This window comes from Saccostrea echinata, unplaced genomic scaffold (assembly GCF_033153115.1).
Source record: "Saccostrea echinata isolate AGI-Se365-2 ecotype Australia unplaced genomic scaffold, CSIRO_AGI_Sech_v1 ptg000059l, whole genome shotgun sequence".
Taxonomy (NCBI): domain Eukaryota; kingdom Metazoa; phylum Mollusca; class Bivalvia; order Ostreida; family Ostreidae; genus Saccostrea; species Saccostrea echinata.
In genome coordinates, this window is record NW_026889808.1 from 1,771 (window position 1) to 269,709 (window position 267,939).

The 267,939-nt window shown below is 32.1% G+C and overlaps 2 protein-coding genes and 7 long non-coding RNA genes across 10 annotated transcripts; 4 read left to right on the forward strand and 5 right to left on the reverse strand.

Moving 5' to 3' along the window:
* Positions 1-2,963: 2,963 nt before the first annotated feature.
* On the forward strand, positions 2,964-39,278 carry LOC133174824 (vascular endothelial growth factor receptor 1-like). Its single transcript, XM_061309926.1, has 22 exons — positions 2,964-3,153; positions 13,538-13,588; positions 13,854-13,913; positions 14,043-14,121; positions 14,451-14,635; positions 18,471-18,603; positions 20,278-20,376; positions 23,694-23,770; positions 24,104-24,275; positions 25,287-25,507; positions 26,615-26,729; positions 26,977-27,021; positions 27,526-27,659; positions 29,836-30,031; positions 30,427-30,611; positions 30,991-31,075; positions 34,030-34,083; positions 34,435-34,508; positions 34,870-35,084; positions 35,505-35,642; positions 36,233-36,394; positions 38,770-39,278. Exons 1-22 carry the CDS (start codon positions 3,028-3,030, stop codon positions 39,236-39,238), a joined length of 3,075 nt encoding a protein of 1,024 aa, XP_061165910.1. The 5' UTR covers positions 2,964-3,027; the 3' UTR covers positions 39,239-39,278.
* On the forward strand, positions 29,500-153,823 carry LOC133174825 (alpha-1A adrenergic receptor-like). Of its 2 annotated transcripts, none has more exons than XM_061309928.1 (3): positions 29,500-29,506; positions 126,914-127,815; positions 152,889-153,823. In XM_061309928.1, the coding sequence occupies exons 2-3, from the start codon at positions 126,942-126,944 to the stop codon at positions 153,344-153,346; spliced, it is 1,332 nt and encodes a 443-aa protein (XP_061165912.1). In that variant the 5' UTR covers positions 29,500-29,506; positions 126,914-126,941; the 3' UTR covers positions 153,347-153,823. The 2 variants fall into 2 exon arrangements, with proteins under 2 accessions (XP_061165912.1, XP_061165911.1); XM_061309927.1 differs by lacking the exon at positions 29,500-29,506 and adding an exon at positions 126,188-126,291 and having other exon boundaries at positions 126,576-127,815.
* On the reverse strand, positions 59,091-60,271 carry LOC133174812 (uncharacterized). Its single transcript, XR_009719187.1, has 3 exons — positions 60,191-60,271; positions 59,402-59,536; positions 59,091-59,209 (listed from the first exon to the last, which is right to left on the reverse strand). It is a non-coding gene; the product is annotated as an uncharacterized LOC133174812 (long non-coding RNA).
* LOC133174806 (uncharacterized) lies at positions 64,688-65,479 on the reverse strand. The gene is made up of 3 exons (XR_009719186.1): positions 65,440-65,479; positions 64,942-65,073; positions 64,688-64,789 (listed from the first exon to the last, which is right to left on the reverse strand). It is a non-coding gene; the product is annotated as an uncharacterized LOC133174806 (long non-coding RNA).
* On the reverse strand, positions 69,870-72,771 carry LOC133174815 (uncharacterized). Its single transcript, XR_009719190.1, has 3 exons — positions 72,620-72,771; positions 71,063-71,194; positions 69,870-69,954 (listed from the first exon to the last, which is right to left on the reverse strand). It is a non-coding gene; the product is annotated as an uncharacterized LOC133174815 (long non-coding RNA).
* Positions 147,283-148,043, reverse strand: LOC133174826 (uncharacterized). Its single transcript, XR_009719193.1, has 2 exons — positions 147,891-148,043; positions 147,283-147,506 (listed from the first exon to the last, which is right to left on the reverse strand). It is a non-coding gene; the product is annotated as an uncharacterized LOC133174826 (long non-coding RNA).
* A 19,411-nt stretch (positions 153,824-173,234) lies between the features above and the next one.
* Positions 173,235-173,848, reverse strand: LOC133174822 (uncharacterized). The gene is made up of 3 exons (XR_009719192.1): positions 173,779-173,848; positions 173,563-173,684; positions 173,235-173,319 (listed from the first exon to the last, which is right to left on the reverse strand). It is a non-coding gene; the product is annotated as an uncharacterized LOC133174822 (long non-coding RNA).
* Positions 173,849-184,428: 10,580 nt separating this feature from the next.
* LOC133174763 (uncharacterized) lies at positions 184,429-185,286 on the forward strand. Its single transcript, XR_009719184.1, has 3 exons — positions 184,429-184,494; positions 184,856-184,954; positions 185,153-185,286. It is a non-coding gene; the product is annotated as an uncharacterized LOC133174763 (long non-coding RNA).
* A 45,828-nt stretch (positions 185,287-231,114) lies between these two features.
* LOC133174755 (uncharacterized) lies at positions 231,115-232,208 on the forward strand. Its single transcript, XR_009719182.1, has 3 exons — positions 231,115-231,137; positions 231,413-231,630; positions 232,145-232,208. It is a non-coding gene; the product is annotated as an uncharacterized LOC133174755 (long non-coding RNA).
* Positions 232,209-267,939: the final 35,731 nt, after the last annotated feature.

Below are 267,939 nucleotides of genomic sequence, written 5' to 3' on the forward strand. Positions count from 1 at the left end.
TTTTTTTTTCCATTTGTATTCTATAATTTTTTATTTGCATTGTATAATTTTCCATTTGTATTGTATGTTTCCATTTGTATTGTACAATTTTCCATTTGTATTGCATAATTTTTATTTGTATTGTATAATTTTTATTTGTATTGTCAGTTTTGAAAAATCAAAATATTTAATGAATTTTTAGAATTGCTGATCGTCATTTCTGAAATAAGAATTTCATTAGGTTTGTCCAAGTCATCTCCGAGAAAATGTTCGGTCAAAATAATAGGTCTAGCGATAACAAAATGTCGTCCAGACTTACGTTTTAGACCACATAATAACATCTTTAACCAATGGCCACTGTGACGTATCTATTGTACATGTTTTAGTGTGTGATGAGATCACAGTAAGTTTACTAAAATACATGTAGTACTAGTGCTGTTATATAAATTTTAATTGCGTGTTTGTCAGAAAACGCAAGAGAATCACCAGTTGAGACCCAAACCTTGGCATCAATTATCTTTTTTTAACTTTGTATCACTCTGCTTGGAAGGATTCATTTTTCAAGAGGAGTTAATTTCTTTTAGGTTGCACATGTAGAAAGTTGACCCCTAGTTTTCTTCTTCTACAAAAATGACATTTTCCTACGGCTAGGGTCATTTTTGCATCATCAAATGGCTGTTCTCTGTAAATGAAGAGTTCAGATCACAAATGATAAAAAACTTACATATGATTGAGATTTTGACTTCAATCAAAGTTCCTTTCATTATCCAGGAGCCCTCTGTTTTTAGGGATCCATGGTTTTGTCCTCTAACCACCATTGTGTTTTGTTACTGGATTTATGAGATTGATCACTGTTCGTAATCTTCACCTTTTACAAATATCTTAAATAATCAATTAACTAAGTTAAGGTCAATGTCAAGAAATATATGAATCATCGAAACTGTCAATTTTAATTGATTCACAGAAATTGATACCCACCAATATTAATGGAACCACAGTAATTTCAAATTAAACAGATATGCACAACAATATATCTTCAAAACGTGCATCATGAAAAATAATCATACGTATGCGTACCTGCCTATAATTATTCTAAAACAAATCCTTGGTCCTTATATTTACGATGAAATTACCAACATCTCCTTGTTGTCTTCTTGATTTATCAGTAATTCATGTGAACAATTAGAAAGGCTTCCCGAAGCTTAAAATGAATTCAAAACATAGTATTGCATTTTGAGGTCGCTTTTCATTTTAATTTGTAATTTATGTACTTAAGCATAGTTTTTTTTTTTAAATAGAGGGTTCTTTAAGCTATATGTTACATGTAATATATTTGTTATGGTATCATTGGTCATGACGGTCATTTATAATTTAGTTTGAATGTTTTATATAAATCGCGTCTGTGCAGCCGATGAGAACAATTATTATTTTTTTTTAGACAAACAAAATCTTTCACAAATCTTTGCATACCAAAAATGTACTTAGGAAAACTCAGACTATTACTAGCGTACAAAATATTCGGCGAGAAATTCAATTTACCTGCAAATTAAATTATTTTCCACTCAATACCGTAATCTGCATCAAACGAAGCCAATGCACAACTTTCTTAAGCAAAATTCAATTAGAGAACAACTTCTCATACATAAAAAAAATCCACAAAACATCTCAGACTAATACTCATTAATCAACTGCGACAGAATCTTTACACACATTAAAAATTCTACCTCTGACTATCGGTATAAAAACGAAAGTTAATTTTTGTCAGCATTTTGAAGACGCTAAATTTTAGTCAAATGTAATTAAATGTATTAAAATTATTTTAAAATATTCAGGCATATAAGATTCAAAAGTACATTTAAGACATCTGAAGTTTGCAACAGAGTTCTTACATTTTACATGCAGTTTGAAATAAGGTCTAAAGTTTATGGCAATCTCTCTGTCTTAAAAGCTTAAGTTTGCATAGAATTGACGTCATATTTCTTTACCACATAATATAGGGAAGTTCAGAAAAGTGAAGGCACAGTGTGCAATGTGATATTCTATGGAAAGCCTTAATCTTCCTTCTATTAAAAATTTCATAACCCCTGCCTAGAAATTCCTGATATGTCATATCCTAATATTTAAGAATGAAATGACTATTTCTAAGGTTCGAATTCAACTGTGGGACGTTGAGACCGGTCCTTCGAATGAGACCGTATAAACCTAGGCCCCATGTCACAGTAGGTGCTGGCACCAAAAAGATCTCTCACTGCTCAATGACCCCGAGTGCCGAGCATAGGTCAAAATTTGCAGCTCTTTACCGGCAAGTGGTGGCGTCTCCATGTGAGTGAAAAATTTTTCGAAAGGGACGTTAAACAGCAAACAAACAAACAGTTTCTAAAGTAAGATTCGAAGAGTCTGTGGGAAGAAAAAAAAATCATTGGATTGTATTGTATTTATAATTAATTGTCGTACGATTTATACCTACTACTTAAAATTATAATTTAGTCTATGTTGTTGTTTAATAGAAAGTTGATACTCATTTCAATTTAAGATTTAAGGTTTGGTTATGCACCTGTTGTTCATAAGTAATCTATTGATGTAAAAAATAGAAAACCATTGTTTGTAGAGAAATATTTACTGGTCCTCGGAGGAGTTATAGATATAATATGTTTTATAACGCCTCTACTGTGTTGAATTTGCTTTATCATATCCTTAACTTAGTTGATTACATAATAGTTGGGAACATTGAAAATAATATCTTTATTCTTATTTGACTTCAATCTCTGATGATGTTCAATTATGGGTTAATAGATTTATGTACTTATAGGAAATTGGTGTATGCAAAACAGTTCATTTCCCATTTTATCTCTATACCTGTGGAAAAATAGATAGCTTCATTTTAGCTGTATAATTGGATAAATCACGATACATTTCCCATTCTGACATTGTGCTGTAGAAATACAAATCGATAACTTCCGGTTATATCATTGCAGCTGTTGAAGAATTATTGGATACCTTCCGGTTCCTTCATTGTAGCAGTAGAGATTTAGTTAAATAACTTCCGGGATGTCACCTTTATTTTCTGTTATGTTTATGGTGTTGTGGTTCAAAGTGGTGATCATGAGTAAACACAATTATACAGAACTGGAGGAGAGTGTGGTCGATCAATGTCAAGCCCGGTGTCATCTCAAGGTAACTTGCTTAAATTATAAACTTTTACTCATATAAAGTCAAGGAAACTTAATTGATCAATGAATTTTAAACTTACATTGGATTACTACATATTTTCTTTTTCATATATTACAATTGCACATCTTTATATAATTTTAGAAAAAGTCTATTTTTGATACGTTTTTTAGCATTAAAAGTGAATATGTTTTGTAGAAATATAATCTATGAGCTATATTATCGTTTTGTAACTACATCAGATAAGATACAGAAATAAAATGGAGGTCGGAGTCTTTTGGAAGATTTGTATTTACATTTTTCACAGTTCTTATATTATACCTCAAATTTGTAAATAAGCTGTGCTTCATAAAACAAACGCTAAATCTTTAAGTAAAAAACAAATGCATTAGAAAGAAATTTTGACACAAAAATGAATTCCGTATGTCTTTCATTTTCAAATAAACTTTTCGTAACACAGATTAAAACAATGTACAAATGGGTACGACTATATATTTTCACTATAGAGTGAAAACTCTAATATACGTTTATCTGATATGAATATTCCTAAGAAACATTCATTCATTATTCTTTCATTCTATTTTTGTAATTCATATGAAGCAGGATTTATTCAAATACTTCCACTCGAGAAGAAGTAGTGAACTCTAAATGAAAGGCATCACAGAGTCCACTACAACTGTCTTACAATTTGATATTTGACTGACTATAGACGATAGGGTCAACCTTTCAGCTAAATTGTATGACAAACGAGATGACTTCAACTATCCTTATGTACTTTGTTTGTTTAGCGTCCCTCTCGAGAAGTTTTCATATGAAAACATATGACATATGAAGACGCCACCTCTGCCGGTGGAGAGCTGCAAATTTTGACCCATACTCGGCACTCAGAGTCAATGAGCAGTGAGGTATCTTTTCCGTGCCAGCGCCTAATGCGACACGGGACCTCAGTTTATACGATATTTTCCGAAGGACCGGTCTCCACGTTCCAAAGTGGGATCCTTATGTAGTAAAATTATGCTAGCACCTGCAAAAGTGTTTATGTCCCAAACTTTCTCAGTACTCAAGATACTCTAGGTACGATCTATTTTTGAAACGAGACAATCTGATGTGAGATGGATTCAACAACCTCCCTTTAAGTCAGCATATCGTAAATTCTACAGTAGTTATAATGATCTTGTCAGAAACCATATCCCATACCTATTGTAAGGTCTTTGTTTTTTACCTGATTTGACAACGGAGTACTCCGTTTACCGTATCAATGCAAAAAAAAAATAGTAATAATAATAATCTGACCGGTCAAAGGGGAGATGCTTACTCCTCCTAGGCACCTCATCCAAACTATGAAATTTCTAAGTCCGTGTTTTGTGCTCTGTTCACAGATTCGTATTGTTTGTAGGTATATTGAGATAGATAAGTGTTCGTTAACGTCTTTTATTTCATAATATTTACATTTGGAAATGTTTTCTTTTATATAACACTATTAAAATCAACGCGTATCTATATCCGTATAAACACGGGTTCCTCGCGTCATAAACGTTCGACGTAATTTCTCAGTGACGTCATAAAGGGTCGACGCGCAATCAGTGGATCAAACACGTGCCGTTAGGTTTGAAAAATAAAACGTTTCACGCGTTAAAGATTATAATCAGGCAAATATAAAATATGAATAAGTCACAAATGTAAATATAAGTAATAAGGTATCATTTTAAAACATCTATCGGGCTATAAATACGGGTTGGTACGATATCAAATTTACCATAAAGCCCTTCGGGCTTTATGGAATTTGATCTCGTGACCAACCCGTATTTATATCCCGATAGATGTTTAAAAATGATACCTTATTTCTTAATTATTTTACAATTAGATATCTTCAAATCATAAGAGAATGTTGATGCAAGTTATGATGAAAATGTTTCATTTATTTTTATTGCATTTGGCGAGTCTCTGATGATAAATAGCAACAGTTTATAAAAAAATTAAGGGAAACATAAATAGAATAGTGTAAAGTACGATCTTTTAATCAAGCGTTTTGAGACGTCTGCCATTTTGTACATGGAGACAATAGAGAGGGTTGATCCAAGAGTAATGTCACAACAGCTATAAAATCTTTAATAATCAAATGTTATCATCATTTCACAAGTTCTATCGTCGATACAATGACCTTGTCAGCAAATGCAATTTATCAATAAGTCAAATGCTACTGACGTTTTACATACATATTGTTAAGCCATTATTAGACATTGAATTGTCTACGGATTATTCCGTTTGCCCGATCCGGACAATGAGCTCACGGCAGATATGACCGGTCGACAGGGGATGCTTACTCCTCCAGGCACCTTTGATGTGTTTAAGGGGTCTGTATTTGCCCTGCTAACGATTTGTATTGTTTCAATGGGATTCTGAGCTTGAGTACTGTTCGTTATCCACATATTTCATCGAGAAAACTTAATATGAAACATGGAGATAACGAACAATTTTCAAACTCAAAGTCCATAAAAACAAGATAAATTGGGAGCAGAGCAAACACGGAACTCCATCAGAGGTGGGATCAGGTGCCATAGAGGAGTGAGCATACCCTGCCGATCGGTCACACAAGCTGTGTGCTCCATGATCGGTAAATAACAGAATAATCCATCGACAATTCAGTGTGTTAATACTGGCCTAACAATTAGAATGAAAACTTTAGTCAGCATATAATTTAACGATAGATTGTATTTGCTGATAAGACCATTTTATTGATCACAGAACTTACGAAATGATGACTTGAAAAGAGGATGTTGATATTCTTGTTTCTTCAACTTGTTTGTCAATAACTTAACTCGTTTTAGAAATTGTTATCACGTTTATCATAAAATTTTGTTGTTAGATTACCATTAAATTCTTTTTCTAGTAAAATATCCAATTATGAAACAGATGAGTCAGACTCTGTGGTAGTTCTTATTTCAAGCTCACTGGTATTTTTTGTGTCGACATATGAATGGAAATAACTATTGTGTATTGATAATACGTCGTCGATATATCTAAATGTCGAGTTGGAGGCCAAAGCAAGAGATTTCTTTTTCTCGTGTATAAGATTTTGAATAAATTTGTATATATGTAACCTTTATCATCATGTATCTCGTGATTTCATCCTAAAGTTTCATTTAAACCTATGCAACTCTTAATAATATATTTAAACCAGAAGTCTCTGATGAGACTGTAGCTCTACTGGTCTGTTTGTATAACAAAAGAAAAGTAGCACTTGGATTTGAAACATTGCAACATGCAACAATAAATAGAATTATGTATCTTAATGTAGTCTACTTTTGTGACAAGTTATATTGAAATCAAATGAAAACTAGGAGTAGTAGCGTTTTGAAAGTATTTCACGGAAATTTCTATTTTTAGTAACCATGACAACACCATTCACCCAAATAAAAAAAACAGAAATACATATTATGTATCGTAGTGTATTCTAACTGTGTGCCAAATTAGATTGAAATCAGACCAAAATTGTAGGAGGAGTAACGTTTTAAAGGAATTTAAAAGAAATTTTTATTTTAAGTAACCATGGCAACACTGTTCATCGAATTCAAAAACCAATGCAATATATTATGTATCTTAGTATAGTCTTCTTGTATGCCTAATTATATTAGAAGCAGACTTAAACTGTAGCAGGAGTAGTGTTTTAAAGGAATTTCACAGAAATTTCTATTTTTAGTAACCATGGCAACACCGTCCATCGAAATCAAAAACCGATGCACTAAATTATGTATCTTAGTGTAGTCTACTTGTGTGCCAAGTTATATTGAAATCGGACCAAAACTGTAGGAGGAGTAGCGTTTTAAAGGAATTTCACAGAAATTTCTATTTTTAGTAACCATAGCAACACCGTCCATCGAAATCAAAAACCGATGCACTAAATTATGTATCTTAGTGTAGTCTACTTGTGTGCCAAGTTATATTGAAATCATACCAAAACTGTAGGAGGAGTAGCGTTTTAAAGGAATTTCACAGAAATTTCTATTTTTAGTAACCATGGCAACACCGTCCATCGAAATCAAAAACCGATGCACTAAATTGTGTATCTTAGTGTAGTCTACTTGTGTGCCAAGTTATATTGAAATCGGACCAAAACTGTAGGAGGAGTAGCGTTTTAAAGGAATTTCACAGAAATTTCTATTTTTAGTAACCATGGCAACACCGTCCATCGAAATCAAAAACCGATGCACTAAATTATGTATCTTAGTGTAGTCTACTTGTGTGCCAAGTTATATTGAAATCAGACCAAAACTGTAGGAGGAGTAGCGTTTTGAAAAATTGTTTACAGACAGACGGACAGACAGACGGACGGACAGACAGACGGACGGACGACGGACACCTTACTATCGCATAAGCTCTTCTGGTCTCTGACCAGTAGAGCTAAAAATCAGAACGTAAAAAGTTTCGTCTATCGCCGCACGGTACGAATGTTACGACGTCGATATGACGTTACTTTTCGGCACTCATATACAGATTATCTGCATGTATGTAAATCATATACGGTACCAATTTTTATGTACCAGATGCGCATTTCAACAAATTATGTCTCTTCAGTGATGCTCGAGCCGAAACGTTGAAAATCCAAAATAAAAAAAAAAGACTTGGAAGAGCTGAAAAAATGTGCCAAGGACTGGAGCCAAATACGTCGAAAGATCAGAGCATGAGGGAGATAAACCCTAATCTTGAAATAAATTTTCAAATTTTACCACAGCAATTAAATATAAATCCGTATTTTCAAGATAGTCCAAAGAACTATGTCACTGGGCTGTAGAGACCCTCGGGGACTAACAGTCCACAAGGAGAGGCCTCGACCCAGGGGTCATAATGTAAATCATATACGGTACCAATTTTGATGCACCAGATGCGCATTTTTTTAATCTCTCACCTGCTTCTTTTTAATAATCTTAACTGTCATTTTGCTGTCAACCGTCTTGTTCTGAGTAGTAGAATTAAAAGGATTTTTAAACTTTGTCCAAATGTTAGTTGTAAATTCATTCCTTTTTTGCAGATCTTATGTATCATCAGTTTCAAAAATAGTGTCCAAGAGAAACGTCATTACGACTTGGGTACATTTGCGATAGAGTATTTATAAAGTATTGAATAGATCTGAATGAAATTTTAGGACAAATTCAAAATCGATAGTGGTATTAGTGTATAAAGTTTGGTGAAAAGTTTTAAATTATTAAAGATTTTTTAGCAGTTGTGACAATATGTTTGGATCAACCCTCGTAGGTTTCGATGTAATAACGTTAAACAATACTGCTCTCTAGATGAAATATGAAAAAAAAAAACGAACAGTGACCAAGCTCAAAAAATCATTGGAAGAAGACAAATTTTGAACAGAGCAAATACAGACCCCTAAAATCATAAGAGGTGAGATTTGATGCCATTTTATGTCTCCCCTGTCGAAAGGTAACACCCATTTGTGTGATAGATGCTGTGAATTATAGCTTCAAATTATAATCCTTTCCTTAAAGTTCTTATTTATAGACGTATAATTTGGCAGCTTATGATTGTACACATTTATACACATATATCGTGAGAAACAGTAAATAATGCACTTCTTAATTAAATCCACCTAATTAATTCATTCCACATTTAAGAAAAAATCGACTATCCCATCTAGAGTCGACTTAAAATTTACAATTCTCAGACAGCAATTAATAGGAGCCCAATCAATGACATTTATTTATTTATTTTCGATGTGTAATAATTCATGAGGTTTCTCTGAAAATGTTATCTTTTTTTGCATTTTAATTGATAGGTACACAAAAATTAAAGTGCTTTATAGACAAGAAAGGGTGTGCCGTGAAACCGATCAAAATTATCAGAACACTCCATAATACTTCTATTAATAAATATGCCATTGCTTTCAGTTTTACGGTAACGATTTTTAAATCCATTGAATTATTTAAAAGTATGTCAACAACTGCAAAAGGTAGAGATTTGATTTCGTAAATATGGATACAAATGAAAAATTAGAATTCTTTGTTTATAAATCTTCTAAAAGCAAGACGACCTCTAAATTTAGCTCTTGTTTAAGCGAAAAATGCAATTATGTCACATGTGTTTTACTTTTAAAAAGCTAAACGCGTTAATTTTCTAGTGTTATTTAGGGCATATATGTATTTAAAAAATGATGAATTCTGTAAAATGGCAAACATTTTTCAGAAGTGGATTGTCTACATTTTTGGTAAATATCCTATATCCTTAGAAGGTGAATGACCGCCGACGAAATAAATTGCATGATTGCGACCACACAAAGGTTTGGTTGTATTATTAATTATACGCTCAAAGAAGCATCACACAGTAACCCAAATTTATATACATATGAAAGATTCCCATTTTTAATATTATATCATTTTATGGGAATCATGGTTCAAAATTTGTAGAATTGTAGTTTACATACATACCTGGTACCTACTCAAAGTACATAAAATCATAGGAGAAAGCGTAGTAAATTCATTTTTGGTCGCAGAAGTAAATTTGCTTACGAGTAAATTCCTCGCCATATAAACACAGCAATATTTAGAAAACTTGTAATATATTTACGTCTACATCTTTATATATCGGCATCTTTTGGAGAGTCTTTGCAAAGTAATGCAAGCCCATTCTATAAAAGATAAAAAAAAATCATATATTTGAGTTCCGATGATCAGCTCAAGATCTTGGAATAAGTTTTTTGTAAATTGACGGCACATATCATTGCGTTCCATTTGTTTTGAAAACGTTTTTTTCATCCTGGAATCAAGCAAGTAAGATATTTAAGTACAAAAGAATAAAAAGCAAAATGTGTGTAAAATGTATCAATATATAAACTACAATGTCTCTTGTTTTGTTGTACCTCCACAAAATTTTACTTTTTGATTTGATTGTAAAAAGAAAATAACCATAAAAATTAGATGCTCATAATCTATACAAGAAAACGTACAATATACCTTACTCTAGAGTCTGACAATGACAGAACCCAGTGTATCTTGAATAGGTCAAATATAGAGTGACATTGTTTAAAATTTTACACATTGACTAGACTTTCTGATTGGATTGAAACCATGGCTATTTATATTCAAATTGAATTTCCAAAGAATATTGTTTTGATTATGAAAAGTACATCAAGAATGTCATGCATAAAAAAATTGCATGTGAGACCCAGGTAAAAATAGGTAAAATAGCTAAACGAACACTTATTTCTGTCACAAAAAACGTGTTAAAAGTGCAATTCATACCCAACTTTTTTTTAAAGTCGGTCTAAACATTGTTCTACAATTTTTTTTTTATCTTAATTATACAATTTCAAATGTGTTCATGTAATGAAATTGCAATTTAATCATTTTTCCTCCTATCCCTATTTAACACGTCCTCCTATCCCATATTATATGAGGTACTAAAATTTGTAAGTACTAGATTTATCACTCCTGTGGCAGAGAAAAAGACATTATTTTGGCAAGTTTTGTTCCTTGGAAGTTTGGTTCTATTCAAATTACGAATAAAACAACGTAAATGTTAACAAAGGGCGAAGCATATTAATTTTCTAGATCTCTTTAACCCACTCGACGAAAATTTCATCCATAGCAAGATAAAAGGATCATAACAAGAGGCCCATGGGCCACATCGCTCACCTGAGTAACTTTGGCCATGCTGTTCATTACCAGACTTCCCCCCTTGTAATACTTATTGTGGCCCCGCCCTACCCCCACAATTTAGAATCTACACTACCTCAGGATGCTTCCACATAAGTTTCAGTTTTTCTGGTCCAGTGGTTCTTGAGAAGAAGATTTTTAAAGATTTTTCCTTTATATTTCAATGTTTCCCTATTGTGGCCCCGCCCTACCCCCCGGGGTCATGATTTGAACAATTTAGAATCTACACTACCCCAGGATGCTTCCACATAAGTTTCAGCTTTCCTGGCTCAGTGGTTCTTGAGAAGAAGATTTTTAAAGATTCTTTCTATATATTTCAATGTAAAACTTGTATTCCCTATTGTGGCCCCGCCCTACCCCCGGGGGTCATGATTTTAACAATTTAGAATCTACACTATCCCAGGATGCTTCCACATAAGTTTCAGCTTTTCTGGCTCAGTGGTTCCTGAGAAGAAGATTTTTTAAAGATTTTTCCTATATATTTCAATGTAAAACTTGGATTCCCTATTGTGGCCCCGCCCTACCCCCGGGGGTCATGATTTTAACAATTTAGAATCTACACTATCCTAGAATGCTTCCACATAAGTTTCAGCTTTTCTGGCTCAGTGGTTCTTGAGAAGAAGATTTTTAAAGATTTTTCCTATATATTTCAATGTAAAACTTGGATTCCCTATTGTGGCCCCGCCCTACCCCCGGGGGTCATGATTTTAACAATTTAGAATCTACACTACCCCAGGATGCTTCCACATAAGTTTCAGCTTTTCTGGCTCAGTGGTTCTTGAGAAGAAGATTTTTAAAGATTTTTCCTTTATATTTCAATGTAATACTTGGATTCCCTATTGTGGCCCCGCCCTACCCCCGGGGGTCATGATTTTAACAATTTAGAATCTACACTATCCCAGGATGCTTCTACATAAGTTTCAGCTTTTCTGGCTCAGTGGTTCTTGAGAAGAAGATTTTTAAAGATTTTTCCTATATATTTCAATGTAAAACTTGGATTCCCTATTGTGGCCCCGCCCTACCCCCGGGGGTCATGATTTTAACAATTTAGAATCTACACTACCCCAGGATGCTTCCACATAAGTTTCAGCTTTTCTGGCTCAGTGGTTCTTGAGAAGAAGATTTTTAAAGATTTTTCCTATATATTTCAATGTAAAACTTGGATTCCCTATTGTGGCCCCGCCCTACCCCCGGGGGTCATGATTTTAAAAATTTAGAATTTACGCTATCCCAGGATGCTTCCACATAAGTTTCAGCTTTTCTGGCCCAGTGGTTCTTGAGAAGAAGATTTTTTAATGACCCCACCCTATTTTTGTCTTTTCTTGATTATCTCCCCTTGTAAGGGGACTTGGCCCTTCATTTTAACAATTTAAACTCCCCTTTACCCAAGGGTACTTTGTACCAAGTTTGGTTAAAATTGGCCCAGTGGTTCTTGAGAAGAAGTTGAAAATGTGAAAAGTTTACAGACGGACGGACGGACAGACGGACAGACGAACGGACGGACGACGGACAACGGGTGATCAGAAAAGCTCACTTGAGCTTTCAGCTCAGGTGAGCTAAAAATGTCTGACGTTTTATTATCTAGATAAAGTAAAGATAGTTTGACTTTTATTTTGACAAAAATCATATTATGGAATGGAAAAAAAAGAAGAAATTCTTGTTTATATTATGAATGTATGTTTTACTGATTATAGAAGATAAGGGCCTACTGACAACTACATTGTATGACAAACGATATGACTTTATCTTTTTCATCGTCAACCTATGAAGTTATTTTCAGCTATCAGTTACATATGCGATGTAACATATGCATCTCCGATCCTATTTGGTACGTAGGAGCATGCTTTTCAATTTTAGACCGATACAGACTACTGAAAGGTTGATGTTACCAAGGTTCTTTTTAACAACTCGTTTAAAGTCAGCAGTACGTAAATTGAATTCTATGGTCGTGATAATGACCTTGTTAGCAAATATAAATTATGATTGGGTTGTATTTTAGCTGACATGTTTCACACAAATTGTTAGGTCTTTGCGTTTTGTACTAAATTTGACTGCGGATCGAGTTTTCTGTCTATCTGATTAATGACCAACCCGTCATCAAGCATGTTGGTAAGTTATATCGTGCTCGAGAGCGCTGCTTCATAATTCATAGGGAAACAATGTTTTTTAAACAAATGTTTCTCAACGAATCATATTAAAGTTATTAACATGAAAGTATAACGTATAGTACTAAGAAATATCTTTCAGTATGAGGACACACTACTTTAACCAAGGAGCACACTCCGCACAAAAAAAAAAAAAAAAAAAAAAAAAAAAAAAACTACCTTTCGACTAAATTTGACTACGGAATGTTCAATTAATCAATTAACCTTATCAATACAAAGAGGGCTCACGGCAGCTGTGTATGTTAGACAGGGGATGCTAGCTCAGATCATGCTAGATCAGAGGCACCTGATCCCACCTTGGAAATTTCCTGGGGTCCGTGTTTTATGCCCTGTTCACAGAATTGTATTGTTCATAGATGTTTGTGAAATCGATCACTGTTCGTTATCTTCCCCTTTTACATGATGTCAGTTTTTTTTTGGTCGGTATTCTGATACACAAGTCCTTATGATGTCGAATTTCTTTTCTTCAAATTAGGACTTTTTTCTTTGCATTGTACCTTGTCTTCGTATTTCATGATTGCTATTACTTTTTCATATTAGATTTAATTTCAATTGTTTGTTTAGAATATCAAAGAAACTGGAGATTTCAACTGCAATACACCGAGTTGCGAACAAGTAAGGTTGATATCAACCTTTGTCAAGATAATTTCATAAATAAATATAAGAATATACATAAGAAAGCAAATGCAGCTTATATCATTGCTTAAAATTATGAACAGCATTGAATAAATCATTTTTCTTTACTCATTGCCATTTTCCCATAAAATATGAAATTAATAAAAGAAATATAATCATAATCTCCATATGACCAACTCTACAAAATTCTTAAAATGTCCGTCGAACACGACAACTTTCAATTGCTGTTTACTTATATTTTTAGTGTCTCAAACCATGCTTCTACGCACAGCGTCAGGAAAAAGTTCAATGTGAGGCTGCATGTGTAAGTTATTAAGGCCGCATTCTGGGTTTTCAAGAAACGATGATCATTATTTCAGGAATTTATTTGACAAACATGTTTAAGTGAATGTCATTTCCATTTCCTCTTTACGCCATTTTTTATTTTATTTAGGGAAATGCACATCAAAACTGCTTATCAAGCTGTTTCTTCATGGAAACTGCATCTTATAATGAAAGTTATTTAAACCCAGGTTTGTATCATACGAATACAATCTTTAAGTAACAGAATCTTAAAAAATTCTGATTGTTTGTAATTTGTGGTAAGAGCATGTCATCCTTGTTTATAAACAATAAATTTTCCAACAGCCAAACCCCCCCCCAACCCCCCCCCCCCCCAAAAAAAAAACAAACAAACAAAAGAGAATAAAATAAATAAAAAAATAAATCTGTAAAGGAAAATAATAATTTAATTTTTATATGAAGATAAATTCATAGAAACTGTAGGGGTAATGAACTGGGTTTTTTTTTTAAGTTAGTTAAAGTGACGATATTCATTTTTTTTTCTCTGTTGAACTTTTAGGTAACCTAAAGCATATGGCTATACAGACTTGTCGAGTTAATATTCCAGCATATGGAAACCTGTCGGGAACATTTAACATTTCCCTGAAGTGGTCTTTAGAAAATACTAGCCGTGATTATGCAGAGTACACCGTCTGGAGAAAAGTAAAACAGCATCAGGAGGAAAATTGGCGGCTTATTTCCATTGTGGGTATATTTCAATTTACATGTAAAATAAACCATAATCGTCCTTTTCCCTTTAGGCCCACAACCTTATTATCTCTTGTCCGCCCTGATAAAACTTAAATACTTTCAAACGATATGATCGACAATAAGATATTCAGCATGCTATATATTGACATATTTATTCTAATTAAACAAGTTGCTGTCCTTTAAAAAAGGACTGCAATACGTGGACCATATGCATGTGTTTCTACATGAAATTCAAAGAAAATTTCTAGATATAGTGATTTTACAAAGATGTTATTAAATTTAAATTTTTGTTTTACATGTATATTGTAATTTTCATCGTTATTTAAGTCTGCTTAATTTGGATGTAATGATAAAAAAAAAAAATCATGACCTTGCAATGATGTGAATATGAAATGTTGATCTAGGTATCTATCACAATTGTAAACACTGGTAAAGTAGCCTTTAAAATTAACAACAGAATTAAAAGAGGCCTAAGCGTGCAGGTGTCGCAATGGTTGAATTTTAACTCCGTTGGCGGATCCAGGAAACGGGGGGGGGGGGTTCGGATGTTGGAACCCCATTTATTTTTGCAGAAAGAGGAAGAGAGAGAGAGAGAGTGTGTTTTTTTTTCTGTAATACAGATATTTTTACGTCTAGTATTTTCAATAAGATAAGCACTACAATCTCTGCCCTTTCTCTAGATAGAGTTTTGCTTATTGCTTTCGTCCGTGTACCTTCACAACCCCGGCCCCGGGCCTCAACCACCCACACGTAACATGAAAGATTTCACTTTGATTTCATCGGAAGATTCCGGCGAACATACATAGCCATTTTTGGACCATCTTCTAAAGTAACTAACTTTAAGAAGTATGCTTAAAAAGTCATGAAAGGGAGTATGCATAAGAGAATATTTTTCTCCTTATATTATGGGGATATTTTAATCAATAAAGAGAAAGGCGCAAAATGCCCCCGTAATATGTTGGGGAGGGGGCTCACATTTTCCTAAAAAAAATAATCTTTTGTTATAATTTGAATATATAAGTTTTGATTTGCATTGGAATCTCCCCGCACTTTATGTTGCGGGAAGGTTCAAAATACGGACAATCAAACATTTAAAAGAAATCAAAATGTACCGAAAACTTTAGACGAAGCCCCCCCCCCCCCCCCGAAATAGGATTTTACAGTGTGGTGCACAGGTTGTTATTTTAATTTATTTATTTATTGTTGCTTGTCAACTCTTTTTGGAGGTTGCCCCCTTTGAAAATCGTTGCTACGGGCTTAAATATAAGTACCTGCAGTGTGACCTATACCCCCCCTTTTTCAAAAACTGCTGGATTCGAACCTGTACTGGAGCACTAGAGGGTCTCGAGTTATCTAAAACGATGCTAGGTTATCGATTATCTCGATTGATTTAAAGAACACAAAAAGATTAATTTTGTGTTTTTTTTCTCTGTCTCTTTTAAATAACGGAATGGTTAATATACAACGCCTGCAATCCTAACTTCTCGGCAAAACAACGTGTTTTTCCGAGCTCGCCATAAGTTCTGAGAAGATGCGATTGATCTCATCGCACGTGTGTTCACCTAGGCTATTTAGTCTTGCAAGCACAGGTGTGTGCACTGTTTGCTAGTGTCGCTTCGACTGGTGACGGTATTAATTTGCTCGGACATGAAGAACTATACGCCAGTTTCATAACATGTGCATTTTTTTTTTTCTAGTGAAAATTGGAGAAAATTAAAAAGTCGAATATCTTGGATATGGGGTAACCCATATCTATTCTTGTTACAACGACCGTCAATGCATCCATGGACGAGTTCATTGGTTACTCTGAAAGGTGGCACAGGTCAACCTTTCGTTAACAATTTCTACGATGAACTGCCTACTTTGAGTGATTGTACTTTCATAGCAAAATTGATAAATTTTATTCCCGATTGGCCTATAGTTTTGTTATTTAAAAAAATTGGGCTATTTCGATACATGTAACCCATAACGACTGGGACTTGACATCTGCACTAGATTTATTGATTTTTAAACTTGTACCACAGATCTGTAGTACGCAGATTTTTTTTAATGTTTCTTCCTCTCCCCCACGTGGAAAAACGTTGCTACAGGCCTTTATCAAGATATATTTGGATTGCTGTCAATCAAATTATTTTGCGAACCTTGATGCACAAAACTATAATGCCGGTAAATGTTTTAAAACCTAGTAGTTGAATTAAGTTTTTAATTCAACATGTTCAAGCTGTTAAGCTATCTATATAAGTTCTTCCTACTTATCTAAAATGCTTGTACCATCGAATATAGTTTGTATATAAGGATATATGTATTAAAGAGAAATTCAGATCTTAGTTACGCCAAAGAATAAATAAATACGATGTGCAGATTTTAGAGCGAGGTTTTCCAAGGATTGGCGTATTCTAATTCAAAAAGGGCGAATTGTTCTAAGGACAAGTTGTCTTAGAGGCGAACTCTCTAGCATTCTCGCGCATGCGTAGCCTGACGTAAGCCCATGGCATCCGGTTTAACCCCACTTATATATTTTCTGCGTGGACCTCAGGGTCCACGCAATAAATATAGGGATATTCATATTAAGCAACCTGGTCTGAAAAGTTTTGATGACTCGAATTTCGGTTTATCTAAAGGATCAACTGTATGAAACCTGTTCTCGAAACATTGAAAATTTTTAAATTGCCGATCAAATGAGAAACAAGAGGAATAACTTATCGTTTGTACCTTAGAAATTGAAAAACTCAAACATTACATAGAAGTCATTTTGTCAGATACAGAACGTAATCTTGAACACAAGTTGAAAAAAAAAAAACATACATTTTTGAAGACGATTGAATTATAATAATTGCGAAAATAAACGTTGAATGTACATATAAAAAAAAAACAATGTTTAACTCGCATTTTCTGCATTTATTATAACTTTCTGAATAAACCTAACTATTATTTTTCTCTATTGTTGCAAGCAATCTGATTGACTCAACGTAGATCACATGATGAAGTATTAAAAGTCTTATAAACTTGGTGTCTCAATTTTAAGGTTCTAAAAAAATTTATAAACCTTCTGTTTCTAGAATTGGAAACGTTCTTCTGTGAAGCAAAAATAGTGCTAACGTAGCAATAGTCTTTATAAACTGTATATTTTAAAATAAGATACTGAAGCTGCTATTTGTAACTTTGATGTCATAATGCGAATGACATAACAATGCCTTATATGAGAAAGTATTGAGTATTAGAAACATGGATTTAAAGACATTTTTTAACTGATAAAAAAAAAATAACAATTGTAGCCATTTTTTTCGGTACAATCCTTAGATATATAGACTTTAGAGAAAGCATATCGACGTAGCACATCGTGCTCGGTCGATATGCTTTCTCTAGGGTCTATATATCTAGGTATTAACCTCATCAAAAGGCTATAATTGTATAATAATGTTTTACTTTTATACCATTTATAATGATGAAAGATATCATGAAACACCATGTATGATTCAGGAAACACAGATTCACAATGCTTTATACGATAAATATTGAAGATTTCATCCAAAATTCAATGTATTTTTATATTAACGTTTTGATATTAAATGCATAAATGGGGTAAAATTCCAAAATTGATAAATTTAAGAAAATTATTCATGCATCCAAAACAGAGAGAGAGAGAGAGAGAGAGAGAGAGAGAGAGAGAGAGAGGCTCGGTGTATTCTGAGAAAAATTGATAATACTTTAACTTGAAAGCTATTTTTGCCGTCTATTTCTGCCTCATCAGTCATTTAAATCAAATTAAATCAATAATGAGCTGTATCTCACCAATACTTAACTCATTTTTAAATGCACTGCTTTACAGACAAATGCAACAAACATGAAAGTAGAAGATCTAAACCCTGATTTGTTTTACAAATTCAAAGTTGTTCCAGTGCTACCTGAGCGCATTTACATGATACAATCTTCAGAAACAGATTGGATTCAATCATTCAAAGGTAAAACAAGTTCAAAGCATTATGATTAATCCTATAAAAATTGATCTCCAGTGAATTATCACCTCCATTATGATCTCCCAACACGATACCTGTTGACATATTTTAAAGATTGACACAAATTGAAACGATAAATTCAAGAAAAAAAAGAAAACGGAAATTGTTGTATTTGCAGGTCAGGCATTTATAATCTTGATAACCAAATAACGTTATTTTTTTTTTTTTAAATCTTATTCGATGTGAACTGGTTAGAGACATTGCATGACAGACATACTACAAATGATTGATCAATAAATTTTACTAACTAAAGGCAAATAATGTGTAACTACTAGTCCAAATACCACTTAATGTAAATAGTATCAGGCAGTGGGGTTAAATATAAATGTCTGATATTATTTTCCCAACAATTAAATGATTTAAGGCAGTTTTTGTAAGACATTAATTTCACTTATGCCAAAACGTAGCCAAGACAGTTCTTTATTTGAATTAAATGAGTTATTCATCGTATCCTTCCGTATTAAGTAGTCTGAAAGTGATTAAAACAATTTGAAAGAGTACCTGAACGATATGTATTGACTAAAGCTTTTAAAGTTTGTACCATCGAGTTTGTTTGTAGATTTTAGAAAAACTTGAATTCATTTCCACATCAGGTAGTCCAGGTTAGTATACTCACTGATCCCTTTAAAAGGATAAAACTCTTCAAAATCTCCTCTCAGTATTAAAGGTTTTCAGTAATCCAGACCTTAAGTCACTCTACCCGTATTGAATCCCATACTTTTTCGGACGCCTAAGAAATTGAACAAAAAAAACATTGCAGGGCTGTGTATTGGTCTATCGCTTTTACTCCTAAAAAGACAATAACAGCTTTTAAGGTAAAACTTCAGACGAGCTGTGTTATAATATCATAATGTTAATCAAATGCTAATTTTTAGAAACTGAAATCACAAATTTCCTCAAAAATTAAGAAAATCAAAACGTATCAACATTTTAAACAACCAATCCTAGCAATACATAAAAGACAAAGCTTCTTTACATTATAAGAAGCGCTTTCTAAATAAAACAGGAACTCAGATTCTTTTCATATCTTGTGATTGGTCGGCTATATATGTTTAAATAAATCACAGTACACAACCCCTGACGTCGGTACAGAAAAGGTACGGATTTTTTTTTATTAAGAATTATTTTGTAGTCTAAAGTCACCACATGTTTCATCAATCTACTTGGATTCCAATGGGCATAATCGTTTTCTTTTAATAGCTTGCCTATTTTGTATTCGTACTAAATAAAAAAAATATGTGTAACATTAAATTGATTCAGTACACAAAAGCATATTAAATTTAAACCGATGCAGGCAGCTGACAGATACGTTGATGGTACTGGGCTTTAAAAAAGTATCTGTTGAGCTTTTGAGCTTGACTACTGTTCGTTATCTCCATATTCATTTTTAAGTCAGCGTTGTTTAAATGTTTCGGTTAAGGCAAATCTTTTGCTTGAAAAAAAACAACTCTCGAATTGAATTTTCTTTGAAAGGGATTGTAGAGGCTCGAAATTCTAATTTATAAACATTTGCAAATTTTTACCCCTATGGCTGCCAGTACTGAAGTAGAGTAATATCATACAGAAATAACATCCAAAAATCAATCGTTAAAATTGAAAGGTTTTTTTTTCTAATTGCAGAGGATATAATTGTACAGAGGCCACTCAAACTCTCTGTATCAAATGAAACCGTTGAAGGGAAGTCAATACGAGTTAACGTGTCTTGGGAACCTCCTCCTGGTAAGTAAACACTCACAGTTTATAACACAATTATATTTAAGGTTCACCATCTCTCTGCGCACTCAATCTTTCCTCAAAGCTTATGATTATTTCAAAGAAATCTAATTTATATGTAAAACGCAATCAGTATCGGGCATACATGTACCTTTCGGAGCAAAGTTTGACTGAAATGACCTGAACACTAGAGACCTTCAAAAAGGAATTAAATAGTCATTATACCAATCATAGTTACCTCTCTTATCAGGGTATCGATGAACCTTAATTTCAAGACTTATACTTACTAGGATCTATTGATTGAGGCATTAAAACCTTCAAAGAAAATTATTCATGGTTTTGCTTGAAAAATGAAGACATTTTGATGCAGAATATCTTATTATTCGGAAAAGTTTATATCTCGTTCAAGAAATTATCACAGTGCCACATCTATCTATCTATCTATCTATCTATCTATCTATCTATCTATCTATCTATCTATCTATCTATCTATCTGAATTCACTGACTTTTACGATCTACTTAAACAAATAAATTCGGATATCAAATTCACGATGGAAAAAAATGATACGCAAATGTCAATCTCGATTTTCTTTCATCAAAAGATAATACCAGCTTATAAACGGATATTTACTATAAGCCAACAGATACACACCAAAACCTGCATTTCGGATCATGCCATTTCATTTATACTGAAATATGTTTTATCATATAATCTTGCAAGAAGGATCTGTACCATTGTCAGTAATACCAATATCAGGGATATGCGTCTAGAGGAACTAAAATTGTATTTATTAAACCAAAAATACCTAGAACTTTTTAGACATTGATATAGTGAAAGCCAAGGAGTGCGATAGAAAACATTACTTTCAAACACACAACGTACAAACGACAGAGATATATAACCCTTTGTCATGCATACGTATAATCCGAGAAATCAAAATATCAGTTCATGTTCAATTGTTTATGAACAGAACCGTACGAAAAGATGATGAATAAACAAAAATATATACAAGAACTGTCATTTTATTAGCAGTAAACTCCAACCCCAAAACCTTAAGAGAATACTTTGTTCCTCCCAATATTACATGTATATGTATATGAAAAAGAAGAGACATAAAAATCAACCCTTTCTGTATATTCCCTATTTATTTTTTGTTTTTATAATTTTGCCTTAATTCATGCAAAGTAAGTGATTTCATATTTCTGCCTTAAGATAATAATACTAAGTTTCTCTTTGAAAAATACCTGATTAATGAGCAATTGTAAACGATATTTTTTATTCTTAGAAACAACAAGCAAAACCTATATATACTCTATCTAAACAAAAGTCAGATTTCCATAAAGGGTAAATAAAGTAAAATAACTCTAGAATTGCAAAGGAAAAGCAAGCAAAAGATCCAATCAAAGGAAAATCTCACCAAAGAATAAAGTGAAGCATAATCGATACCCATAAATTGATTAAAAACCTAAAAAAAAATCTGTTTAATAAAAATTAAAAACTTTAAAAAATTATTTGTTTAATAAACCTTTCCAACCCTTAATACAACTATTTCTCACGATAAACTAAGGAGCAAGCTTTCTGACATAAAAGATTACATCCTCAATAAAAATAACTTTCCTATTTTCTGATTGACCATCTTCAAAATTACTCTGTTAAAAGTCTTTCTGATTCTACACACAATTACTTTTTTATAATTTTATATTGAAAAAATGCTCAAATTTCTCATTGTGACTCCTAGTATATCGTATTCGTAGACCGGGTCTTCCAACATTCTGTTAGAATTTCGATGGATACTAGCTTTACCCCTTTAAACGGCGACTTTTCATATTTTTATGAAGCAGAATTTATTCAAAAACCCTTGCTGTGGCTTTCAATTCAATATCTGGATATATCAACGACATTTTCGTCAATTAACAATAGTTATTTTTATTCATATGTCAACTCGATATAACCCAGTGAATGCAAAAGAAAGGAATCCACAGTGCCTGTCACATGTGTTTCATACTTGGATATTTTACTGATTAAGGGCCATATAACAACTTATTCAATGGACAAAAGGAATTTCGTCAGTTTTACCTTTCCCTATCTATAAAATTATATTCAACAATCACTTGTATTTGGAGTTCGTGTCTCTTAACTGAAAACGATCAATTTTAAACAGAAAATGTCTACGAACAAATAAGTTGATGTTTCAGGGCTTTCAGCCATCTTGTATAAAGTCACAAATTCGAAAATTCTATGGTCGTTATAATGACTTTGCAAATACAACATATCTATGAGTCGCAGTGTGACATGTTATCTAATAATTGTTGACATTTGTTTTATACCATTTTGCCGTCGGGTAACTCCATTTACTTGATCAATACAAAGGGCCCACGTGGGTGTGTCCGATCAACAGGAGATGCTTACCCCTCCTTGGCACCCGATTCCACCTCTTTAATCTCCTGGGGTTTCTTTTTTTTTCTCTGTTCACGTAATTTTTTAAAGGATTTAAGAGATTGATCAGAATCCGTTATCATCTCCCCTTTATGTGCTTAGCAGAGATTTTCCATTCTATTTAGGGCAAAATGTATCAATTGAGAATAATTATTGCTAAGATGAGCATTGAAATGTGTAATTAACATTGTTTCTTAATTGTCAGTGAAACATTTTCTCTCTTTCTCAAAACAATGAATTATGTTCCATTGTCTACATAATAATTTGTCTCTTTAAATTAGATTTGAATATTACAAATAAGAGTGCTTTTCTTGACATAATAAAAATTCTTGAAACGATTTACAATTGGATAATAAATAGCTGAAAAAAGAAGTTGTAATAAACTTTTGCAGACAGACATTAGCTACAGCAGAACTTTCCTATTCATGGTCTCAGATTGTAAGATTTAGATTTCTGAAAATATAAAAGACTAACTTCGTTATCTCTAAACTTGAAAATGTTTTCATCCTAGTCTTAATTCAGATTGATTTTGTCATTTTTGATCTCAACTCATGTCCTAGAAGTTTTATAAATGAATTAATTTTACGTATATTTATTCATGTACAGTATTCACAGTTCCGATAAATGTAGTTGTTTATTTAAAAAAATCATTTTACCGTTTAGTGTTTTATATTCAAATTAACATTTGTCAAAATCATTGTCAAAGTAGGCTTCCATGATCTCTTTTTTAGATGCATTTAAATCATTATTTTTCAATTTTCCTGGAATTTTGTTAATCCTTTCAGTAGACTGGTAGATATCGTGCAAAGGTCAAATCCATTTAGTCTCTAAATTTGATATGAGATTTTACTGTCCAAGGTTTTTATTATTATTGATTTTTTTCAGATAACCCATGCTTCTTCAAGTTATTTTGGATGTCTGCAAACTGCGAATCGTATAAAAGCCGTGTTATTGACCTGTCAGTAAGTGCTCAACGTGTTCTCAAGAAAAAAGACAAATGAACATCTTTTTTTTTATCTGCAATTTAAGAGAAATTTTGTCTGAAATGATCAATGTTTAGCTTTTACGTACGATAAATTGTTTTATGTAAGAATTGAGTAGTACATGTAACATATGAACCTCAAATCATCATTAACAACCCGATTTTCGTATTTCTACTTGTTCATTCTTACTTTTTCATTAAAAAAAAGTTTTTCTATAAAACTAGAATGTGATTATTTTCAGAAAACATTTCTTGTTTCAGTTGCTATCTGTTTGTAAAGTAAGTCTGTGATTATAAGCGTTTTTCATTCCAGTCGATGCCTGGTCCGAGCTTATGGCTGTCGAATTTGGGTTTTGGTTGTGATTACAAGTTTGACATCCAGAGTTCTGTAGATCCGATTTTCAGCAAAGTCAGCAATTTTACTGTGACGTCATACCGCACTATTGACTGTTTGCCAGCAACATCATATAATTATTCTCTCTGTGGTACTTTTTTCAATTTTCAAAAGAATTATACGTAGCATAGAACCTTCTGTCTATCAATAGCATGATATTCAGCTGTTAAGCAAGCGAATTTGGTTTAAGTATTCACATCTCAATTATTTCTTATCTTTCCAGACTTAGAGAGTTCGTAGAATAGAAATAGACACCACATAACGTGCCACATCTGCTTCATAATTGAATAAATTACGGTTTATATATGTTTATGGCAAAACAAACGACAAAACTATTGGACAAACGGGATGACTTCAGCTTTTCCATCGTCAACTTTCCCTATTTATGTAGTATTATTCCACAATCATCTGTATTTGGTGTTTATGTCTGACACCAGATTCGATTCTCAAGTTCGTGTTCTGAGGACGATGAATTTTTAACAGAGGAAGTCTACTGACAAATAAGTTGAAGTTATAGGGCTTTTCAGTCATTTAGTTTCAGGTCAGCATTTCGGGAATTTTATGGTCATTCTCATGACTTTCTTTGTGAATACAACCTATCATTGGGTCGTATTATGATTGTCATGCCAGCTGTTAGGCTATTGTTTCTTTTTACTATTTTGACTATGGATAACTTCTTTGACCATTGTAAAGGCTAACTGTGGTTTTGACAAAGGATGCTTACTCCTCCTACATGTACGCACCTGAAACTGTCTTTGGTGCTTCCAGGGATCGTGCCCTGTTCACGATTTTTGTCCTTTACTGGATGTATGAGATTGATCACTGTTATAATCGTCAATTTGCATTTTTAAAAAGTAACAAGAAATAAATTGAAAATTATCTCATCTTTTCCGACATATAATTAATAACTACCAGTCGTGTTCATCTATGGAATTGAATGTACTTCATTAGAAATAATAGGATAGATAGATGCTAACATCATTCATTTTCCGTGATATAATAACAATCTTTTACGTACGGGGCCAAAACAAAACAATACACATGAATAATTATGATTTGTTTTATCACTGGTTGCTGATTATGTTTATTTTTATTTTCTTAGCCCCGGAACAGCCATCAAAAATCACAGTCAAAACGGTTAAAACGTATGTAGATAAGGTCCATGAAATGACTGCTGGGGACATTATGTTATCATGGAGGGCACCTCCGCACGCCAGCGTCGATAACAACATAACTATGTACAGAATAGAATTCAGTAAAGTAGCTCGACTTCACAGACTTCAGTACCTCATTCCCCACAGTAATGTCACGCACGTTCTAGGGGTGAGGAAAATAGTCATTAATTTGTTTGTCTTTTCTTTATTTTTTAATAGAAAATTAAAAATTCAACACAATGTTCTACATGAAGTGATAAAAGATAATTAATGTTTGATATAATTAATAACAGCTTCCCTTATAAAATTTACTTTAGTTTATTATAGATTCTTAACTGAAGTAAATACTTTGATACTATGTAACTTTCCTCTAGAACTTTTTTTTCAGATATCAAAGCTTAAAAATCTCTCAAATTCAATAACAGTGGTGTAAAATTTGGAAATATGTGAATATACAAGTAGTACTGTAGTTCCATTTAATAATAATTTAATTCTGGTTGTAACACGCCATTTGATAGGATAAAAAAAAGAAAAAAAAAGATATATCGTATAACCTGCGTTGCCTACGTCACAATGAATTACGTCAAAAACGTATCAATTCGCTTGACGTTTTTTGAAAGGAAAAATTGTCTATTTTTGCACTTAATGATAGGAAATTAAATTATAAGGAATAAATTTAATAGCTACCCAAATTATACTTGTATAACCTGGGTTTGGGCAGTTAACGTTTTTTTTTTATAAACCGCTTCGCGCTTTAAAAAGCGTAAACTACCACAAGCCAGGTAATACAGTATAACTTGGGTAGCTATTAAATTCATTTCTTAAAAAAATGTGCGTGTATGAATTGAAGGACATAAAATATAACAATCTGAAAACCAAAGTAAATATACTTTGATTTACAGTAGTAAAAACCTTTAGTTTACTATAATAAGAACTTTGATACTATAGTAAACTATATAGTTCACCATAGTAAACTATAGTTCACTATAGTAAACTACAATCACTATAGTAAACTATAATAGTATTTTTTGTTAGGGTTGCTACAAAGGAACACAGGTTCTCCAATTCACAATTCTCGAATAGATTCTGTTTTACATTTGAATATTTTACATAGAATTTAGCGACATCTTTCAGCTCAGAATTTAAGAATTAGTTATATGCAACAGCATTTAATTAGAGTATTTATCAAGACCGTCCTGTATTTATTCCTAATCTTACTAAAATTTTAATGTATCTTAAGGTAACCTTAAATATCTATCTAAATTTGTGTTTCTAGAATCAAACATGGGTTGTAATCAGAAAACTACATTGGTTCAATGACTATCGATTTACTATTGTTGCAATTTCTGATGGTGGAGAAAGTAAAGAATGTTCAAAGACTTTTAAACTTGGTAAGAATTTATACATTTATTTTACCCGTCATCAGAGTAAAGATACATATTATGTAGTTTCATAGCTGAGGAAAAAAAAATTAGAGAGAGAGAAAGAGAGGGGAAGTATATTGAAAATATTAGAGCTTCTTTGAATATTTTCTATAACACGAAAGAGGAAGATATGGTATATATCATATTTCTGAACGCACATATATTTCATCAATTATTTGACAATTTATAACAATTTTCTTAATCTTTTTACCAGGAGAATTCGCAAAATTGACCGCCAAAAAAGAAGACACCGAGCAAGGTAAAAGGACTTTGGCACATTTCTAGACCTTAGAATTTTTAAAATATAGTTTTTCCAATAATGTAAATAAAAAAAAATATTTCATATATTTTTTTTAATTTCCATATATAAAGCTCATATTCATCATCTAAAGTTTGGTAAAACAATAAGAATTGTTAGAGTTATTGTCTGTTGTTGCCAACAAGAAATGTACGATTACCTTTGACAATTAATTTGCCATGTTTATTTCGAATTAACGAATAATTAAAATAATTTTAATAAGTATTAAAGCATCGGAAATTTTAACTGGTTAGTGAATTTACAGAGAGGATGTATACTGCAGATATAATTCGAGTTTTTAGGATGAGCCCCCTCTTATAGAATAGTTGAATAATGCTTTTTTTGAAAGTAGATAATTGCTTCAGGGTTCTCTAAAAGCAACTGAAGGCAAAGTTAGTTTAAAAAAATTCTTTTAATAAAATGTTATACAAAACCTTCAGCAATAACTCTCTAAGAAAATTCCAGAGGAAAAGAATGAGGCTGTGATAGCAGTAGTGGTGGTGGTCATTGGAATCCTGATAGCTTTTATACTCATCTGTATAATCAAACGGAAACGGACCAGAGAAGAACAGGAAACGGAAAGAAAAACTAGTGATGAGGTAACGAGAGTGTTCACCTTGTTAAAGTAATCATATACATATGTGTTAAACAGAAACCTTGAACCAAAGGTCAGACTGGCCACAGAACGTAAATTCTTTTCGTCGAAATATGGCTAAATGATTGCCGACTCGGCGTTTATCAATAAAAAATCAATCAATCATTACCCATTAGATATGACTTCTTACATTTTATAATATTTTTGCATGCATACAAGGGTCGTTCAATAAGTAATGCAACATACATTTTATTATTATAAATGTAGAAGCAGCTGATATAATTTTTAAGTCGAAGTGTTCTATTTAAGTTCTATTTAACCATTGGAAAAAAAAAATCATGGTTTTTCCTACTCTCTTCGCAAAGAAATTCACTTTAAAAGAAAGCATGGTCACTTTACTGAGCTAAAAAGTGTTTAAAACAGCCTCTGTCAAGTAGATGAAAATTAGAGCATCTTTGAAAGCTGCTTTTCATCATAAAAATAGCTGAAGATTCCACATGAAGATATGTGTTTGACATTTGTAAAGACTATAGTCTTCCACGCAGCACGTACGCAGGTAGGTTAAGGCTTGCCGTAGAATATGACAGTGCACTCTGTGCCTTCACATCTCTGAACTACCAAAATATGACGTCATAATGGAAAATGACGTCAGGTCACTGCAAACTTGAAGTGTTATGACGGGGAGAGTGTCATGAACTTTACACTTTATTTCAAACTGCATGTAAAATGCTAGATAGCTATTGCAAAATTCGCGGGTCGTTAAAGGTTTTTTGTCTTATATGTCCGAATATTTTAAAAATACATCGCTTACCTACCCTTGATTGAAATTCATCATGTTCAAAATGCTTTTGAAAAATATACTTTTGAAATGTACTCTGTTTTATGCCCATGGTTGGAGGTAGAATTTATTTTGTGTGTATAAAAGAGTCTGGCGCAGGTGATTAATGAGGATTAATCTGAGAATTTTTGTGGAAATCTGTAAGAAGAGGTTGTTCTCTACCTGAATCTTGCTTGGGAAAAATGTGTGTTGGCTTTGTTTTAATACAGATTACGATATTCTGTGGAAAATACCCTCAAATTTGTAGGTAAGTTGAATTTCTCAGGAAATATTTTGTACCCAAGTAATACTATGACTTTTCCCAAGCACATTTCGGATACACAAGGATACGATGAGTTTATTTATATAACAAAATGTTAATAATTATTGTGTTAATCAGCTGCGCCGAAGCGATTTATATGAAACATTTCAAAAAAAATATAAATGACCGTCACGTGATCAACAAAGTCATGTGATATCACAACAAATATGCTAATATATAGCCGAGGAAACCCTTTATATAAATTGGAAGTATTAAAGTTCAATGCTTATGACATATTATGTTTTGAGCGCATTTTAAAGCTTCGGGAAGCCTTAACATCGCTGCGTAGGTGTTCAGATGGATTCGGAATAGGAGAGTTCAAAGATCACAGTCTACCTGATCAATTTGAGTTTGTAGAGCCATAAAAGATCTTATTTGTAGAAGATCATTCGCATTATTTATTGAACACCCTCGTATAACCCTGAATTGTCATCTTTTGAGTCCTACTGTAGTTCTAAATCCGCCGTCTGTTCACATATCAGTGCACTTATTGTAGGAATTTACCACTGTGATGTCACTTCTCCCAATTTAAAACGTCTTACTTGAAGCCTATAACTTTCTCCTATCACTAATCACAACTTATGGCATTTTATGAATTTTGTTTAAGCATATGCATGTAACCCTCGTATACACATGTATATATACATGTAGGCATAAAACCGTCGTCTGTTCACATATCAGTAAACTTATTGTAGGCATTTACCACGGTGATGTCACTTCTTAGATTTTTTAACGTCTTACCTGAAGCATTTAACCTTTTTCTGTCACTACTTACAACTTATGGCATTTTATGATAATTGTTTAGGCATATACCCTCGATTGTCATTTGACTTTTTGTAAATGTAACCATTTAAAACTGTCGTCTATGCACATCTCATCACATCTATTGTAAGTTTATATCTCTCTGATATCAATTCTCGCATTTTATCACGTCTTCAAGGACTATCGCTTGTCACTACATATTATCTTTTGTCCATTTATCGTTTGCTTTAAAACCACCCATGGTTGTCACTACTCACATCTTAAGAAGTTTTAATGTAGGCTTATAATCCTTTATACGTGGCCACATCCCATTCCTCCTGTGACGATCCGCTCCTGATAGATCACATGGAGATATGCTTTGAGAACCTTCAACTTTTGGAAGTAATTGGAGAGGGAGCCTTTGGCAAGGTCCATAAAGGTGAATATCTTCAGGAGGACGGGAAACGCTGTACTGTGGCCGTGAAAATGCTTAAAGGTAAATATCAGTCAATTTCTACAAGAATTACTTGTATGACATGTGATTGCTATAATAATAGTTACAATAAGTCTGCTGTACGCCTGTTTGCACAAGAGTTTTCGATTTCAGCCTTTAGTGAATTTGCAAATCTTTTGATAAGTCATTCATTGCTTTTTGCTAACAAACAAGAAACATTTGAATCCTAGTTGCTTTTTGATTAATTTTCAGAGAATAGCAATATTATCTATATATGTAAAATAGATCAAATGAGGGTTTTTAAAATTAAATTCGATTTAGTGATTTATATTTCTTTCAACACTTCTTAGCATAAAGTTTAGATCATCTACTATTCTCTGAAAATTTGTATCTGTATTAAGAATAAAGGAAGATCATGAAAACTCCTTTTTAAACAGAATTTGCAGATAAAACAGAAGAAAAAAGCTTAATGACAGAAATAGAAGCCATGAAACAGCTAGGAAACCACCCTAATATTGTTGGTATGCTGGGTTTCTGCACAAAGCCGTCCTTTTTGTGTCTTATAATGGACTTCTGTCCTCTTGGTGATCTCCGACAATATCTCCTTAACTGCAGGCACCAGGTTAGTACCCTGTCTTATTACGTTTTCATGACTGTATTGTAGAATTAACTTTTAAGGAATTTGATAGAATAAGAAGCTTTTGCTTTGTAAAGTATCTTACATTGCTTATTCATACATATGTGGATTATTCAAGCACGTATAATTTTCAACCAGGATTTTGACCCTACTTTTAAGTATATAAATAATTTCACTGTTTTTTGTTAGGAAAAAAAAATCTCGTAGGAGGAGAAAACATTAATCAAGTGATAATATCTGCCTTAAGTAAAAACTTTGAAACACTTTCCTACACTGATTTGTCATGGAAATTATATGAGTATACCTTTATATTTGCATTATTTTATGTATGAATGTCAATTGATGTCCTTTCTAATAACTTTAGATGATGAAAATGGGTCAAAGAATGAGAAGGAGGTCTGACAGTGGAATCAGTCCAGGCTGTGATAGAACAAGAGGCGCTGAATTCTGTAAGTCTTCCCACCTGGTGTGATCAAATTACTGTTTAATGGAGACATGGACACAGAACTATGCATCTAGTGCGCGGTTTTACCTTGCTTTATTTGTGTAAAATTTGCAAATCTTCTTTCCCTCTCGAAATTAGTGTTAATTATTATACTTCTGTTAAAATGTTTTCTATATAAAGTTAAGAAGGTAAAATAACTATCTTTATAGTCTCAAAATTTCCACACATAGCAAAGCTATACCCCGGGGTATAGTTTTTGCTATCCACCCTTCGGAAAATTTTCATGCAATTTTTGCCGCCAATTTTGGTTTCCTGTAATCAATCTATAGACTTATGATGTCATCCTGACTTCAGTAGCATTGTGGCGTCATCAGGATTTAAGCTCATTCTGGCAGTGTTATGCTATTCCAAATACTTGTTCAAAACTTCTATAATTATTTTTTTCCCATGTTTTTACTATCGAACTGTAGTATCAGGTAAATCCAATCCTCAGAAATTATGATATACATCAGTATAATAAAACGCTTATCCACTGGCTGTGAGTGGGATAGCTCTTTCATCAAACCCTTGACAGGAACTATTCCCCTCGGGCAAACCCTCGGGGAATAGTTCCTGTCGCGGGTTTGATAAAAGAGCTATCCCACTCACAGCCAGTGGATAGGTGTATACTATCAACTTATACATGCATGTATTTTGAGCTTAATTACTTTGTATTATCTTCAAATTTCATCGTAGAATATTTGCATTTACTGATTTCAGACATTTGTTAACATTTTAATTTTTAGTGCACTTGAGCTTTTCTGATCACATTTTTCCGCCTACGTCCTTCTGTCTGTCCGTCCGTCTGTCTGTCTGTCTGTAAAATTTCACACTCTCGACTTCTTTTCAAGAACCTCTGACTAATTTCAACCGAACTTGAAACAGAGTAAACTAGGATAAAAGTGTATTCAGTTTTTTCAAAAGAAGGGCCACGTCTTGTTCTAAGTGGAGATATTACGAATTAGTGAAAAATTAATGGCATCTTTTAAAAATCTTCTTCTTAAGAACCAGCGAGCCAAAAAACTTGAAACTTAAACGTATGTTGAACCATCCTCAGGTAGTGTATATCCAAATTTGTTAAATTATAAGTAGGATAGGGCCACAATTGGCGATCAAAGCTTTATATAGGAAGACATGGGAAAAATTTTCTTTTCAAGATCAGCAAAGCCATGATGGGTCATATTTATATAGAAGCATCCTCAGGTAGTGTAGATTCAAATTTGTCCTCGTCATGACCCCTGGGGGAAGGGAGGGTCAGAATGGGCCATCAATTTTTACATAGGAATACACAGGAAAAATCTTTTAAAATATTCTTCTCTAGAATAGCAAAGCCTTGATTGTCATATTTATATGAAAGCATCCATAGGTAGTGAAGTTTCAAGTTTGTTCAAATCATGAACACCCCACTCCTTTCCCAGACCACTTTTAATTTTCAATAATGACTGATTTCTGCATTTTCCTGGCTAAAGTGCTCAGGTGAGCGATGTGGGCCTTTTATTTATATATGGGACCAGTTCACACACATGCAGTGTGTAAATTTAACATATGCCCAAAATTTCGCAGACATGTATTTTCATATGAGTATTTTTATTCCTATTGCAAAATATAAGTCAAGTCCGACTAAATTAATTTTTACATATGATTAAATTTACTACTGGTGTATGTTCAGCCATGTAAACGCTCAGCAAAATGTACACACATATGCAGATATTAAATCGTCTATTGTTGTATTACATTGTTAAAATGCATCGTTTTATGCATAGGTAAGCGTAGCAACCTTCCGCTTTGTCAGTTAGTCAAATTGTCATTTTAAGTAGCATTTGAACAAGAAATAGCGAGAAGGAGAACTGCAAAGATAGAGGAAGAGACAAATATCTTTCTTAGTACAAGTACATAGAAGAAAATCATGGAGATGAAGGACAATAAGAATTACTGCGCCCTACATTGTAAGGATAAACGCATTTCCACATTAAAAAACCTATTGTATGCATTCGTTACCAAAGTTATATTTAACAAAATTGAAAAGCATCTAAAATTGAAAATTATTTTCGATCTTATATTTTAAAGTTTAATTAGCATTTATTTCTTTGCAAAACGCCACAAAGAAATAATGATGTGTTTATATATGGTTAATTTCGATTGTCAAAACATGCAGCATATGGACATCATAGAAGTGAGGGGTCATTTTATACCTTAGATTGAGTAACAGTACTTTTAGACATTGTTTACAATACAGAAGTTGAAGTATGCAGAATTTAAGTAAAAGATGCATAACTCTCTCATAATATAGAAATATTAGTAATCTGCAAAATACGAGAGTTGTCGGGCCTGTCACGATACTGGTGTGTGAATGTGTTTCACTTAAGGTTTTCTGCAACGCTGTCATAATTTTTTTTCTTAAGATCTTTCATCCAAAACAAATTTTCATTGTTTTCCTGAAAATTAGAAAGAATTAAATTTTTTACGACAAAATATAAATGCTGATACTTTATAGTTTTCCTGGATATTGAAATATTTTCTTGGTTAAATTATTCTTTCAAAAAGAAAAACAAGGATGTGTAATGCATGTAAATTTTTAACAATGAAATAAAGAACATTCGTAATATCAAAAGACAAGCATATATTTCAAACCAATGCATTTTTTTTCTGATTGTTGGTGGAGATACTAAAATGATATAATGGCGACACTTGTAGATTTTCAATTTTTATGATGCTCTACATGTAACACTGCCGTCGTCAGTGATATATTCCTATAGAAACTATTTCTATGAAAACTCACTATCGGATGACACTGACACAGTCTCCAGAGCTGTATTTAGTCTATCATGCCAATCTTTTTCTTTTCATAAGTGGGTCTTAGTTATCTATCATGAAAACCAATAAAATGTCTCATTTTATCATTGTTTATGTTTTCTGTAGTCGCTACAGATCCTGGTGGATTGGAAGTGCTTTCTACAAATTCCGAAAGTAACGGTAAACATTTTCCACAAATTAAGATTTCTGATTCCAAGATGACTTGTGACACAAATCATCAATCATTATGGCATTTAAAACATAAATGTTTCACTTGATATCGATAATTCCTTATATCTCTATATTTATAACAGAAAGGGAGACATCGATAGTACAAAACGCAGACATCTATGTTATATAAAGAAAGAAATTCTTTATTTAGAGGAAACATATATCAAAAGCAACAGAATGAAACAAAATATGATAGACCTTGATATGCTTGGTATTGGTATTGACTGATAATGATGTGTACATACTTCCAGATAAAACCAAGGAAAGAACATTAAGTTTACATTGTTTTTCTTTTCAAAGTATCTACAGAGTCGGAATGTTGTATTCAAGAGACGACACTTCTGTCCTATGCCCGGCAGATCGCCATTGGGATGGTAGGTAATACATATGTACATTGAAGATAATAACACCAAACTCAATTCTCAAAATAATATGGAAAGATCAGATTTGTATTTCCATTGGATGTTATCATGAGGAGAACAAATACATAATTATATTCTTGATCCAGTTTGTCAATTATTACAGATTAAAGATAGTAATAGAAGTGATCAACATGGAAATGTCTATATCATGAAAAAGCTAAATAATAAATATAAATTTGTATAATACATCATTTTCAAATGTTTTTTTTTTTTTTTCAATTGCGAAAGATATCAAATGAATAAACCATCATATTATCGTTTTCAAAAGAAGATAAGGACTCGTGTATTGCTGTAGAATTATGATTTGTTATAGGAATATTTATCCCAGAAGAAGTTTATCCACAGGGATTTGGCCGCTAGAAATATTCTCATGGTGGACAATCGTAGACTGAAAATCTCGGATTTTGGTCTGACACGTGACATATATGAAACAAACATGTATCAGCCTACTTCATCCCGTAAACTTCCCTACAAATGGATGGCCATTGAATCCATATTCGATCAAGTATTCACAATAAAATCCGACATGTAAGACTCTAAGAATTCTGTGTATAGTTATGATTGATTAAGGTAACAAGCTTGTTAGACAAGTGTAGAATTAGGTTGGAGCCTTTTCATAAACATTGTTTTCTTTTATTTGTTATTTAAACAATGACTTAATGCTTTTAATAGTAAGAAAGTATTAATTAATCGTTAATTTATGTGTCACATGGCAAATATTACAAATGAAAAATGTGGCTCAGAGATGATATTAAAAATATTAATTAAAATGTTTAAATTTGGATTTCTTGGTAATCAGATATGTAGATTTATATATTATAAATTCTTAAAATGGTATGAACGTGTACCTAAGTTATATTATTAATATAAAATGAAATTAAGGAAATTGAATTGACGCAAGATCTTTTCTGCTATAATTATATTTTTCATTACCTCTCTCCAATTTAGATGGTCTTTTGGAATAGTTTTGTGGGAAATCGTCACCCTGGGTGGCAGTCCATATCCGGGCATTCCTAATGAAGATTTATTCCGCCTTCTGAAAGATGGCTACCGCATGGACAGGCCAGAAAATTGTTCCACCGACATGTAATTAAGTATACAATACTTTAGACTGATAACATGCTAATCTCAATACCATAGAGTTCTTTTTTTTTTTTTTGAATTATTATTTCTTAAAGTAGGCAACTTCTTACTTATCAACAAATCCTTGAAAAACTTATTTTTCAAAACATTTATTCATGGTAAGTTAGAAAACTGATAAAGATATATTGTAATCTGTGATTTTGTTGTTATAATAGAAGAAATCCAACATAGTTATTCCTTGTGAAAGACATATTGCAAGTATTTTACAATTATACAATGACTGCTGCTTTATTTTTGAAAAATGTTTTTTGAAAGTAAATAATCCATTGTGTCTAGAAAGATATGCATTGTTCATATTCGAATTCGATGCCTCTCTAAAATAACCGTGAAGTTTGACGTGTTATCTTCTTTAAAATTTTAATTTTTTGGAGGATAATTTTTAATTTCATTGGAGCACATCTAATAATTAATTCACATTGTTAAAAATAATCTTTCCAAGAGTTTTATTTTTTAATCTTCTTAATTAAAATTGAATTTTTTTTATTTGTATATTTTTTGGATCTAAAAGTAAGTAACGCACTGTGTAATTACAGATATCAAATGATGCTGTCAGCCTGGCACCCAAATCCCGACTGCCGCCCGACTTTTACTGACCTCCGTACAAGACTGGAGTCGATGTTGGAGGCAACAAAATCTTACATCAACCTCTCCGTCAGTGTGTCACAGGATTACTACACAAATGAGAGTTCGTCAAGGTAAACAAACCGTTAGTCAGTACCAGTTCAGCAGGGTAAATTTACATATTGAATGAGAATACAATATACTAAAGAGAATGTCATAATCTAGAAAGTATACTTAGAGAAGATCATTAACTAGAAAGTGTAATAATCTAGTAATTTCAGAATATTCGGTCACTTCTGGTTGGACAGGTTAACCATTTAATATATGGTCTTTTACGTTTGCCGCCGCCATGTGTAACTTCAAAAATTGTGACAAAAAACGGTGTTCTTTGTAAGGTAACTTTCATGACGCATCCTTGATTCATGATCGCCCCAAATTCTAGAGAATGATTGATGACATACATTGGACTGAAAAAGATGTACGACATGGTAACCCTTCGCCTCTTATTTGGTCCCATTTTTTCAGATATAACATGTGGGTCAGGTTTTGACACAAGATTTGATTATTTGGGTTAGGGTTATATTTGATTATTTAGTTTTATATTTGAGTTATACGCACACGCTACAACTTATTGTAAGTGTGTTATTTCAGTTGATTCGATACGCCAGAGCATGCTCTACGTATGAACAATTTCTAAAACGATGTATGTTATTGACAAACAAGTTGATGAAACAAGAATATCAGCAGTCTCGTTTTAAGTTATCATTTCGAAAGCTCTATGGTCGATACTATGACCTTTTCTTCAAATACAATCTATCATTAAGTCAAATGCTGACTGACTTGTTAGGTCATTATTTACACACTGAATTGTCGATGGATTTTTCCGTTATTTCCCGATCATGATAAGGAGCACACGGCGGGTGTGATTGGTCGGCAGGGGATGCTCACTCCTCCATGGCACCTGATCCCACTTCTGATGTCTTAGAGGACCGTGTTTGCTATGCTCCTATTTTGTAATGTTTAATGGACTTCTGAGCTCGAATACTGTTCGATATCTCCACATATTTTCTATATCTATTCAAAATTTTACAAATATTCTGAAAACTTCTATTTATATCCTTGACATGTTTTCAGCATAAAGGTCACGGGAGAAACAGTTATTTTAATAATGAGTTGGGAACGAACGCGGATAAATGGCAAATGAAGGATTTTGTGATTGACTGAAAATGTTTCGTGATTCTTAAAATACCCTCATGGTTATTGTGCACCTTGTTTTGTGCGATTTTGCAATAAAAAAAAACCGTTATGTGACTTCTAGAGTCCATGTAATGCAATGATTATGCGCATTTCAAAAAGATGCGTCCATTGAATTGTTTTAAATTTTAGTTTCCCTTTGTTTCTAATATGTATGACAAAAATGAGGTCTTTTCTAATATGTAAAGACAAAAATATATAGCAAAACTATTTTATTATAGCATGAACAAATAAACGTTGGAAATTTAATGTAAATAACAATAAAAATGGTAGATAGTTTCTTTATAGGGAAACAGTTATTCCACATTTATTAACAGTAACATGATTTCCAAAGCCTTTATTCTCTTTTATCTTTTTTTTTTGATTTCTTTTGAAAAAGGGTTGTCTTACTGCAAGAGAGTATGCACTCTAAAGATAACATAACGATCTGATATAAATTTCTGAGCAGTCAAAAATAATGATTCATAAGGAATACATTGCCATTCCACAGGAAGTGTAATATTCTGCCTAGTTTGCTGCAATTTTTTATTGCAGCGCTGAACTTGATTGTTCTTTCCTTTTTACCTAGTTTCTTGTTATATGACAAATGAATGATTTTAATTGACAAACACATTATTGATACATTTTAAAAAAATGAATAAAAAGTTTATATATCTGCATAATTTCACACTACAGTTTATCTGAGACGTCTAGACTAGATGGCATAACGGTCATGTGCTTTTATTCCTAATGAGGGAAGAATAAATCAGTTTTTTTTCTTGCAATTGGATTTCATTTTCCTAGAATATCTAGCGTCACTTTGACCGATTATTCACTCAGACGAAGTCTAATAAACGTCTTTTGAAGAATATGACTTACAAAACTATATCAATGTCTGCTTCGTTATTTCATTATAAACTTTATTGATCTGAACTAATTATGAACGACACTTGTCTGCTAACTGACCCCAGGTTGAAGTAATGGTGTAGTGGATAGTGTAACGAGATAAAAATTCTTGCTTGTACTTAAATAGAATTATTGGCTTGAATTTCTTTGTGGAGACATGTAATAGTCATTTTAAAAAAAGTGTAGTTGATAATAATTTCAAGAAAGAAACATTGTAATTTACAAATAACAGCAGATGTAAGATTCAAACGTAAATATTAATCTTAAAATGTGAGATTTTTCGAATTCATGGTTTTAAAGAAAAAGAAAAAAGGTCACAAAAACGATATATGTTTGATATATTCTTGTTTTCTTTTTGTTATAAATAAAGGGACACCTCACCACTTTCCCTGCCAGACAGTGTATCGGACAGCACCGGAAGTAGGGTTTCGTCATATTTCGTCATGAATGCACAAGGGGAGACAAATCCTTCGCCAGTTGTTCCCAATACTTATCTGTCCCTCCCACAAAACTCAACGACAGCCGTGAGTTCTAATGAATTTAAACGTGAATGTATTCACGGATCAGAATTGACCTCTTGTTTCAACACAGAACAATGTGATATGTGTAGAAGTTTACCATGTGCCTTGTGTAAAAATGGCGCCAATTTTAAACAGGAGAATACTCAGTCAGGATATCCATTGAATGACGTCACAAAATCGTCGTCCATAAGTAAATTAAGGATTTATCCACACGGAAGTAAGATTGTCTATTCTGACAAGATCATAGCTGGAGAAAAACAAACTTTTGACATTTGTTCCAATTCAGTTTCTGTCCAATCCATAAACACTCATAAATAGTTTATAAATGATTCTTGAATAAAATTATATCAATAATATAGTTCATTTTCACATGCATACACTTAACAAATGAATTACTACAATTTTATTACAATTACTCCCAATGCCCTGAGTCCGCGCAAAGTACTTTATTATAATAGATGAATCGCTCTACGTTAAGATTTGTCTTATGTGATGCTACATGTATAGGTGTCTATGTCACAAAATACATGTATCTTTTATTGAGAAACTCATATTATATATCTGGTAGATTTTTTTAAAAAAAATAACAATAAAACTTTTATATACCCTATTTATAAAAAAGCGAAAGTAGTCATGCATGAAGTTTAATTTCATGCTTTCCAGATTAAAACACCATGGAAAATTTGAACGCATAGGACACCAGGATTCTCTCTCTCTCTCTCTACAACATAGCAGAAGACGTTTATATTTATTATACAATGTTCATTCTCTGTGTTTTTATTTTGAGTATCAGATATTATAAATCTAAGAAGAACTGCTAAATGAATGCAAGATTAAAAAATAATGTCAAGCTGAAATGATATATATTTTTGTTAATTATCAGTGATCCAAGAATAAAAAAAAAGATGTTTTATCATAGCTCCTTCATTAATGCAGAGATCATAAAAATCATTTATCTCCTTATGACAATGCTATACCAATTACCAAGTGCAAGTGGATAAAACCTGATCTTTTAAAGCATCTCAAGTTTTTTGTAGCCATCCATTTACCATTTAATTACGAAAATCGCAAAAACAGCATACTTTTCACTCTGTTTATACCATAAATAAAAAAAGATTGTCAATTAAACAGTGATTAATTGCTGAGGTCACGATATAATAAGCCAAACAGGAACAAATAATTTATCTTTTTGTTCGGATCAATGTCAAATGTCCGTTGTTGCCTTCATACAGCTTAAGATTTGTTTTTGTGAACTGAAAATAAATAAAAATGAAACAAGCTAAAAAAAATTAGGATTGACAGTATCTTATCTAAAAGAAATATCAACAATAACGGTATTTAAAGTATACTCTAGTAAAATTGATATATTAAGAAATAAATATAATTCAGTTTTGACTCATCAATCAAAAGAAAGGAAGGGAAGTTGGTAATATATCTGAGAGAAAAGATAATACAAAAATTCAGAAGTACAACATAAGAAAGTTACATGTATAATAAATAAGTTAGAAATAAGCAACTAACAAGAAATAGGCTATAATGAATAATAAAGTAGAAAAAGGCTGTAATGAATAAGCAAGAAGGAAAAGGCAACACATCAAAAAATTATCTATTGTAAGGCAATACAGAATGTGAGAGAAACTAACTGTAGAAAAAATAAAAACATATTTTAGTTTGCAGAGGATAATGTTGATTCTCGTTAATTATTTTTCTCGTTCGAAAATCTTCTAAAACGTCTACTTTCATAAGTGTATCAGCGTCTCTAGGTAACACTAAAAAGCCGCCTTGTGTGTTACGAAATTTTGTTAGACAATTCTTTGTCTGTTTATCTCAATAACTAAATGTTCGTGGGAAGCAAACATTTACTTTGTCTTGACAATCTCAATCAGCCATTCATCAAAATCCCGACGGGAACTGTAAGCATATGTGATAAACTATTAAAGATTAAACTCGAATCAGGACATAAAAAAACTTTATGGAGATGTATTTTCTATGTATAATTATCTATTTAGAATTCATTTATGATAACAACATGAGAAGCATTTCCAAATGCATCTCTTAATACGGAAAATTAAAGAAAAGATTCACTATTTTTTAAAGTGATACATCGTGTCGAGGGAAGAAGTGTTTTCTACTTTGTCATATTTTATAATTGTTCGACATGGTTCTTTTATGTCCACCGAGAACCATATTCTACAATCCAAGGATACTGAACTTGCACGAGTATTGATCTACAATATGAAATCTATTATAATTAGAAGTCATCAACAAAATATATGAACCTTAATTCATATGGACTGTTGGTCGCCTGCGTGGCGCAGTGGTTAGAGCGTCTGCTTTAGCTGTCACGGAGTAAGGAGTTGATCCTTACGTCGCGGGTTCGAATCCCACTGTGGGACGTGGAGACCGGTTCTTCGGATGAGACCGTATAAACCGAGGTCCCGTGTGGCAGTAAGTGCTGGCACGAAAAAGATCCCTCACTGCTCAATGGCCGTAAGTGCCGAGTATAGGACAAAATTTGCAGCTCTCCACCGGCAAGTGGTGGCGTCTCCATATGAGTGAAAAATTCTCGAGAGGGACGTTAAACAACATACAAACAAACAAACATATTGACTGTTGCATAAAAAATCATTTAAATATTTAAAATAATCACTCTTAGAACATTAACACAATTAGATTTTGTCTATAGCCGAAAAGAAACGCCAACGTTCTTGGGGCGCTTTTTTTAGAACCCATTATCAGATTATCGACAGTCGATCAAATATATCACATGTGACTTACTTTCTATGTTTTTTAAATAACGTGCACAGCCGTTTTGCAATGAGTTGTTTTATTAAATTGTTTGACCCTATTAAGTTCATTTCCATATTTATTCCGTTGTGCATAGATGTCGTGTATCGTTTGATTCCACAGTGAGTGATGTAAAATGAATGACCGTCCACTGAATTTTTTCATCTGTTAAAATATTGAAAAAGTTGAATCCTGATTAAACACCAAAATATGACGTCAGACACTTTTACTAAATATAAAGGATATTTAAGAAAAATAAATTGATCATAACCAACAAAAATCAAGATCGAAATATCATTCTAATAATACAAATCAAGAGCTCGAGTAAAGCAAACAAGGGCATCTAAAAATCCAAATAAAGGAGCCATGTAGGAGTAAGCATCCCATGTCGACCATTCACTCTCATCGTGTGCTCCTTTTCATAGTCGGGTGAACAGAAAAGGAGCAGTATGAAAACTATTTTATATTGCTACAAATGTTCAATTATACAAAAGCCCATTGAGCTCATTTTCGTAGATAAAAAAATATATTTTTCGCGTTATATCGCGAAACTTTGGCGAATAAACGCGAAACTTTCACTTTATAACGCGAAACTTTCCCTGTAAAACAGAGACATTTGCATAAGTCTACAGTTTGTTTTACTTTTTAATGATCTAGTTTATTCATTACAGTGAAAAACGAAAGACTATTTTGAACTTGGATTATCACGAGCTGAAATTTTATGTTTTCTCGCCATTGAATGTGTCTTTCCTCTTTCTAAATCTTTTTTGCCGTCACATTTTGTCTTTCTCAATGCTGTTCAATACAAGTGTTGAAGCGTATAGTAGAGGAGCGAAAATACAAGTCTAACTTTAATTAGATTGAACACTCTATATAGAATTTGAAATAAAAGATCTCAGAAAATTGGCAACAATGAGGTAAATTTGTATTTCACGGAACAATTGTGTCACATCACATGAGTAACCTAATGTGAAAATTGGATGACAAATATTCGTATCAAATATTTCATCTCCGATAGACTCACTGAAGAAATACAACATTGTATTTTAAGGTTGCACCATTTGGTCATACCATTACTTACGAAAACATTGACAATTTATTCAAAGAAAGCAACGAGTGGAGATCTTCCTGAGAAAAAAAAAATTAGTCTACAGAATTTCTTGGATTCAACAAGTGAAAAACAAGAAAATCTTTAAAGGAATATTCATTTAATTAATTAGTAGGGTTTTGAGATTAAATGCAAAATCAACACTAATCTATCCATTTTTCGCATCAATTCTCTTTTACATCATCTGAAGAAATGTCATTTATAAATTCATAGAAGTCCCCCTCTGCGTTCATGTTTTTTTATCTGTCAGTCAAGATCACAGGTTCCTGAGTAACATTACTATATATGTATAATTTCGCGTTATAACGCGAAAGTTACGCGTTTATTCGCGAAAGTTTCGCGTTATAACGCGAAAAATATATTTTTGTTACCTACGAAAATGAGCTCAATGGGCTTTCGTACAATTAAACGTTACCAAAAAAAAAAAAAAAAAAAAAAAAAACCTAGTAAAAGGGTAACAGAGCTTAGAGGACAAGTCAACCTTTCACGTCATTCACTCTGAAATCAACGATAAACGAAATTTATGCACAATGGAATGAATATGGAATAAGACTTAGGAATAGTTAATATAATTGTAATAAAATAACCAAAAGGAAGACACGGAAGCGTAACCTGGCAGTGTAGATTGAAAAAAAAACGCGTTAGTGATTGAATTGCTTTGATGATGAACTGCTAAAGATTTCCGAAATGTAACATCATTAAGGTGTCGGCAACGTTAGCGTCTTGCAAAAATAATGTTACCATATTAATCAACAATATAGGTCATTATCACCTGCATAAGAGTTTATGTCTCCAATTTTATTCGATACATAGGATCATGCTCTACGTATGAAAAAGGCAAACTATTGACAAGCAAATGCAATCTAACGCTAGGTTAGTGTTTGACATTTCTCCTACACGATTTATGTGTACCCGATCATGACAACCCTAACAAAAAATATTTTACTTAACTATAATTATGTTCCCCAAACGAAGTTTGGGAACATATTGTTTTTACTCTGTTTCTTCTTCTTATTATTATTAAGGTCTTCCGTTTCCAACGGAAGACCTTCTACTGATTCTGTTGTTTCTTTTCCACTATTATTATTATTAAGGTCTTCCGTCTTCACGGAAGACCTTATAGTGATTCTACTGTTTCTTATTATTATTCTTTTTTTTTGACCAAAATTTTGTGCACGCGAATTCTCGAAAACTATTTAGTAGTTTTCAATGAAACTTGCACAAAAATGAGTCATTATATGAACTTTGTTCATCACAAGGAAAATTAGGAAAATTCGCTTCCGGTTCCAAATTATGGGCAAATTCCTGATTTTTAAACAGAATTTTGTCCGCGGCATATCTAGAGAACGACTAAAGGTATGAGCTGGAGACTTATTAGAGATTATAGAACATGTCTTTTAGATTACCAGAATCGCCTTTTCGTGCGTCGTCAGTACATTCGGTCGCTACCGGAAGCGAATTAAAAAAGTCGAATTTTTCAACTTTTTTGTTTTTCAATATATTTCAATGATATTAGTAGGGTTAATAGATACTCTTTTCGGAATGCATAATATATAATTTGTTTGAAAATTGATAATAATTATTATAATTATTATCAATATTTTTTAGACAAATATTATGCACGCGATATCTCGAGAACTATTCAGTCGTTTTTCGTCAAACTTTCAGGGATAATGTGCTTTAAAAAGCCATTATTACGTTTGAAAGAAATTTGGAAAATTCCCTTCTGGTTCCAAGTTATGGGCAATTTCCTGATTTTAAAATGAAATGTTGTCCGCAAATTTTCTCAAGAGTGACTAAAGAGAGGAACTGGAGACTTGTCAAAGATAAAAGAGCATGAGTTGTAGATTTGTGAAACGTTTTTTTATGAGTCGTCAGTACTTCCGGTCGTCACCGGAAGTGATCAAAGAAATCGAAAATTTCAACTTTACTTTTTTAAATCAAATCTTGCATCACATTATTGCAACTCTTTCGCAGTTTCGAAATATGTTGGTCCCACCGGAAACAAAAACGACAACTTCCGGTTATAAGAGTAAAACTACATAATTTGGGTATCTTACTTTCCCTTAAATATCTTTTATAGATAAAGTACTTGAAATGATTTTTAGATATTATTTAGACTGCAAATGTCTAGAGTAAAGTCAAATATCTTTGGAAAATTCACTTCCGGTCGAGTGTTTTTCTGTCCTCAAAATGAGAAAATATCTGAGCGAGATCTTAGAAACGGTAAGAGATTAATACACCAAACCTATGGGAGTAATAGAGCTTGAAGAGTAGGCAAAGCCATTCGGGTTAAACTGTCAGCCGTCACTTCCGGTCGTCACAGGAAGTGATCAAAGAAATCAAAAATTTTAACTTTTCTTTTTGAAATTAAAACTTGCATAACCTTATTGCATCTCTTTTGCTGTTTTGAAATATGTTAGACTTCACTGGAAACAAAAATTTCAACTTCCAGTTTTAGGAGATAAAATACGTTATTTCGATATTTAACTTTCTCATAAATATGGCTTATAGAAAAAGTATTGAAATGTTTTAATACATGTTGTAGATACTGCAAATGTCTAGAGACACGTCAGAGATTTTTTTTTTTTTTTTTTTTTTTTTTTTTATAAAATTCACTTCCGGTCGTGTGTCTTACTGTCCTCAAAATTAGAATTTGTTCTCACAATTGCTCGGCAACAATAAACGACTGAAGTCTGAAACTTTCAGGACTGATAGTCCGTCATCAGTTTATTTGAATCGTTTGAAAATTGTGTGTCGACGTTACTTCCGGTCGTGACAGGAAGTGATGCAAAAAAGGGAATGGTTAATGGTTAGCACGTTGAATTTTCACGCGGACGACCAGGGTTGAATCTCCAGAGTGTCTGAATTTCTTTTATAACTTTTTTCAGCTTGAATTTTCGTTTTTATTTTTAGAATTGGACGGAAGACCTCTCATTGCTCGCAATGAGTTTCTAGTTATTTTTTTTTCTTACCGATTTTGTGCAGACGATTTCTCGAGAACGCCTGGATAGATTTTCATGAAACCTTCAGCAATGATGGCAAGTCATCTGAACTTTATGCGTTTTTTATTATTTTGCCGTTGTCACTTCCGGTCGCGAGATACGGCCAATTTTCCATTTTTAAAGTGGCATTTTGTCCGCGAGTGTTCTCAAAAACGGTTTGAGATTGAGTCTTGAAACTTTCAGGGATGATAGATTGTGACTCGTACTATTGAGAAACCTGTCTCGTTTTTGTTGCCGTGACGTCCGTTGTCCACCGGAAGTAATTTAAAAATATGCAAGTTTTTATTTTTTTCTTTTTAAAATGTTTATAATAGAGACAAATAGACTGTTTCGAGTCGTATTATTTCCACCGGAAGTGATTTCTTCCAAACCGGAAGTAGTCCAAAAAATGCTCATTTTTTCCTCAAAACTTTAAGGGATGATTCCTCCACACTCAGTGAGGAGTTAAAAGTCATTTTGAGTACTTCCGGTCATACCGGAAGTGAATAAAAAAGACCGGAAGTTGTTTGAAATTGATAGATTTCACCCTTTAATGTGTTGCTAAACATATTTTGAAGAATTGACATGAATATTTTTTTCCTTTAAACATTTTTTACTTTCTTTTATTAATCAAAATTTCCCAATCAAGATCTTATCAGAAATCTAACGGAAGACCTACTCGTTGCTCGCAACGAGATCTCATCTAGTTATTATTATTTTTCTTCCTAGGTACTTTTTTGTCCGTGAGTGATCTCCGAAACTGTACATCCGATTGAGTTGAAACATTTTTAGGGTTAATAGGAATGTTATGTAGATTTGCGGAACGAAGGTCATTTTGCGCGCACGTGCATGCACGTGCGTGCGCGTGCAATGAGTAAAATGACATATGTACTTGATATAGCCATAACTTTCATATCTTTTGATGAATTGCTTTGATACTCAGGATATCAGGATATATTAATAGTGTAGACAAGATGACATGGTCAGAATGCACATTCATGCACGTGTGCGCATGCGCAATGATTACAATAACCTATACAAATGATATAGACTTAACTTGTATATTTTTTGATGAATTGCTTTGAAACTCAGAATATAAATATATATTAGAAGTATAGATAAGATGACATGATCAGTGCGCACATGCATGCATTTGCATGCACGTGCGTGCGCGTGCAATGAGTAAAATAACCAATATACTTGATATAGCCAGAACTTTTACATTTTTTAATGTAATGCTTTGATACTCAGAATATATAGACATATTATAAATGTAGACAAGACGACATTGTCAACATGCATACGCATGCACGTGCGCGCGCATGCAATGCTAAAATGACCAATATACTTGATATAGCTGAAACTTTTATACTTTTTGATGAAATGATTTGATACCCGAATTATGTAGATATATTAATAGTGTTGACAAGATGACACGATCATCATGGTCATGCATGCACGTGCGCGCGCGTGCAATGCGTAAAATGATAGATATACTTAATATAGCCGAATTTTTTTTTAATCTTTTAATAAAATTTGAATATAAAGATGTATTAAAAGTGTAGACAAGTTGACATGGTCATTTTGTACATGCATGCCCGTGCGCGCGAGTGTAATGCGTAAAAAACCCCCAATATACTTGATTGCCTTATTTAATGAAGCTTACAGGGAATAAGACACCAAAAGGAAGTTGGGGAGCGTTTGGGGAACATCTGTAACGGTCCCCGTTACAATTAATACTAGTTTACTATAATAAGAAAGTTTTCCTAAAGTGAATCGAAGTTTTTTCTATAGTAATTTGATGTATTTTTACTATGAATTTCAAACTATTATATTTTATTTTCTTAATTTCCTATATGAAGTTTTCTTATAATAAAAAGGATTATTACTTATATATTTACATATTATTTCCCAAAATTAAATCTTTAATATGCAATTTAAGAAATTTTAAGGCTATAAATCTTTAAAAAAAAATAGAATTAAATTTCATAGTAAATCAAAGAATTTACAGTAGTTTACTAAAACTTAAGTTACCTATATTAAACAATAGTTAACTATAGTTAATGTTTGTCAGGGACGGCGCACACAGCAGACATGACCGGTCGACAGGGGACGCTTACTCCTCCATGTCACCGGATCCCACTTCTGATGTTTTAGAGGTCCATGTTTCTCTGCGCCGAATTTGTATGGTTCCAAATGTTTTTCTATTTTGATAACTGTTCGTCATCATCATACATCATCTGCCCGTTTATCACCATATTAGCATACTATAAAAATACTGTATATATCATGCAGGTGTATCTGAATGTCATTTTAAGACAAAAATAAAATAAAAAGATAAAGGTATTCGTGAACAGTATTTTGCGAACTTCATTAATGCTGATTTTAGTTGAAATAGTAAATCAGGGCATTAATAAACCACTTGAGCATCATGGTATTGTCATCTCAAATACCAAACCACATGGAAATTTGCAAATATATTTTCGATAGCAGACCTCTTAATGTCCCTTTGAAACTAAACGCATCACATTTTTACATATTTATGGATAGACCAAAAACTAGAAATTTTCTTCTTATTGGTGCTATTTAAGAAAAACGATACTCTTGGGTTGAGTCGATTGCGTAAGTAAAATACCTTAAGTCAATTTAAGTTTTTCCGTTGACTGTTAAGCAATAGTTGAAAGTCTCAGTCTATCCTTATTTTATGTAATACTCCTCGATTTATGTCCTATGGGCATTGAGATGGATTGTTTGAGCTCTGTTCATCTAGACTCCCTTCATGGGAAACGCATCTAATATTTAATAAATCAATGGTGTAATTTACCATCAAACAGAGTCCAGGCATAATTTTGATACGCTTTGATTTTTACATTTACTATAGCGCGAAAGAATTTGTCTGTAATTGGTTAAAATAATTAATTATATACAGCAAATACAATTTATCATTGAGTCAAATACTGACTGACGTTTTTCATACTAATTGTTAGGTCATTATTTACACACTGAATTGTCCACGGATTTTTCCGTTTTTCCCGATCATGACAAGGAGCACACGGCGGATGTGACCGGTCGGCAGGGGATGCTCACTCCTCCATGGCACCTGATCCCACCTCTGATGTTTTGGAGGTCCGTGTTTGCTCTGCTCCAATTTTGTATTGTTTAATGGACTTTGGAGCTTGAATACTGTTCGTTATCTGCGTATGTTTCACGCTATGTATCCCGCCTCCATAACCTGTAAATCTTAGAAACATGAATAATAAGCTACATGCATGTGAGCAATAAAATCTTTTCAAATCAGCCAACTAGGGTAAAAAATACGTGTTTCTTTGAGTGTTGAATGCTATTAAAAAGCTTATGAAACTGAATTGAAATATATATAAAATGAATTGATTTTGAGGAAGGAGGAACTTGTGGAAAAGTATCTCATCGACCCTCAACCCCCCAAACCTTCCGGGGTGGGGGTGGGGGGGGGATGAGGGGTATACAAAGAAATGTTGGACACCGTATTCCAAATCTACAGGACAACATCTGCTGAATATGAAAAAGGAGTTTCCCTTTTGATTGATTGTATGTTGTTTAACGTCACATTCGAGAATTTTTCGGTCAAATGGAGACTTTACCGTATGCCGGTGAAGAGCTTCAAATTCTAATTTTGTTTTTTATTACCTTTCATCATATTAGTTTTGCCATGCAGTATTTTTCATCTGTAGGTGATTCTGCTTAAGTGTGCAAGAAAAAAAAAACCTCTCGGTATCCAGTTTGATTTCAAGATCAAATAAACTCACCTAAGTGAGGTATGTGTTTTTCTATGGATATCTCACCTTACGTGTTAAACAATGTCCTGTTATAAGATATTGACAGGTCAAGTGTAAAATGTGGTTTCATTCAGTGTAACTTCTCATTTCCATCTTAATGACATTATTCCCCTCGACAGTTACTCATTATCACATACAATCATCCATATTATACTTTTTAGATAAAACAAATGGCTCGAACCTACAAAAAATTCAAACATGTGAATAGGGCATAAAATGCCACCCACCTCCAAAAAATCCAGGTATGTAATCAGCTGCCTAGAATGAGCATGCCATCCTTTCGACCGGTCACATCCGTCGTGAGCCCTACTATAATGTGTATTTACGAAATTCTGACTTTAAAGAGGTTGTTGAAATCTCTGTAAAATCAACTTATCTGTCAGTAGCTTGCACCGGTTTAAAAATTTGTTGTACCCAGAACATGCTTTTAAGTATCAAATAAATTTGGAGACATCAACACCATATGCAGGTGAAAGCGGAAGATTAGTACATAAATAACGATAGTTGAAGTTATTTCGGTTGTCATACAATTAAATTGTTAGTTGGCCATTACTGTCTTTAGTCAGTAAAGCATCTAAATACGAAACATATTTCGCAGACTCTCTGGTATCTTTTATTTCTAGTTCACTGGGATATATCGGGTCGACATATGAATGGAAATTACTATAATTGTTAATTGTTATAACGTCGACGATATAATATGAGTGTCGAGTTGAAGGCCACATCAAGTGTTTTCTTCCTTTTATGTAGAAGTTTTTGAGTAAATCCTGCTTCATAGGCATATAAAACAGGTCCGCTAATAAGGGAGCACAAATAAATCCATCGGAATTCCAATTTTTTTTTTTTTTTTACAAGATCTGTTCTTCAAAGATAACATAAATGTTGTTAATGAGGAACTCCAGCATCTTTTTAATATCAACTTCATAATGTATGTGGGTAGAATCATACTGATGTTTAGCAAAAGAATTTTGTTGATGACCAATGATAAGATATGAAGATTGATGAGTTCTATTTTTATTCAAATGGAATCAAAACGTCTAACTTTTCTTTTTATCGTGGGAAATTGTTGTATAAAGTGTCATTCGTCCATAATTTCTATCCTATTTTGGACACATGCCTAATGTATGCAGTTATCACTATGCATTATTTTAACCAATATTTAAGAACTTTTATGGATTCAAGATGAGATATACCTAGTTTGCAATATTAGAGTAAATCCTAAATTTGAAGCTTGTGCTGGAAACCTTGACATCGCATATGAATAAAATAAATTTGAAAGCGACGTAAAACTAAAATAAGCGATTAGTCGATAAAACTAAAAACACGAACTCTTTGATAAAATATTGATGTTTACTTTATTCCCAAAACAGTTGATTGACATTTCCCTAGAAGGTCATCCTCGATGATTGGGCTGCGAAAATCACATTCTGTCCCAAACTATAATTAAGGGGAAAAAAAAAACATATTTGGTGAAATATCCACTGTCTTTTTTGAAGTTGAGGCCTTTAGCATTTTTAATGTAACCTTTATTTAAGGAATAACTGTCTAATTTTTTGGTTTCATGATGTGATCAATCGATTGGCTTGCGTGATAATTTGCATAAACGCCGAAGGCGTTTATGCATAAAAATATCACGCAAGCCAATCGATTGATCATCGTCATGAAACCAAAAAATCTGACAGTTATTCCTTATATTTACATGCTCTTGATTCTGCAAATTCACGTGCTACAAGCCCCGCTTCTGTCACGCCTATCAATGAACCAGTAGATTTATGTAGAAATAAAGTAGTTTTACTATTTGAAATTTTATCTCGGACAAAAACATTGGAAAAGTAAATATTTTGACATAAACATCCTGAAAAACTTCTTAAGATTATATTTATGCTTTTAATTGTTAGGTCACCTGAGTCACTCAGGTGATCTATTGCTATCTGTTTTTGTCCGTCGCCGTTCGTCGTGCGTTACTATTTGAACGTTTTCAGCTTCTCTGAAACCATTGAACCAATTTTAGCCAAATTTGGCATATAGCTTCTACGGGTGAAGGGGAACAAATATTATAAATTCATTGTCCCTGCCTCCCTAGGGCCTGATGGGTTGGGCTGAAACCAAAAAAATTAATGCAATATTTTTCTTTACTCCTAGACACCAAGCAGTCAAATTAGTTTCATGACTGTAATAACCCAGGCAAAAATTCCACAGGTAAATTAGTTTTCACTATAGTTAATCAAAGTTTTAACTATAATTAATTAAAGTATGTTACCATGAATTTCAGATCATTATATTTTATTTTTTTTCTAATTTCTACAAGCAATTTTCTTTTATTAAAATGAAATATTACATGAATATTTACTTACTATTTAAAAAAATAAAGAATTAGTATGTATTTTAGGAAATATTAAGGCTCTAAATCTTCAAAAAAAAAAATCTAAAGTAAGGTGTAATAGTAAATCAAAGTAACAAAGTGTTTACTATAGTTAACTATTGTAAACTATAGTTAAATTTTTGTTTACTAAAGTAATGTTTTGTTAGGAAAGCATTGGGTCCCCTACGGAAATTGTGAAATTCATGGCACCTTGGTCAGAGGTTATGGTGCTAGGGCAGGACTGTATAGATCATGTAGTGAAAGTGCATTATTTCTTTGAAAATCTTCTTCTCTGCTCCCAGATATTAAACAAACTGACTAAAAACATAGTTATAATGGGCAAGAATGATTCTTCCAAAATTGTGAATTTCATGGCCCCTCGGTCAGGGGTTCTGGTGTTAGTGTGGGGCTCTTTTGATTATATGATGAAAATGCATTAATTATTTGAAAATCTTATCTCAGTTAGATAAAGGACTCCCATACTTACATCATCTTATGCGGATTTTTGGAGAAAAGAATTCTGTCGTTACGTTAAATCTATACAAATGGGTTCGTCAAATAAATACTTATGTTCTTTCCTCAAATACACTCTTTTCTCATTAATAATATAAAGGTAAGTCGTTCTGCAACTTATCATGCTATAATAACGCTATCCGGGCGTAGAATGAAAGCCAGCTTGTTCTCCCTGCACTGATTTACATGACGTCACTGACCAGTATTACACGCAGTTTCTCTGTACTTGAGGCGCGGATCAACGTATTGTAGCTTGTAAATATGAAAATTAAAATGATACAAGCGCTATCTGGCCAAAATGGAGTTATATTCTTAAATGTATTCATTAATATATTAGAATCCAATTAAATTGAAAATATATAGATCTCATATAAAGCCGTAGTAAGGCATTTGTACAATAACATATATAATGACAGGCACAGCCCCTCGAACGTCTCAAGAGTTCAATGATATCACTATAAATTATGAGTTTTTAAACGCGTGTAGCTATTATTCCTACGACTTTGAAAAGTGCTGGGAGCTGGATGTGCGATGTTGCTTTATTACTTAAAGTTATTTCAATGCGTACCTTGCCATTGTAGAAGGTTTATCAAAAGAGTGCTTACTTTTACCTAATTCCCGGACATTAGGAAGTTGCTCCCAGCCCTTTTCATGTTAAGGAATTTGTCTCAAAGAAAACACAATTAATTTCAGAGCTTTTAGCATTTTTGTAGCCGTACATATTTTTCTAATTTTAAACTTGGCACGTACCAAACAGTTGACGTAAGTGACGTCGCGTGGGCCAAAGTCAGCAGAGATCCAATATATACATATGCAAATAGCAAAATTCCCATTCATCAAAGGTCACGCTGTTTGGGCGTCCTTAACATAGTTGCGTTCTCTGTTCCTGGGTATTAAACAAACTAACTAGATACATAGTTATGATGAGAAAGGGTGTCTCTTCCAAAATTGTAAATCTCATGGCCCCTGAGTCAAGGTTCTTGTGTAAGGACTGGGCTTTAGTGATTATATAGTGAAAATGCATTGAATTTTATTGTTTGAAAATTTTCTCTACTCCTGGGCATTATTCAAACAAACAAAGTGCATGGTTATGATAAGCAAAGATACTTCTTCCAACATTGTGAATTCATGGCCCCAGGATCGGGGATGTGGTAAAAAGGAGGGGGTCTCTATTGATTACATGTATATAGTGAAAAAGCATAATTTCTTTGAAAATATTTCCCCTTCTTTTCGTTATAAAGCAAAGAAACCAAGTGTATAGTTATGATCAGCATCTTCTAGAACTGTGAGTTTCATGGCCCCTTGGTCAGATGTTCTGGTGTAAGGATGTGGTTCTGTTTAAAATATATAGAAAATACATCAATTCTGTTAAATTATTCTCTCTTCTCCTTAGCATTAAGCAGATATGCAAAGTGCATAGTTAAGATGAGCAATTTGGCTTCCTACAATTTTTCTTAAAACTTGTGGTCCCAAGGTCGGGGATTCTGGTGTTTCTCGGGGGGGGGGGGGGGGGGGGCACTTTTGATAATATAATAAAAATGTGTTAATTCCTGAAATTCTTCAACTAAGTGCATATTTATGATGATGAGGATACCTCTTTCAAATGATGAAATTCACAATTCATGATACTGGGTCATAGGTTCTTGTGTTAGAGTTGACTGTGTGTAATCTGTAGTGAAAATGCATTATTTGTTTGAAACTCTTCTTTGCTCCTGGGCACATCAGGGGCAACCAGAGTAAATAGTTTTAATAAGCAAGGGTATTCTTACCAGATTATTGAATATCTGGAGCAATTTGCCATGTGTTCTAGTCCTGGCCAGGGCTCTATTAAAAAAATTTTATTCTACTTAGAGTTACTTAGAACTTAAATTACTCCCCCTCTGCCATTCACCTTGATAATGAATCAATGTAAAATAATGTATTTGATAGGTTAAAAGAATAAGAAAATTATGAAAGATTTTTTTATTGTATAATACAAAAAGTACTTTCAATAGTTTTAATAATCCGGTAGACTTGTAATTAATAGATAAATAAAATATGACAAAAATAACTTATCTTATTAAATGTTCTTCAAAGATTAAGAGAGGCCAATGTAAGAGGTAAGACATAACATGATAATTAATTATATGCACATATATATATCTGGATCTCCCATGATTTGTGGTTGGATATGATTTGTTTCCAACGAGTTGTTTGTTTTTTATTGCCGAGCCTTGGCAAGGGGATAAAAAAACACACACCGAGTTGGATAAAAATTATATCTATCTTCAAATCATGGGAGATATTTTTATCACATGTTTTTTACGTCATTATTTACCAACGTCTCTATATGAGTGAAACACTCTCGAATGGGACGTAAAACAACATACAATCATTATTTACCAATTATATGGAGATAACGAACAGTATTCAAGCTCAAAAGTCTATTAAACGATACAAAATAGGTGCAGAGCAAAAACGGACCTCCAAAACATCAGAGGTGGGATCAGGTGCCATGGAGGAGTGAACATCCCCTGCAGACCGGTCACACCCGCCGTGTGTTCCTTGTCATGACCGGGAAATAACGGAAAAATCCGTCACCACTTTCACACAAAACGCATTGTGACGTCAATGTATTTTCTATGTACAATTATCTGTTTAAAATCTTATATGATGACAATATGCAAAACATTTCCAGATAAATGTCGTAATATGGAGAGTAAAAGAAAATACAAACTATTTTATGAAATGTTACGTTATTTTAGGGAAGAATTTTCTTCTATGTTGTCAAATAATGTAATTGTCTGACATGCTTTTTTTGAATCGATCGCGGTCCCTCCTCTGCAATCCAAGAGTATTGAGTAAGAGGGTTGATCTTAACCATGATATCTGTAATAATTGGTGGTCGTCAACAAGATAGAATATACGGATACCTCCTAGCATTTTTATTGTAGCCTTAAAATTTTATTAAGATAATCATTAATACTTCTTAAAACATAAACACAGATAAAGCTTTTGTCTATTGCCGAAGGACAACAGCAGAAACATTCTTGTTGTGTTACTTTTTAGCGCTCATTTTTTTCAGTTCATCAACAAATGTATCAAATTTATCACATGCGACTTAATTTCCATGTTTTTAAATTCTATATATTGGGAAAATTTTGCCCCTTTCGCCCAAGACACACGTGGGCAAATTTAAGACAAGGGGAATTCAAAGAAATAAGTATAATTTCTTTAAAAAAAAAACCTTTGACTGGGTGAATTTAAAACGTTGTTTGCATGTGTAAAAGGGCCAGAATAATACGGCACGAAAATAACCCTGTATTCAGTAATATATACTGCAATATTGCTATGAGTTGCTTTCTTAAAATTATTATCATATTAAGGTCATTCCCATATTCATTCCGTTGTGCAAAGATCTTGTTATGCCCCCGGATCGAAAGATCCCGGGGGTATATTGTTTTTGTCCTGTCTGTCTGTTTGTCTGTTTGTCCGTTTGTCTGTTTGTCCGTTTGTCTGTTTGTCTGTCTGTTGTCAACTTTAACCTTGCCCATAACTTTTGATTGGTTGGAGCTATGACTTTCCATATTTCACATGTGTATTTCTTGTGACAAGACCTTTCTTTGGGTACCATCATATTTGACCTTTTGACCTTGACCTTGGAGTTTGACCCACTTTTGCAAAATTTTATGAGACTTTAATCTTGGCCATAACTTCTGAACAGTTGGTGCTTGGGGTTTCAAACTTCACATGTGTATTCTTTGTGACAAGGCCTTCCTCTGGATACCAACAACTTTGACCTTGACCTTGGAGTTTGACCTACTTTTGAAAAACTTTAACCTTGGCCATAACTTTTGAACAGTTGGTGCTTAGGGTTTCAAACTTCACATGTGTATTCCTTGTGACAAGACCTTCCTCTGGATATCGACCACTTTGACCCTTTGACCTTGACCTAGGAGTTTGACCTACTTTTGAAAAACTTTAACCTTGGCCATAACTTTTGAAGGGTTGGAGCTAGGGCTTTCATACTTCACATATGTAATCCTTGCGACAAGACCTTCCTTTGGATATCAACCACCACTTTGACCTTTTGACCTTGACCTAGGAGTTTGACCTACTTTTGGAAAACTTTAACTTTGGCCATAACTTTTCAATGGTTGATGCTAGGGCTTTCACACTTCACATATGTAATGCTTGTGACAAGACCTTCCTTTGGATACCAACCACTTTGACCCTTTGACCTTGACCTAGGAGTTTGACCTACTTTTGAAAAACTTTAACCTTGGCCATAACTTTTGAATGGTTGGTGCTAGGGCTTTCATACTTGACATATGTAATCCTTGTGACAAGATCTTCCTTTGGATACCAACCACTTTGACCTTGACCTTGACGTTTGACTTTTATTTAAAAAACTTTAACCTTCGCCATAACTTTTGAACAGTTGTATCTAGGTCTTTCAAATTTCACAGGTGTATTCCTCGAGACAAGACCTTTCTTTTGGTATCAACATTTTTTATATTTTGGCCTGGATTTTGACTTGCATTTGAAGAAACTTTAACCTTCGCCATAAGCTGCCATACGGGGGCATCAGTGTTTCACAAACACATCTTGTATATCGTTTGATTAAACAGTGAGTGACTATAACCCTGTCCAGATTTTTTTTCGTCTGTTGAAACGTTGAAAAAAAAAACCCTGATAAAACGCCAAGATCTGATTTCAGATAATCTTACTAAAACTATGAAATATAATAAAAATAAAATGCGAAGATAAAGAAAAGTGATCATTCTCAAAAGTGCATTTAAACAACTACAATCACGAGCAGAGCCAACACAGAACAGTTTGGATCAGGTGCCATAGGAAAGTAAGATTCTCTTGTCGACTGTTCTTCTTCTGGTCGGGTAAATGACAAAATCCATCAACTATACAGTTTAAAAATAATTGTATATTGCTACAAACATTTAATTAAACTTTACAGAAGGCTTGTAAAAGGATGAAAAGTTCTAAAAGGCCAAGGCAACCTTTAACGTCATTTGCTCTTCAATCAACGATAAACAAGATTCATGAACGATGGAATGCATATGGAATAAGACTATTGAAAAGTTAACATGATAGTAATAGCTAAAAATACACAAGGTGCACCGAAGCTGAAATCAAAAAGATGCTATAGTTTTTGATTGACAATATCTCAGTAGTTTTTGCAGTCTTTCAACAATCTTTTCCAATTTCAACAAGTTCTTACTGTGCCCCGTTATTATCAGACCTATTTTATTCATATGAAGCAGAATGTATTAAGATGTATCGACAAAATTCTATAAATTATTAATTTTTAGTTTCATCCATACCTTGTTTCGAAATATATCCCTTTGAACTCGAAATAGAAGATACCAGAGAGACTAATACATCTGTTTCATATTTAAATATTTTACTAGAAAGAGACATTCATGTCAAACTAACAACAAAACTTTATAATGAACGCGATGATTCTAACTTGACTACCGTCAACTTTTCTTATTTATATAGCAATCATATAACTTTATCACTTACCTATAGAGTTTATGTCTCCAAGCAGATTTGATACACAATAGGTCTAAGTAAAAATAATTTCTAAAACAAGACAAGCTTTTGGGAAATAGGCTTAAAAAACGAGTATATTAACGGTCCAATCCAAAGTCACCTTTTGGTAAATTCTTTGATCGATACAATGACCTTGTTATCAAATAGAATCTCTCGTTAAATCGAATGTTAGCTGATTTGTTTAAGTAAACTTCTAAGGCCATTATTTTGACACTGAATTGTCTACAATTTTTTTTTCCGTTTGACCATACATGTCAAAGAGCACACAGCAAATATGAATGGTCGACAGGGGATGCTTACTCCTACTTGGCACTGATCCCACCCCTGATGTTTTAAAGCTCCGTGTTTGCTCTGCTGAAAATAGATATCGTACCAATGGACTTCTGAGCTTGTTTACGACTATCTTTATATTTCATCAGAGGAATTCACTTTAGAGCAAGATGTAGTGTTAATAAATTAAAATATATGTAATAGATTAAATTGATTTGTGGACTAATTTCCAAAAATAACTACATTAAAGCGTCAGCAACTTGACTTGTGGCTATGTCTGTGCCTGTTTCTCTTCATATTTAAAAGTAAATTATATACATATATGTTTATCAATTTTTAATAGTCCCTTTGAAAGTCAACTTTTTGCAAATTCTATGGTCGATACAATGACCATGTCAGCAAATACAATCTATTGTTACATGGAATATTGACTGAAGTTTTTCATACATATTTTTAAGCCATTATCTTTACACTGATTTTTTTTTACGGATTTTTCTATTTGCCGGTAGTTAAAAAAAAAACATAACAGAATTTAAAAAAAAATCAATTCATATTGTTCCAATAGACTTTTGAGCTTAGTTACTGATTCTTTTCCTCATAGTTCATTTCAATTACAAGAAAAAATTTACCCATTTGCATTATTAGATTTTTTTAATTTGAAGCCCGTTACCGATATCCGATGAGGTCATATATGAGTGAATTAATAATCGTGCAAAGGACGTAAAACTACAAAATTAAGCTTAATTAATTAATCACTTAAAAAATGAGCACTTTAACAAATTGTTGATGTTATCTTTATTTCCTTAACGTTTAATTAACATTTCATAAACGTTTAATTAACATTTTGCTGCATGCTCATTCTCGGTGATTGGGATATAAATCACTCTCTGTTCCAAACTACAATAAAGAAAAGAAGAAAAAATATCTACTGTTTTTCATTGTTGAGGCCCTTTACATGAAATAAATCTTTTTTTTAGTTGAAATAAACATATAGAAAAAAGTTATACAGTCAAAATTCTAAAATTATTCCTTTTAATCTATTTACTTATAAGTAAGCTTATCTGTTTACAATACTGTAATTTTACTAACCGTAGGGACAGCACACACCGTAGGGCCTCCAAGGGCGGCTGAAGCAGCAAAATGATCTCTCTGGACAATGGTGGTGATATTGACAGGCTGTGTAACTAACAGGATGAAGTCCATATGGACATTCTCCTAGTTGGCCTTTAAAAAGGAAAGCAAGAGAAAATGATCACAATATATAAGGAATCATTTTTTATTATTGAAAAAACAAGACAAAACAAAACAATAGAAAGTAAAATAAAATGAAAAAACAGTTTTAAATTGATAAGACTTCCTATTTCAGAAATAGTTTGAATGAAATATAAAGATAACGAACAGTGTTCAATTCCGAAAGTTCAATGAAACGATACAAATTTGGAGCAAAAAATTTAGAGGTGGGATGAGGTGCCATGGAGGAGTGAGCATCCCCTGCCGACCGGTCACACCCGCCGTGTGTTCCTTGTCATGATCAGGGAAAAAAACCATAAAAATCTTTAGACAGTTCTGTGTATAAATAGTGGCCTAACAATTAGTATGAAAAACGTCAGTCAGCATTTGACTCAATGGTAGGTTGTATGTCCTGTCAAGTTCATTGTATCGACCATTAAACTTGCGAAAAGAAAATTTCAAATGAGACTATTGATGAAGCGTTCTTACATATATCAATTGGTTGTTTTGTTTTTAATGTAGAAATTCAAATAAAGAATCTTTTATTAAAAAACTTTTTAAAAATCTCTAAAGTTAAAGATTATCATGCGATTATAGATCGAACACGTCATAAAACTTTGTGAAAATTATATGTAGAACTAAACTTACCAAGGGCGCCGGCCAACAAGACAAGAAAGCTAAAAAGGATGATATTCTTATGCATCTTGAAATGTGCACGTTACTTGTCATGCAGTGTTCCATTTATATACCATTCCTTTTGATAGACAGTAAAATATTAAATAATTAATCTTCGTTTAAATCAAGACATAATTATTTCCTTAAGTTTGCAATTTGCTAAGTCACTATGTATTAACTCCCTGCACATGATCACGTTTTGTTTTTCTTCAGAAAAAAATGTCAGCAATTGGTCAATGTTATTAATTTTTATTCTATTCACATCATTTAAATGACTGTTTATGAAGAGGAATAATATTTATGATGCCCACATGATATTTATAGAAGTAAGTTCCAATTTTTATGTGAAGCAAGACACAAACACCCCACCAAATCACGATAATAACAATTTAAAAATGATTTAATTTATTTGATAATCTGTTTGCCATGAAATATTGTGGTAAAAAAAATCCTGTTTGGAAACCAAAAGCAGCTTTATGAATATGATATTGTGACCATTACTTTATACATGTATCAGAGTACATATGTATAATGCAATTTTAAATTGTATTAAAAAAAAATAAGAAAGAAGTTTATCTGAGTTTTTCGTTTTCAATTTTGGAATATTTTTGTCATTTAAATATATTGTTTGGAAATACAATTTATCAGTTGATGGAATTTTGTCTGAAATGACACATGAAGATAAGGAACAGTTACGAAGATCAGAAGTCTTGAAACAAAACAAACTGGGAAAAGCAAATAAGGACCTCTAAAAACATCAGAGGTGGGATCAGATGCCATAAAGACGTTAGAATCCCCTGGCTAACGGTCACACCCACTGTGGTATGCTCTTGTCATAATCGGGCAAACGGAAATTTCTTTTATGAAAAATCAATCAAAATTAGACTTCACTATAGATTATTCTCGAATGGAACGTAAATTAAAACTACATACAATCAATCAATCACAATAGATTGTATTTGCTTACAAAGTCATTGTATCGACCATAGTATCGATCATGGTATTGGCGAAAAGTTGATTTTAGATGAGACTGTTGTATCCTTGTACCATCAACTTATTTGTCAATAGCTTGTCTCGTTTAAGAAATTGTTTGGAAGTAGAGCATGTTTTTACCTATCGAATCAACTGGGAGACATAAACTGATAATGGTATATTACTACACAAATCTGGGAAGTTCAGGAGATAAAAGTTTAATTTATCACGTTTATAAAGTTTTGTTATAAGTTCACTGTCCATGTCTTCACACTTTTTCATTTATTATTAAAACCTGTCTTAAGTAAAAATCAAAATAAGAAACAAATATGTCAGACATTGTGGTGTCTTTCATTTCGAGTTCAAAGGCATATGGATTTTTAAAAAAAAAAAAAAAAAAATCTTTTTTCATTGAGAATGACAAGCTCACCATTAAATCACAAAAATCAAAACCAGTTTTAGCATGTAGATTTTGTCTATAATATGACCCGTGATCCACTGGACTCGAATATTCATCGGAAAGAAAGAAAAGATATGTAATGAACGAGTATATTCTAGGATAAATGGGCCACTTTGCCATATATTGTTTTGTAAAAAATCTGTATTTTTACATTAAGCAATATTCTTATTCACAAAGGCGTCTAATCTTGTATTTCTCCATTTCATGATGAAGTCTACACCATGTACTTCAAACTTTACAGTGCTAAGGTATCAAACATTTGAAACATAATTTTTCGACGTGTAAGTGCTCGTCTTCTCCCTACAGATATAGCCCTGCTGGTCATATTTACTCAGTTCCGGTGACATAAATTTATTTAATTTATTTAACAATGATAACCTTATATCACTTATTTCAATAGGGTCAACATCCAAGGGACACCGATCTTTCAACTGACGACAAATTTCCATCAATATTATCTAATTGTTAAATATAAGAAGACCTTCTCAAAATCTATAAGAATGATATGTGTAATATAGGAGCATACGGCGGGTGTGACCGATCGACAGGAAATACTTATTCCTACTTGGCACCTGATTCCAATTCTCAAGTTAATCACAGGTCCCTGCTTGCTCTGCTCCTGTATCTGAATTGTTTCAATAGACTTTTGAACTTAAATCGTGTTTGTTATCTTCATATTTCATGTTCAAATCTCGCAATAATCAGTTTATTTGTGATATGAAAACCTTATATCCTATATGCAAGAATTCAGAAGTAAAAAAAATGTAGATAGATTACACACACGAATATTTACAGTTCGCATTTGATAAAGCAGGGAACAACATAGTCTTTGTTTAGAAAGCTCATGATTACAATATAGCATTTAAGAGGAACTTGGGTTTAATTCTGTAAGTGGTAATCCAACTTACACTTATCGTTCCCTTTCTAAGGAGATGTCAGTTTTAAATATATTTAATATTCCCGATACCCTAATTGAATTTGAATTATCATACTTATACTTAATTCCTTAACTTCACAAAAAGCCTTACAAAGAGACATAGCGGGTTGTGGTATACGTTCTATCAAGCCTTATTCTATTTTTTCGCACAAAAATATTGAAAACTTTTCAACAATTTATAAAATGATTCCTCATGATAAATCCGTGTCACACTTCTTGACATCATAGATAAATTCTTCTGCTACTAAATTTGTATACCTTGTCATTGGTCAACCAAGTGGGTTTCAGAGACCATGTTTTTTACCAATCTATTGGAATTTCCCATGTGTACAAATTGTTCCCTGTTATTAAAAAACTGTATTTCTATGTATATAAAGTAGAATTTCTTCAAAGCGTCTTCTATGGAAATGGAATATATGGAGATAACGAAAAGTATTCAAAATTCCATTAAACAATACAAATTTCGGAGCAGAGCAAACACGGACCTCAAAAACATCAGAGGTGGAATCCGGTGCCATGGAGGAGTGAGCATCCCCTGCTGACCGGTCACACCCGCCGTGTGCTCCTTGTCATGATCGGGAAATAACGCAAAAATCCATCGACAATTCAATGTGTAAATACTGGCCTAACAATAAGTATGAAAACGTCAGTCAGCATTTGACTTCATGATAAATTGTATTTGCTGACAAGGTCATTGTATCGACTATGGAACTTACGAAATGACGACTTTAAACGTGACTGCTGATTTTCTTATTTCATCAACTTGTTTATCAATAATTTACCTCGTTTTAGAAATTGTTCATACGTAGAGCATGCGTATCGAGTCAACTGAGAGATATAAACCCCGTATGCAAGTGATGAAGGTAAATGTTGTATATTGCTATATAGGTAAGAGAATTTATTAAAAAAAGTTAAAGTTATTAGTTTATCATAAAGCTTTTTTAAAATACCATTAACATCTTTTTCTAGTAAAATATCTGAATATGAAACAGATGTGTCAGACTCTGTGGTATCATTTATTTCAAGCTCACCGGGATCGTATCGAAATAAGAATGGAAATAACCACTGTTAATTGACAATACGTCGTCGATATATCTAAATGTCGAGTCGAAGGCCACTGCCATGTTTTCTTCTTTTCAAGTATAAGATGTTGAACAAATTCTGCTTCATATGAATACAAAGATAGGTCTGCTTATAAGGGGCACAATTGGTACTCATAGAAATTCCAATAGATTGTTGGAAGACCTTGTCTTTTTCTGTGACCTTCATTTTAACACCAATATATATTGCCGTCCGTTTATCAATTAAGAACATTCAATTCCATTCCTAAGCTGATTCGATACATCACATTGAACTAGAAATAAAAGACATCACAGAGTTTGACACATCATAGTCATTGTATCGATCACAGAATATGCAAAATGTAGACTTTAATTTAGAATCCAAATCAAAATTAAAACCGACCTCGCAATACAATATTATGATTTGAACGCATTTTAAAGCTTCGAGAAGTCTTAACATAGCTGTGATCGCGTATGACACTCAATCTATTTGTAAAAGATAAGTTCCAACATTAAGTTTTTAAAATAAAATGTTGCAAATTGTTTATGAATTCTTTCTGTTGCATTATTTATACTTAAATGTCTAGAACGCAAAGAACTCAGGAAGTTTAGAAAGAAAAAAGTTTCATTTTCTTTTCATTGCATTTACATATAACTGATATTTAACAACACATAACAACAAAATGTACAAATGTTTGTGTTATATCAATATCGTTTTCGTTACCTTTAATCACATAAGATTTGTGATGCTGCATCTCTGACTAATACGTTTTCTTGTTTAAAAAGGTACTGAAATCCCGATATCTAAATTGATTCAAAAATCAGATGAAATCCCAAAGGCAATATATATATATTTTTAATTTCAGCTTACTTCTAAAAAGATTTCCTGTGCTACGATTTTAACAGGACAAGTGCTTTATTTGATTTCTGGAAATGTAATTTCACAAGTCAATCTTACTGATCTTTATTCTCTAAAAAGTTATTCCTTATTACATATGATTAAATACGTTTCACTGAAAGATAAACACTTTGATAATTAATTATTGATTTCCTCTTTATTCTCCAAACGTTTTACAATATGAATCACTTCACTGCTAGTTCATCCTAGAAGAAATTAATGCTAGATTGTATTTTGTCCCAAACTGAAAAAAAAGTAAAATATGTACTTTCTTTTCGGATTTGAGGCTTGTTGTTTTACAAGCATTCATTTTTATAGAGAGAAAATAGAGAAAAATGCGGATTATGAAATATTCAAATTATTTATATTTATCACATTAACATTAAGCTCACTTACTGTTTGGACAACAAATGCCGTATGACCTCCAAGGGACAAACAAGCAAAATGATCTTCCTGGACATTGATGGTGATATTGACAAGCTGTCCAACTTACAGGATAAAGTCCAAATGGACATTCTCCTTGCTGGCCTTCAGAAGTGAAAGAGAAAAATAATTTTGGAAGTTTATTTGTATATAAAAGTAGCTACAAGTTCTAAAAAGAAAAACCTATAGAGGGTTAAAAAGGACTGTCTGCTTAAAATAAACAAATAGGTTATTATTCCATAGAGCAATCGGTTCCTTTTGATTTAAAACTGCAATTTAATATTTAAAAATCTTTTTTTCCATAAAACAATATCTGACTTTGAACAATAACACTAACCCTAACCCTAAAATGAATTTGAAGATTCGAAAAATGAGATAAACCTTGAAATTGATCTTGTCAAGAAGAGATGTTTTAAAGGAAACAAGGGCACCTATGAGAAATAAATGCAGAACAAAGAAATGTTCTCTTACCAAGGACACTTATAATTAATAAAACAATAAAGATAAAAAGAACAGTATGTGTATGCATATTGAAATATGCACCTTGCTGGTCATACAGTGTCCCGGGCCGTTTATATACCATTTCTTTTGATCGACAGCAAAAGTAACGTTCGTTTATATCCAAACAGAAAAACATTTCCTTGTTTTTGCAATTTGATATATCACTGTGTATTTACTACCTGCATGTGATCACGTTTTCTTTACTTCAGTGAAAATATTTTCGGCAAATGGTCTTTGTAATTAATTTTTAAAATTTAATTCACGGCATTTAAATGATTCTTGTCAAAGATAAGTGATGATCACACTATTATGGAAAAATCCCGGTCAATGTAAGTAATTTTGATTATAATTCAAACGAAAAAGTAACTTTATTGGACACTTTATCATATAATTTATCAGTAAGATCCCAAAGGCTATTGCAGTTCAGTTATGTTTAATTTTCAGAAGATGGCACCGCGATCATTGCTTTGAATAAAAATAAAATATTTTATTTAAAGACTTCTTTATTAGTAACTTATAAGGTTTCTAAACAGAAAATTAATCTGAGTTTATAAACGTGCAATATTTGCGAAATTCATGACTATTGCACCTGAACCCGCCTCTGATGTGTTTAGAGGTCCGTGTTTGCTCTGCTTCCGATTTGTATTATTTCAATTGACTTTTGAGCTTAATTACTGTTCCTTATCTCCATATTTCATTGACATGTTTCACATCATTTGTTATACCATTGTTTTCATATCTATTTTAAGCTCTGTAAGTTCGGTTACCAGTTCAATAAAGACGTCATCAATTGCCTCATTATTTCCATTCATTTAAGAGTTCTTCCAGAATAGTCAATATTTCTAGCTTTTTTTCCAGAACTCGGTTACTTAAGCTACTAATACATGTTTTCTTAGCCGGATTAAAGGGTGTGCTCACATTTTTATTCTATGTTGAATGTATCCACATTTGTTTTGAAAGTGAAAAAAAAAACTTTTATATTTTGCAACTTTCCTTTTCCTTAAGAATAAAAGCATTCATTTGAAACGAAACATAGTAAAAGTTATAAATAGGTCTATAGACAGGGCCATTAAACGTATATTGTATTCTTTAATTTATGTGCTGATTATACAGTGTTTGAGTCAGTTGCAATGATGCTTTTTGTTCTCGCCTTAAAAAAACCGAAACAAATCCAAAACCAAAAAAAAAAAAAAAAAAAAAAAAAAAGAACAACAAATACAAACAAACAAACAAAAACAGTACCTAACAAAAGAAATTACGAAGATATCAAATTAATCATGGAAACTTATCAAAATTATTACATGAATAAATGAAGCAAGTACAAAATATGCTTACAATGTAAGACATTTTGAAGAAATACATGTACTTTCTCCGCATTTCTATAGCCGTGAAGCTACATTTACCATAAAGCTTCGTGAAGAACAGGCAGATAAGGCGAATAAATACTAAAAAACAATCAATTATTGTATTAAGTACATGTACATATGCATGTATTCAGAAAGAATTTCTCAACATCAGGGTGAAATTATGACAATGTTTTCCTGCGAAACATAACTGGTTAAACTGGCCTTTTCTTTGTGATTGAACTCAAGCAACAAATATGCTGGTTTTATACATTAATGGGGTAACTCATCTTAACTGAACCACATGAAAAATGGCGCTACTTTTTACTCTTCTTATCAAGATCCATCTGCATATGTACAAGAGCATGCTTTAAAATAATTTTTAACCGTGACGGGCTTTTAATAAACTAAATGTTTGCTCTGCTCCTGATTTGCATTGTTTACATGGACTTTTGACCTTAAATACTGTTTCTTATCTCCATATATTTCCTGATGTTATATTGATTGATCGATTGTATGTTGTTTTATGTCCCATTCGAGAATTTTTCACTCATATAGAGACGTAACCATATACTGGTGAAGGGCTTCAAATTTTGACCTTTACTCGGCACTCAGGCCCATTGAACAGTGAGGGATCTTTATCGTGCCAACGCCTGCCGTGACACGGGGCCTCGGTTTTTAAGGTCTCATCCGAAGGACCCGCAACTTTCACTCTAAAGTGCCGAGCGCATGGCGCAGGAACCGTTGCTACCCATTTTTTATCGACTTAGGTCAGTCGCCGACGAGATTTGAAAAGACAACCTCCCGATCACGGAGCGAGCGCTCTACCGAAAGGTCTGATGTTATATTATTTCAATTATTTTGTTAAAAATTAGCATTTTGCAAATTTATATAATGACTTCCTTTGCAAACTTACCGATCAATATAGCTCGTAATTTGACTAAAATGTTTCGTACCAATTTTTTGGCCATTGTTTTGATGCTTATAATAGTGGAGTGTGCTGATATTTTGACTGCGAATTACTCTGCTTACCTGATCAATACGGAGGTCTCAGGTTGACAGGGGATGCTTGCTCCATGTAGGCACCTAATCCCAAGTCTGACGTTTCAAGGAATCAGTGTATCTTGTCCTATTCACAATTTGTATTGTTTAAAAGATTACTTCATGTAAAATTTCACCAATTTCCATAAGTCTCATTAGCTATAGTGTCGAAGTTATCTGACTGTGTATGTTACAGCATCTGTGCAATATCCGCACAAAACAGGCTGGAGATGTAATTTCTATATGTTATGAAAAAAACCATTCAGACGAATTAATGGGGTTTTTCTTTATTTATTTTTTTCTCAAAGGATGTCTTCAAAGTATAGGATAAACATATTTTTTTGGTCAACAACCTATGGGTAAAGGACCTAATATACCAAAAACCTAACGTTTATGACACAGCATTTCTATCTGTTCTATTCTGTTAATTTAAGTGTTCCAACATCTTGACTATCGAGTCTAGACTACAATTATAAAGATTTTGCACAGTCGAACCCTTCAAAATTATTGATTTCACTAGCTACTATTAATAATTTGTATCTGTTTAATTTCAAACGTTTTTCCTCTCTCGTTTGATCGATTCTTAACACTGCCATCTCTTGTGATGCAGATCACAGATACAGAACAAATCTGACGTCAATTCTTAAAAGGGCCGCTTGACATTTCAAAAAGAAAACATTATGAAAAATGGTTTCCGTCAAGAATGACAGCTCAAACTTGACGTCACAGCCTATGAAACTTTTTAAAGAATAAATAGGGGCGAGAAATCAAGGAATATATATATATATATATATATATATATATATATATATATATATATATAAATCCAGAAAATTCAATGTTTTGTAGTGGGATATGAAATTTATTTCACTCGTGAAACAGGATTTTTTTTTTTTTGCTTCGCACTCATAAAAATAAAAGATACTGACCACGCAGACCTTTTTTCTGCTTGAGATTATATTTTCCTATGAAGGAGGTCACACACTTTCTGTGGGAATTTGTCACAGCGTACTTAAAATGCAAAGATAACTATCAAGAAATCCGCTTACTTATATCACCTTCGATTGAACAGAACGTGTGATTCCGAAGAAATTATGACCCCATGGAAAAATGTACGTCTACATTACATAGTTTATTTAGAATAAATTACAAGTTTATGCAAAATTAATTTCGTTAGCAGGATCAATTCAAGCAATTACTATAATACAAATAATAATTATCAATTTTATGATAAAAACTAACATTCTACTGCATTTTCTGGAATGAATGTTGAATCGCTAAAATAATCCGTAGACATGATGACAAAATAAATGATAATAAATCTTTATATTGGAGATGCTTTATTAAGCTATATTAGTTCTTGGCCTTTTCACCATGCAGTGTTGAACCGTTATGTTTTGTGACGTAATTATTAAATCTTAGATTTATTGATTTTGACACACAACACTTCTCGGGTACTAATAAGATTTTCAATTGGTAGATAAAAAGTATTTTCTGTGCATGATATGATACTTTATGTAGTGTACATATGAAGTTTCAGATTATAAATCGATTTGATTTAAAAAAAACCCTGATCGTTGTTGTAAATTACCATTTATCTTAGATGTTTTGATATCTACAAAGATATTTAATCGATTCCGTGTGGGAAAAATTTATGGAAAGCATACCGGTATTTTACAATTTTATGACAAGAAGAAATTCATACTCAATATTCTTGCCGCTTACCCTTACAAATTGAAAAAAAAAATACTTGAAGACTGCAATTCCGGGAGAGATAAGTCATCACAGAGGGCTTCAGCACGATATCTAGACATAACAGAGCAGTATAGACAAATAATGAACTCCGTCACATTTTCTCATAGAGACTTACATGTACATGCATTTCTTGAACTGTTTTATTCTAAGAAAAAAGAAATTAAAAAAAAATGTTTGTGCTTTTAATAAGAGAACGTTCCAAGTTGGTATCAAACATCAAATTAAAACCACATAACCTAAAAAAACATAAAAAATAACATCTTGAAGTTAAAAGCTTTATTTTGTGTTTGTAAAACTCCATTTTACACAAAAAGACGTCTGCTTGCCCATTGTTGTCACTACCACCCTATTAATAGAAAAAAAAGTTAATCAATATAAAATATAGACCTATATTTCTCAGAGCAGGACTATAATAATAATAAATAAATAAAACATTTAGTTCCTTACATCAAAAAGCTCATGGACTGTATTTGTAAAGCAATGATTTTAACACATTTATTCAGCATGATTTTTTTTTCTCTACAGAATAAATTATAAGGCATTTTTTTAAAATATAAATTGTCGGTTTCAGCAATCAATGGTACGTGCATGTACATGTATGACCACGAGGCGCAACCTCAAAATATGACGTATTCTTACCTTGAGCCTAACGGAGACAAATCGTTATATATGAGTATTTGTCACAAAATATTCAATTTGATTCAGTATGATTATGCTTTGATATCATTATGATGATAAATAATTGTTCCATAAACTTCGTAATTTTAACCTTATTTTGTCAGTTCTGTGAGGAGTCACATAAATGCAATAGAGATTTTTTTTTTAAATAAAGTGTTGAAAGATAACGGAAAAAGGGAATCTATTTTTTTTTTTTTTTTTTTTTTTGCCACAGTGTACAGTTCCACCTTGGAAAACTCACATAGACTTTGGAAATATTTGAACAGACCGGAAAGAGACAAAATCAGTCCAGATTTCACATACCTGCTTTTAAATGGCACAAAGTAACGTTGCTCGCGTGAACTCCAACATGTGGAGTAAGTAAGCAATGTCAACTGAGGATTTTTGTCTTCAGTATTGGTCCATTTTCAATATAGTTTTGAAATCAGCTGTTCATGAAATTTTTAACTCATAGCTATAAACAAGATCAGCCAGTTTTCAAATCATGGTTTTTCATAAAAAAAGAGTATTGAGGCAGAGAAAGGGGGCATTGGGAAACAATGACGTTGTCGAACAATAGCTCATTCTTAACGGCGACAGGGCTGGCTGATTATTTAATTTTTTTTTATTTGCATTATGTGATAAAATTGCAAAATATCAAATTGTCAAACCAAATTGTTGAACACTCTTCCATTTCTTTTTTCCTTATACATGTAAATATTATAAGTAAATCCCTCGAAGTATTAATTTTGTCACATCAGTCCGCACACTTTTTTATAACCCCTTGTTCAACTTACAATATGGACAACATATCCCATATGTTCTTGTTGGTGTGAACCAACAAAATGATCGAGGAGGGCATGCGCTGTGCTCATAACAAGCCGTCCTGCTCACTTGAAAAAATCCCATTGGACAGTCACCTCTCTGACCTGTAAGGCAAAATTGAAAAAAGAAACATATTTTATGTGTCATGTACACAGATTGGATGGATTTCAAACAAATTCAATGTTCAAAATTTTGTCAAGGATATGAAGAGGATGACGACGCGAACTCAGATGTTTTTTTTCGAAGTTTGTTCGACACGTTACAGCATATACATGCATCAAGAAAATTTTTAAAGTCAAGATTTTGTGCAACCTCTGGTTGTTATAATGATCTCCTTTGCCAAATGAATACTATTTGTCTTTTTGGTCTTTAATTGAATGATGACATTGCAAAAAAAAAAAAAAAAAAAAAAAAAAAAAAAAAAAAAATGGGTCATTTACACAGATTTGATGGATTTCAAAACAAATTCAATGTTCTAAATTTTGCCAAGGATATGAAGGGGATGTTAATTTCTTCAAATTGAATCGAAACGCAAGGGCATATACCAATACGATCGTTTAAAGTCAACATTTTGTTCATCCTTTGGTTGTTATAATGATCTCCTTTGCCAAAGGAATACAATTTTATCGTTTTGGTCTTTTGTTCGAATGATGACTGATGATGAATGATGAATGATTTGTCTACTGATTATCCGTTCACCCTTACAAGACAATAAGCTGACTGCTGATGTGACAGATAAATAGAAGACGCTTCCATTCCAAAGCACTTTATCCAGCATCTTGTGTATTCAGAGGTCCGTGTTAGCCCTGATTTCATTTTTATGTACGTGTATATTCTTTTATGTTGAGTTCGCGATCGGTCACTGTTTGCTTTCTTTATATTTCAGGTAAATAATTACACACTGCCATCTTTCTAACACCCAGACGACTTAATTTACTTATCATATGTAGTGTTTCATACAAGTATATTTTTCTTTTTGAATTGAGTCTAACGTTGTTTAGTTTTCCAGAAAAAAATACATAAAAGGAAAAAAAAGCATATTTAAACACTTCTAGATTTAGCCATAATTTCTGGGTTTTTTTTCTTTTTAAAAGGGGTGAAAATTTTCGTAAAGTTGTGTATTGTTGCACATTTAGTTTATGCTTAAAAGTACCATTGAACATCATAATACTATGGTCTTAAGATAACGTTTTAAATGATTTAAAATTTTCAAAGAATATAACAGAGATTTTAAGGCATAAAGAAATGTTAACAATATTGACAGATACAATGCTGATATCTTTCCTTCACATATGACCAGGTCGAAAAAAGACGATTATTTTTCTAAAACCTGACCAGTCAATCAATTTTATCTTCTTAATGTACCGTAAGAATTGAATAATAACTTAAAGATGTCTTTGTTTTTATCATAACTCACCTGTATGCGTAAAACAAGACTTAATACTACCATAGGAACTTACCAAAAAGGCAACTTTAACTACTTAACTAAAATTAAAAAAAAATACTGATAGGACAAAATTTTTACTCACCATCAGAACTGACCACTAAGAAAAGAAATACGATAAAGAATATCATCTTAATCGTCATTTTAAATACGCCACAGGAATACAGGTCGTCTGGACCTTTTATTCATTTGTCTTTTAAGTAAATTAATAAATCATTCAGTTTAGACAGAATTACATTGCAGATTTTTCTTAGGACAAGTTCCTTGTTTACTCTAGAAAAAAGACCATTGCATAACTTTCAGTGCTTTATGTCACGTTCATATAGGCTAAAAATAATAAACATTTTATATAATAACATGTGGTATATTGTGCATGGGTTTCATAAATATGTTAAGGATATTCATAAGGTGTGGTGACAGCTATTTTTTTAAAAGAGAATTTTATTTGATAAAATAGGTACGCAAATATCGAAACAACATGCATTACATAAGTATATTAGTAGAAAAAGATTTAAGGATTATTTCATGAATACACAAACGTGACATCTTTTCTCCTTATACTGTAAACCACCAACGTTCACAACACTCTATTTTCGATAGATTGTTCTTTGTTATTTATAAGCGAGACTTATTTTGATTTTCTATTCTAAATAATCTTTACTATTAGAATAAGGCATGAAAATGGAAATATACGGTGTCGAGTCATTACGCGAAAAATTAAACTCTTACGAATTAAAAGTAAACAGTTCTATTAATTTCTGTAAGCAGTGTGGTGACTATTCCCAATCCATATTTTGATTTTGAACTAATGACTTAATTAAACAAATAATACTTTGTAAACTAATTTATCTTTCTCCCATGAAATCTGTGTATTGTGTATGCCAAATATTTGCTCTTTCTAAAAAAAAACTATATAACCCTTATCACAATAAGTATTCTCATACATCAAATATAGCTTAAGACATTCGATTATTCTTTCGCGAAAATTAAATATCTCTATTATATAATAAAAACAGAATGTTAATAGCGATTCTCTGTAACCACTTAAACTTCTTTGCCACGCATGGTCACCGATTTTGATAAAACTTTGCCCATTATTACAACTTGACACCAGAAACATATATTAAATAAAATTTCGTTGCTATGTGTCTTGGTTGCCATGGTAACAGCCAGAAAAGTTGAAAAAATTGAGATTTTCAGCTACTTTGAATCTTTATTAAGCCTTAATAAAGAATAGGAATAAAAAAAACCATTCTCCCCAAAACCTGACACCTTGTTGCCACTTATGCTATAAAGAAACTATTTAGAATTTATCTCTAAGTAAGTGGTAACCATGGGTACATTTGGAACACATTTTAGATGCTGAAAAATGGAGAAAAACGCTCAGTATTTACTAATGATAGATGTTAAATGATCAAACTCAATCAACAACCTAAGAAAAAACAATAAAAAATATTTGACCTTAAGTAATTAGGTATTGGCAATATTATTCTAAAAATAACTTTCATGGTTGCCATGGTAACACAGTGTTACCATCCAAAATGTGTTGCTAAGATTGGGTTAATCCTACTATCTTCAGGAAAAACAATAAATTTCATGACTGGCACATATATATCCTTAAGACCTTGCAACACCGACAACATAAGAAAAATTGGGATTAATTGTTACTTTGCAGTGTAACCATGGAAACAATGTACCAGTTGTTTAAAGTGATATTTTTTTGCTGCCTTAGGAATTTACTTACCTTTTATTCAAGAAACATATTATTTGACTCACCTTGAATAGTACTTATCTGGTAAAACTAAAGTTGAATATTATATATTGATAACGTTTGTTGAAAAATACAACACTGTTGCTATGGTAACCAAGAAGGGAAAATGTTCGATTTTGTTAATTTTATATCAATATTAAACCCTATGTGCCAGCTTTTTGCATCCAGTTAGAGATTGGGTGGCAGTCAAAATTGAAAGTCAGGTTAGTTGTTCATAATTACCAATCATAAAAGTTTTGGGAATCTACATACAAGGGTACGTATCCAAGGAAACAGAATATTTTTCAGATTTTTATGCATATTTTTTCGGCTTATTTCCATAGCAACGCTCTATTTAAAGAATTGAATTTGCATTTTTTGAAATGTGAGAATTAGGGTCACATGAACATCTTTAAAAATTGATCATTAGTTATATAGAAATATGCTTTTTAAAAAGATAGGATTAGATTTAATCACTAAGAGAGTAAATTTAAAATCCCCTCTTGGTATTAAAACCATGGCAACCATTGCCAACCTATAAGAAATATCATATTTCTTCCATGGTAAATGTTACAAGGATCTTTTGTCTATTATTTGCTTGTATTTCAACCTATAATTTTTTTTTTTATTCTTAAGTGTATGATGTTATAAAATTAAATGAGCAAAAGTATTACTTTTGAATACTTTGTTTCCATAGTAACGTATGTAATAGTTGATTTACCAAACATGTTTATCATGTATTTAAAACATCAGCCCTTCAACTTTCAGAAACAATCATTACCACTTGTTTGCTTTGCTGCAAACGTTAACTGTGGGACTCTGAACATGTTGAAAAATGCCATTTTTCAAACTTTAGGACATGTTGCCATGGTAACCATGTCACGTAGCAACCAATTTCTGCCTGATTTGAGTTTACGGTATCAAAGACTTTTATCATAGAGAGTTTGGAGAAATTCTGAGACTATGCCTGCCACAGCTTCTATATAAAAGTTCAAGTCGTTACAGAGAATGCCTCTTAAAAATCAGATTGTTCTTCTTTAAAAAAATTAAGCAAATGTTTTAGAAATGTTTTAATGGAAATCTGAAATGGAAATTCATTTTTTTTTTTTTTTTTTTTTTTTTTTTTTTTAGCTCTATGATGATATCTAATGTAGACGTGAAGTGTTGTCTTTTACTCATTACATTGCGATCTTTTATACTGTTATATCACAAATTTTTGTTGGGTAAAATTTTCGTGGTTTTATGAGAAATTGACTGGTTCATAGGGATTAGACTTCGTGACTGAAGAAGTGTAAAGATGTTATGTATTAGTACAGTTCTGTGTAAAAATCATGCAAAGGGTGATATATGAGGGTTCTCAGAATTTGATGATTTTCGACACATAGTTTTCTTTTGCCCTAAGAACCATGTATGCAGAAGGAAAAATGTTTTGATTCACGGTTACCATGGAAACATGGTTAAAGATTTATTTTTCCTTAGCAACCAGCCAATTTTCAGCTTCGATGGACTAAAAAATCTCTTATCTTTCAGGCTCAAATTAAATGTGAAAACTAAAAAAATTTCTTTTCATTGCTGTTATTCTCAAGTTAATGACCTTAACAGTTTTCACAATCAAAAATATAGAAATAAGATTTAAAGATATATCTGTGATAGATGTGGGAATATATGCATGTTTTCCTTTTTTGCTGACTCAGCATTTTCCTTGATTTTGGACTTATTCAATGTCTAATTACTCCAGTGATGGACCTCATACAGACATCCTGTGTATATAACATAAAAGCAGAGGATTTTGTCTTTTAGAATTTGAATTCAGAAGCGTATAATTTTTAAACATTCCTGTCCGTTGCCTAGCAACAAAAATGGATGTTTTGATGAATAAAAAAAATGTAAAATGCTAAAGTCATAAATCACATAACTTGTTATCTTTGAATACTCAAAACAAGTTTTACAATAAATTGAAATTTTTGAAACCTCTCTGCAAACTATGGAATGTTTTACATTTTGTAATCTCCATGGTAACAGCAATTTCCCCTTTGCAACACATCATAGAATAATGATTTTAGCATGTTCACGTACCTGCTGTTAAGGATTCTTCAAAGCATGCCGTAAAATTGTGATTAGGCAAATTTTACAATGCAATTAGTATCTTACAAAATTTATTTTCACTTGATTTTCCCATGGCAACGATTCTGAGCACATAGCAACCAATGTAACCTATGTAGAGTTAAGAGTCATTCTCTGTAGGAATTTCAATTGTTTTGATACTCAGAATCAAGATTACAGAACATTGTTATGTAAAATCATTGCTGGTACAAAATATACATAAATATATGCATTTGCAATCAAGATTTAAAAATTCAAACTAAGAATGTTACCATGGTAACGGGTATAAACAATAATGTTTATATTATTTCAGCTTTATTTCTTCATTTTCATTCAGAGCTTTCTTAATTTATTTTTTAAAAAAAGAAATATACAAGCACGGTTTTTTATGTTTTGAAAAAAAATATTAATGCACTTCTTTAATTTTTATTTCATGAATGAAATAAATTCATTTTTTTTTTAATTTAAAGTATCTTATAAAATGAATTTTCGCATTTAAATTTTCCGTACATTTTTGCTATTCTTGTACCAGAAAATTGAATCTGATGTGGGATTTCTGTGGGGCAAATCCCACTCTAGAGTCAGTTTTCCGGGGGGGGGGGATTTTATTAAGGATTCTCCAAAGCATGCTGTGATTAGACAAATTTTACAAAGCAATTAGCATCTTATTAAGGTTTTATTTTTTACTTGATTAACCCATGGCAACGATTTTGTGAAAATAACAACCAATGTAATGTATGAAGAGTTGAGAGTCATACTCTTAAGCACTTCAACAGTTTTGTTACACAGAATCAAGATTACGGAACATTGACAATTAAAATGATTGCTGGTAGAAAATATATATAAACGTTATACATTCTGCAATCAAGTCTTAAAATCAAAACTAAGAAGGGAATCTGGTGTTAATATTTTTGCATATATAACTTCTGCCTGTAATGCGCCATTTGATTCGTTAAATTTTACTTTAAATCATAAAACCTATGTTGCATTCGTACAATGTGACCAATATTGAAAAATCTGTCAATCATCTAGACGTTGCTATTAAAAATTATACATTTTAACCTTAATTGTGATGACGGGGAATCATTTTTGATTTCATTCTTTTCTCCCTTAAAAATATATGTTTTGTTAGAATACACTAGTTTGCGACAGTTTGGTTGAATTTGACCAACAGGTTTTGTAGAAAAAAGTTGAAAAAATAAGAAATGAACAACGGGCAGACGGACAGATAGACAGAAGACAGATGATCAGAAAAGCTCACTTTGTCATCTTTCCTTATTTTTGTAGTAATGTTCCAGTATCACTTGCTTATGGTGTTTTTTTTTTGGTACTCAAGAGCTTGCTCTGAGTACGATCAGTTTTAAAGCGAGGCATGCTACTCACTGATAAGTTGATGTTACAGGGATTTCAAAAACCTCATTTAAAGTTGATATTTCGTAAATTTTATCGTTGTTATAATGACCTTGTTAGCAAATATAACCTATCATTGGGTCGTATTTGGATGACTTGTTTCATACCAATTCTTAGGCCTTTGTTTTTATACTGAATTGACTACGAAAAGTTCCGTCATCCTGATAAATACATAGGGCTAACAGCGGGTGTGACCGGTCAACAGGGGATGCTTACTCCTCCTAGGCACCTGGTCCAACCTCTGAAATTTCCAGGGGTCCGTGTTCTATGCCCTCTTCACATATTTGTAATGTTTATTGACTTTATGAGATCGATCATCTTCACCTTTTACATTGAAACTTCTGTACAGGTGAACTTACTGAAATGGTCCAATCAATGCGAAACTAGAAAATGAAATATGAAGAGACAAACAAAAGACCATCTGTGAATTTCTAAATCTGAGGGCTATACATTTCTATCTTTCATGATTATCAAACCTAATATTGGTCATTGATATAAAGAAACATAATAAACTTCAGCTAATTATCTGTAGGTATAGCAAAAAAAAAAAAAAAAAAAAAAAGATTTGAAATTTTTATTATTGAACTGAGCAGTGAATAAAAGGATTTTTTTTACATTCAAGGTACTAATACAAGTACTTTCATAAAAGTGGGTCAGTCAGCAATAAACTTGAATTGATTTGTCAGTCAATCAGCTCTACAGCCAAAAATTTAGAAAAAGTAAATTATTAGACATTTTTCATTTGAGCATATTTTAATATGATCTACATAAATATATTAGGCAGCAGGCATTGCCTATAATTATAGCCGTGTTTTGACAATTAGAAACTAAGTCTAATGGCTATAACTTTTGTATCAAGAGGTCCATTGGGTACATAGCTCACCTTAGCACTTGGGCTTAAGAAAAACAAAACACAGTTCAGTATTGAAAACTTTAAATGAAATATTGGTCCAAAATTATTTGACAAAACAAAGGCCTATGTATCTAAAGATGTTTCCATATCTATTTACCTAATCATAGCTTTACAAGGTTTTCCCTATACATTTGATCTTCTATCGTAGTCCTCACCCTCAGCCCGGGGACATTTGATTTCGACAAACGTAAAATTTCCACTAAGGATGCTTCTGAATTAAAATGACCAATCATGGCTTTGCTGTTTTAAACTTTTCTATATATAGTAAAACATGCTTATATCCAAGTACCAGGGATAGACAATTTTAATACATTATAAGTTTATCTTATGGGTAGTATCCACCACACGTGTAAGATTAAACTAAATTACCTTTAATCTCAAACTTGTGGTGGATACTACCCATAAGATAAACTTATGTTTTATCCTTGCCGAATGCGTATGCTTTATAAATAGCACTTCCGGTTTTGACACAATCCCATGCTTCAAGACGTAAAATTTTCTCAACTTTTATTTTTGAAAGTTCTTGCGTTTAACGTAAATGATAATGAGCAAACATTTTGTTAAAAACAAGAAAGCTCTCGTTTTACCTCAACAAAATTTCACTTTTTTTTAATTGACTACTGTTGATATGAATGTTAATCCCATTCCCCACACCATCAACACGTTCTCAAAGGAAACATTGGGCCTATCAGTGAAGTTCGTATTGCATGATTCATTTTACCATTCAGGAAAGTCTAGCCACTTTCATCAATACTTTCTTACATATCAAAACGTGTGCAACTTCAAAATCAAAAGTTTGTATAAAGTGAATCTTCAACAAATTGTCACTTATCTTTTAAAAGACTCAGCAAATATAATTCCGAGATTTTATATTTTGTATAGATTTACAAAAGACCTTCTTTCAACATTTCAACGTTAACAATGCGACGTCATCAATTTACGCGTCGTCGATTTGGATAGAAATCGATTAACATCATTTTACAGGGATTATCTTAATTTTTTGTAAAATAAGAAAATCTTATGAGATAACTAACTATAAATGTGTGATTAATAAAAATCTATAATTGTGTGACGTGATATTTGCTTTATCCACGTCGTTTAAGTTGTGTTTATTCGCTCGGAAAACATTGGGAATATACACCATTTCAACTCATTTGATAAAGTACAGTACCAAATATTTTCTTAACCCAAAAATCACTTAGCTGTAAGCGTCATTTTATATATAAGCTCCTTATCTATAAGCATGCTTTTTCTGTATTTTTTTTGTATAACTTTGATCATTGTTGTGGCTCCATAATAACCCTTAGGTGTTATGATTTGAACGAACTTGAATCTGCAGCTTCTGTATTATTATGAATATAATTAATGGATTTGCTGTCCTTAAGAAGAAGATTTTTAAAGATATTTCCCATATACTTATGTATTCCTATGTAAGAAAATTCATTGCCTAATGTGGCCCAAACTTCCCCCCACCCCTCATCTGGTCATGATTTGAACAAACTTGACTCTACGCTACCTGAGAATGCTTCCAAATAAATTACTATACTGTTCTTGAAAAGAAGATTAAAAGAAAATCCTGTGTATTTCTATGTTAGACTTTGATCGCCTATTGTAGCCCCACTTTTCCCTTGGGGGTTATGATTCGAACAAACTTTAAACCCCCTACCTCCAGAAGTCATTTTTTAACAAACTTGAATCTACACTATCTGTAAATGTTTCCATATATGATTAATATTTTCTGACCCATTGGCTCTTCGGAAGAAGATTTTAAAAGATGTCAATAATTTTTCAATAAATTCGTAATTATCTCCCATTGGAAGATAGCTTGGCCCTTCATTTGGACAAACTTGAATTCCCTTAAATAAAGAACACTTTGTTGCTATTTGGTTGATATTTGCCCAGTAGTTCTTGAGAAGATGTCGAAAAAGTTTTCAGACGGACAGACAGACGGCAGTCTGACAGATGAACAGATCGATGGACGCCGGACAAAATATGATCAGAACCTTGAGCCATCTGCTCTGGTAAGCAACAAATGGACCAAAGAAACTCGAAACCTGATTTGTAAGTCAACAATTTCAAGAGACATACCAAAAATCAGCTCATTATCTACCGGTCTTGTAGAGTAGGATTTCCCCTCTAAACCCCCCCCCCCGGAAAACTGGCTCAAGAGTAGGATTTCCCCCACGGAAAATAGACTCTAGAGTAGGATTTCCCCCACGGAAAAATGACTCTAGAGAGTAGGATTTCCCCCCACGGAAATCCCACATAAGATTCAATTTCCGGTACAGGCATAGGAAAAAGTGCGGAATATTTACTATGCCAAAATGCGAACTTTCATTTTATAAAATACTTTAATTAAAAAAAATGAATTCATTTCTTTCATGAAATAATGATTAACGAAGTGCATTTATATTTTTTTTTTCAAAACTTGAAAACGCATGCTTGTATATTTCTTCTTTTTTTTTTAATTTAGAAAGATCAATGAGCTCTGAATGAAAATGAAGAAATAAAACTGAAATGATATAAACAACAAGAGGTCCATGGGCCACATCGCTCACCTGAGCACTGTTGCTAGGAAAAAAAGCAAGAATCAGTTAAGTATTGAAAAGCTTTAATGCATAAGTGGTCCCAACCTACCCCTAAAAAGAGGGGGGTTATAATTTGAACAAAACTGAATCTACACTAACTAAAGATGCTTTCATATCTCTTTGACTAATTGTGACTTTTTTCACAACAAGTTTGAACTTTCATTATGGTCCCACCCTTCCCCCGGGGATCATGATTTGAACAAATCTGAATCTACACTATCTGAGGATGCTTCCGTATAAATATGACTAATCATAGCTTTGCTCTTCTTGAGAACAAGATTTAAAAAAAATGTCCTATGTATCCCTATGCATAACTTTAATAATCAATTGTGATCCCTACATATCCCCAGTGGGTCATGATTTTTATCAAATATGAATCTTCACTACTTTAGAATACTTCCTAATAGTTCATAACCAATCATGGCTTTCCTGTTCTTGAGAAGACTTTTCCTATATATATTTCTATGTAAAAGTTTGATCGTCCATTGTGGCCCCATCCTACCCTCGGGGTCATGATTTTAACAATCTTGAAACTACACTACCTGAGAATGATTCCACATGAGATTCATCTTTCCTTTCCCAGTGGTTCTTGAGAAGATTTTTAAAAGATGCCATGAATTTTTCACTAATTTGTAATTATTTCCCCTTGGAAGAGAGCATGTCCCTCCATTTGAACAAACTGGAATCCCTTCAATCAAGGATACTCTGTGCCAAGTTTGGTTGAAATTGGTCCAGTATTTCTGGAGAAGAAGATGAAATTGTGAAAAGTTTACAACGACAACGACGACAGACAACGGACAAATTTCGATCAGAAAAGCTCAATTGAGCCTTCGGGTCAGGTGAGCTAAAAATGTTTATACCCGTTACCATGGTAACATTCTTAGTTTGAATTTTTGAATCTTGATTGCAAATGTATATATTTATTTTGTACCAGCAATGATTTTACATAACAATGTTCTGTAATCTTGATTCTGAGTATCAAAACAATTGAAATTCCTACAGAGAATGACTCTTAACTCTACAAAGCATACATTGGTTGCTATGTGCTCAGAATCGTTGCCATAGGAAAATCAAGTGAAAATATAATTTTATAAGATACTAACTGCATTGTAAAATTTGCCTAATCACAATTTTACGGCATGCTTTGAAGAATCCTTAACAACAGGTACGTGAACATGTTAAAATCATTATTCTATGATGTGTTGCTAAGGGGAAATTGCTGTTACCATGGAGATTACAAATTGTAAAACATTCCATAATTTGCAGAGAGGTCTCAAAAATTTCAATTTATTGTAAAACTTGTTTTGAGTATTCAAATATAACAAGTTATGTGATTTATGACTTAAGCATTTTACATTTTTTCTCTTTTTATTCATCAAAATATCCATTTTTGTTGCTAGGCAAGGGAGGGGAATGTTTAAAAATTATACGTTTCTGAATTCAAATTCTAAAAGACAAAATCCTCTGCTTTTATGTTATGTACACAGGATGTCTGTATGAGGTCCATCACTGGAGTAATTAGACATTGAATAAGTCCAAAATCAAGGAAAATGCTGAGTCAGCAAAAAAGGAAAAACATGCATATATTCCCACATCTATCACAGATATATCTTTAAATCTTATTTCTATATTTTTGATTGTGAAAACTGTTAAGATCATTATCTTGAGAATAACAGCAATGAAAAGGAAATTTTTTTAGTATTCACATTTAATTTGAGCCTGAAAGATAAGAGATTTTTTAGTCCATCGAAGCTGAAAATTGGCTGGTTGCTAGGGAAAATTCTTTACCCATGTTTCCATGGTAACCGTGAATCAAAACATTTTTTCTTTTGCATACATGGTTCATAGGGCAAAAGAAAACTATATGTGGAAAATCATCAAATTCTGAGAACCCTCATATATCACCTACATGACTATTTTGCATGATTTTTATAAAGAACTGTACTTAACATTTTAAAGTGGTCATCAATTTATTAGTCGCTTGATACCACATAAATAACGAAATTTAAAGCACCACAAAAATTAGTGATTTCACCGTAATTAGTTTTTTGGGCAATGGTACATGTTCAAGTCTATGGTCAATTCAAATATTCCAATTAATAATTTTTCACAATTCAGAAAACCTCGACATTTCAAAAATTCTGTTTCTTTCATAGAACAATCATTTTGCAAAGGTATTCTTTATTTTATCAAATAACCTCCGATATAGAATGATATACCTGTGTAAAGACAATATATCCGCAAGAACAACGACCGGGTTCATATTCTGACGTCAAAAACATCATATATACATGGCATTACCCTTTCAATCTTGGGGTTAAATTTGTTATCAAAGGTAAAGATACTTTAAGCGTAAGTAACATTCTGGGAAAATCAATAACCATATCAGATTTTACGTTTCATTTGCAGGACCATATAGCAAGCTGTTTGTTTAATCTGATGAATCATAGAGAACTAGGATGACTTTTCTAATTACGTGTTATTAAATTAAATCAAGAATTTAATTCGTGTGTGATTTGTTGTATGACAGTAGGAATATATATATATATATATATATATATATATATATATATATATATATATATATATATATATATATATATATATATATATATATATATATATATATATATATATATATATATATATATATATATATATATATATATATATATATATATATATATATATATTAAATAAAAAAAATGATAATAATTTAAAGTTTGTTGATATACTTATCTGCATCTTATAATTTTTTTTTTCTCCAGTGACAAATTTAGATGATATTTTTGCCTGTAAAAGCAATAATGATTTGTATATAAAAAGGTATTTTTGTCAAATCAAGCAATAGCAGTTCAAAGATTCGTCCACTTTCAGTTAGTAATTTGTATCAAAATTACTGGTCTTCAAACGACGAAAAGTGTCATCTCAGTCTCGGTAATGAATGTTAATGGCAAAGATGGTAAAGGTATTTAGTTTATTACAACAATTTATGTAGAATATCTTCCGTAAAGATCACTAACAAAGCTCAACATAATTGTAATGACAACGATCCAAATCCCGGCACTGTATCTATAGCTACACGCCATTGTATGTTGTAGTTCAAACATACAATTTTCATCTAAACCTGGCATTAGTTAGACTATTCAAACGAAAGATGATTCATTTTTATGGATTCATTTGACTTTTAGTCCAAAGTATTATCCTGTCACCTTTTATTTTTAATTTGTAGCAATACCAGGAGTAAATGATTGAGCGATACTCATTCCATTTTATCCGTGGCATTAAGAAAGACACCTATTAACGTAGTTGGACTGATATTAGGACTGGGAGAAGGGGTATTAGAGCAAATTTAGAATAGTGCAAATTTTCTTGTCTTCATATTAGTGCTGCAAAAGGATTTTAATATTAACTGTTACCATAAATAAATGTAATATTCATACATTGTATTTCACCTTGCAATCCATTCGTATTATGAAATACCTTTGACAAAACCATAATAACGGAAAGTACTTAAAACGATATGACATTTGTAGTCCTTGAAACTTTGCTATATCTTTTATAATTTAAATACAACATTTCATAAACGAAGTGATTGCATATTTTCAGCTTGCTCACTATTAATTTCACATTTCGTATTAAGAAACAATGTACATGTACATGTATTAATTTTACAGGAAGGAATACTTCAAAGCTACTGTTTGTAAGTCTTTTAAAAGTAAAGTAAACATCGAATGATCATGGTCTTGTACTGCATGGTTTCATAAATCAAACGATGTGTTGTTTTCATTTGTCCATTCGTGTTGTCATGTCCTATTAATATGACGTTGAAACAAGCATTGCGAGTTATTTGTAAGGAGCTGTATAAGAGCAAGGATCAGAGAAGAGCGTGATAATGATTAAAATCAGCTTCCACGAACCAATTTCTATTTACCTTTGTTAACAGCTGTAGCATTTCACTTAAAATACAGGCAGTTAAATGACTATTATTTTCTTAGAAAGGATAAGTTTCAAAATAACTAGATATCCTAAATACAACCATATCAATTCTAAAAGACTCTAAACATGAAAAAGTAAACATAACGAACAATGATTGATCTAAAAAAAAAATACAAACATTATAAATCTGTGAACAGGGCATAAAACGGATCCCCAGAAATTCAGAGGTGGGATCAGGTGGCTACGAGGAGTAAACATCCCCTGTTGACCGGTCACACCCACCATGAGCCATATGTATTTATCAGGTAGACGGAGCGCTCCGTAGTCATATTTCGTATAAAACTAAAGGTCTAACAATTGGTATGAAACAAGTCAGCCAAAATACCCAATAATAGGTTATATTTATAAACAAGGTCATTATATAGCGACCATAGAATCTATGATGACTTTAACTGAGGTTGTTGAAATCCCTGAAACATCATCTTTTCTGTCAGTAGCTTGCCTCGGTTTTATTGATCGAACTCAGAGCATGCTATTGAGTATCAAATAAGTTGGGAGACGTAAACACAATATACAGGTAATAGTGGAATATTACTACATAGATAACGAAAGTTGATGATGGAAAAAGCCGTAGTTATTTCGTTTGTCGTACAGTGTAGTTGTTAGTTGGCCCTTATTGTCTCTAGTCATTAAAAAATCCAAATATGAAACAGATGTGGCAAACTCTGTGTTGTCTTTTGTTTCTAGTTCACTGGGATATATCGAGTTGACAAATCAATAGAAGTAACTATTGTTAATTGATAAAAGAGCGTCCATATGAATAAATTTCGAGTTGAAAGCCGCAGCAAGTGTTTTCTTCTCACGTAGAAGTTTTTGAATAAATTCTTCAGCATAGGAAGAACAAGTCGGCTAATAAAGGACCACAACAGCTCCCATCGAAATTCCAAAAGTGTGTTGGAAGACCTTGTCGCTTAGACTACATAAATGGTGTCAATGAGGAACTCCAGCATCCTTTTAATATCATCTCCAGATTACTTTTGTGTAAAATCAATGACTTTAGCAAAGTAATTTTATGGATGACCAATCACAAGATATCACAATTTCAAAGTTCCTTTTTTATTGAAGAAGCTGTAATCTATATTATCATAAAGCCTAGTTTTTAATATATCGTGAAGAATGGTAGCAAAAAAGTGTAGAAAAGTCGTGTGTTTTGATATAATAGATTGTAGATAAAATTGGTGATTTTAAATTTTCTTAAAGTTCTTTTGGATGTTTTGAGAATCCGTATCTGATTAAGACCACTTCTAGAATATGTTGTTGCACAGTACGTTAGAATTTTCTCCTTTATAGCAGTTTATATTTTTATAAAGAGGGAAGATAGGGGCCGGGCAGAACATTTGCTGAAGCCGGCAATGTATCTTTGTTTGTAAGGACATTTGATTCATCGTTTAAAAAGATAACATGATATGTACTCACTTGGATCATTTACTGAAACGTACCATTGCAATGAAGAAATTTTTTTAGCCGTTAATTTGTCACTGTAAATGCAACAATGAACGTAGTTATTCGCTTGTTTTATAGCAGCTAATTGCATTTTTTATTGTAATCATCAATCATGGAGATACTGGTCATTTATGTATTTTTTCAACTATTAAATAAATATTAACTTTGGCAAGTAAACACAGCAAGAAAAAAAATGCAAATAAAAAATAGGTCACGTTATCTATATCATCAAAACATTTTTGGTAAAGTTTAAACAATTCTAAAATGAGGCTTGATAGTGCTGGTCTTCACCAGATGATATGCTTTATTATGAATGCATGATAAAAGCAGAAAGGGTAACAATATTGATCACTTTGCACTATGCATCTCAATACAGCGAATATTGAACATTATCTATAATATAACATATGAGTTCATTTTCATGTTATTGGATTTTACATTGAAAGTAATAGCTGGGAATTTTTGACTATGGTTTGTGAAGTTAACCTTCATTGCAATGTCATGGAAATTAATCATGTTATTTTCCCATGCATCTGTTTCTGTCTCCTGGATTCAAATACTAGTACATATATATCCTTACTTCTGTTGAAAGACTGCGAAAAATCTATTTAGCATCCATTAGTGAATTCTACATCATAAAATAACTCGTAAGTGAATGAACTTATACCAAGTCTGTACTGCAATGATAAAACTGATACTGTAATATAAAGGTAATAGAACACAAGAAGAGGAAAAAGGCTGCAAAATGCTAAGGTGTTTGACATTATGTTATTTTTACATTTACCACGCGGGTATGTTAAAGCTACACTATTATTATTGACAAATAAGTTGATGAAACAAGAATATCAGCTGTCTCGTTTAAAGTCATCATTTCGTAAGTTCTATGGTCGATACAATGACCTTGTCAGCAAATACAATTTATCATTGAGTCAAATGCTGACTGACGTTTTTCACACTAATTGTTAGGCCATTATTTACACACTGAATTGTCGACGGATTTTTCCGTTATTTCCCGATCATGACAAGGAGCACACGGCGGGTGTGACCGGTCGGCAGGGGATGCTCACTCCTCCATGGCACCTGATCCCACCTCTGATGTTTGGATGTCCGTGTTTGCTCTGCTCCTATTTTGTATTGGTTAATGGACTTTCGACCTTGAATACTGTTCGTTATCTCCATGTATTTCATTTGGTTTGGTTTGGTTTGAACATATTTTATTGTATAAATAATATACAAATGGTTTGAACACAAGTTCTAACAACTTACGAGGTTCTCACCATAAATGGATACAACTGTCAAGGTCTTTATATAGAGAAAAAAAAATATTGATATACAAACATATTTGTTTTAAACATACATTCATTACATGATAAATATATAACTAACTAGAGTTTTAGTGTAAGGCTAGAATAATTAATTGAATCTTCCAGAATCTCTTATAAATTTTTGTACAGATTGAAAAATATATTTATTGATTTCAACATTTTGTGACTCATCTCCCCACAGAAGTAGGTGACAATCAATAATATTCAATTTAGTGTTTGGTTTAATAAGACACAGTAGGTTTCTAAATAGTTCCTCTCTAGCATGTTGATACTTATTACACACAAAGAAGAAATGATATGGGTCTTCTGGTGTACCACATGTACAATTAGGACTCTCAATAATGTTTCTTTTATAAAGATCATAATTTAAAATACAGTTGTGTCGTAGTTTAGTATGTATGATGCTAAGTCGTCTGTTACCATAACAGAAATAAGGAGGGGGTCTGCTGGTTTTTTATGTATTTTGTTTTTGAAACTACTAAAAGTTGAGCTGTTTCTTGTGGTAATACTTAAACTATTCCATTGGTTTACTGTATCAGGAACAAAGGATTTCTTAAATATTTCGAGTCTGCATCTAGGAATAGTGTAGTCATCTCGATTACGTGTGTTGTAATTTGATTCAACACTCCTTATTGAGGGAAAAATACTTTTTAAATAATCAGGTACCAAACTGTGATGTACTTTAAACATGGTATTTAGTTTTCCTACTTTACGCCTCTCTGCGAGAGGTTCCCATCCTGTTTCTAAATATAATGCATCTCTTGAGGCTATAATGGGTAACCCTGTAATTATTCTCGCAGCATAAAGCTGCACCTTTTCTAATTTTTCAACATCTTGTTGAGAGCATCCATCCCAAACTACAGAACAATATTCAAGTAGTGGTCTAATAAACGTTATGTACATTTTAGATAGTGTGTTTCTACCAATGTTGTATTTTAGCTTTTTTAGGAGGCCTAATCTTTGGTAAGCCTGTTTAACTATATTGTCTATATGTTCAGACCAATTGAGATTTTGGCTCAATAGTAGTCCTAGATGTTTATGAGAGGTTATGTATTCTAATTTACATCGTTGAAATTGTAGTTTAGGAAGATAGTAATTAGATCTTAATGTAAAGAATAATGCTTTTGTTTTGGATGGGTTGAATTTCATAAGCCATTTGGAAGACCATCTATCAAGAATTTCTAAATCATGATTCAAGATATATTCAATAGTTGCAACATTATATGAGGAACATTGCAACGAGTTGTCATCTGCAAACAATCTACATAATGAAATCATGTTTTCTGACACATCATTCACATAAATCAAAAAAAGTAAAGGACCAAGAACTGATCCTTGTGGTACACCAGCATTAATGTTTCTACTAGACGAAAAAATATCTTTATACATAACTTTCTGCCTTCTATTACATAAGTAACTCTCAAGTCAGGTAAGAATGTTACCACATAAACCGTATGTCTTTAATTTAAAAAGTAAACCTTTATGCCAAACTCTGTCGAACGCTTTGGACAGATCGCAAAATACCATGCAACAAAATTTTCCTTCATCGATATTCTTAACAATGCTGTGATAAGTTTCAAGTAATTGGTAAACAGTTGAGTGACCTGGCAAAAAAACCTGCTTGAAATTTGTAAAATAATTTATTTTGATGAAAGTAATTGTACACATGTTTAAATATAATTCTTTCCATAATTTTGCTAACGCAACTCAACAATGATACCGGTCTATAATTAGTTGCTACAGAAGGATCATCGTTTTTAAAAAAAGGTAATACATGAGCGAGTTTCCATTTATCTGGGAATGCATTTTCTGCCAGCGACTTATTAAACAATAAACATAGCGGTTTAGAAACCGAATACATAGTAGATTTTAACATTTTGTGGCTTATTGCATCAGGACCTATTGCTTTGTTAACAGGAAGTATTGATATTATATCAATGATTTCTTGCTCAGTAATTAATATATCACTCAGTGTATCATTGCATAAGTAATACATTTCAGGTAATTGGTTTTGTGAGTCATCCACATTAGATATAGAAGAAAAATACTTATTTAACACATCAATCTTATCTTCATCTGAGAAAGCTATATTTTCATCTCCGCTATCAGAAATGTATTGTATAGGTGGGATATCTTTATTTGGTTTTACATGAAAAGCATCTCTCAGCAGCTTCCAGTATAATTTAGTATTGTTAACACTCGCATCAGACAACTGAAGGTCAATATTGTCATAATAATTCGATAACGCGTATTTTTTCATGTTGTTTACTTGATTTCTGAGTTTTCGATATTTAGCCCTATCAGCTTCATTTTTCGTTTTTCTTGCTATTTTATGTAGTCTGTTGCGTATTATTATATGTTTTCTAAGAACCGAGTCAAACCACGGTTTGTCCTTAGGACGAATAGTGACCGACTTTTCTGGAACACATTTTCGTACAGACGATAAGAAATGAGTAGTAAAGTTTTCCGTGGCAGTGTCGACATCTTGGACGTTGTTTATTAAATTGTCCCAATCGCAGTCTTTAATTAAGGAATTAAGTTTCTCAAAATCCGCTTCTTTATACAGCCATACATTGCGCTTGTATGCATGATTAATTTTGTAGTTCAAGGTAAGACACACATAAGTTGCTCTATGGTCGCTAAGATTCGCGCTTACATTTAAAGGTCCCGACTCTGTTACGTCATTTCACCCATATATTTTAAATTGCCTATAAAATATGGCGTCATAGTAAGTTATATGACTTGAACTTTATAGAGTATATTTCAAGTCTTGGAAATAGACAGAAACATGCAAAATATAATATAAACCAAGTCTTGGCATATTTTGGATGGTATAAATAACGATGTTTTTGTCACAGGGGTTAAATACCCAATCTATGACGGCATAACTGTTGATCAAATCTTCACCGAGTGAAAATGAAACGGAAAGAGGATTCATATAAACAATGATATGAAATGTTAAAAAAACATATACAACGAATATAACGTGTGATTCATCAGGAATCACAGGTAAAGAATCAGGCATGCTGATTTACAGTCTTCATTTTTTTTCCTTATAATGAAGAAAGGCAGTATTTTTAATTCACGCTCATCCTTTTTTTTCTATCGCTCTTAACATAAAAGATGCAAAAAGTTCCACACTACGCCGCATACTTTGAAAGATAAGTTTTGTCATATCGATAGTTTGTGTTTTCTAATACTAGAAAAGTGCTGCTAGAATCGTGTGGTTAACACGAATTGATGAAAATTAATCGATCTTATGTACGAAATGTAAAAGTTTTGGTAAAGTTTCATGTGGAATATTTTTTTCTGTGACAAGAGAGTATGACTCTTTGGACTTTTCGTGGTACAGAGATGTTTTTACACATGAATCATTTTTAAAAACAAAAATGAATTTTCATTGAACTTTTCACTTTTTATTAAGGCATATTTTCTATTTATAGACGTCACATGATGACGTACTAGTGGAGTGCTTATTTTAGCCTAAAGACTCATTGGCGTTTATACAATGGATAATTATAGTTTGTTTTATGTGTGGTTTTTCTGATTTATCAATGTTACAATTTACAAAAAATGTGAATCTGCTGCATAATGATTTGGATACTGCCTTAATATACATGCGCAGAGGTTAGTAGAAGTCCTTCTAAACAAGAAACTGCCCCCAGAAGCTAATATATATTTTGCTTTTAATGTACAATGTAATATTGCCATCAGAGATAAGTCTGTGGTACTACATTTGTAATATGTTTATTTCAATTGTCATTTAAGACCGGCATGACATGACCTATAGTTATCCGCTGTTGTAATACAGTGATTACATGATAATAATGAATGGATTTAGCGATTTAGTGAGTACTGTCCATATAAGTATATGAATGTCATCCTGATATCACGTGACACAGCATTATTGAATGAGTTGCCTTGTGAACAGCCAAGTTTAAAGGGCTATTGTTTCTTTAAGTTATCTGAAAGAGTTAATGGTATATTTTGCTTCCTGAAATAAGAGTAATGGACAAAATAGATTGCTTAAATAGTATCGTTGGTCCTGGATATCATTTTGTTTAGTTTTATCAATAAATAAAAGTTATTTCATTCCTTTGTCGACTCGATATATCCCCCTGAACTCGAAATAAAAGAAATATCTGTCTCATATTTGTATGTTTTACTGTCTGTAGACGCTTACGGAGTACTAACAACTAATTTAGATGACAAACTTGATGAATTCAGTTTTATCACCGTCAAATTCCCCTATTTATGCAATAGTATTCCGATATCACCTGCACGGTGTTTTGGTCTCCCAAAAGATGAAGTAACTATATAAGAGCTTGTTATGAGTTCAATATTTTTTAACAGAGGAAGGGTACTGATAAATAAGTTGATGTTACAGTGTTTTCAATAATCTTGATTGAAGCCAGCATTTCTCAGATTGCACGGTCGATATAATGGTACTGTTTGCAAATACAATCCATCGTTCGGTAGTCTTTAGAATGAAGTGTTTCATGCCTCTTTTTAGGCCAATTTATTTTTGACTACTAATTACCACGTTACCAGATATTACAGAGAATGGTTGGCGAGTATTAAAGGTAAGCAAGTGATGCTTATCCGTCCTAGGCATCTGATCCAAACTCTTTCCAGGTAGGATTGTTTTATCCTGTTTACTATTGGTTTTGTTTACAAAGTTTTGAGACATTTCAGTGTTTGTTATCATCACCATTTTCATTCAATAGCAATACTTATGTTATCCACAAGGATTTTCAAGAACAAAAGCTGTTGATAAGGGATAGGTATTGTTTGTCACCGTGGTTAATTCTTTCAATAACAACTTGGTAGGGGTAGGGAACATCTTTGTCTTTATGAAAGAGTTGTTTTGGAAACGTCTAACTCTGTAGGAGTCATGGTTCTGTAATGTTTCTTCGGAGGAATTGTTCTGATAACTGTTCTGTCGAGATTATGAGTACGCAGCTATGTTAAGGTTTCCCGAAGCTTTAAAATGCGCTCAAAGCATAGTATTGCATTGCGAGGTCGGTTTTGGTTTTAATTTATTAGTATTGTACTTTAGTAATTCCAATTTATATAGAGGGTTCCCTATATATTAACATAATTGTTATGATATCACATGACTTTGTTGATCACGTGACGGTCATTTAGTTTCACATAAATCACTTTGGCGCCGCCGATTAACACAATAATTATTAACATTTTGTTATATAAATAAACTCATTGTATCCTTATGTACCCGAAATGGGCTTGAAAAGTCATAGTATTACTTGGGTACAAAATATTTAGTGAGAAATTCAACTTATCTACAAATTTGAGGGTATTTTCCACACAATATCGGAATCTGTATTAAAACAAAGCCATCACACAGTTTTCCCAAACAAGATTCAGTTAAAAAACAACCTCTTCTTACGGATTTCCACAAGAAAACTCAGATTAATCCTCATTAATCACCTGCGCCAGATTCATTTATAAATACAATATAAATTCTACCTCCAACCACGGGTATAAAACAGAGTACATTTCAAAAGTACATTTTTCGTAAGCATTTTGAACATGCTGAATTTTAATCAAAGGTACGTAAGCGATGTATTTTTAAAATATTCGGACATATAAGACTTAAAAAACCGTTAACGTCCCGTGAATTTTGCAATAGCTGTCTAGCATTTTACATGCAGTTTGAAATAAAGTGTAAAGTTCATGACACTCTCCCCGTCATAACAACTCACATTGGCAGTGACTTGACGTCATTTTCCATAATGACGTCGTAATATTTAGATAGTTCAGAGAAGTGAAGACACAGAGTGCACTGTGATATTCTATGGGAAGCCTTAACCTACCTGCGTACTCTTAACAACCAGATAAATATTAAATAGGGATGGCAAATTGTAACCGGTTAACCGGTTACTGGGTCATAACGATGTTAATCGGCTAGAAAATCTGTGATCTGTTAGTCAAACAAAATTATAATACGTGAAAATTTGAACGTATTTCCTTAGAAAATCAATTAATAAAGACAACATCTGAAAGATGATAAATTAGCATTTCCACCTATCCATTTAAGCTGATTTGGATGTAATTTAGGCTCTTAAGATTAAGATTGTGGGGGTAATTGGTCACTTTGTGAACTGTCAATTACTGTTATTAACTATATCGTTACCCAGCCTGACCTGCATTTCTTTAATGACATAAATTAATTTACTGTAGAGTTTTGAGCACTGATAATAATAAGTATCTTACCCTGTATATCCTTTACAGTTATCTATAAAATCATCATAAACAAACATTTTAGATATCGTTATAGTTTAGACTCGGTCTGAGAAATTATTCTGAAACCCCAAGCATGTTTAATGTTTTTTTTCTTTTCTAAATTCTCTATTGTTTTCTATCAAAATTGGAATAAAATATATATATATATATATATATATATATCTTCTGATCAAACCTGAACAGAATACTACATGTACCTATGTCCCTTAAGTCTTCTTGTGTACATGAAAGGACCTCAATTTGAAAAAAAAATCTTAAGGAATGTGTATTTTGATACGATTAACTCATTAATTCATCGGAATATTTTGCGGTTAACAGATAGACAATTCTGATAATCTCTAATATTAATTTTCTGAAGATTTTAAGTTCGACTACGATTTAAACCACAGGGACGGGCAAACTGGCGATTGCTGCTGGGAAAGACTTTGAGGATTGGGAAATAATTGAACCTTCATAGAATCAAAATATAAAAAACAAAAAAAATGTGCAATATGTTCTTCTTAGTCCTTTCACTTATAAAATATAAAATATCGAAAATAACAATTTCACGTGAAAGTTCTCTCATCAATTGTTTCGTTCTTCCCCTAGTCAGGTGTACATACATCCGGATAAACAATGTTAGAGAATTTTCAACGAAAGAATCTTTATCATTTCCTTTGTTTGGTAGATCGGACTTATCCATATCTGTATAATTATTGTGATTTTTATTGTGAATACTTTTTAAAAGTGTGAAAAAAGTGTTTTGTAAATGGTGTCCTTGGTTCAGATATCCTCTTAATCCACTACACTTGACAAAGCATATCTGAAATACGGAAAGATCTCGGTATAATGACGACAGCGCGTATAATAGCTATAATTTAAATTGGCTAAATCTCTGAGCTGATAATTGTGCAAAAATTGCTGTACTACAGTGCATGTATAATGATGTCCTAATTATTGTGAACACAAAATGTTAGCTTAATGTCATAAAAACAGTCTAGAAGAACCACAATATAACATTACTTATTACATATTATTACATTGCTTTCTGTGGAAAAATGGAAAGGATTTAACTTGTGAAAACAGACTCTTATGTAGTGAGCATATCAAATTGTTTTTAATCTACCTCATATATCTATAACTTGCAAATTAATGGTTAATAATGTAATGAAAATTAATAAATATTTGCTACGTGTTTAGTAGAGGAATATGTTAGGGTAATGACCTTCTTTAGAAGACTTTCGAATTCCTTTTTATATTCAACAAACTCATGCTGATACCAAATCAAAATTAGTACTGAATTTAAGTTGAAGTATATGTAACATATGCCAAAAATATTATTTGTATCTTAACAATCTTATTTTTGTTTTATCTTTGTAAAGACAAGTCACAATAAGGTACAGGTAGAAACCTTTTTATCCCCCCCCTTTTTTTTAGGCATCATGTACATTTTAGACATTCAAACTAGTGATCCGGCTCTCCGGAGAAAAAAAAAAAACTTTTCAATCCACTCGTGAATGACAGGTTGAAAACAAAGATCTAATTTTAATTAGATTCAAACATTTCTTATATCTATCAAACTTAATCAAAATTGAAACTTATGGAAGTATAATACACTCCACACTCATTTTCATCCTTCTTTTTTTCTATTTCGGTTTCAGTGATAATGAGGGTAACGACTTCCAGGTCTATCTACAAACTATCACAGCTTTATTTGTGCTTTGTTTTTACCCCAGAATGAGATTGTTCCAGCCAAATGTGATCACTACAGCATTTTGCCCTTCTTTAATATATGTCACAATACGAATTAATACAATTTCTACATTACATGTATAATTTAACTTACTATTGATCGGTCATAAATTCCAGTAATTGATGAGTGGAAACTCTACTTGTTGGTAAATTTAAAAATAGGTTTCTACAAAAAGGAATAATTATGTTTGATGTTATGTTTTTTCAAGTCTTGAGGAACAAGAGAAGCCAAATCGATGTTAGGGAATATGTATATGTGCAATGTATATAAAACTTTTACCTGTAAGTAAGGGAAAATTATTAATAGTTTTTCATAAATAACATGTTAATCAGTTTTTGGGCTAATTGCCTAGACTCTGGTTAGCTGATTGATCTAGTAATGGATTGATAATTAAATTTTCTTATCTCAATACATGTTTCCTTACCATTTTTTTTTTTTTTTGGTTTTCTCAGTCATTTTGAGGCAATTAGAATTCATGCAGTCATGTATATTTAACTCTTATTATTTTTGACGTAATGATACGCAGGTGTTTTACTATCTCTAGCTTATTCTAAAGGAAGATCCTGAGCTAGATATAGAAAAATCGAATCAATTATTTGTTGACTGGAGTTTACTGTAGGTGAAAAATAATGGCGAGAGTGTAATTAGGCCCCTCATTTTACATGCCAAATTTGAATTAGAGCAAATGAAAAAAAACATAAAAGAGTTGTTTATCACAGCGCTCTTGGAAATTTATTAAGGCATTTTCCTAAGACGAATTAAATCCATACATAGAGATTCAACAGAATCCAACCTACAAATTATGTACTCACCTTTTATAAGGTCATTATGGATACATTTTTGTTTAAATGAACAAAGATATCTAGCAAGCCCATTTTGTATTTATGCAAATTTTCATACATCATATGTTAAACTAATGAATGAAAATTTGCCAGACATACCAAATTGCTTTAAAAGAGTATTTTCCTTTTTTAAGACTGCAAGGTGTGCCATAAAGTAAGAAAATTTTAATACGATTCAGGGAATTAAGGCAATGATGATTTTTTTTTTTTTAAAATCACATATTTACATTCCTATATCCACTCGATACATGTATATCCAGGTGAAACTCAAAATAGAATAAGATTCTGAAACATAATTTTATGTTTTACTGACCGTAGATGTTAATGGGGACTAGCTAATATTTTAAATGACTAACGTGATGAATTCAGCATTTCCACCGTCAACCTTCCCTATATATGAAGTAATACTCTAATATGACATGCACATGGTGTTTGTCTCCCACCCGATTTAATATATAAGAGCTTGTTTTTGAGCGCAATTAATTTTCAACCGAGAAGGGGTCCTGGCAAATAAGTTGAGGCTAGAGTGCTTCAAAGACTTTTGTTTGAAGTAAGCATTTCTCAAATTTTGCGGTTGATATAATGACATTGTTTGCAAATACATACTATCTTTGGGTAGTATTTAGACTGAAATGTTTTATGCCGATTGTTGGGCCATTTCTTTTTATTTTACAATTTTTCACTACTAATACCCCCGTTAATAGATAATACAAAGGGTGCTTAGCAGGTGTAAAAGAGATTTTAATGAAATATATGGAGATCATTTCAAACACTTTCCAGGCATCCTTGTCTTGCCGCGTTCACAACTGGTATTGTTAACTCTGATCCTTCGACGTATTTGGCTCCAGTCTAGTCTTTGTCACCTATTTTCAGCTCTTCAAAAACTTTTTTTTCATTTAAATATTTTGATTTCCAACGTTTCGGCATGAGCATCATTGAAGAGAAATAATTTGTCCAAAAGCGCATTTGGTGCTTCTAAATTGGTACCGTATATGATTTACATTACAAGAGTTATGATATCGATCACTATTCGTTATCTTAGCTCTTTTTTTTAAATAAGGGATATGGGTCTTGTTCGACACCGTGATTACGTTTTCAATAACAGATCTTTCTTTGTATCAATGGATAAGCTGCTGGGACTTATAGGTCTATATTGTCTTTTTGGAGGAGTTGTTCTTATCACTGTTCTTCTGGTCAAGATTATGAGTATTATGAATATTGAATAGAGAAGACATTTCATAGCTGGTTTACCGGTTAATCTGAACTATGATAATCGGCTGAAAATTCGAAATTAGGTAAAAAAACACGTGGAAATTTGAAAGCATTTCATTTTAAAGACAACATCTGAAAAGATTATAAGTTGGCATTTTATCCCTATGCATTTAAGCTGATTGGATGTAATTAAGGTTCTCGGTATTGAGTTTACGGAGGTAATTGGTCACTTTGTGATCTTATCAAGTATTGTTTTAAAAAAAACATATTGTCACCCAGCATTAAAAAAACATATTGTCACCCAGCATATCCTGCATTTGTTTAATTATATAAATTATATCACCCATGAGTTTTGAGCACTGTTAATATGAAGAATCTTACTCCATTCATCCTTTGGAGTTAGCTATGAAATTCTTATTAACCATTGTATACATGTATATCATGATAGCTCAGACTCAGTTGTGATTATAGGTGACATACAGAATGAACATGTAGGACATCTGGTCTGAAAAAAAAAAATAATATTACTGATACCTCCGGCATGGTTCATGTCTCTCTTAATCTTTTTCATGTGTATTAAAATTGAAATAAAATATATGTCTTCTGATCAAACCTAAACAGAACATTAACCACGTCTCTTAAGTCGTCTTGTGCTTCTGAATAGACCTTACTTGAAAAAATATGTCAAGAAAATGTGTATTTTGATACGATTAACAGATTAATCCGTCGAAACCTCTTGCGGTTAACCGATTGGGAATTCTGAATTCATTTACAATCCCAATCATTAATTGTTCTGAAGATTCTAAGTTCGAATAAGATTTAAACCACAAGAGACAGGAAGACTGGCAATAGCTGATATGGAGGACTTTGAGGATTGAGAAATAATTGAACCTTCATAGAATCAGAATAAAATATACAAAAAAATATGAAAATTATTTTGTCCAATTTATTTTGCTTGGTCCTTCCACATATAAAATACTGAAAATAACATTTGTAGGTTAAAGTCGTCTCATCATTGATATCACTCTTCCCCTAAGGTGTAAGTCCATCCAAATAAACGATGTAAAATAATTTCCAACAAAAAAATCTTCATCACTTCCGTTACTTGGAAGATCGGACGTATCCATATATGTATAAATATGTCGATTATCGTGTTAGTCAGCTATTATATTCTGCAGCTGTTTAATGTTTTGCGATAACAAATGAACAAAATTACTATATGTTTACATTATGAATCATTTTGCTAATAACAGGCACTTACATCAATTTAAGTTTAAAAAATACTCCATGTACAACTTGCTTTAAGTAATCTCATGATGACAGTGAAACTTGAAACATGTTCATGGTTTATCAGAATACCACATAAACAACTCACAATTTCCAATACTTGTATATTAGAAAATAAGTTAGAATGACTGAATAGCTAGGCATGTATTTCAAAAATGTTTTAGCAATATGAGGTTAAGCGACCTTGGTCCAGATATCCTCTTTATCCATGATACTTAACAAAGCATGTCTGGAAGACAATATAATGAAAACAGCGCTTATAATAGCTATCTTTGTAATACATGTATGTTATATCTCTGAGCTGATAATTGTGCATAAATTGCTTTACAACACAATGCATATATAATGGTGGCCTAAATATCGTGAATACAAAATGCAGGCTTGACGCCATAAAAGTACTCCAGAATGTCCACAATATGACATATCACATTGCTTTCTGTGATAAACTACAAAGGAATTAACTGGTATAAACAGATTCTCCTGTAGTAAGTAAATCGAATTGTTTTCAATATACTTTATTTATCTAGATCTATAATCTGCAAAGATATATGGTTAATAATGTGATGAAAATTAATAAATGTTTGCAACGTGTGTTTAGCCGAGGAATCTGTTATAGATGAGACTTACTCTGGGCGACTTTTGGATTTGTTCTTGTAATAACAAACTTGTGATGAAACCCAGATTAAAATGTTCACTGATTGTAGGTTATAGTATGAAATATGGAGATAACAAACAATAATCAAGCTCAAAAGTCCATTGAAACGATAGAAATCGGGAATAATAAAAACATATTCTACTACAGGTATTTGTATCTTCAAAATATTAATTCAATTTCCATCACTTAAACACATTCCACGAGGTATGTCTTCCTTTCTGTATTGCTATCATGTACATTATAGATGATCAAGTGGTGATCCGCGCTTTCCAAAGAAAAACCTTTCCAATACGCTCGTGAGCAACGGAATGAAAACAAAGAGTGAGAACGAGATTAGATTGAAACCTTTCTTATATCTATCAAACTTAAAAATGAAAAGTTCTGGAAATATAAAACACTTTATAACAATTCTCGTTTTGCTGTGGAACCTACGGTTCTATCAATAAGCTACTACAGGATTATGTGGTCTTTGTTTTTACCCAAGAATGTTCGGGCCCATTGTGATCACAACAACAAATTGTCCTTCCGTCATATGCCACAGTTCGAATTATGTCAAATACAGTTTCTAAATTACATGTATAATTCAATTCACTGTTATTTGAATCGATATTCAGTAATTGATGAGTAGAAACTGTTCTTGTTGGTCAATTTAATGATATTCTTCTACAAAAATGAATAATTGTTTTATAACGCTATGTTTTTCTTTCAATCTTAAGGAACAAAAGAAGCTTAATTGATATTAGGGAATAACATATATATTACAAGCAATATTGTTTCTGTATGTAAGGAAAAATATAGTCTTTCATAAATAACTTGTTGATCAGTTGTTGGGGTAGTTACTTAGATTCTGATTAGATGATTGAACTACATGTAGATACTGATTGATTATTAAACCTTCTTTTCTGAAGAAACGTTATGATCCATCGATAATCTGAAGACATAATTTTTCTTGCCATTTTTTTTTGTTTTCTTATTCATTTTGAGGCTGACGGAATTCGCACATTCATAAATATTGAACTCTAGCTATTTTCGACTTTATGATACGCAGGTGTTTTATTACCTCTTGCTTATCTTCAAGGAAGATTTGGAGGTAGATATGGAGACATCTCATTTGTTATTTATTGACTGGAGTTTACTGTAGGTAAAAAATGATGTCAGGGTTAAATTTGCCCCTCCCTCCCTCAATTTATATGCCAAATTTGATTTAAGAGAAAACACAAGAAGGCCATAAAACAATTGTTTATCATAGCAATCTTTGTGTACTCACTTCATTTTTTATCATTATGGATACGCTTTCGTTTAAAAAAAAACAAGGATATCCAGCATGCGTTTACTTGCATTTATGCAAATTTTAATACATTATATGTTGAACTAAGGGAAAAAACTGCCAGACATGCCAAATTACTAAAAAAGATTTTAATTTTTTTTTAAAGAATGCAAGGAGTGCCATAAAGTGCGAAAACTGTAATACAACTCAAGAAATTTAGGCAATGATGGCTTTTTTTCTTCAAATCTTTGATGCACACACAAGTACTCTGAAGTTGACATTAAAAAGATGGTCGAGTATCAGATTGACAATATCTATGTGGTTTTTGGAGACCAGGTCTTCCAACAATCTATTGGAATTCCCATGGGTACCAATTGCGCCCCTTAATATGCAGACTTATCTTTGTATTCATATGAAGCAGAATTTGTTCACACTCTTTTACGTGAAAAGAAGAAAACACTTGCTGTGGCCTTCAACTCGACATTTAGATACATCGAGTTATCGACAACGTATTATCAGTTAACAATGGTTATTTCCATTCTTATGTCGATACGATATATCCCGTTGAGCTTGAAATAAAAGATACCACAGAGTCTGACACATCTGTTTCATATTTGGGTATTTTTTATTAGAAAAAGACGTTAATGGTAATCTAACAACAAATCTTTATGATAAACATGATGACTTTAACTTTTCAATCGTCAACTTTCCTTACTTATGCAGCAATATAAACTTATCACCTGCATACTAGGTTCATATCTCTCAGTTGATTCGATACGCCAGAGCACGCTCCACGTATGAACAATTTCTAAAACGAGGAAAGTAATTGACAAACAAGTTGATGAATCAGTGACCTTTCACGACCTTTCAGTCACCATTCAATCGACTGAAAGGTGTAGGTTCATCCTGTGTAAGTTTTCTTCTTTTATTGTATAATTATTACGCAAACATGTTATCAATTACCTAATTATGATAACAGAGTTTTTTCTTGAAAACTGTTTTATATTCAGACAAGAATTGAGCTCTCGATCTTGTTTGCATGAGATTGTGTGTTTCACTGACAAGCATTCATAAGGTAATTCACATTCCATCTTCTCTACCATCGAAATAGTCTTGTCCATTTGCCAGTTGTGGTTCAATGGTTCTCTTGTCGATAGATTAATTGTGGGTTATTTAGTGGTTCTCTTGTCCATGGGTCAGTTGTAGTTCAGTGGAATTCCTGATCGGTAGATCAGTTGTGGTTCAGTGGTAGTCTTGTCGGTAGGTCAGTTGTGGTTCAGTGGTAGTCTTGTCGATAGATCAGTTGTGGTTCAGTGATTCCTTTGTCGGTAGATCAGTTATGGTTCAGTGGTAGTCTTGTCGGTAGTGGCGTTTTCTACTCTCTGCTGGACAAATAATGATTCTTTTTTATCCCTAAACACTGGAAATTAGATGTGAAGACAAATATTATTTTTGAGACTCTTAAAACCAAAACCCTGTTTCGCAAAAGACCATGGCATTAAAATGAATTATCTCTGTATCCTACATTTCGTACGTTTTAATTCAGCTCGCCAATATATGATTGAATCTTTCCAGATTGGACTTCTTAATGCATGCAGCAATGGTTTTACAATGTTTGCCATGTTTTCTTCAATCAGATATTTTCTACCCAGCAGTTTCACTATAACCTCGTTTTTAATATTTATATGTAAAGAAAAGGCTATTTTACAATGAAAAGGAACAAAAGTAATGTTATTATTATTTATTTAGACAAAAGCATTTTATTTACTGGTGTTAAACCAAATATTTGTAAAATTCCCAAAATCATGACAAAAAAGAACGTTTTTTGATCTGTTTGCAAACATCAAGATTGAATGCATTCAACAGTTAAAACAATTTGTGCGTGTTATTTCTAAATGTCATAAATTATGTTCATCACATATTGACAAAACTACCTTGCCTGAATTATACTCTTAATGCTACACACACTGCAACTGTAGTTAACAAATAATGCATAAAAAGTACATCAGCTCCTGTAAATCGGGTGTAATCGCAGTAACAATGTAGCACGTTATCAATAAGAACGTCCTTTTTTAACGGTTTTGATAATACTAGTACATGTTGTAGATTTTAAGAGGCACCAATTAAATAATACTAGTATAACCTTCATATTCTCAATTACAAAATTAAAGGTGAAACTTTATTGAAAATAAAAAAATCACTTCTGATCTTTAGTTTCTTGAAAGGGTCTCCTTCTCTTCTAATCTTACTTAAATTAATAATAAGTGTAACATTGAAGAATTTAATAATTCCAATAAAGCACATTTTATTTCATATATTGCATTGCAGAACCAGGATAGAGTAAAAAAGACTTTTTAAAAAGAAAATAATCACCAGTTTTCATCAATGGATAGTCATTTCTGCTACTCTTTAAAACAAATGTATGTGTATTAAATATTGTGATAAAATTCCCTTTTTTCAAGTTCAGAATTTTATCTGTCAGCAGCGAAAACAATGATTATTATAGAGTGTAGTCGATAAAAAGTCCCTGTATAATCTACGCAAGTGCATAGGTTCATAGAATTTTATATTCACCTGATTTGAAGCTATATTCACCTGAAAGTCAGTGCGCTTGCAACGATTGATTGACTGATTGATTGCATGTTGTTTAACGTCCCATTCAAGAATTTTTCACTCATATAGAGACGTCACCATATACCGGTGAAGGGCTTCAAATTTAGACCTTTACTCGGCATTCAGGGCCATTGAGCAGTGAGGGATCTTTATCATGCCAACGCCTGCCGTGACACGGGGCCTCGGTCTTTAAGGTCTCCTCCGAAGGACCCGCAACTTTCACTTCAAAGTGCCGAGCGCATGGCGAAGGAACAGTTTCTACCCATTTTTTATCGACTTAGTCCAGTCGCAGCCGAGATTTGAACTTATGACCTTCCGATCACGGAGCGAGCGCTCTACCGACTGAGCTACCGTGACGGTCGCTTGCAACGACATTAATCATTGTGACCTCAGAAGGGACACCTCAAACATAGCTGCATCGGTTGAGAATGCTTTGTATCTGATCAGGAAAAAGTTCTTGTAAGCCTAAAGCTTGATTATTATCTAAACATTTCGACAGGAAATGATGTCTGACAATTCGAATGAAAAACGCGGATGGTATATCTTGTGATCAGGACATTTCTTAATCATTTTGCAAACGGAAGTTCATTAATGCAAACGGTGTCTGCATGCAGCCTCCGGCGTCTTATTCATTCAAAACAGGACTATATTAGAAACAATTATGGATTCTTCAGGTGATCAATATGGTTTGATAATCACCTGAAAAAACTTTATAATATTAACCTCGGGTTTTTCTGGTGAAAAAAAAACAACATTAACTACCTAAAAAGTCCATAATTGTATAGTATCTTATGATCACACTTGCGAAAACCTGATGCAAATCATACCCTAAATTGATATATTTCATAATATTAGATGGTATAGATTTGACAGAACACAAATAAAAGGAACATACAATCACCATTTTCAACCTGTTAGCCTATCTATTCTATATTTATAGAAATGCTGATTGTTATCTGACAAAAATCAACGCTCGTACCAGTCGTAAGCAACAAGGAATACCAAATCACTAATAAATATAGGAAGAAAATAGTCAAACCTTTACACAGGAAAACAAAATGAGTACACCGTTGAACACAGTAGGGATTAAAGCTAATAGAAAGGGGTGGGGGTTAAACTGGTCAAAATTGGAGGATGTTCAAAGCATTACGCATATACATGCTGGAGGAAAAGGGTGAAATATATAAATAAAAAACCTTGCAGGTTAAGGCATTTTAAAATATAGAGGGACAAAAAATGCATATATTTTGAAAGAGGATCAAAGCCTTACTTTGAAAATACAAAAGGAGCTTCAAAGCATTCACTTATGAATATTAGAGCGCCGCTCGACACTGCAAGCTCTTAAAGCAACGCCTGGACAAAGGGAAAATTCGGACTTTGAACACTGATCTAAATATTTTTTTTTGCAGCTACCTCGAGACCCAAAATGAAAAACGAGGGTATTTCGCTGCTTTCTCATCCTCGCGATAGCAACAAAAAATCATTTAACAATAAAGTAATCTTTATTTAATGGATATTGGAAACAAATAGTTTCTTTAACGATCTGTTTTATAAAATTTGCATCTTTAAGACTTTCTTATGATGCAGGCCTCTGAATTTCTATCAATAATCCGCTATTTGATTGATCGGAGTGAAAAGTATACCCCTCAGTATATGAATACACAAGGTATGCAGCTACTTTTTAACCCCCTCGCCGATTAGGAGCCGAATTTTAGGGGAAACGAAAATACCTAACCTTTAGCGTGCAGAACTATGCCCAAAATTGATTGTTCTTGTATCGAAATATACACGCAGTCAATTTTTTCAAAAGATTCTGCCGCTGGACACCACCATGCGCTGACGTCACATAAACAACAGCTCTGCACTGAATAAATCGCACTAAATTAAAAGCAATCATTTTACCGCAATAATATATAGCAAAACAAGTCCCAAACAAATAAAGACATTAAGGACATACGCAACGTAGTTTGAACTTTATTGTCTTTTTCCCTGGAGTTGATCATGAAGAGTTCCAATACTTAAAGGAACTGTGTGCTACATTTTTATATCTATATATGCTGTTGTACACTTCTTCTAAAAAAAAGTTTGGGTTTAAAAAAAAAAAAAAAAACATCTAGAATATATGTTTTGTAATTTTTGTGTATTTCTTTTTAAATATACAAGAATTTTCATCAATTGATATCTTTTCAAAATCCCTGGTAATGCATGCTGATTTTTTGTCTACCAACATCTGATGGCGCTATAATCTTAAATTAACAATATCTTGAAAAATCATCAGTAGGTAAGGTACGTTGCGTATGTCCTTAAAAGAAAATAGTTTTGCTAAATATCATTGCGATGGGAAGATTTGATTTTTTCAGTGCAGTGTATGGTCTAAAATGCACTCGAGCCTCTATCAATGCTATGTTCTTACATCAGTATTCACTACCGGTGAAAAAGTTGAAACCATTGCACATTTTTTCTCCAAAGAACAAAGGCTGCAATGTTTCAAATTGATGTTTAAACAGCTGCTTTACAAAATCATGGCCTAGTTCTTCTGTCTATCAATGAAGTAAACAGTCTAGAATCCCGACATTATGACATTTTGTTTGAAAAGATTCCTTTGAAAGATTACATCAAGGCTGGTCTAACTAACATGCATTATGAGAATAAAAGAAATCTCTAGTAGATGCATTGGGTTCAAGCAGTGCTTGACCTTGACGTGTCAAGGAGGACGATTCTTATTAGTTGTGCCATTTGTTTGAAAAACAGCAAGACTAATTGTGTTTTTATGAAAGAGCTGAATTAAAGTTGTGAAAAGTTTATTTGACCCCTTTATTTTGTGTAAAAATGAAATAACAGATAAAATTGTGACATAGTATAGATCATTTTTTATAATGTTATGAATTGTGAAGACAGTTTACATATTCAAAAGTCCAATTAAACAATTCATATTGTAAGCAGAGCAAACAATGACCCCTGTATCACATCAAAGGTGGTATTTGGTGCCATAGAATATTATTGATAATACGTCAATCAATAAACATACGCGGTTGTCCCAAAATTTCGTACACTGTGCTCATATCTTTTTCAGAAATTAATATATAATATTCATAAAATTTTATGGGTGGATAAAGTGTGCTGTTTGCTGATAAATTACACAGACAGTTTGAGCATGAATACGTGAAATTAACTCGAGTAATAAGAATATCTTGTGCTATCGTTCCTTATCACCCGGAGCAATCTCCGACGTCAAAAAAGTTGAAAGGTCCTCAGTTCACATTTTGGGAGAGAAAAAAAAAACTATACTACCAGAATAAAATTCTATGATTCATCATGAAAATTATCGATATAAATATAAAATATCTTATTCATTATAAAATGATTTAACATAAAATTGTGTTACCAAACTATGGACATGTACCTGTATCAAAAATTAATATTTCGAGAATTTTTTTTCTACCGGTTTTTTCGTTCGTCTTTTCTAATAGAGTGGCACAGTCGCTCTTATCCGATTCCTCGGCGGGTGTCTCTTTTTAGTTTCCCTCCTTTACATATACTTTTTAAAAAACGTCTCAGTCATTTCCTTATACTAAGGACCAAAAAACATTTCCATGAGTACCAAACATTTATAACTCAGGATGTTTCCGTGGGAGTGAATTCAAGAACACTTGATCACAGTCTAGTGCGCCGCCTGTATCTACGCAGCCGCCATTTTTCAACATGTCAGTTTTCTAACCGTTGGATATTAAATGTAATAAAATTCATACGAATTAAAATATATACACTAAAAAAAGTTGCTAACAATAAAATATTAATAATTCCATTGTTATTTTCGAAATTCATAGAAGTAAATATATTTTAGTGGGATTTTAAATATTATATACCGATTTTTCATTGCAAATTTTGGGTACTGCGCCGCCTACCTATACCAGACAATGAAATATTTCATTCAAAGGTATTCTGTATAATTACTCAATATTTGTCCATAAATTTATAAGCTATTTTTGGTTTATCTATGTGCAAAGTTTCATTTATTTATGACAACGGGTTCAACGCTTGTCTACGAAATTTTGGGACAACCCTTGTAAATGTCAAATTGAAGGTACAGCGAGATGTATAAATTTTTGAATGAATTCTGATTTATGAAATAGGTGAACAAAACGTACAGTGATCGATCTTTAAAAAGAAAGAAAAAAGAAAAAAAAATTCAAATATGAAATTCCCCTCGGAGGAGCAAGTATCCCCTGTCTATCGGTAACACCCACCGTGAGTCCTATGATTTGATAAGGTAGATGGAATAATCTGTGATCAAATGTAGTATAAAAACAAAAGACCTGACAATTGGTTTAAAACATGTCAGTCAAAATACACCCAATGATAGGTTGCTGGGAGGAGCAAGCATCCACTGTCGATCGGTCACACCCGCCGGGAGCCCTATGTATAAATCAAAATATCAACCAGTGATAGTTTGCCTATGATAACAAGGTTATTAGTATAACCCACTGTAAACAAAACATTATTACGTAATCGACAGCATTAGAGCTGACTGACAGTTTTAGTTGTGCGATTTAAGCTTCGTAAAATAAGGTATGTACGCAACTGGCGAGAGGCTTTGCTTTCATGTGTAATAGATAAAAGATGTCACGCGTGGTCTGCCATATTTTTGGCGATCATTTAATTTGTTGTACAATGTTGTTGGTATCTGTTTTATAGGTTAGACATGGTGCCTTTTGCAACATTAAAACTTTTTGTAATTGAAGTCTGTGGTACATTTGTTCCCAGTCACCCAGTTTTCCTTTATCCGTATGCAACATTAAGATGCAACATTTTCAATTTTCAGGAAAAGAAAAAGAATCAAATATAGAAGGCCCCAGCTTTTGATAGACATTTTGTACTGAAGGGTGTGGATAAGAAACCAACAAATGAAAAGTGAAAAAAGACCAAATTGTAGCATTTTGCAAAATCAGGGCATTTGTCTGTGAGTTGTATAGAATGGCTGTCAAATCAAGATTTCATAATAAAAGTGTTTATCCAACTTATACTAATAAATCCCATTTGAAAGGAACAGATTTTCAAAATTCTATGACAGTTTTAAATATTTGAAATATTTCACACAACAGAAGTTGAATTTGAATTAACATACTGGATAAAAAAACTTTAAAAAAAAAAACCAAACAAAGAATCAACTTGGAATCAAGTTAATGTATTTTCCAAGTCTCTGTGTACACACTTCTCGAAAATATCAACAGCATTATAAGAGAAAATTCAGCAGCACTGTGCAGTACCATATTTGTGAAGTGGTGTGGAGTGTTGTGAATCAGATGTGGATACTTAAAAACTCTAAATAATTTTAAGAAATAAAAATAATAATAAATTAATAAAAAAAATATTCTGATTATACCCAAAATCTAAATTGATATTTAAATGCTAGAGTTCTTCATTTAGACTATCTAATATGTAGTCGTTTGAGATCAGGTCCTCAACAATCTGTTAGAATTTCAGTGGGTGGTTATTATGCCCCTATACTAGCAGACCTCTTTTTATAATCTTATGAAGCAGAATTTATTCAAAAACTTCTACATGAGGAAAAAAAACTCAGTTGTTGTTGCCTTTAACTTGACATTGATTTATATCGACGACGTTTTATCATTGAACAAGTTATATATCCCAGTGAAAAAAAAGACTGAAAAAAAGACACCATAGAATCTGCCACATTTGTTTCATATTTGGATGTTTTACTGACTATAGACGATAATAAGGGCCAACTAACAACTAAATTGTATGACAAAAGAGATGACTTCGGTTTTTCCATCGCCAACCTTCCTTATGTAATGGTTATTGGAAACTGAAAACGCAAAGAAGACCCAGATGTAGGGTTAGAATGGAATAACCTGTCCTCCCTTAAGATTAAAGTAGACTAGTCCAAAGGGTATATATAAGACTGCATTGAGAGATTCAGGGTCTCTATTGGAATGCAGAGCTGCAGTAAAGTAGAAGCAAGAGAAATTTGGGTAAGAATAACGAATAAGAAAAAGGGTAAAACAAGTTGCTGTCCTTTAAAAAAGGACTGCAATAGTGGACCATATGCATGTGTTTCTACACGAAATTCAAAGAAAATTTCTAGATTTAGTGATTTTACAAAGGTGTAATTAAATTTAATTTTTTTACATGTATCTTTTAATTTTCATCGTTATTTAAGTCTGCTTGATCAGGCTGTAATGATAAAAAACCATGACCTTGAATTTATGTGAATATGAAATGTTCAATCTAATTAAAATTAGATGTTCCGAATCCGCTACCTCTTCTCAAAAGTAGCGGTAGCGGATTCGGAACATCTAATTTTAATTAGATTGTGAAATGTTGATCTAGGTATCTATCACAATTGTAAACACTGGTAAAGTAGCCTTTAAAATTAACAACAGAATTAAAAAAGGCCTAAGTGCAGGTGTCGTAATGGTTGAATTGTAACTCCGTTGGCGGATCCAGGAAAGGGGGGAGGGGGCTTGGATGTTGTAACCCCATTTATTTTTGCAGAAAGAGGAGGAGAGAGAGTGTGTTTTTTCTGTAATATAGATATTTTTACGTCTAGTATTTTCATGCATAAAAAGTCATGAAAGGGAGTATGCATAAAAGAATATTTTTCTCCTTATATTATGGGGATATTTTAATCAATAAAGAGAAAGGTTCAAAATGTCCCCGTAGTATGTTGGGAAGGGGGCTCACTTTCTCTTTCAAAAATAATCTTTTGTTATAATTTGAATATATAAGTTTTGATTTGCTTTGGAAGCTCCTCCGCACTTTTTGTTGCGGGAAGGTTCAAAATACGGACAATAATACATTTAAAAGAAATCAAAATGTACCGAAAAGTTTAGACGAAGCCCCCCCCCCCCCCCCCCCCGCAATAGGATTTTGCAGTGTGGTGCGCAGGTTGTTATTTTGATTAATTTATTTATTGTTGCTTGTCAACTCTTTGTGGAGGTTGCCCCCTTTGAAAACCGTTGCTACGGACTTTGATATAAGTGCCTTCAGTGTGACCTAGAACCCCCCTCCTTTTCAAAAACTGCTGAATCCGATCCTGTATGGAGCACTAGAGGGTCTCGAGTTATCTAAAACGATACTAGGTTATCGATTAACTCGATCAATTTAAAAACACACACAAAAAAAAAAAATTGTGTGTGTGTGTGTGTGTGAGGGTGTGTGTGTGTGTGTGTGTGTGTGAATTTTTTTTCTCTGTCTCTTTTAAATAACGGAATGGTTAATATACAACACCTGCAATCGTAACTTCTCGGCAAAACAGCGTGTTTTTCCGAGCTCGCCAGAAGGTCTGAGAAGATGCGATTGACAATCTCATCGCACGTGTGTAGACCTAGGCTATTTGGTCTTGCAAGCTTGCACAGGTGTGTGCACTGTTTGCTAGTGACGCTTAGATCGACTGGTGACGGTATTTGCTACGGACATTAAGAACTATACACCAGTTTCATAACATGTGCATTTTTTTTTTGTAGTGAAAATTGGAGTAAATTAAAAGTCGAATATCTTGGATATGGGGTAACCCATATCTATTCTTGTTACAACGACCGTCAATGCACCCATTGACGAGTTCATTGGTTACTCTGAAAGGTGGTACAGGTCAACCTTTCGTTAACATTTTCTACAATGAACTGCCTACTTTGAATGATTGTACTTTCATAGGAAAGTTGTTAAATTTTATTCCCGATTGGCCTATAGTTTTGTGATTTAAAAAAATCGAGCTATTTCGATACATGTAACCCATAACGGCTGGGACTTGACATCTGCACTAGATTTATACGGAAAATATACTATCATTGGAAAGATAAATGGTACACATGTAGCACAGATCTGTAGTACGCAGATTTATTTGGGTGTTTCTCCCTCTACCCCACATGGAAAAACGTTGCTACAGGCCTCTATCAAGCTATATTTCGATTGCTGTCAATCAAATTATTTTGCGAACCTTGATGCACAAAACTAATGCCGGTAAATCTTTTAAAACCTAGTAGTTGAATTAAGTTTTTAATGATACATGTTCAAGCTGTTAATCTATCTACATAAGTTTTTTCCTACTTATTTAAAACGCTTGCACCATAGAATTTAGTTTGTATATAAGGATATATGTATTAAAGAGAAATTCAGATCTTGATTACGCCAAAGAATAAATAAATACGATGTGCAGATTTAAGAGCGAGGTTTGCCAATGATTGGCATATTCTAATTCGAATAGGGCGAATTGTTCTAGGGGCAAGTTGTCCTAGAGACGAACTCTCTAGCATTCTCGCGCATGCGTAGCCTGACGTAAGCCCATGGCATCCGGTTTAACCCCACTTATATATTTTCTGCGTGGACCTCAGGGTCCACGCAATAAAAGAAATAGGATTGCACCAGTGACAAGAATCTCGGGGAATTGAGGCGAGATACTGGGGGCTGTAGATTTGATAAGAACGAAATTCCTAGTATCCGATAGAAAACAAGATGTGTTTGTGAAAAACTGATGCCCCCGTATGGCAACTTATAGCAAAGGTTAAACTTTCTCAAATGCAAATCAAATATATTGGTACCCAAAGTAAGGTCTTGTCTCGAGAAATATACCTGTGAAATATGAGAGCCCTAGCAGCAACCATTGAATAGATATGGAAAAGGTAAAAGTTTTTCAAAAGTAAGTCAAACATCAAGCTGTCACCCGCGTGGCGCAGTGGTTAAGGAGTTGATCCTTACGTCGCGCGTTCGAATCCCACTGTGGGACGTGGAGACCGGTCCTTCGGATGAGACCGTATAAACCGAGGTCCCGTGTCGCAGTAGGTGCTGGCACGAAAAAGATCCCTCACTGCTCAAAGGCCGTAAGTGCCGAGTATAGGACAAAATTTGCAGCTCTCCACCGGCAAGTGGTGGCGTCTCCATATGAGTGAAAAATTCTCGAGAGGGACGTTAAACAACATACAATCAATCAAACATCAAGGTTAAGGTCAAATGGTAAAAAATAATGGTGCTTAAGGAAAGGCCTTCTAACAAGAAATATACTGGTGAAATATGAAAGCTGAAGCACCAATTGTTCAAAAGTTATGACCAAGGTTTAAGTTTTCCAAAAGTAGGTCTAACTCCAAGGTCAAGGTCAATGGATAACAATTGTAGGTATTCAAAGGAAGGTCTTGTCTCAAGGATTACATAAGTGAAGTATGAAATCCCTAGCAACAACAGTTCAAGTTATGGCCAAGGTTAAAGTTTTCAAAAAGTAGGTCTAACTCCAAGGTCAAGGTCAAAGGGTCAAATTGTTGCTATCCAAAGGAAGGGCTTGTCACAAGGATTACATATATGAAGAATGAAAGCCCTAGCAGCAACGGTTCAAAAGTTATGTTCAAGGTTAATTTTTTTCAAAAGTAGGTCAAACTCCAAGGTCAAGGTCAAAGATGTTGGTATCCAAAGGAAGAACTTGTCATAAGAATTACATATGTGAGGTATGAGAGCCATAGCACCAACCGTTCAAAAGTTATGGCCAATGTTAAAGTTTTTCAAAAGTAGGTCAAACTCCAAGGTCAAGGTCAAAGGGTAAAAGAAAGGTCTTGTCATAAGGATTACACATGTGAAATATGAAAGCCGTAGCTCCAACGGTTCACAAGTTATGGTCAAGGTTATAGTTGGGTGAATTTTGTAAAACTAGATCAATCTCCAAGGTCAAGGTCAAAAGGTCAAATATGGTGGTACCCAAAGAAAGGTCTTGTCACAAGGAATACACATGTGAAATATGAAAGCCATAGCTCCAACCAATCAAAAGTTATGGGCAATGTTAAAGTTTTTGCGGACAAACAGATAAACAGACAAACAGACCGACGGACAGGGCAAAAATCATATACCCCCGAATCTTCGATACGGGGGGCATAAAAACCCAGTTGGTTTAAGAAAAATTATTATACTATATATACTCAAATTAGTAGATCATAAACTCAGATAGAGTAAGAGGAAAATTCATCCCCTGAGAACTCTACGCAAGGGTACACGTTACACTTAGTTATGTGATAATATTCTGTTATCAGCTGCATATGCTGTTTAATACCTCTCCCAGCTTATTCGCTACTGAAAGCATGCTCTGAGTACTATCAGTTTTTAAACCGAGAGAGGCTAATGGCAGTTGATGTTGATGTTAAAGAGATTTCAACAATCTCGTTTAAAGTCAACATTTGCTAAAGTCTAAGGTCATTTTACAATGTATATATGAAACATATAAGTTACGAAAGGCCATTGTGAATAAAAAGAAACAAACATATTTAAAATGTTTTTAAGAAAACGGTAGGTGTATGCTTTATTTATTAACTAAATTATCGATAAATGTAGTTTTGGAGATTTCGCGTGTGCAAGTCTTTCATAAAAAAAATAAATTGATAGTATGGCGTAACTATTCATGTGAAGATGAATTCTAGGAACCTGAAGGAATTTTTCGTGCTTTTGATCTTTTTTTTTAAATTCAATTTTCATACAACAGCTGCAGAGGTAGAACCTGCGATTAGTATCAAATTCTAATTTTAATTAAGATGTTCCTGTATTTTCAGCATGTGCCTGCATACTCTAATAAATGTTTCAAGTAGAATACAGGATCGTCCATAATACAAAGTATTTGATAAAACCGTTACAGACACATGGGAACAGGAATTAGCAGGATGGCATGCGCTTAATGTCTGTTGGCAATATTTTAGGAATTAAGGGACCACGATCTATCTTAATCAATGGTATTCTAACACTTTTCCAATTTTGTTACAATGTATCATCACACATACAATTGCATTTTTAACAAGAGGGTTTTCCACAGGGTATTTGATAAATGTGTACATTTAGAAAATATTAAATAGTATAAAATATAACGCTATCATTCCGTCAACTTTCTATACATTTCCATCTTCGCTAGCCGAGGGTTTCTGATACGCTACTCTCCTCATAAACCCTTGGCATACGGTGCTGACAAAAGACGGGATTGTTTTTGTCACGTGATCATGATTCTTACCAGGTACGTACAGATTGCGTCATCGACAGAAATAAAAAGCGTATTTAAAAAAATTTTGTTTTTAAAGAATAATTAAAAAGAAGGTATTGAGTTATGTTAATTTATTATTTAAACATGTAAAAATGCAAATCTACATCTTCAGTACAGATTCTTAATCACATATTTTGCACGTAGCTTTAGATATTGGATGACACCATATAGCTATTCATAGAATGGCATGTTATCTTACGTATCATTGTTTACTTGCGTTTTACATTACCGATATTAAAGAGTCAAGATATATCCCGAACGCAAACATCGTCACACTGTGGTCATTTACAAAAAACAATTGCTGATTGGTCGAACGATGTCGATCAACTCCAATCACAACTTGAGAAAAAAATCCCAACTTTTTTTAATACCGTATGCCAAGGGCTTATGAGGAGAGCAGCGTATCAGAAACCCTTGGCTAGCGAAGATGATACATTTCATTCCGTCAACTTTCTATACATTACTCGTTAAAAAAACAAAACAAACAAAAAACAAGATCTATTTGTGAAACACTGATGCTCATGATCACGTACATGTATGGCAACATACAGCAATTAAAGGTTAAACTTTCTCAAATTCAAATCAAATTTGTTCGTACACAAAGTAAGGTCTTGTCTCTAGGAATATACCTGTGAAATACGAAAGCCCTTGAAAAGATATGGAGAAGATTAAAGTTTTTCAAAAGCAAGTCAAACATCACGGTCAAGGTCAAATTAATTTTGCCCAAGGAATGATATTCTCACACGAAATACTCCTGTGAAATATAAAAGCCCTAGTACCAACCATTCAAAAGTTATGGCCAAGGTTAAAGTTTTTCAAAAGTAGGTCAAACTCCAAGGTCAAGGTCAAAGAGTCAAATTTGTTGGCATCCAAAGTAAGGTCTAGCCATAAGAATTACATATGTGAAGAATGAAAGCCCTAGCAGAAACTGTTCAAAAGTAATAGCCAAGGTTAATGTTTTCCAAAAGTAGGTCAAATTCCAAGGTCAAGGTTAATGGGCTATTATTGTTGGTATCCAAACGAAGGTCTTGTCATAAGGATTAAAACTTTTAAGTATTAAAGCCCTACAACAATCGTTCAAAATTTATGGCCAAGGTAAAAGTTTTTTTTTCAAAAGTAGGTCAAAATCCAAGGTCAACGTCAAAGGGCTTTAATTATTGGTATCCAAATGAAGGACTTGTCCCAAGAAATGTAGATGTAAAGCATGAAATCCATCGCATCAATTGACTGAAATCTCTTTTGAATGATTGTTGAAAACACGAAGGTGTGTATTAATAAAATGATAAATTATTATTTCTAATAATTTAAATTTAATTATTCATTTGAGGGTTGGGGAACCATATTTTCTTTGATTGCCAGATTCTATCCCTTTCTTTTACAACTGGATTTTTTTTCTTTGCAGGCAAATGCATGAACTATCAAGCTCGTAGTAAACTAATAGCTGACCACTCTTAGATTTATTACATCTTTAATGAAGCTACAAAATGACATCATTTTCTAAACCTTTTTCATAAAAATGATCCAAGTTTAAAATGCTATAGAGACATCATTTTAAATCGTATCAGATATGAAAATGCATTACATTTTGCTGTGTATTCTAAAAAGGTCTTTAGCAGAAAGCGGCCACCGCCAGATAAAGTGCATCGCTAAATTTTTACTAGCTTAATTAGAAATGTGCTAAATGAAATCTACTTAAAATTACATATTAACTTAATATAAATTTCCTCGAAATATAGTACATGTGAAGCATAATACCTCCCCTGTACTTTTCTTAGAATTGTTGAAGTATTATTGTCACCAAATTTAGCGAGAGCGAGGAGACATTAAATCTCATTCATCTGTCAGTCTGTCACAAAATTTAACCTTGGTCTTAACTTTCTAATAAGAAAAGTTTAGGTTTTCATATTTCTCATGTACATTACCTTTGACAAGATGTTACCAAATATACAATGACTTTTCACCCCTTCACCTTGAAGTTTGATCTACGTACATTTCAAAAATTTTAACATACCTTTAACCTTGGACATAGCTTTTGAACGAAAAGAATAATAGACTTTCATATTTTACAAGTACATTGACAAGAACTTTGAAAAGAACCCTTATTCTTACCCTGTGACCTTGAAGTAAGACTTATTTTCACAAATTTTAACAATGATTATAACTTTAGATTTAGAGAAGATATTTCACATGTGCGTTACCTGTGACAAGACATTTCCCTACATGCTATGATTTCTTACCCCTTGACCTTCAAGATTGACACAAGTTTCAAAAAAATTAAGATTAATTTTACCTTGGTTAAAACTTTTGAATGAGAAAAGATAGGGCTTTAATATGTCACATGTACATTACATGTGACAAGACCTTTCCAAATAAATTATGATTTTTTTTACCTCGTGACCTTTACCTTCAAAATTCAAAATTTTAACATTGATGATAACTTCTGAAGGAGAGAAGATAACCTAAAGAATTCATTTTGCAATCATGCATACAGTTTGCTTGCCAAATGTCCAGATTGAAATACGTTAAGTTTTTCAAAGGTATTTGAATTTTTAATCTATGACCAAAGTCTACGTGTATCCCAAACCTGTATGAACCTAAAGTCATAATTATCGTAATTATGACTTGAGTTAGAAGGAAATTTTCAAAGGTGTGTTTTAATGCACGACAACTTAACCCTACCTTAAACTTCGGGCTTGAACCTTGAACCCGTAGTGCATACTTTTTTCACGCTTTTTTGGTAGAAAGCTTAAATGCTCTTGATAAAAAAATTGGACAGTTTTAAAATAAATATTCAGGAAGAAAGATTTCCAGAGGTATATTTACAAAAAGTTACCAACTTAGCCCTACTCTGATGTCAGAACCCTCGACCAAGAGGGTACATTATAGAATTCATAATTTTGGTAGAAAAGGATGACTGCACTTAACGATATGCGAAAATTGTGACAAAATAAACTTTTATAAACGAAGTATTAATAAAGTATAATCTATTTTGATAGGTTGGGGTCATCAAGATTACTTTAATCTCATCACGATAATGAGGACGTCCATTCTTTACTGACTTTATACATTGTCAGCGCATCTTTGTCTATTAATAGGTATATATTTGCTTTAATAAAGATGTGACTAAAGGACATGCGCGAAAGATTTAAAAGAAAAAAAAATTGTTTCTTCTTACATTCATTCTTTATACTGTAACCAAGGTTTGTGGCATATTGAATATATTAATTCACCACGCGATTTCTTACCTCAAAAAACGTTGTGAGTACTAAATTTTGTAGCATTTTTCCTGATAACGAGGAAATTGTTTTCGACATGTTAAATTGTCAAGCTTTGATCTTAAATCTTCTGTATTTATACGGACGTGGTCATACATGATTTCGTTTTGAAACTTTGTAATGTACTTGTGCCATACAGAATAGAGAGGGAGATAGGGAAAGAGAGATAAGTTTTTTTATGAAATGTCATGTCCTTGATTTTTATGCAAATCTAAATTTAGACCTATTCTTAAACTTGGAACGACTTGACTTTACTGGTCCACAGAAAAACAAGCTAAAATATTGTGTCGCCATAGGCAACTTTAATACAATGTACATATGACATTGCGTGAGCGATCAAAAAACGAAAAAAAACTTTAAAAGTACGAGGTTTTCGACCCCCAATTTTACGGTTAAAAGATTAGTTTAAAATTTTGTTTTTACCTCGTTCTCTGAAAAAATTAATAGATATTGTTTATTTATTGAAAAATCGATCAATAAAAATTGTCATCGAAGCGCGTGCTGCACATGTTTATGACGTTTCTTTCGTACTTAACTATTCTTTCATGTAAACAAACCAATGATATACCGTTGAAGGTTAATTTAGATCTTGCAAAAAATACAGATGCAACTGAATTTCTTAATTAATCTAAAAGAAAAAGACACTAACCCTAATCTCTCGGATGGTATGGGAGGACCAACCCAAATCTCCCGGGTGCGAGGCTAACCCTAATCAGTCAAATACTCTTGCAAGAACTAACCCTAATCTCTAGGTACATGTAGGTGTATGACTAACCCTATAACCAGTCGAGTAGTGTGCAATACTAAGTCTTATCAGGCAAACAAACAGTGTCTGGGTGGTTGGAATGCAATTATTTATTTTATTGCACATGTCAAATATAGATGCCGTATCTCCTCTCATTCAAAACTTATCAGGTTTGATTTTTTTTTTTTTTTTTTTTTTTGAAAACTAGGTCAAACTTCAAGATCTAGCTGCAGAACTGTAGCTCTCCGAAAAAAAAAAAAAATGACAGACCGGAGAGCTACAGTAACCACCCATAGAAAAAAACTGTATATTCATTGCGCACAAAAAGGTGCGCTCGGTTCTGGATTTATTTCTCCAAATTCTTACTCAACTGCGCAAAAGCTCGATTTCAAAAAATTCCTTAGACCTCTATCAACTACTCTTGTAGTTGACATCTTTACGAAGCGCGTTTGGCCGAATTGTCTAGCCACCCAAATTGGCAGTATTAACAGGCGAAATTTTGGATGGTCTTGTTCTTAATTTTAGGCCCAGGAGGGCTATTAACAACGGTAATAGGAAATGTTTTGATGTGGGAATAGTGCAAAAATGTGTTAGGAACACACGGTCAGTAATATTTTGAGATTGCAGTTTAAAAATACGGAGAAATAAATCGAGAAACAGCGCATTTTTTGGTGCGCAATAAATATACAGTTTTTTTTTCTATGGGTGGTACTGTAGCTCTCCGGTCTGTCAATTTTTTTTTTCGGAGAGCTACAGTTCTGCAGCTACATGTAGATCTTGAAGTTTGACCTAGTTTTCAAAAAAAAAAAAAAAAAAAAAAATCAAACCTGATAAGTTTTGAATGAGAGGAGATACGGCATCTATATTTGACATGTGCAATAAAATAAATAATTGCATTCCAACCACCCAGACACTGTTTGTTTGCCTGATAAGACTTAGTATTGCACACTACTCGACTGGTTATAGGGTTAGTCATACACCTACATGTACCTAGAGATTAGGGTTAGTTCTTGCAAGAGTATTTGACTGATTAGGGTTAGCCTCGCACCCGGGAGATTTGGGTTGGTCCTCCCATACCATCCGAGAGATTAGGGTTAGTGTCTTTTTCTTTTAGATTAATTAAGAAATTCAGTTGCATCTGTATTTTTTGCAAGATCTAAATTAACCTTCAACGGTATATCATTGGTTTGTTTACATGAAAGAATAGTTAAGTACGAAAGAAACGTCATAAACATGTGCAGCACGCGCTTCGATGACAATTTTTATTGATCGATTTTTCAATAAATAAACAATATTTATTAATTTTTTCAGAGAACGAGGTAAAAACAAAATTTTAAACTAATCTTTTAACCGTAAAATTCGATTTGGGGGTCGAAAACCTCGTACTTTTAAAGTTTTTTTTTTTTTCGTTTTTTGATCGCTCACGCAATGTCATATGTATATTGTATTAAAGTTGCCTATGGCGACACAATATTTTAGCTTGTTTTTCTGTGGACCAGTAAAGTCAAGTCGTTCCAAGTTTAAGAATAGGTCTAAATTTAGATTTGCATAAAAATCAAGGACATGACATTGCATAAAAAAAACTTATCTCTCTTTCCCTATCTCCCTCTCTATTCTGTATGGCACAAGTACATTACAAAGTTTCAAAACGAAATCATGTATGACCACGTCCATGTAAATACAGAAGATTTAAGATCAATGCTTGACAATTTAACATGTCGAAAACAATTTCCTCGTTATCACGAAAAATGCTACAAAATTCAGTACTCACAACGTTTTTTGAGGTAAGAAATCGCGTGGTGAATTATAATATTCAATATGCCACAAACCTTGGTTACAGTATAAAGAATGAATGTAAGAAGAAACAATTTTTTTCTCTTTTAAATCTTTCGCGCATGTCCTTTAGTCACATCTTTATTAAAGCAAATATACACCTACTAATAGACAAAGATGCGCTGACAATGTATATAGTCAGTAAAGAATGGACGTCCTTATTATCGTGTTGAGATTAAAGTAATCTTGATGACCCCAACCTATTAAAATAGATTATACTTTATTAATACTTCGTTTATAAAAGTTTATTTTGTCACAATTCGCATATCGTTAAGTGCAGTCATCCTTTTCTACCAAAATTATGAATTCTATAATGTATCCTCTTGGTCGAGGGTTCTGATATCAGAGTAGGGCTAAGTTGGTAACTTTTTGTAAATATACCTCTGGAAATCTTTCTTCCTGAATATTTATTTTAAAACTGTCCAATTTTTTATCAAGAGCATTTAAGCTTTCTACCAAAAAGCGTGAAAAAAAGTATGCACTACGGGTTCAAGGTTCAAGCCCGAAGTTTAAGGTAGGGTTAAGTTGGTCGTGCATTAAAACACACCTTTGAAAATTTCCTTCTAACTCAAGTCATAATTACGATAATTATGACTTTAGGTTCATACAGGTTTGGGATACACGTAGACTTTGGTCATAGATTAAAAATTCAAATACCTTTGAAAAACTTAACGTATTTCAATCTGGACATTTGGCAAGCAAACTGTATACATGATTGCAAAATGAATTCTTTTGGTGTAATTACGACATTTTTTTTTCCAAAAGGCATAGTAACGCCTTTTCACTTCTTTAAAGGTGTTACGGCATTTTTCTATATCGTGACATTACGTAGAATTATAACGCCTCCTAATGCTGCGAGTATGTTTTTTTTTTTACTGAAACCCTTATTCTAATGTTATTGTTTGTATTTTCATTGCAAATGTATGATAGAAGAATAATTCCTGAAACATACACGTATCTGGTTGGGGATGGGGTAGTCTATAAACAAATGTGCATACCTCGCTAAAATATATATTTCACTTCAAGGAAGTAAAAGATAAAATCACAAAATTTAGAGTGTTCCCTGATTCAGAACAATAAATGGTCAATAATGTTAAAATCATTACCTAATAAACGAAAACTTTCACTGGTCAAGGGTGTAATTAAAAGAAAAAGCTAGCAATCCATCATATATGCATTATAAAGGTTGTTCAACTATTCGCACAAAGTTCATAATGTGTTTATGCCTAAGATAAGAGACTGAAAATTACACGATATTTAATTATATGGAACAAAGAGATTTCTGTGTATATATAATATTCTGAGCTAAATAGGGGAAAAATGATCATTGTTTGATTTTATTTTGTTTTCAAAAGTATAAAGGCAAAATTTAATATCTTTACAATGTTTTTTTTCTTTGAAGTATTATAAAACCCGGACAGTGCCATTTATTTTACTACTGCAGTTTGGGTCGATGGTGTGGATGTCGCGACAGTGCGATGATACGATGGTGAGATGATGCTTTGGCGCAATAATGTGATGACAATGATGCAATGGCACAGTGATGCAATGACGATTGTGCAATGGAAAATGAAGCGATAACGTGTCAATACGATGACACGATGGTACGATGAAGTGATGTTTAATATAAATCCATCGTGCTACCCCCTATCGTCAACACACCATCGCATTGTCGTCATCACGCTATTGCATCGTCGTCATTGCACTATTGCATCATCCCAATCGCACGATTGCATCATCGCCATATCGCACTATCGCGTCATAATCTAATGATGGGTTGATATGCAACAGACTTCTAATATGAAAGTTTGGTTCTATAACTCCTGTTATTTGATTATATTTCATGTTTCATATTTTTTATTGATATTTATCAAATTTTCACATTTAAATAGGATAAGTTCATAGATTCACATTCTATAAATTTGAAATACAATGTATATGCTATTAATCATCAACTGACATGCACTTGATCATAGTTAATTAATTGATACACAATCTGGATATGGGCATTTTTTTTTCATTTTTGTGACAGATTTTATCTAAATTATTGACTGATATTTTAAAGTTTTTAAAAGGAAGTTTAAGAGAGCCAAAAGTTTGAATTCTGTTGGAGAGTGTTTGAAGTTTGCAGAATGTCATCAAAATACAGACAATTCCTCTGCGGTAGAAGAAAGGGATGAATAAAAGGGTTCTTCATGTCTTACATATAGGGGTATCGTTTTTAATTGAAAGAAAATGACATTGCAATATTTCCATGCAGAGGACTAGTGTAGAACATAATGTTCCAAACCAAATTTACAAGTTTTTTTTTTTTCAAATTTAATCTTGTTATAGATATTTAATCATTTTGATAGAAGAATATATCAAACATAGTTTTGCAATTGAAATTTTTAATTGCGCTAGCGTTATTTAAATTATTTCCTTTCGATTTGCATAACTAATTTACCTTCCAATGAATTCTGAGACTGTGGACGTGTTTTTGAGTTCTAAGCTTTTTTTATTGGTTTCATTAAAATTGTGTTCATTTCTGGCTATGTATATTAGAATAGTTTATTTTAAAAAGGGGCATTTTGGATCTGTAAGGCCGGAATACGTAATGCTGTATCGACCGTAAGCTTGAAAAAACATCTATACAAAGGCTTATTATGATCCAGAAAATATCAAAATGCAAATTCGCATTTATTCAGAGAAAGTGCTAATTATTCCTATCGATCAAATTTAAGTTTATTCTTTCTAAGAGCATCATTGGGTGTTTTTTATTTTTCATTCTCGATGGAAATGGGATATCAATAATTATTTATATCCATTTTAGATAATTATTAGTCAAATATTTCTTCTTTATTTGACACTTTTATTCTATAGCTTTCATGAGAAAAAAAAATCTAAAAATGAATTTGCTTCTTTGTTTGAAGTGAGATATTTATGCTCATGTATTGCACTGGACCAAAGCACAAATACTGCATAATTTAGCGGAAATACCTCCGCGCGGACACTATGTTCTTCCCAATTATCGATCTTGACTTGTTTGCCTCGTTACAATGTTGAAATCATTACGATATTCGTTCATTATGATTCACAAATTAATGCTTCAGAGGATATCAAACCGCTGACCCGGGCGCACTGGGTGACCCGTGCGTGATTGGATTTCGTTGTTAATTTTCGCAATGGCTTCCGTAGAGCTGTTTTTACTCGTTTCTTTAGATGTTAATTCAGTTCCGAGCTGAGTAATTGGTCTGCCTCAAATAAAGACCCATGACGCAATGTCACGTACGTGTCCTCAGATTTCTTTTTTCTTTTTTTTTTTCTTTTTAATAAGGCAGAACTGAACTGTCTGAGTTATCTTTCAAATACATGTACTACTCATTTTTCACCTGACTCTCACTTTATTGGCCAGCATTTTATCATACAGTTTTATTTTGCTTAAACAACGTGACCAATATCAGTTACTATTATAAAAGGCGTCTGTATTGTATTGGACAGGTCAAATTTTCCATGTCATACATAAGCCAGCAGAATTTGGATTGACTAAATTTCTGGGAATAAAGATCGTTTCCTGGGATTGAGTTTAAATGAAATTGCGATGACAACGTAGTCAAAAGCCTGAAATCAATTTTGTTAAACTGATATTTACAATATCTCTTTCCAATGAAGATTCCAATTACACCGACACATTTTGTCATTTTAGACACGAAATAAGGCAACGATAGGGAATAACAAATTTTACATAGTAATAGAAAGGAAAACGCCTGCAAAATTCTCATGTTCAATAACAAGAAAAGTAGCAATTATTAATCACTAGGTGCAAGTTTGTTGCTTGAATATACAGGTTCAATTAACTTTGCCTAATCAAGGCTTTATAGAAAAAGTATAGGGAAGTGAGGCCAAGAATAGGACAATATTTTATGTTTCAAAATGGAGTTTAAAATCTACTGATTTTTTTTTCAAGAATAGCTGGGACGAAAATTGCAAAAGTATACAAACCTTAACATGCATCGCAGGTGAAGATGTAGTGGCATCATGGATTTTGTTTTTTGTTGATGCAATGTCCGTGTTCTAAAGCTTCACACAGGAATTGATAGGAGGAGAGAAAAGCAGAGAACTGATAATTAAACAAAGAAAAAAAAAGCTTGTTGAATGATACTAATTACATTACCATTAATGGCCAGTTTCGTTGATTTTTTTTTCTCTTGGCAAAAAATGCATGTCTTCTCGTTGCAGTTGTGGTATTAGTATCTATCTATACAAAAATTTAGTCTAGTTAAAGTTGCATAATGAGTCAAAACCAGGTGTTTCTTTTAAGAAAAGTGTATCACAAAACAAAAGATTTCTGTGAAATGTGAATATAGCGAAGTTTTGACAACTCAACTGCACTGTAAAGCAAGAAAAAAAAACTGCAAAATATAACAGCCGGAAAAACAAATGTTGTATCTATCGTTTTGTTTTTATCGTCAATGTCAACAGTGTCAAGGTCACGCGTCCTTTATTTTTAGCGTGAAACTTGTAAACAACATTGAATTGGGGCAAGCAGAAGTAAGGAATAAGTTATGATAATCTTTTTTGAAGATTGTATCAAAATTCTCAGTCATCCGACATTTATATCCATGGAAAATTCTTCAACTTTTCGGCGCATGCGTACAATAAAGAGGAAGAAGTGAAGCAATATTTTTGTGATGGGTTATACAAAGATTTTTTTTTTTACTTTTATTGTTCTCCATTAAATTAGATTTTATAGGTTCTGAAACCTGTAATTTTCTGAAACCTAATATCTTCAAGAACTGAACAAAATTTGCATGTATCATGCAAAAATTCTACTGTTGTCAATTTTCCCGTTTGTCCGTCACAGTGTCACTTTAACTGTATTTACAATTATACATATTTAATACTTTGATACTTTACTTTGATAGTATGATAACTATGATTCTGAGAAATTTTACTATGATAAATTGATTAACTATTAATCTTTCCTCTAAAAATATCGCATGAATGAATCGGAAAAAATGAAATTGAACGATTTGAAATTCACGATCATGGTAAAAATACTTTGCTATTATAAAAACTTCGATTTTCTTTATCAAAAACACTTGTTACCTTGATGAATCTATAGTAAAAACTCTGAAACCATAGTAATGCATAGTTTGTTAGAGCACCAATGCATGTATTATTTTTTTAGTTTAATTCTGTCGACCGTTCTTTCTGCTACAATATTTCATTTTTCGATTTCAGGTTGACACAGCTTAATTAAGCATTTTTATATGACCAGCATAAGACAATGAATTGATGCGTTTCTCCAGCTGTCGCTACTGCAGACATGGTGTATTGTAAAAAATAAATCAGGACACACCTTTTCCATATTGATCAAAGTCTATTGCACTTAAATTTCATGGCAATACAGGAACTCGGTCTAGTTCGGATAAGACTTTCTTGATTTTTTTAAATTTAAAAACACGTTGTGGCTCCATATTTATCAAAGACGAGAAGGTAAGAAAAATTTCATTGATGTAAATTAGTTTAAAAAATCTTCAGCATTTACACAGTCTCTCTCTCTCTCTCTCTCTCTCTCTCTCTCTCTCTTGTACTATAATTATAAGTTAGGTAGTGCATACTTGCAATCCTATAATACATGTACATTCAACCAATCCACACAGAAGCATCATTGCGCTCATTGTAATGCAGAATGATATGCAAAATTTATCCATTCATAACGTGTGTGTGTGTGAAAGCAAGCAATAGGAAGTGCGAGCCTTTTCTTTTTTATTTTGTAGTCGCGTACAGAGAAGCAAGGGCAAGCAGCTCATAAATGTGAATAAAATTACCCAACTCATTTTGGCAGTGAAATGAAGCAAGTTTATCCATCTTAATGAATCTTCTTCAGAATCTTCTAATGAAGACGAATACAGCATAAACCTTGGTTACATTGTGAAGAAAAAGGAATATTTCTAGGATTTGCCAAATTAAGCGCGAGAACTCGTTGAGACGAGTCGAGAAAATATTGAATATTGACGAAGGCCGAGACCAGCGTATCACGCCACTAGTACATCATGTAGAGGTTTATAAAGAAATTAAGTTTACCATAAGATCAGTCAGGAGTATAACCACGGAGCATAAATCCCCCTTTTCTGGCTTCCAATATGAATTTAAGCAACGGGACTTTGGACGTGTACCAAAACTCGGAGGGACTAGATTTACCCTATGCTGTGATAACAGGAATTGTGCTTTTCAGTATTTTATTTATGACAGTTTTTGGAAATCTTTTAGTTTTAATTGCAGTGGCCATTAATGAAAATCTGCGACACACAACGAACTACTTTATTGTTAATTTAGCTTGTGCGGACCTTCTTCTGGGTTTGTCTGTGTTGCCTTTTTCGGCCACATTAGATATTTTGGGTTACTGGCCTTTCGGGTCAGTCATGTGTATTTTCTGGACTTCTGTGGATGTATTGTGGTGTACAGGATCCATAATTACCCTATGTGTTATCAGTGTGGACCGCTACATTGGAATTACTAAACCTTTACAACATGGAATTATTATGTCTGAAAAACGAGCTTGCTGGATTATCTCCCTTGTTTGGGTTGTCTCGCTTGCCATTTCCATTGGTCCTGTATTTGGATGGCGGCACGATCGGAAAGTAGTTCAGACCAGTTGTCACGTGAATAAGGAACCAGCATATGTTATATTTTCAGTGACGGGATCATTTTACATCCCCATGTTTGTTATTGTATTTGTTTACTGTAGGATTTTCAAAAAAGTGAATAAACATAACAAACATTTAGAAAAAGGGGAGACAGTCACGACGTTGGGAAATTCATCCGCTAAGAAAATTAAACTTCGAGTTCATACAGGGCGCACTAGTAGCAACGCAGCTTTAAATGGAAACTCGAAACAGAATATGTCAGAGCGGTTAATAAAGTTTAACAAACAGAAAAAAGCCGCTAAAACCCTCGGAATCGTGGTTGGGGTTTTTATCCTTTGCTGGTTCCCTTTCTTTTTTGTCCTGCCGTTAGGTAAGAAGCATGTTTGATATGATATTTAAAGTTGATTAATTATGGAATTAACATGTTTGCACTACTGATCAGCATGGCAGATATAACTAAATGCTAAAATAGTCCTACATTCATTTTTGTTATGAAGAGTCCAGTTTTTGAATATGGATATCAATAATTTCGACAATACATTTGCAAGATTTTTTTTATCCAAATTCTATTTTTAGAAAGAATTTTTATGCATTTGAATAACCCTATGAAATGAAGAATAAAATATACACTATCATTATTTCAGATGCAAATCGTTAAATTTCCTGAAGATTAATGCAACATTTTCTGACAAATAAACAATGTACATGTAAGATAGCATGCGATTGCGTATCTGCGCAAATAAAATTTAATTTAAACTTCACTGATTTATAAAGAAAAAGATAAATCAATGCCGTAAGATATGAATGCATTTTTTTTAGAATTTGAATTTGAAAGGGAAACTGTATTAATCAAAAGAGAAATACTTGTGTGAAATGAGAATATCGATAGCGTGAGAAAGTAGTCCTATAGTAAAAGTAAATTCTTCATTTGGGAAAATTCAATGCAGTTTCTTATTGTAAGAAATTGTGATTCCATGAATTATTTATGATAAGTTTCCTTTTATTATATATTTCAATCTGCCACAGATATCAGATTATAAAACCGTAGAAATAAGTTGAAAATTTTTTAATTAAAGACGTGACATGTATGATGTGAATATATTAATTGTGATATTGATGTAGTTAATATTTTGGGGATTTCTTATCCTCAATATTAAATTTAGATTAAGGGTGTACGCGATTTTATTTCAGCCCCATATCTCCTAGGATGTCTTTAACCTATTCCCACTTTTCGCCTGCTTATTACACTTCTATAGTCCTCTATGCGAGAGTTCGTTGTGGTTGCTGGTTTTGGCATATGGGTTCTATCTGGATACAACGGCTTCCTTTCAATCTACTTATGTTTTTTTTTTCTTATTTGTTATTTATGACTAAATGTTTGTTTAATGGACAGATGGAATCTATGATCTGTAAAGTATTCAGCTAACTATTGTAATGCGTTTTCGTGAGTTTGTCATTGTCATCTGAATTGTATGAACATTAGTCTGTAATCCCAGTCAAGCACCATGGTTGAACTAGGATAACATTCTCTTTATTTGGGCAAGCCTTTGGATTTTTGTGTCCTTCCCGAGAAAAAAGAAAAGAGAGAAAAAATGGCATATATTTGGTTCATTTGTCAGATTTTTTTTTTCTTTCTCGACCTTTCATCAGTCACAATAATAAAACAGGTGGGTAATTCATAGAGGTGATGTAATCTCTAATTTGCAAAAACAAATATTTTGCGGTCCTCGGTCATTATATCTATGTGGTCTGTGCGTGTTTTTACATGAGTTGATGAAAATTATAAATGGTAATCCACGCATGTGTTTTTACTTTTTCCGGCCGAACGACGCGCTCACGAATCACGATCAGTAGAAATATACGTTTAGGTATATTATAGTACATTGGATGTATGACATTGCGACTTCACAGTGAAGAGAGATGTGTTTGGGGAGAGATACTTTACCGTTAATTATTTTGTCATATTGTAAATGTTGTTTTTACCGCGCTGTGGTAAATATGAAAAATCGTAAATCTTGTCTTTCCTGACACCAGGGGAATTCCAAGTTAACAATTTGACGCCTTTCTGTCTTTCGAGAGTCAAAAAAAATTTAAACAGTCGATTCATCTAGATTCAGTGGAATAAAGAGAACAGGAAATTAAAGCACAGAACACAATGTAATGTCATTTTTTTTAAACCCAATTTGTTATAACCTATCACAAGATCTACTCTATTCAAAAACGAATTCTCATAACAAGTATCTTTGACGCAAACTCGTTCTCAGTTGTTGCTGTCAAATCGAAATTATCTGTATCCAAACGAAACACTGTTTATACCAGGTTCAAATGAATGACGTTCAAGTTACGTAATTTTAAGACAGATACCAGATACATGCAATTCCAATATGAGCTCAAACAAGTCAGGAATCCTGTATCCTTGACAGTGTTTTCTATTCAATAAACAGCAGATATAATTATTCTTTTGTCTTCACATTTGAGAGACAGATTTTAGACTGAATGTCTTAATTTTATTTTATCGGACTTAGTGTACAGTAATCTTTAGTGTACAAAAATAATTCTATATATCGACTACATTAACAAAATGAGAAAGTAGAAATAGAATCCCGAATGGCCTGTAAAGTCACTGATCATGAGGACTGCCAAATCGTAAAATACTCCTTGGAAACCTTCATATATGCATGATGAAGGCAGAGTACATGCATGTGAAGAAAACGTGTAGATACATTTTTCAGAACCGCTCTGCATTGCTTTAAACACTCCCGATGGAATCGCTCGGACTTTATTTATATTAATATCTGGTATTTCTTTAAATTTTCACACGTGCATGTTCTCATAAATATGATAAACGTCCATGTGTCAGTGATAAAGCTAATGTTATCTCGGAGAATGGGAATTTAAAAGAACTAATCTGTATCGGACCTCACTATAATTATATCCCGCCAAACGATATGGGAAAGATAAAAGGTACTTTAATTGTTACATTACAACACATGCCTTTGTTATATCGCCAACAGAACTCTCTGTCCAGAAATGTCAATAAAAGAAAAGGAAATTCTATCCCTGTCTACGGAATTTTTAACTTTTAGATAATAGTACAAATTTACATGTATCTAAAAAAAAAAAATTTAAAGGCAAATATCTCTTTAATTTTCTGAAAGTTGTTATCAATTCATTTTTAAATTAATTCTTTCTCTTTCTTCAAAAATTTAAAGCTGAAGATCCGGTAATGATTATTTTAATATTTTATTTATTTTTTTATTTTTTTGTTTTTTAATTTTTATTTTTATTTATTTATTTATTTATTTATTATTTTCTTTTTCTTTTTTTTTTTTTTTTTTTTGGTTTCAAGAAGCATTGATTTCATTATCAAAACAAAAATAAACGCATAATAATACGACATGTTACGGATACAAAGGTATCTTTCTTATTCATGGGTGTGATTCTGTTGTTTAATTCTATATATAACCAGTTATTTATGGGTGTGATTCTGTTGTTTAATTCTATATATAACCAGTTATTTATGGGTGTGATTCTGTTGTTTAATTCTATATATAACCAGTTATTTATGGGTGTGACTCTGTTGTTTAATTCTATATATAACCAGTTATTTATGGGTGTGACTCTGTTGTTTAATTCTATATATAACCTGTTTTGTTCTGAACAGATACACATGAAAAGCGCAATCGGAGCCATGAATAAAAAAGTTTTATTTATTAATCTTGTTTTATTTTTAAATTAATATTCTAAACAAAGAGATAGGACACAGGTGAACTTTAAGAATTTTTGACTTTGGATGTTAATGTTCTTAATTTTAAATCTCGGTTCTACATTAATTATTTAATGCTTCTGTAACTAAACATGCTTTGCACTTATAGGGAAAAAAGAGTCAAAATTATGTGCAATGTATCTTCAATTCACACTTATTTTATTTATTTATTTATTTATTTACTTTTTTGGCTTTTTATATACCGGTATCATTGGCCCTTATTCTTTAGTTTGTTGTATATGTACAGGTGTACATAAAAACTTATTTGTTTGATGTTTTTAGCAACTTGACGTCTGTCTTAGCTAGATGGACAGATTTATAACCCATTTTTACAGACAATGTTATTTAATTAAAGTAGGGATTTTTTTTTTAAACCAAGCATAAATTTTACATTCATTTGCTATTAAAGAACACACACATTTATTGTAGATAACAGATGGAGCTGAGTGTTTATTGATTTTAGATAAGACAGAAATCAGCCAATGTGAACCCCTCTTTGTAGAATGTTTAACATCTGTTTTTATTCATTTCATTAGATACTCTGTAATCAGAAAAAGTCTCCTGCTATTTTCCAATCTAATGTTTTAAATAAATACTCGAAAAATTAAAATTGTGATATAATCATTAACAACTTCAGTGTAAAAGTACTAGCAATTTAAGAATAATACATTAATTCAAGTATTTTCAGAATACATTAAAAAGTTTCTTGTGTCAGAATTTATATTAGCGTGTAATACCTTATGTTTCTTACCAAGGAGAAAATAAACGTACATTTTATTCGAACGCTCCATATTAAGTTCGCTTTTTAAATCTTACACTTTGCATATTCAATAAATATACTTCGTAATACTTGTTTACAATTGGTATGAATATAACTTAATCAGATGACCTTCTTGATACATCTTAGGCAGTATCTCTACTGATGTGGAAAGCTGCTATAAAGCATTTGCCCGACGAAAAATTTTCTGCGATCTCTTGATCTTTTAGTTTTGCTTTATCATCACTCTAAACACTGTAACCAGGTTGAATAATTTTAAGAAAATGTTACGTAACTTTTAGGAGGGGTTGTTATTTTTCCTGTCATATGCCATCGATTGATATCGTTTAAGTTATTTTTTTGTGTTTCCATGTTGCCAGAAATGTTCTTTTTAATAGATAACACGTTTTTAAATTTGACAGCATCCTCATATGTAAATGTAGAAACCTTTTGTTTCAAAGTCTTTTTAAATACATCTAGGAACAGTTTATATCATTTCTAGAATAGCAGGACCTTCGCTGCTTGGCCATATTAACGAACATTTATCCACTTGTAGTGCTGATACACATGTATTCTAATCACTGAATTTCAGTTTGCCCAGTCATAACAAGGAGCGCATGGGGGATGTGACCTGTCTGTCGCTAGGGGATGATTACTCCTCCTTGGCACCCGATCCCATCTCTGATGTTTTTAGAGGTCCGTTTTGTTCTGCTCCTAATCTGTACTGTTAAAATAGGCTTTTGAGCTTGATTACTGTTCGTAATCTTTATATTTCATGGAGCCATTGAAATGCAATCTACAATGTACATGTATCAAGTAATCATGGCAAGATAAGTTATAACTTCTACTGAGGACTTCAACGTCATGTATTTGTTCTAAATCTGAAGTTTCAAATGAGGAAACCCGAATTTTCAGTTTAACAATTTTTATCGGTAGATAGAATGCCATAATCTAAATTCAAGGTCAAATCCCAAAGGTTATGGTCATTTTAGTTGTTTTGTGTAGTGCTTCATTCGAATCTATAAAATTTACAGCGATTGTTTACAAAATAAGATTTCTTTCTTTGAAGATAAGTTACACTTTAATTTGTTTCGGTTTTTGTTTTAATTGGAATCACTACAAAAATATTATGGTTGATGGGTCGGTTAATTCTTTTAATCTGCTGGATAAAAGCTTTGATGTTTGATTTTAATTAAAATGTCTTATTCACGCAATTGGACTGAAAAGTGTTTTTGAACAAAAAAAACCTTTAGCATTCATTACATTCAGCTAGAAAAAAAGAAGGATTTTTCACACACTCACTCTCGATTAATACGCGCATTTTGACTGTAAAAAGGATTTTACATAATTAAGACAACGCTCATGTATTTGAATGCATTTATGAAAAGGGATTATCAATAGACACATTAAAAAAAAACAACCCATTTTTTACAATGTACAATGTAGACCGAGTGATCAGAAAATTATTTCAAAATAACTAAAAATGTAAAACAGGAAAAAGGAATTTTTAGCGTATTAACTGGCTCAAAAAACAGGCCTTCAGATCGCTTTAATCCGACCGACTTTCTGAGGGTGTAAAAAAAATTAAAGTGTTGAACTTCTCAGAGAGGGTACCCGAGTTTACCAATGAAATGACAACATATAAAATCCGACTCTCTTTTCATATATATTCACATATTAATATATACATTTGTGGTATTTCTCTATTATATAAACATGCAGAGAGCAAATATCTTCATACCTGTATGAAGTTTTTCGAAGGTCATAGGTCATTACGTGACCTAATCACATAGCGCAGTAATATCTACATAAAAAGACTTACTCCACTAAGCAATATAGCATGTTTTTCATGCATAAAAATGTACAAAATACGCAAGTAAAATAATAATCATTTTATTTACAATGTAAACGAGTATTTAATACAGTTTTTGATCGGTTTTACATAGAGAATAGAAAACTACATGTTATAAGTTCCATGTCTGAGCTGCATAGTCTCAACGTTTACCCTTATTTTTCTCGCAGATCTCTGAATGCTATAATTTTTTTTTCATTAAACTTTACTCACAATAAATTTGAAAATCTGTTGAAAAATATCAATGTAATGCAATCACGCCACAAACAGCTGACAAACACTGCACTTTGGAAGTTCGGTAGGCACACCTCCATCATCGAGATCGTTGTGACGTTGTCTTAATTAACAATGTAAGCTGTCGCCAGTGTCTCCACGTCAACATCATAAATTAAAAAAATATGCCTTACTGAAATCGTAGATTTTATGTTTTTGATCAAATTTTGTACTTGATTTCAAGTTATTTGGTCCGGACAAGTGTCTCCATCCATCCCTCTCCGACCGAAATTCCTCCAACTTTTTATTGTCAAACATCGGACGTGTTTCTTGTGTTTTTTAACATCGAATATGGGTTCTCATGAATACAAAATTTCCCAGACACCAATATGCTCACTATAATTGATCACAAGTAGCCTTTCACAGAATATTCCCTTCGAAACAGAATCTTTTGCCAGATGAATTTGAAGCGTAACCGCTTTTCAAGCCGATTTACACCTAGCGTAATTTGTCAAAATCTACGACGTACAGTTAGTGCAATATTTATATTCGATTACATTCTATTGTCCGTCTCAAATGTATATATAAGTAATAAATAACAAGTTTAAAAACTTCAATGGGAATTGAAGTGGGTCGTTACGTGATCAAATCTTCTGAGAAGGCCTTCGGCCTTCACAGGATTTGATCACGTGACCGACCCACTTCAATTCCCATTGAAGTTTTTAAACTTGTTATTTATTTCTTAAACAATATCCATTACTACAGCTGTGCCAAGGTTTATTCCTAAATTCCGTAATCTTCACAAGATATATTTGAATCCATTCCAAAACTGACCTACATGTAGTTTTGTTAAGCCGTAACTAGCTTGCACCCCTGCTCATTCACATTGTGTATAAATTACATATATTTACAGACTGTGCTTGAGTGGCCGCAAGCAATTGTACAGTATGTGCATGATTAATCAACATTCTAAGTCTTAATTTTTTACACATGAATAGTGTGTAGGTTTAACCTCTAATAGTTCCTTATGACTACAAATAAAAAAAAAAACTGCTGTTACAGGCATTTTGTTGACTATTATAAAAAGGGCCACGACTGGAAGAAGTTTTCCTGGAATTGGTTAGATACTTTTTAGAATTCCAAAATTTAATCTGCTAAAATAAGCATAGTAAGACCTTTTGATGAAATAAGATAAAATTTTGCATAGACTGGGCGTTAAGAAGCAGATTTGTAAAGAGTATAATTACGTAATCTAATAAATTTCGGAAAAAAATTCTTCCACTCGTATCCCATTGTACAAATAGTGTAAATGATCGGGAGTCAAAATACAAAAATACGTCGATTTTGTCTTTGGAATTCAGCATATATTGAGAAATATATGAAATTTCGGATTGAACCTTGTTAGTAATACAGATTGCTAGTATGTGAAAAGAAAGTTGCTATTTCATCAGCGACTTTGGGTAAACTATCTGAGGAGTTCCATACCTTATTTTTTATACCCTTGTATATCAATCACACGAAAGCGACCTGCAGGCCTGTGGCCCAAATACACAAACAAAAAGAAATACGTTTATTATTTTTATGAAAAAGATACTTTTGCTTGTAATATTTCATTACGTCAATAGTCATGAAATAGTTTGCTGAAATATCAACCTGGAAATAGACACGAAAATAAACAAGTGAATGGACAAACCCTTAACAATTAATACAACCTGGAGGTAAAAGAGATAAACTGTAATGTTTTCACTATCATCATCAATTTACATCGCACTCACGGCGAACAAACATCTTTTGTAATGCTGAGACCGTTTTACGGCACATTAGCGTCACGAACTTACTCTCAGACCGTTTTACGGCACATTAACAATATGAGCATAATATGGGTTTTCTCCTGCTGTGAGGAGTCGTTAGGAACCATTAGAATAAAATTCATACTTAATAATCATATTTATTTTATTTTGTGATTTTATTCTCGTCTTAATGGTGGCTTTTTTTCTGCATCAGTTCTATTTGTTTACGTATGTACATGTAATACGTTATAAAACAAGCTCTTCACAAACTGCTATCATTATTGTAATATCTAAAAGGGTATCATTTCATCTGTCAGAATCGTTAACAAACGTTTATTGAAAAATCCTAGCTAAGATCAATCTATAACGCGTAGCACAATATCAGCAATGACAATGCTTGCATTTTGTCTTGTGTTAGTCGACTGTGGGATCAGACGAAGAATAGACCAATCTGTAAGGAACTGTCTGTCCTGATATAGTTTATTTTAGCAAATAGAAATTAAAGTTTATTAGGAAGGACAGAACTTAATCTATTTATATATAGATTTAAAATATCCTTTTAATGAAAGAAGGAAAATATGGGATTCTTTTGTGTTCTTTTAACGACGTCCTCAAATCTAATCATGCGTTAAATTAATGCTGTGCACATGAATGTGACATCATGATTCAAATAATAGAAAAAACATTTAAGAACATTTAAGATTGCAAAACATCTTTACTAAATCAGCAATTTAAACCTGATGTTGAACCATCTGTTTTGTGATGAATTTTGTTTTTCCACAACGCCGTACGATTCAGTTTCTCCTAAAACTTAATCGTTGAAATCTCTATTCTAATTACGACGATAATTATACGATTTAATATATATCTAAGCAAAATATCTAATCAGGACCCAGGATCATGAAATAGACTTAGACTAAGTCAATTTTCCAATCACCTGTAAGTTGTTCAATAATCGTCGACTTATTATTATTAGATAAAAGCACTTTGGCGATGCAATGTTAAAAATATTTTTAATTTTGGATAACTTGATTTCTACAACATTTCAGCACAACAAACAGAATTTGGTTTAAGCTTAAGATGTTCCATGATCCTGGGGCCAGTTCTCTGTGATACTGATATCGGTTAAGTACGTTTAATTCTAGAGAAATTCGAAAAATTATTTGATTTTTTGCTAAATGTTGTTGTACATGTATATTATGCCGACTTTATTTATTTATTTATTTATTTTTATCGTTAAAGAGATATTAAAGCATTTCTTGCAAGTCGGCTTCACATACTTTGAAATTTTCCAGTATTTCCCCATCTGTCTCTTCAGCTTTGAACTTTACACAAAAACATCCAGAACTTACATTATTTTATCCGCAAGCAAACATTACTTGATAATTCTTTGAAGCATAGAATTACTTGGTAATTGAAGCATAATGGGTCGAATTTCCTGAACATATTTCAAATACGTATCAATGAAATGTCAAATACCCTATAAACCTATACCCAATATTTATTATATCTTAACACAAATATTTCATCTGAGAGTGCATCACTAAAGGACATAAATCCCTATTTTTTTCTTTTAGTCTCTGGGTGTATGGATAAATCAAGAAATATTTGATAATATTGTGTTTTAGTCCTATAAAAAAGATATTAAGTTGCATCGCGAACCATTCCGACTTATCTAATACTCAAGCGATTCCTTACTTTGTGGAATTTAGTTTACTTTGTATTCATTAGTTCTTGGTCTATTTTGATCTGTTTAAGCTTTTTATGTATCTTTTGGGAAAGGATTTAGATTTAAAAGCCCTGCAATAATATCCGTTCAATTTCTGATGCATCAGAAACGTTTATTTTTTTTTTACTTAACTTTATGGAGCTTTTTCTTTTTTTTTTGTAACTAGTATATGCAGGTTAATTGTGTAAACTTTGTTCTAACGATATAGAGTTGGTCGGTGAGAACTTGACATATTTATAATGAGTAAATCAAAGAAATTAGCTCTACCAATCACAAGATTAAAATTGCTTTTCCTGAAATGTTGTTACAAAAATGACGGTAAAAATCAGCCAAATGGGGATCAATTTGCTGTATCGAAGTTGTGCTATGATTAATACAAAAACCAAATACAAAATTAATTTTAATATTTGAAATGAATAGGTAAATGATAAATCAATAAATATCTATTCGAGAAAAAGTTAGGAGTAGTAAAAGCTATAATTCTATCAAAGAAAAGCTATACAGTAAAATTGCTTTGTGTTTCTAAAAGCTGGATTTTGAAAGAATGAAATAAGATGGCAAAGTAATATGGATTAGATGCTTAGAACATTTTAAAAAATGATGATGTAATATATATATATATATATATATATATATATATATATATATATATATATATATATATATATATATATATATATATATATATATATATATATATATATAAATGGAGGAGCAGATTTATTGAATGTGTCATAAGAATCAAGCTTTAATGTATTGCTTATACGATCTTGGAATATGCAGAATAACATCTGAAAGTAGAAATTTTTTGAAGATGTATCAATTGTTCATCTCAAGTGTTTATCTCTTTTAAATTCTTAGCATAATTTAAGTCTAAGTAAATTTATCATTTTGAATATATCTAATACGGATTTGTTATGACTTAGACGTAAGAGTAATAATTTTCTCTCCTTAACTATTTAGTATCTTCAATGACTTTAATGTCACAAAAGAAGATTCTTAAATGAACAGGCATAAACACCAATCCACTTATCCAAAAAACCAAAAGAAGTTTCCTTGACCGAAGATTAAATGAAAGACAAGAGCCACTTTCATTTTGCTATCCATAATCTTCAAAGCGCTGGTGGGACCGTGATTGACAGGCAGTCCTATCACTTTTGCTCTTTCCGTGTTCATCCGCTGAAGTGACGTTCATTCTTGTAAGCTAATGATCATTAGTTCAGATGTCCGGACGAAGGGAATATTGGGAAAAAATAATTGCTGATTGTTCCACCATGTCACAGCTTTCTGTGTGTGTCTCTGTGAAATTTCGTTCATCCTCGGATAGGTCGACAACCTTAATTGAAAAGACGGCAATCACAAATTATCAATGATTAGATATGTTTCTGTTCAAAGCATACAGCGATGCATAGTTGTTAATTCTCCGATGAACTTTGAATGAAAAAGACCCTGAGAAAATATCAGACAATTGATAAGCATTGACAAATGATGCGAAAGATAATGTTGAAGTAAAACGGATCTCGCTGAATAAATTTGCAGAAATAAATTTGTATAATGAAAATAGACTTTTAAGTTACTTTGATGAACAAAGGATACTGTTAAGTAGAAAAAACATAAAGTTAAGTTTGCTTTGAAATAAGAACATTAAAATCTATTCGGTACCATTGGTTCCATTCACGTATTAAACATAAAAATCTTTGAGGTCCGGAAGCGTATATTAGTCACGAAGAACTAAGTTACTGAAACATTAAAAGTATAAAACAAATACTCATATTTCTTTTCTATGAACTCCTTTTCTTTTGAATGAAACTGTAAGGAAGCAATAAAGAATAGAATCTTCTAAAGTTGTGGAGTTAAACTCATTATGACTTTGTTTAAGAGATTTACGACTACATGAATTTGTTAAAGAGATTTACGACTTCCTGAATTTGTTTTTATGTGTGAACAAATTCGTTTTTTCTGAACATAATTTTCTCGATATTCTTTGAGCTAAAAAAAGTGAAATTGATGACCACTTGGATATCAAAACATGGGATTTTTTTTCTCGTTCTTTGAAACCTTCACTGGACAAAAAATCAAAGTGAAAGTAGAATGCTTTCTGTTAAATCTGACAGATGATAAATTGAAAGAAAACAGACACTACTTAAGATTATCTGTAATTAGGCACCTCTTTAATCGTAAAAATAGAAGTAGAAAAATGATCATAAATCTTTGCAACGCAAGAAACGTAAACAATGAAACATTTTACTTTTGCAAACCAATAACAGAATATATGGGGGATTATTAGTTTGTTTGATTGATCATGCCAAAGAAGAAGAAACATACGACGGTTGTCCATAAAATACGTAGACAATCTATATCTTTCTTAACAATCATCACAATGTCAAATGTGTAGAGTGTTATTTTGATATATACCATGATTTAGTAAATCCATAAAAATCTGAACAATACATACAATTTAACGAAAGTTATAGGTGTAGATAGATTGAATATGCAAACCGACTGGTCCAGTCTGACGTTAAGTTCATGATAACGTCAAAAATACGAACTTTGTATTTTTTTAAGCTTTGAATATATCGAGTCAACATACGAATGGAAATAACTATTGTTAATTGATAATACGTCGTCGATATGTCTAAATTTCTAATTGCAGACCACAGCAAGTGTTTTCATCTTCTCGTGTACAAGTTATTGAATGAATTCTGCTTCGAATGAATACCAAAATGGTTCGCTAATAACGGGACACAATTGGTACCCATGAGAATTCCGACAGATTGTTGGAAGACCTGATCTCCAAAAAAAAAAAAAAAAAAAAAAAAAAAAAAAAAAAAAATAGAACATAGATATTGTCAATTAGTAACTCAAGCATCTTTTTAATATAAACCTCAGGATAATTGTGTGTGCAATCAAACTATTTTTTAGCAAAATCATTTTGTAAATGAGCAATGACAAGTTAAGTAAATAATTAGTATGAGTTCCATTTTTATTAAAAAAGCAGTTGTCTATGATGTCAAAAACCCTGGATTTTAAATCATACTGGGGAATGATTGTATGAAGTGTTGAAAAGTTTTATGTTAATGATTTTGGTAAAATTTTGAGATTTCAAATTTTCGAAAAGTTCCTTGGAGTTTTTAAGTATCCACATTTGATTAACACCACTTCTCAAATATATTGTTGCACAGTACTGCTGAAGTTTCTCCTTTACTGCTGTTAATATTTTAAAGAAGAGTGAAGAAAGAGGCTTGGTAGAACATTTTCTGGAACCTGCTACATATCTTTGTTTGTAAGGATTTTTATGAAGTTTAGGAATCCAGTATACATGTAGGTTTGGTAGTTCAAATTCATTTTGGTATCAAGAAATGACGACAGTCGCTTCATTTGAGACACATTCAATTTTTATTAAGATTTAGCTTGTTTTATGAAGACAATAATCATTTTAATCCGAAAACGTTACTTCAAAGCTCATGACATTTTTACCCTGGGTTGTGCGCACTATCTGCGATCTTTAAAGAGCGCGATTTTTACAAATATCTTTAGTTCAAACAACCAAACCTCAACTATTCTGACTTGGATTTTCATAACAAATATTTTGGTAAATAGTAAGTACATGCATACCTAGGACCATTCACTTTGACGAAAATGCTGTTGTCCACAAACTTTATGGACAACCCACGTAATTATTTTTTTACGTTATTGAATAGCTTTTACAAGTATAATACATTTGCGACAGATGATACAGAATTGTTTATAATTTTGCCTAGGTTGAGAAAAAGCTTTCAAGATCGAAGTATTTTTCCTTGCCTATCTGATCAAGATCAAATTACGCAATTATAAATTAATTATATGATAAGTCGATCATTAACACATAACAGATGTCTCAAGACATGGCTATTTCATTTCAATATCATTATCCCTCGCGCTAATGCAGATTTCAATATGTACGGCTTCATAATACTTTATTCTTCATCTGGTTTTGGTTCCAAGAAAATAATTTAAACCCTATAGCTTCCTTCACGTGCTGATTTCTCAAATTCTTTGTATTTTTCATTATTTTCTCGTTCCGTGTCGAAATACCATCCTCAGAGTCGTTTAATGTGTAAACAGACGGATGTCTACAGACTGATTTATGAAGTTTAACATCGATATTTACAAGATATCCACATCTAAGGAATCTATGATCGTGACAATACTACTTAAAACAGTACCTTCAACGCCAGATCATAACAGTGACTTTTTATGCATCCGTAAACTATTTGTCTGAACTGCTTTATTCATTTTCAAAAAGTGTCTGTCATTTCCCCGTGTTCGAAAAAAAAAAAAAAAAAAAATCAATGCAGTAGATTTATTTAATTAAGAGCGAAATTACCCCTTTAAAAAATGTTTCATATGATTTAGATGTTCCTTTTGATTTCTACAAGGAACAAATGAAGAAAAGGCGCAAATAACCAAAGATCGCATTAATACTTGTGATACTTTGATCGCTTTATGATATTTTCGAAAACAGCCAATCAAAATAGCAGTCATTTAACAGTCAATCAAACAAGATCAAATGACTTTTAACAGAATTTAAGTAAATAAATTTTATTGTTAAATATATCTGCACGGACAAGATAAATCTGCCTAATCACACGCTTATATGAATTTATCTTCTGTATGTCGGTCAAAAATATTGTATAGAGGCATATCTACACTGTAGCCTCTACCAGCCAACTGACTGGAGAAAACTACCCCACACACTACATTTCTACACTGTAACCTCTACCAGCCAACTGATTGGAGAAAACTACCCCACACACTACATATCAACACTGTAGCCTCTACCAGCCAACTGTTTAGAGAAAACTACACCACACACTACATATCTACACTGTAGCTTCTTCCAGCCAACTGTTTAGAGAAAACTACCCCACACACTACATATCTACACTGTAGCCTCTACCAGCCAACTGTTTAGAGAAAACTACCTCACACACTACATATCTACACTGTAGCCTCTACCAGCCAACTTATTGAGGAAAACTACCCCACACACTACATATCTACACTGTAGCCTCTACCAGCCAACTGTTTAGAGAAAACTACCCCACACACTACATATCTACACTGTAGCCTCTACCAGCCAACTTATTGAGGAAAACTACCTCACACACTACATATCTACACTGTAGCCTCTACCAGCCAACTGTTTAGAGAAAACTACCCCACACACTACATATCTACACTGTAGCCTCTACCAGCCAACTTATTGAGGAAAACTACCCCACACACTACATATCTACACTGTAGCCTCTACCAGCCAACTTATTGAGGAAAACTACCTCACACACTACATACATGTATCTACACTTTAGCCTCTACCAGCCAACTTATTGAGGAAAACTACCCCACACACTACATATCTACACTGTAGCCTCTACCAGCCAACTTATTGAGGAAAACTACCTCACACACTACATATCTACACTGTAGCCTCTACCAGCCAACTGTTTAGAGAAAACTTCCCCACACACTACATATCTACACTGTAGCCTCTACCAGCCAACTTATTGAGGAAAACTACCCCACACACTACATATCTACACTGTAGCCTCTACCAGCCAACTTATTGAGGAAAACTACCTCACACACTACATATCTACACTGTAGCCTCTACCAGCCAACTTATTGAGGAAAACTACCCCACACACTACATATCTACACTGCAGCCTCTACCAGCCAACTGTTTAGAGAAAACTACCTGACACACTACATATCTACACTGCAGCCTCTACCAGCCAACTGTTTAGAGAAAACTACCCCACACACTACATATCTACACTGTAGCCTCTACCAGCCAACTTATTGAGGAAAACTACCTCACACACTTCATATCTACATTGTAGCCTCTACCAGCCAACTGATGTCGTGCTCCCTATGATAGTTATCTCCGATGTTTTCCATGATCGTATTTGCATTTGTATTTGATATTATATTTTAAGAGCGTGTAGATTTTATGAAAAAGCATGTCGCACAAAAAGCAAATGTTAATGATCAGAGGTATTCAAAGGATTCATTTAAAAATTTGATCAATTAACAAAAATCCAAATTGAAGGGTTCATCAGTATTTTCTCTTGTTATATTGTAAAATTCCGTCACATATAATTTCCCCTTCATTTAAAATATTTAAGAAAGTAAAATTAGTATTACGATATTTATAGTAAAGGAATAAAAAACGGAAAAAATGGCAGATATTTATGACATTGTTTCTGAAAGAAAATCCGCAAAACACATGGAAATTTTCCATGGATGTAGATTTTATTTGTATTCTGCATGCAAGGTGCAAAGGTTTATTGCTTTAGACTCAGATGTGAGAAATAAAGTTTGCAATGCCCCCTTTCATAAACATGTAATAACAAGGCTCAAGAGATTTCCCGATAACGCGTGCATCGGAAGGATGTCAGAAAACTAAGATTCAGAGGTTGAAGGTTCGTGGCTTATTTTTTCAATTAACAAAATCGCAAGGTTAATCTCTGAATGCAACATCTCTCACTTCTGTTGAGAGGTAAATTTGATACATTTGACTAATAGCTAATGTGAAGTATTTTGAATTTAGCTTTAATTAAATAAGATTTCGGATGTTGAACGCATATACAAGAAACGACCTACGTTATTACTGCATATACGAGATCTCTAAACCATATCAAACTTTTGTAGTGATACAGTCTCTGTTATCGATAGTTCCAGTCAGCATTAGTTTTTACCATGGCAGTGACAAAGATTCGATCGATTGAAAAATTAACAAGAAACGGCATTTACACATAGTCACACACTGTGGCTTTACGTGGTATTAAGTGCTAATGAGGGATCAAAGACTTGCATTTAAATATAGATGTCAATCGAGTCTTCATACTATATAATGTAAAATAAAGGATATTGTGCAAATTCACGAACACAACAATGTTAATTACAATGCCATTTAAATATTAAAGAGTCTTGGTACAGTAAATTATCTTTATGGCAAATCTTTTTATTAGACATTTAAAAGTTAACTTCATGAAATATGAAGATACTGAACATGCAGTCATGAAGTGTAAAGAATTAAACAATACAAATTGAGAGATCCTGGAAGCTTCAAAATGGGATCATGTACCATGGAGGAGTAAGCATCCCTTATCGATCCATCACACCCTCTGTAAGCCCTATGTCTTGATGGGATAAATAAAATAATCCGTAGAAAACCAGTATGAAGGAGATGACCTAAATATTTCTATGAAAGACACCAGACAACATTAAACTTAACAATCAAGAGGTTGTATTTGAACAAGATACACCTGCAATTTTTTGCCTTTTATCTAATTGAAATCTGTGAAGATAACGAAAAGTGTTCGATCTAAAAAAAAAAAAAATCTCTGAAAAGGAAATAAAACACGGAGCCTTCACATTTCAGAGGTGAGATCAGGTGTACAGGAGGAGCGGAGGAACTCTTTGTACATGTATTGATCAGGTGCACGGAATAATCTGTGGTCAAATTTAGGATACAAACAAAGGCCTAACAATAGATATGAAATATATCAGTCAAAATACGAAACAATGATAGGTTACATTTGCTAACAAGGTCATTATAATGACCGGAGGATCCACGAAATGCTGAATTTAAGCGATAATGCTGAAATCCCTGTAATATCAACCTGTTTGTAAGTAACCTGCCTAGGTTTAAAAATTGATTGTACTCAAAACATGCTACGAGTGTCGAATATGTAGGAAGACATAAATACCATATACAGGTGACAGTGCAATATAACTACATTGTGAGTTCAAATTTTCTAAAAGTTCTTTGGAATTTTTGAGAATCCAATTTTGATTCACACCACTTCTTGAATATGCTGAAGCACAGTACGTCTGAAGTTTCTCCTTTAAAGTAGTTAATATTTTTGTGAGGAGTAAGGATAGGGGCTTTGCTGAACACTTACTTGACACTGCAATATATCTTTGTTCATAAGGATTTTTCTGAAGTTTAATTGATGTTTTTCTGTATTAAACATCTTTATTTAGTCATGCATTGCCTTAAGCATTAAGGAAAGAACACTTTTAAAGGGAATACTGAGGGAATTTCGGTATGGCTTTTGGTTTATATTTTCGGAACATTTCAGTAAGTCTTAATTTTGTCCGTATTAAATGTCTCAGATGGGCAAACTTGAGAGCCGTTAAAGCTTTAACTATGACCGACAAGAAAGTTTATGTGAAATCTAATATAAGTGCTGTCCAAATCACACTTTATGGAATCGCATGCTCGAGCTTGCAATCCAAAATCAACAAATAAAAAAAGAATAAAACATCTTTCCTCATGATATCATTATTTTCTAAAAATAACTTTTTGAAAACGATATCCTACAGACTTACAATAGATCAGCAAATAAAAACACCAGTCCAGCCTTAGCTAGTAGACATGATAGAGCCAAATCTTTAAAAGCACGTCACAAACAACAGACAAAGATGACATTTTGCTCTTGTAGAAGAGATCTAAAATCTACAATACATGCTAACAAATCAAATATCGTGCCATTAGCTTTTATACCACAGAAAAACATGTCACTTTTTTTCATTTATAAGGTCTACGTGATTCAGAAGATTGATAGAACTAATCATGAGTGGATGATTCTCCTCTAAATCTAATTAAATTTAATATTGTTACTTTATTTAATTAAATACACTAAGAAATTATGTTACGTAAATTAAATTAAATATCAAATCAAATATTTCGATAATTATGCATTTTTTTTCATCAAATTCATTGATTTTATTCCATTATCATAACTCTTTGCTCTAATGGCAACTGTTGTGAATGATCTTGTTTCATATTTAAGAATTTTGTTGTTTGTATTAATTGACCTTATTCATTCCGTTATATTGGAGGGTCTTATATTGCACATTGGAAAAAAAAACAACAAAAAACAGCGAACGTGCTTTAATGTAATGAATACATTGTATCTTTTTTGTTGGCAAATACCCACGATAGGTGTTGGCTGATACATTTTACAGTATTTCACATTTGGTTTGAGATTTGACTCCAACAATCGTCATCAAAGTTGGTATATCATAAACAGAGAATTTTTCTCAATAAGTCCCGACGATTACCAGAACACGTACGTATGTCCCTCAGACCACAAGGTGTTGTCCGTATAGTTCAAGACATGGTTAATGACAGTAAGAAGCGGTAAATATCACCGGATATTAAAGAATTTCTGAGAATGGATGTAATCTGATTTATCCCTTGTACAAAAAATGGAAGTGCAACTCTCTCAGTTAAGCTACACCGATCTCGGTAGCTCAGTCGGTAGAACGCTCGCTCCGTGATCGAGAGGTCATGAGAATCTCGGCCACGACTGACCTCAGTCGAAAAAAAAATTGGTAGCAACTGTTCCTTCGCCATGCGAGCGGTACTTTGAAGTGAAAGTTGCGGGTCCTTCGGATGAGACCTTAAAAACCGGGGCCCCGTTTCATGGCAGGTGTTGGCATGATAAAGATCCCTCACTGCTCAATGGCCCTGAGTGCCGAGTAAAGGTCAAAAATTTGAAGCCCTTCACCGGTTTATGGTGACGTCTCTATATGAGTGAAAAATTCTCGAATGGAATGTAAAACAACATACAATCAATCAATCAAACAGGTAAACTACATGAGGTGTCACCTTCATCATTGTTACAGATTGCCGAGCGGATTTATCTTTTAACTAATTAAAATACAACTCAAATGCTTTTGTTTACAATTTACATGTTTAATTACTGATGATACTATATACAAATGTCATTATTGTTGTTTGTCGTAATTTCCCGTCTCGCCGCTGGCTTTTCCACCTCACAGGCTGGAGGATGGACTCTAGGTTCCAAAGCTGGCTGGCCTATCTACTACACACCATGGGCGGACTTTAGGCACTCGGTGGCCTCACTGTTGTACAAAACTCTGACATATGGATGGAACCTGCTCCAACATATACATACAAGTTTTACTTACAAGCTGTAGTGGCTTTACACAAATACACATTACACTCATTATCAGATTTATCGATAATGGACACGTCTTAGATAAGACTCAATTACACACACATGAGTTGTTTAAATTATACATACAACTCTTACACAAATGCAATATTGCGAATTGCTACTTTACGGACAACAATTTTGACAGAAATTGTACACCGTACATGTACTTTGAAATATTTAAATACGTGTAACTATAGATAGAAATCAAATTAAAGGAAACACACATGCTAAAAATGATGAGAATTGCGGTGACTGGATGTTTTAGGACAAATGAATAATATATGGGAAATAACTAAAATAGAATTATAAATATAAGCCTTACCTCAGAAAAGCTGGACCATTACACTGCTAAAATTAATATCAGACCAGAGCAAGCACTGCCATGAATCACAAGGGTACATACATGTAAAAAACAAAGATATAAGAGGAGATAGAGGCGTCCTCCTCTCTGGACTGCCGCGTCCAAACTAACTGGCACGGACTGGCGGGTTTTAAGGTCCAGTGAACTGAGGTTCAGTGAAGGATATGTACAGTAATAACACGTTTAAAACGAAGGGGTTCCCCAGGGGATATCTACATGAAAATTTAAAATACATTACCAAATGTATGATAGGATTTTTTTAATGTGACAATCATCATCATCATCAGTATTATCTTCATCAATCAAATCGAAAGAAAGATAAATTGAATAAAAGAAAGAAGATGCACTTCAGTGATTCAAAGATTGTTCAATTTGACAAATGTATTTAAGATTTATTTTTGTTTATGACGTCTTAATATAAGTCTTATATAAGTGTATTTTTCATGTACTGACTTTCGTTAACAATTGATTATTTAATTCTCTTTTTTGCTCTTTGTTCAAAGATTTTGCACATTTACATGTACATGTATTTTATATAAAATTGAAATCCATGTAATTTTGAGTGTTAATTAATTAAATTTCATATTATTATAAAGGAGAAAATGGGGATTTTTTTGTTCAACGTTCCTACGAGCATTTTTCACCGATCTGAGGTGCCACCTCTTGCCGTTGGAGGGCTGTTAATTTAGACCTGTACTCGACACTTGTGGTCTTTGAGCAGTGTGAGGATTTTTCTTCGTGCCAGCACCTACTGCGCCACGAGACCTCGGTTTATACGGTGTCCTCCGAAGGACCGTTCTCCACGTCAGACAGTCACTTTAGTTTCGAATCTGCGACGTAAGGATAACTCCTCAACTCTAGAGCAAACGCTCTAACCACTGCGCCACGCGGGGGATAATGTTAGAATTTATTCAATTATCAGATGATAGCACGATAGTACTATTCGATGCCTGAAAAATGCAACAAATGTTCTAATGGCCAGTCAAATAAAAACCAGTATGTTCTAAAGGCCAGTCAAATAAAAACCAATATGTTCTAATGGCCAGTCAAATAAAAACCAATATGTTCTAATGGCCAGTCAAATAAAAAGCAATATGTTCTAATGGCCAGTCAAATAAAAAAATCCTCAACTTCACATTTCATTTATACACAAATCATAAATACCTAATCTTGGCAAGTAATACATAATCTTGGCAAGTAAAAACAAAAATATTACACTGAAACGGCGATTGTTGTCTCTGAGTTTAATTTCAACGTTTTTACTTATTGCTCTGTTGTCTTTCATAAAGTGTTTTTAAGGTTATCAAAAAGGAACGCCTTGTAAGCCAATAAATGTGGCTTGTTTAAATAAAGATCAGAGAAAAGCTGTTTTATGCATATTAGCTATAATGTTTTGCATGTTATCCAGCAACGCTGCCATGTGCTTTATGTAATGTTAAGCCGGGATAAGATGCTAGAGGGCAAATTCAGTACAGTCTAACTTTTGGTGTTACTTTTGCAAAAACAAAGAAAGGTAGAACTAAAATGAATGGTTTTATGCAAAGGAGGAATCTGGGACTGAATTGTGAAGGAATTTCACTGTTACATTTATAAAATCTACCCGTAATAAACATTATTCTAGAGATATCTTTTGGTCTGCGGATTGTCATACGCAAAACACAAACTTAACACTCGCATTTAATTTAAAATTCCGTATTTTGTAAGTCAGGTAACACCCGATTTCTCTTTCAGAATAATGCACCACGATTAGTTTCCCAGTCAACATACCAAGAATCCAGTCTTCTGAAACAATTTGAAAAAAAAAAAAAAAAAAACATTCATCGACACATTTTATCGACAATTTTTTTGCTTTTGATCCTTTGGCACTTGTCTTGCATCCATTTTCTTTTGATTTTACTGAAAAAAGGACAGTAACGTTTATTGATATTTTATATCGGTTCAAAGACAGGAGTGCTGAGATCGATTGTGTAGAATGGGTAACAAGACATTATAATGCTTCTAAGTGAACACTGAAAGGTTTCTTTGTCGTTATGAATGATCAAAGAGTACATTTTATATTTTATTCAGGCGTAAACTCTCTATAAAAGTTAATATGTATGTGAATAGAAAAAAAAATGTAACCCAATTTCAATTCAAATTCATCACACAGATCCATTTACCTTTCATAAACTAAAACAACAAATACAGTATTTTATTTATGAAAGAAAAATCAGTCCACAGTGCGATGAGATAATCAATTAGATTGACTTTAATTGATTTTGAAAATATTTATGAAAGAAAAATCAGTCCACAGTGCAATGAGATAATCAATTAGATTGACTTTAATTGATTTTGAAAATAGACAGCCATTTACGGAAAATTGAGACCTTTAGTTTAAATTTAACTGGATATGTGTGATGCTAGAATACATGAATGAATTCTTTATTCTGTGTCATTTGCCACATATAGCAACACGAAGTGTAATATCTAAATTTATCCAACTCATGTGGTTTTATCCCCTCGTCAAGGCTTGGGGAAAAACACACAACTTGTTGGATAAAAATCATATCCAACCACAAACCATTGGAGATTCTATATAAATATTAAGATCCAATACAAAGCACAAGTGAGCGTATTTAAGACCCAAAACTCATCATTGCAAACACAGTGAACTGTTATTTTGCTTTGAATTAAGCATAACATACACTAATACCTCTCTCACCCCGTTTACCTAAAACACATTCTTATGGTGAAAATGATCCTGCTTCTGTGTCATTGTTAGGATCAAAAACTATTTTCTTTGATATGAATTCAATTTGAGTGGTCAATCTCTGATGAGTATTGATATTTAATAGTTACAGTAAAACACGCTCATATATGTAGCAAACATACTTATAATGAATTTACACTTACAAAGAAGTGACATTTTCGTTTCCTGTGGTTTTAAATGTATTGTTTTAATATCATAATATAACGAGAGAGATAGTTTTATAATAATAAGGCAAAAGCACAAACAAAAATTTTTCCTGACAATTCGCTATAAGCATGATTTGCTGTATTCAACAGTACTACTTAGAGTTACTATCAAATTAAATTATTTCTATCAGCATGTCGAAAGTTGTATTTGTAAATCAGTATTTTATATGATGGTCTGGTGATCTATTATATATATAATGCATGAAATGTATGGAGATAACGAACAGTATTCAAGCTCAAATGTCCATTAAACAATACAAAATAGGAGCAGAGCAAACACGGACCTCCAAAACATCAGAGGTGGGATCAGGTGCCATGGAAGAGTGAGTATCTCCTGCCGACCGGTCGCATCCGCCGTGCATGTGCTCCTTATCATGATCGGGAAATAACGGAAAAATCCGTTGACAATTAAGTGTGTAAATAATGGTCTAACGTCAGTCAGCATTTGACTCAATAATGCTGATAAATTGTATTTGTTGACAAGGTCATCGTATCGACCATAGAACTTACGAATTGATGACTTTAAACGAGACCTCTGATATTCTTGTTTCATCAACTTGTTTGTCAATAATTTACCTCGTTTTAGAAATTGTACATACGTAGAGCATGCTCGTGCGTATCGAATCAACTGAGAGATATAGACCCCGTATGCAGGCGATGAAGGTATATTGCTGCATAAGTAAGGGAGTTGACGATTGAAAAGTTAAAGCCATCAGGTTTATCATAAAGCTTGGCTGTTAGATTACCATTAACGTCTTTTTCAAGTAAAATATCCAAATATGAAACATATGTGTCAGACTCTGTGGTATCTTTTATCTCAAGCTCATCGGGATTTATCGTATCGACATAAGGATGGAAATAACCATTGTTAATTGACAATACGTCGTCGATATATCTAAATGTCGAGTTGAAGGCCACAACAAGTGTTTTCTTCTTTTCACGTATAAGATTTTGGACAAATTCTGCTTCATATGAATACAAAAAAGGTCTGCTTATAACGGGGCGCAATTGGTACCCATTGGAATTCCAATAGATTGTTGGAAGACCTGGTCTCCAAAAACCACATATAAAGATATTGTTAATCAGAAACTCAAGCATTTTTTTAATGTCAACTTCGGAGTACTTGTGTGTACAATCAGAATGTTTTTTAACAATGTAACAATGTGCTTCTGGGGGATTTGTAGATCTGTACTTTTTGAGCCTAAAATACAGATGGTTTTCATCATAGCAAATTCTTATTTGCTTTGTATACATGTTCTCCTCGCCAACAAAATTAAAACGACCCTTAACATATTATCTCTCTCTCTCTCTCTCTTACACCCGCACACATACTTTCTGGGCACTTACGTTATTGCATTAACACACATACACTGTACAATACAAGTCAATTCAATCAATTACTTATTTTTGTAGTAATAATGTATCTTGCCAAAATTAGATTGGTAAGAAATAAAATGTATATATTAAAAAAACTATGTTGTAAGACATTTACCAAGTCTACTCCAAATTTCATTTTTTTTTCATGTATATGGTATGTGAAGATTTTTTTTTAAGTTACGATTGTTTAATGTATCTAATTTCATTTTTTTTTTAAATATCGACAAGTGTGTAAAATCTTTCCTCCGAAACGGCATTTATCGAATTTCAAGACCTGCTGATTTGATTACATCTTAAAAGTTTTCATGCTGCTTTATGCTTGTGATGCTCTAAGATCATGCTGACTGCTGATTATTTTTATGGCATTCACAATTGACGTTCTCGCTAATAATTCTAAACAATTATTTTGTTTTCTTCGTTCTGATTGTATTAAGGGAAACACGTTTGTTTTATATGAGCACCTCAAATGATAATTACAGGGTCATAAAACATCATCTGCTAATATAGTTTTCAAACAGCATTACATTCTTTCCGTCAGGAATTCTTAATAGTTCGTGGTGACATGAATATGCACACATATATAAAAGTTTTGTTTTTTGACTCATTTCCATCTTTATTGTTTTATAGGTGCCCTTTGCAGTAAGTGCTCCCCTCCAGAGAATGTGTTTAAGGTGATTTTCTGGCTTGGTTACTGCAACTCCATGATGAACCCTGTGATCTATGGTTTTTCAAGTAAAGAATTCAAGCGTGCCTTTAGAAATATTCTCAGCTGTAAATGCAGAAACTCCGATAGATTTAAGCTAATACAGAGATACTCTTTTTATGACCAGAAAGAACGATCAAATACCAATTTATCTTGTCAAAATGGGAAATCGAGATCAATTAGAAGCATCAAAGGTGATGAGCGTCTTAGAGGAGAAACATTGAGGTCTAAAAACTGCAATGCTCAGACGGATTACTCACCAGTTGGCAAATGTTACCTTGCTGCAAATCCCCCAAGTTTTGATAGTGATTCTGTGTCCCTGAGTGACCACGTTTTGGAGGAATTACGTCAGGAACAGAGGCGATCCCCTATTGACAAATGAAGAAAGATATGTTTAAAAGAGGCAAAACATTTTATATACTAATATATCAAGTGTCAGCGATTAACAAAAAAGTATGGCAACGTTAAAATTTTGAAAACGATTCAAAGAAAGTAATCTTATAAAATTTTAGTATCGAAAAAAATTGCCACCAACGTGTGGCCTGAAGGAAAATGTATACCTTTCCGTTCTTAACAAACGACCACACACACAGAGTTTATTAACAGGAATTCTTAAACTCCTCGTATTAACTATTAAATATCAGCATGTTGGCTCTATGGACCTAGCTAGGCTTTTTATGAACAATTTTTGTTTAAATAATGTTTGGAATTTCACGCCGTCTAAAAAACGAGAAATTAAATAAAGCTTATCAATATTTGTCATTTATGTTCTTGACCGAAAAATTTTGGCAAGCTGAACATTGTGTTTTGGAATGAAATGAGTACTTCATGCAAAAATAAATGAAATGAGAAACCAGTATTTTTTTTTCTTTATTCATCACTGATCTAACTTCTTGTCGCACTTCAAGCTACATTGTATTTATCCCAATCCCAAATCTAATCATATTAAAATGAGAATCAATTTTTAGGGATAAATTAATATTTAAGGACCAATATATCACAACACCTGTTAGACTGGCCTTAATTTATCCAGGACGTATCATATATATGCATCTTTATACATACACTCACAGTCAAATTAACTCTAAAGTACCAAAAATTTTACACAAAGGTATACATGTTTTACAAAAGTTAAAGATTAAAAAAGAAAGAAAGAAAGAAAGAAAATCTTATAAAAAAAGAAATCTTATAAATTCAGTAAACTATGGAATATTGAACAGGGTCAAACAGGGACCCCTGGAAACACCAGGGGTGGGATCAGGTGCCTAGGAGGAGTAAACACCCTCTGTCGGCCAGTCACACACGCCGTATCTGTTGATCAGGTATACTGAGTACATCTTAGTCAAATTTAGTATAAAAGCAATGGCCAAACAAATGGTAACAAAAGTCTCAGACAAAATATGACCCAATCATAGGTTGTTTTACAAACAAGGTCATTATTATTAACGAAATAATTAAATGCTGAACTTCAAAAGGAATTGTTGAAATCCTTGTAACATCAATAAATTTGTTTATAGTTTGCCTTGGTCAAGCTGCCAATAAACATCGATCATTATTTCATAGATTATGAAAAAGATGTCTTTTTGTATTTCGTTGAAGAAATCTTTGTAAGAAGTTATTTGAATAAGAAAATAGTTCGCAGAAGAGTGTACGTGTACACTAGGAGTCTGGTATTTTTCTTACAGTAGAAAATCACGGCGTCTTTGTTTTTTTATTCTTTATGAAATATAAGATTAATTAGTGCATAGATAATGATAACCGCTGGCATTTTGTGAGATGAGGCATCTTAATTTTATGACAATGCCCCCACTGAGATAACAAACCGAGATATGTTTTTCTTATTACGAATACTTTAATTTCTATGCTATAGATAGTAAGCAAATTAAGAACTCTAAAGCAAGGGAAAAAATTCTTAAGAGGATTAATTTTCATCTAAATGTAATGCAACATTTCCTTTGATACCCGAAACAAATCACATTCTGGATTTATTAATAGAATATTGCAGAATAGGTCAGAATAGATCAATGAAGGCTGAGTAGAAATAACTTCAAACATTTTGTTAAACATTCGGTGATTAACCGATGTTAAAATAAATCAGCTTTCAAATCTGTGCCTTTTATGAGAAGGTCCGGATATATTGATAAATCAAAGAAATATATGTCTTGGAAGTATAAGAGCTGATGTAAGTGATAAAGCTGACATAAAATTTCTCTGATAAAAAAAAAATCCAAAACACACATGTGAAAAGATAATTACCACAAGAACATGTTACACAGATCCCAGGCTAGATGAAAAGGATGACAGACATATACTGTAGGGAAGCAACTTTTGTTTTTTTTTTCGGAAATGATATAATACTCGGCGCGTTGCACTATTACTTTAACATTTTCTAGAGTTTATAAAAGCTGAAAAAACAACTTAGAGGAGGAAATATTCACAAAGAAACAATGATTTGCTTCTATCCCAGAAATATCATCTTTCATTAGCATATTCGCCAACATCCTAAGTAAAGAAATAAATATGCATTTTTTCTACATTGATGGTAAGATACTCTAAAAGAATATATTAATTTTTTTCCTGAAATATATATATATATATATATATATATATATATATATATATATATATATATATATATATATATATATATATATATATATATATATATCAAACACTGACTGGTTACAACACATACTTTTTTTGGTTTCATAAGATTCATGTTTGATGAAGTATGCGAGAAAGAACTAAAAAAGAATACCTCTAAAACATGAGTTTAATAAATATAATTACATTTACCAATATGTCTCTTTGAATGACATTACTAAGAAAATTGACATTTAATTTTTGATGACATGAAGTTAGTTACGTAATCAGACTTTCTTGTGAATATAAAGCATACCGCAAGAGACATTTGAAAGGTCTAAACTGTGAAATCAAATGACGTATATGTATCTTTGTTGCAGTCTAAAGAGTCAAATATTTTTTTTTTTTTTGTAACAAACTAATAAAGAAATATTAATACAAGAAATAAAATAAAAAGAGAAATCCGTAGACAGTTCAATGTATAAATAATGGCCTAACAATTATTATGAAAAACCTCAGTAAGCATTTGACTCTATGATAGGTTGTATGTGCTGACAAGGTCATTGTATCGAATGATAAACTTGCGAAAAGATGACTTCAAATGAGGCTGTTGATGTCCTTGTATCATTAACTTGTTTGTCAATAGCTTGCCTCGTTTTAGACATTGTTCATACGTAGAGCATGCTCTTGCATATCGAATCAACTGAGAGACATAAACCCCATATGCAGGTAATAAGGGTATATTGCTACATAAGTAAGGGGAAGTTGACGATTGAAAAGTTGAAGTCATCACGTTTATCATAAAGCTTTGTTGTTATGTAACCATTAACGTCTTTTTCAAGTAAAATATCTAAATATGAAACAGATGTGTCAGAATCTGTGATACCGTTTATCTCTAGCTCACTGGGATACATCGAGTTGACATATGAATGAAAGTAACTATTGGTAGTTCATATTTTTCTTCTGTGTGTTTATTTCTTTGAAAAATCTCTTTTTACGGTATTACATGTATAAAAGATATAATAAATACACCGTGTATCAAATATTGAAACCGAAAGTTTACAATTTTTGCAGTTGGACTGTAATATGCATGTCATAGGGGCCTCATTCATACAAAGATTGCTAAGAAAGATAATCATGCCAGCTTTTATGCCGTTTTGGATTTTATGATGTCAAATTTATTTTACTTCTTTTCTCCAGATGAAACGAGAATTGGACACTAAGTGGTTCTAAGGATATTAAACATATAACTCACACAAGTATTTCTTGTTTAAAGCAAGCGACGCACTTTCTTAAGGTGTATAATTTTCGTATTTCAACGTTCATTTCATTCCTCCTTAGCAAGAAAATGATAAGGCGCTCTATCATTTTCGTAATAACTGAAATCGATTTTAGGAAAGTGATACCTTTTTCCTGATATATATTTCTTAGAAACATTAAATAAGCACTGATGCCCTTCTTATATCTTTTATCTTTCGGTTATAAATAAGACACAGTTTTCCGCCTAATGGACTAACTAAATAGTGTTAAACCCTTTGAAAGCGTAGAATTTCTAAGTCTAATGAAAGCATTACTAGTAAAAATAATCAGTGGCCATTTCAAAAGTCTTCCGCAGCAAATGAATAATGAGAGTTATTGCCCTTTGAACTAGAGAATTTTTTAACAGTGGTTCGGAGAAATATCAGTCAGTGCAACTCTATTTGTATACATTATGACTTTTTTAAACCATAGCTTATTATGAGAAACCTATAAATTTAATATAATATAACAGAGTGTGTCTTTTTAACTTGTAATGATCAGTTAATGAATCTTTAAATAAGTGAGAAAAAGTAAAAAATAAAACAATAGCAAAGATAGCTAAACCATAGTAAATGGATAAGAATAGAAAATTTATGTTGTCAGACGGAGAGACAGAAGGTCACAATTTCAAACTGTTTCGGAAAGCATAAAAAAAATGAACATGAATGATACATAAAAGGATTGCTAGCAGGAAACTGTTGTAAAACTAAAAATTATTTTTGCAGATTAAATGCTGAAATATGAAGTAAATGACCAGTAATCATGCTCAAAAGTCCAATGAAATATTACATATTGTGAGCAGAGCAAAAACAGACTTGTAAAAAACTATTTTTTGGATCAGGTGCCATGGAGTAGTAAACGTACAATGTTGACTGGTCACACGAGCCCTACGCTCATGTCATGATTGTGCAAACTGAGAAATTCATAGTCAATTCAGTATGAAAATAATCGTCTAACAGTTTGTATGAAAGACGTCAGTCACTATTCGACTCATGGAGAGATTGTGTTTGCAAACAAGGTCATATTATTGATCATATTATTTTCATAAGGTTTACTTCAAAAAAGATTGTTGAACCCTCGTATAATCAACGCATTTTCAGTAGCGTGCCTCGTTTAAAAATGTTCTTACGAAGAACATGCTCTTGTGTTTCGAATCATCTGTGAAACATGAACACCATAAACGGAAGATAATGATAAAAAAGTTGAAGTCATCACGTTTATCACTAAGTTAAGTTGTTAGTTTGTCATCATTTTTCTAGAAAAATATCCAAATATGTAGCAGTTGTATCAGACTTTATGGTGTCTTTTATTTCGAGTTCAATGGGTGAAGGACTGCAAATTAGACCTATATGTATACTCGGTACTCAGGGCCATTGAGCAGTGAGGGATCTTTTTCGTGCCAGTACTTACTGCAACACAGGACCTTGGACTCTCATCCGAAGGACCAGCCTCCATGTCCCGCCGTGGGATTCGAACCCGAGACTTAAGGATCAGCTCCTCACACCTTGACTCTAGAGCAAATGCTCTAACCACTGCGCCAAACAGGCAAATGAATATTGTTTATCAATAAAACGTCATAGAAAAGTCTAGATGTTGAATTGGATGTTACAACAAGAGACTTCTTTTCATATAGAATTTTTTTTAAAATATAAATTCTGCTTCACAAGAAAATAAAAACAGGTTTACTTAAAACGCGGCACAATAGTACCCATGGGAGTTTGGAGTATGTGTGTGTAGATTCATAAAGTATCTTAACAAAGTAAGTCTGCAGATGACCAATGACAAAGGTAGGAAAGTTTGTGAGTTCCATTCTTATTAAAACTGGCCCATGAAATAATATAATTTTAAAGATTTAATGAAAATCCTATCAACAGCCAATAACATTGAAAGATTGAGAATCGGAAAATGTTGATCTCATGATTGATAATTTATAAATTCAACAAACAATATAGATATAGATCAGGGCAAAAGAGACTCATGTAAACACCAGAGGTTGTATCGGGTGTCTAGGAGTAGATTCCACCCTCTGTCAAGGCCGGTCACAACCACAGCTAGTCCTCTGTATTGATCAGATAAACGGAGTTATCAGTGTCAACGTTTATTTTTATTATACCTCTATTAAGAATACTCAAATTTGATTGGCTTGTTAGAAGGCTTTTAAACTCAATAATGACTCCAAAAAGTACCATTTACAGCAATAATGACCTAGGAATCATTGCACGTGGGGTATAATGACCCGGTCACTATAAATAATGACCGCTAAAAATGACCTGTTAATCTAAATTCCATACAAATTTAAAAATTAATGCATACAGTAATGACTCTTCATTACAAAAAATACCGTTATAAAAATATGTAAAGTCTTTTTATGATACGGAATACGATTGTCCTTCAGATGCGTCATAAAATTTATCGTTCTTATTGAAACTTTCGTTACAATGTCAAATTCAACGAATGTAGATTTGGCTCTTTTGTACAGTAAAAGTCTGCACCAGATTGTCATTTTACTCGGAAATGGTATTTGTGAATTTATAAAAATGCATGTTGCTGACAATCACAGAGTGTTTTAATAAATCGGCGATGCATGCAAAAACTTACAAGACTTGCAGGCAAAAAGTAAACAACTTCACTAGCGAATCCCGATCCCGATGAAACACTGATAATAACAGTTCGTAGGTCTAATACACAATTGATTATTTTAGTAATTAAGCCTACAAAAATTGTCTTAACTTATATCGGTATAATAAAACAATTGATTATCCCTTATGAGTTCAACATGGTGAAATAAGGACCCTCGACCTGGCCCACTCGCTGACCTGACCTGACCTCGGCCGCTTCGACCGATCGATGGGTCTTCTTTGCAAAGAAAGTCATTATAACAATCAAATGTTTACAAAATGTTGACTGAAATCTAGACAGTAGAAACCTCTGAAACACAAAGTAATTTGTCATATACCTGCCTCGGTTTAAAAAATGGATCGTCCACGGAAGATTTATGCTTTCTGCTCTCTTTTTGCATTAGTACATGTAAATTGAAATATTTCTTGCCTTCTTACTCAGTTTGGATACATGGATGCTTATGCAAGTGATGTTGGAATATTGCTACATTAATGTGGTGGAGACAAAATCATTTGCCTTGAAAGAAAAAATAATCTCTTCCAACATGATATTTTTGAGATACTTGTTTACATATATTTGAAAATATTACAAAATTTCGTCTTAATGTTTAGTAAAAGTGTATATTTTGAGTGAATGAGGAATAATCTAACATTTAGAAATTTGGTGACCTCAAAACTTATTGCTAACGTTTTCAATTCTTTCATCTTAAGGTTACTATTTGCACCTACATGTTTTGTAATCTTACTGTAGCCCACTACGTTTTTAAATGAAAAAAAAATCAAGCATTGAAAGATTATTTCTAGAATTATCTAAAATAGGTTTTCTAAACAAGTAAGGGAAAATTTTCAAATACACATGCAGGAAAAATGTTAAACATTCGTCAAATATTCAGGATGTTTGCAAATTTTTCTTCAAACTTCAAAAATCCTATTATTTGAATCCGTCAATAATTTTCTCAGGTATCAGAATGAAGCGCATGTACTGAAATGAAAATACTTTTAAAGGTATATTTTAAACTTTAACGTTAACTTTACTCCATATGAAAATGTGTTCTATTCGAGATGCCATTTAACATATGTATGGCTTTAATAAGCAAATGGTTGGAACATGTTCAAGGGATTGTTCCATAGTTTTTATAATGCTGCGTAGCTCCTAAATGCATTTCAATAAGAGAATTGAAACTAATTTTTTTTTTCATATTTTTGAACAATCATCGGTTTACAACAGGACATAGGACTAAGACCAAATTTAAATCTGCTGCTAACTTTCTAATTTACATCAAAGAAAAAATTGTTTAAATATTTTTTTTTTAAAAAAAAGGGTATTTTTCAGCTTATTCAGTGATTTCACATACAATAAATTTGTATATATTGTTACAGTTTGATAGATGAAGTTTATATTTTATAGAGTTTTTCTTTTCGCATAGTTTACCTTTGTGTGTTTTCCTTTTAAAGTATCATTTTACCTATTTCATTGCCAGCAGTTTACGGAGGACACATTCGTTCTCTTCAATGATTAACACAATGTTTGCGTACTAAGGAATGGCTTGACTGCGTCCTACGGTGTTTCAAGCATAAATCTGAATTATAACATATCTAGAAACCAAAAACTGGATGCAAATATTTCCTGACATAATGCAAACGGGCTTAAATCCCTTAATAGGTTCGTTAAGCACACTTTACGGAAATACATAAGGTTGACCAATGTTATAGATGACGAGACGAAGCCGAAGACTGAACAACCCAGGATATTAAGAGAGATGTTAAGAGAATTTGTAACAAACCTAACAAGTGAGGCCCAAAATATGAGAGAATATTCTATTGTAGTGAAGGATACTTAATATCGGCAGTCACGCTCGTAACTTTTAAACCAATGACAGTGAAATATTTCAGTAAAAAAGATAATAATAATCTTTTATGACGTTTTGTGTCTATTGAAGCGTTCACTATCCTTCAGCTCGCTCAGGACGGGCTGCATTAACTTTTTTCTCTTTTGCTCAAACAGGCTTATACAAGATCGTGTTCATGAGGAATGTACAATTATTCATACTGTGATCGGTAGACAGGGCATGCTTTCTCCTCCTAGGTACCTGATCCCATCTCTGGTGTTTCCAGGGGTCCGTGTTTTGATCTGTTCATAATTTGTTTTGTTTCCTGAATTTAAGAGCTTGATCAGTATTCGTTATCTTTTCCTTTTCACTTAATATATGTATATTCTGTGTAAAAGACAACTTTATTCATCTTATTTTTAAAATAAATATTTGTATAAATTGATTTTGCAATACATTGTCATTAGAACAAACGAATTGAAAAATGAAGGCTTAGCATACGAAAAGTTTTCTTTTCTTTTTTTCTTTTTTGGCATAGTAACCATTTTACATTTTCTATCTATTTCAAAGGTTGTATTAAAACGATTTGTCTTGAAATTCTGAATAGACTTCTTATTTTTTTTTAAACATTGTCATCTTTCAATACAAGCCTTTATGATCAAAACATATTCTTGAAAATCATACTCTTGACCTCCAAAGTTTTTAGAGACTTCTACATGTATATGTAAAATATCTTGCTTTCTTACACTAATATTCCCAAAAGTATTTGCAAAAGTTTCTAATCTATTATTTTTCGTAAAGCAACTGATACTTTTAAAAATACAGACAGAAACTACATGTATTACACTTTCATGCCTTTTCTTCACTTGTACACATTTCTGATAGTTATATCTATTTTCACTCGACCGAAAAACCTAAAATTAAATATGGAGATAATGAACAGTAATCAAACTCAAAAGTCATGTAACACTACGAGCGATGCTTTCATTTATAACTTGATACATCTAGTTATTTAGTAGGAACTTGAATGTGTTTTTATTTCATCTTTCCTTTTTAGTATGTCAAACTCTAGCACCTCTACCGAGGCTTTATCTATCACAAGTCCATAATTGTATCATATTTAATATATTTATTAAAAGAAACTGGTTGCACTATTGTAGAAGTTCAGGCTATAGGGACCGTGGATATAGGTCTGAATACAGTTGAAGAGCATCTGACTAGTGATACAGGGGTCCCAGGTTCGATTCCTGGTCAAGTCATATCTTTTTCTTTATGCATTCCTCCTTCTCAACTACACTATGATCAGATACTACAGCCATTTCAAAATGTTGACTGTGTTGATATAATAGATACAATATTTTTTGTGTTAGCGCATGTCGTAGTTGTATTTATAATCCAAACATAAAAGAGATGATGCACATGACATATTTTATACAGCATTACATCTGGAATACTCCCAGAATAGAATCCCTATTTCTTATTACTCATTTTTTAATGAGTAAGAAGATAATTTCTTTTTGATTCAGCTTACTGTCCTACAAGATGATACGAAGGACGTCGCCTCTAGTATTTGTTTGTTTTTTTTTTTTTTTTTTTTTTTTGCAGAAAAATACACTTATTAAACGTGGGTGTATTGTCCAATAGATAGACATTCCACGACGTGAATTTCATATGTTGCAAATACTAGGATGACTCGGATGCTAAAGCATTCCTCTTAAAAGCTCTCGTTACTATTCCCAGGATTTCTAGGTGATTTTTAGCTCGTTCCCTAATTGTATACCTTATGAATTTCAGGGCCTTGATTCCAAGAAAAAAAATGAGTCATGAATGAAATACGTTAAGTTAACAACTTACTACACTAGTGATTTAAACCTAGTGGTATTTGACCTATTTCGCCTTATCTATTTTTTTCTTTTTCAGCGGAGATTTAAATTCATCACATTTATCTCTGACAATGCATTTTGTGAAAAATCCTCTGAATAGGTTTTGATCTACTTCAGCTAGATTTACAAACTGCCTTACTGACACGTGTTCAGCATGATCTTATCCACAAAATCATGTAACAAGGATTTCTATAAAGTCTTTATTTGTACCTATAACCTTTGCTGGCAGAATATACGTCACCATTATCAGGATATAATTGAACGCTCCATAGAGCTGTATATCTCTAGAATGGCGAATTTATGTTTATTGAAATTGTAGTTAATTGCATTTTTTTTAAATCAGAAAGACAGTTGTAGACGACAATCATAATCATTCATTCTTAAAAATTATTAATGTTTCTTTTGTATAATGGATTCTAAAAATAAAAATAAAATTTTTAATTCAAATTTGCGAACATAAAATTTACAATGATGCAGAACATAATTCGGATTTTTTCCCATTAATTCGACAAATGTTGCTTATATCCGATTGACGGAACTAGTTAGACAGAATTTTTATGTGTTTTTATATAGTACATTTACCTAATAGACATAAAAAATGTTTTCAACCATTAAAAAATTCTTATTCTATTTAATGATGTGTATATATCGGTCTATTCCGACATATTCCGGCGTAGAGTCAAGCAGCAATTTAATCCAAAAGGATTTCTCTACCCTTCCTAGGCATCTGATCCCTTCTCTCGTGTTTTCGGGTCCGTGTTTTCCCCCTTGTTCATAATTGTATTATTTACAGGATTATGAGAATGAACAATATTGAGATATGGAAACATTTATATGTGTATAAATGCAAAATGCGCTTAGAGAGAATAAACTGAAGCTCGTTTTTTTAAGCTTGTCGGTAAATTATAAAGTTTTTTTTTTTTTTTTCAGAGGAAAAAAAATCAATGTGAAGCCATCCCACTCTGACATTGTATAACATAAACAACATTTGTCTTTGCCTGTTTTTCCTATATAAATGGTTGTTAGTTTGACCAAACAGAAATTTGAAATGTGTCGAAAGCGCTTGTACTATCCTAATGCTCACAAAATCACCGGGGAATTTAAACGCTTAACTACTAGGTAATTTTCTATTTTAGTGTCAAGCTATATTGTTGGTTAAGCATCCAATTTGTTAGTTTGTTTACAGTACTATACATTTTAATGTTTATACTACTCACAAGTAACAATAAACAGTGAAACTATTTATGGTTAAGATAAATGTCATTAAAATAATTCATTGACTACTTTAATGTATTTATATTTTTTACGGAGCTTGTTCTAAAGTAATGTAGACGGAATACAGAATTCCTAATTATTGAAATTCATAATTAATTTATATTTACATTCTACATGTATTTTGTTTATAAACTGTATGGAATGCTTCTGCATTCAAAACACCATAACAGGGACGGGGAAGTCACATATTACGATTCTTATTTTTTACGTCACATAGGTTGAACGCCGTGCAAGTGCAACGTCATAAACGAGAATCAAAATTCAAGCTCCTATTGAAGAGTGTAACGGTAATAGCTGTTGGAATGACTCTTCCATTAATTGTAACTCACCGAAAGGATAATTCTGGGATTGTTAAAAATAAATCACATTTGCAGACAAAACAGTAAGTGAAAAATGTGTATATAAGCATTGAAAATATCTTTATTAATCACCTGAGTCACTCAGGTGACCTATTGCTATCCGTTTTCGTCCGTCGTCGTGCATCGTCCGTCGTGCGTTAACTTTTGAACATTTTCAACTTCTTCTCCAAAACCGCTTAACCAATTTCAACCAATTTTGTCATATAGCATCTATGGTTGAAGGGGAACAAAATTTGAATTTCATGGTCCCTGCCCCCCTGGGACCCGAGGGGTTGGACTAAAACCACCAAAATTGATGCAATCTTTAAAAATCTTCTTCTTTACTCCTGGACACCGAGCAGTCAAACTGTTGACATGATTGTAATGAGCATTGGGCCCTCTACCAAAATTGTGCATTTCATGGCCCCAGGGTCAGGGGTTCTGGTGCTAGGGTGGGGCTATATAGATCATTTAGTAAAAGTGGATTATTTCTTTGAAAATCTTCTTCTCTGCTCCTGGGTCTTAGATAATCTTACTAAGTACATAGTTATGTTGAGCAAGACTGTCTCTTCCAAAATTGTGAATTTCATGGCCCCTGGGTCAGGGGTTCTGGTGTTAGGGCGGGGCTCTATTGATTATATAGTGAAAATGCATTAAATCTTTGAAAATCTTCTTCTCTGCCCCTGGGTATTAAATAAACTAACTAAGTACATAGTTATGATGAGCAAGAGTGCCTCTTCCAAGATTGTGAATTTCATGGCCCCTGGATCAGGGGTTTTGGTGTTAGGGCGGGGCTCTATTGATTATATATTGAAAATGCATCAATTCTTTGAAAATCTTCTTCTATGCTCCTGGGTATTATTTAAACAAAGGAAGTGCATGGTTATGATAAGCAAGAATTCCTCTTCCAAAATTGTGAAATTCATGTCCCCAGGGTCAGAGGTTCCGGTGAAAAGGGGGGGGGGATGTATTGATTATATAGTGAAAATTCATAATTTCTTTCAAAATATTTTTTCTACTCCTGGTTATAAAGCAAAGAAACAAGTGTATAGTTATGATTAGCAAGCTTAGGATGCTTTTACAAAATTTTTAAAACTTGTGATCCCAGGAGTTCCGTTGTGTCTGTGAGGGGGGGATCTAATATAGTGAATATGGGTGAATTCTTTGAAAATCTTACGCTACATGTAATTGCATAGTTATGATGATGAGGGTACCTTTTCCAAATATGTAAATTTCATGACCCTGGGTCATGGGTTCTGGTGTTAAGGTAGGGCTGTGTTAAATAGTGAAAATGCATTATTTCTTTGAAGATCATCTCTGCTCCTGGGCATATTGGAGGCAATTTCATTCAGAGTAAAAAGTTTTAATAAGCAAGGGTATTAATATCAGAATTTTGAACATCTGGACCATTTACTCAAGTGTTCTGGTCCTGGCCAGGGCTCTATTAATTTGTATTTTACTGAGTGGAGTTATTCCCTTTTACCATTCACCTTTGATAATTAATCACTGTAGGTAATGTATTTGAAAGGTTAATAGAATAAGAGAATTATGCAAGAACATTTATTGTATAATACAAAAAGTACTTTCTTAGTCTAAATGATCAGGTAGACTTGGAAATAATACATGAATAAAAATGAAACAAAAATAACTTATCTTTTTAAATGTTCTTCAAAGGCCAAGTGAGGTCAATGCGAGAGGTTATAGACATTTCATTAAAGGTCTGCATGGTAATAGTGATAAATGAGGGACAGATAGATAGATACTAGAACAATTATTTTGTTGATCGTAATCGTACTATTTTTCTTGCTTTTTTGCAACAAAGCTTCATTTGTCAGTTTATGAATCCTCAAAATTGTTGTACTCAGGTGACCGTTAAGGCCCTTTGGCCTCTTGTTTTAAAATAGCAGTCTCATAACTGCAACGGTGTGTGCAAACAAATTTTCATAACGAGCTGACGCTCGATCGTTATTCAATTTTCACACATTGTTGCAGTTATGAGACTACATCCTTTAAAAACAATAACTCAATATTTAAATATCTGCACTTATTTATTTTAAATATTTTCTGAATTTAATCAATCACTCCAAATGCATATCAAAATACCAAAAGTAAAACAAAGAGTGCATAGGTATTGCATGTCTCTTTTTTTAGATCAGATATCATATGTCTATGATATTTAATTCTTATTCTTTCAAATGTTTAATGTATCGTTTCAGTCAAGCCCCATCCTGATATTTACAGTAATTCATCATAGTAACTCTATCTAATCAAGGAAGAATAATTCATGTTGAATAGCATTCATCGAAAATGTGTTAAGGTCATAAAATGATATCTGTTTCATAAGCTGAAAGAAGTTTGAGATTTCATTTTCTCCTTAATTGCCGCGTATAAGCATTGTCTTGTATCCCTAGAAATTTCGCCATTTCTTTTTAAAAATACTTTCACTTCAGGAGGTCATGTGCGGAAATTTTGGGTCCATGCACTGTAAACTGTCGCCTAAACAATACAAACAATTTAAAAAATTCAAACTTGGGATGAACTCTTTGGGTAACAATGGTATCAAATTTATACTAAGACCAAAAAGAAATGTAAATGAAGAACAAATAAATCGAAAATCTGCCCACATTTTCAGAAAGATGCAGTTTCTTGAAGTTTCTGTCCCAGCTAATAGAAATTTCCCATAAGGTGTGTTTAATAGATGTATATAAAAGACATCTTATTAGAAGGTTTATCACTAAAACGCCTTAAAAATGAACACAAAGGTACTTTTATGTAAGTATTTGGTTATTGAATGTAAAGTATTTCATTTTTTCCCTAAAGTTTCTTGCACAATTCTTGTAGCAATATCAATACCAATATTTATCTATCATATTAAAACTAAACGTTTTTACTGCATGTTCAACCTAATTGTAAAATTTCAATCCAAAAGTTATTAATAAGCACATGCATATCGACATACCCTAGAAAAAAATCAGGAAGCAACAGCAAATTTCTCAGTGTGAAATTAAAATGCCTTGTTTCACAGAATAGCATTTAAAAGCATTTAAAATTGGTACTTATTCAAATTGTACCCAATTTATTTTATTTTGTTTTAGTTTCCTGCATTCTGCTTATCCCTGTATCAGCCATACCATTAGAGAATCCTGTAATTAAATGTCAAGCTCTCTACAATCACTTTGCCTTACTAAAACGGTCCATTTCTTCATTACTTCTGAAAATGGTAAATGTGTAAATTCATTTATTGTGTCAAAAATAAATTTTCATGTTTAGAGAATATTTCTTGTTAATTGATATTACATTACTTAATTCATTTCAGAATGTGGATATGATTATATCCTGCATAATAAACTATTTTGAATATGTATATAAGCAAGTCATATTACAATATTTTTATAGAGAGAGCGTGATAATATCCCTGATTTTTATCGTGGATCAACTAGAGCTTGTACATCATGGTGGAATCAAATGCAGAGATCAGGAAAGGTATCTGGATTGATTATGTATTCATAAAAGACAAAATGTTTTAATTGTAAAGCTGACAAGGTCATTTCAATTTTATATTCTTTCAGATGAACCTGGATGTTTTATCATATGCTATCCGGGGAACAGAAAATTTTATGCACTATTTGCTACAAGAAGAAGTAATGAAGTTGCGTCGAGGAGAAGTTATAAGAGAATTTTCTATGTTTATAACAAAGTACATTCTTACATCCATAGCAAATGTGAAACTTTTACTTGAGGAATATTCAGGCATAGGTATTAGCAACAGTCTCACACGTTACAAATCATTTGGACCATATGGAAGAAATAAAGCAAAGTGTATTATTCCTAATTTATTCACAACTGAAAAAGAGATAAGTACAATTCAAATTTGGTTGAAACAATGTTCCAATAAAACTGTGTAATAGAATGCATATCTTGGATAAATGAATTAAATTTGTAAATTGCATTTTACTTTAATCCCTTTTGACATGGTTGTATTTATATTGATAAACTAGATAATAAATCTTCCAGTTGTTATTGTCTGCTTTAATCAATCTTCTCTTGATATCTTACTTTGATTGAAATTTTGTGTAAATCACATAAGGTACCAATTTTGATGCAACAGATGCGCACCAGATGCGCATTTCGACAAATTATGTCTCCTCAGTGATGCTCATGCCGAAATGTTGGAAATCTGAATTAATTTAAATAATTAAAAAAAGAAAAGAAAAAAGGAAGAGCTGAAAAAGGGGGTGCAAAAGATTGGAGCAAAATACGTCGAAGGATCAGAGCTATACATGAGGGAGATAATCCTGAAATTTGAAATAATTTCTAAATTTTACCACAGCAATTAAATATATATCCGTATTTTCAAGCAAGTACCGTCTGAAATTTTTAAAACATTTTGCTTGCTTTTGAATTATGTACAGTTAAACTTCTCTAATCTGGTTACCTCTTGTTCCTAAGAAACTATCCGGATTAGCAACATTTTTGATAATGAAATAACTGAAAGGGACTTTAAGTTTACATCGTATTAGACAAGGCGTCGGAATGCACAACATCCGGATTAGCCAGGATTCACTGTAATAAATAAAACTAAAAAAGTAGAACCTTCACTGAGAACATACCACTTGAAGGTTTTCTTGTCTCAATAGGTATCAATGAATGTATAGAAATATGAATATGGTTTTTGTGTTTTTGTGAAACAAAATTTTATCATAGTTATTATAGTTATCCTCGCAAGTCCACTTTTTTTTACTACTAACGAATCGTTTATCTTTTTATAAACATCATGCTTAATTTCATTTATAAGTCCCTTTTTATATAGAATTGACAGAAACTTTGAAACGGTGCTTTTACGTTGTCAAAGACCAAAGGATTCCGAGTGACAGATCTATACTTAGTGCCATTGGAATAATCCGTAGTCATATTAAATATAAAACAAAAAGTTGACTTGATACTAGTTTGTTGAATCCCCTTACCATCATCTTATTTGTCAGTAGCCGGCCTTGGTTTAAATATTGATTGTACTCAGAGCATGATCTTTAGTTTCAAATAAGTTGGGAAACATAAATAACATGTGCAGCTGATACTGGAATATTACCACATACATTGAAAAATTGATGATTGATGATTGAGGATGGAAAAGCTGAAGTATTCTCGTTTGCCGTACAATTCTGATGTTAGTTATCCGGTATCATTTATAATCATTAAAACATAAAATTATATGAAACTGATTTAACAGACAGATGTTTATGAGTATGATTGTCAATTTCCTTTTTTTAAGCATTGATTTTATCTTTGTTTTATTCTTTTTCCATTGTCTTACCCTTTTTCATAAATAGTTTTGCTTATCATGTCCATATCTTTCAGATTTAAGAACTTACAAGGGGATCATGTTTATTCTGTCAACATTTTTGAATTTTGATAAATATTATTATGTTATGCCAAGCAACATGATAATTTTTGGATTCCAAGAGACTTTTCTGTCTAGATCTGGATAGAGCATGGAGAATATTAATCATCCTTCCCGGATAGACGTAGGCGAAGTCCGAAGGTGTACCTGGCTATAGGTATATATATACTATGATCAAAGTCAAACTAACAACTGAGAAATCATGGAAAAGGGTAAAGCAAAAAAAAAATCCATCATGTTAAAAAATGCAATTCAGATTCTTATAGCAACTGTATATTCAAATTTTAAAGGGCGATATTGCAGATCCATTTATATTCTTCAAATGGCATACATTAGTTTCGTTTTGATTTCATTCATCATATTGCTTTGCCTTAGTTCGAACAAGTCATTTATTTTTAGCACTATTCCTCCTCGGTTTGCTGACTATGGGATTTCGATTGGTGATTAGCAGAGACAGTTGCACACCATGTGATCGAGACAGTATGGTTAAACTTATCATAAGCTCCAAATCAGCACGTGACCACAAAGTTTCTTTGTCGAACGTGAAAGAATATATGAAAAACCTGATTCAGACATTGAAGAAATTGATTAATAACACTGTAAACAAATACACAGCAAAATGTGCCACGTACGTATCACGAACGTTAAACGTATGTGATACGTATGTGACTTCACGTACGTATCACATGAAAAAAGCACCACGTACGTTAAACGTACGTTTTCACACGTATGAATATCATGCGTTACACGTACGTTAAACATACGTATTGACTACCATAAGTTACACACACGTTGCACACGTACGTTATTCATACGGTTCACGTATGAATAACATATGTGTGCAATGTGTGTGTAACGCATGTTTTGAGAAACATGCGTTTAACGCGTTTGTTAAATGAACTGCTCATATGATAAATGTATAAGTACCATACATTGAACTTTTTTTTTTCACATACTGTAAACAAAGGTGAAACAAAAATGATTCAATTCATGCATTGGACATAATTTTCTTTAAAGGCTTATTTTCTTTTCATCTGTTGAATGATCCACATTTTGAAGGTACATATCTGGATATCCTTCGCCTCAAATTTCCTGACCCTTCTTGCTCTTAAGGCAATCACAACAAAAGACATATTCAAATCTAAGCCAAATTTAATGTTGAATTTTTTTTAACATTTTTTTTTCAACATTGAGTTGAATAACTACAGTTTATTTTAGTATTAATAACCTTAGTCGTTTAAACTAAACTTTTCAGAATCCTCAAGTATCTACCTTATAATTCTCTACTTGACAAATTTAAAATTGAAGTATTGCGAGTGAACTCAGAAAATAAAACTTGTTCATCATAGGTATGAACTTTGCTTTAAACTCAGGAGGAGCATTATATAGATTTTCAATGAATCGATACATAGTAACTCTATATGATCAATGAAGCCCTGCCCTAACACCTGAATCACTTAAATTACCCTGGGGCCATGAATTTCATTATTTTAGTAGAAGACTCAATGCTCATTAAAATCATGCTAACAGTTTGCTTGATGTCCAGGTTTCAAGAAATTGCATTAATTTTGCATTAATTTTGATGGTTTTAGCTCCATCCCTTAGGCCCCAGGGGGAGCAGGAACCATGAAATTCACCATTTTTGTTTCCATTCACCCACAGATACTTTATTAATTTATGCGATAGAAACTTGATCCCCAATTGTGGCCCCTCCCTACCCCCGGGGTTCATGATTTGAACAAAATTGAATCTACACTACCTGATGATGCTTTCATATAAACATGATTAATCATGGCTTTTCTGTTCTTGAGAAGAAGATTTCCTATATATTCTTATGTAAAACTTTGATCCCCCATTATGGTCCAACCCTATCCCCAGGGGATCATGATTTGAACAAACTTGAATCTACACAACCTGAGGATGCTTCCATTTCAAAATGACTATTCATGGCTTTGCTATTCTTGAGAAGAAGAATTTTAAAGTTTTTTCCTAAGTATTCCTATGTAAAATATTGATTCTCCATTGTGGCCCCTCCCTATCCCTGGAGGTCGTGATTTGAACAAACTTGAATCTACACTACCTGATGATGCTTCCTTATCAATATGACTATATAAACAAGGCTTTGCTGTCCTTGAGAAGAAGATTTTTAAAGATTTTTTCTTATATATTCCTATGTAAAACTTTGATCCCCCATTGTGGCCCCGACCTACCCCCGGGGCTCATGATTTAAACAAATTTGAATTTACACTTTGACATACAAGGTTTCCTTTAAGTTTCAACTTTTTTTTGGCCCAGTGGTTCTTGAGAAGAAGATTTTTAAAACATCCCACTTAATTTTCACTATTTCTTATTTATCTCCCTTTTATTTTTAAAACATCACACTAAATTTTCACTATTTCTTAATTATCTCCCTTTTATTGGCCCTTTATTTGAACAAATTTGAATCCCCTTTACCCAAGGATGGTTTGTGGCAAGTTTGGTTGAAATAGGCCAGTGGTTCTGGAGAAGAAGTCGAAAATGTGAAAGTTTACAGTCAGACAAACAGCTAGACAGACAGACAGACTACAGACAAAATGTGATCAGCAAAAGCTCACTTGAGCTTTCAGCTCACCTAATTAGTTATAACATTTTTTTGTGATTACATGTAAGTCAGCTCAGGTGCAAAATATTGCTTATCACTGATATGAATACAACAGTAAAATTTTAGACATAACCATATGTCTGACAATTAAATTCTATGTAATAATAGAACTTACCCTCAGCATAAATCTTTCATAGCTTGACATGGACCTATATGTTTCTGTGTCTGTTTGAAGTGCATACGTTTTGTCCTTGGGGTAAAAAAGAAAATATATGTTAAAAAAAATTCCTTTCAGACTTGTAAAGCAAAACAAACAATATGAAAAATTACTTATTTTACTGATAGCATTTTCTCCTCTTGTGATTGAAATGTAATGCACATCATTACATGATATGTGTATCAAATTGCAAGTCTAAAAGCAATGGGATCAGAAAATTTGATTTCTTTTTTAAGAGTATTACCATAATGCTGGTTAAACTTTCAGAATCTGTTTTTGAAGTCCAGACTTGGCATTTAGGTGTTTACATAGGAGATGAGCTTCAGCCACCATCCTGGAGTGTACATTTAAAACCACATAAAAAATCACATAAGGACTGTATGAAAAAGACATCTGAAAAATAAGTTTTACACCCTTATTGCCCTAAAAGATAATTTATATTTCCTCTACATGTTTTGTAATGAAATACATTGGGTGGGTGCAACTTTTTCCATCAAGGGTTTTATTGCATCTTATTGGTAGGCTAAAAAAAATCTTACAATAAATATTTTTTATAACAGTATGTATTATACCTCACCTGAATTTTGATATAATGTGCCAGTGTTGATTCACACCTGGGCTGGGGTGCTGACCAAGACAGTTGACTGCGTCAATATTTTCTTACTTATTTGGTAAACTAAGTTTACATTATGTTATACACTAAAATAAAAGAAACACACCCGTTAGTTTACATGCAACACAGTGTGAAATATAAAGTAAATAAATAACTGTTGATGTTATGTATATTCCTCACCGTTATTCCTAGCCTAACTCCAGACACTGTCTTGCAGACGTCAGACTTCTTACCAGTGACGTCACCCGTAACGTAAATAATAATCGGAGGTGAAAATTCCGGAACGTACATTTTACATATTTAGTGTTATACGGACGCTACCAACTGTATTTTTATGTAATATCTATTTAGGTGAATTCCATTTGAGTTCTGTTGTGAAATTATCATGATTTCCTTTTTTTTCAAATTCAGCTTTTGCTCCTGAATTCGGAATGATTATATCTACCGATGATCGAGTTCAATTTTATGTGCCTCTACCGATATCCGATATACACATTACGAGATTGGTGTACTTGTACAGCTGTTGACTGTTGTATGAAGACTATGTTTTACTGCTCTAAGAGTAAATTATACACCAATGCGAACTGATTACTCCATGTCAGACATGCAAGTGGACGTAAGGTAAACAATGTGAAATAAATTGGAACATCAAAGACGCAAAACACGCACAACAAGTCAACAATGCACACACCTGTGAGCTTTCAGAGGTGATTGGGTTTTAATTATCATTATCATAGATCATGATATGATATTATTTTTTTTTGAAAAAAAAAAAAAGTTAAATCTTTAAAATATATTAAAGTATAATGATTAAAATCCACGCAACTTATGATATAGGGTCCCGTTTTAAGAGGGATTTTATAGTTGGACCAAGTTGGTCACAATACTCTGTTTCATGAATTACAGGTTATTGATTGTTAAACAATATCTTGATAAATTCTCCAAATTCACTCTGAACTATTAAGTAAAAAAAAGTATTTGGTCTGAGATTTCCTTTTGAACAAAAAGTTCCTGTATTTGAAAATGTCACCAATTTAAGAATATTATATAGTTCCAGCAACAATAAAACTTTTAGGGATTTTTTTCACTTATTGACAAAAATTAAATAATAATTTTACTAATTAATTAAACGAAATTGAAATAAAAAAAAAATAAAAAGGATTGAATTTAATTATAGTTGACCTACATTTATTGTACATGTATGTAAAAGTACCATTAATATAGAAAATATACAGCCTTCTCAAACACTGTCAGCCAGCTTTTCACACACAATGTAAAACAATTTTTATTAACCTACATGTAACATAGCTGATAACACTCATACTTGTCATTAACGTACATGTAATGTGTGGTTTTTAATACATGTAAACCATGCATATATTAACGTATGTGTAACGTGTGGTTGATAATAAACGTAAACCCTGTGTGTGAAATATGTGTAATGTGTGGTTTATAATACACATGTAAACCATGCATTTATTAACGTATGTGTAACATATGGTTGACAATACATATGTAAACCACGTGTTCATTAACGTATGTGAAACGTGTGGTTGACAATACACATGAAAACCATGCGTTTATAAACGTACGTGTAACGTGTGGTAGCACATACCATATGTAACACGTACGTGAAAGGTACGTAACACGTACGTGTATTCCAACCGCACGTTTCACGTACGTTATGTGAAACGTATATTGTCACACGCACGTTATCCATACGTTATACCACGTACGTGTAACGTTCGGTTGGAATACACGTATGTGTTACGTACATTTCACGTACGTGTAACATATGGTATGTGCTACCATACGTTACACGTACGTGGCACAATTAGCTGTGTATTGTATATGCACAGTCTAGATGAAGATTTCATATTAACAACTATACTTATAATGTTTCAGCATTTGATTTCTTTATTTTTTGTTAAAGGTAAATTTTCAAAATGAATCTCTGTTGATGTATGTAGGAAGAAAAGCTGAATCTCGTAAATGTAAAAAGCAGTTCTCGCTGTAGTGTACTTGTAATAAACCCTTTCCGCGGTTCCCGAAGTAAAGTCACTAGAAAGGTTAATAAAAATTGAATTTCTATCAATTAATCTAAGAACCATATAAATTATTTTTCAAAATCGTCTATAATGTAAATCATATACCGTACCAAATTGGTGTACAATTTTTATAATTGAAAAAAAAAATAAATACATAAAACGCATTCGATTTCCAGTTTTTTTTTTTTTTAATATTTCTGTCTTCATTATACAAAAGCAGAATACTATTTTGCATCATTACTTTAAGATTCGCTTTATTCATCACACTTATGCCCGCTTCACCTTCGGATATGATGTGTTAAAGAGCGTATCAAAGACCATTGGTACTGACGAACTTGTCGATTTGTCTTTGCGATCCGCCATGTGTCAATAGGAATCTTCAGTGTAAGAAAGTACACAGACACAAGACACTGAAAACATTTATAGACACCAGAGTCTGTATGAAAAAGTAAAGATTTAGAAATTCCAAAAGAGGATGTTCTGTCGAAATAAAAGATTTATCAAAAGCCAAAGCTACAGTTACCATTTTGCAGAACACCTTAAACTTTTGGAGAATCTGTATCTCTGAAAGGAATGGTACGCTTCTCCTGCACAGACAGTGTCAAACAAAGAAATGTCAGGTGGGAAAATGTGAAGTAAAGAGAATAAAAGATAAGAAGAGAAAAAAGGATTTTAAAAGAGCATTTGATAGCTCAATAATATTCCTTGAATTTTGTACGTGATATTACTATGTATTTATATAAAATCTGATATCATACTTACAAAGTGTGAATGAAAGAAACTTGACCAATATAACATTCAGTACCTAAGTACGTGTCATGCATATTTCTTTTGGACGACTTTTTTAAACACATGATTGATTTTTTTCCCTTTTCTTTAACAAAATAAGTACGTTCTTTTCTTGAATGTAGTTTGTGTATGGATAATTGTTTTTAATTTGTAACTAATGGAGAGAAAAGTAATTCTTAAGCATAGTATGTGTGTAATCGAATGAGTTTTGCATGAATACTTTAAATATCTAAATATTGTCTCGAATTTTTAAAACTCAAAGTCTTTCAAAATAAACATTGATTAGAATTTCTCGATTGTATTAAAAGCTACTTCAATTTTTCTTTGTTAAGAAGAGATACGATAAAATTAAATGGGTACATGTACATTTAGATTTGTAACATTACTGTGATTGCAATGCTAAGATCTACTAATAGACCGTTCAACAGCATATGTCAATACGTTTTGAAAACTAGTGTCATTACAATTTTATCTGTGCACAAAATAAAATTGATAATGATACCACAGACTTCATGTTTCTTCAGAATAAATCTTTGCATCAACGTATAGTTTAAGGTCAATATCTAAATTAATAATTGATTTTATATAGCTTCCATCTTGATTTTAAATTCATTTTTTAATTAAGAAAACATTTTATTATCTTATAAACATCAAAGATTGATGTAGAGAGGTACCAGTATGGACAGTTCCGTATGAACATATAATGTTTTTCAAAATATAAAACTGAAGCATATATTTCAGACAACTGCGTGTTATTTCATTCATAAAATGTCATGTTGATGTACAATCTATTTTTACAGAGAGTATTATCTACAACAAATTCCCACGTATATCCTTTCAAATGTCATTGAAAAAAGTGGGAGCCTATTCAAGTTCTTCAATTTCTCTGAAACCAAAAAAAAAAAAGTGATTTAAACTGTATTGTGTATTAAAATTTAAATTTCCAAACCGGCAATTTACATACTTTTATTAAGGAATGCGTTCTCTGCATTCCCTCGTATTGAAACACGTTACCTTCTAATTATACTAAATAAAATCATTGTTCAAATCTTCCTAATTTTACGTCAAAAGCATAGAATTTCTCATCTTATGCTTTATTCGACGATGCCTGATCATTTTTTTTTTAAATATGATACAGGTGTTTTCAAATCTTGTTAACGAGTTGTCAGATTCACTTCAGTTGCACGGAGGTGCCAGGTAGCCATTACTGTAAAACTTTAAGCTCGCTAAACATAAACATTTATCTTTAACTTTTGCTCTTATTTATCTTCTTATACTAAAGGTGTGACTCCACATACATTTGTAGACAGTTTGTACTTGTATATTGAAGCCTGCAGCTGAATGTTTATTAATCTACTTATGCTAGTATTTCAAAGGAAAAAAAAACTAGCCCAGTCAGCCAGTCTGAATTTATAAATTAAATCAGATGGCAGATTTTTAGAAATATAAGAGGGAAAAACTTGAATCACACCCAGACAAGACTATATTACTCAAGACTGTGCAAAGATATAGAAGACTTTAGAGAAATGATACGCTTAACGCTTTGTGGACCAAGAGTAGTCGGAACAGGAACTAATTTATAGATAAACTATTACAAATGAGTAAACTATCTATCAAAATTTAATCTGTAGTTTAATTCACTAAGATTTTTTTTTTTTCAATGAACCTCATCTTACCTAATAGATAAGAACATTTTAGAGAAGAAAACATCTTAAATATGCATGGCACGCATGGGAACAAACTTTTAGGGGAGCTCAATTACTTTTATGAATGGTTTAGCAAAACAGTGCTTCTTAGAGCCGGTACCCAATGTTAACGATATTATTAGTCACTTTTTAATTTGAATTTCTTATAATGTTATGAGATTTTATATTTCGATGCTATTCGTATTGAAGTTTACATGTTTGGAGGCTGAAAAATATCGATGTCATTTCTAGTTAAGTTAAAGAAAATGAGCTTCGTTCTTCTTGCTCATTTTATGATAGTTATATGACGTTTTGCCTGCATGATATCTTTGTAACTTTTGTACTGTCTTTTCTTGTTTATAGCAGCTACAGCGTTATTGCACATATATATTACATACATTCTAAAACCAGTATTTATATCTAGGTTGTCAAAAAAAAATGCCTGTTGGTAATAACTTTGTGTTAAATCATGTGTCCTTTTTAAATAATCTCGTTCGCCGTATCGCGTCAAACCTAAGACGTAAAATTATGCAGTGACTGTTCCTTCGCCAAGCGCCAGGCTCTTTCGAATGATAACTTAAATCCGAAGTCCCGTAAGGTATGCGTTAGCACGATAAAGAACCCTCACTGCTCAATGGTCCTGAGTGCCGAGTATAGGTCTAAATTTGAAGCTTTTCACCGATATATGGTGACTTTTCTATATGAATGAAAACAACATGCATACAATCAATCACCCTTTATTTATACAACAATATACTATTATCACCTGCATATGGAGTTTCCCAATTAAATCAAGATGCAAGAGTACATTCTGAGAAAGAAAATTTTCTAAACGAGACGAGCTATTAACAAATATATTATTAATATAAGGATATCAACAATATTATTGAAAGTCAAAATTTTGCTAATTCTATGGTTGAACCAATGACCATGTTTGCAAAACATCGGATAAGTCATCAAGTTGAATATTGACTGACATCTTTTATACAAATTGTATGGTCATTATTTTCACACCGAATTTTCAACACAATTTCCTAAATAACAAATGATGAAAGGACGTGCACGGCTGTTGTGACCAGTCGACAGGGAATGTTCACTATACTGGATAAGCATCTGATCCCACGTCTGTTTTCAGAGGTCCCTATTAGCTCTGGTCCTATTATGTATTCTATAAATAGACTTTTGAGAAAGTTAATTGTTATCTTACCATTTCATTGATATGTTCTTATGTTTCTCAAGCAAGGTTTGGAGACATATCTTTTTTTAACTTTCAAATTGGTTCTTCTTTCTTCTTCGGTGCTTTTTTGTCCGCGAGTGTTCTTGGAAACTACTCAGCTATCTTAAGGAAGGAAATGGAAAATGCGATTGTAGTATTTTCTTGATATCTTTTATTTTTAAAAATCTTTTTAACAAAGTAACTGTGTATATTTCTTGCAAATGTAATATAGATATCAGAAATGGATAGGTTTGTGCCGTACTCAGTACCAGTAACATCGCATAAATCAGCTGTGTGTCACGTGATTGGCATAAGAATAGAATTGTTATGCTGAAAGTAGAAAAAGTCGTTAGTGCAAGGACATACGCATATTTTTGGAGAATAAAATGGTACACATTAAAAAAAGGTTAACATAGTCTACCCGAAAAGTGCTTGGAGCTAGTTTTGCAGTTTTGGAAGTACTGGTAATTTTGCCGAAAATGCGTATAAGAGCAAAAAATTCCTTCTTCGCTTTATTTCTGTTATGAATAAAAATAATGTTATGCAGACCAGAATCAGCTCCAAGCACTTTTCAAAACAATAGGAATACGGTTATCGTGTAAGCGATATTCTTTATATTTTCTGTCGCTGTGCAGCTCCATAGCAACTAGATAAATTGATAATCTCTATAATTGTTTCCTTTTAGCTTTATTGATTAGATTTAAAAATGGGCGATGGTTTCATAATTATTTACGCATTTTTGTAATGATAAACCCAATGGATCCACTCCTCTGGATCACATTCACTCTGTCAAGTCAAGGCTAGTGACGTCATTTATAGCACAAGATTTGCTTCTAATTACTTGCCAGTATTGTTATCAAATGTTGTGATTTTACATGATTTTATGAATACTTGATAAAATAAATGAATGGAAGATATTATTTACATATCACCAGGGATTAATATGCATGTTATTTAGATGCGCGGAACGAGGGTCAGATTCATGCATATGAGTGCGCCTGCAATGAGTGAAATCCCATAAACTTGAAATGGCTTTAACTATCACATTTTTAAATGAAATGTTTTGAAAATAGTCGAGATAAAATTTATGTCTAAACCAAAGGAGGAGGTTGGATACGCATGAAAGCACGTTCATGCACGTGTGTTCTGTTTTGCTTGGCTGATTCAAAGATCCCTATAACATTTTTAACGACAAAGTTATGTGATATTTAAAATAAAGTATAGAATATATGGTTAAACAATATGATAAATGGCTATAAGTTTTTGTTATTTTATAGCAAAGCACTGGAAAATTTAGAATGAAGATCAGTATAAAGTGCTTTTATATTATAAATCTATATCAGCATATTGTTTTCCGATAAAATACATAGAATTGTAAACAGTATTTATGATATAGAAGTATTGCCTAGTTTGATAAAGCACCATAAAGGAATGGGAGAGAGTTCGAAATATGTGTAATGGCCCCAATAAGCACCTGTTTGTTTATCAAAGCAAAAAAGCTGACTAGATCTGATAATAAGAATAAAACATTTATTTATAGCTTTCATAAAACCACTCCTTTACATCTGGTTTTCTCTACATAGACATTCCCGTGTTGTGATGAATTCAATCTAGCAGAATGTCTTTATGTGAATAATCAGTCCACTTGATATATAAGCAACCAATCAAAATATTGTTTTGGGGGATATCATTCTTTAAGTAATTTCTTAGAAATAGATAAAATCAAAATAAGTCAATAAAAATTGAGCTTGACAAATATACCTTAAGATACCTGAATCAAACATATTTTTTTCCGTGAAAGCCTTTTGATAAGTATTGATATTTACATCAAACTAAGGATTATTTGGGAGCACAATATTAATTTTAAAAAAATTCAAAAAATATCTAATAAAGTAATTGGCACCACCTACAGCTTAACATGTACTTATACATTCAAATGCATGAGTTTACCTGATTAGTATAAATGTAACTGCCACAAATGAATCATTTATTTATTCATATATTGGAACCCGCTATGTACATTGTTTGTAAGGATTTTTATGAAGTTTCGGAATCCAATATTGATATGGTAATTCAAATTCATTTTGGTTGTTTGGAATATTAAAAATATTCAAAACTGACATATAATTTTGAAGAATTTCCTCCTTAGAAAGGGAGCTATGGGTGTAAGTTGGATTGCCACTTGTAGACTTATATCGCAGTTCCTCTAAAATACAATTAAAATAATGAGCCTTACAAACAAAGACAATGATGTTACCTGCTTTGTCAGCAGGGACCAGTACATACTGATCATATAGTCTATCTAATTCTTGTTTCACTTGTGAATTATTGAATACGGAAGGATAGATGTTTTTCATATTGCCCCTCAATCGCTTCATGCAAGATTTTAACATACATCTGATTTAATCCATTCTGACAAAGTGTCAAGGTCTTTTTTTTCATGTCTGGCCCATCGTCTGGCATAATTTTCCAAGGAATTCATAATATTAATGAAATTATGATTCCAGTTGAAAGATCGGGGTTCATTAAAGTTTGGCCCTTTTAAAATAATTGCTTTGAGGTCCTCATAACTAAATTTTCGTCACCAGTAATAACGTGTCAAGCAGGACTATAGATTTAGCTGTTTTTTCTTCCGTAAAACATGGCGGTTTAAAAAGCCTTTGATTTGCAATATCCATAACCACAGATCTTAGCCTGTATTCTTGTGTCGAGGAATCCAAATATGGACTTCCCTTGACTTTTATAAATAGACTATTCAAAATTTTCAAAGGGACAGAGTAAAGTTTTGTGCGAATGTGATTAAGGCCTAATTATTTATTTACATAAGGTAGTAGTGAATCAAAGGAGACATCGTGTATAATTGGTTTATTGTAAGACCGATGTCCATGACTACGCCCACGTCTCTTTGTACTGTTAAAAAGTCCAATAACATTCACCTTGCTACACTGTGGGGTTTGAAAGATTCGCAACACTAACCAAATTGTCATTGCTACCATATGGAAAGGTCGTGCCTAGTTTTCTAATCCAGTATTCTTTTTGTTGTCTATGGAAATGTGTTCTCAGTGATGGGCTATGATGGTAAATCTTCTCTAGAATTCTAACTTCCATTGACAAAATTGAATGATCAGGTAAATTAAAATGCTTGTATAGAAACTGCTGGCCTCCGTTATTAATCTGAAATCTATGTCCCGATACTCCTTGATTAAATGAACCCTTGATTTCACCATTATAAAAAGCCTTCACTGGGTACATTCTATTCCGCAGACAACATTAGAAGATTTGCAATTCAGATTTTCCCTAGTTTTGGTATAGAAGCTCTGTCCAGTAAGATTATTAGAAAACGAAGACCTAGTTATCAAAATATCACAGGTATTACAGTTTTTGACAGTACATTTTGAAATAGAACACATGGGATCGGAAAACGAATCGTCAAATATATCTCCAATAGAAACTTTACATTCCTTCAATATTTGTAAGAACAGTTGGTTCTATACCAAAACTTGGACATATGACATAATTTAATTTAATATCCCTGATATTAATTCGATGGACACCGATTGAGCTCTTAGAGTCTGTGCCCCCTATAGACTCAAAAGAGTGAAGCCTCGTTTCACTTGGCGTTGCGACTGCCAGTATCCTTTCGTTATGCTGTGTGCTTTTCATGAATGAACAAGTACCGAACGACAAATATCCTCCGGTACAGACTGTCCACCAACAGAAATACATGTTCGGTGGTTTAATGAAATATGGAGATACCGAACAGTATTCAAGCCCATTGTCAACTAAAAAGCAGGAGCAGTGCAAACACGGACCTCCAAAAACAGAGGTGGGATCACGTGCCATGAAGGAGTGAGCATTTCTTGCCGACCTGTCACACCCGCCGTTTGCTCCTTGTCATAACCGGTAAATAACGGAAAAATCCGTTGGCTATTCAGTTGTGTAAATAATGGCCTAACGATTAGTATGAAAAATGTCAGTCAGCATATGACTTAATGATAGATTGTATTTGTTGGCAAGGTCATTGTATCGACCATAGAACTTACAAAATGATTCCTTTAAACGAGACTGTGAGGAATGGTTGCATTAAGTGTAGAAAAGTTGTGTATTTTGTTGTTACTGACTTTTGAAAATAATGGCGATTTTCAGTTATCTACAAGTTCTTCGGAGTTTTTGAAAAATTTACATCTGATTTACACAACTTCTAGAATATATGCTTTGGCTCAGTACGTCTGAAGTTTCTCCTTTACTGCAGTTAATATTTTTGCAAGAAGTAAAGTAGAACATTTTTTGCTGGACAGGGTATGTATCTCTCTTTGTAAGGATTTTAATCTAAAAGGCATTAATTCAGAATTAAACTATTCTTCCTGACTTATATGTTATTCGTTTTCCATTAAATTGATTTTGGACAACTTAATTTTCTTTAATATATTTAATTAGCAATAAATGCAATAACATGCCATAGGAATATTTGAAACAAATGTTAAATTTTATACATAAGATATGTACATTTAAACAAATCAAGAATGATCTGGATGTTGAAATACTGTTTAAAGCAATAAACCAATTCTTCTACCTACTTTGGATTGGACGGGAATTTCTTGCCTGGATAGAGTTTTGGAAACGTGAGTCATCTCACACGGATATGGTAGGCGATGTCCAACAAGAGAGCATGGTTTTCCTGAAATTTCCGACTATAAATATAGAAACCCTATCAAATCAATCTAGTAAAAGGTATGTCATGGCAAACGGTAAAAGAAAAGCATGTATATATCTATTTCATTTTTTAATTCCATAAACTGCTTTGCACAATATTTCCTTTCAGATGCATTATCTAAACTTTTTCGTTTTTTAAGTAATTTTACAGACACTTTCAAATTCTTTAAATTCCAAATTATTACTTTCGATTTGATAACATTCCTCATACTGCTTTGCATGAGTTTTAACTTGTCTATTTTTAGCATTATGTTACCTTGGCGTATTTGCCTTTTGTATTACTTTAACGACGAGCCTAGACACGTGTAAACCATGTGAGCTACAGAGGGCAGACTCTAAAATAACAACGTCAAAATCTGACTGTGATCACAGAGTTTCTTTATCAAGCATGATACGGAATATGAATGATGTGATTTGGAAATTGAAAAATATGTCATTAAACATAGTAAGTAAATGTTTAATTTCAATGAATTTGATAGCAACAAATATATATCAACCTGATCCGACCACTGATTTTTTTAGGTCCGCATTTGCTCTGCTCTCGATTTGAAATGTTTCAATCGATTTTTAAGCTTGATTACTATTCGTTATCTTCATATTTCATTGGTCACCGTATATTACATTCTTAAAAATTCTGAAAATAAGAATCAAAAATCACATTAAAAAATACAACGTGAAGTAGTTGCTCATTTTTAGGATGTTAAGGCAATTTAGCAAAATATCAAATTAAATCGAAATTGACTCTTTTTTTCATTTTGCTTGGTTTAAGATTTTGTTGGTTAATTAATTGATCGATATTTTTAAAGGAAGAAACTTTGAATAGAGTGAACATTAAAGAAAGTCATCGCTGTAGGTTACGTGTTATTAGCCCTCTACGAAGGATTGGCGGAAAAGTCAACAAAAAGGTAAAAAAAAAAATCAGTTCTTATGACAAAATTAGTAATTTATGAATCATAATAAACTCATAACAGAAGGCAAAATTACTTTACGTTTTCACCTCTAAAGTAACACGACATAATAAATACTAAGAATTTAATGTTAAACGCTTTTTCTTCTTCAAGGAAATTTTTAATCATTTGGATGCTTTGTTTTTTATCCCTCAGATTCGATTCATTCATCAGACGTATGCTAATTTAACCTTTGTACATGATGTTTTCAAAATTGTGTCAAAAACTCTGGAAAAAGATACACGTATTAATTTATCTTCACTTTTACAACCTGCTATGTGTATACTACATCAAGCCAATAGAAAACTCCAATGTAAGAGAAGAAACAAAAAGAAAAAAACAATAAAAACATTTGAAAAAACGGGAGTCTGCGTCAGTAAGAACAGGTTTAAGCAGTCAAAACGAAACTGTTTCAAAGTTGTCGAAATGGAAGATTTATCAAAAATCAAAGCTGCGGAAAATGTTTTGCAGGGAACCTTAAATTTTTGGAATACCTGTGTCTTTGAAAGAAAGGGTAGATTTGGTTTAAAACGAAAGTGCAAAGAAAAGACTATTCAAAAATGTAAAAAGAAATTGAGAAGAAATAGAAAGAAAAATAGAAGGACAAAAAAGATACAGAAAAATATTTTATAGCAGCTCAATAATAATATTTCCATTAGGTATGTGATAGTATGTGATAGCATTCTTTGTTATTTATTCAGATTTCTCCAATGGCAGCTACTTTCTGACATTATTAATTCCTTTGGCAGTATTACATTGTTAAAGTGTTTTATGCCCTGTTCACAGATTGTTTGTATATTTTTTGAGATCATTTACTATCATTATCTTTACCTTTTTTTCATTACATTCTGTTCATACATTTGTATCAAGAATGTTATTCCATTTGCAATTATTTTTTTCATGTAATCGTATATATGTGTTCATATATTGTTAATATATTGTTACTTTTTTTATTTTGTCTATTGTTGACAAAAATAAAAAGGTTAAAATTTATTTGTGAATGTTTCTTTTTTTCTAAATTGACTGACTGATTGAAGAAGGAATTAATTATTTTTGCTGAATGAAAATATTTAAAATCTGTGTCAATGGCTGAGTAATGTTTGAATGAATAACGTTTGGCATTTACATCCGCATAGTTTATTGAATTAAATGCCTAAATTGAAGTGTCCACTGAGACCTACATATCAAGCAAAATTTTTAAATCACTTTATGTTTAATTTAACGTCATTACTCAGAGAGTCAATAAAGTAAATACACAGGGCATAGAAATTTTGAAAAAGGATATTAGAGCAAGATTTGCATACGTTGGTGGTCTTAATTATACTTCGCTGTGAGAGCTTCTTTCTATAGGAACAATGTTCGATATCATCATCTTTCATATTAAAGCATGTCATTACATCAATACATAGATTTGGTTTGTACGAATAATTGAAAGCTTTTCAAACAAATTTCTCTCTTGAAAATATTTTAAATATAAAAGATAAAGAAACTTGTCTATATCATGTTCTATTTTGACAATTCCTAGATCATCGTTTTGTTGGAATACAATTTGCTGACATCAAACGAGACTAAATGATTCTGGGTTGATTTTCTTTGGACAAAATAAGAAAAAAATAAAAAAGGAAATTTTTAACATAAAGTCTTAACAGCAAAATCCTATAAATAACTAAGTTGTTGAGTTTCACATAATGTTCTTGCAAATATGGGTCTGATTTGAAGATTTATTTATAGTTACTAGCCTTTTTGCTTTGACCATGGCTGTATTATAAATTTCTGAAAATTACCTTGCTATTTCCTGTTCTTCTTGTATGATCGCGCGTAGTTAGGGATTTCTAGGCATATCTGATTTATTTATTTACTTTTGCAATGAATTTAAAACAATATCTTTTCTTACAAATGTGCACTTTTGAATATTCTTTTTTTTTTCGTATAATTCAAAAAGAAATTTGGATAGTTACACTAATAGTTCATAGATTCATATAAAATAAAACAATATAATTATTTAGTAATATTAATATATTTTTTCATCAATATTTTTCTGACGAAACAATGATATTATAAAGAATTTAATTCAAATTAAAAATAACTTTGGCATCCTGCAATTATTTATAATCTTCATATACCCGAGAATTTTCCATCGCACTCAAATTAGGTTAAGTTGCACGAGGAATTTAAATATGTAGTGAAATGTGAAGGACGTTAAATGGAATTTACCTGTGATAGGGAAGTTTAAAAATAAAAGTTCACAAACGGAATGACTCTCCGCTCATTCATAAAAAGTAGGAGTTAATACATAGTGAGCAGGTGAATTCAGGCTTAGGCAATATCTTTTTGCAACAATAACTTCTTATTCAACAACGAAATGAACGAATGTAATCTATTATAAGACATGAAAAGATAAAAATAAAAAAGAAATACATGTAAAAATGAAAAAAAAGAATTGTGTGCCAGATCTGGACGTTCAAGCCTAAGACCTTTTTATTTCGCCTTCCTTATTCGTTTGCACAGACATATCATGTTGATCATTTTTCTATTCACGATAGAGAAGAACTATGGTTTTATGGTTTAATTCAGTGTTTCTACAAAGAGCTTGTTTTTTTTAAGTTAATGACTTAAATGTACATGTTTATGTATGACAAGTACATATGAGATTATTTATTAGATTCATGGTTTACTATAGGCGATTCTGTTGTATTTGTGAGAAGGGTGCTCTATTTTTTATTGGAAATAAGAATAAAAAAAAATTCATAGAACAATGACATCTTAATGATTTCTACAGCAGACAAAAATAAATGAATGCCTGTTTCTCTGTGTTATGCAAATGGCACATTGTCTTTCAAAAATTTTATTCATGAATTGAAGTATACCTTCATACATTCGTGGCATTGATCATAACTTTTATTTGAGTATTTTTACTTTTGTAAAGCTTTTAAGATTAGATGTAATTTTATAAAACTATAAATCAATTGTTTTATCATATTTCTAAAAAATGAAAGACCAGAAGCTGATTCGTATTTGTGGAGAGAGAGAGAGAGAGAGAGAGAGAGAGAGAGAGAGATTGTGTACTGTATGAGAATCTTCCATGTCGAATTTCTAGAAAAAAAATCATAAGGATACAATTCAGATAATTAAAAGATGAACAAGGAAATCAAAATACATACAGTAATTCTATTTTAAAAAAGAACACGTTTCATCCTTTACATTTAACTTATTTTATATAATAAATTCATTTTATTTCAATTCAAATTAAATCTTGCAATAATCTAAAATATAATTCATAAAGTTGTCAAAATTACAGAAAATATCATATCTTATCAATATTCTGTTGTATATATTATATAAATGTCATCTGAATATGGTTGCAGAAAAAGAGATGAAATACAGATGACGATGTACTTCAGTATGAAATTACCATAGAAACACTAATGGAAATAACATACCTGTTTAAAATAAGAATGTATTTTTGTGCAGATAAAAGTCGTAAAATGAAAATAATAATTTTTCGATATCAAAAATAATGCCAATGAGAGAATGGGGGAATGGGGATAAGTTATTTATTTGTATCTTATGGCTGTATTGTATTTCATTATGATAGTGAAAATAAGTTCAGTTGTTGAGTATTGAATGAATAATTTTAGATGATTAATTAGATCTTCAAAGTCTTAACAATAATAGTCAATAAAGATAAAATGAATTTAACAATAGCCTTGTTTTGAGTACAATGATAACACAATGTATTATATGACTGTATTGTTACAATGTAGCTTGCTACCCTTTAAAGCTTGTTTTAATTATCCGTCTGAATAAGATACAATGCCTTGTGTCTATTAACATGACGTAGCCAGTCGGCGATTGAAATTTACGATTCAGCAAATTTAAATAATTTTGAATTGAATCATCGTTCGGATTATTATGTTTTCTTGCAAGAAAACATGATAGCCTTTATATTTTGTCAGTTTACCTGAAACGAAGACATGTGCATTTAATCGTAAAGGACACCAGCATGAACCAGTCTTTTTTTATTACAATACAAAGCCAACATTTGATCTAAAATTATCCCAAATCAATCATTTATTTTGATGAACAATATTTTCATATATTCAATCAAACAATAATGCAATCTAATTTTAGACTTAAGGCTCGTCAATAAAACGTAAACTGTACGTTTAAATAAGTCAAAAACTGGTTTTGCCCCGATATTGCTAACTTAGCTTAACCATATAGCCATATTTGTTATTTAGAGTACTTTTATAAAAGAAAATATTTTGTGACCAGGTTCACAAAGCACGGTCTATTTTGAAGATATTTTGAAGCTCTCTCTTCTAAAAAAGAGAATAAAGAACCTTCAATTCAACTTTTAAATTGGTACATTTAAGATAGGCAGCAACATGCCCTGTCTTGATATTGAACAACCTAATAAATTTACATTGTAACAACTTTCAAGTCAAAATATTGTGTCATCAAATTTGAAAGCTATGAAACTCTTTTGAAACTCCAATTTATGATTTAGGAAAATTACTTTCATCGGATCATTAATGTTTTTAAAGACATAGGATTTACACTCTGTTAAATTAGTTTGTGTAACAAACGTATTTGCAAAAAGTATTGAGCCTATGAACTGTTTTTAATTTCATATTTTAATATATATATATATATATATATATATATATATATATATATATATATATATATATATATATATATATATATATATATATATATATATATATATATATATATATAAAATAAGCATCATCGTTACCTTTTGAGAGATATAAAAGTGAAGTTCTGATGTGGTAGTACTGCATAAGAAACTGTGTGAATATATACATGTTTCCTTCCTTGGCGATTAGTTATGCGCTGATGACTAATGGTTTAAATTAAAAGCAACATATTTATTAATAAACTATCGAAAGATAGATAATCATACTTACTGATTATAACATTAAAAAAAAAAGAATAACAAAATATTTTCTGCTTTTGAAAATTGCCAATAAATATTTCTAGGCCTAAGTATAAGTTAGATCTGTTGCCGATTAAACTCAATCAAAAACAAAAAGGAAACGTAGAGATATGATTAATAATAGACGTTTTGAGCATTATGATATAGAAAATGCAACCCCACCCCCATCCCACTCTAACCAACCACTCACCCATATGTATATTTTAAAACAACTCCTGTTTCATTTATTTGACTTAAAATTTAGAGGAGTAACGTTGCTGTCCATATATATCTACACTGGGCGAAAATTTATTGTCAGTAACAATAAACTCAGATTTTTTAAAAAAGCATGTAATGAATACGTCTTGTGCCTTTACGTTCCTCTGCCACATTCAGAAAAGGTATCTCATAATTATTTAAACATGTATTTCAAGGGATATATCTATATGTATAAATAAAAATCACGTAAAATCAGTCTTATTCTGGAAAAATAAAACACTTGCTTATATCATATTTCTATTGTCAAGTTTCCAATTTACTCAAAATCAGCATCGAAAAGAATGGATCTAATTTTAAGTTTTAATACTTTGAAACAATATTTTTTTTCGCTGATATGTGTCCATTCCACAAATAGAATTTTGATTTCACTTGGAGAATATGATTTTTTGTCATTTTTGTCCATGTAAATATGACATTCCAAAAGCATACAGTACCGCGTAAAATTTTTTTAACACCCTGCAAACAAATTTTAAATTTTATGAATGAAATTTAAATCCCTGACTTAATGAAATGTATGGAGATAACGAACAGTATTCAAGCTCAAACGTCCATTAAACAATACAGATTTGGAGGATTGGAGAGCAAACACGGACCTCCAAAACATCAGAGGTTGGATCAGATGTCATGTGGAGGAGTTAACCTTTTGATCAACATCTAACTCCTTCTCAGGTAGTATGCAAGAGAATGATTCATATTGCTGTTGGTGTCAAATGGCAAATAATGCATAGGATTTTAAATTGATTGACACCGTTTGTGATACGACCCGCTGCATTTGAAGGCCATCAAATGTGATTTCTCATGCTTGTTATTTTTTTCTGTAAATCACACGAATGAAGAATCTAAAAGACATTTGCTAGGTGCTAACTGAGAAATATCAATAGACAAGATAAGTAAAAAAAAAAAAAGGGAATCAAGTATTTTATAGGTTGACACCTTCTTTCCTCTGAAAAGTATTACCCTTTCCTGTATGTTTGAGAATATCAAAAATCTGTGTAACGTTTTTGTTTAATTTATGCATGTATTCATCAAGTGTAAGCTTTCAAACTCTAATCTCTTTACGTAACTCATTCACTTCAAGACCCCACTTCGTTCCAACTCAACGTTTTGCAAAGGATGCAAGCGATCGCGTCGAATTCAAGGTCATTTTTTTGCTGGGAGGTTTTCTACTAAGAAAGTAAATATAGACTTTTAAGAAAATATTAGCATACTTTACAAATTCAGCGACCTGCCTCTTCAACCAATTTAAATACAATTTAGTGGGAAGATATTTCCACCCACCAAGGAAAACATATGTAACAGATGATGGCTTTCTTTTTCAAGAACTAAGACTCTGGAGACGACAACTAAGACAGGGATACCAGAGAGATTCAGATCCACCCACTGCTTATAAGTCACTTTTTTCTCGCACGATTTAGATATATCTGCTATTTCTGATATGTATACCCTGCCTACGGTTTTGGATTTATTGTGCCCTAAAAATTTGATGTTTTCAGAAAGTGTTGCAGTTGGCTTAAATATGAGTGAAGTACATGAGTGTGATAAATCATGGATGAATGAAATATATGAAGATAACGAACAGTATTCAGGCTCAAAAGTCCATCAAACAATACAAAATAGGAGCAGAGCAAACACGGACCTCCAAAAATCAGAGGTGGGATCAGGTGCCATGGAGGAGTGAGCATCCCCTGCCGACCGGTCACACCCGCCGTGTGCTCCTTGTCATGATCGGGAAATAATGGAAAAATCCGTCGACAATTCAGTGTGTAAATAATGGCTTAACAATTTGTATGAAAAACGTCAGTCAGCATTTGACTCAATGATAAATTGTATTTGCTGACAAGGTCATTGTATCGACCACAGAATTTACGAAAATGATGACTTTAAACGAGACAGCTGATATTCTTGTTTCATCAACTTGTTTGTCAATAATTTACCTCGTTTTAGAAATTGTACATACGTAGAGCATGCTCTTGCGTATCGAATCAACTGAGAGATATATACCCCGTATGCAGGTGATGATGGTATATTGCTGCATAAGTAAGGGAAGTTGACAATTGAAAAGTTAAAGTCATCACGTTTATCATAAAGCTTGGTTGTTAGATTACCATTAACGTCCTTTTCAAGTAAAATATCCAAATATGAAACAGATGTGTCAGACTCTGTGGTATCTTTTATCTCAATCTCACAAGGGTATGGCATGGAGGAGGACCATTCTGGAAATAACATAACTAATTTAACATATTTCTAAGTTTTACCAGAAAAAGCCTCAAAATGACCCATTTCTGAAGTTATTTTCCTTGAGAAAATAGCGTCGACAGTTGCCCAATTCAATATTCGAATATGTTATGTAAGCTTCTTTGGTAAATAACATTTATCAAGGTCACGATGCATGTGGTCTATATTATCTGGAAGAGAATTTCACTGAAAAATGATGTCTTCTGCAACTTGTGAAGAAAGTACTGGAAAATACACAAGTTCTTGAAATTATAATTAGCATTTAGGAAGTCATATGAAAAATAGGATTTATTTGATTTTAATGCATGGAGTTTCAGAATGCTTGAGTTTTAATTTTTTACTTCACTTTGATATTTTAGAAAAATACAGGGCAAGATTTGTATTAAAACCGTACCTTGTTCTATATTTTTATTTCACCCCACTCCTTACTTCTGTGGTGGTAATGAAACTTACTATGTCGGATGCTAGATAGGTACATGTATAAGTCTGCAGAGTCTTATGTAATTATATGAGAAGCAGTTTCAAATATTCAAACGACAGATACAATTGGTGTTTGGACTGTGCAAACTGTCATGTGTCATTTATATCAAGCTAATAGGAATTTGCAGTGTACGACGATACAAATCAGAGAGAGCCGATAAAAACCTTTGCGAAGACAAGTTCCTGTATCAACAAGAGGAAATTAATACTAGGGTTTTATCTCATTTTTTATGAAATATTTCTCAAAGGTCAAAACGAATTCTTAAGATACCATTAGATTTCGGGGAAAATATGTTAAGGAAAGAAATGGCGAACTTTAAATCTGAGTGGAGAAGAAAAAGGTTTGTAGAAAAGGTATATCTAAGTGGAGAATAAAAAGGCCTGTAGAAAATTTAGATCTGAGTAGAGAAGAAATAGGCCTGGCCTGCATAAAAGTAAGATGTACGCTGACAAGAAAAGGCCTGTAGAAAATTAGATTTGAGCGGAGAAGATAAAGGCCTGTAGAAAAGTTAGATCTACCCAGAGAAGAAGGAAAAAAAATAAGTCTTCAAAAAGACAACGTAGCAAATATTTAACCATCTTTTCTCTAGTCTATATTACATTTCTAGTACATTGGTCTAGTCTGTATATGATTTTTTTTTTCTTTTTTGTCTGCCTTTGTTTTCACTAGCAATGGTAGATGTGTTGTACGAAAGTATTATATATATTCGTGAATTTACAGAAAACACTGATTTGTTCAGGAAGTTCTATCAAGTTGTTGTATTTAATTTTGATTTCCTATTATGAAATAAAGGAGTTGAGAATTTAAATTAAAAAATCATACATTTTTGAAATGAAATTTTTTTCATACAATTTTAAACAAGTTTAATTTACTCATGATATTCAGCAGTTCAATCATTGGTTGTTAATAATTCGAAAGTCTTAAAGTATAACTTTGTTAAGCATTATGCTCCTCTTTGAAAAAACAAAGTCAGTTTCTCCACAAAATCTTTTGTGCTCCAGTATTTTAGAATTTGGTGACACTGCATAACTCAAGCTGTGTCTCATAGATATGCATATATTCTTTTCTTTTTATTACAATTTTTCATTGTAAGCAGTGTTCAATCAAAGGGTTGCTTCCAATTATCAAGCATGTAGGTTATTTGCTGGAATAATAAGATGACACTTTTCTCTGTGTGGATATTTTTCTATTTTCAGAAATACTTAGAGAATCCAGAAGCAACTGAAGAAGTGTGAATTTATTATGTTTAACCACTCATTGAATTTCTAATGGATGTAAAAAAAAAAACCCGACCTTATTTTGAATGTACAACCGCATATCTGAGTTTATCATATCTACTTAGAAATACTCGATGTTCCAATATAATCGAAGATTATTCAAATTAAGATACATTTAGAGAAGTTTTATTTCAGTCTCTTATTATCGTCAGATGTCATATTGCTTTTTAATTTTCTCAATACAACGCATTGCTATTTATTACTTTTAAGAATTTAACTCCCAATGTTTACGGGATTCATGCAGAAATGAATGGCCTACCGGTAGTCTAAATCTTTAATGACCTAGATAATTCTGTGTATAGTCTCCATCTATTTATAGAATTATCAAAAACCAGCATCTATTTTGATAAATAGGTGTAAAGATTTTCGGAAAATGTGCTTCAATTTTATTGGTTCTCAATCGTCCATTTATTCTGTTGAAGAAAGTGTGAATTTTTTAAACCCCTTTCTGTCAATTTTTGCTACGCTTGTAAGAATTAAAAATTCTAAATTTTGTGTAAGCCAAAAGTGGGAGAAAGTCTAGGATTTTTCATGCAATATATGAGTAATATATTAGTCGATATGAGCCGCCGAATAAAAAAAACTAGAGTGACTATTTTACAATGGAGAAAAAAAATCAAATCAAATTAATATTTTGAAATTGGACAGTTTTATCACAGGCAAAGCGAATAAATTTATAGTCATATTATTGTATATTTCTACATATACGATTTAAAATACTTCAGATTATATTTGCTAATTTTGAGAATTTAACCTGCTAAGGTTATCATATAATGAGAAAGGGATTGCAGCGAACAATCTGCTTGCTTTGGTTAGACAATATTGCATGTCTCATGTTTAATGAACATCTTAAAGGGATTGTTTATATCAGAACGACTTGTCTTAGAACAAAACATTTCCTGCAATGCATCTGTTTTCCCTTTTTGATTATTACAAAAACATTGGCATTCTTACAAAGTGTATCAACAAATAACGTCCTAAGCTTATCAAAACCGTACCCACTTTATAAAGAATAAAGTCAAAAGCTTGGCATTGCATTTCATTGATGATTAAGCTTCATCATGCCTCAGTGATATATAATATACTGCTTTCATTCCCATTGATACTAATTGTGCCCTGTTATTAGCAGACCTGGTTATGTTTTCATATGAAACAGAATTTATTCGAAAACTTTTACATGATAAGAAAAAGTCTCTTGCTGTGGCATTAAATTTGATATACAGTTATATCGATGACGTTTTATCAATTAAGAATATTAGTTCTATTCCTATATTGATGGGATATATCCCTTTGAACTCGAAATAAAAAACACAATAGAATCTATCACATCTGTTTCATATTTAATTTTTTTACAAAAAAAAGACATTGATGACAGACTAATAACTAATCTTAATAATGACGGTAATTACTAAATCTTTTAATCTTCATAATGACGGTAATTACTTAATCTTTTAATCTTCATAGTGACGGTAATTACTTAATCTTTTCTACAGTCAACTTCACTTATTTATGTAGAAATATACCATTATCACCTGCATTTCGGGTTAATGACTTATACAGACTACACTACGTTTAGCCGATCATGACAAGGTACACAAGGTGGGTTTGTCCATTTAACAGGGGAGTTTTACTCTTCAATGGCACACGATCCCACTTCTTTTGTTTTTAAATGTCCGTGATTGCTCTATTCACAATTTGTATCCTTTCATTGGACTTGAACTTCATACATATTTTTAATCTTCATATTTTATTTGAGGATATCGACTGCTCAGCCATGAACAATAACTTTTACAATTATCAGTTAAATTTAAGAAAATTTTAAAATGAAGCTTGAAAATTAAATCTTTTCGTGCAATAATGTTCATTTGATATATTTAAATGTGATTCTAGGCATTTTGAAGTCTTAAAAAATAAACACATTTTTTGAGAGATCAACTTTCTTTTAATCTTGCCTAAGATATCAATGCTAATTAGTATGATATGAAATTAGAAATGATCTGTGATGTCCAGCAATGAAAGCACAAGCTTTTTATACTATGTATTATATAACAATTGATGTATAAGTATAAATAAAGATAAAATTCTTTCTAAATGCCAGGATACCTTTAGTTTTTTTTTTATCCTAAAAATAGATGTGTTGATCAATTTTCAATCAGAAAATAAAAAGCTAGTGTTTTCATTCGTTTTTCCCTAAAAAAATATGTCTGAAAAAAAAAAACTTATATAAAATGATTCATTATAAATTTTGAAGAAATATCATGGTTAAATGCAGTTGTCGTCGTGAATTCAGGGACATTTTTGCCAGCATTACTTAACTGCTGATTTTCAAAACCTGATGTTCGTACAAACTTAATGATTTGCATAAGAATTTTAATTTATAATTCACATTCTTACTGTTTCAGCATACTTTGTGGGGTAAAATTTTCAGAAATGGTAAATCTACAAAAGAATTAAGAGTTATCTTTCTTATCAGGTCAGTGAATCTAAACCATATTTCAGCCGTGTAAATGGCAGCGTTATGGTACCTACCGTTAGCCTCATGTCAACCTCATGCGCCTTCAGTTATTATCATTTGATTTCATTTTTGACTTTTGAATCTGTATACAATCTGTATTTTCAAGTGTTTTTATACAAGAAAATACTTTCAAATCCATTATTTGATTAAATATTTGTTTGATATTTAAATATTAGAGGTTCAGGCATTTTAGAGACATATTCTATTTCCCTTTGATATATCTGTTTGGTTTTAGCTTGCTAACTTGTTTGCTTAAGGGAAGCTGAGGAAGTCATCCCTTTGTCTAACTGTTGAGTCATTAGTTGGCCATTATCGTCTATAATCAATAAATCATCCAAATATGAAAAAAAAAAGATGTGGAAGATATTATAGCGTCTTTTATTTCTGTCTATTTTTAAAAGATATTGTTGTTAACACTTCAACTTGTTCCGACAAAATTTTATAATTAAAATGAATTAGACTGTAAAACTTTGAGAAATTTTATGAAAATATCATTAGTGCAGATGATCGTATCCGAAATAACATCTGATTACATGTTTCTCGCTTAAAATATTCAATTTAATTTTGCTATGGATAAAAGGAGTACCTCATTCATTAACTGACTGAGGAATCAATTAATGGTGAAATAAAAAGGATTTCAATCTTTGATGGATTTAATTTCAACGTTTCGTAAATTCTTTAGTCGATTCGGTGACCTTGAATGCGAATTTTATAAAATCCGACGTTAATTCGAATATTGATTGATGTCTTTCATACAAACTGTTAGCCTATACATGAATTGTCTACGGATTCTTCCTTTTTTCAGATAATGGAAAGAAGACGGTGGGTGTGACCGGTCGAAAGGGAATGGTTCCTCTCCCATGGCACCTGATCCCAGCTCTGATGTTTTTAGAGGTTCGAATTCGTGATGGCTTTGCTCAAATTTGTATTGATTAAATGAAATGACTTTTGCGATTGATCACTGTTCTCATGTTTACATTTCACTTTAAAAAAAACACGTAAAATTAGAAAAATAATCTTTAAAGGAGATAGTTGATAACTTTGTATTATCAACTCATCCACTGTAACATCAATAGTCTGTTTTATTTAGAAATTGTTCGTACATGTAGGTATGTATACAAGTGGGTAGATATAATATTTCAAATCAACTGAGGGATAGACTATATATGCAGTTGATAATGGTATATTGCTACATAAAATAGAGACGTTGACAATAGAAAAGTTGAAGTCATCTCGTTTATCATAAAATTTTAGTTTGCAATCAATGTCTTTCTCTTGTAAAACATTAGAATTTGAAACCTATGTGTCGAACTCTGTAGAATCTTTTTAGTTTTTGAATGAAACTGAATATTGTTAATTAATAAAAAGTAATCGATATATCTTAATGTTGAAGGCCTCCTCAGCAAGAGACGTGCTTTTCATGTTTAAGTTTTTGTTGAGTTTTCTTCTGAGTTAGGTGCTCTCACTTACTTAGGAGTTTTCTTCTGAGTTAAGTGCTTTCTCTGACTGTACAGTTTTTCTGATCATGAGGTGCCGTTACCTATACATATTTTTTCTGATTTGCTGCTGTTGAATAAATCCATCGTTGCCGATTGTGGAGAAATTTTTTGATTAATTTGAGCTGATTGTGGAGTTTTCTTCTGACTGATTTGAAGTTGCCGACTGCGGGATTTTTTTTCTAAGTAGATCTTTAGTGTTCTACTGAGCTGCTGTTGCCATTTGTAAAGTTTTTATTTGTCTAATCTCTGTTGTTGATTGAAGATTTTTTTTCTCATTTGCTCTTGCCATTTTTGTAATTTTCTTCTGAATAGATGTTGCTGATCGTGGATTTCCCTCTAGTGGTTATTACCGATTGTCAAGTTTCCTTCTGAGTTGCTATTTCCGATTATCAAGTTTCTCCTCTAAGTATTATAAATGTAGTTGTTTATTTTGTGTCTGGAAATTTTGTCATAATCCAAACTTCCAATTTTTAGTTCTGCAGATTAAATTGTGTTCTTGCGATATTTTCCTCGTTTATCAAAAAATCTGCATGTACTTGTGCATCAAACTGAAATAAAATTCTTTTTAATTATAATGCAAGAATTTATCTAAAATATTAACAAAGGTACAGTTTCATTGATCACGCGTACTAAATTTAGCAACATCCCACATGGTGGATATTGAAATACATTTCAAACAATAGAAACTTTCTCCATTTTTGTTGAATTGATTCACTAGAAGGCAAAGATACTCTATTATCAAGCTTACATTCGTCCTTTAAATATTATAGCTCAGTTAGTCGGTACTCGTGATGTACTCATTTTATGTGTCCGTCAAGGTAAAGAAAAGATGTGCATATATATACATGTATGCTTTTTGGAAAAAACTTGGAAAATATTGCACAGAAGAGAGTGGCCTGGAGAAATCTTGTGAGCGGTCTATGCCCCAGAAGGGATAGTAGGCATAAGTAAGTAAGTTTTTCTATTAATTAATCTCTTAAAATTTTCAATATAAACATACGCAAAAGTTACTTAAAATCACTTTTTTTCTCTGATCATGTAGCAAGAAATATTTCAGTAATTCTTACAATAAATAGATGATAGAGGATTTAAAAAAAAATACATCACGTATGACAGCTTGTATAATTACTTTTACAGAAAATATCAATACCATATCATACAATCATTGCGGAAACATACACTGACAACGCATGCTATAGTTAAAATGTAATAAAGAATCATTTTTTACAATAATATATCAAAAAGAACAGTAGTAAATCTAACTTTTAATGGTTACACTTGGTGATTTATAGCACGGAGGATATGTGTTCTTCTTATCTTTACTCGAAAAGCGTGCTAATGTAAATGTTCATCCTAAAACCTAATTTCAAGGTAAGGTAACAAAGTACCATTATGACAGTTTAGAAGAAAATAAAAGTTTCAAGGTTTATCAAGATGTATATTATAATAAATTCAGATTAATAAAATAAGCTACCATTTGCCAAACAGTTAAAAGGGATATAACTGTTGATTCCAAGATAATTAATTTTTTTTAATAACATTGTGTATAATTGTTGCTTTTGCACTTTCTTTGCTTGTATTGGTGCTAATTACTTAACACGACCTAAATCATAAATCGGTTTGATGCTTCTTTTAAGAATACAATAGTTATCTCTCTTGCATCACTTTCATGTTAAATTATGACAAAAACTTTATACCCTTAATAAAAATACAATTAAATGTATTAAAGGCATAAATAATACATCCTTCAAAAATAATGAATTCGAAGGTTTATTCACCGAAGAAAAAAAATCATTTTTTGTTTTTAAAAAAAAGTCTTTTAAAAAACAAAAAATGAATTGAAAAATAAATTAATTAATTAATTCCTTTGAAAAGGAATGAAATGCAGAGGCATGTAGCGAATGAAAAAATGATTACGCTAACAAAACCACAGAAGTGTAATGCTGATTTGGGGATGTAAATGATTTTTTATCTGCGAAGGGTATGAAATCGTTAATCCTCGATCACGGATGCTGGTAGGTGATGTCCAATGTATAGAGGGAGAGCTTGGTTTTCCTGAAATCTCACTATAAATAACTGTACCATGATCGGAATCAGACTAGTGAATGACATATCATGGGAAATGGTAAAACAAGTATACATGTATTACATAATAGAAAATGCTACAAATATTTATACATGAAAATTCTCAGAACTATTGCATGTCTTTATTTGTTTAGCTTTTTTGATATTTTGTCATAGTCTTCATACAGCTTATACGATGTGTCTATATCTCCTTTTATTTTTTAGGATTTTTTTTCCTTTGCGTTCTGGTTTTGGATGTATATTTTTCGATATCACTAGATATTTGTTCACCATGCAATCAGGATAATCTAATTGCAACTAATGTGTCCCACGAAACATCCTGCAAACATAAAGTTTCCATTGACAACATTAAAACTGACTCCAAAATGCTGATTCAGAAATTTAATACCGTAATAAATGCTATGGTAAGTAAATATTTATGTATATATTTGACCGAATTATTTTCAAAGTTAATTGTTTCAGGATGTAGTCTGTATTGCTAACAAATTCTTGGCAATCTTTTCCACACTTGAAACGACTTAAAATCTTATAAATGTTTAATTTATGGGCAATTTTTTTTGAAAAAAAAAAAACAATAACTAAAATGTAGATTATCTCAGCAAATTCGCAGACATTCCGAAATTTTATGGAAAACTTGAATATTAAAAAAACAAATTTGTCATCTATACAGAAAATAAAACTAGCACCTGTGAATGTTCAAGTTGAGAATCCGCGTAAAGTACGTGTGTTGTACCCTTATTGTGGATCTTATAGAAAGATCAAACGGAAGGTATGATATCAGTATATTGACAGGAAAAGCATTTGTGGGCAATACTTTATTGAATATAAAAGTACTTAAGAAATTTATTTACAATTTTGATAACCCAAGCATTCTTCAAAGAAAACATTGTATTTTCTTCTCTTTTTATTTTTCCCAGGTTCGTTTCATTCATGAGACTTATGCAAACTTAACCTTGGTATATAAAGTTTTGGAAAATGTTTCAAGGTCACAAAAGGCAGATGACATTAACGCATCCTCTTTGCAACCCATCATGTGTAGTTTATACCAGGCTAATAGGAATCTTCAATGCGCTAATAAAGCAAGAAGAAAGAAGAAGAAAATTAGGGGAAAGAAAATAAGGAAGATCAAAATGACAAAAGATTGTCGCAGTAAGAGAAAGCGGTTTAGATATTCAAAACAAAATAATCCCAAACCTGACGATATATATCTTTTAAAGCTCAGTGTAGCACAAAAAATTTTGCAGGAAACCTTCATGTTTTGGGAAACTCATGTTGAGGAAAAAGATGGAACACTTATGTTAAAACAAAATGCCGAAAACAAGACAGATATGCAGATAAAAATTAGATGCAAACACAGAAAAAGTCGCAGAAGAAAGAAGACGGTAAAGAATTCCACAAAACAAAGTCATGGTTATTATTTGCTCTTTGTTATATCGTAGCTGGTGATTAAACTTATGGCAGCTACTCTTCGGAGACTCACTTACGTCCGTGTCAGTATTATACGAGGGTTGTTAGGAAAGTTCGTGGACTATGCAAATCTTCAAGAAATTTAAAATGAACACATTATCATATGTAAAAATATTTATTTTGTTTAAGTGTGAAGTTTCATTCCATGTGTTCTAATAGAATTCATGTTATTTGATTTTAAAATCAACACGTTTTGTTACCACGGAGCAAACTCAACAACACTGTACGTCAAAGACATATCAACATGAGGTTCTCAAAAAAATACTACCCGGCGTATACATTTCACACAGTATTGCCCAATACCAGTGCACTCATTAAAAACGTTTCTCTATCACTTGAAATCTATTTTGCTAACAATTGCTTATGTAGCATTGTTTTGATTGTCAATATTATAGTTTTTTTTCACTGCATAAGTGTGTTTTCACAAGATCAGCATCTGTGAAGCACCAAACTCTTAGCGTGACGTTACAAACTTTTGAATGTTTTTGATAAGATTTTTACAGATAATCCGTTTTCCAAGAGATCACCATCGTCTGAGCAGAGTAGTCTATAATTCAAATATCCCTTGTACCATGTATATACATATGTATGGCTCACTTTTGACATATTTCCTACTTCCTCCGGCATTTTCAGATTCTTTTTCTGGAGTTTTCCAGAGTACAACACAAAACTGTATGGTTAAATGCTGCTCCGTGACTTTCTACGACGACATCTTTTTTGCCTTTTTCAATGAGGACTACCTATCTTCTGAAACTGATTTCTTTTCAACGAAGCAAAATATTAAGTCATAATTTGGAATCAGAAACGATAAAATAATTTTTAATTTGAACGTGTAGAATTTTTCCTTTTTTGTGTTATTTTACAGAAGATATGACTTCAGACATTATTTAGTGTCTTGATTGTAAATTACAAAATTTTGACCTGCTGCGTGATCCGATTTTCACATTCTTAAGTCAAAATTAGTTTGAAATAAGTCACGATATTTTAAATCTTTTTAATACACACCATTTATTTACCGTTGAAATATTTCGTCCAAATTTGGATAAGAAATGACGTTAAGAAAAAAAGTTATGACAGTAGTCAACGAACTTTCCGAACAACCCTCGTAAAATTGGTATATGCGACTTAGACTCTTCTGTCTTCCATTGAAAACGTTTTAATCTCCATAACAAAATGAATTTCTAAAGTTTAAGTATGAAATAATCTTCCTTGATGTCCTTATAGTTTTTTTTTTCATACTTGTGTGTAGATTTACGATTCATTTTTTTTAAAATAAGGACTTCTTTTTGATAACTTTTTTTCTACAGTCAGTATTATTTATAGAGGTTTTTAAACAATAACATTTGTGATGATGGTTCTAAATGAGTTTTTATATGTTCAGATTATTTCCTTCGTCATAAATTGTCATTTGGCGTCCGAATAACAGATGAATACATTTTAATATCTTTGAAAGTTTAACGACAATTTACTTTACATGTTTTTTGTTTGTTTGTTTGTTTGTTTTTAAATTTATTTCTTATACATGTATATGTACATTTTAAGCTTATGGACAGGAATGTTGTACGACTTCAATGGTGTATTTTTTTCCTTCTCAGTTTTACCTGTTAAGAACATTGTAGTATGTATAACGTCAGTTGTATCTTTAATGTTACGCTCATTCGTATTTATGTCCTCTAAAAGAGAAATAAGAGCTTGACGCTTTAAATGATACTTAAACCCTCGGAAATACAATAAAGTTGGGGGACTTTAAATAGGTTTAATAACATGTGCTGGTTCAGTCAGATTGGAGTCCAACTACGTGTTTCATGCCCTGAATGATACAACCTTAATCTGTGTCAAGTTATTTAAGGAATTTACCTGTAGACGAAAGCGATATTTGTCTATTTATAGTTGGGCCAAAAACCGAGATCTTTTTATATATCTAGAAAAAAATTATTTCTGGATTTCAGTTAATTCATTACCGAAAGAAGTAAATTATACGTACATTAGATTTTGTGTACCAAAAATGCACATCTTCTATGTTTTCTATGTGTTGAATCAAATCAAAGATTTTCAAAATTTTGATATTTTAAAAGATTTTCAAAATGTTTTAATTTCGAATTGAAGTTTAAAATATGCTTATGCGCTGTTAATAGCATTAGGATAATTATGTAAATGGAATGTATAGGAATGATCGTCTTTTGTATGCATGTATAACTTACCAAATCCACCTTATTGCCAAGATATTCATTTGACCAAAAAAAAATCATGTCTTTAGTATAAAATTTACTACATTTTAACGCCCTTTTATGCAACCTTTCATGCATCTTTTCAATTCCTTTTTTTTTTTTTTTTTGTTTATTAAATTTGACTTTTTGCATAATAATAATGCCAAGTGTCTTATTCAGTGTACGTGTCTAAATCATTTAGCATTTGCTACTGTTCAATTTGCACACCAACACCTTCAAATAAACGTCGCCCATCTTCATCAGTAGATAAGTAAATACAATAAAATCTATCCTAAACTGTAATATAAACAAGTCCTCCTGTCCTTTTGATTTGTTTTGTCTCGGCAAGATGTAGTCAAATTTTGACTTTACTTATTATACTATATTACCAAACAAAACTTTTCCTATCTTATCATCAAAAGATGTTTTTTTTTTTTTAAATACATGCTTTAGTATAAAAAATGCACAGTTTTAGACTTCAATCACTTAATTCCAAGAGCAGGGGACGAAAATAAAGATAAGTTGAGAATTCTTCTTATTAATTATAAATTTAAATGGGGAGTACCTATGTTCCCTGAGTGCAGAGTATAGGTCAAACGTTGCAGCTCTCCATTAGGAAGTGGTGACGTTTCTATATGAGTGAAAAATTCTCGAGAGGGACGTTAAACAACAAGCAAATAAACTTATGTTCCATTTTGGATAAGGCATACTTATTTATTCTGGAGCCATACTTTCCTATCTAGGTACCAAAAAATGCGTCTGCCATTTATTGTGCAAAAAAATATCACATTCTGTATAACATCGTGAAAAAAGAAACAAGGGTAAATTTTAAATGACAATTAAGTATTGTGACGTTCAAAATGTGGAATAAAAAAACAGAAAATGATTTTAAAAAATAATAATAATAACTTTTTTTGAAAAAGAAAAAATAGTTCCAAAATCAGGAAAACAGCAATTAAAAAAATAAAATCAAGAAGCAATGTAAGGACATTCAAATGAACTGATTTTAAAGACATTTTGTAGACGGCATTCAATATTACAAGTGTATATTAAGTCAATATAAAACAAAATTTTTACTTTGATTGATAATTTTGTTCAAACAAAGGAAAGACTGTGAAGAAGATTAATTAGTAACGTAGTATTTAATGCATTAATCTTTTTTTTTTATGATTCCAACATTTGTATTCATAAAATCACATTTCTGACTAATATTCCTATGTCTGTTCGGATTCTATACTATACGGACTACAGATCACGTATTTCCTGTCCTGTTCATTGAAAACGACCTGCGCACCAGTCTCCAAACGGAAACAAATGTTGTGAAACCTAGTACCGGAAGTTCTCCTTTTTTTCTTTTCTTAGAACACCCATAATCTGGTTATGTAATAATTCATGCAAATCATGCCCTCTAAATAGTTTCCAGACTGGCCCCAAAATATATGTCAATTCATATAACCTGAGGTGTTAAAATAGTAACAACAGCCTTGAAATATATCATTGAAATGCTATTATTATTATTTTTGGGGCTTATTTGGTACGGTTTCATAAGATCAATATTATTTTAATCCGGCGTCAGTTTTTTCTTCTCGGAAATAATAAGACGATTTTTTTCACTTTTTTTTTCAAAACAAAAATTCATTTTTTTTTTCGTTTTACCACCTTGTCAATATCATCAAAATATATGTTTTTTTTTAATGAAATACCTACATTTTCTTGAAGTATATTGAAAGATGTTTCTACTAATTATGTATCATAAAATAAATGTGAAAATATGATATGCTTGTATTAAAGAATTTAAAAAAAAGCTAACTTCATTCTTAATAGCATTTATTATAAGCCTACAGATGAAATATACCTCTTCAGAATTATCATAAAAAGGACATTATTCTGTTTTCGATTGGTTCCTTAATTCTGACCAATCACAACCTTACGAAATAAGGAGTGTTTCTTTCTCTGGGCTAAAGTTTACCTTAAAATATCATTTTCAGATTGATAGCCTTTGTTAGTTTTATTACGTTGCACTTTCCAGTCTATAAATAGCTTTGCAAAGAAAGTGAAAGTAAGAATGCCAAATTATTAACATTTCATAGGAGTTTATTACTGGGGTAAATGTTAATGCTGAGCGAAAGAATCTAAGTCCTTGATTTTTTTTTTCGAAAGAGATTATGTAAGAATTCATCGAATGCAGAAAACATTAAATTTATTTATTGTATTATAAACCATAATTATAAAATTAAAAGTTGAGTGTGTCGCAATATATTTCATCAAAACAGTGTCAGTAGTAAATTAAAAAAAAAATAACACCATGGTTTTAGAAACAATGCTTAATGCATTCTTCATGTAAACCAAACAGTGATTATTGTATTTTACTTTCCACGCATATCTGAACATTTTATGTAGGTTATAACATGCTTCATAACATGTTTACGGGAAATAAGTCGAAATAAGTGTAAATCGAATTGTAATTCAGATTCTATTGTAATTACATTGTATTGGTATTTATGCACATGTCCCTAAAACAAAATATTCACTTATTTACTAATTCTTAAAACCTTAAGATTTCCAACCCGTTATTATTATTGGTGATTGTTTGTTGTTTGACGTCCCTCTAGAGAATTTTTCACTCATTTGGAGACGCCACCACTTGACGGTGGAGGGCTACAAATATTGACCTATACTCGGCACTCAGGGCCATTGAGCAGTGAGGGATCTTTTCGTGCCAGCACCTACTGCGACACGGGACCTCGGTTTACACGGTCTCATCCGAAGGACCGGTCCCACAGAGGGATTCACGACGTAAGGATCAACATCTTATTCCGCCACTTCTGAGCCAGATGCTCTAACCACTGCGCCACGGGGCCAATATTATAATTGAAAGTGAAATGATTTCAAAGCTGTAAAGTAAAATGTGCCATTATTTACACAAATAAAAATATATAACATCTATATATATTGAAAGTTGATTATCAAATGTATTAGATAATCAATAATTAGCCTTCCTTATTTAATCAAATTGTATACAAATAAGGAACTAAATTATAACCTTAATGGAACTTTTTTTTTGTAGAAATTTAATGGTTAATTCTAAAAGATGTAAAGATTTTAAAACATGATAAAAATTTACTTTCTTCTCATTTTTTCAAATTTATTTATTTAATTCAGTGAACAAATTTTAGGTTTCTCAATAACATATTATATTTGAATTCTTTACTTTATTTTGATATTTTTTAAAGCATATTAACTTGTGACATTTATGAGGGTTGAATGGAGAAGATGATAAAAATTTATCACTAATGACATAATGTATATCAGGTTTTGTGCAGCAAAATACTCTCTTAGTCCAATATGTGGTAATTTTTTAAAGCAATATTTATAAAAGAAAGATTTTTCTTCTTTGTAATGTTTCATGCGCTTTAAATTTTAACACACCGAGTTTTTTTTTCTATACATGGATTATGTTTATCATTCATATTCACTCTTGTCCATGACTGATATATGTTTATTTTATTTGTACATTGTAAGCATTATAAGAGGAAATCAGTAGAAAACAAAATTAAAAAAAAATGATAATTGTTTTCTCCTAAGAATTGATAATTTATTACTTTTTAAATCTATTTTGTAAAGAGTTCCTCTCTATAGAGCTCATTGTCTTGGTAAAAGAAACTAAATAAAAATAAATAATGACTGTAAAGTTTTAAAAAAAAAATATTAAAAGAGTTCAGTCATTGAATTACAATATTCTTCACAAAATCCATTTATAGTTTTTAAAAAAGAGAACATTTATAAACATCAATTGGCTTAAATTAATCTTTCAAACAATATTAAAACATTCTAAGCATTTTGAGTGAGATTTTAAAATGAAAAGGATGAGAGATGAGTGTTTCGTTGAGAATGTGTAAGTGTTCTTAACTAACGGAAAGGAAGGGCAACTGTGAATTATAAAATATAGTCTATAAATGTTATGAATACACCTATATATATCTGTGGAAATCCCGATAGATCTTTATACGATATCAGAGGCATTATGCGTTCATGGATTTGTTGAAAAAAATTCTATGTGATTTTTGGACATACTTTTTTTTTATTTGAGTCTGTGTAATGAGTACTAGATATATATAATTTAGGATATCTAGTGAAATGAAAAGTATTAAATGATATGATATTCGTTTCCAAAGAAATACTTAATATACAGCAAAAACACAAGAAGTCTGAAAGGATCCATATAGAATATGATTCCTTAATATTAATTATTTTCCATTTAGCATTTAAAAAAAAAAAACCTTTGAAATGTAATTAGAAGTAACTTCATATATATATATATATATATATATATATATATATATATATATATATATATATATATATATATATATATATATATATATATATATATATATATTGAAATCCTTTCTTTAACAAAGTCTTCAAAATTGTTAAGATACTATCTTTCTATAGTTCATTATTATTTAAAGCATAATTTCCATTTTAATGCTTTAAAATCTTCTTTAAGAAATAAAAAGTAATAAAAAAGTATAAACAAACTTCAAATAGATAAATTGTGTTAAATCATGAAATAAAAGTATTATTGATACCAAATTTATAATCTTTGTTTATAACCGCTTCTGAAGAAGAATTTTGAAGTCCATTTCCGGTCAGTTTCTTATTTCGGACATTTCAATTTTGCTAATAGGAATTTCCAACTGACGTCAATGCAAGTTTCAATGTAGTGTCCGTGATTTCCGGTCATTTCCGATCATTTTTCCTCTGAGACATTGAAGAAAATTTTGAAAACTTTATAAATAAAATTCATCAATATAAATTAAAGATTTAAATTGAGCATCATCCCGCCGTCTTTATCCTAAGAAGTTTGTGACCAAGATTCCTTAAAATGTTTATTGCATCAGGTAATATTTAATTCAGAACTCTTAAGTTTGAAATGTTTAATGAAAATTTTAAATTGTGATACTAGCATTGACAAATAAATGATAATTTTTTAAGCAATTTTGAAATTTTTTTGTTTAAAAAATATGAAAGCTTGGATTTTTTAAAAAGGCATAAGCTATTTGAAATTACAAAGGAGTCATTAAAATGAATTAAATGTCATAAAATATTTCTTTTGCTTTGTTCTCTATAATTATCTTAGTTGCTTTTTTTCTTACAATATTTACTGTTTTGCATCTGGCAAATGAATTTGCGAATTACTTTTATCCTAAATATTCTTTTCTCTCATTTATTATTAATAATGCAGAAGAACAAAATTTCTTTTAATAAGTTGAGAAGTACAAAAGGGGGTCCGAATTGTCGGAAGCAAAGGAAAATATCGTAAAATATGTATCATTTTAGAAATTCTGTTGATTTTATGGGGAACAATGGCCCCTTACCCATACGTACAAGGAAACATATTTTCAGTATATGGAATTCGAATTTAATAAATTGACCAATGATATCCTCAAAAAGTATATGTTTTCCTAATTTTAATTTGATTGGATGATACTATCATTGACCTTCAGAAAGATAAACTGCATGAAACAGGCGTCTTGAAAGGATACGGTTATTAATTTCAGAAAATATATCTGCATTATACTTGCATGACCTGTTACTATGCTCGTCTACATCTTTACATTTTAGAAAAGAAACACATGTCAAACATAGTGCATTGTTATATTTAACACAGGAAGTGAAAAGTGATTAATGGAACGACAGAAGATTACATTGTATGTTAGCATCAAGCGTGCAGATATATATAGGAAGTTCATCCCTAGAGTAGAAAATGATTTATAGTTCTGTTTTTATTTGAGACCGTGATTTTAATGCTGACAACCCGTAAATTTAGAAAAGGCATTTTATATTCAATTGAATGTAAAACTAAGTGAAAACTAAAACAAAAAACAAAAACAAAAAATGCTGCTTATATTTTATCAAAACTTTATAACAAAATTTTGCATGAACTATAAATTTTACAACATTATAAACAACCTTTTTAAACAATCGGTGACATTGAATTTTTTTTTTATATTTCCATTGCCTCTCAATCCTCTTATATCTGTGAAGATATAACTAAATTTCATGGCATTATGTTATCTTGCCTTAGACTATATGGCTTAACGTAAACCTAGAAGATGAAAAGAATCCTCATTTATATCCCAAACAATTCACAAAAACTTAGTACCACCATTAGTGTAACACAATAAGCAATAAAGTAAAATGATTTTGAGTATCGAAAGTATCAATTAAAAAAAGAGTCATCACATTAAATACATCAAGTGTATACATTTTGTGATTTAACAATGTTTTTGTTAACTTACAGACATGTGATTATTAACATTCCTTTCAAGATTTTCATCGCTTTTCCACGATTTAAAGTATTAAACTGCACATCATGTTTCTCAATTTAAGTCCGATCCTCACTCACTTGTATAACATACTAAAAACATTATCCAGTTTCCTGCAATCTGTGTTTTGTTATATTTTTTTTCAAGAAATATATATTTTCTAAAAATTATTGATTCTACTTCCTAGAAATCAAACATCAATATGGGCATTGTATTGTTTACCTTGGAAAACGACAGGCATTGCTCGATATTTCCACTGAAATTGTAACTCCTATTGTTCAATTATTTAATATCAAGTAATTTATACGTTAAATTATAATAATTTGTTTCAGAATTCTTTTTTTTTTAAGTTTCCATTTCTTAAAAAAGGCTTCTTATTCACATTATTATAAAAACAATGCATAATGAACTTTCTTATGCTTCTTTAATATGTTTATATATATTTGAGCATCCTAAGGTATTTTCTTAAAACAGAATTTTTATGTGATAAACGAATCATCTTTGAAAATTGTCTCTTTCTTTAAGAAAACGCTGGAAAACAACAAAAGAATAAAATATTCGAAGATTCTCATATAAATTACACTAATATAAATCATTATCAAAGAGTAAAACCTTGATACATAAAACATTAAAAAAAAGACAATTATCTTAAAATGATTCTGCAAAATGTGTTTGACTTTACAGTTAGGATATAATTACAAAAAATTACGACATATATGACATTTCAAAGTTTAATTCGTCTACAATTTTAAAACTTATGGTCATGATGAGTTCTTTTTCAACGTATTTAGTGCCTAAAATGTATATTTTATAACCACATCTTCTTTATAACTTTATATTAAACAATGGTTTTACTGTTTAAAATTTAAGCGCACATAAATATACCATTAAACATATATATTATTTACATACGATATGTAATTTGAATATATGTAGTAAATAAATATCAACATCGCCATTTCCGTCATTTGTGATGCCCTTTCAATGTCGATGGTCTAAGTCCATAAATCTAAAATAAAAATAAATTGTAAGACACGGCATATGTCTCTAACACATGGCATGATGAAAATGCGAAGTTTAAGTACTATGTAATGATATTTTAATCAACGTCATGCAGGGCTTGATTCAGGAGAAATTTCGAAATACTAATTATACTACCTTGGCAATTAAAGGAAGGCTATTTCAAGTATTTTAAGGCAATGACGGGAAACTTTCTACATATATACATGTAAACAGATCACCAATAATAACCAATCGAAAAAAATGTCAAAAGGCTATCTTGAAATATAAAATAATTCAAATAATTGCTATTTTATTCAAAAACTATTTATTTAAGTTTAAAAAGAGCACGGTTGTCAATTTAAGAAGACATTTAACTTTACAGATTAAACACGAGGAAGTGATTAACTTTGTAAATAATTAACCAAAATAATTGAACGAATTCGATTAAATAATTCAGAAATGATTACATTTTCTTTCATGCGCACAAAAAATGAACGGAAAATGAATGAGCTCAGAAAGCCTAATGTATCATGGTATACGTAGTAATCACACTTCATTCAAAGATGGTGTGTCCTTCTATTGTTTTATTTTAAATATCTGTCTATGGGTGAATAATTATGATTCTTTTGCATTAAAACCATTTCAAATATAGCAACAACAAAAAATCTTTCTCTTTTTCTTTAGAGTTTTTATATTGTTATTGGTATTATTTCAAAACACTTATATAGACAATAAAAATGCAATTGGATTTATTTCCTTTCCTTGAGTTCGAATGGCAAAAACAATTGTGCACCTCAGATTAACGCTTACATGAAGAGTTTGATTTGTGTGTCTATTAACAAAGGAGCCCTGTCCTCCAGACACCAATAGATTTAGGTAAATAATTCAACTCAAAAGATCCATGTTTTAAAAAAGTCATTAATAAGTTATGAAAAAATTATGAATATTGACACTTATTATTTATTTAAGGAATTAGAGCAGTCTGCATATTTTTTTTCCCCCAATTTACCTTTATTTTCAAAAAAATTGACAAGATTAAATAGAAAATAGACAAACGTCTGACATTATATTATACTATAATTATGTTTTTCCGTGCCCTTCCAAAACTTTCTAACTGTAATACACTTTTAAGTGATTCTGTTTATTCTTGTATTTCTAGTATAAGGAGCACAGGGCGGGTGTGACCGGTCGGCAGGGGATGCTCACTCCTCCATGGCACCTGACCCCACTTCTGAATTTTGAGGTCCTGCTCTGCTCCAAATGTGTATCATCTCATTGGACTTTCGAGATTGAATACCGTTCGTTATCTTCATGTTTTATATTAACGTTGTCTGTGTGTATGATAAAGCTGTCATAAGATGTTTATATAATTTGTATTTGGTATTAATAACAATATTAAAGGTAACAAAAGTAGAATGGACACGGTGATACAAAGAGAGTATATGTAAAAGATGAAAATATCGAACAGTGATAAATCTATATTTTAAAAAACCCAGCAAAGCATACAAGTCGTAAACAGTGCAAAAGACGGATCACTTGAAACACCAGGAGTTGAATCAGTTGCTTGAGAGGAGTAAACACCCCTGTCGACCGGGATCCCACCTGTATTGATCAGTAAACGGACTAATCCGTAGTCAAAATTGTATAAAAAAAAACAAAAAAAAACATTGGCCTAACAATGGGCGGAAAACATGTCAGTCAAAAACGACCCCAGGATACGCTGTATTTGAAAACAAGGTTATTATAAATAAAGACATCTAGCCAGTATCCTAGACCTAATGTAAGCCAATTTACAATTATACTAGTGAAACAATAACTTTAAAAATGCTTTTTGGAAGCATCTTATGTCATTATTAAGAATTTTTCATTTTGCGTTTTATTTATGTTTATTTAAATAAATGAAAATACCCATGACTACGAGTTTTAAATTACATAATGTACCCGGACGTAAAACCTCGAAACCATAACAACAGAAATGAAATAAAAATTAAAACTTCGATTTCAGCTACCTGATTGGGCGTATACAAATTTTAAAAAGATGCTTAAAATCTATCTTTCTAAAAAAAAACACTGTTTTTGCTTTCTAAATTAATTATATAAATACAGGTGACTTTTTTCATTTTATTATAGTATATTGAAAATGTTCATAAAGACAACATGTAAGAAACATATGGCTAATTCATAATATTAGGTTTTGGCAATAGACACTAAGTTTGTCATCTTAATTTAAAGCTAATATTTTAATACAAAAGAGCATTGACTTTTTTTTCATTCTGTAACAGACAGTATACTTACAGATGATAATCGTTAACATATCGATAAAGCCATAATCATATTTTCCTTTTAACTATGTAGGAAGTTATAATTGTTTTTCGATTCTTCATATGTATCATAAATTCATGAAAACGTTTAAAGATTCTACGGGACATGTCTTAAATAAGATTTTAGATTCTTTTTCTTTCATGTTTGTTCCGCTCTCTATTTGTATTGTTAAATTGCACTTATAAGCTTGATCTTTATTATTTCACATTTAAAATATTTTTCTTATCTTTTTCACACTATTCAGTACTGGCTGTGTCTGTTGGTTTTGTCTTGTGTCGGACAATCCCCCCACAGGATCCGACCCCTTTGCCTGTCTGTTTGCTGAACATATCACTACCCTGTGATTATAATCCATGTAATAAGTCACCATCTTACTGCCGATCAGTCCTCAAAGAGGAAAGAAAACTCGTCAGAAACCAAATTAGGCGGCTTCGAAATAAACTTAATGAAACCATAAAAGAGGAGGTAAGATTTATTTTTCTTGTTTGGTTTTCTAATAAAATAGAGAAGCTCTTTAGCATGCATGATTAAAACAAAACGAAATCTAGTACGTGCTTGTATCATTTTTATTTGCTGAAGATAATCCAAAGCTAAATTTATCTAAACTATTGTGAAGAAAGTCTTAAATTAACGTTTTTTAAAACGAAACTGTAAGAAACTTGATTACATCTTAAAGTAATAGTTTATCAACAGCAATGTTGAATCACAACAAGTGTTCACCATATAAAGCAACCAACATACATGTACGTTAAATTAATACTCAACATATGTTAAACATATAAAATGTTAGTAGTGTGTTTACGGTATGTTACAAAAATACTTTTGGTATGTCGTACATTTGGAACTTTTTGTTGAGATTTACAGTTTTTTTAATGTGTTAAATAATTGTTGAATTATTTATTATTCATAATTATAACAACACGTTTAACATGTTTATTGCTTAATTTTGAAGGTAAAGTACCCTTTTAATTAAATCATTATATATAATTTCAATTTCAAATTCACATGTGTATGCATTGAAATATTCAAATTTAATTTCAAGGCCTATGTTGCTAACAATGCTCTGCACATTAAAAAGATGAAGAAATAAAATCATTTGTGTAAAGTTTATAAAACAGTCGATGTCTGTTTGAAGAGCAAACAGAACGAATGCAATGTCTACATGTATTTTTTAACCAAAAAAAAAAAGCATTATTCAAAGAGTAGAGGTTATTCCTATCTTTATTGTGTACAAATTTCCTCGCCTTTGGAATTAAATATGATTTGGCGTTTCTTCAAATAAATCAAAAATGTAAAGATGTTTGTAAATCTTATTACACAGATACGAGAAAAGCACTTCTAGCAAGATGACCGAATTGTTTGTTTTAATTATGTTAATGTGTGACAATGCGCGTAGTCCCCTTATAATTACCTGCTATTTGTTTTCTATTCAGGAAAATATTCGCTATCAAGCGCAGGCCAGCACAGACCTCATGTCGCACTTTCCAGAGTTGATTAAGGTAAAGGTTTATTACAGACAATTTCGTTAGGACTCTCTTAACGAACTATGTAATATGCAGTACAACTCGGATCGCATGTCAGAACAAAACATTCCTTGCTAATGACCGTTATACATTACATACAAGGACGTTAGTTTTTATTTACAAATTACTGCATTATAATGCATTAATGAACAGAAGTGACGGCTGAAATAACTTCCTATATACTCTTACTCAGTGATCAGATTTAATTAACGAACGACTAGGAAGTATAGCATTTAAATATCAATGACTTGTTGAATTGTTGCTGTTTGCTATGGCATTTCATTTTTTTTTCTCTCACACAGGGTGAAAATTTGGAAAAGAGTTTTTTATCGCTTTTTCGAGTTTTGGAAGCTTTATTTGTCTACACAACCCGGAGAATAGAAGAGGAGCAAACTCTGGAGCTTAACACTGGAACCAAAGGAAGACTTTTAAGGATTAACAGATTATTGAGTCATATAATGTGCAGAATATACAGGGCTGAACACATCCAAAATAAAACACAGATTTATGGAATTTGTCTGAATACACACGCAATGTATACACAGTCAATATACGGAATGTTTGAGCGGATCCTAGCAAGAGTCGACAGCAGGAAAAGGCGGAAAAGAAGCTGCAAACCAAATAAAAACAGAAAAGGGAAGCTTAGAGTACGTACAACAAAACAGAAAAGAAAACCTGCAAAGATATAATGACCATATTGGTTTAATGTAGTCAACCTGTGATATCAAGATGTGAAATCCAGACTGATATTCTCGCTTTTTGGGAATTACAATGTACATTTTATGATTGTTCATCCTGATTTGAAAGAAACGTTTTCATAGTCATTTTTATTTTACTTTTGAAATAAACTTGCCTTTACAATGCAATTTATACTTTTAACTTTTTAGGTGCCCATTTTTTATTAACATGCAATAATTTAGATGTGTTCTTATATTCATATTTTATTTCAATTTTTGAAGAGTTATTTAACATGTTGAGCAAAATAAAAATGAATGCAATATTTTACTCTTATCGTCATTTACAATGCAACACGATAGACAATTCAAGATATACACCTGAATGAAATGTTTCAAACACAGCACAGAAGGTACAATTTTGCTTTAAAGTTTTGTCAAAAAATACTGAATGATGACTAAAAGGACACTGAAAGTTATAGATCATTCATTGACTGAATAGTCACCGAATTCTACCCTACAATTTTAAAAGTATTGTCTCATTTCTCACAAGTTAGCAGATATATCAGTTCTCTTTTGAAACATACAAAAGCATTTGCTCTGGAAGGAATTTGTCCTTCGCATAATTGTTGCTTAAACTATTTCTTGGGAATACCTTAGATTCTTCTGAGGTCCAAACCAGCATACACATGTCTTGTCGTGGTGTCGAACATGTCTTGTGATGATGTCGAACACGTCAACTTTTGCAGGGGAATTTCAATACTGTCCATATATCCTCTGTGTATTGCATACCATACAAAAGTGGTTAACCACAGTTGGAAATGTAACAGAGGTGTGTGTGTTAACATGCAATTGAGCTTTTTCTACTTTTAGCGCTATATCTGCAAAGCAATGGTATCTTTGAAAGTATTAAGCTCGGTGACTATATTTATCTTAAGTTTTGAGACACATGTGTGCTTATCAGACATCTTTGCTTATCGTGTGTTTTAATATTAAAAAAAGATGGATAGCAAACCAATAATTAACTTAAAAACCCACTTTGTTTATTGCTACTATGCATAAGATCAATTTATTCCTCTAACCGTTTCACTGTCTTCTTCTCTCGTACCGTCATAAGAATGGTTATTTTATACCACAGCAGTTACAGATTATTGGGCGAAATCTTTGAAAACGCCACAACCTACAAAGTAAATGTTAATTTTCCATACATGAAATTATGCGTTAGTAAATCCCTAGCTGTATATTACAAGATAAATAGACTAAAAAGCAAAATGAATTTCATGCCTTACTCTGTTTTTAAGAAAAGGACATGTTGTACAATACAAAATGATTCTTTTAACTATTCCTCTTTAAAAGATTAGAAGTTATGTTTGTAGTTAATAAGAAAAAATAAACAGAGGTAATCCATCAAGCACCGTTTATTTCTCCTTTAAAACCGTAAATTATTGTGGATTAGGGTTTGACTACAGCTGTTGTGTACCAGGGTTGATCCTATATTACTTATTAATTTTCTTCCGAAAGGGTTTGTCACAAAATAATGTGTGTACTTTTCTAAATGATGAATATGTTTACCTGCGTGTTCAGGAAATTTCTTTTTTAAGTTTACAAAGGGATTCGATAATGCAAAAACTATTAGAAAACATTTCTTTTTTCTGTAAGGGGAAATTATTTGCTGTCGAACAATTTCCAAATTTAATATTAATAAAATGTTTTTAAATTGTAAATTTATTTCAGGATAAATGGACTAAAAAGCTACTGTAAATAAAAAAAATCAAAACCTATACCTTTTAAATCTGGAGATTAATATCTCATGCACAATTTTAAATATATTACAAAAATTCTCAACAAAATGAAATTGGACTTACTTGCGGTAAATTTGAAAATATTTAGATATAAACCCAATTAGGGATGCATGTATACAGAAGACTTGAGAGCAATCAAGTTATACAAAGGGTTTTCACTGCCAAAGCAAAGTTTTTGTTTGTTTTGTCAATTAAGTACTTGTTCAAATTAGACTAAATCCAAAGTTATGTGATAGTATGAATTTCCAGACAATTTATTTCTAGAATCCAAATGGAAATCACGTTCCTGTTGAAAAACGCTATCTTTTATTCGAACTATTGTAGTATATAGATATTGTTTGCTCTTTTCTATATATAGAAGAAAATGGAGGCATTTCGAGAGGCATTATCTCAATTCTTGTGTGTTTCAGTTGTAATGATAAGATGTGTTGTGACTGGTCAATCCATTGTAGAAAAGTTTCTAATAATAGTATATAAATCAAGTTGTCTCAGATTTGACACATATATTCAATAACGACGATGAGCACTAAAGGTATTAAAGAATAATTATCACTTTCCCTGTTATAATCCCGATGTTTCTAGGACTCAATCTTTTGTCTTTGGCAATATGTAGGTAAATAGAAATCAGGAAAAATTGAGATAAACGAAACACCAAAGAAAATAATATATACTAAAAAAAGGATATAAAAATTAAAAACTTGTTCAGAAATGGATTTCAAGCATACTTATTACTTTTTTAGATATCTAGTAAAGAATTTGATAATTTCCCTTCCAAGTCTTTTTCAAAGATCTCTTCTCCTCTTTCCTAACTTTTTATTTTGCGTATTTGTTTTAATTGCCGCTATCAAAAGTTTTGAAACAAGTCTATCTACGATAATTCACTCAGGAGTTCAAATTTCTCACTAGGTTTTTGATAAAAAACAATCCTAAAGACTACTTAAAAAATAAATAGCATAAACAGATTACATCATATACAAAACATTACATTTCTATCGCAAAATAAAACTGTATTAAATTAAGGGGAGAAAAACTAAAAGTTTGAAAAGTTTGAATTCCATGTCTGCTTATCAAAAGGTCGATTGCAGATCCTTCTCTGTAGAGTATTTCAAATTATGACACTGAAAAGAATAGACTGCATTTATTTAGTAGGATAAGAGGGTGGGTTGTGGGTAAAATTTAAGGTTTAAGGATAACTAATTAGCTCATGGTTACAATTTTTAGCGTTTACAAGCCTTGTTGTCTTCATTGTGTGCTGTGGGCGAGGATTAAGTACAACAACAGAGTCTCCGGAATGTGCAGACTCCATAAACAAAGCACAGCAATACATCACCAATCCTTGTGGAGGACCATGCCTGGCCATGAACCGTGACGTCATGCAATTGAGAGAGATATCTAGAATAATAAATCTGGAAATCACACGATATCTAAAACAATATAATGTAAAGAAAGTAGAAAAATTAGCTGATATAAAAATAGTTTGAGATTAAAATAATTACTACACAAATGTATTGATTATGATGTTGGAATGTTAAAGAAAAGTAACTACATTTGAATTTCCTGTAAGATCCCTTTAAGTTAAATAGTCACTGTTTCATTAGAACCTATAATAAATATTTAAAGATTTTTTTTTTTTTGTCTCCGATATTATTGTCATTCAAGTATATTTTACTATAATTCATCAAAAGGAAATTTGGATATTGGACTTTAATTCTTTATTCATTCAGATTTCGTTAAAAGTATAACTTTTTGTTGAATATAACTGAGCATAGAAAATAAGATAGTCGTAGATTAGCAAAAACATAATGTTTTCAAACTTTAAAAAAATTATGTTTTCAGTTGTAAGTAGTATTTCTACCATATTGAGATGTATATGATTAAAACATTTCCTGGTAACATGTTTACCTCTTTTTTTCAATGATATATAACTTCCGTTCTGTTTCCGTCAGGCTCACGGGTTCCTGTTCCCTTTGCAGCTGACCAACCCAAAACTAGATTTACCAACGTTCGGAAAGGTATGTATATGCTGTTCCTGACCCCAGAAGTGCCTCGTACTCTGGTGCTAGTATAAACGTACTTTAGGTATGTTAATGTCAGGTTTAGCTCGCACACGATTCTTGCAAATTTACCTAAAATTTTTGGGAGAGAGATAACCTCGCATTTTTATGATAATTTTGTAATGCATTATTTAATATTGAAAGTCGCTTTTTCTTAGTGTTGATAGACCCTCTTTCTCCTAGGATACCAACAGAAGTGGTACAAAAGGACATTCTAATTCTTGGGAATATTAATGGCATTAAAAATTTCAGCAAAAATTATATGTTTTAAATAGTGACCTGTTAGTGTCTCCTGTGAATTTAAATACATAAACTCGTACAAAATAAGTCATACACAAAGCTGATTTAAACCTCTGAGTGGTATGAAAAGCAATAAAAATGCTAAATTGTAACCAAAAAAAGTCAAGATTAAACTGCACATGTTACAAGACATAACATACTGTCCCTATATGTGATTGCAAGATTAAAATTTACATTATACATTAGAATAAAATATTTTAAGATAATTAACTCCGATCTACATTATCCAACTTTACTCCTAATTGCACCTTACAAACAACCATCTTTGAATATTAAATATAGTGAATCTATTTGAAGAATATTATAGTCAATCAGGTATAGTTAAAGAAACATGATATAATCTGACAGACATTCTAAAGTAATGCTTTATTACAGCAGTAAGTACTTTCTTTACGGTAATGTATATTTTCAAGTTAGAATTTTGTGTTTTTTATTTTGCAGAATCAGAATCTTAGTTTCGAAGAAAAGTTAATGCAAGCTTACAAGGATTTATCAGTGTATTTCTCTTACTGTCTGCAGATAGAGAACTTTGAACGTAAATTATCTCTACAGACAGAAAACCTTCGTTATATATTGTCCATTGAATCCAAAGTATTTCGTTTCATGCGAGTGATAATGGCTGGCAGAAGTGATCACCAAAATATCTCGCCATTTTCACGAAATGTTTATACTTGTTTGTCCAATGATGAGATCGTAAAGAGTGTGCAAACAAAAGCCGTTCTGAAACATCTAAGCGAGTATTTTCAGCAACTGAAATCATATTTAATGTGGCTTTAATATATTTATTGTTAACTAACATTTGTTAACTATTGTTAACTTACATTTGTTTGAGCAAACATATACACAATTATTTTGATACTTCTTTTTTATATATTTTGTATGATTTTTGTATATAGTTTTAATAAATATGTTTTATGCTGAACTTAAACTTTTTATTAAAACATATTAAGCTTGAAGCATGAATAGTAATTTAATTTAAGATAAGCTATGCTGCTATAATAATAAAAAGAACTAGAAACCTTGTTGCCATGGCAACAAGAAGGTCTTCCGTCCCTTCTCTGTCTTCATAGAAGTTGATTCCTCTTTAAACAACATGTTATGTTGTGCATTCCCTGTCACACCTTCATACAAAATTCCTTCGCCATGCGCTCGGCACTTTGAAGTGAAAGTTGCGGATATTTTGGATGAGACCTTAAAAACCGAGGCCACGTGTCAAGGCAGGTGTTGGCACGGATAAAGATCCCTCATTGCTCAATGGCCCTGAGTGCCGAGTAAAAGTTTAAATTTGAAGCCCTTCACCGCGGTGGTCACGTCTCTATATGAGTGAAAAATTCTCGAATGGGACTTAAAACAACATACAATCAATCAATCAATCATACATAAAATATAATTAAACGTTTATATTTTGAAAATATTGCAAATCTGGAACGAAAAAAATACGAAATATAATTTTAGGGAGGGGGAGGACCTATGTTCCAAAACATCTTTGTGTGAATTTTTTTAAACTTTGAGATTCTCACACTTAATTGTACAAAATACAAAATTATGTTAAATATTTTTTTTTAATTTAAGACCTACATGTATCTACACTATTTTGTTTTATTTTACCCGATTTCATGCATTTCAGGTTACCCCCCCCCCCTCCCTGAGTCAGCACCACACACGCATAACAAAATGATTGACACTTCACGTGAAAGCATATTTTTTCACATACTGTTTCAAGTATACAGATTTTTATGTGTTTCATTGTGTTAATACACTGTATTCCATTAATTAACCATACCTTTATCCGCTAAGTCGCTTTGAGCTCTTAATTATGGCGGATCTTTCTCTAAACTAAATGTCATTGAAGTTACCTCTCATTTGAAATTGCTATTTTTATTTAATCAAGATGAGAAAATAATAAATTCTACTTTCAAAATATAATTTGACAAATCTCCGATTTGTGATTCAATTGCATAGGTACCTAGCTACATTAACATCTTTACCTTATATTGTCATATCACACACATATGCACATTAATTAGTGCAAAATTCAACTGCAAACTCTTTATGAAGGAGTAAAAAGACACAGTACCATTGTGAAGTCAAACACCATTGCTCTGACGTTGAACGACATAGCCCCCCCCCCCCCCCACTTAAAGATAAAATATTACATTTGAGCCCAAACAACAGTGTGAAAAAAATCGGACATTCTTGGGATTGAATAGTGCAAAATTTAACTGCAAACTCTTTATGAAGGAGTAAAAAGACACAGTGCCATTGTGAAGTCAAACACCATTGCTCTGACGTTGAACGACATAGCCCCCCCCCCCTTTAAATATAAATAAAATATTACATTTGAGCCCAAACAATAGTGTGAACAAATTTGGACATTCTGGGGATTGAATACGAGTTGCCCGCGTGAAAATTCAACATGCTTACCATTACGCTATCAAAGACCATCGTATCAAAGTAGCAAGCATAAATATCTAGAGTACGGGTTAATCTATTTTTGAATAAATTATATATTTAGCATTCTGATAAGATTCTCTATTTAACCTATAAATATCATAAAAAAATAATGAAAAAGAAAAAAGTTCAAAAAACTACCCTTTTTAAATCACTTCCTGTGACGACCGGAAGTGGCGACGACACACGAAATGTTTCCATCACACATCTACAAATCACCTTCTATCATACCTGAAAGTTTCAGACTCCTACTTTTAACAGTTTCCGAGAACATTCACGGACTAGATTTTTAGTGGAAAAAGTGAAAAATCGTAATAATTCGTGACCGGAAGTGAATTTTTCCAAACTTTTTCAATATTTCGAAATGGCATGAGATAACACATCATTCCTGAAAATTTGGCTGAAAATGATTGAGTAGTTTTTGAGATATCGCGATTTGAAAAGGTCAGAAAAATAAAAATGAAAAATAATAATAATAATAATAATAATAATAACTAGATACTTATTGCGAAGACAATAACAGGTCTTCCGTTTTCTTGACTTCTTTGAAAAAAAAAACAATCTTCTCAATAAGATTACTCTAAATAATTAACAAAAGTTATCACAAGGCTTCCAACGATATGTAAATACAGATAAAAACAAACGGAATTACTTTTCTGTTTTCTTTATATACTTCGTCATGAACGAAAGTGCTCCAAACGAATAGAATGTTCATTCTACACCTAAATTATTCACAACTGATCATCCCTAAAAGTTTCCATGAAAAACTACTCATGTTTGAGACAACTTCTTGTTTTTCGGTTGGCACTTCCGATGAAAATAATTTGCATGGTAATGATCTATCTAACATCTGCATTAGCCAAACATTTCTGTAAAAAGAAAAAAACTTTAAAAATTAACTTTTTTGCTTCGCTTTCTTCACGACCGGAAATGACGGCAACGTACGATTTTTACATGATGTAGATAAACTGGTGACTTACTATCAGTTCTGAAAGTTTTATACTTCAGTTATGTACTGTTTTTGAGCAATTAGGTGAACAAAATCTCAATTTGAGGACAGAAAAACACGTGACCGGAAGTGCATTTTGCTAAGATGGTTGACTTCACATTAGACAATTGCAGTCTCAATAACATATGTAAAAATCATTTCAAAAACTTTATCAATAAGTGATATTATTGGGAAAGTTAAAAATACCAATTACATAGTTTCTCTCTTAAAACCGGAAGATGTCTTTTTTTGTTTCCAGTGAGACCAACACATATAGAAACTGAGAAAGAGACTCAATTATATGATGAAAGTTTTATTTCAAAAGAGAAAAGTTTAAATTTTTGATTTCTTTGATCACTTCCTGTGACGACCGGAAGTGACGGCTGACGCTATTAACCCAAAGGGTTTTGCCTACTCATTAAGTTCTATTACTCATATAAGTTTGATGTCTTAATCTCTATTCGTTTCTGAGATTTCACTTTGACAAGTTCTTATTTTGCGGACAGTAAAACACGCGACCGGAAGTGAATTTTATCAAGATATTTGACGTTACTCTAGACATTTGCAGTCTAAATAACATTTCTAAAAATCATTTCAAAAACTTCATCTATAAGCGATATTTATGGGAAAGTAAAATACTCAAATTATGTAGTTTTTCGCTTATAACCGGAAGTTGACGTTTCTGTTTCCGGTGGGACCAACATATTTCGAAACTGCAAAACAGATGCAGTAAAGTGATGCAAGATTTAATTAAAATAAGAGAAGTTGAAATTTTTGATTTTTTTGATCACTTCCTGTGACGACTGGAAGTGACGGCTGACGGATTTTAACATATTCTGCAAACGTACTTGTCATGATCTATAATCCCTGAAAGTTTGAGGTCTCAATCTTCTACCGTTTCTGAGATATCGTCCGGACATGATCTCTTTTAAAAAAAACGGAAATCGGACATATCTAACGACCGGACGTGAATTTTACAAAATCCTTAGAAATGTTTTTAGTTTAATTTATTTGTCATAATCCCTGAAAGTTTCAAGAAAATCCATCGAGCCATCTCTGAGAAATCGCTTGGACAAAAAATGGGGAAAAAATAATAATAATAACTAGATACTTATTGCCTAGGCAATAACAGGTCTTCCGTTTTCTTGATTCTTTTGTCAACTGTTCTGAAAAAAAAAAGCAGAAAATGCAAAACAAAAAAAAAAAAAAAAAAAAAAAAAAAAAAAAAAAGAAAAAAGTTCTCCCAGCATGGATCGAACTCAAAACCTTCGGGTTATAAGACCTGTGCTCTAACCACTAGACCACGTATTCCGATGAAGATGGAGGTAGTAAATTAATTGTTTAAGAATAAATAGGAATAAAAGCACGTGTTCTTTTGTTTGTTATGGAATGTAGTGATCAGTATTGAATAGATTGAGAAACACGATTGGTGTATAATGCAAATGCAGATTGTCGGTTTAAAAAATTATTTGACTTTGTCTATATTTGGAATGCATTGAATTAATCATTCAGAGCCTATGATGCATTAGAACTGCAGTGTCGATTCTTTGTTTACAAATATATGAAAATGTCGGATCGGGTTCGGATGTGACTGAATATCCTGAAATAATAGGTAAGATTAAAATAAGCATCTCTGTGTGTACTGAATTAAATGTAAGTAGCATGAATCAAAATTTCAGATATGCATTTTAGGGAGAAAAATGTGTCAATGAGAGCGTGAAAATTTATTTGCTAGGAAAAAATCGCTGTTTTCGACATTCATTCGATTAATATTAATTCTAAATAAAATTGAAATAAATTCCACATACTAGAGAAAGCAAGAATGCTTGGTGTTAAAATATCATATCATATCAAGAGAATCGAGTGCTATTCATAACAATTGAAGAAATAATCGAGAAAAGCTTTAATTAATTTTTATGTTCATCGGCACCTAAATTTCAGATACGAAAAAAGATGTAGTGTTTGCCGTTAACATTCATAATTTCTATATCCTTTAGAGATTCATCGTCAAACATTCAGGAAACTTTCTTTTAGGTTTCTTCTGCACATCACCGAAATTTTATGTCGATCCGAGATGTTGTATGAGTTTACAAGAAATATTCTAGGTTGCTGTTGATTTGATTTTTTTTTTTTTTTGAAAAGAGAAGTAAATTAATCATTGATTCTGTCCTTTTGGTCAAAGGTCATCAATGTTCAAGGTCAAAGGTGAAGGTCAAATGTCATAAAAAAAGGAAATAACTCTACTTTCTATGTTTTTTTTTTACTTCATCACGACTGAAATTACTCCAAACAAATAAAATGTTCATTCTACACATAAATTATTCACAACTGATCATCCCTAAAAGTTTCCGTGAAACCTACTGATGTTTGAGACAACTTCCGGTTTTTCTGCCGGCACTTCCGGTGAAAATAATTTGCAATGTCATGGTCAAATTATCATCCGCATTACGAAAACATTTTTTTAGAAAGAAAAAAACAAACTTGAAAAATTCACTTTTTTGCATCGCTTTCAGCCACGACCAGAAGAGATGGCAACGTACGATTTTCACATGATGTAGATAAACTGATGACTGACTATCAGTCCTGAAAGTTTTAGACTTCAGTGGTTTACTGGTGCTGAGCAATTAGGTGAACAAAATCTCATTTTGAGGACTGGAAAACACACGACCGGAAATGAATTTTACTAAGAAGTTTGACGTCACTCTAGACAACTGCACTCTCAATAACATATATAAAAATCATTCAAAGAACTTTATCTATAAGCGACATTTATGGGAAAGTTAAAAATCTCTATTATACAGTTTTTCTCTTATAACCGGAAGTTGTTTTTTTTAATGTGCTGGGTAGGTCCAACACATATCGAATCTTTAAAAAAGATAAAATGAATTATATGTTGCAAGTCTTTTATTTCAAAAGAAAAATGTTTAAATTTTTGATTTCTTTGATCACTTCCTGTGACGACCGGAAGTGATGGTTGACGCGTTTAATCATATATGTTTTGTCTACTCCTCAAGATCTATTATTCTTATAAGTTTGGTGTCTTAATCTCTTACTGTTTCCGAGATCTCGCTCAGAGAACTTCTCATTTTCAGGACAGGAAAACACGCGACCGGAAGTGAATTTTACAAACTTGTCTGAAATTACTCTAGACATTTGCAGTCTGAATAAAATGTCTAAAAATCATTTAAAATTCCTTGCCTATGAAAGATATTTATGGGAAAGTATAAAACTCAAATTATGTGGTTTTTCTCTTATAACCGGAAGTTGTCGTTTTTGTTTCCGGTGGGACTGACATATTTCGAAACGACAAATAAGATGCAATAAAGTGATGCAAGAAAAGATTTAAAAACGAAAAGTTGAAATTTTCGATTTCTTTGATCACTTCCTGTGACGAGCGGAAGTGACGGCTGACGTTCTTGATCCAAATGGTTTTGCCTACTCGTCAAGATCTATTACTCCTAAAAGTCTGGTGTCTTAATCTCTTACCGTTTCTGAGATCTGGCTCAGACAAATTCTCATTTTACGGACAGTAAAACACGCGACCGGAAGTGAATTTTACCAAGATATTTGACGTTACTCTAGACATTTGCAGTCTTAACAACATATATAAAAATCAATTTAAATACTTAATCTGTAAGCGATATTTATGGGGACGTATAATACTCGAATTATGTAGTTTTTCTCTCATAACCGGAAGTTGATGTTTTTGTTTCCGATGGGACCAACATATTTCAAAACTACAAATGAGATGCAATAATGTGATGCAAAAAAAGTTTCAGAAGAGAAAAGTTGAAAATTTCGATTTCTATGATCACTTCCTGTGACGACCGGAAGTGACGGTTGACGCTCTTAACCCAAATGGTTTTGCCTACTCCTCAAGATCTATTACTCATATAAGTTTGGTGTCTTAATCTCCAACCGTTTCTGAGATATGACTGGGACAAAATATTTTTGAAAAAAACGGAAATCGGACATATCTGACGACCGGAAGTGAATTTTGGAAAAATGAAAAAAACGCCTGGGGGTATTTTCATTGTCTATCATCCCTGAAAATTTCAAGAAAATCCGTCCAGCCATCTCTGAGAAATCGAGGGGGACACGAAAAGGGGAAAAAAAAAATAATAATAATAAACACTACAATCACTATAAGGTCTTCCGTCTGAAACGGAAGACCTTAATAAACAGTAGAATCACTATAAGGTCTTCCGACTGAAACGGAAGACCTTAATAATAAGAAACAGTAGAATCACTATAAGGTCTTCCGTGAAGACGGAAGACCTTAAATAAAAAAAAAAATTAAAAGAAAATGCATAATAGAAATATTTATAAAAAAAAATAATATCATTTTGTTTTTCACTTACGACCCCTTTTCTGTAGGATCAATTCCATTCCAAACTGCTTGATTTCAGGCCAATCAAATGCACAGATGCATGCGGTTTTAATTTTGGCCTGGAGAGATTTCAATATTGAAATTTTAATTCGTTCTTAAAATGAACATGCCATTTATCTTTTTTTCCCCTCAATGAGCTTGAAGTAAAACAATATGCTTCAGAATACTATATACAATTTAATTTGTACATTATAACTCTTTCAGAGTGCTTACAACTGATATTCATAAAATATCTAACATGACGCCTTGGGAAATCATGTCTTTTAAAAGTATTTTGGACAATAATTTTGCTCATTTATTATCCGACCTGCATTTGTATTCTAAGGAGGCCCAGACTTTATTCAATGGTCCTATATTAGAAGAAAACTCTAGTTGTACCCATCAGTTTGGCATTGTTGTCTTCATATATCCAAGTAAACTCGAGAAAAAAAACACAGCAGGGTCTAAACGTGGATGATTTACAGACTATAAACCTTAATGGACAACTAACAACTTAACAATATGACAAATGGTATGACTTCAGCTTTCTCCATCTGCAGTCTACCCTATTTAATTACTAATATTCCATATACACCTGCATAACGTAATTTTGTCTCACAACTGATTCGGTACTCGTTTAATTTGAAACTGAGGAAGGCTGCTCAAAGATACGTTGATGTTAAGGAGCTTTCAATAATTTCGGCAATCAGCATTCTACAAATTATATGGAAAAGGTTTATATTAAAAATGCATATTTCCGAATACAAGCTATAGGTCTGTTTTGAGCTTATTTGGAACATGGCTGATGTAATATTTTAGTCCAGTATTTTTATGTTTATTTTGTCTACGTATCACTCTGTACAACTGATCAACACAGAAGGCTCACGGCGAGTAAGACAGAGAGTTAGGGGATGTGTACTCCTCTTAGGCACCTTATTCCACCTATGTTATCCCAAGGATCCGTGGTTTTTTGGTCTTCTTCACAATATTTATTTTTACAGGATATATGAGACCGGTGTCACTATTCATTAACTTCACCTTTTGCATCATATCAATTGTTATGAGATAAAATTAATCATGCTACTGATCTAAAAATATATTTGAAATACGAAGAAACATCAGCAACTGATAAGAATACAAAATCCCTTGGTGTTATGATTTATTTATCTAAGCATCTATCTGCCATGCATTTTAATAAACAGTGACCTATGCAAATAAGCTCGTATACAGACAAGTTTTCTAATCTAGTAAGGAAGTGTTTATCAATGAGAAAACAACGCCATCCCACGTCAATGTTGCAGACTTGCAAAATTACATAACTACCATGCCAAAGTCTTACTAGACGTCAAGCTTCAAACGATAATTAATGTTAAGTCACTATAATATATAAGTCTTCCTGAATGCCATTTCGTTAAGGAATTCTGCAATTATTAAGCATAGTTTCTACGATTACATTCTGTAATTTGTATTCTTGAAAAGAGACTTGCTTAATTTGACGTCATCACCGTATCTGGTTAAATATTTTCGTCATTGACATAAAGTATCTTTAAAGGGGTTTTCCCAGCAGATGTCAAGCATTTTTAAAATACAACGGAAAATATTATTAATGATTACAGCAGTTCAAACCTTTACTGAACTTTAAAGCCAGATTCAAAGCCTCTTTTTAAAGACCAATTGCCTTCGTAACCTATTTTTAAAAAAGAAAGATGGCACATATTTTTTTTTAAAGTATTCTTAAAATAAAATTTAAAAAATATTCATATTAAGTGTGTGCTGATTATATTAAAAGTCCTATAGGCATTTTGAAAACACGAAAAAATCATAATATCACTAAAAAGGTCAGATATTTGCTATTTCCCGTTGAGATATAAATTATCATGGTTACACCTTGTTTTTACTAAACTTATTTTTCTTAAAGCTTTCTTTAAAATGAAAAAGTGATTAATAGATATTTAATTAGGATAAAAATTTTGAAAGAATATAATTAAACATAAAAAATTAAATAGAATTATTCGTAACTAATCATAAAATATTTTTGAAGGTATTTATATAAAATTAAACACTAACAAGGAACCCTCTAACAATGTTGTTTTTTTTTTCCATTAATTCTATTATTTTACTGTCAAGGACATGCGGCGAAAAATAATATTGCAAAACCACTTTTACCTTCCTAGAATAAGATTCAAAAGAAAATGAAAACAAAATAGATTGTTCTCGGAAATATCATTGTATATTAAATAATATCCCTTTGAACGTGCTTATTTTTGATACCAACTTTTCCTGCAAGAATTAAACATAAGAATGTTTTCATTTCGCTTCCTTTCATATTAAACCCATTTCCTCATTATAAGACCGCTAAATCTCTAAATCTGCGGAGTGTTGGAAGAGGGAGGAAAATGAGTTCAAGCATATTCACTTAAAGGATAATTCACTTCAATCCATTCTGCTATATTTCAAATTACCTTTACCTGTTTAAGTTGACAATTTTAAGTACACTACCTGAATAATTGATAACCTACACGTGCAAGTTCATTACAACGACGCATACAAGTAGGTCATAACCTTTATATGCATATTTGAATATTAATGAGGTGATTCCAGATCTTTTGCATACTTGTGAATGGCAGATATGTGACCTTCAGTTTACACACGTTCTGTACAACTGCAGTTTCTTATTGCATAAACATCTGATTGATTAATCATAATCATCGGAAATCGATGTGTTAAATGAACTCATAGATAATAAACAACAAAAAGCAACAAATATAATGTACTGAAGATAATAAATGCAGATGAATTCAGAAATTCACGTTAGAAAGTGATTAACTTATTTCATTTTTTTTTTCAACTGTTTAGAAAAAGGAAAGCAGCAGGCTGACACTTTTTGTAGATTCTTAGTGTAAGACACGTAGGAGGAGTACCCAAAAACAATAACGCTTTCATATAAAAACCTTGAGAAATAATTAGCATTGGCACAAATCATTTAGTAATGCAATTTGAATCGATGAATTTTTATTACTTTACAGAAATTCTTTGATTTGATTGGAAAATGGTTAGAATTCAAAGGTTATGAGGCGTCCTCGCCTTCTATTTCGTGTAATATACTTTTTTGGCAGACGACACAAAACATTACAAGGTGGAAGAACATATTCCTAATCAGGTTGTATCCCTGCAGGTGGAGTGACCGTGACAACGTAATTTTCAAACTGGAAGCGCTAACTTCCGCAAAAAGGGATTTCTGTGTAAAATCCGCCGTCACGCTATAAATTGTCAGTTCACACCGTATTCGTCAAAGACTTTACATCTACAGTAACAATGGAAACTGGAAAAATTATCTGTAAGCATAAGAGCCTCTTAATATTTAAATGGGTTCATGCTAATTAAAAGGGAGTCAAATTATTCCGTTTTAAAACTTCTTTTTTTCCGTTGCAAAATATTCATAAAGCAGAGTTTATAATAACGTGCAATTAAATAAAATTTTAAAAATTATTCTAGATATTTCTTCATTTTTCATTGTTTAGCTTTTATCTTCTTAAAAACGCAGATTTTTAAAAGCAAATTATTTCAATTTAAGAATGTCAGAAAGTTTCATTGATTGGGTTTCTTTTACAGTTTTTGCGACGGCTACCTTACTGCAGATCATAACAGAGATTTCCTCTGCAGCCATTCCAAGTACTTGCATCAAGCCATCCGCCCTCAGCATCCTGCAAAATCCATGCGATGATCACGTGGACAAAGTGAAACCTGCTGCAGAAAATAGAACACTGAGTCTGATTGGTCAGCAGGCAGGAGACTTAAGAGTCCATATAAAGAGTGTTCTCGATATTGTAGTACGTATCTTCTTCACTAAATGAGTTTGGTGTGATTGTTATTAGCTTGGAGAGTTAAGAAGCAAATTCATTACTGCGGCAAGGAGGGGACTCATTCTTTGTGCTTTGCTCAGTAAAATCAAAATTTGTAAATTATTAGCATCTTTGATTTGATGAAGTCAGATGCACTTCACATTATGACGCAGGAAATAGTAGAGGACATTTTCTCATACCCAATGCATCAAATGAGCAACATGTTTTCCTCATTCAAAGAACCAACACCTTGATTTCTCATTCTCTTTATAGCCTTTACCGTATTCAAATCTTTCGTTGTGGTTACAAGTAACTTACGAATCATGAGTAATCAATGGAAGAATTGTTCACTAAATACCAACTAAGACACATGCTTACATGAAAAGTTATGTAGTGTGTTTAGTTTTTTCCTTCGTTTTCCCTGTGTAATGATAACGTAACAGAAATTATAACCTCCACTCAAGTTGACTTTAGAACTACATAATAAAACCTTTTCTTACAGAAAAAGGAGCGCTATCACTCGCCTAACCCTGATCTGACCATTCTTTTTCCGGAGTCGGTGCAGGTAACATTATTGTTATTTACTTCCGTGTTGACATTTGACGTATATTTACTTCTAATTATTCTTCTTGTCTATAACATTTAAGTTGATTGTTTCAGGATGTGTCTACGAATACCACACAAATCAAGCATACCATGGAATCAGTGTTTCTATATGTGGATCAGCTGATCAACAGAGAGAGAAAATTACAGATACAAAGTGAAATCCCGGAGAAACTTTGCAACATCAATAGAATTATTGTTAAAATTCTGTGTAATTTATACAGAATGGGTGCCACTGAGCAGATAGCACTGGAGGACAGATCTGAGGTCATACAATCTTCCGTGAAGGTACCCCCTCCTCATTATAACTTCACATTTAAGGAATTGTTTGAGAGGTTCCATGGATTTCTATGTGAATTAATGAAACACAGTGGAGTACAATCTTCTAATTGCTAACAGTGACACTGGTTTAGATTTTAGCTTCATATTTTATGGTAAAAGTGCTTTTAATTTTTTTTATATGATTTATAATGACGACAAACATATGCAATTTCAAACTGTTTCAGTAAGTATAACTTACTCAAGTTTTCGTACTTTTACCCGGTTTATTTTACTGTTAAATCCAAATTTGTCCTACTGAAAATTTCGAATATTAAACTTTCATATTTTTCATATATGTAATATTGGTCGTCAATTATTAGTTTGCATGTGTTTGTTCGTCAATCAAAAACTCTATGAGTGAAATATTAGTCTCAGGGAATATTCCTTTGTAATGATCTCAAAATAGTCCCATATTTGTGTGAAACCAAAGAATATTTATTTAAATACCATGTAGATTTGTTTTTCTATTGTGCTTATTATTTCTTAATAGCATTTAACTATATCTATTTATTGATTTGTTTTTTGGTTTATCATCGTCTTTTAATGTGCACAAAATGTAAGTCATTAGATTATTTAATTTTGCCAAATTATGTGTTTTTAACATGTTGATATTGTTGATTAGAATTACAGAAATATTTTCTATGCTTTAATTTCTTTTATTCCCAAAAAGAAAACAAAAATGTTGGCAATGTTTTTGAATTCGAAATTTTGCTTACTTGTTTCTTCAAATGTTATATATGGGATTTTTCTTTACTTAAGGAAAACTTCGTAAACTCAAATTTTGACGAAAAGTGAAACGTGTTTTTATATCTAATTATTTTTTCCTTGTTAATAGATATGAAAATTAATATAAATCAACATTTTACTAATGGACTAAGAATTTCCCCAAAAATCACGTTCTCAAATTATGACTCAGTGAATATATTGGCACATGTTTATATGTGTAATGAAATTGTAATGCGTAACAATCAATTGTAAACAGTGGACAGTTTATATATCTCGTAAAAAAAATAATAATTGTCTCTTTAATGACTTCTTCTTCGATAATTAATAATAAAGTTATTAATAAATATCAAAATAACGTCTCAATTATAATTATTTTCAAGAGAAAATGGTTCATACTTGTTTAGATTTTTCACTTTGTATGTAAAAAACTGACTTTGTAATGCAGTTATTTCAAAATTAAAAATTGAAAGAGTTTCTGTATGATTTCTTGTGAGTTATCTTTAATTGTGTAAACATATGTTCTTCATGCCATATATAAACAATACATTCCTTTCACTTGCTTAACTATTATATTTTTCCTGAATAAATGTATTCTGTTTACTAGATAAAATAAAATATTTAAGATAATTAAATCCTCGTTTCTTTTTGTGCTAATTGGTTCATTTTGAGTTTATCATATAAAATCCAAACGTTGTCATCAACGAATTTTATTGAAATTTAAAATTTCATAAATGATCTAGTATAAATTGTTAGATATGTTTACTGCATACTTTAAATTTTCAAAGATCAAATATAGTATTACTCGGGAAAATGTGCACAACTTTTATCATTTTGTGATTCCAAATAAATTTACAAACTTAATTCGAAGCACTCAGAGATGGGTATATTTTAATACTAGCCATGCTAACAGGTATGTGCAGATATAGAGTTGCTTGCTCAAATCCAAGCAAGAAGCAAATATAAATACTGTGTGGCTTAATTGTGAGTCAATGTGGAAATCGTTGTCTTACGAAAAATCTATTTGCAGGTATTAATGATATAATTTGGATTCTTTCTGAACTTCTCTATAATCACTAAAAGTAATTGAATATATATATATATATATATATATATATATATATATATATATATATATATATATATATATATATATATATATATATATATATATATATATATATATATATATATATATATATAATATTATGGTGCAACGAACATTTCAATAAATGACAATGCATTTAATTTTTTTGATATATCTAACAAAATTTATCGATTCGTATACTAACATAGGCCTAAAATTCATTTTCCACTAAAGTTATCCAAATCAGATTGAAAAAAGTATGTTGTGTAAAATTTCCCATTTTTACTTCAACTCTCTTATATATCACAGTCTTAGATTACGTTTGTTGCACTCTTTTATCAAAACATGTGGAAAGAGTGACGTCCTTTATCAGATTGTGAGGTAACTGTCCGCCGGTTTATCAAGTTGATAAGTGGGTGTTTGATAAAGTAAATCACAGTGTTCTTGACCTATTTTCCGTAAATGATAGATGTTTGTAGGAGGGGAAAACTAGGAGATGAGAAAAAATCCAAATTCTTAGCCACTTAATTGGTCACTTGATTGTTTAACTATTGGTCAGTTTGTTTTCGAAATTGAAAATATTGTTTCTTTTCATTTTTTCTTTTCATCCCCTCATAGTAAAATTGATAAAAATAGATTTTATTGTATGTAATGTATGTTATGAATTTATCTTGCATTGATAAAAATAAATTTTATTGTATGTAATGTATGTTATGAATTTATCTTACATATAATCAATAAATAAGGATATTATTAAATGCAGACCTCATAATATAAAATAAAAGGAATGTAACAAAACAAACTTGATCTTTAAAAAAAAATCGAAATATAATTCAATAAAATCAGAAGCGCTAAAATCATCTTTAATTGTCTTTTAATTCTTGGAAGGTAAAAAAGAAATTATAGTTACGAAGCATTCTCGAAAATGACATGTCCTTAAAAAGATTAATACTCATTCACTCAAGAAAATTGCAAAAAAGTCATACTATGTCTAAACATTCACGTCATGTGAAAGAAAAGATTACATTTTATTTAAAAAAAAAAAAAGATAATGGATTTCTAATTTAAGAAACGACAAGTCACTGCCGATGTTGGACACTTTGTTTACAAATTGTGAACATTACACAGCATAAAATAACAACGTATTTTACATATTTTAAAATTTAAAATTTAAAATGTAAAAATTGGATCTGCTTTTTTTTTTTTATAGGAATTTTATATTTCAATTATATTTATTCGATAAGATGCATTGCAATTTGTTTTAATACATTTTACTGTTAAAGTGTATACTTAACTATTCACAATGTTTCTGTATGTAAGATGTCAAGAGTCATTTTTTGAAGCAATTCTTAATATCTCATAAAAGAAAATCTTTTATCTAGTGTACGTATTCTAATCATCGTACTCAAAGAGTGAATGAAAGTTAAAACATAAGAATTTGAATGAGAGAATGGTGCAATGTACTTTTTAATTTATGACGCTTTTACTTCAGAACTCAAAAATCCTGGATTAGTATTACTTCAGCCTTCCATTGGACGTCAAAAAAGATAAACATAATTAACACGTGTTTTTACTAACATACATTGTTTAAAACCATTCTATGCATTCTTGCAGATTTGCATTTTTTCATTCCTATGATTTTATTTCTTCGTTTCACTTCTTTTTTTTCTTCTGGCTGAAATTTCCCTGTCATCTCTTCTTCAAATATATCGGAAAACAACGAGTTCTTTAGCATCATGACAAATCAAAACAAATATTTCGTCATTTTTAATCTTTTTACTTCTCTATAGATGTGAATATCGAAAAAATAGTATGTTTGACTTTCATTCAATTATTTTTTTTTAATTTAATTTAATGCAATATAATTTTGTATGCAGATGTTTTATGCATTGATATTAATATATTTAAATCCATTGAAAATTTCTCCTTTAATTCTTATGAAAATCACCTTCCTTCATCAATTTATTAACTCTACACTAGATAAAACATTTTTAATGCCATGTTATGAAAGATTTCTTAATGTACCCTTCGAACATTAACACATACCATGTCGTACGAATCAATGATAAAATATTTTACATGCTTATACCTACTTTATACGATTAATTATGCAGCTAGACATAAATATGCACAAAAAATGCATTTATACGTTTGTTGATGTTTGAATTAAGGATTGCAACCATTACAGAATAAAAATGGTGAAGATAACGAACAGTGATCGATCTCAGAAAATCTACAAACAGTCAAATCTGTAAACAGGGCATAAAACATGGACAATCTGAAATTCCAGAGGTCGGATGAGATGCCCAGGAGGAGTAGCATTCCATGTTGACCGGTCACACACGCCGTAAGCCTTATGTATTGATCATGTAGACGGAACTTTCCGTTGTCAAAATTTGTATAAAAACAAAGACCTAGCAATTGTTATGAAACACGTCAACCAAAATACAACCCAATGATAGGTTATATTTGTTAACAAGGTCATTATAACGACCATATATTTTACGAAATGTTGACTTTAAACGAGACTGTTGCAATCCCCGTAACATTAACTTATCTGTCAGTTGCTTATCTCGGTTTAAAAATTGATCATACTCAGAGTATTCTCTTGAGTATCTAATAATCTAAGAGTCTTCACATAAGTAAGAAAAGTTGAGTTCCATTTGTATTGAAGATGCAGTTGAAAGCAGAATAAATACATATTCCGCCTAAGCGGGAATTTGTATAACGTTTTTATTTATGACAAGAAACTGATAAGCAGAGATTCCAATAATGGTTTTTGAAAAGATTATTTGTTTGATATGTCTCAGAATAAAATAACCAATGCAATAAAAAGACTCATGGTTTTTTTTTAAATTAAACATACTTTCCAATTATTTTTTCTAACTGATAATTAATCACATTAATATTTGAATTTGCGGGCCTGAACAATGCTATGGTATTAGCAAAATGTTTCAAATATAAACACTTTATAAATTTTATCTCAAATGTTAAAACGAACTAAGGCAATTTATCCATGTAACATTCGGCATCTGTAGGAAGAAAATAAATTTTACAGTTTCAACTCTATTTACTGAAATGAATCTTATCTCACATATTCTCAATTAAAAAAAATGCAAGGTTAGAGAGGTTTATGAAAATTATAAAAGTCAATGCTTTACACATTTTGTGGAAGATTCTGAAAGTGATCTAAATTCTACATTCTAAATGATATTGTCTTAAAGATGGTCAAAACATAAATTTTTAAGCAGATCAAACCTAACATAAAATACTTAATATTCACGAGGCCAACTAATGATTAACAATTTTAATCTGCAGAAAGTATTGTTTAAAAAAAATACATTCTTCTGCGAGTCACTTCTGTAGATGTATAACGATTCTTTTTTTTCCCCTAATATGAATATATACATGTATCTAAAAGTATTTAGTCAGTGCCTGCACCTGACTTTTAAGAGGAGGGTGTTTAATAGAACCATCCACCGTCTTTAGTATGAAGATGTGCAAAACAAGTGATAGCTTTAGCAAGGAATAGAGCATTGACCTATTTTTGCAATAATTATTTTCAATAGCTAGAAATAAATATTTTTATTAGAGCAAAAATGGTACATTAATTGGAAAATTCAACCAGAGTTAATTTATTTGAAAGTTTTTAAATGATCATGTATAATAGCTACTTCTCCTGGGCACCTGATCCCACCTCTAGAATTGCCGGGGGTCTGTTTGCCCTATTCACAGTTTTGTATCGTTTGTTGGTTTTTTTGTTTTTTTTTTTTAGATTGATCACTGTTCGTTATCTACACTTTTTAATTTTTACAGCATCTTAAAAAAAAATCGGCCGTTCACTTCGAATTAGAACAGTAGTATATTTAAAAAGAAACAAAATACGATCAGTTTTTTTCATTCCAAGTGAACGGAAGACATTAATACTTATGCGGAGTTTCTTTAATGCTTATGAGAAGTAATGACTGTACACCAATGTAAATTTCTTCTTAATGTTGAGATGTTTTATTTAAGTACAAGTAATGCAATAATGAACAATCAGATCAATATTAAAGGATGCTTGTCATTTAAAATGAAATTTTCACCCTAAGAAATATACTAATTTTGTGTCAGTTTGATATGCAAGTATCTTAATGCAGGCAGAAGATTGAAAAATGGACATTTGTTTAATTGTAACACCCCTTAGAAGAATATTATCCAGTACTCTTGTCACATTATGACCCGCAGTACAAACAAGAGATAAACATATAAACAAATAATCTGATTGGTACATTTTATCACATAAAAGTCAATCGTCACACTTGGTTTACCCCTTATAATTGAAAATACTGATTTAGATGCTACTGCTATAATTGCAGCACTTTCCCTTAATCTAGAAAAATTGGAATTTTGTTATATTATTATAAATACGTGATTTATTAGAGCAATAACTCAGTTAATAATTTAAATTGACATAAACACATATAGAAAAAGAAGAGAATTTCAAAAGTACCAGTCATTATCTATTGCGTGCTTACTTAAAATATAATATCTTATATAGACAAGATTTATTTTGTTTTAAAACAATGAGTAAGTAAAATAGTTTTGATTCATGCTTATAAATCTTTTGAACGTTTTGTATCTCACAAAATGTTTTCTTTTTCAATTAAAAGTTGAAGTTTTCAGATAACATTGATAATGTCTTATCTACATATATTTTGAAGTTTATTGCTTCTAGTATTCGTTTACCTCTGAGAAATGCTGATTTTCATTCCTTATTTCAGAATTTTTCCTCATTATCGTTATTTCGTGCTTGAATGTGGACCTCTTTCCCGTCGCATTCCCTGTGAAAACGAACTTATTAAATGACACCCTTCCCACTCCAGGGGGTAACATCTCGATCATAGAAAAATTAGAAGCAACAGCTATTTCAAGTGATTCCATGGAAACCACAGCTATTTCAAGTCCTTCCATGGAAACCACAGTTCTTCCACGGGATTATAATATCGATTCCGATGTCACGTGGAACAAAACAGAAACAACTGTTGTGCTGGAGGAGGAAAAGGAGGAGGGTACAACATTGGAAGACCCAAATACTTCAGGGAAACAAATTGTAACTTCCTGTGTGTCCCAGGCGACTAGTGAATACATCAACAACCCGTGCAGCAGACATGTAGAGGAACAGAGATCCAGGAGTTGTAACATAAACGATATATTCCATCTCATGCAGGAAACAAAGGATCTGTTACAAGTCCTGGTATGTAAAATCTGTACTCCTACAATAGCCAGAAGGGATACCTCTCATGGAAACAAATTAAATAGTTTTTTTTAAATATAATCCCGTTGCTTTCAATATGTAAAAAATAATATCAACTCAAATTTTAGGCCTCTTTACCTAACATTCCATGTCTGATTTCAGAGGGTATTCCTCATGTAGGAGCAACCTCTTTTATTACTTTTATTATCATTATAATACAAGTACATGAACATTTTTAGACAGTTCTTGTGAATTAACGGTTTTACTTCTATTTTTCATAGAAAAGTGAACTGGCGTCTGAATATGACAGTGGATTCCCAGATTTACATCTATACACGCTTGATAAGGTAAATGATTCTTTTTATTAAAGGATGTCAAAACAATATATTATGTATATCTTTTTAAGCATAGTTGATGATAAATTGATTAAAGATAAAACTCTAAAAAAAAAGAGAAAATAATTTAAGCCTTAAATGTAAAAATTATATATCTTAAATTATGGATTTTACTTACGAAATGTTTATTTTACATTACAGACTACACATCCAGATTCACGACTCGAGGAATTAGAAAAATCCCTCCAAGTTTATTTCCTTTATATCTCGGAGGCCAACTCGATTTACTCCACGCTAGAGTTGTCAGGTGGTAAATTTACTCCTCTCAGGAGACGTCTACTCTCCGTTCTGTGTTCCCTGGACAGCGGAACACCTTCTGTTCCACCAAGTATCACAGCTTGTCTTTCAAACGACTTAATCATCTTTTTCCCACAAACTATCCATATTCTGAAGTCCTTGCATGCAGATTTACAAGTAGCAATGACTTGGAAAGATTGCCAATCAAGCTAACAATGTTTGTAGTCAGACACTATTTTCATACACATGATCTCAGGTATTTTACATGCGTGTTCTGTATGTACCTTTTTTCTACATGTATATATGGTTGTGTAGTCTCATGTATGATTGACTGCTCATCAAACAGATGTAAGATGTTTTTCACGATTATGTGAGTGTGTTTCATACCTGATATTCTAGAGATAATACTTGATATAAGTTTGTATAGTACATGTACCTATTTCGGAAATCAACTGATTATTCTTCAACATATTGCAGAACGTTTGAAGTCTAGAAAATCTCGGTTTCTCCATTCGTCTTTTCAACTCAACTTATTTATTAAGCCTCGGTACGAGAAACAAATTCTTTGTGTTTTGTACCAGCTGAATTTTATTTAATACTTGTAAATCAAGTAAGCTTTTCTTTGTATTTTATTATGATATATATTACTTTATACATCGATGTAATAATATACAACACATTTCTTTTTTATATATATTTAACTTTTGTTGAAACTTTTATTTGATATGAAATAAGTTTTTAGTTTTTGATCAAATATAATTTTGTATGTAGATATTAAATACATTGATATTATCGCAGTATTTTCTCCTTTCTTTCTTATGAAAACCATTTCCTTTCACGAATCCATTAACTCTAAATGAGTTAAACCGTTTTTTATATATAATTTTATATAATTCTTTACGCAGGTGGCTCTTCCATCATTTAAACATACCAGACGTACAGATTAATGATATATTTTATATAATTAATCCAACTTTTTCAGATTTATTATAAAGGCATAAATATAAACTATATAATGTCTTTGTTTGTTAATGGTGGAATTAAAGGTTGCAAACATTGCATAAAATACATAACCTAGTAAGTGTCATATTCAATTTTTTTTTTAATCTTTATTTTGCGTCATTTTAGAAATAGGTTTATGTGAATTTCTAAAGGCAGCTTATAACTTACATATTTTTTTCATTCTTGATGTAGTTGAACCCCATGTGTGTGTTATGAATTATTGCCTTACTGATTCAAATAATAATGTTGTCTAAATGGGTATCATTATCTTTAAGTATGTTTAGCATTTGTATAATTATGTTACTTGTGAACATAAAATGATAAGCAAAGATTCTAATAAAGAAATTAGGAAAAAAAATTAATGTTAACGTTATATCTCATAAACCCTATGCAAAAATAGTTTTGTGGTGTTTGCAATTACATTAACTCTTCAATTATTTCTGAACTGATACTTAAAGAGATTGATAAATGAATTTGCAGGCATGATAAATGATATCGACTTAGATACTTAAGAATTATTGTTGTTTCGTGTATATGCGTATGTAATTTGTGTATGTATCTGAAATACATTAACAATTAACATACTGTATTTAGAACCAGCTATAATATATGGTATTAATAAGATATTTGAAATAAAACACTTTCCAAATCTTGTTTTAGATATTCAAATGTACTATGGTAATTACCACTATATCATTCGACATCATGCAAGACGAAATTTAATTGATTTCTTTTATTCTCAATCTATAAAGATCTCCTGGTAATTTGTCCATTTTTCAGTGTCAACTCTATTCACTTATATGAACTTTACATATTCTCGATCAAAAATGCAAGGTTAGAAAGAATAATGAATATATATATATATATATATATATATATATATATATATATATATATATATATATATATATATATATATATATATATATATATATATATATATATATATATATATATATATATATATATAAGTGTACAAATTAAAGTGATCTAATTTCTACATTTTTCAATTATACTGTCGTAAGGATGTTCAAATCTACAAATTTGGAAGCAGATCAAACCTAAGATAAAATACTTCATTTTCTCGATGTAAATAAATGACTAACAACTGTTAATCTCCAGAAAATATTGTTTGAAAATATACTCTCTTCTACGAGTCACTTCGTTAGATATTTTACGATTTTCTTCTTAATATGAAAATATACAATGTATCTTAAAGTATTTATTCAGTGCCTGCACATGACTTTTAGCAGGAGGATAAGAAAAGGAACAATCCATCCTCTATAGCATGAAGCCGTGCAGAACAATTAAAATTACTGCAAAAACGATGAAAGGAGGCATTGACTTATTTAAGTAATAATTATTTTCAATAGATAGAAATAGATAATTTTTTAACAAGAGCAAAACCAATACATTTCTTCACAATAACGTTGAAAAATTCAAACAGAGTCAATTGATTCTAAAGCTTATAAATTCACAACGGGAATATATGAGGTACTTTTCCTAGGTATCTGATCCCACCTCTAGAATTTCCGTGAAGTCCGTCTTTTATAAGTGTTCACAGATTTGTATTGTTTGTAGTTTTTTTTTCTTTTAGATCGACCATTATTTTTTATCCTCGCTTTTTTCATTATTTATTCAGCAGCTGTATAAAAATTATTTACTTTGAATTCAGAGAAGCATATTCCAGAGAAAAAAAACAGCTTTATTTAAGCCAAGTAAAAGAAAAAGATTAAAACGTATGCAGATTTTCCTTGATGCTTATGAAAGATAATAAATCTGTAGATTAATATAAATGTCTTTTGAATGTTGAGATGTTTTAATCAAGGAAAAGTAATGCAATAATGATCATTCAAATCAGTATTGTAAGATACTCATCAATTAACATGAAACAGTTCTCTAGGAAATGTATTAATTTTGTTCCATTGTTTTATTAAAATATCTTAATGCAGATACAATGTTGAAAATGATTGATTAATTCTAACACCCCTTAGAAGGATCGAATACGATCCAGTACTCTTGTCACGTTATAACGCGCAATACAAACAAAAGATAAACAAGTCATATATACAAAGAATCTGATTGGTAAATTTTATCACTTGTCAATCGTCACACTTGGTTTACCCCTTCTTTAATTGAAAGTAAGACTCAGATTGTTATATATTGCTACTGCTAATTGCAGCACTATTCTATAAATAAAAGAATAGGACTTTTGCTGCAGCTGTGATAAAAAGTCAATTTATAAGAATAATAACTCAGTTCCTAATTTAAATTGACATTAATATAAACACACACAAAAAAAGAAATCTTCATCTATAGCACGTTGACCTAAAATACTTTATTTTACTAATATATAGCGATAGTCATTTTGTTTTAAAACTATGAGTAAGTAAAATATTCTTGATTGATGCTCATAAATCATTTCATCACTCTGTATCTCGCAAACACGTTTCCGTTTTAATTAAAAGTAGAATTTTTCAGTAAATATTGATCATGTCCTTTTCAACATATATTTAGAAATATATTGCTTCCTTTGTGAAATGCTAAATGTCTTTGCCTTATTCCAGATTTTTTCCTCCTCATCTTTGCGTTGAGTGTGCCAGTGGAGCTCTTCCCAGTCGCATTACCTGCGAAAATGAAACTGACAAATGACACCTTTCTCTACTCAGGGGGTAATATCTCGGTCAGAGACAACTTAGAAACCATAGAAACAACATCTCGTCCACGTGATTACATTTTCGATTCTGATGACTTGTGGAACACAACAAAAACAAAGTTTCACACGGAGGAGGAGGAGGTTACTACATCCGGAGACCTAAATACTTCAGGGAATCGAAATGTAACTTCATGTATGTCCCAGGAGACTAGGGAATACATCAACAACCCGTGCAGCAGACATGTAGAGGAACAGAGATCCAGGAGTTGTAACATAAACGATATATTCCATCTCATGCAGGAAACAAAGGATCTGTTACAAGTCCTGGTATGTAAAATCTGTACTCCTACAATAGCCAGAAGGGATACCTCTCATGGAAACAAATTGAATAGTTTTTTTTAAATATTATCCCGTTACTTGTAATATGTAAAAAATAATATCAACTCAAATTTAAGGCCTCTTTACCTAACATTCCATGTCTGATTTCAGAGGGTATTCCTCATGTAGGAGCAACCTCTTGTATTACTTTTATTATCATTATAATACAAGTACATGAACATTTTTAGACAGTTCTTGTGAATTAAGGGTTTTACTTCTATTTTTCATAGAAAAGTGAACTGGCGTCTGAATATGACAGTGGATTCCCAGATTTACATCTATACACGCTTGATAAGGTAAATGATTCTTTTTATTAAAGGATGCCAAAACAATATATTATGTATATCTTTTTAAACATAGTTGATGATAAATTGATTAAAGATAAAACTCTAAAAAAGAGAAAATAATTTAAGCCTTAAATGTAAAAATTATATATCTTAAATTATGGATTTTACTTACGAAATGTTTATTTTACATTACAGACTATACATCCAGATTCACGACTCGAGGAATTAGAAAAATCCCTCCAAGTTTATTTCCTTTATATCTCGGAGGCCAACTCGATTTACTCCACGCTAGAGTTGTCAGGTGGTAAATTTACTCCTCTCAGGAGACGTCTACTCTCCGTTCTGTGTTCCCTGGACAGCGGAACACCTTCTGTTCCACCAAGTATCACAGCTTGTCTTTCAAACGACTTAATCATCTTTTTCCCACAAACTATCCATATTCTGAAGTCCTTGCATGTAGATTTACAAGTAGCAATGACTTGGAAAGATTGCCAATCAAGCTAACAATGTTTGTAGTCAGACACTATTTTCATACACATGATCTCAGGTATTTTACATGCGTGTTCTGTATGTACCTTTTTTCTACATGTATATATGGTTGTGTAGTCTCATGTATGATTGACTGCTCATCAAACAGATGTAAGATGTTTTTCACGATTATGTGAGTGTGTTCCATACCTGATATTCTAGAGATAATACTTGATTTAAGTTTTTATTGTTATTACCTATTTCGAAAATCAACTGATTAATCTTCAACATATTGCAGAGCATTTGAAGTCTAGAAGATCTCAGTTTCATCGTAAAACGCATATAATTGCTGTATATTTTTTATCCATTCGTCTTTTCAGCTGAATTAATTTTTAAGCCTCGCCACGAGAAACAAATTCTTTGTGTTTTGTTCTAGTTGATTTTTATTCAATACTTGTAAACCAAGTATGCTCTTCTTTTTAATGTCTGTATTTTAATATGATATACATTACTCTATACATCGATATAATAACATACAACACGTTTTTTTATATTTAACTTTTGTCAAAACTTTTATTTGATGTAAAATATGTTTGTTTGTTTGTTTTGTTGTTGTTGTTGTTGTTTTTTTTTTAATCAATATAATTTTGCATTCAGATATTATATACATTGATATTATCGCAGTATTTTCTCCTTTCTTTCTTATGAAAACAATTTCCTTTCACATATCCATTAACTCTAAATGAGTTAAATCGGGTTTTTTTTTTTTCATAATTCCATAATTCCTTAAGCAGTTGGCTCTTCCATCATTGAAACATACCATGACGCACTGATTTTTTATATATTTTTAACATTTAATCCAACTTTATACGATTTATATTACATACATAAATATACAATATAAAATGTCTTTGTTTGTTAATACTGGAATTTAAGGTTGCAAACGTTGCATAAAAGTACATAACCTAGTAAGCGTCATAATCAAATTTTTTATCTTCATTTTGTGTCATTATAGAAATAGGTTTATATGATTTTTTTAGGGCAGCTGATACATTCAACTTACATTTTAGTTGAATTCCATGTATGTACCGTGAATTATTGACTTATTGATTCAAATAATGATGATTGTTTGAATGGGTATTATTATCTTTGAGTATGTTTAACATTTGTATAATGTTGTTACTTGAGACCATAAAATGATAAGCAACTAATAAAGAAATTAGAAAAAAATAATACTAATGTTATAATACCCTATGCAAAAAATGTCTTGTGGTGTTTGAAATTACATTAACTCTTCAATTATTTCTGAATTGATACTTAAAGAGATTGATATATGAATTTGCAGGCGTTATAAATGATATTGAATCTGATATTATAAGTTGCGTAAGAATCATTGTTGTTTCCTGTATAGGTGTATGTAATTTGTGTATGTATTTAAAATAAATTTAAAAAATTAACATAATTTATTTAGAACCAGCTATGATATATGGTATTAATAAAATATTTGAAATAAAAACACTTTCCTAATCTTATTTTAAATATTCAATTGTACTATGGCAATTTACCACTATATCATTCGACATCATGCAAGACTAAATTAAATTGATTTCTTTTATTCTCAATATATAAAGCTCTCCTGGTAAATTGCCTATTTGTCTATTTACTTAAATGAACTTTACATATTCTCGATCAAAAAATGCAAGGTTAGAAAGAATAATGAAAAATATTTAAAAAAAAATCATGCTTTACACGTTTTGTAGAAGACACAGAAGTGTACAAATTAAAGTGATCTAATTTCTACATTTTTCAATTAAACTGTCTAAGAATGTTTAAGCTACAAATTTGGAAGCAGATCCAACCTAAGATCATAAAATACTTAATTTTAACGAGGTAAATGAATGATTAACAACTGTTAATCTCCAGAAAATATTGTCATTTCTATAGATATTATACGACCTTTTCCTCTAAACATGAAAATTTACAATGTAACTTAAAGTATTTAATCAGTGCGTGCACTTGACTTTTAGCAGGAGGAAGTGAAATCGAACAACCCATCCTCCATAGCATGAAGCTGTACAAAACAATTAAAATTACTGCTAAGACTATGAAAGAGGGCATTGACCTATTGAAATAATAATTATTTTCATTAGATAGGAATAAAGAAAAAAAAATAACAAGAGCAAAACAAGTGCTTTTTTAACAATAACAGAAAATTCAAACAGAGTCAATTAAATTTAGCGTATGAATTCACCACGGGAATATATGAGATACTTTTCCTAGGTACCTGATCCTACTTCTAGAATTTCCGGGAAGTCCGTCTGTTATCCCTGTTCATAGATTTGTATTGTTTGTAGAGTTTCTCTTGTAGATCGATCATTGTTTGTTAACTTCAACTTTTTTTTTCAGTTATGCATCAGTTGTACAAAAAAATCATCTACTTTGAAGTAAGAGAAGCATATTCCCCGAATAAATCACCTTTATTAAGCCAAGTCAAAGAGAAAGATCAAAACGTATGCAGATTTTTCTTGGTGCTTATGAAAGATAATAAATCTGTAGATTAATATAAATGTCTTTTGAATGATGAAATGTTTTAATCAAGGAAAAGTAATGCAATAATGAACATTCAAATCCATGTTGTAAGATACTCGTCAATAAACATGAAATATTTCTCTAAAAAATATACTAATTTTGTTTCAGTTCTTTATGTAAATATCTAAATGCAAATAGAATGTTGAAAAAGATCATTTGTTTAATTCTAACATCCCATAGAAGTATCGAATACTATCCAGTACTCTTGTACATTGTAACCCGCAGTACAAACAAGAGATAAACAAGTCATATAAACAAAGAATCTGATTGGTAAATTTTATCACTTGTCAATCGTCACACTTGGTTTACCCCTTCTTTTAATTGAAAGTAAGACTCCAATTGTTATATATTGCTACTGCTATAATTGCAGCACTTTTCTATAAATAGAAAAATAAGAAAAATAGGACTTTTGCTGTCGATGTGATAAAAAGTCAATTTATAAGAATAATAACTCATTTACTAATTTAAATTGACATTAACATAAACAGAAAAAAAGAACGCCATTCGTACCAGTCTTCATCTATAGCACCTTGACCTAAAACGTTTTATTTTACTAGTATATAGCCGATAGTCATTTTGTTTTAAAACAATGAGTAAGTAAAATAGTCTTGATTGATGCTCATAAATCATTTCATCTTTTTATATCTCTCAAAACGGTTTCTGTTTGAATTAAAAGTTGAATGTTTCAGTAAATATTTATCATGTCATTTTCCATATATATTTTGAAATCTTCTAGTTTTTGTTTTCGTCTGCTGGGAAATGCTGAATTTCTTTGCTTTATTCCAGATGTTTTCCTCGTCCTCATTTCTTTGAGTGTGCAAGTGGAGCTCTTCCCCTTCGCACTGCCTGCAAAATCGAACCTGATAAATGACATCCTTCCCTATTCAGAAGGTAATATCTCGGTCAGAGAAAAATTGAAAACCATGGCTGTTTTAAATGATTCCATAGAAACCACATCTCGTCCACGTGATTACATTTTCGATTCTGATGAATTGTGGAACACAACAGAGACAAATTTTTACACGGCGGAGGAGGAGGAGGAGGGGGATACTACATCCGGAGACCCAAATACTTCAGGGAATCGAAATGTAACTTCATGTATGTCCCAGGAGACTAGGGAATACATCAACAACCCGTGCAGCAGACATGTAGAGGAACAGAGATCTAGGAGTTGTAACATAAACGATATATTCCACCTCATGCAGGAAACAAAGGATCTGTTACAAGCCTTGGTATGTAAAATCTGTACTTTTACAATCGCCGTAAGTGTCTCCCCTCATGGAAACAGATTTAATAATATTTCTTTTGTATTATCCCCTTACTTAAAATAAAATTGAATCTGTTTTTATCTCTTTTGGCTTACATACCGTGTTTTCAGAGAGTTTTCACATGTAGGAGCAGTCTCTTGTGATAATTTTATGATCATTTAAATAGTAGTACATGACTTTTTGACAATTCGTGTCAATTAACGATTAAGATCTTTGTTTCGTAGGAAAGAGAACTGGCGTCTGAATATGAAAGTGGATTCTCAGACTTATATGTACATCTACATACTCTAAATACGGTAAATGGTTCTTTTTTTACAAAAAAATTGCATATAAATATGTTATGTATATCATTTTAAACAAAGATGATGATAAATTGATTTAAAATAAAACTCTAAAAATGAGAAAAATATTTTGAACCTTAGAATCCAAAAATAATATATCTTGAATTATGAATTTACTTACGACAAGTTCAATTTACATTACAGACTATATATCCATTCACGACTCGAGGAATTAGAAAAATCCCTCCAAGTTTATTTCCTATATATCTCGGAGGCCAACTCGATTTACTCCACGCTAGAGTTGTCAGGTGGTAAATTTACTCCTCTCAGGAGACGTCTACTCTCCGTTCTGTGTTCCCTGGACAGCGGAACATCTTCTGTTCCACCAAGTATCACAGCTTGTCTTTCAAACGACTTAATCATCTTTTTCCCACAAACTATCCATATTCTGAAGTCTTTGCATGCAGATTTACAAGTAGCAATGACTTGGAAAGATTGCCAACCAAGCAAATGATGTTTGTCTAAAGACATTGTTTTCATAGAAGTGATCTCAGGGATTTTACATGCGTGTCCTTTATTTCCTTTTTTTCCTTTTATCTACATGCAATGCATAACATTGTATGATCGTGTAGTCTCAAGTGTGATTGATTGTTCATCAAACAAATGTAAGATTTTTTTCACGATTGTATGAGTGTGTCACATCTGATATTCCAGAGATAATACTTGATAAAAGGCTTGTGTTGTTAGTACATGTACTTATTTCGGAAAGATACTGAGTATTCTTCAACATATTGTTTAGGGATTTGAAGTCTAGAAGATCTCACAGTTTCATCGTAATACGTCATGTTTTGCTGTTTTGTTTTGTTTTTTTTTTTGTTTTTGTTTTTTTTTTCTTCTTCATTTGCCCTCTAAAAATCTAAATACTTTATTTATTAACTAAGCCTCACAACGAGAAACAATTAATTTGTGCTTTCTACTGGCTGATCTGTATATCAAGTGTACTTGTGTTCTTAAATTATGTTTGCATTTTATTATGATATGTATTATTCCATATATCGATATTAGTACATGGAACGCGTTTCTTATATTTAACTTTTGTTGAAAACTTTACTTAATAATGAATACTCTTCTCAAAGCAGCATATTTATATGCTTTGTTCTTGCACTAAAAAACGTTTGAAATAAATTGTCAACTTGGGTATTATTAATATTTTTGAGTATGTTTTGTGTTTGTAAAATGGACATGTAGCTGTGATTTATGATCAACAAAATCATTTGATGAGTTTCCAACAAAGACTACAGAACATTGGTATTGTTATTTTACATGACAACAAATTACAGTATATATACAAGACTATTTCAAATCACAATATTGTCCATCATATTACATGTATGTCTTTATTAAGGAATGTTTTTTAATTGATTGATACTTAAACCAGTGATTTGTTGACTTACATGTATCAGTTGATAGTGGTGAGTGTGATGTTGCCTTTTAAATAAATTTTCTAGAAAATTTTCATTGTTTTGAACATATATAAACATATTTATTATATCTTTGTTATATAATTTTTGCCTTTTAAATAAATTTTCTAAAAACTTTTCATTGTTTTGAACATATATAAACATATTTATTATATCTTTGTTATATAATTTTTGCATCCCTGATATGAACACGGGCACTTGCCCTGTATTACTTACGCTATAAAAGCACCCTTAATTTCACCCTTTATCTCACCTTTTTAACACCTTTCTGGAACATCTCTGTATTTTTCATTCGGAGTACCTCGGATCTTTTTCTCTATTGTTTATGAAGTTAATTTGAATTTTATTTCATCAGATAGTTGTGTTATTCAACTGAAATATAACGAACAGTATTCAAGCTCAAAATCCATTAAAACAATACAAATCGGGAGCAGAGCAAATACGGACCCCAAAAATAGAGGTGGGATCATATGCCATGGAGGAGTGAGCATCCCCTGCTGATCTGGTCACATCCGCCGTGTGCTCCTAGTCATGATAGGTAAATAACGGGAAAATATGTCGACAATTCAGTGTGTTTAACATGGCCTAACAGTTACTATGAAAAACGTCAGCCAGCATATGACTAAATGATAAATTGCATTTGCTGACAATGTCATTGTTTCAACCATAGAACTTACGAAATGTTGGCTTTAAACGAGACTATTGATATTCTTGTTCCATCAACTTGTTTGACAATAACTTACCTCGTTTTAGAAATTGTTCGTATGTATAAGATTTTGAATAAATTCTGCTTCATATGAATACAAAAATAGATCTGCTAAAAATTGGTACTCGTGGGAATTCCAACAGATTGTTGGAAGACCCGGTCTCCAAAAACCACATAGATATTGTCAATCAGAAACTCAAGCATCTTTTTAATACCAACTTCAGAGTATAAAATAATTACTATTTGTTTGATTTATAATTATTTCATTTCTTATCGCAGAATACATTACCTTTGGAAAAAATAATGAGAAAATGAAATTCAACAAAAACAGAACACATTCAATTATTAAAGATTCTGTAATTTACATGTTTATAAATGATTTTTGACTTTCTGACACTATTTTCAAATAAATAATAAAACAAAAATACATGACAAAATTTGCATCACATCCCATATCAACATCACAGCGGATGTAACCGGTCGACAGGGATGCTTACTCCTCCTAGGCACCTGATCCCACCTCGTGAATTTCCGGGGGTCCTTGTTTTACGCCCTTTTTACAGATTTGTATTGTTTGTGGACTTATCTTTTTAGATTGATTTCTAGGTAGTACACTGTACCCAGAATGCTAAATTCTGTTTACATATAATACATTAAAGAACACTTTATCAATTTACAAAAATGTGTATTTTTGAATTGTTATTGTTTGACGTTTATCTTTTCATAACACTGGCGGCTGTGTTGATAAAATTTCATAACGTAAATGAAAAGTGTTAATTCTGTCATCAATTTCAGTCAACATACTGTTTTACAGACTTAATAATCTTCCTTCAACTGTTAAGTGGAAAAACAAACAAAACAAAAACAAAAAGAGGAACTTCAGACGAAATTTCTAAGCATTTTTATATATTTATGCCGAAATTTCTAAGCAATTTTCTGTATTTACTTCAAATCAAATTATATTAAATTTCATTATTTTAAGAAGTTTTTATTTTTGTGGTAAAATATCTTTTCATTCTAATTTGTATCATTGCTTGCAGTCTGAACTTTCGTACATGTATTTGCCGTACATTGAAATTTCTTCACTTGCAGTCACGTGACCTACTATATCCAATAGGACTATAAAAATAAGTGACAAAATGAAATTGAATCAATTTTTATTATGCATTTTTTCCTGCAATAAATGATGTTAAATTTCCGGTGACTTTTATTTTTACTTTTATTTTTAGGCATTATCACATATGCATCTTTATGAACACAAATATGAAACACAGAGGATTTTTTTTTAAAGGACAGATGATACAAACAAAAAAATGAATGCTGGATTTGTATATATTTTTCGACCTTTTTGGCTATAGATGATGCAAATAATAAATTTCTAAAATATTAAGAAATTGTAATCTTTCTATGATGTTCAAAATTCTACCTTTCTATAATCACCCGTATTAACCTATAGAACTTTTTGTCACTTTAAATCCGACTATTGTGAAACTTTGAATAAAAATCAATGCGGTTAAAGTTTAACATGACTTAAGTCATTTTCAAGATTTTTGATAAAAGTTTGTTTTTATCATCTTTCCTAAATATTATCTAAATTTTAGGGGGTATTCAAACACCTTCATTTGTTGACATTTTTATTACAATGAATTCACATGAATTTGACAGTTTAATGTTTATAGATATGCGTTTCTGTGTTGATGTAGATGAATGACACTAATATGTAATAAAACATCACATCAGGGAATGAATGTCACAGGTTTTAATTATACTCACGTTTGTTTTTAGTCACAATATGCAGTAGGATTTTTGTAACAGCTCAAAATTAGCATATCTACTTTCATAATATTCTCAAAACACCTGTAGTTCCCTTATACTTAGTAATTTTTGATTGTAATTATTCACTTATGCAAGCTGCTGCGAGATGTTTAAAGGGATAAATTTCTGAATTGATGTTATAAATCATATTCCAAGGTAAAAAAAATCGCAGGTGTATATTAATGATTCGCCTTTTAAAAGTTTGCTAAAAGAATTAGTACATAAACCTTTACTACGGTACATTTAGAATTAATGTAAACGTTCATTACGACATCAGCGTATTTAAGGTGAATAAATGTTACCGTTATAACTTATCACCTCTGGTCGTTGAAATATTGTTATTAACCAGATTTCATATATTAAAGAAGCAAAATTTATTTAAAAACTTCTACATGAAATGAAGAAAATTCTTACTGAAGTTTTTGATTCTACATTTATATATATCGATGACGTTTTATCAATTACATAATTTAACAATAGTTACTTTCACTTATGTTATATGTCGACTCGGTATATTCCAGTGAACTTAAATAAGACAGAGTTAGCCATATCGGACGTTTTACCGACTTTACTGACTAATGGCAAACTACAACTAAATGACAAACATAATGACTTCACGCCTTTTCTTGTCAATGTCCTCCTATATACTAAAAACGTGAAATGTTGACGACATGGAAACGTTAACGAGATTGACGAGTGACTAAAAATAGCCAAAGCTTTCACTCGTCAACTTTCACATTCTTGTTAAAGAGCATTGTTTCAATTAAATCGTCAAAGTTTTCACTCGACATATGTCTAAATTATCAAAATTGTCAAACTTTCAACCCTTTTATATACAGTGTGCAGTAAAATCCAATATCACCTGCAAATTTTGTAGATGTCTACCAGCTGATTCGGTACGCAAAAGCATATTCTGAGTACGATCAGTTTTTAAACCAAGGCAGAATACTGACCAAAAATGATGTTACGAGGCTCTCAAACCCTGTTTTAGTTCAGCATTTCGCAAATTTTTTGGTTGATAAAATGCCTTGATTAATACTAATCTGTTTTACACCAGGTTATCTGCTCAATACAGAGGGCAGACAGCGGGTGTGATCGTGCGACAGGGGATGTTTTCTCCTCCTAGGCAGCTGATCCCAGCTTTAGTGTTTCCAGAGTTTTTTTTTTTTTTTTGGGGGGGGGGGGGGTCATGATTTTGATTCTATTCTTGATTTCATTGTTCGTTAATATTCAATTTTTACATTATTTTACTTGCACTTAGTAGTTCAAATTTTACTTATTCATTTATTTTTATACTGTGTTTATGTAAATAAGTGAAATAAAAAGCAAATTTTTACAATGATTTTTAACCTCTGGCTATACATTTGCTTTATATGATCAATGTAAATCAAAATACATAATGCAATGCATTAAGCTGTTATCATGGAAACATACGATGATCGCCTGATTTCTATTCTCGTGTGTGCTTCAGTAACTCATGGATTGAGTTCGTCCAAAAGTTCATATTTTTACAACGGCTTAAAGAACGCATTCTTGTCGATAAAAACGATAACTAAAGGTCGTAGTAGATAGTGCATGTCCACAATGAGAGTTATGAGTGCTTTCATTGTATTTTTAGCGGCAAAAAAAGCACTATGGTACTTGATCGCTAATGTCACATAAATGTAAATCGCAAAAATTTATTAAAGAATATGAACTATCCGAAGACTTGTCTTAAGCGTTCAATATCAATAAAAATGTCTAATTTAATGACAGTTATGTCTAATAGTACAGTTTGAATTATGTAACTATGTCCTCTACCATCAAAATTCAATACCAAAAAATACGATTTTTTTTCAAAATGCCACGATCCCAACTATTTTAGATCTATCATATTTTTATCAATTCCACACCAAACCATAAAGTGGCCAAAAATATCACAGTATTTAAATTTGTGAGGTAACACTCATGTTAATAAGTAGGGCAAAAAACAGAACAGTGATATAATAATGAATATATATTTGACACATGCTGGTTTAATTTCACTAGCACCCAATGCATATTAATCAAGGAAGTCATTTTTTGTGAAATTTTCTAGCAGTCTTGCTCTTCCGAAAAGGGTAAAGAGGTTATTATCGTTCAGGTTTAGAAAAAAAGGATGAACTTAATATTGATCTACAGCACAGAAAAACTATATAAATAAAACCACAACCAATCGATTGTCAGTTTTTCTGCGGTTATAGTACGCCGGAACGTTCTAGTAGACAGATATACAATACAGGGGGAAAGTATAATAGACATTAAACATACAACATAATGCCAAAATATTAATGGTTCTTCCTGACATTTCTTAACTTGCTCGGACAGAATTTTTCGACAGTCAACGAAAGTTATTAATTTATTTTATGCATGTGTTTTTAGTTTGGATTTACCACAGGACAATTTAGCTGATAAATTAGATGCAGTCTTTGGAAAATCGTATTCGCGTACAATTATCGGGAAAACTGCATTAGACTGAACTTTGTATCCTTTGCTATCATTTATTAGATAAAGAATTTATTTAAAACTTTTGCTGATCGACCTTTTCTTACAAAATATTTTGCAATAATGTTCGGTAAGAAAAGGATTTTGAAGGAGCAAAGTTAACACACTATAAAGTCCATGTAGATGTTTTCATTAAAATGCCCTATACGATAGATCCGATATATTCTTTATCATTGGAGACTGGTAGCGAAAGCCTAGAGGTAGGGCGCTCGCTTCCACCTCATGATCTGGAGGTCCGGGTTCGATTCCCTGCACCGCGTCCTACCTAAGACGTTTAACAACGAGAGTAACTGTTCTTTCGCCTGTCACTAGAAGTGAACGTCACGGGTCTTTCGGATGAAACCTTAAAAGTGAGGTCGGGTGTAACGGTAGCCGTTGGCACAATAAATATTAGGGGTGAAACGATACACCTCCTTCACGGTTCGATACGTATTGTATAATTTTGTCTCGGTTCGGTTATTTTCGATACGATACATTTTGATAGAAGGAAACAAATTCAACTTTGTTTTATATATTTTACGAATTTTATTTGCAAATTGACTAGAAGAAATTGATTAAAATTATTTGACTGTCAAAAATTATTTTACAAGCTATCAGTCATCAAAAATTTACGTTTTCTATACTTATTTATACTGAGTAACGTGTTTTACCTTATGCCAAACCCGACTGAATAACGATCCCGACCGAAAAATGAACCGAACCGAAAATTAGAGATTTTGCACCGTGTATCAAACCGAGAAAAAATACCGCGGTGAATCGATACCGCGGTGAACCGTTTCACTCCTAATAAATATCCTCACTGCTACGGCCGTAGGTTAGCAGATACCGGATGTGATAGCCTAATAGTAGAATGTTCGTTTCGTAAGAGGTCCCGGGTTCGATTCTTGTACCGGCATATAGTTAATTCTGTAGCAGACTACATATGCTAGTCGAATGCATATTGGAATCAATTGCCAATTGCAAAATGAATTTACGGGAAATTCATGTGAATGGAAGCGTGTGCACCGTGATTCGAAATCTTGAAAGTTTTCAAGTAGTACTTTAGACAATCTTTCCAAATGAATTATGAAGACAACGAACAGTATTCAATCTCGAAAGTCCAATGAAACGATACAAATCTGGAGCAGAGCAAACACGGACCTCAAAATGTTACGCTTACCCTTTATTAAAAATAAATAAAATTCAATTTTTAAAAAAGCTGTAGGCTGGACGTTTTGTATTTAAATGAATGAGCTTTGACTGCAAGGTGTAAAACGTGAATATGTAAATAAAGCGTTATATTAAACAAGATGTGTTTGTGAAACACTGATGCCCGCGTATGGCAACTTATAGCAAAGATTAAACTTTCTCAAATGCAAATCAAATATGTTGGTACCCAAAGTAAGGTCTTGTCTCGAGGAATATACCGTGAAATATGAAAGCCCTTGCAGCATCCAATGAATAGATATGGAAAAGGTTAAAGTTTCTTCAAAAGTGTGTCAAACATCAAGGTCAAGGTCAAATGGCCAAAACTAATGGTGCCCAAGGAAAGGCCTACTCACAAGAAATACACAGGTGAAAAATGAAAGCCGAAGCACCAATCGTTCAGAAGTTATGACCAAGGATAAAGTTTTCCACAAGTAGGTCAAACTCGAAGGTCAAAGGGTCAAAGTTGTTGGGATCCAAAGAAAGGTGTTGTCACAATGATTACATATGTGAAGTATGAAAGCCCTAGCACCAACCGTTCAAAAGTTATGACCAAGGTTAAAGTTTTCCACAAGTAGGTCAGACTCCAAGGTCAAGGTCAAATTAAGGGTCAAAGTTGTTGGTATCCAAAAGAAGGTCTTGTTACAAGGATTACATATGTCAAGTATTAAAGGCCTAGCACCAACCGTTCAAAAGTTATGGCCAAGGTTAAAGTTTTCCAAAAGTATGTCAAAATCCAAGGTCAAAAGGTCAAAGTTGTTGGGATCCAAAGGAAGGCCTTGTCATAAGGAATACATATGTGAAGTATGAAAGCCAACATCAACCATTCAAAAGTTATGGCCAAGGTTAAAGTTTTTTAAAAGTAAGTCAAACTCCTAGGTCAAGGTCAAAAGGTCAAAGTTGTTGGTATCCAAAGAAAAGTCTTGTCACAAGAATTACACATGTGAAGTATGAAAGCCTTAGCATCAATTGTTCAAAAGTTATGACAAAGGTTAAAGTTTGGTAAAATTTTGCAAAACTGGGTCAAACTCCAAGGTCGAAGTCAAAAGGTCAAATATGGTGGTACCCAAAGAAAGGTCTTGTCACATGGAATACACATGTGAAATATGAAAGCCATAGTTCCAACCAATCAAAAGTTATGGGCAAGGTTAACGTTTTTGCGGACAAACAGACAGACAGACAGACAGACGGACAGGGCAAAAACTGTATACCCCCGAATCTTCGATACGGGGGCATAAAAAACAATATAAATCAATATTTTAAAAAAACAGTAATGAAAGCACTATTGTATGCTAGCAATTTTGACTGGTATACACAATGTATGTAAACACACAAATAACATTTCCATACCGTTCATAGTTTGAATTGATTGTTGCTAGAAGAATATTTCGTTTATGAGAAACTTGTATCAATTTTGTATTTGTAACGTGATGTATTATTGTCATCTTGGGATATAAGGTACTACAGTTTTGTTTAGCTTACACACGCTGATTTCTTACAAGTATAGCAACCCCCAGTTTTATCATAGCTATTCATCTATAATTATATGCATGGCAAGAAGGATAACTCCGAATACAACTCCTTAAACTACGTGACGAAGAGTTATATTTTCTAGCTTGAAACAGGAAGTAATTTACATTCCAGAAGATATAAAATTTATTAATTTATTCCTTGCGATTTATTTATCGAGAAAAACATAAAACTTAAAGAAAAAGTTGCTCACAATGCAACTAACAAACCTCTTTCTCAATATCAGTTATGTAAAGAATATTTAGTGGTAACTTGCTAAAATATTTTTTAGGTCTGTAGAAATTCTTTCTGCTTCACTTGCTGCAATAGTTAAAATAAAAAAATGAACTAGGGGACAGTCATATTTGTTATTTCTAAAAACAATCTTGACATAAATATAAAATACTTTGAACTACATACAAAAATTGTATATGTACTTTAGCGGAATTATTTGACAAATATCTAAATAATGGTACAAAAGGCAAACCTACTAGGGACGTCAAAGCATACAGTATAGAAAATTAGTGATACAATGTAAATGTAACATGAACTCTTTAAAGTACATTCACAATTAAATATAATTAATCCACTGACTTCTAATTACTTTATAGGGAAAACATTGATTTGTTTTTAACTTATAATCTTCCAAAAAGATTCTTTACAGAAATGCATGTTTTAATCAGAAATGTAGCAATTATAGATCATTAATGAAGATACAAAAATGTTCTCTTCTTCATTGTTTAATCTCACGAAAGTTCTCGAAGAAATCGATATTCTGGATTTCATATTTGACGTAAAAAAGCATTTCTTAAACAATGAAGATTTACTTTTTATTGTGCATTAAGTACACATTCATTATGTTGGACAAATCTAGGAAAGTTTCAGATATCAATAAATTCGATGTTAAACAATCTCGATATGTAACAGCTAGAGATGTAAGATACTGAGTTACAATTATCAAAAAAATATTTTTTTTTTTATTTACTTAATTAACTCTGTTACATTTGCTTATTTGAAAAAAAAAATATATATATATATATATATATATATATATATATATATATATATATATATATATATATATATATATATATATATATATATATATATATATATATATATATATTCCTCATAAATATATATAAACCAGCTGATATAATATGAGTTGATAAGAAATAATTCTGGATCTGTATGAAATGCTTCCGGCCTTTCTGGTTAACTCTGGTAGACCTTACCTAGTGTACACCAGACAGACGGGACGTGTTTCATAGAGGTCCGCAATTATTTCATGTCAATTGGTTTTTTATATGCAAATTTAAACTTGTAAATATATATATATATATATAGAGAGAGAGAGAGAGAGAGAGAGCACAGATAAATTCACTTTATAAGGATACTCACTCAACCCAACCCCCCCCCCCCCCACACACACACACGGGGTTGAATTCTCGACTTGTGTTTCCTGTAGCAGTGTAGGAACAGTGTAGGAACAGTGTAGGAACAGTGTAGGAACAGCGTAGGAACAGTGTAGGAACAGTGTAGGAACAGCGTAGGAACAGTGTAGGAACAGCGTAGGAACAGCGTAGGAACAGCGTAGGAACAGTGTAGGAACAGCGTAGGAACAGCGTAGGAACAGCGTAGAAACAGCGTAGGAACAGCGTAGGAACAGCGTAGGAACAGTGTAGGAACAGCGTAGGAACAGCGTAGGAACAGTGTAGGAACAGCGTAGGAACAGCGTGGGAACAGCGTAGGAACAGCGTAGGAACAGCGTAGGAACAGTGTAGGAACAGCGTAGGAACAGTGTAGGAACAGCGTAGGAACAGCGTAGGAACAGTGTAGGAACAGCGTAGGAACAGTGTAGGAACAGTGTAGGAACAGCGTAGGAACAGCGTAGGAACAGTGTAGGAACAGCGTAGGAACAGCGTAGGAACAGTGTAGGAACAGCGTAGGAACAGCGTAGGAACAGTGTAGGAACAGCGTAGGAACAGCGTAGGAACAGCGTAAGAACAGCGTAGGAACAGTGTAGGAACAGCGTAGGAACAGCGTAGGAACAGTGTAGGAACAGCGTAGGAACAGCGTAGGAACAGTGTAGGAACAGCGTAGGAACAGCGTAGGAACAGCGTAGGAACAGTGTAGGAACAGCGTAGGAACAGTGTAGGAACAGTGTAGGAACAGCGTCCTAGTAAGAAAGTCAAGAAAGCTTATTCGATATTCGAACTTAGAAATTACGAGATTCGAAATTCGAATTTCTATAGATTTAAGATCTAACCATTTAAGATCTAAATAAACCAATCAGAGTGCGCCTTCACGATTCGAAATTAGTTCCTTTTGCTAAGTTATGTTGCTTGTATATATTTTGTAGTTATATAACACGTAATTTGATTGAATTTTGATGCAAGAAGGAATGTTTTATGCATTATCAAAACTAAATGAGTTTAAACTTGAGACTATTAAAATTAAGGAGGAAATTCAAACACACTTGCAAGTTTTATAGATTAATAATATTGGCGGTAATGCCGACCCACCCTACCCCCACCTCCACACCATCATTATTTTTTTTTTTTTGGCTTGTCAAGGAATTTTTGGTAGTTGATAGTGCCCCCTCAACTGAAAATGTATGGCTGTGCCCCCCCCCCCCCCAAACTGAAATTGCTTCCTACGGGCCTGATAAATCACAGAAGTATATTTTTGAATCACTGATTCATATTGCTGAATCGATTAATTGTAGGCAGGAAGGCATTGCTGCATTAGAGATGGGGGACGGGGTCTCAAAACTTGAATCGGCAATAGCATTACTGTGCTTTAAGCAATCTGATGTTTACTGTAATTTCAATATTGAGGTGGAAATTTTAATGATTTTAAGGGACTGGACATTGGTTCATCTAATGGGCTAGTGTAAACTATTCCAGTGTGGTACTGTTTTGTTGCAATCGCATCTTCTCAGGCCTTTTCGGATAGCTCGAAAGAACTTCACATCACTGGATCTTGTACACAATGAAGTCGCTTGCCATCAAAGTATTAGCTAGACAGCTTCTGGAGTATATTTTAGGCTACATCGTATACGTTGCATTTAATGAAATGGCTCTAAACTGTATATGAGGCACTCTATACAGAGGTAGCGTCATCAAGCCAACACTGTTAATATGGGTAGCACGTGACCTGTGTGTACACATTGCTGCATGACGTCCTAAAATTAATACAGGGGGTTGTCCAATCGCATCATCTCGGGTCTTTCCGTCGGAGGTCGGAAAAACAACCTCGAATGTATTAACATCACCAGATGTTAAAAATTTATTCAAGATGGATTCGCTTCCTATTTATTAAAGAATTGGAAATACAAAGTTAAAAGTTACTCCTGTAGTGTATTTTAGGTATAATATCTTTACATTCATTAAAGTTGGGTTCCAAACTCTACAAATAAGAGGTCTCCCTACATTTATTTCAAAGTTTATGAAAAGGGGGGTTGTCATGGACGCCTACGTAACACATTCGAGGTTGTTTTTCCGCTTGTCGGAAAGGCCCGAGAAGTTTCGATTGGGAGTTGTCATCATGCATGGACAATTGCAGAGGCCCAAGAAGTTAGTTAAGAAAAGCCACGTTTTTATTATTAGTTTTTAGAATTAACTGATCTTTGCAGTCTTGGCGTAATGGGGCCTATTTAGTTACTGTACAGGTACTTTTTGCACAGGCACGAAACTTCATATGATATGTATTTTCAGATCCCACGAAACTGACATGATATCTTTTCCCAGAATGCCCTACCATGATTATGAGCATACAAACTCTGGTTAAAAAAAAAAGACCAACGTTGTTTCTATCGTTCCACTGTACTACATGTAGCAATAAAATCAACAAGGTCTACAACTACCTTGGTTAATTTTCCGTCACCTGGGTGTCAGAGAAAATGATAAACACCATACTGCGGAGGAGTTGTGCTGGATTATTGCCTGCTTGCAATTATTTTATTTCAATAAATTAGAGTATCCGATGTTGATGAACAGTCCCATTGACACAAGAAATCCTTAATTTAAGACAGTAAGAGACGAAACGAAATTCAACATGGCGGGTAGTTGAAGGCCTTCAATGTCGATTTTATAGTATAGGGAGGTAGTTCTATACAGACTTATCATTTCGTTATTTACGAAACTTAATAGTTATGGAGCAACTATGCTCTGGAAATTGGAAATAGCAGAAGTCACTAGCGGTACAGCTCAAAATGATTGATAAAAGAAGTGGCAGACTGGGGTGTTTTACACGACTCAGTTGGATACTGAAAAATTGTGGTTCTTCCACTTCGCTGATTTAATTTGCTGAAATACAGAACAAACACGGCTTTAAACAATATTTTTTTTATAATCAATCAATCCACTGCTAGAAGAAGTTTGGGCGGGGTACTGAATATATACATAATATATGTGTATAAGAGTTTCAACTTGGGGTTTAGAAAACTAATGAAAACTTGTTTAAAATCGATTACAGTGAAAGTTATAAATAAGATATTTTTTTTTATTTTTGCTCTCTGTGCGCACGCACATCAGATGTCGAAAGACAATCCATCTCAATCCTTGATCCTAAAGTCAATGCAAAATTTTCTAGATAAACTTTTGAGTCTACCTGTCGCTGTCGGTTATCATTGAAGTGAAAGGAAGACCAAACCCGATGCAATTTCAAAGAACTGAAACCCAATTTACTAAATGCATCTGTCTAATTTTATTTTATTAAAGCCCTGGTAGGCAAAATGACAAGTAGATGAAAAATTGTGAAATATACTTTGTATGGTATATAGCTTACGGCGCATTTGTCATGCACTTTTATTTCAGGTAATTCAAATTTTCATTATTATTATTAGAACTATAACAAGAGGCCCATGGGCCACATCACTCACCTGAGCACATTGGCTAGGCAAAAGCACAAATCAGTTCAGTATTGAAAAGGGGGGGGGGGGAGGGGGGCTTGAATTTTAAACTACCTGATGATGCTTCCATGTCAATATAACAAATGGCTTTGTTGTACTTGAGAAGATTTTTTAAAAAAAAATTCCCATATATTCATTTGTAAAAATTTGATCCTCAATTGTGATTGTGGCTCCTCCCTATCCCAGGCGTCATCATTTGAACAAAATTGAATCTACACTACCTGAGAATGGTTCCATATCAAAATGACTAATCATGGTTTGCAGTTCTTCAGAAGAAGATATTTTCCTATATATTTCTATTTAAGACTTTGATCCTCCATTGTGGCCCCGCCCTACCCCCGGGGGTCATGATTTGAACAAAATAGAATCTACACTACCTGAGGATGCTTCCACATAAATATGATTAATCAGGGCTTTGCTGTTCCTGAGAAGAAGATTTTGAAAATTTTTCCTATACATTTCTATGTAGAACTTTGATTCTCCATTGTGGCCCCGCCCTACCCCCAGGGGTCATGATTTGAATAAATTTGAATCTACACTACCTGAGGATGCTTCCTTATAAATATGACCAATCTGGGCTTTGCTTTTCCTGATGAGAAGATTTTTCCTATATATTTCTATGTAAAACTTTGAAAGTCCATTGCGGCCCCACCCTACCCCCGGGGGTCATGGTTTGAACAAACTTGAATCTACACTACCTGAGGATGCTTCCATATAAATATGACTCATCATGGCTTTGCTGTTCTTGAGAAGAAGATTTTTAAAAAATTGTCCTTTATATTACTATGTAAAACTTTGATCCTCCATTGTGGCCCCGCCCTGCCCTACCCCCAGGGGTCATGATTTGAACAAACTTGAATCTACACTACCTGAGTATGCTTCCATATAAATATGACTCATCATGGCGCTGCTGTTCTTGAGAAGAAGATTTTTAAAGATTTTTCCTATATACTTCTATGTAAAAATTTGATCCTCCATTGTGGCCCCGCCCTTCCCCCAGGGGTCATGGTTTGAACAAAGTTGAATCTACACTTCCTGAGGATGCTTCCATATAAATATGATTCATCATGGCTTTGCTCTTCTTGAGAAGAAGATTTTTAAAAAATTTTCCTTTATATTACTATGTAAAACTTTGATCCTCCATTGCGGCCCCACCCTACCCCCCGGGGGTCATGATTTGAACAAACTTGAATCTACACTACCTGAGGATGCTTCCACATAAATATGACTCATCCTGGCTTTGCTGTTCTTGAGAAGAAGATTTTTAAAGATTTTTCCTATATATTTCTATGTAAAACTTTGATCCTCCATTGTGGCCCCGCCCTACCCCCGGGGGTCATGATTTGAACAAACTTGAATCTACTTTTCCTAAGGATGCTTCAATATAAATATGACTCATCATGGCTTTGCTGTTCTTGAGAAGAAGATTTTTAAAGATTTTTCCTATATATTTCCATGTAAAAATTTGATCCTCTATTGTGGCCCCGCCCTCCCCCCAGGGGTCATGATTTGAATAAATTTGAATCTACACTACCTGAGGATGCTTCCTTATAAATATGACCAATTTGGGCTTTGCTTTTCCTGATGAGAAGATTTTTCCTATATATTTCTATGTAAAACTTTGAAAGTCCATTGCGGCCCCACCCTACCCCCGGGGGTCATGGTTTGAACAAACTTGAATCTACACTACCTGAGTATGCTTCCATATAAATATGACTCATCATGGCGCTGCTGTTCTTGAGAAGAAGATTTTTAAAGATTTTTCCTATATATTTCAATGTAAAAATTTGATCCTCTATTGTGGCCCCGCCCTACCCCCGGGGGTCATGATTTGAACAAACTTGAATCTACTCTACCTGAGGATGCTTCCACATGAGTTTCATCTTTCCTGGCCCGTTGGTTCTTGAGAAGAAGATTTTTAAATGATGTCATTATTTTTTCACTAATTCCTAATTATCTCCCCTTGAAAGAGGGTGTGGTCCTTCATTTGAACAAACTTGAATTCCCTTTACCCAAGGATACTTTGTGGCAAGTTTGGTTGAAATTGGCCCAGTGGTTCTGGAGAAGAAGTCGAAAATGTGAAAAGTTTACAGACAGACAGACGGACAGACAGACGGACGCCGGACAAAATGTGATCAGAAAAGCTCACTTGAGCTTTCAGCTCAGGTGAGCTAAAAATTGGTTATATATTATATCAAAACACCAGGTGCCCCTGTTTCTTGTTAATAAAAGCGTTTACTTTGAAATATTCTCTTCAGAATTTATTAACACATCTCTCACAAATAATTTTAATAAATTTAATTCAAATGATAATAATAAATTTAGATATGCATTTATAAAGTGTGTTTATTTAATAATCAGTATCAAGCATTGAAATGCATACTTATATACTTAGGCAATCAGGAGAAAATACTGAATACATTAAAAATTGGAATTCACTTTTATCTACCCTGCTACTTTTAAATAAAAAAAATTTCACAACACTGCTACTGTATAGGAAATCATAGGTAAGAAGTGTTGCCCATATTTTTGGATGTCAGAAATGAAGTTTTTCTGTTAAATTGCAACATGTACTAGTAGTCTTACAATTCGTTGATAATATTGGGAGGGGGGATGTGAAGTACCTTAACCTGTTATTGAAGACCCATGAGTCAAATTATTGGGAAAATAGAAAGAGTACAGCGAAAGAAGGGTCTAAATTTGACCTCCGTTTGTGAGAACAATCGTATTTTCATGCCCCCGTAATCGAAGATTCGGGGGCATATAGTTTTTGCCCTGTCCGTCCGTCTGTCTGTCTGTCTATCTGTCTGTTTGTCAGCAAAAACTATAGCCTTGCCCATGACTTTTGATTGGTTGGAGCTTTGGCTTTTATATATCAAATGTGTGTTCCTTGTGACATGACCTTTCTTTGGGTACCATCATATTTGACCTTTTGACCTTGACCTTAAAGTTTGGCCCACTTTGCAAAATTTTATGAGACTTTAACCTTCGCCATAACTTTTGAACAGTTGGTGCTTGGGCTTTCAAACTTCACATGTGTATTTTTTGTGACAAGACCTTTCATGGGATACCAACAATTTTGACCCTTTGACCCTGACCTTGGAGTTTGACCTAGTTTTGAAAAAAAAAACTTTAACCTTGGTCATAACTTTTGAACTGTTGGTGCTAGGGCTTTCATACTTTACATGTGCATTTCTAGTGACAAGGCCTTTCTTTGGATACCAACAACTTTGTCCTTTTGACTTAGACCTTGGAGTTTGACCTACTTTGATTTTGAAAAACTTTAACCTTGGCCATAACTTTTGAATAATTGGTGTTTGAGCTTTCAAACTTCACATGTGTTTTTCTTGAAACAAGACCTTTCTTGGATACCAACATTATATTTGACCTTTTGACTTTGACCTTGGAGTTTGACCCACTTTTGCAATTTTTTATGAAACTTTTGCCTTGGTCATAACTTTTTAACAGTTGGTGCTTGGGCTTTCAAACTTCACATTTGTTATTCTTGTGACAAGACCTTCCTTTGTATGCCAACAACTTTGACCCTTTAACCTTGACCTTGGAGTTTTACCTACTTTTGAAAAACTTTAACCTTGACCTTGGAGTTTTACCTACTTTTGAAAAACTTTAACCTTGCCCAAAACTTTTAAACAGTTAATGTTTGGGCTTTTAAACTTCATACGTGTATTCCTTGTGACAAGGCCTATCTTGGATACTAACAACTTTGACCCTTTAACCTTAATCTTGGAGTTCGACCTACTTTTAAAAAAAATTAAACCTTGGCCATAACTTTTGAACTGTTGGTGCTAAAGCTTTCATACTTCACAGGTATATTTCTTGTGACAAGACCTTTCTTTGGATATCAACAACTTTGACATTTTGACCTTGACCTTGGAGTTTGACCTACTTTCATTTTGAAAAACTTTTAATCTTGGTTATAACTTTTGAACAGTTGGTGATGGAGCTTTCATACTTCACATGTATATTTCTTGTGAGAACTCCCTCTTTTGGATGCCAACAATTTTGGCATTGACCTTGGAGTTTGACCTCATTTAAAAACTTTAACCTTGGCTATCACATTTGAACGTTTAGTTCTAGGGCTTTCACATTTCACGAAATGTGTATCAAGACCTTCCCTTGGGCACCATTTGACCTTGACCTTGAGGTTTTGCTTACTTTTAAAAATGTTTAACCTTCGCCATAACTTTTCAACGGTTGGTGCTAAGGCTTTCATTTTTCACAGGTATATCCTCGATACAAGACATTTCTTTGGATACCAACATTTTTGATCTCTTGACATGGAGTTTGACTTGCATTTGAAAACTTCAACCTTCGCCATAAGCTGCCATACGGGGGCATCAGTGTTTCACAAACACATCTTGTTTCTAGCTGCACTGTAAATAATCACAATGTTCTGTGGAGTGAAGATTTTCTTGCAGTTCCTAAATATAGTGCTCTTGGCTAAGCAGTTATCGGCACAATGGACAACAAAGCTACAGTTTGAATGAATCCATAATTGCAATGAGATTTTGTACATAATAAACTGTAGTAAAATCAAATTGTGATACAACATCAGGCAAGTAAACGCGACTATTGTCTTCAAGTGGGGAATACTAAAAATCAAACTTTGAA

Coding starts and splice junctions, on each gene's coding strand:
- LOC133174824 (XM_061309926.1), top strand. CDS start 3,028: ATGTCACCTTTATTTTCTGTTATGTTTATGGTGTTGTGGTTCAAAGTG. Junction 14,636..18,470: donor ATTGGCGGCTTATTTCCATT/GTGGGTATATTT, acceptor ACTGCTTTACAG/ACAAATGCAACAAACATGAA. Junction 30,612..30,990: donor TCCTTAACTGCAGGCACCAG/GTTAGTACCCTG, acceptor TAATAACTTTAG/ATGATGAAAATGGGTCAAAG.
- LOC133174825 (XM_061309928.1), top strand. CDS start 126,942: ATGAATTTAAGCAACGGGACTTTGGACGTGTACCAAAACTCGGAGGGA. Junction 127,816..152,888: donor CTTTTTTGTCCTGCCGTTAG/GTAAGAAGCATG, acceptor ATTGTTTTATAG/GTGCCCTTTGCAGTAAGTGC.